Source organism: Filicampus tigris, chromosome 22 (genome assembly GCF_054856515.1).
Source record: "Filicampus tigris isolate MCC_2025a chromosome 22, RoL_Ftig_1.0, whole genome shotgun sequence".
Taxonomy (NCBI): Eukaryota; Metazoa; Chordata; class Actinopteri; order Syngnathiformes; family Syngnathidae; genus Filicampus; species Filicampus tigris.
In genome coordinates this window covers 5433320-5718316 of record NC_141238.1, presented here as the reverse complement: position 1 = coordinate 5718316, position 284997 = coordinate 5433320, and the positions used below count along the sequence as shown (strand labels likewise).

At 43.2% G+C, this 284997-nt stretch overlaps 15 protein-coding genes and 3 long non-coding RNA genes across 41 annotated transcripts in view; 6 read left to right on the top strand and 12 right to left on the bottom strand.

Annotated features, from left to right (window-relative positions):
- snd1 (staphylococcal nuclease and tudor domain containing 1) overlaps positions 1–8323 on the bottom strand; it is a 105820-nt gene extending 97497 nt beyond the window's left edge. The window contains 9 exon segments of the mRNA XM_086022063.1: positions 1648–1738; positions 1890–1996; positions 2090–2248; positions 2665–2756; positions 3792–3952; positions 5187–5268; positions 5637–5757; positions 6445–6594; positions 8067–8323. Of these exon segments, the coding sequence (XP_085878189.1) occupies positions 1648–1738; positions 1890–1996; positions 2090–2248; positions 2665–2756; positions 3792–3952; positions 5187–5268; positions 5637–5757; positions 6445–6594; positions 8067–8141 (1038 nt within the window). The 5' untranslated portion in view covers positions 8142–8323.
- Positions 8324–13882: 5559 nt separating this feature from the next.
- Positions 13883–16827, top strand: pax4 (paired box 4). Its single transcript, XM_086023071.1, has 9 exons — positions 13883–14069; positions 14593–14808; positions 14891–14957; positions 15235–15342; positions 15423–15505; positions 15575–15623; positions 15685–15728; positions 16027–16084; positions 16670–16827. Exons 1-9 carry the CDS (start codon positions 13911–13913, stop codon positions 16825–16827), a joined length of 942 nt encoding a protein of 313 aa, XP_085879197.1. The 5' UTR covers positions 13883–13910.
- Positions 16828–17256: 429 nt separating this feature from the next.
- Positions 17257–39415, bottom strand: LOC147126644 (hepatocyte growth factor-like). Of its 4 annotated transcripts, none has more exons than XM_086022065.1 (20): positions 39339–39412; positions 39170–39234; positions 34418–34726; positions 31643–31805; positions 31438–31550; positions 30931–31045; positions 27525–27667; positions 27326–27446; positions 27129–27247; positions 24736–24907; positions 24428–24561; positions 23541–23634; positions 22270–22377; positions 20090–20119; positions 19878–20010; positions 19731–19801; positions 19515–19652; positions 19342–19448; positions 19134–19267; positions 17257–18937 (listed from the first exon to the last, which is right to left on the bottom strand). In XM_086022065.1, the coding sequence occupies exons 3-20, from the start codon at positions 34479–34481 to the stop codon at positions 18761–18763; spliced, it is 2136 nt and encodes a 711-aa protein (XP_085878191.1). In that variant the 5' UTR covers positions 34482–34726; positions 39170–39234; positions 39339–39412; the 3' UTR covers positions 17257–18760. The 4 variants fall into 4 exon arrangements, 3 of the variants coding, with proteins under 3 accessions (XP_085878191.1, XP_085878190.1, XP_085878192.1); XM_086022064.1 differs by having other exon boundaries at positions 17259–18937; positions 19731–19805; positions 22270–22409; positions 39339–39415; XR_015084646.1 differs by having other exon boundaries at positions 18924–18937; positions 19731–19805; positions 39339–39413.
- Positions 39416–45316: 5901 nt separating this feature from the next.
- On the bottom strand, positions 45317–96086 carry LOC147126643 (voltage-dependent calcium channel subunit alpha-2/delta-1-like). Of its 2 annotated transcripts, XM_086022061.1 has the most exons (44): positions 93223–96086; positions 93091–93139; positions 91117–91220; positions 90890–90927; positions 89956–90061; positions 89335–89425; positions 82014–82095; positions 80062–80178; positions 76116–76175; positions 75731–75766; positions 74889–75012; positions 72178–72309; positions 71793–71862; positions 71668–71718; positions 70764–70863; positions 69168–69326; positions 68160–68264; positions 68005–68083; positions 67894–67943; positions 67700–67789; positions 66717–66779; positions 65159–65242; positions 64024–64098; positions 63840–63911; positions 63692–63763; positions 63558–63619; positions 63336–63412; positions 59560–59620; positions 59354–59460; positions 57052–57136; positions 56919–56981; positions 56222–56334; positions 56043–56114; positions 55680–55747; positions 55577–55615; positions 55417–55488; positions 53712–53864; positions 52046–52098; positions 51127–51182; positions 50906–51032; positions 49670–49782; positions 49502–49584; positions 48313–48401; positions 45317–47172 (listed from the first exon to the last, which is right to left on the bottom strand). In XM_086022061.1, the coding sequence occupies exons 4-44, from the start codon at positions 90899–90901 to the stop codon at positions 47136–47138; spliced, it is 3360 nt and encodes a 1119-aa protein (XP_085878187.1). In that variant the 5' UTR covers positions 90902–90927; positions 91117–91220; positions 93091–93139; positions 93223–96086; the 3' UTR covers positions 45317–47135. The 2 variants fall into 2 exon arrangements, with proteins under 2 accessions (XP_085878187.1, XP_085878188.1); XM_086022062.1 differs by lacking the exon at positions 48313–48401.
- Positions 96087–96229: 143 nt separating this feature from the next.
- On the bottom strand, positions 96230–131952 carry pcloa (piccolo presynaptic cytomatrix protein a). Of its 9 annotated transcripts, none has more exons than XM_086021786.1 (30): positions 131637–131952; positions 131449–131551; positions 131292–131381; positions 130534–130623; positions 130350–130425; positions 129676–129818; positions 125007–126075; positions 123911–124915; positions 118895–119080; positions 112678–116677; positions 110871–112384; positions 108081–110139; positions 106945–106992; positions 106337–106419; positions 106180–106255; positions 105373–105498; positions 103505–103613; positions 103360–103424; positions 103112–103299; positions 102974–103024; positions 102164–102294; positions 101680–101706; positions 101148–101241; positions 100744–100815; positions 100426–100663; positions 97937–98078; positions 97762–97817; positions 97461–97595; positions 96920–97065; positions 96230–96844 (listed from the first exon to the last, which is right to left on the bottom strand). In XM_086021786.1, exons 7-30 carry the CDS (start codon positions 125868–125870, stop codon positions 96701–96703), a joined length of 11559 nt encoding a protein of 3852 aa, XP_085877912.1. In that variant the 5' UTR covers positions 125871–126075; positions 129676–129818; positions 130350–130425; positions 130534–130623; positions 131292–131381; positions 131449–131551; positions 131637–131952; the 3' UTR covers positions 96230–96700. The 9 variants fall into 9 exon arrangements, with proteins under 9 accessions (XP_085877912.1, XP_085877913.1, XP_085877914.1 ...); XM_086021787.1 differs by having other exon boundaries at positions 131836–131886; XM_086021788.1 differs by lacking the exons at positions 129676–129818; positions 130350–130425; positions 130534–130623; ... (1 more) ...; positions 131449–131551; positions 131637–131952 and adding exons at positions 98425–98592; positions 99268–99528; positions 127311–127956 and having other exon boundaries at positions 116825–119080.
- LOC147126641 (uncharacterized) lies at positions 131340–141691 on the top strand. 2 transcript variants are annotated; one of them, XR_015084622.1, is made up of 8 exons: positions 131340–131404; positions 133567–133703; positions 133980–134014; positions 137675–137755; positions 139091–139400; positions 139551–139595; positions 139700–140239; positions 140333–141691. It is a non-coding gene; the product is annotated as an uncharacterized LOC147126641 (long non-coding RNA). The 2 variants fall into 2 exon arrangements; XR_015084621.1 differs by having other exon boundaries at positions 133980–135269.
- Positions 139057–142023, bottom strand: LOC147126640 (uncharacterized). Of its 6 annotated transcripts, XR_015084618.1 has the most exons (12): positions 141893–142023; positions 141559–141588; positions 141406–141475; positions 141166–141214; positions 140691–140740; positions 140341–140404; positions 140125–140264; positions 139825–140024; positions 139697–139759; positions 139517–139615; positions 139381–139431; positions 139057–139301 (listed from the first exon to the last, which is right to left on the bottom strand). XR_015084618.1 is itself a non-coding variant. In XM_086021793.1 (11 exons), the coding sequence occupies exons 5-10, from the start codon at positions 140722–140724 to the stop codon at positions 139387–139389; spliced, it is 441 nt and encodes a 146-aa protein (XP_085877919.1). In that variant the 5' UTR covers positions 140725–140844; positions 141166–141214; positions 141406–141475; positions 141559–141588; positions 141893–142023; the 3' UTR covers positions 139057–139301; positions 139381–139386. The 6 variants fall into 6 exon arrangements, 3 of the variants coding, with proteins under 3 accessions (XP_085877919.1, XP_085877920.1, XP_085877918.1); XM_086021793.1 differs by lacking the exon at positions 139825–140024 and having other exon boundaries at positions 139381–139427; positions 140691–140844; XM_086021794.1 differs by lacking the exon at positions 139825–140024.
- A 3633-nt stretch (positions 142024–145656) lies between these two features.
- On the bottom strand, positions 145657–171547 carry sema3aa (sema domain, immunoglobulin domain (Ig), short basic domain, secreted, (semaphorin) 3Aa). The gene is made up of 17 exons (XM_086021877.1): positions 170998–171547; positions 159518–159678; positions 158197–158259; positions 154078–154197; positions 153883–153973; positions 153688–153807; positions 152456–152598; positions 152115–152229; positions 151963–152032; positions 150515–150659; positions 149718–149937; positions 149562–149653; positions 149441–149482; positions 148563–148720; positions 147907–147974; positions 147678–147838; positions 145657–147578 (listed from the first exon to the last, which is right to left on the bottom strand). Exons 1-17 carry the CDS (start codon positions 171101–171103, stop codon positions 146925–146927), a joined length of 2529 nt encoding a protein of 842 aa, XP_085878003.1. The 5' UTR covers positions 171104–171547; the 3' UTR covers positions 145657–146924.
- Positions 171548–210959: 39412 nt separating this feature from the next.
- On the bottom strand, positions 210960–217804 carry tspan11 (tetraspanin 11). Of its 2 annotated transcripts, XM_086021878.1 has the most exons (9): positions 217651–217804; positions 216528–216643; positions 215977–216168; positions 214324–214398; positions 214127–214231; positions 213551–213709; positions 213392–213478; positions 212824–212944; positions 210960–211645 (listed from the first exon to the last, which is right to left on the bottom strand). In XM_086021878.1, the coding sequence occupies exons 2-8, from the start codon at positions 216612–216614 to the stop codon at positions 212867–212869; spliced, it is 783 nt and encodes a 260-aa protein (XP_085878004.1). In that variant the 5' UTR covers positions 216615–216643; positions 217651–217804; the 3' UTR covers positions 210960–211645; positions 212824–212866. The 2 variants fall into 2 exon arrangements, with proteins under 2 accessions (XP_085878004.1, XP_085878005.1); XM_086021879.1 differs by lacking the exon at positions 212824–212944.
- A 1606-nt stretch (positions 217805–219410) lies between these two features.
- On the top strand, positions 219411–225613 carry prmt8b (protein arginine methyltransferase 8b). The gene is made up of 10 exons (XM_086022944.1): positions 219411–219821; positions 220308–220529; positions 220958–221113; positions 221200–221263; positions 221999–222141; positions 222217–222304; positions 222369–222484; positions 222901–223051; positions 224381–224502; positions 225222–225613. The coding sequence occupies exons 1-10, from the start codon at positions 219753–219755 to the stop codon at positions 225303–225305; spliced, it is 1215 nt and encodes a 404-aa protein (XP_085879070.1). The 5' UTR covers positions 219411–219752; the 3' UTR covers positions 225306–225613.
- Positions 223690–267416, bottom strand: cracr2ab (calcium release activated channel regulator 2Ab). Of its 2 annotated transcripts, none has more exons than XM_086022936.1 (24): positions 267120–267416; positions 266294–266419; positions 240430–240575; positions 238305–238386; positions 235657–235792; positions 235432–235541; positions 235196–235337; positions 232262–232437; positions 232084–232195; positions 230979–231168; positions 230753–230899; positions 230147–230237; positions 229989–230084; positions 229732–229919; positions 229230–229301; positions 229101–229149; positions 228927–229009; positions 228261–228798; positions 228049–228184; positions 227102–227183; positions 226801–226915; positions 226615–226716; positions 226395–226471; positions 223690–225906 (listed from the first exon to the last, which is right to left on the bottom strand). In XM_086022936.1, the coding sequence occupies exons 8-24, from the start codon at positions 232400–232402 to the stop codon at positions 225819–225821; spliced, it is 2307 nt and encodes a 768-aa protein (XP_085879062.1). In that variant the 5' UTR covers positions 232403–232437; positions 235196–235337; positions 235432–235541; positions 235657–235792; positions 238305–238386; positions 240430–240575; positions 266294–266419; positions 267120–267416; the 3' UTR covers positions 223690–225818. The 2 variants fall into 2 exon arrangements, with proteins under 2 accessions (XP_085879062.1, XP_085879063.1); XM_086022937.1 differs by having other exon boundaries at positions 223691–225906; positions 228261–228705; positions 267120–267415.
- Positions 233132–235034, bottom strand: ccdc59 (coiled-coil domain containing 59). Its single transcript, XM_086022946.1, has 5 exons — positions 234834–235034; positions 234338–234575; positions 233715–234045; positions 233520–233628; positions 233132–233448 (listed from the first exon to the last, which is right to left on the bottom strand). Exons 2-5 carry the CDS (start codon positions 234480–234482, stop codon positions 233269–233271), a joined length of 765 nt encoding a protein of 254 aa, XP_085879072.1. The 5' UTR covers positions 234483–234575; positions 234834–235034; the 3' UTR covers positions 233132–233268.
- Positions 234584–239015, top strand: mettl25 (methyltransferase like 25). Of its 2 annotated transcripts, XM_086022943.1 has the most exons (12): positions 234584–235064; positions 235213–235386; positions 235451–235558; positions 235628–236115; positions 236189–236336; positions 236814–236908; positions 236988–237017; positions 237309–237382; positions 237734–237827; positions 238001–238075; positions 238327–238398; positions 238848–239015. In XM_086022943.1, exons 1-12 carry the CDS (start codon positions 234851–234853, stop codon positions 238932–238934), a joined length of 1659 nt encoding a protein of 552 aa, XP_085879069.1. In that variant the 5' UTR covers positions 234584–234850; the 3' UTR covers positions 238935–239015. The 2 variants fall into 2 exon arrangements, 1 of the variants encoding a protein (XP_085879069.1); XR_015084812.1 differs by having other exon boundaries at positions 237734–238075.
- On the top strand, positions 241440–266143 carry tmtc2a (transmembrane O-mannosyltransferase targeting cadherins 2a). Its single transcript, XM_086022935.1, has 12 exons — positions 241440–241852; positions 253652–254249; positions 258638–259469; positions 259598–259712; positions 260032–260117; positions 260381–260565; positions 260639–260717; positions 261319–261440; positions 262221–262302; positions 263611–263725; positions 263794–263857; positions 264770–266143. Exons 1-12 carry the CDS (start codon positions 241770–241772, stop codon positions 264959–264961), a joined length of 2553 nt encoding a protein of 850 aa, XP_085879061.1. The 5' UTR covers positions 241440–241769; the 3' UTR covers positions 264962–266143.
- A 153-nt stretch (positions 267417–267569) lies between the features above and the next one.
- On the bottom strand, positions 267570–271231 carry LOC147126632 (protein mono-ADP-ribosyltransferase PARP11-like). The gene is made up of 7 exons (XM_086022945.1): positions 270810–271231; positions 270001–270121; positions 269854–269929; positions 269710–269782; positions 269492–269619; positions 268443–268594; positions 267570–268380 (listed from the first exon to the last, which is right to left on the bottom strand). The coding sequence occupies exons 1-7, from the start codon at positions 270924–270926 to the stop codon at positions 268064–268066; spliced, it is 984 nt and encodes a 327-aa protein (XP_085879071.1). The 5' UTR covers positions 270927–271231; the 3' UTR covers positions 267570–268063.
- On the top strand, positions 269893–283526 carry LOC147126629 (sodium- and chloride-dependent betaine transporter-like). Of its 2 annotated transcripts, XM_086022940.1 has the most exons (17): positions 269893–270144; positions 271559–271676; positions 271893–272094; positions 272748–272882; positions 274248–274388; positions 274516–274630; positions 275687–275740; positions 276308–276437; positions 277266–277400; positions 279063–279166; positions 279241–279365; positions 279829–279941; positions 280018–280155; positions 280635–280737; positions 280799–280899; positions 280963–281109; positions 281994–283526. In XM_086022940.1, the coding sequence occupies exons 3-17, from the start codon at positions 271905–271907 to the stop codon at positions 282153–282155; spliced, it is 1893 nt and encodes a 630-aa protein (XP_085879066.1). In that variant the 5' UTR covers positions 269893–270144; positions 271559–271676; positions 271893–271904; the 3' UTR covers positions 282156–283526. The 2 variants fall into 2 exon arrangements, with proteins under 2 accessions (XP_085879066.1, XP_085879067.1); XM_086022941.1 differs by lacking the exon at positions 269893–270144 and having other exon boundaries at positions 271497–271676.
- On the bottom strand, positions 272518–279137 carry LOC147126631 (uncharacterized). Of its 2 annotated transcripts, none has more exons than XR_015084814.1 (3): positions 279040–279137; positions 277296–277385; positions 272518–272870 (listed from the first exon to the last, which is right to left on the bottom strand). It is a non-coding gene; the product is annotated as an uncharacterized LOC147126631 (long non-coding RNA). The 2 variants fall into 2 exon arrangements; XR_015084815.1 differs by lacking the exon at positions 272518–272870 and adding an exon at positions 275269–275718.
- LOC147126630 (uncharacterized) lies at positions 279266–280145 on the bottom strand. Its single transcript, XR_015084813.1, has 3 exons — positions 280057–280145; positions 279670–279929; positions 279266–279451 (listed from the first exon to the last, which is right to left on the bottom strand). It is a non-coding gene; the product is annotated as an uncharacterized LOC147126630 (long non-coding RNA).
- Positions 283527–284997: the final 1471 nt, after the last annotated feature.

Below are 284997 nucleotides of genomic sequence, written 5' to 3'. Positions count from 1 at the left end.
TCAGTCAGGTAATAGGAAGTGAAAAGCAGAGGGGAAGGAGACAGATGGACGTGCACTAGGGACAGACTGTGTATATCTAGCGATTAGTATGCTTTTTTTTTTTTTCCTTTCTCCATAATAGTTATTACAAGGTAAATAATTTGATAAAAATAATACAAATTATTGATTTAAAAAAAAAACACCCAAAAAACAGGTATGGAGTGATAGCTGAGAACATTACAATATGATTAAACAATTTGATTAGTGAATTTAAAAAAAATTAAATTAAAATATATATTTTTTTTAAGTAAAATCATTTTATACAGCTCAAAACATAACGTCAAATATTTCCCGGCACATCCCAGCCCCTCTTTTTGGGAGATCTGAGAGACAATATAAATGCTTCATTCCACCTCTTTTTGTGTGCATTCATTAAGCGAGCTCCCTTGATCGCCAGCTTTTATGTAAGCCTCGGGCAAGCCGTGAATTTAATCAGATAGTAAAAAAAAAAAAAAAACTGGGGGGGGGGAGACTTTGGGGACGTTTAATATTTTTCTACTCTGCTGCTTGAGAAAAATGAACCCAGTGAAGGCAGAAATGGAGGCCGAGATGATGTGGAAATGTATAACGTGATCTTACACCGACTGCGTTGTCCGTCTGACTCCATTTGAGGTAATATGTGCTGACAAGTAGAAGGGAGTGTAGTCTGCATTGAGGACACTTTCCTCTCCCCCCTCCGAGGCCCCGGCCAATAACCTCCAAAGCTAATATGTGGCTGGCTTTTAGCATCATGAGCCAGCGAATTTGGGCCTAATTGGACGGGGGACCGTTTCAAGGTGGCCGGTGTGGACGTCAGGCTTTGTTTATGGCAACAGAAGAAAAAAAAAAAAAAGGATCAGGGGAGCGCCGTGGGCTCGGCTTTTATTCGTTTTTACCTTGGTGTGGGTTCAAAAAGGTAAGCGAGGCTCATGTTTGAAATGGGGCGCTGCTGCGGCGTCAGCCTTTAGGATGGGGTGGGGGGGCGGTGGATGGGAGAGCAACGGAAGACTTCAAGGCCAAAACCTTGTCGCGTCTCGAGTCGGATTGCTAACAGGGTTATATTAGTTTGCGATTTGTCATTATAGTTTTTTTTGTTTTTTTTTTAAACCGCTTTAATGAGTTTTTACGGCAAGTTTATATTTATGATTAGTTTTCGTATTATTCTGAGTGTTTTTTTTTTTTAAATGGCATGTAAATTGCACATTTTTAAAAAAAAGGACACCAAGTATTGTGTAATAAAGGAAAATCAAATTAAAATTCTCAAACAATTGATCTCAAGACTGAAAGTACGTATGCCGTCGACAAAAATGGGTGAAAATAGTTAGGTGGGATCCATTTTTGTGGGCGTATTTCATTCAAAATCGATAGCCGTGATGCTGAGTAGCAGGAGGAAGTTTGCGTGCAGATTAATTTCCGCCCATTAAACTGTCTAGTCAGCGCAGCCGTTTTTTATTTTATTTTTTAATTCCGTCACTCATCACATGCTCTTCAACCTTTGAAAGGCAGTTTGGAAAGATTACCACTGTCGCTAGCTTTTGTTAAGCATTGAGGACCGATTTTCCTGAAACGTATCGCTTTTGTCGGATGCGAGGATTCCAGCCGACGGCGACAGAATGCTGAACGCCTCACCTTGGCAACAAATTGTCTGTCCTTCTGGTCCAAATTGGCTGTGGGCGCCACGTAGTCCTTCCAGATCCGCACTTTACGCTCTTTAGCCGATCTGGACACACAAAAAAAAAAAAAAAAAAGACACGTGTAAGAGGACGGACAAAATCACATAAATTGCTATAAAAGAAGCCGTAGTCATTTCAACAGACTGAGAATCTTTTGCAGCGCGCCTTAAAAAAATGTGTGTTTTATTTTTTTAATACCGTTCAGCAGCTCTGAGTTTCTCGGCACCCTGCGTGTAGACGGCCATGGACCAGTCCACGCAACGGGCAAAGCCTTCCTTGAGCAGCAGTTCTGTGATGTTGCCATTCTGGTGGGGTGGGGGGGGGAGACAGTGGAAAGAATGTGACTTGATGTGTATGTTGGCGGCGGCGCCACCAGGCTGCGTTTGCTCATCTCTTACCGGGTGCAAGATGGTTCCGAGGATGACCTGGTTGGGGCAACTCTCCAAGATGATCTGCACGTCGCGCTGCAGCAGTCGCGACTCGGTGAAGAACTTTGCCTCGGCGGCGAAGGGCTCTGGTGACTCTGTGCCGTCTGCTTCTCGCTTGAACGTGGGGCACTGCGGGAAGCAAAAAAAAAAAAAATATATATATATATATGTATATGTTAATAATCTCGTATTTGCTGCGGCAGTCTTTTGGAGCACTCGTCTTTAGATGTCACCTTGTCGGGATACAAACAAGCACTTCAGCAGCCAGCCTGGTAAGTAACGTCGTATCTTAGAGTGGCAGATGAGCCAGATTATCTCAAGTGGTCACAGCTTCGTAAAAAAATGAGATTGATGGCGAAATGTTGCCAAGCGGATATGACACGGCGGCGGAACAAATAGAGACAAACGAGCGACAGAAGTGCGCAGTTGCTCTTTTATTGCCTCTTTTTTTTATATACTGTATATATCTTCCCCATAACAAGCCTCAGACGAGCAGTTTTTTTTTTTTTTTTGTGAGTGAAGTGCATTGGTTGGTACGATGTTACCTTGACGCCAGACAGCATGACAGTGACCAGGTAGTAGTCGGGCAGCAGGAGGGCACGCACGACACTGCCGTCACGCACATGCTCGATGATGGCTGGCGGGGGGAGAGGACAGTGGCAGGGTTATAAATTTTCTTTACGGATAATGTTGTAGTTTTTTACGACGGCATTTCATGGGGGGGAAAAAAAACCCATCAGTATTCAAAGTAAATCAAACAAATTGGATAGAATTGTTTTGTTTTTTTTAAACATTAAAAATGCTTACAAAAATAATAAATGTAAATAAGTAAACAATACTCTATTTTAAAAGATATATTGTTAAATATTGATAAATGTTGACTAGTCTTAATTTATTAAGTCATGATTCTCAAAGTAGTCAGCAGGCTCCCTCTCATGGTAGACAGAAGAATCTCGGTCTCAGTACTGTTCAGTTGTATTTAACTTTTTGGTACAATACATTTGACATAATTTAATTTTAAAAAAAAATCATTCTGTTGAATAAATTAAACTAAATTAAAATATTGACTAAAAAAGGACTGGGAACGAAAAAAAACATACAAGCAATATATTAATTTATATAGGTAAAAAAGTAAACATCAATTTGAAAAATTTCGCACTAGACCTGGCCACTTAAATATTAAAAAGTAAGAGAAGTCCCTCGTGTGAGGCTCGATAAAATGATTACTAATAAATGAATATGAATTGAAGAATAAATGCATTTAATGAAACAGCACTGCTAATAAGCAGGCTAAAATGGGCTAAAGCTCGTGTTTAATAAGGCCTCATGGTTTGCATGCATTAGAAAGCTAGCATGATGAGAGTCACCTGTGCGTAAGTCAATTTGCACTTAAGTGCCACTTTAAGAGTAGAGAGGAAGAGCGAGGAGGGGGAGGGGGGCAACGAAGAGGGCTCTTTTCTTGCTCGTTAGCTGGCCGGCTTGCAGGCTGGTGAAATGAGCTGAGCACAGCTGTTAGCAGCACTGAGCGCCACTTGTAACCTTTGAAGGTTGATTTGGCGGGCGCCGTTACATGACAGCCCCCAACCCGCAAAGCCCCCTGCCCCACCCCCGAAAGCGGATCTCCCGAGTCGGACAACCCGCGAGGATGTCGGGGTGTGCCGCTGTCGCATACCATTGATGGGCTTCTGGTGCAGGGAGTCCACAAAGTTGCGGGGGTTCTCGATCGTGTACTTGAGGTCACGGATGGTGTGTGCGCTGCTGCCTTCGCTCCACATGCCCTTCCTGGACGCTTTGGCCTGGTCCTCCAGCTCACACAGTCGGACCTGGTCCAGACTGGAAGGAGAATTTGTGTGAAATTAGTGCGCACTCGCAAGACATTTTGGACACAGGGTGAGGGGTGCAAAACAGCTCATTACTACTCTGTCCTACAAGGAATAAAAACACACAAAAAATTACTAAACTAAATGTATACATTTATGGACATAAATGTCATAAATTCAACATTTAATTAAAAAAAACTACAACAAAACAATTAGGAAGTATAAACAATAAAATAAAAAAATAGAATCAAATCATTTAAATTCAAATATAATCATAAGCTGAATAAACAGTCAGAAAAATTAAATTGTATTAAAAAAACAAAGAAAAACATGCTTTAATAGAATAAATATGATTCATAGGATACATTTTAAAATTGTATAAGATGGCGTGGAACATTTATAAATAAAATATATAAATATATAACACATACAGTAAAAATTATGTGTATACAATAAAAAAAAAAAAAAAAGAAAATGTACAAAATCCACTAAAAATACAACATGGAAACATTAAGAAAAAAAAACATTTACAAGGAAAGACAGTTAATGCAGAATAATGTCAACTTCCTGCGCCTCATTTCTTGTCGTTTTCACGGAACCACACAACTGACAAAGGGCTGCCTTGAACTTCACTGCACTGCATCCCATTTGGAGCCCTTCCTAATATGTTTCTAATCACCAAGGCCAAATTGGACCATTTACATGCACGGGCGCGCCAAATATCCAAAATGACCAGTGACTACTTCGACCGAAACACATGTTGGCCTCCACTGTCCAATGCCATCATCGTAATCTTCATTATCTTCCCATAACCATCAGTGGACAAAGTCACACTGTATAATGGCTAACGGAGCCAGGAGGGGAGGGGAGGGGGCCGTGTTTCCTCAGTGACTGAAGGTCTATGCGGGGGCCTTTGAAAAACAGAGCATTGCTGCCACCATGAGGCCACCGCCGGCACTATCCTCAGTCTCAACTTTGAACAGTTTTTTTTCTTCTTTTTTTCTTTTTCTGCTAAGACAGCATTTGTCATGCGATCGCTGCTTGACTGTTCTTTTTATGTCATGCGAGTGCCCGACACACCATAGTTGCCTGCCAGCTACTGCTGGGCCCGAACGTGCCAATTACAAACCAGAGAAGCCGGTGTCGCCCCGTGGTTATGCAACGTCCTGAAATATAGGTTCTCTTTCAAGCACTTTCACAGGCTTGATCCTTAAAACGCCGGGTTTAAACTTGGAGAAACGGCTTACTTGTTGCCTCTGATTCCTTCCCGCCGCACCATGGCGAAGCCCTCGTTTACCAACGACTCGGCGATGTTCTCGCCCGTAATGTCTGCACAAGAAAGAAAAGGAGACAAATGCAAACAGAGTGGCACCTTGCCTTCAAAGGAATTATCCACATTCCAGCCCCCAAAACACATAATTCTACTTGGTACTTTCTTTTTTTTTTTTTTTTAATAAAGAAAACTAACACTGTATTGTAAAATACAGAAAAATAAGAAGAGAATATCAAAAAAATAAATAAAAAAAGAACAGGTTCTAGAAAGTGCTACGTGTTCCAAGCTAGGCTCACGTTAGCGTGCGTTTTTACTGCGCTCATTTCTAGCCATGTATCATAACATTCCAAATCTACCAGACCATTTTACATCACCCGCTATTTCGACCTGGTTTTGACAGCGGAAACGCAGCTAGCGTACTGACCTTTTCCCAGGTAGACCATGCCGTACTCGCGGCCCAATGGGGTCTTGATCTCGACGGTGAAGCACACCTCTTTGCCAATCAGCTTCTTGCGCAGGAACTCTCTGGCTTGGAAGGCCCACGCCTGCGACACACCAGGCAGGACGAGGGAACATGAGAAGATGGAGAAGCTAACGCTATTTATTGAGCCATTTTAAGAACCATGAAAAGGGACTGCCTCCCTCACACAGCCTCTTTAATTGCTTTTAATCTTTTGATGATATGATGTCATTTTTTACCGTCGTGTTTATAAATGTTATCGCGCATAGTGACATTATTGCACCGAAGCTTGATTTGAAGAAAATCATGAATGCAATGGAAATCACAAAATTGCTATTGACTCTTGCCTTAAAATCGTTTTATTTTGCATTCATTATCATTTCTCTGATTACTCTTGTTTTACTTGCCTTATTCAATGCTTAACTTTACATGCAGGGTTTTATTTGACAGTTTTACTTCATCTTAGTTTCATCACACAGTGAACTTGCTTTACTTGCCTTTTGTTAACTTCCCTTTAAAAGGATGCTAAAATGTCAACTTGCCTGAACAAAACAAGAACGGTTTTACAAAGTTGGCATCGGTTTTTGACCCTGTTGCATTTGGAACGACTGCTTTGAAGTGAGAACAATTCGGAAGTCAATCAGCGTGGGTTGACTGTAATTGGACGAACGAGACAAGCACTGCGGCTCGAATTCCATTAGCCGCCACGCCCCGAATGAGAGCGTCAGCTCGGCAGACATGGAAAACAAAGGCGCACACAAAATCAACACACCTCATCGGGGGTGTCCTTGGTGTCGGGCTGGCTCTGGGCGGCTCGCCTGGCCATGGCGCCCGCTCGGATGTTGCTGAGGTTGATCTGGCGCTCTGGAGGCGGGCCGCCACGAGGCTGACCACGCACGATGATGGCGCACCCCGAAAGAACCTGGAGAAAAACACCACAGTCATAATAACCATGAAAATGGTGAGAGAGGATGGATACAGAGCTGTCAATTTTCCGCCTGTTGCTTTGGTGACAACCAGTCCAAGGGAGATGTTGGCTTTTGACAGCCACGGCATTGGAGCGGATCTGTGCAAATAACTAATCTGCACTACTTTTAAAAAAAACAAAAAAAACATCACAGCAGCTGACAAAAATGCACGCTCCTGTCATCTCCATCATGTAGGTGGTCATCTCATCTGTTTTAGATCAGTCTTTTCCTAGCCTTGGCATTACGACAGTATCAAACATGTTTGATATTATCACAAGTAAATGAGCTCGAACAAAACAGGAAACTGGAAACTTTGCAAACAATCACGAGAGCAGCATGGACAAAGGGGGAAACACAGAAAAAATGAAAGAACATGGCCCATCCAGAAAGAGACGCGGATAGTAGAGCTGTGGTCAGAAGAGCCTGTTCGTTGTAGCTCCTCCATTTTGTCATTTCGACCAAGAGCATGATGGGAAATATTTTCATTGTGGGGTGGAAAAAAAATGCCTAAAGTATCTAGTTGTTGTCTTGTAATAGTGATCTTGAAAAATTCAGTCTTTGTAAAACCTCAGTTTAAGTCTGTGATCAAAACTTCTACAACTTGTCTTTAAACGTGAGCAGGTGTGAGGTCATTTTCCATTGGTCTTTATCAAATCTTAATCATTTTAGCAGTAAAAAAAAAAAAATAAAAATAAAAAATAAAATAAATAAATGAATAAAATGCAAGCATGTACCAGTAAATGTATGACGGAGATGGGGGCTTGAAAACAGTAGCTACGTGTCAGTCTAGTGGAGGGGGCCAGCTATGGAAGAGGGGGTCCGAACAAACCAACCAAGTATTGTTCCACGATAAAAACCGCACTGTAAACAATACCCGAGCAGGATAAGTAAAAGAAAAGCAACCCGCTTCGCTTTTTAGCAACTAACAAGCAAACGTGGCTAACTCTAACACTATTCCAAAGTTCAAAGTTCACCCCCAGTCGTTTCAGTCAATACTCCGAAGGCGTAAAGCCCTCCACTCGCCCCCCAGCTAGCCGCCAGTTAGCTGGGAACGCGCACATCTGCCGCAGCTGGAGCAACGAGCACGCAATTATAAATAGTTGGTTAGTTAGTTATATAGTTGGCTTTCCGCTTTGAAAATCCCACACAGCGGCGGCCGAAGTTGCCTGTCACTCGCCACGTCGTGCGTTCTCAAGTTGAGAATCACTTCACGCTTGTTCCAAACGTCATTTGGCAGCAGCTCGTTAGCAGCGGGCTAATATTAGCTGCTGGCTCCAGCGCACGTCGGATGACAAACTGACAGCACCTGCGTTGTATAAATATTAATTCGCTGATGCCGCAGCTAAATGCTGAATGTAATTCCACTGCATCCAAGTCGCGGAAGCTAGCTGGCTAACTAGCGCCCACACATGAGGAGGGCTCTTACCATCTTAACTATCCCTCGCTGGAGCCCAGCGGAGGGAGCGGAGGATGTCTGAGCAGTAGCCGAAACAGATGCCATATCCAGCGGTTGAGAGGTTTATGTGTCGCCGTAAGACAGAAAGGGGTAAACCGGGTAAAAGGAAGCTGGGACACTGGAGGAGTGACTGCTCTACAGAAAGCCAAGAGAAAAAGGCTTGCGCGTTGGTCAACACACACGTCGTACCGGAAGAAGACTGTGTCACGCACGCACAACGTCACTTAGCTACCCAGGCTAACTTCCGATTATGAATGAATGGGAGTGAACGGGGGACGCGCAAGGCAATCGAATGAAGCACTACCGGGTCAGTGCGTGAGACACGTCAGCATAGCTTTAAGCGATGCTCAATTTCGGATTATTATTTTTAAAAACAATGTTATTTTCAATTTGCTCTTCTGAATACATAATTATGATCCCAAAAGTTTTTTTTTTTCCCATTTACGAACTATATTTTCTTGTGTGACGTCTGAGCTGCCACAGATTTGTCTCGTTCATATTGAAGCAAAAAATATCAAATACATATGGTATAAAAATATAGTTTGTAACATTGATGATAAGATAAGATGGTGATATTCCAACAATTTATTTTTCGTCATTTACATGAAACATGAAATTACCGCTGTTTTCTTCAATACATATGGGAGCACGTGGGTCGCTGCTGACCCCTACCGATGAGTCTTACTAACTACATTTGTTAAGAAGAATAAAATAATAATAATTTTTAAAACGCCATTTCGTAAAAGTCTTTTGTGGGAAAGTGGTAAATCAAACTGATCATACAGTCAGTCAGTCAACTGATCATACATCATGCTTACTTTTCACACTTGGACACAGGTTGTTGGTTTTTTTTTCTAATTTTATTTCAGAACTCAGAACAGACATAATACCAGGGTTGGCAAAAAAACAAATTAACTTATATTACTTAGATATATTATAAATTGTACACAAATACAAAGTTTTATGTGCTTTTAAATGTGTTGATTGTGCATAGTTCTAATATATTACATTTTCAAACATACAAAATTAATGCATCAACATTCGTGTATGTATACCACTTAACCAATAGCATAAATATAAAACATTTTTTATTCATAGAAGAACAGTTGTTGAAGCCAACCAATATATTTTCAAAACAAAGGGAACAAATGAAAAACATCTCCAGGCGGTCCCTCACAAAAAGAGCAATCAATATAAAATAATAACAAATAATAATAATAATAATAAAAACTTAGCAGCACCAGCATCAAATTGATCAATTATTTAGCATTATTTTTTCATGTTTAAATAGGATACCCATTAATAGTCAGCTGTGTCTACATTGTATTTTTTAACAGGGTGTGGGGACTGTAGAGTGTTGAGACCACCGTCCTGAGTGACTATGCAAATGAGAGACTGTCCCCCCCCAAAATAGTCGTGATTAAGAATGTAAAATATGTCAACTACTTCACGGCAGCTTCAGTCATACCTGGATGTAGTTCCTTCAATTCGTCACAGGACGGCAGCATTGCCGTTGTATCCTCTGTTTAGTCCTTTCACTCAACCTAAACGTTCTCATTTCAAGACATTGCATCACGACTTGGTTTGACCACACACACGATTTGATACTGCGAATTACTTAAAAAAAAACACACACATTAACATGTGTGGCAAACACAAGATGAAATAAAAAGATATTTCACTTACTTTCCTGAGGGAGACACCGTACGGACTGCAATGTTTAACCTCAATCAACATTTAGTCTGAATAATAGCAAAAATAATAAAATGTTAGCATGATTGTGTTTGCAAAGGAAGATTAATATTGTTGGGACCCAAATAGCATTAGGAGTGTTGTGCAATTGCATAAACCTTATCAATCATTCATACCACGGATTGAATTTTGGCTCATCAGAATAAATAAGCAGCTTTCAGAACCACGGACAGCTCCGATACATTTACAACAGGCTGCATCCAAACAATAATTATATCATATTGTCACCAACTTGTTGCCAACTTTATCAGCCTCTTGGTGAAGTCACCAAATCTTTTCCAGTGTGCGGCATTTGTTAGCGCGCAGTTGCTGAAGTTGTTGTGCACTTAGCATACACACTGAAGTTAACGCAGTACAAACATAACACACGTTTTATTATTTTATTGTTGTAAGACGTGTTGGCTAAACGCACCAGAAAGTCTTCACAGCAGCTCCAGAAAGCCAATTTACCACTCACTGCAGCAGGAAAACAACAGTAACGAATTAAAACTCCCTATAAACGTGCCTTCTACGATATTGTCCCGAGTGTAAAGTATTCCCAAAGTTCGTGTTGTTGACGGTACCTGAACGCACCACAACAGTTCCGTTATAGTCAAAGTGACTTCTGGTGGGAGTCAGAAATGTACTTATTCACACTGAAGCTATTCTGGTGGAATAACACGACATAAATGCATCAAATGAATGGAAAATACGGACAAAACCCCCAAAACAAAATAATATTTATTGACACAGATAGGTTTGTGACAACACTTACTCTAGTTCAATCACCTTAACTCACCATGTTTTTGACACATTTGACAATAGCACCTAAACATCTCGACATCTATGGATTTGATAAGGTTGCTTATCAGACTTGCTGACAGATAATCTGCTTTCCCACAATTCGGCCGACTAAAATGATCCTAAAATACTAACTGTAGCTAAATTTACCCGTAGAATCGAAACGTTTCGACTGTACACGCAGCTACTTCCAATTCTCGCGTAATAACATCGCGAGAACAACAAATTTTCGCATTATCTTGTTCCTTGCTTCTTTCATGATAACCTCGCGAGACCGTGGCGAATTACCGTGGGAACTTGAATGCGGCTTTCATATCCATCGGAATCTTCTGTCTCCTTACAGAGAAACGGCAATAATTTATTGAACGCCTTGACGTAACCCCAGAATATGTCTGCAAAAGCATTAATTATAAACTGATGGATTAAACTGTTAATTAAATAACAGTATTGGGCAACTCAAAACAGCATTACTGTAATAAAATGAAACTTCAAAAGCGGTTGTTCAAGCAGTTCACAATCTTTATTTTGAAATGTATGTCAAGTAAATATTGGATTTGTCATCATATTTATCATACAGGTCGAACACATTTGAAACAGGAATTTTAAAGAATAGAAAGATTAATTTTCTTACATTGTTTATGATGATAGTTTCTACTTTGTTCACATGCTAATAGCAAACAGAAAATCTCAATTCAGAATTCTAGTTTTAAAAATACATTTCAAAGCTCATATAGAAGTGGCACAATCCTGTACTGGAATGTTTTCTATGACTAAATTGAAAAGTAAAACAAATATGATTAAGTCAAAATTCCTGATGATGTTTAACAGAAAACTATTAAAAGCCTCACAAAATGTAATTATAGATGTCTGGTAGATCTGATGACGTCGCCAAACAGGGAATGTGGAACAAAAACATTGGCATTTCTTGGGTGGGAAAGTGAAGTCATCTGTGTCAAGAGGAACATACGACACTCAAGGGACATCTCAAAATAATGTTATTTTTATGATCAAGATTTTTTTTTCCATACGAAGCCACTGCCGGTGCCATCAAAAACAAATGCAATACCCTGTATATCAAATGAGATGGTGGGTTCAAATGCAAGTCAAAAGAAAGTCGTTAGAGAGTTAAAATCACTACGAGTTCTGATATATATTTTTAATATGTCTTTTGTGCAAGCCAGACACCTGTTTAAAAAAATCTAATCTGCACGTGCGTGTTCATTTTCACGTTAAAAGGATGCTGGGACAAGGAACGTGCTTTCCTTTTACGCACAGTCCTCCTTACGTGGCGCGCATCGGCGTGCCTTTCCTCGCCTTTTACGCGGACGTTTTTGACTCATTCCCCGTCGCTACCGTGGCACAATCGACGTGAATTTACGTGTAAAACAGCCCAAACAACCACGCTGCACGCGTCATTTGAACGTCTTCCATTTCGGGGGGCACAGCGGAGCCCCTCAAAGTCGAACGATTCGAGCCTGCCTGAAGTTTACGCACAGGCGAGGCGCAGCTTTCCGAATCAAACAGCAGCGCGTTCGTGGGATTTAGCGCGCGCACACGCCACGCAGTAAAAGTTAATAAATCAATGACAGCGTGTAATCAAAAAAAAAAATGGCTGACCTGATTGGAGGTGCGCTGGTTGGCAAGGAGATCCAAACTGGCTCGAATTCATTCCACGCACACACACGGAGGGACTGTGTGTGTGTCCACTCACAGGTGGTTAATGTATAATTTGCGCCATATGGCTCTTTTTTTTTTTTTTTAAATCATCACGCACTTCCATCTGTGTGGACCCAACTAATGATATTCAATTAGTCACCAAACAAGGCATCCTAAAGTCTCGTCACCACCGCGCCACGCGAGTTTTTTTCTCCCACCGACCCCCCCGCACGGTCCGGGGCGCGCACGCATGGACTAATATTTGCTCGTCAAATATTTCCCTTAGTGACGTTTACAGCACATTTTATCTGGCGGGCAGCGTGAGGAACATCTGTGAGGGTGATTTTGGGCCCCCCACGAGCGAGGTGCCCTCGCGCGTTGGCCCTCCTGCGTCCCGATTTGTTGACGTTCGCATGGGAAATGTAATTAAGGCACTCCAGGATGGATTTATGAGTGATCAAAAGCACTTTACCATATGGCACTCGTCCTTGGGGCACATTTCCAAATGTTTGCTTTATGGATATCCTCCTGCTGCTGCTGCTTCTTCATCTTCACACACTTGAACGCAGCACGTGGGAAAAGGATGCGAGGGTCATGTGACCGACCACCCCTGAAAGGACATTAAAATTTGCAACTCTGAAAACTTGGAATATGTCGTTTATACATGTATCATATGGGGAAATGTTATTTTCCCACGGGACGTGAAGGCACCATTTGCGCATTCAACTACAGCCAATCAGCGTCATACGCCATAGTTTTTATTTGGAGCACTTTTTTTTTAACATAGTGCAGGATAAAATAACGTTTTTAAAAAGGCAGAGATGGAACGTATGTTAAGTTTACCTTAATTCACTTAATTATGTCCCCCATTAAACAAAACTTAGTGAAAAACAACATAGGTGAATGCAGAAGGCATTTTATCAGTGAAAATCCTTATTTTGTCACGTTAAATCCAAGGAACAAGATGGAAATGTACATTTTTAGTGTAAAAGAAATGATGAGAAATGACGAGAACATGGGCTCATAGTCATAGCTCACTGCGAGTCATAGCTCAATACACGTTTATTTTGATCCATTTAATCGTGCATTTGCAATGATGTCCAAAATAAACGGAAGCATAAAAAAACAAACAGTCATCCATGGAGTCGTCCAAGATGAGAATTGGCATTTTGGCAAAAATAAGCATTTCGGGCTTATTTTTAAAAGCACTAATGGGAATCTGCACTTGTCATGTTGTATAAAAGTAGATCTTAATGAAAGTAAAACAACTGTCATTTATTTTTTTTTTGCATTCTTTCACTTCAAAAACGTATTCAGTGCCATTAAAACGACCGGCAACAAGAAAATTGACATTTTTTGCTTATTTGAACCCTACATGATTCGAACTCGACATCATCTAATATAAAGCCACCCCCACAAGATTGAAATAGCCAATATTGACATTTCAGGTGCTCCCACGTCACAAACACATTGAGCTATAAATGAGCTGAGGAGGTGTCAGGAGTGCCACAAGTCAACTGCAACTCAAACCAGGATGTGCGGGACATATTTGGAGCAGGCAAATCAAGGTTGCTTATAATTTGGGTCATTTTTTTCAGATTGTGATTTTTTTTTTTGAGGGACTTGATGGTTGTTTTGGTGTTTTTTGTAACAGGAGGTGGAAGTGTCAATCAACTGGGCGGGACGTTCCTCAACGGCAGACCTCTTCCGGACTCCAAGAGGAGGAAAATGGTGGAGCTGGCCTCGGAGGGAGTGCGGCCAAGTCAGATCTCCAGGATCCTGCGGGTATTTGGAGCAGACTCATCATTTTAGGATTTTTCATCATAGCTAATTTTTAGTTCGTTTTGGCTTTTGTTTTGTTTTAATTTGAGAAAGTTTGGTAGTTTGTACTTTTTTTTTTTCAAAAATGTTTTGTTTTAGTTTAGGTATAATATGGAGTATTTGTCGAGTGTAAGATAAATTATTATTATTTTTTTTTCATTTTTAGCGTTTATTTGCGATTTTAGTTATTTTGTTAGTTTTCGATAAGTTAAGTCCGTTAAGAATGATTTTTATGAACAAAAGTTACCGGACATCAAAACATCCGGCCATTATTAATTCATGTTAGTTACCTTGCAGTGAAAGTAGTTTTGCCAAATTTATGTAATGACATCATTAAATAGAATTTTTTTGCTTCAATTCAGCGGACATTGTGCCGCTCCTTCTGGTGTGTCCGAGTCCACAAAATCTGGTCTCTTGTATCTCACGGCACCGCTGTAATTTACTTTGCCAAATTTTGGAGCAAATGTTACCATGGCGTCTTTTCCAGGTGTCCACAGGCTGCGTGAGTAAGATCCTGAGCCGCTACCGCCTCACCGGCCTCGTTCAGCCCAAGACGATCGGCGGGAGCCGGCCCCGCCTCCTCACTCCGGCCGTCATCGCCGCCATCGTCCGGCGCAAGCAGGACAACCCGTCCGTTTTCGCCTGGGAGATCAGGAAAAGCCTGCTGGCCACCAAAACCTGCAAGGCCTCCAGAGTGCCCAGCGTAAGTCATGCAAATTTGTATTAAAAAAAAAAAAAAATTAAGAGCATTTATACGCATTCTAATACGTTTTGTGGTTCGTAAGGTGTCATCCATAAACCGTATTTTAAGGAGGATCCCCCTGGAGCAGGGACCATGGAGCGATGCACACGGTAAGTTGCCACCAGAGTTCTAAAAGTTTGGCATTTTTCATTATAGTTACTTTTTATTTCGTTTTTCTGTCAGTTTGTTCACTAAAATTCTTGCTCAATTTCTGTTAGTTGACATTAACTACAATAACCTCGGCTAACGCAAAGAATTTAAGACTAGGAGGAGCTAGGTTTAGATAAAAGTAGCTCTCTGCCGCCATATTGTGGCATCAATGCGCAATTACGGTAAAAACAGAAACCTTTTCAGTGGTGTCGTTTACAAGCACATTTTTGCCGGTAGGTTTTTACACCATCACAGAAGAAGAAACCGGTGCGCTCAATCTCAAAGATGCCCATCAAAGAATCCGGACCAGCTTCACACCGGAGCAGAGCAAAGTCTTGGAAGAAGGTGATAATAAATTACAAAATTAGAGAAAAAAAAAAAAAAAAAAAAGAATTTCTTTAGTATTCTAATTGTTTGTACTGCAGAGTTTTCCCACAGCCAATACGCCGACATGTACACCAGAGAGAAACTCTCAGCCCAGATCCGAGTTCCCGAGGACACTATCAAGGTAGGAGAAGAAAATATTCCAGGCAAGTCACTAACTCCCGACTGAACTTCCTGCGTCTCTACCTAAAAGGTGTGGTTCTCAAACAGACGCGCCAAGTGGAGGAGAGAAGTCCAACAAAGTAAGCTTGTTGAATATCAATTGAAACTCGCGAGGATGCTCAATTATTTTGTTCTCCCCAGCTGCCGTACATCCAAAAGTGCAAGGGAGCATCCAAACTCCACAGGTCGAACCTCACGCTAAGCCGGTCGCCATTTTGGACAGTTTTGTGGTGTGTACTGAAATTGAAAAAAAAAAAAAAAAATCACCGCAGCTATACTGAAAAGCAGGTAACCAATTTTTTGGAAGCTTTAACTAATCAGTAAAAACAGATCCCAGCATATGCTCAGTTCATTTTGGAGTCAGCCAGCTGGGTTAGCAATTTCACCCCATTTTGAGCCCAGCAGTTTGAAGATGGCAGCTAACACAATTCTAGAATTGACTGCACACACGAGAGACATTCACGCTGCATATTATGCTGGCAGATGACGGCTGGCGCATCGTACGACAGCACATATCGGATGTTCGCCGGCGGTTACACAGGTTTGTAAAGTTCGCTCATGCACTCAAGCGTGACTTAAGGTAGTAGGGATGATTCCAACTATGGACAAAATCAGATTTGGTTGGATTTTAAAGGAACTCTTTGGATGGACGTTATGGTTTGCGATGTATACAGGCTCATGGAGAATTATCTGTGGCTTTTTAAATTAATTTTGAGTATTTTTTCCAAAGCTATTTTCCAATCAAATTTCTGTTGAAAATTCCCATGGTGTACACAAAAAAAAATCCATCCTAAAAAAAACAATAAAGTGCTTTTTTTTTTTTTTTTTTAAATATTGTACTTTTTAAAAGTAATAACATAAAATGTTGTTTGCTTCTGGTGTGCGCGACTTAGCCACCGGGGGGCAGTATAGTACAGTCATGCAGACCAAGTAATTTGTCGTTTTTCAGAGGATTAATATATGCCTGTGATTGTCATCATTTTGTCTGTCTACATGTGTTGCTGCTCACAGTCAAATATCCATTCCTTAAATAATATCGCCACATAGATGCTCTGTTAGCCTGTCTATGTCATTTCCTATGCCATGCCGCTAACCTGCAATCTTTTGTTGGGAAACCCGTCGTCAGGTTTCGGGTGTTCCACGTGCATCTCCGTCAATCCCTCCGGGGTCCCCCCGCTTCACCAGCAGCACCCCAAAGGAGCCAGGACATGCGAGACCAGATCAGAATTCAACTTCACGTTGAACCACTATCATCACAGTGCACAAGATAAGGCCTGGATTTAACCTGGAGCGCCACCTGCAGGAAGAACACAGATCACACTTATCCGCCTCAATGATTTTGCAAAGATTTAAGTAAAAAGTTGTTGGATCATTTTGGACTTAATTTCTAGATCATTGCAGCCACTTTTTTTTTTAAGAATTGAGATTTATTGACATAAGCGGCGGTAATAAAGCTCGGCTGAACGACTGGACGAGCGCGTCAACGGCGCGTTTAACATCCAGAAAGATGGTAGCCGCGGACGCCACGGATCATACGCACAACTAAATGACATGTCCACATGCTAGCACTAAGGAAATGATCTGTGACTATTTTTGGTGTTCTTATAGTCATCCAAAGAATATAGACAAAAGTATTAACCTGAAATCCACTTCCATATTTCACACTTCTTGTAGGAATCCACACGTTTCCTTCAACAAAACAGAAGAAATAGGAAGATTAGTATTTCCATTGTTTTGCAAGATTTAATAAATCATGCCAGCAAGAGGCGATTGTGTCTCACTACAATGGCACAAGTTTTTTTTTTGTTTTTTTTCTGTTTTATTAAAATGGGAATAACAAAGCAGAACAAAACACAAAACCAAAAAGTCATAGGGCCAAAAATAGCAGCTTTGATAGACATTATAAAAAACAGATTCAGCCAGTTGCTGTGAAGTTAAAAAATATTACCATGTGATATTTACAAAAATTTACAGTGGGCTATGTACATTGTCGGTCAATTAAATAAGAGTTAGTACAAAATGAACATATATAAGAAAAAAAAAGTTTAATATTTAGATTGAGCCACGGTCAGTTGAGGAACTTATTAGGGCCCGACCGATGTGGATTTTCCGATATTTGGCAGGATAAAATTCCGGTAACCAATTAACTGAAAAAAATATATAAGGAATAAAATAACTTATTTTTTGGTCCCTTTATGTTTACAACAATACATACATGAATTACAGTATAGGCAGAGCATTTGACAGTTTTACAATACTTTGTATTTTTTTAACTTTACAACACAGAGAAAACAAATCTGCAAAAATCGGCAGATTTTTTTTGCAAATTCTTTTTGGGGAGTGAATGTTTGAATGTCTTGTGCAAATATCGGCCAATTAAATCGATTAATCGGTCGCGCCCTAATTGTCATTATACATTTAAAAAAAAAAATGAATTTAAATGTTCTGAATTGCTTTTTGCAGAGCTGACATGACTCAATTTCTTCAAATGCTCCATGACATGAATAATTGGAATTGGAGATGTTGTGAAGCAAATAGTCCAAGTCTAAACCAAAAAAGGATGAATAATCACCCAACTGACACAGTCTCTAGCTAGAAATGTCTTCATTTAGCCAGAAAACCATCAGGCTGCAGATTCTTTTTGTTTTTGTGCTCATCTGGTCTTAATTAATTCCAAAACCATTTGGATCGCAGTCGACAATAAATACAGCCAAGCTACCTCTCTCTTTTAAATATATCAAACATCATTAGCGGTGAGAATAATTGATGGGAAGGGAAGTGGGATCTATGAGACCCATAAACTCGCGCCCTAAAATCCGTCCCACTATGTACATAAGGCTTCACTTTGCGTGAAAGAGAAAAATATCCGAGTGACCGCACACGGCCCACCAGGGGCCACGGCGGTTCCCTCCAGAAAGCGGAGGCGTGTTTGCCTTGGCGCGGGCCGCCGCTCGCTCATGCTACAAGCATTAGCACGAGACCTCGGAGCATGAAAGCAGCATCCGATCGCCCGCCGAAGCTTCTTGTCCTCAACGGGCCATCGTCCGACTATTCAAGTAAATTCCAGGAGACGACTCTTAGTCACGGTTCGCTTCACACAACCTTCATTTGCATAGCGGGGATTCCATTTGGTAGTCTGCGATTTTTTTTTTCCCTGAAAAAACACATCCTTCTTGCAAGTTAAACCCCAAAACCCCGCCTGCCCAGATCTGGTCGGTCAGTTCGTGTCGGGGCTGGGGTAAAGCTTGAAGACTTTGTAAATCCACTGCGAGTAGAATGCCACGTTGACGAAGAGCGCCGGGCGCGACGACGCGCACTTGGTGCGCTGGATGCTCACGCCCACTACCACACGGCGCTCCTGCTCCCGGCACACCAGCGGACCGCCGTTGTCTTTCTGGCAAAAGGAAAAGGAAATCAAAAAAAAAAAAAAAAAGAAGCCATCTATCCATTTTTTATATTTCATACAGAGTTGTGATTCAAAGTATGAATTAGACTATCAATCCTTGTTCAGGTAATATCAATCGATTATGATGCCTCTCGTCGTGATCTCCGAAATCTGCCTAGCAACAAGCAGGTTAAAACTCCCTTACTTCGCACACGCCTTCTCCTCTCTTGCCTCCAGCACATATCCTGCTCTCTCCGGCGTCGCCCTTGATCCGGGAACACTTGTCGTCGTCCACGATCGGCATGGTCACGGCGTTGAGCGCATGCTCCCGTTCCTTATCTGCGCGCACAAAGCACGGCGGTAGCAGGAAGGCTTTTGTTTTCCAACGCGAGTGAAAGCCGACCCAAAAGTACCTCTGGTTTCGCCCCATCCGTACATGGTGCAGTTGGTGCCCTCGGCGATGTGGCATTCTTTGACGGGGAGATGGATGGTGGCGGCGCCCTCGGACACGGGCGCCGGGCTGCGGACGCGCATCAATCACGGTCACGCCACTTCGGATTGAAAACGAAGAATGTCGGCAACTCACTTGGCCAGTTTCAACATGACCAGGTTGGATCCCTCCGGGCCGCAGATGAGGCGAGAAATTCCAAGCCTGGGGTGACGGGACGACTCGTTCAGGTGGCGCAAGCCCACCTGAACGCTGTACTCCCTCAAATCGGGAACGCTGGGGAAAGGTCATCATCAACCAAAAATGATTTCGGGGCTCATTAAGAAAGCGAGGACGGTATCCAAAAATCCGTACCAGGATGTGAAGCACTGCTGGTCCGTCAACACCCAATCCTCTCGGATCAAAGAACCGCCGCACAAATGGATCTTTCTAGAGCAACGGCAATAAAAACAACATGAGATCATTTTGGTCCAAAACAACAATAACAAAAGAGCATCTCACTCTCTCTGGATGCTGACGACCCAGCTGCCGTCTGCTCCTCGCACTTGGTGGCCCCCGACGATGCGAGTGGTGATGTGAACGAAGCAGGAGATCTTGGGGACGGTCGGGGACGGACCGGGCGGCGTTTGCGTCGCTGGATGTCACGGGGGAGGTAAGAGTCGACGTCGCACCATGCGGCGGAAAGCCAGTGGAAAAGGGCAAAACGTACTCACCGTTTGGAGGCGTGGAAGTCGTGGAATCGCCTGAGCAAAGCAAAGGAAAGAAGAGCAGGAATTAGGAATTGAATCGTACAATCTACAAGTAGTGACAGAAGACGATCATACGTTCCATTAGCAACAAATTACATGCAGAAGGTCTAGAATGAATGCGAGTGTTTGTTCTCATAAATGATGACAGCTCGAACGCCGCAAAGTCACATCTGGGCTATTACATGTGGGAAACACATTCAGCAAAGGCTATGCTTCCATCACTTGGAAAACTTTTTTATAGTCTGTTTGCATTTTCAAAAGGCAAAAAAGGCTATCTTCTGCCACAGTTTTAAAACAAATTTGGGTATTCATTACTTACTAGCAGGCAAGTCGTTCCATTTTTCCATCCGTTTCTTCACGTGAAAATTTACATTGAACTTTTTTTTTTTTTTTTTTTTTTTTTTTTTTTTTTTTTTTTTTAAATGGGTCCACGTCAACATCAGGTGGTAGGCCAGATAAATGATTTTTGGGTATTTTCCATTTTGTCCGGGAATTTTTTTCCACATTTCCGCCCATTTGACGCAGAGAACATATAATGAGTGTCTATCCGCATTTTCTTAAGAATTCTTTTGGTTTGTAAAAACATTTTTTTGCGGACCCCCTAAGATAGCCTTGCCCCACCCCCCCCAAGGATAAAAGTCTAGCTCCGCCACTGCGTTACACTTTCGTCTCTTCGTTTTGCATTTTGTTTTTCGGCTTCAATTGCGTCCTCTGAAGGTCGCTCCTTCCACTGCTTCAGGAGCAGAATCTTGTTCGACAGTCTTACTTTACGTGCCTGTCACAATCGAGCCCGTTTTGGCAGCAAACCAGTCGGGCTTGAATTAATTGTGCCACTGCGTCAGGAGGTAGCAACAACCAAAAGTTCACCATTGACACTGATTGATAGGAAAATTTACTATCAGGCCCGTTTAAATTTGCCGTGGCAGGCTCGATCGGAAAATGGTTCCAAATCCAAGCAATGAATTATCCCTACTTTGACACGATAGTCGATCGAGCACATCTGCTGCTCTGCGGTGTTACTCTGACAGTCGGACTGACAAGCAGCAGTGTTGCGCGCTACATTGTTCACATTCTTGGCAGTGTGCGAGGTGTACAGTGTACTTGGCCAGCGGACTGTAAACATCAGGAGGATGGCAGAGCTTTACACAAGAAGAACTTCCGGTTTCCCAGTGGAAGCCTCTCACAGCACAAGATGCTACTTGTTGCGCTCATATCTGGAGATATCCAGTAATTAGCCAGGTGCCAGGAGGGTGTCAAAATGCACCCGACACCTGCTTGCTCTTTATTTTTTACACATTCCTCACATTCCCAACACAATCCCAGCAACAGAGGGCTTGTGTGCTTTTTTTGAGACCCAAAGTGCTGATCGAGCTCGGATCAAACGCTTGGCACCGAGGGCAAAAAGACGGATTTGTGCGCCAAAACGTAAAGCCGCCTCCCTTGAAAGGTTTGCTGGAGGGTTCCCACAAACGCACGCCGTCCCTTCTAATGAGACCCAATGACATCACTGAACTTTCCCTTAGTTACTGTTGCTACGACGGCCAAGCGTTCCACGCTGACATGAGAGATACGGCAGCGTGCCTGTGAAGGTTGCGGTTATGCGCCGTGTCAAAGTGACAAGGAAATAATGCAAAACAAATCGAGATGGACGCCGAGGCGCTCCAGACTGCAAGTCGACCATCGACGAAGAGACAGGAGGGTAAGACCATAGAACACGTTGCAACCAGGAGCACTTAGCTAGTCAGCAACACGTTAGTGACATAACGTTAGCATTTTTGGTTGACTTGCTAACGACAGCGTACCAGCACTATGCTAGGCTGTTGCTTTCTAAAAGGAACACGCATCAATTTCCCATTCAGCCTAGCCAAACTTGTGATGCACCATGCACGTTTTAAGACAGCAAAATTGTATGAAAACACTGTAGCCGCTTTCCATTTCTGTGAACGTCCTTTCCCTCAACCTAGCCGAATAACAAGTGACACTGGTACAGGTGTCCTAAACACATCATTTTCTTATATTTAACTTTAATAAGAGCTTATAAAAATTGGGCAACGTATCATTGATGTCAATGGAGATTGTTATGTGCTCCAATGTGATTGATGGGTCGTAACACCAAAACGGATAAGGATGCGTCGTCAACTCACAGTGCTTCAGTTTGCAGTAGTCCCAAGCCAGCCGAGTGTTCGGGTCGGTGTAGCACCACGGGCCGTGTTTGTCCTGGTCCGGGTTCCGGCAGTAGTTCTTGTCCAGCCCTACATGGGATAGTGTAGAGTGAGAATCCCCGCTGTAAAACACACAAATATAGATGCTCATGTTCTGTTTGTTATTTGGCACACGGTGGAAATCACAACACGCACACACACTGCACGCCGAGCGGCCACCGTGGGGCACAAAAGTCACATTTCAACGACTGCGGCACGCCCGTAGAAGGAAACGGTGCGTTTGGCCAACAGCGCTCATGGGACTTTGAAAGTATGCACTCTCAGACCGCCAGGAGCCACGTCCTCCACGGCGCACATTTGGAGGAATTCCCATCCAAGGAGCGAGCAAACCCTGTTCTCGCGGATCCCTGAAAAGCCATTAGTGGATGGGACCAACACACACACACACACACACGCTCACAGAAGCACAGCAATTTGTCAAGAGGTGAAGATAATTTCACTTCCCAGGAGAATGTTAAACAAGCTGTGGTGTTTTTTCTTCCCGGGACGACCCCTCACCTCAAGCCGGGCTAGACTAGCTGGCGAGGGGAGCTGATTGGCTTTGATCTGCCCCCCGCGCCAAGCACTTCCCGCAGGTCAGGGGTCTGCTCTGGAACATGTCCATCTTCCCGTGCCGTTTTGGCTTTTAAAATTCCGGTAAATTAAGCCATTCCAACCTGTAAGCGTCAGGAATAATAATTGGGCTTGGTATTGACCCCTGAGGAACCCCTGATTTCCTTAGATTCGTTTCCTTTTTTTTTGCTGTTTGTTTTCACGGCTTAGCTCCATTCATTTGAAAAGGATTTTCACATGGACAAAAAAGTGGGGGCTTGTCCGCTTGTCAACAAACACTCATCAGTTAGCGGTGAAGAATGTTTCCCCCCTCTCTCGAGGAAACATTCCCAGTGTTTTGCCGCTTATGTTGGCTCTGAAATAAGCAATAGATTTACAGAAACTTTAAGGGCACATGGCTAACCTTGTTAGCTTAGCTGGCTAGGGATCATAAGTAGACCAAATGTTGGTAGCATAACATTTTAAGTCACGAGCTAACAACAGCGTACCGTACACGCACATTTCTTTGATTTGAATGACTTTGCAGCTAACTGCTTAGCTAACTGCTTATTTTTATTTGCAAACATCCCTTCAACCAAGACCAAAACACATCATTTAACCATAATTAACTCTTAAAAAAACCTCCACTTTTCTTTTCTTACCTGTTGATGTGAAGGGACCAGTTGGCACAAGGAATCCCCGAGCGAGTGACGGCTAAGGTGCCCCGGTATTCCTCCCCGTTTTCCTCATAGCACTCTACGGAAGGACAAGAGACTTTGTTATTTCAAGTACATTTGCCCCCCAAGGGGCGGCAATCGGCCTTTCTCTTACGACGCCTAATTGCAATCAGCGAGCGTGAGTGTGTGGACTCATTCACGAGGCGTGCTGTGATCATTTTTTAAAGTCCGCTGAGGGTTCTCAAAAGGCAATAAAACATTCAAATGGAATCACAGCACGTGTGGTCTGCTTTAGCAGAAAGCAGACAAATATGATAAGTGACAGCGCTTTCAAGTGTGTTGCTTAACCCATTAAGGACGGGAGCACATAACCGCATTTCTACCACGAGAGCTGGGAGCGCCCTTGCGTCTTTCTACCTTTAAGGCCGGGAGAGCGGATACGTCTGTGTCCTTTTTTAATCCAATTTTCAGAATATACACGTGACGGTGTCGCGAGACGGCGGAGGATGGCGCGGATTTTTTTCGAGCCGTAGGCTCATGGCGGACGGAGTCGATCGCCGGGAGCTCTGAAATAAGCAACTTTTAAGTATAGACGACGCGCTTGTGGACTTTGAACCAGTGGAACGTGAAATGATATAGTTTGTAGACAATGACAATATTGACGTATTTGTAACAGAATAGAGGATGGTAATTACCACTTGATTTTAGTAAAATAGTGCTTCTCTTGCACTGACACGTTACTTTTATTACAATTGCCGGTGCAAAAAAAAAGAAAATGTTCTGATCATAGAGTTTCCAGGTTCCTCGCATAGGTCAGAACATGGCTGACACCTTGTAAGAGTGACAACGAGGTTGTCTGAGAGGTCATTTACCCGTCTTCTTGTCGGCCGAGGCGTCACACCTGGGGATGTGCGTGCAGTTGGCTCTGCGCTGGTTGGGCTCGCTGGTGAAGCACCACGGGTACTCGGACCCATCCGGGTTGCGGCAGAAATTGTCGCGCAAGTCCCTGGGAGGTGCACAAGCAAACACAAACCAGGACAGTTGATTAAAAAAAAAGAATTTTTATGCTTGGCATGGAAACAGTCAGTTTAAAAGAGACCCCGAGAGAGAGAGCCTTAGCTGAATCCAAGATGCCGGCGCCGGGGGGTGGGGGGGGGGGGGGCGTAGTCACATTACTCACTTGCATCTGAAGTTGTCTGGAAGAAAGAAGTGCTGATGGGGAAACTGCGAGTCCCAGCGCTGACACGTCACTCCTTCGGGAGTTACGTTCATGGTGCCGCGGTACTCTCGACCCTTTCCCCGGACGCACCACGTCGTCGCGTTCACATCTGGATCCTCGCTGGAGTCGGATTCTTGAAGAAAGAAAAAAACAAAAATGAAAGGAAGAGGAGGAAGATATTAACTTTTGCAAGAATGTGCCATGTTTAACCTGGAGACAGATGATCAAAAACAGTAGCACGCCCGCCATACCACCCCCACTGTTCAGATTGGAAGCTTGCTGTTTATACCCAACACTGACAGACACCTCACATTCTTCCACATTGGGGCATCCGCAACAACAACACCTTATACAAAGTCTTTCTATCAGTTCTTTGCGTGTCAAATATTCATTATACTGTATTTTGGGAATTCTAAGCCATTAGTATTGCATTTGTTTACAACGCAGTGTGGCCACTGTTATCATTTCAGGAGCAAGACATTCTTCCTCACTTGGGAATCCACAATAACAAAAAGTCATTTAACCCTTAAGGAGGTCCTGTGTGCCAAACCTTGAAAAAAAAAAAATGTTCTTACCATTCAAAGGGGATTTTTACCCTTTAAATCTGACTTAACTCAACCGTGTTTTAAAGATAATGGATATTGACACAAATACATACACGCTATCATCCATGGAAAAAGTTGCTTATCATTTTCAGAAGCCTGCAAAAACGTATTTAAAAAGCAAATCTCATATAGGAAATTCTCATGTCGAATCTTTTTTTGTTTTATGATATTAAAAACTTATAAATGTGAAATTTATTACATCAGACACTTTCGATCCCAGTGTGGGAATCCCTGCTTTGAAAGCATCCTAACAATCAAACGATCCTAAACACATTCAGGTGGAATCCTTCCCCCCGGATTTCTGTCTGTGTTTCTTTAGCCTTTGACAGATGAGACGAGAGAAGATGAAGGAGGCGAGGTCGTGTTGGGAGGGGGACGGGTGGGGGGGGGGATGTGGGGTAAGGATTCCTGAAGCAACGCATGCCAGGCAGCATCACAGGTCAGTGGTTTTTATCTGTGCAAGGGCCGCCATTGAGGGATGCACACATCTGGACACAACGCCCCACCCTGTCTGTAAATCATTAGACGCACTGTTAAGTCAATGCATGTGGACAGAAACAAAGAAGGATGCTCGCCTTTTGTGTGTGAGCATATTTCTCTGAAACTAATTCCGGAGAATCTTTTCGCTCTTTGTGTTGCGAAAGTTCCCACAACTCCACAGACTCATTTTAAGGTCAAAGTGATACCACTTCAAAATGCCAGAAGACATTTCAAAACCTTTTGTGGGAGTTATTACAATGATTTATACATAAGTCATTGATAAATTAAGCACAATGGGCAAAATAAAAATGTCTAATAAAAAACAAATGTAAAAAAACAAACAAAAAAACTCACATATCCTCAGTACGCAACTTCAAAATGCACGAGCAAAGAACCTAACTACTGTAGATAATTACCCAAAAATAAACAGAATACATATTTAGGTTTAGATTTTACATAATCCTACTAGCTAGCAAACTAGCTAACTTGTAAATTAGCCAATTTATAATGAAACTAACCAATTGACCAACTGAGAGTATAACTAGCACACAAAATCCAGAATGATTAAGTAGTGTGGTAGAGTTTATGCAATTCCACTATCTACTATAACATTAAAAAAAAAAAACAATTTAATTAGACAAGCCAACTAACAATTAAACTAAAACACCAGTTAAAATGTGTACTATACAGACCGGTACCACGCCTCTATGATTAGCCAGTTTTTAACATGATCGTGCTAGCGAGCAAGCAAACTAGCTCAACTTGATAACGAACAAACGAAAGAACAAAGTAGTTCCAAATCAGGGTTGGGCAATTCATTTTGCGACGGTGCCTCATGAGAAATTGGAACACTTGCCGAGGGCCAAGTCAACATGCTCACCTCAACTTTGTCTATATCATTTTTAATGTATTTAGAGAAAAGCCTATTGTCTTGTTTCAGATTGTATTCCTCTTCTGAACAGTTCCCGATGATAAAAGTCTAATAAGACAATTCTACTCCGCCCTTGACAAGAAAAACAAAACAAAGTCAACAACATTAAAACTGGGGACAACATCAAACAATAACTCCACTTAAACAGCCAAAACCAGCAAAAAAACAGCAATCCCTTCTGTCGCCATTAAAACCCAAAACCATAGTCTGCCCATTGGCTTTAGTGCTCTCTGATCTCCTAATAGTTTCCTAACAGCAACCATTTGCAGATTTTAAACTGGCCAAGATGAATTATCGACAAAGCATGCAGGAGGATAGCGAGTGAGTGGAGCCCTTACCACACATGGTGATGTTGCAGTACTCCCAGGGAGTCTTTGGATCCATGGTGTAGCACCACGGACGAAGGCGGTTGTCCGGGTTGCGACAGTAGTTGTCTGCCAAGCCTTTATCCCTGTACCTGACCAGGAGATGGACGGCAGAGGTTAAAAACTACTAAGCAACTGAGGCTGGTTCTTGCCTTCATTTGTGGACTGACTTTTTGGGTTGGAAGGTGTGCCTGTGAGGCCTCGTAGAGTCCCATCTCTGGCACTCCCTGCCGCTCTCGGTTTGGTCAACTTTGCCCCGGTAATCCTCGCCGTTGCACGTCATGCACACGTCTGTCGGCGCCATTCAACCGCACATTTATTTACGGGTAAAACACAAGCCCGCATCTCTTTTCATTTGGCACATCTTACCCGCCGAACACTGTGGCACGCCACACTCCTCGGCCCGCACGTTGGGATCGGTGGTATAACACCACGGACCACCGGGGTCGTTGTTGGGATTCCGGCAGAAGTTCTCCCTCAAGTCCTGCGTTGGGTACCTATCGGGATAAAACCTACAAAGGGGAAGTAGACGCAATGTTCGGTCGAGAGCACTGTAAGCTTCGAAAATAAATTTCAGGGAGCCACTGGGTCGGTGTATACACGAGGGTGTTCCGCCCTCGCTAACTAGCAAAATAAATCCAAAACCCATTTGCATGAAGGCCCCGGCTACAAGATTAAAAACTGTTGCAATAGAATGCAAAATCAGTCATTGATACACCTTTGCTTAATGAGAGCTACCTTGTCGCTGCTCTCTCATGTGTGAAGGAGCCTGACAGGACCAGGAGCAACCAGCGACGTAGAACGTTATGTGATTGATCACCCACCGTGACACGCATTTGCGTGCGCCCTTAAATGTAATCCCCACTTCGGTCAACTGAGTGTAGTCAAGCAGCCATGAAAGTGCAAGAGCAAGAACCAGTCTTGGATGTCACGCCACGATCTCTGTTTCATGGAACCTGTCTTCTCAGGGGATATCTTCAATTTTAACTATGCCAAATATGTCAAAAAAGCCATGGATACATCTTATCCAGATGTGTGAAGGATGTTAACAGGATCAGGAACAACTGCCGGCACAAAACGCCAAGTGATAGCTCAGCCGTCGTGACCCGGATTGCACCTTTTGGCATGCGGCCTCATGTAATCCCCCTTCTGACGACTGAGCGTGGTCAAGCCACCGTGAAATAGCAGGAACCAAAACCAGGCATGGGGAACACCATTTCACATGGACAAGGGGTGGAAACCGAGGCACCTTGATGATCCGGTTTGACCATGAGCGTCTAATGAAAAAAATAACAAAAAACAAAAAACAGCAAAGGTCTACGGGTTTCCAGCCTGTCAGCAGGTTGTCCGAACACTCTACCCTCAGCGACGACTCCTCTCCTGGGGGACTTTACTCTAACCCTGCTCCCCCTCCCCTTTCATGCTGCGGGGCTTACATAAAGCTCCGACACTAATGCACGACATCATTCAACCCAGAACAAGGAGAGGCACGCTAGAAAAAAAGAAAAAAAAAAAACGCCACGAATATTTCACCCCTGTTTAGTGACGCGGCACCAGAACCCAACACATCTGCTTTGTGTTAAACCTCTTTATAATGTCAATGTTTTTATGTCATACTCCAGTATATAATAAATTGTATTACAAGGTAGTACACGGTACCCCACACAAAACAGGTTGCATGTGGTGAGAGTCCATAAAAGGCTGCCGCACTAAGCGCGAGTTAGCCATAATGATTTTGCGCTAACAGATGTTAGCCAGTTACTCCTTCAATTTATCTCTCTGTCAGAGTCGGTTCACATCCTACATACGCTATATTACTATGTGCGCATACTTACTTTGAACGCATTGGCAAGACACGACCAAAGCGACGCATGCCTGCGAAAGCGACTACGGCTAATATTTACGACTCGTGGTATGGTATACAGTACTCCATAAAGTCAAAGCTCTCGAGTAGTAAAACAAGTTGTGACTTTGAAAATGACAGCTGAGAATGACATTGAAGAAGATCGATGAAGGGGTTTTAGCTTGTAGCCTCTCTGACACATTTTTGAAACATTAGCATGTTTACCTTGCGAGACAAATGTAAAAAGCTTGATACTGAATTTGGATAAGATTAAACCCAGGCTTGTCGTAGCTAGCACAAATAATGGTTAACACGGTTAACATTTTAGCCTTCATGAAACGGCCAAGTAAATTTAGAGCCACGGTTGTATTCTCACCTGGAAAATGCTAATTCAATCTGGATTAGCTTTAAGCGATGACCACCTGGCGTCCATGTGAATTTGCTGAGTTATAAGCACTGTTATGAACCCGTACAGAAATTTTTCACTCTCCATGTAGCGCCGGGCGTCAACACGCAGCTCCTCAGACAACACGGTTCAATTCCTAAGGTCCAAAGGACATTCCTGGTTGGAAACATCGCGGGAAATCACCCCTGTTTGGCGTTGTGTCTGATCAAGCATGAACATAATAGTTCGGGGGCTTTGACGTGGCGGCATAGCGGAAGGTTCGGTCGCCCTCGGCGGCACTAAATCCCGTCAAAATCAGAGGGACTGCGTCTGATTACCATCTGGAGGGATCGCTGACTAAGAAAGAATTTACGTTTCACCGATGGGAACCCGTGTACGGGTTTGCGAGCTCAGCTAACAAATGTCGTTTAGTGCCATTTTTATTTACGAAGCACTTCAAAACTGTCTCCCTGCGGCATGCGACTAATGAACACTGCTAATGAGAAGCTGGCACCGAATCATGTTTAGCGCAAAAAAAACTTTATCAGATGGCTGGAGGTAAACAAACAGACTTTACTGTCATTGTACATTGCACAATAAAAAGAGACAACTAGACAATATATAAAAGCAAGTTATTCAAACAACACAACAGTAAAGTACATGACCAGTGTAAAAGTAGTGTCTGTACTAAAAATTGGTCCATAGATGAATAAATAAATAGAACAAACCAAATTGGTAAGGGAGTCGAAAAACAAACTAACTAAAAAAAAGATTATCCACAAAGATGATATAAAATTACTTAAAATCCTCACAATTGAAGTGATCTCTCAAGAAATGTTTTTGCGCCACCGAGCTAAAATTATCATGCAAAGACGCTAAACCAAGATAGCACAGATTGACTGATGTTTGTTGTTAGTATTAGCCCGCTAGCCCTTGTGGTGTTTGAGTTTTGAAGACAGAAATACAAAAGAAAATACTCTTGTGTATGTTTATTGATAGCAGAACGATGTGGGATTTGGGATGGCAGTCGGAAAAAGACTCAATTCAGAAAATGGAGTATTACAGTTTTATCGATGGTTTGACGGAAAGTAGGCATAATACTCAAAATTCCAGTAAGATAGCAAAGTTGTGCCCCATGGTGAGATGTCAAGTACAGTTGAAGACACACCAATATTTCTTCAAACCTTCTGCTAACATTACCCTGCTCGCGCTCTAGAATATAAGATGAACATAACCATGAATTTCCGCATTTTGATTGCACAAAAAGGGAATATTTCCGTATGTCTTACACCAAGCTTGCTAAATCACATTTGGAGTTAAAAAACGACGGAAAAATGGCGCATCTATGAGGTGTGTGGCGGCTCTACCTTGTGGTGGCATTGGGTAACTACAGCCTGGTCAATAGTTGCACGAAAAATGCAGTAAAAGGGATCATACATTTGTCCCTAACCCAAAATATATCAATTACTTTTTTGTATTTGCCCACCAGCACGGATGAAGTCATGACTTTCCCACATTTTGAAGGTATAAAAAGAGGGAGTACTTACGTGTGTTCATTGATGTTATTATCAGACCAGGCTTGACACGTTATATTCGACTTGGTCCAAGACCTCCTCCCTCTGTAGTTGTCCTTGGGTCCCATGACACACTCCCTTATGTAATCTGAGCACAGTGGAGAAAACCCACTTGAAAGTGTCCGTTCATATCACATTATTCTTATGAATCACACGATTTTCCGATCATGTTTTTGCATTGACCATATTTGGTCAATCACAGCTTTTTGTTATGCCCAAAACAACTCCCGGGGTTCATAAAATGTCGCCGGAGCAGCGGTTAGGGGGAGTTTCCGCAAATTCTCAAGTGCTAGATTCCACAGGCTGCGCGGCGCTACGACTGTAAACAAAGATTCTTTACGGTCTTGTTTACGCGTCATTGCCGAGTGTCCTTTTCGAACGCGTTTGTTGTGTCAACATGGACTTCTACAACTTGTCATGCGTTCCCCAAAATGTAAATAGTCGTGAATAACATCACGTTGAACAGGCTAAATTGTTTACCTTTCTTTTCGTAGAGCGTGAAGTTGCCGCTGGCCTGCTTCTGCGCACCGTGGCTGAACCGGTCAAAGGGAAGCAAGTAGCATTTCCTGTTGTGTTTGTGGAAGTTGAAGGCCCTGCACACAGGAAGGCATTAGCAGATGAGCGCCCGATTAAAAAAAAAAAAAACGAAACTAAATTACAACGATGAGAACAGCTGGACTTTCACCTGCAGTTGAAGTGCTTCTTGACTTTCTTGCACTTGCGGGCGCAGTGTTCCTGCGAGTGACTGTTGCGCTCCACGGGCGACTGCGGGCATTTGGCACAGACCAGCAGGTGGTTTTCAGACTTTTCGTAGCGCTGCAACGACTGTCGGCTCTTTCGGCAGTCACCTGATGGGCGAAAAACTGCAAGCTGGCGTAACCATTTACTCAAAACCTTCCCATCACCACACACCCAATTAAAATGGACAATTTGTCTGCAAGAAATTGACATTTCTAATGCTCCCCTCCCTAAAATTTGTACATTTTTACAATTTTTTTTGATGTCATTAAAACTGAAATTAGTAGAGATGTAGTTTTCTACACCCCGCAAAAATAAGTTTAACTGTAATTCGTATACAGGAAAATCACCATTTTCTGGGACCTGACAATGTGAATGAATGGCATGCTAGAGTTTACAATATTAGTGACAAAGTATTGGTGAAAAAAAAGAGATGGCAAAAGTCATACATTTATACAACAATTTAAAATTTTGGTTTAACTTCATCAAAATCTGTAATTATTAGGGAGTTGTTGTTTTTTTACACCACACAAAAAAACATTTTTACTGTCATTCGTAAATATAAATTCACCATGACAACTTTTATCGCGAATAGCATGCTAGCATTGTATTATTGCGATTTCCAAATTACGATGTTAGGCAATATGAATAGAATTTTGGTGATTTTTTAATGACAATCTCGTTTAAGTTCATGCGAATTGTAATACGTAGTAAATAGCTTGTTAGCCTCATATTAATTGTAAATATAACACGTTTAGTTTTTAGCAGCATTAACATATAACATGGCATCAATCTTGACTGTAACAAAATGACAGTATCAAACTTGCCACCTTTTCGAAATTTTAATCATGTTATATTTGAAAAGTAATTCGTAATTAGAACTGTAGGAAAAGGCCATTTTATCAGATTACTTGCTACTCCTTAATGCAGAAGTACCAAACATTTTTAAAGTTTTAATTTGAGCAAAATGTTAACATTTATACTAAATTTTACGAGAACTCAGAATTGTTATACTGCATTGCACTCTGTCATAACTCTTTCAAAAAATGGCAGAGTTTGTTGTCGCTCGAAATTCCAGTTTTCAGCATAACACTTTGCTAATGGGGTAAAATACTCAATTTTTCACCCAAAACGCTTTCAAATTACAGTAAAAGTTTGTAATTTTGTATCAAAGGACTTTGTCAATGTTTGAAAAAAGGTACATTTTTCGAACCTTGCACTTTCAAAATATAGCAAAACTTTGTTCTTGTGAGAAAACAGTCTGATTTTCAGCCCTAACACCTTCAAATTCCGACAAAATTTACAGTTTTTGGAGCACAATACTTTGTTAATGTGAGAAGGAGTCAATTTGGAAGCTATTATAGTACTTAGCATGATGTATTCCCTCGTAAAATCCCGCGAGGAGACATGGCACGAGTAAACGCCGTAAAAGTGACAAGCAAATTGAAACATTGCCATCGGTCTCGCTTCATTCCGAAGACCTCGGCCGACAGTTCTTCAGCGAGAACCGCATGAAGAGAAGCGGCGCAAAGACAATGTGTGCAGATGAAGGGGTTCACAAGGAGGACACCACCATAATTTAAAAGCCCAAATCCTCCCGCGGTTATTTCCACCTGCCGGGAGGCAACGGGAATAAAGCCCCTTCTACAGTACCGGACTTTGATTACAACATACGCTCGTTTCACTTTACAAGCGACACGAGCGATGGTAGCAAAGACGCTTGGAAATGTTTTTTTTTTTTTTTTCTTTTGACGTGCTATTAATGTTTGGGCTCGAGTGCAGCACATCTGGCACTCATCACAGTGTTGTTGCAGCCCTCATGTCTGGCCAGGCCGCTCAATTAGATTTCACTTAGGCTCTTCCTAACACTCGGCAAAGGCCTAACCTGCACTTCGCTGTGAGCGGATCGCATAGATCGTTGAGGGTGGGCTGCGCTTGGGCCAATAAATGGTGGGACAGATACAGCTGTTGTCAATAATATCAATTATGATTCCATACCAGAGGGATTTAAGAGAGCATTAAATCTTTAAGTATGAGGGGCAGCCACAGTGACTTACAGGAAGTATTTTTTATACTTATTTTTTATACATATTTGATGTCTACAAAAAATGTATCTCCGTTTTTTTTTTTTTATGTATTGTGAAGACAGAATGTTTGTGCTTTTATATAATTAAAAAAAAAAAAAACTTAAAAAATTTTAAGTGCGACTTTTCCAGAAATGTCTTTCTTCAGGCTTCTGATTGGCTAAAATGACCCCGGTTAAAAGTTACAGCGCCACCTGTTGCTTTGGCATGCACTTGACAGTCTAAAAGTAGAGAGTGATTTTACTTAAGGGAGTAATTTTCAGCTTTTATGTGAACAAGTTAGCATCCTCGCGTTATAAACTTCAATGCTGCAATAAAAATGTGCTGGCAGCAGCATCCAATGATAAATAAAAGTAAATAAGAGGGCCCCTTCAGGGGCTGGGGAGGTCTCATTGTGCAGGCAGTGCAAATATTTAATCTTTGTGCCAAACACGTATTAAATGCTCCAAAAACAACCTCTCTCTGATAAAGTCGCACTAAACATCATGCGTCAGTCAAAACAGCACTCCGTTGGAAAAAAACTCAGATTTAACACTTTCTGCACACTTTCAAAGATTACATCAACACATGCACGTATGAAATCACGCGTGGGGAGTCGAGCATAAAGTTGCCGAGGGTTCGGCATCATCATGTCTTACCTGCATCCAGCATGCTGAGCAGCGCACACACCAGCGCCTGGTAAATCCAAACGTGCGTCCTCATGGTGGACTTGACCGAGATGTGCGTGGGCAGCTTGTTGCGCGGAGTGAGAGAGACGCACTTCGGGATGTGTCAATGTGACGTCCTGCGTGACCGACGTCCGCCCAAAGACTCACTGGAAGCGTCCACGCGCGTCCTCGGTTCAACCCGCCCACTTCACGAGACTTTTTTTCGACAGGAGACGCCTGGCTGGAGCGGGCGTCAAGTGCACTGGAATGCACGCTGGCAAAAGCCACGTCCGGTTGTCGCTTTCAAAATAAATTGGACAATCGGTTTAAGAAATGACGCGAAAAATACAGACGTTCCTTTCTTATTGCAGATTTATTTTAATCGTAAAAAATATATAAAATAAACTTTTTACACTTAAGTTGAGTTTTGTGATCTAATGTATTTTCCTGACATACAGTATATATGCTGCATATAACAATTTTGAAACCATGGTAACTATTCAAATAAAATGAGCTGTCTAATACATTTAGCATATTGTTGCTGTAAAAAACACTAATTTTCAATTTTTTCATGTTAGTGCGATGTCTATAACGCGGAAACCCTATTCACGTAAAAATACGAAAAATGAAAAAAATGGACAGAGTTTTTCACAGGACTGTGACTATATATTTTATAAAATATCTTTTGCCGTATCTTCCCAACCAAGTTGCCATGGAACCTTTTTTTCAATATAGTGGCTTTGAATTCGGCTTAGCAATGTCTCCAAACATGACCAGCGTATGGTAAGATTTTAAACAATTCTTGAGACTGAGTCCAACTAATATATTTTTTTAAGCTATATTTTGTCACCGCCATCTAGGGTCTTCAAGAAGAGTCACTGATAGTGTAGTGGTACACGCGCCCGAGTTGTGTGGGGGCAGCGTGGGATCGATTCACGCTCAGTGATGGTGTCCGGCATAAAACGCTTTGCCAAATCAATGATCAATGGCGACCCCTAAGCGGATAAGCCGAAAGGACACCAACATCTAGGGTCTTCAAGAGCCTCCAATGAACTATTTCAACTTTGACCTTGCAGCAGAAGGCTGTAGGACACCTGGACCCCAATCAATTGGCTAACACAGTTTTAATGAACGCACACGAGAGCGCTTGATGGATTTCAGTTTAAAAAATAAAACGCTACTTAGACTAGATGTTGCAATTGTAATTATGCATACATACATGATGGATGGCTCTTGGAAACCTCTTAGGTACTTTTCACTTTGCCTTGTCGCTGATTTACAAGCCAGATAAAACACAAATTAATCCGAATGTGCTACTTGTTGACGTACTTCGCTGAAAGCGGGTTGCAAATCTGAGTGCTTGGACTTCTTCAGGCGAGCACCTGACGCCAAAAAAACGGGATAATTGTAAGAGCAGGATCCCGCGTGCGTTCGTCCCCATTGCCTCACTTTGGCTGCCGCGGAAAAACAGATGGGATTCTTGGCCGCCCGTGCCAAAGATCACTTGGCACTACACACCGAGATCTTCAGCCAGTTGTAGAACGCCTTCAGGTACCGAAGCACATAAGCAGGAAGTGCTCAAAAACAAACTTTCACTTCCAATCAATCATTGCAGTACTAAAGTTTGGGGATTTTTTTTTTTTTTTTAATCCGGTTTAGAGCTATTCGAATGTAACCATCTGAATGTAGCATAGGAACAAGGGGATGGTTAGAAGTGTATAAAAATGTCACAAAGGGCGGCACATTGGCACACACTCTTCAAGTGGACACCCTGATGGGCTAATATAAGACAAGCAAAGTGTGTGTTTAGGCGGGGCAGATGGAATCGATCCAGTTCAGGTACCAGCATACTGGACTTTAGTTGGGCCCTCACCCGAACTTGACAGGAAATCCACACTCGAGCCATTAATGGCCGGCAGTCTTAGGGCCCTCCAGAGAGAAAGAGCGAGAGAGCAGCGTGGTGGAGGAATGGTTGGAGGTAAACGCCAGACGCCCTGGTTAGGGCTCATTAGAACGTGTGCGGGTCATTTCAGCTTTGCTGGCTTTTGGTCAGCATGTGTGTTGGAAAGTACCAGCAGGTGTAGAGGCATGCTTACATCACATCTGTCAATCAGCCTCAAGAAGAAATCCAGACACGAAAATCATCTTTAGGCATTTGTTGGTGTGGGCTGCCAACGCTTTGAACTGCAGCTAGCCTACCTCCCACAATCTCAGGTAGATACGTTAAGTCTTGACGTTTGATTATGCATCCATTGGGGGGGAAGGAGTGATTCTTTTCAAACACTCCAAAGCAAGGGGAGTATTAGCTTCCATCGATTGTGGTCCCACTCGAGATCCCCCCCTGGACTCCAAAACGTCAGTCATTCCAAATGTACTTGGTAGGGTTAAGCGCTAGGTTAACAAGTCCGTTTGGACACAAAGGCTAGCTAACTCCCAGATGTGTTTGTGCTAATTTGCTGTCATCCTGAGCGACAATTTTAAAGATCCTTATCCTCGTTTTGTTTTTGGGCTGATTATTCCCAGTGAGAAGCAACCAAGGGACACCGGACAGTTATTGGCTTTAGGGTAGGGGTGCCAAATTTCGATCCTCAAGAGTCCAGCCTATTTTAGATGTCTCCTCCCAGCAAACCTGATTCAAATCATAAGCTCATCAGCAAGAAACCTGATAACGATCCAGATCATTTGAGTCCGTTTCTTGACAGTTTTACAGTTTGAAGAAGGACCTGTACGTCTGATCCCGAGAAAGCTTACCTGCGAGTCTGATAATTAGGGTGCAGGAGTAACGATTGTATCTTGAAGTAAGATACAGAACACTACAACTCCCAAACCCATACCAACGATTAAAAGCCTTAATGGGAAAAAAAGTGTCATCCCTTGAACGCTCCATCAAAGGAGATACATTTTCCTCAGATGACAGACTCTCCCTCGCTGGGGAGTCGCCACATTTGACCTACGGTGTCACTCTTGAAGGCACTGAAGCAGGATTTTACTCGTCTAATTATTTTACACCCCAGCTGGCCGGCAAAACTCCCCCAATCGCCCCGTTGCCCTGTACTCTCACACATGAAGGAGGCTAATCACCGGTGTGATCTCCCCCTTTTCACCTCTGACCCGCCCAACACTAGAATAACAACCTCCACCCCTGCCGCCACCCAGCCCCTCGTTGCTTTTCCCCCCAATTAGGAGGGTGCCTTTCCCATTGCAGATGACAGATGAGAGGTCAGGGGGGGTTGCAAGACCTCCTTGCTTAGCTTCTCTTGGTGCCCGCGGAAGGGATGAAACAGGAGGACATCTCGGCCTCGGGGAGCCATCTTAGAGGAGATGGAAGTCCTGTTGACGTGGACAAACGACTGTCCGGGCGTAGCGGCGGGACGAGGGGGGGCACCAAACACGGAGACGTCATGGTGCGGCAGCAGATGGAAAAGAAATTGGACGGAAGGAAAATGGAAGCTGCGATTTTCCGTATTAAGAGCGCAGGCAGAGAGATCAAGTGCGGGCTCGAACGGCCGGAGGACAACTGCAACGAGGGCCGGGAGATAAGGCCTAACGCCATTTTCCTCCACTGCAATAAAAGTCGAGGCACACTCCAATGAATCAAGGCATCGGGGGCTTTCCTCTCTCTGTTGTGTGTTATGTCCACCGCTAATGGCCAGCAGATGTGGACGTATTTCACAAGTGCGTCTTTGGAAAACATTCCCGCACATAAATCCAATTAGGTCGCATGAACAAGCTGGTGAGACGGCAGAATGTGACCAGCGACCGCCCAAACACTTGACTTAAATAATCAAATTTTTCACAGGTAGAGGATTAGCGGCACTCCATGTATGTTTTAGTCTGGTAACTTATTTGGGTTTGTCTGCTGGTGACTTGATGATAATCTTTGACAGATTGCGGGTTCTTTTTTCAGGGGCAGAAGATCCAAGCGAAGGGTTTCATCGTACGTGGAACAGCAGATCACCTGTAACGGGATGCATTCTGAAGAACCGCGCATAAATCCTGCGGCAGACATGAGCTTGAAGCAACAAACCTTACTGTATATGTTATAGCGCGTCCTCTGGGAGGCGTTAGTCGCTCATCCAAAGTCAGTCATGAAGTTCCTGATAGTGTAAATCCATGTTTGGAGAAAAGAGGAGTATGAGAGCCAGGTGATCTCTGCCCTCGGTCTGGGATTTCAATAAAGCTTGTTGGGGTGAGATAAAACGCTGCCGAGCCATGCGGCCGTCAGGAATGCACAAAATAAGGAGTGATGCATGCAACATGTTGGCCAAAGTTGGTCCAGAGCGAGCAAAGTCTCAGAAGCCATCGGCTGGGACTGGCCTCAGGGGGGGAGTGGGGGGGGGGGAGTTCTCTAGAATTCTACGGCGGATGCCAAGACCTCCTCTTCGGGGTTCTGCTTCTACTTTACGGCCCTGCGAGCAACTTGAGGAGTGGAGAGTGGAGTTGAGGGACGACTTTGCATGTTTCGCAACATTTGGACGTACATGAGATGAAAAATCAAAATGACCTGCATGGGACGAAAGTCCCACTAGAGTCTGTAAGAAACCCTGTAGCTCAGGTGATATTCTGGGGCGGGTAAGGAGGAAACCTTAACAGTCAGTCCGTTAGTTTTGTTCCTTTGGTTTGGTTGGCTGACTATTTTTTTGGGAGGTTCCATTTCCAAACTTGTGAAGGGGACCAAAGAAATTCATCCGTACGACTTTTTTGATACCTTTTCAGAGGGGGAGCAAGTGAAAAGGAACTCACCTGGAGCACCGCTGGTTATGGTGTGAGCTAAAGCAGCTTGACCCAACCTACACATGGCCCCGCCTCTGGAAACACAAGCCAGATCGGGATTTACTCGTCCTTACCCGCTTCAAAAGCCAGTGACAAAGTTCACTTCCTGAACAAAACTGATACATGACCAGACACGTACTTTATCTCACAATGATTCCAGAGATGTCAGGCAACACGAGGACCAGAGTAAACTGCCCCTGACCCTCTGGCTTGCCAGACTCAATCAAGCGCAGGGGACTTTTCTCAAAGCCGTGACAAGTCGGGAATACTCTGAGAACAAAATAAGACAAATGGACTTTGAAGGAAGTTTGGCAGAGTGTCCTGCAAAAAAAGTTGCCCTGAGGATTGTTGATTTGAAATCCAGCGCTTAAGCAAACACGCTGCTGGCCAGCTCATATATAAAAAATAAAAAATAAAAAAAAGATGGATTCTTCCCTTTTTTTTTTGTCCATATTTGTGCTGGCATTTGTGAGCTCAAAACGGTCACGGGGGCACTGGCCTGGTATCCAGCCTGATCTAACCCGGTGTCAGTGCTCAACCACCGCCTACTGTACATGCAACAGGCGCTATTAGCAAAGCAGCTGCTTGTCTGGCAGCTTGTTCGCCGCTAACTAGCCCCACGTGTGCAAACACACACCACCGCACACACTTGAATCTCCTGGCTTTAGTGTCACAGCAGGAGTGCGGCAGACTCGCGTGCTTTTATGGACCAGGGTGGGGCACGGGGAGGTGAACGTCCACATTGGGGGCGGACGAGGGAGTCCCGCCAGGTGCTAATAGATTTCCTGCAGCTTTGAAACGCTGGCTTGCGCCGGTGCCTCGCAACAGAGTCGGGTTTCATCCGCAGGCAAATTACGCCGGACCAACGTTTGACCTCGTCGCCGACAACACAACTACGCCCGAGCAGCTAGTGAAATGTATTCCAGTGAAATCAGTAATAATGACTCCACTGTCTGCCCGGCTGGCGAGCTTTTTGGGTGATTCATGCTCTTGTTTTGCGCGCCGGGCCAATCCAAAATTAGCTGTGAGATGTTACGCGAAGGAACTTGGCGAGTGTATCAACTATGCTCAGAATCAGCGCTCTGACCGGACGGCTGGTGAGATGATTGGCTTCCAAGTGAGTCAGTTTTCTCTCCTGTTGCTATTTACGGACATTTAAGACATAAAAGAAAAGTGCTCGTGGATAATAGTACATCTTTGTTGCAGCTGTGTGCCCCCACACACAGGCGTCGTGTCAAGAGATGGTTAGGCGAGTCAATGACTTTGTTATTGTAGCACATCTGCAACTTTGAAACACTTTCAAAGGAACTCCGGAAGCATTTACGGTAAACTATGGTTTGATTTTTTTTAATTTATTTTTTTTACCCTCAGTGATCAAGGTGAACGAGACTCAAGAGGATAAATATTATTTTTGTTGTTAGACTTATGACAGTCAAAACAAATTATACCTTATAGTGGCTTCTTTTCTGCTTAAATTCGACCGTATCACTTTGATATGTATCACACTTTAGATCCAAGTGTGATAATTCTCAATTTTTGGAGTCTTGAATGAAGCATTTCATAATAAACAGTTACTCGAAGCACTTTTTGTAGGGTGTGGGATTAGAATCATCATATATAAAGATAATGATGCTACTACTAATAGACATTAGTTCGCATAGGCTAAAATTTTTTGCAATGTAGCATTTTCCATGTCATGTCATGTCATCTTCCAAACCGCTTATCCTATATAGGGTCGCGGGGAGTTGCTGGAGCCTATCCCAGCCGTCAATGGGCGAAGGCAGACTACACCCCGAACTGGTCGCCAGGCAGTCACAGGGCACACATAGACACAGTCACTGAGCGGGAATCGATCCCACGCTGCCCGCACACAACTCAGGCGTGTGTACCACTACACTATCAGCGGACGTAGCATTTTCCATCCGTCCAAAATACTTGCTTCCTTTAGGGGTTTATTTGGGTGAATTCCATAGGAGGAGTCGAAGTCAAAGTAAGAGGCCACTAATTGGCCCAAAATGACCCCTTCAAAACAAAATGGACTACTCCCTGTCAAGGTTTTTATCTTTACCGAAATCGAACAAAATAACTCCAACTAAAATTGAAAAAACATTTTTTGTTAACAAAATAAAATAGAAATTAAAATCTTGTAAAAAAGAAAAAAAAAAGAAAATGAACTGAAACTACATCATACATTTATGAAAGTACCTAAAATTAACGACAATTATGGCAAAAATGTACTTGGTTTTTGTTTTTTGCCATTAAAAATCATACATTCCAGGATGGAGTTTAGATGAATGTATTACAATATTGCTATACATCCGTTGTTTGAGAATTGTAGTTTACTTTACTTTATTACACAATACTTAGTGGGATTTTATCTTGCACTCAACAAATCCATATATTCAAAAACTAAAACTAATACTAAAACTAAAAAAAGGAAGCAAACCAATAGTTAAAAAACTGATACAAACTAACAAACTTCCTCTAAAATGTATTAAACCTAAGTGAATTAAAAAAAAAGCCACATTTAAATAAAAACGAAATATAATGAAAATTCCAAATCTATTATAGCTCTGCTTCCTGTTCAATTTCAGTCATGGGTCCCTCAGGAAAATAATGGACTCATCTTTAGGATCCTAAAAATGTACTAACTGCCTTACTGGCGATTTAGAGAGCCGATTAAGACGTTTGCTGCCAGTTTGGTGCCCCCTGTAGGTCTGGAGTGTTAAATCGGAAACTCAAGACACACAAACCTTGCCTTTGATCATGGTAATGATAAATACTAAATCCCCAAAAGATCCCAAAAGACATTCCGCGTGTTAGCAAACAGGTGATTCCGGTTAGTCAAAAGCTACATCAAAGAATGGTGCTGCTCACTACACGGATCCAAGTCCCCCCCCCCCCCATTAAGAATCAGTGACTCCACATGAAGTTTCACCTTTTCTGTGGAAAAGAAGAGCAAAACCTTGGAATGATTCGAATCAACATGCAGCCACCGAGTCAGTAAAGGGATATTTTAAAACAGTTCAGTCAAGAAGTTCTCTGGGGTACCTGGGATGCCAAATTTTTACTTTTGCCCCACACAGCCCACCCCGTTCGTGGTAACCTGATACTCTGAGACCAAATAAAAAGATAAGGGTGCAAGGCATCCCAGAGCCTTGGGCTGCAGACCCTTTTGAGTGAGCGTGTTACGGCGATAAAACATATTCTAAACAGCGATCTCTGCTTGGCGCAAAAAAGAGGGGGACCACCCCCTCAGGGCGCGAGACTATCACGAGATATTTATTACCCCACTTGTGATTGGCTTTTGAGGGCGAGCCAGAGAAATGCCTGCAGTGAGGCGTTCTCACTAAGCTCATTACACAATAGCACTACTTGACAACATAGAACAATAGTGTGGAGGTATTTTTATTGTAAAAAAAATCAAATAAATAAATAATAAAGCGATACCGCCAAGACAAATATTTAAATGGGTCATTTTGGTCATACCGAGGGATCAGGAGAATGATCCAGATCAATTATTTGGGATTCGAATCACAATTAAAATGTAATTAATTTGTCTCTAGGTCAGTTTGAAAGACTTCTAACCTAATTCAACTTTCTGAGCAATGTTGAGCAATTGAGCAATCCCCCCCACACACACACACACACAAATTACCCGAATTCCTGGATCTAAAGATAATCACTTTGTCTGTTTGTCGCACTAAAGCAACAAAAACAAATCGAATCCAAATTGTCAGGGGTTATTATACAAAATTATCGACATCTGGACTTCAAATCAAGATTAAAAAAAAAAACACATTCAAAAAGTTCTTCCAAGGTTCATCTTGAACGTTCGAAAGTTATACGATACATAAATGCAATACAAATCTACTTAGAACTTTCAAAAAATAGAACTCGATCCAGCTACTTAATTCGGATTAAAATCAATTAATCTAATTCTCTTTTGGTTGTGACAAAGAAACACCAAATTTTATCCAATCTATCCTTGGTTCAAAATGAAGCTACGCACCAAATTTAATCATATTTTAACTTAAAACTTAAATACAAAAAGGAGCTAATCCAAATCAAGGTCAGAATTAATTCTTCCTTGAGACAAACCAAAGCTACATGCTGAATTTCAACCAAATCACTCACCAAGTGTACAAAAATTATTGTAATCTAAATTCTGTTCACACATTCATACTCCAAAAACGATCTGCATCTCAATTCGGAATGTAGCTCCTGATACATGATATTCAATTTCATATTTAGTCCACACCTTTTTGGTGCGCGGGTAAAAATGTGTTCAGGCACGACATGATTTTCATCTGATGGAACGATTACGCAGCATGCAAAAATAAACAGGGTGCTCATAATGAGAGCACAGCTAATGCAATCACTTACATAATAAAGCTTTCATATTTACTGAGGGAGACGTTCCCTGCGGGACGCCGGGCCAGATATCAATCAGAGGCGGACTTGGGATAACAAAGCCAAGCACAACACCGGCGACCTCTCGACGTAAACCGAGCGAGGAGTCTCGTTGCCAGACGCAAAATCCAGAGGCACAACCCTCAGCCCACCCCAGGCAGGAAATCCAGCATATGCTGTTGACATCGCAACTCATCCGCGGAAGACGAGGAATAACACTTTAGGAAAAATCTGAAAAGAAGTCCAAGAGAGGCGTGGAAGGAAGGAAAAAGTGTGGCCAGTAAATCTTTCAGTTTTCATTACTGTGCTCAATCAGAGGTGGGCAACGTACGACTTTGAATTTGGTGCAGTCCAACATGTGATTTTTTAAAATCATAATTAAGATCATAATTTCCATAATTTATGATTAATCACAAATCTGTTCAAAATGTACCGTAAAATATACATTTAAGTTTTTCATAATCTTGTTAATTAACAAAGTCTGACAAATATGTTTACCTAATACAAATATTGTTGTATCTTTTAGTTTAACGACACAGTAATTTTATTGCAATTTAGACAAGTATTTGAAGCTAAAAAGCTTTACGATACTGTATATTTAAAGGCGTGTGAAACATTGAGTCAGACTTGTGTTGAGGAAATTTTTCTGCCACTAGGTGGCATTGGCATTTCATGGCGGACGGTGACAGAAACAGTACATTTTTCTTTTCAAATTAAGAGCAAATTAAGTGGAACATGAAGCAACTTGTGGACTCCTGCCCATTTTGTTCATTGTAAATTACAGCATATTTTTTCATATTTATTATTGCAAAATCGTGTTATAGTGATTCCTTTGCACAATATTGTGCGCTTTTGTTTAGTTAAGTTTTAAACTGATGTGCATTGTCATTAGTGACGCAGCTTTCCTGCAAGTGAGCCAGAAATAACACCAATGATGTTACCTGAGCTAGCTTCAGGAGTTGCTGAATAAAATACGACTCAAGTCTAAAGAGCAAGTGACTTGGAGTCACTCCAAGTGACAAGCCAGGAATACATTCAGCTCTTGGCTCTCAAACGGGTCTGGGAGTGCCCATGCTGCCCAACTGGCAGCCTACCAATGGTGTTTTAATTTAATAAACGCTTCTGGACATCATTTTTATTTTTCTAAATGCCAAATGGCAAAATTCATTTCCAAATCCTGAGCTGCAGAAACCCTGTAATGAAATGTGGAGGATGACTTGAGGCGAGGAATGCAAATGAATGGTTTCATTTTTCATGTATTTTGTCAACTGTTTGTAAAGTAAATTCACAATGATTGGTCTCAAAGTAGTCATTCACCAGCTGCTACCAAGACGAAAAATGGCTACTATTTCATTATAAGACGTGGTAATTGGCCACTTTTAAAACGTCCCCGGTGATTGTATTTTTTTTCTATTCGCAGCGTGTCGCTCCATTTTTAACGTGCGCCATAAAAGCGTAAACTGACACTTTGTTTTTTATTTTGGGGGGAGCCACAGCTGCAGTCACGTGCAAAGCGGACGTCGCTAATGATTAGAATCCATCGCAACTTGATCGACGGGCCAGAGGAGACACCGGCGTAAATTTATGTATATTTTTGTGCGCAGAATCCAACATGGCGCCGTTGTTGATGTTGGCCAACTGTCAGGAGTGCAGTCATGTGATCCGTTGGGGGGGGAGGGGGGAGAACTCCATAAAGCCAGCAGATTGTTATCATAAAATTTTATTCTGAATATTTGCACATGGATGAACACACGTTTAGATCAGAACTTTGGTTTTGTACATTTTTCAAAATTTATTTTATCTATTTTTTAGAAGTTCCACTTAAGTGTAACGTTTTAAAGCACAATCAAGGGAAACTAAGACTATGTCCACATGATTAACAGTATTTTAAAAATGCAATTTGTTTTTCAGTTTTCGGTCACTTGAAACGGACTTTTCAGAAAATGTATCGCATGCAAGTGTTTTATTTTGGATTGTTGATGGAGGTTCAACTGTACAACAAAATGTTGCAATGTGGACTACCATTATCGCAGTGAAACAAAATTTTAAAAAATACCCGAGTACATGTGGACAGTCTTAAAAAAACAGACCTTGGTGGGTCCAATGCTAACACACAACACACACACAGGTAAAACAAACACACGCCAACCCGTAAGATTTCTGCGACCTGTACGGAATCGGAAACACTTCATATCACGTTAATTATTCCCGAGGGGACAGCATCGGATTTTAGCACTTTAACTTTAAAAACCTTTTTTTGTTTTTTTTTCGCACTTTCAGTACCGCACTGCTGCAGTCGGTGCTAAAAATTGGGATATGAATTGTAATGCAAAGGATTGTAGATGCTGTCTCCTCAAGGGAAAACAAAGGCAGTAAGAGCTGATCATCGCGCAATACTTGACGTCAACTTGCATAAATTATGTATTCGGAAAAGGAGAGAATTCAGTTATGGCACTTGATTTTTTCCTCTCCTTGTTAGTAAATTACAACCACGTCGTTAGTACCACCAAGAGCACGATATTATGGCTGAATTATAAAGTGCAACACTTGCTAGCGTAACGGCGGAGTTTCTCTACATCGAAGCAAAAAAAAAAAGAAAAAAAAAAGCAATAAAAACGACCAAATAAGAAAGTGGAAGGGTTTGCTTCAAAACTCTCTCAAATCTCTCAAATCATTGGTTTCAGGGCACATTGGACAATAAAACCAGCGAGTGTGGGCCGTGTAACACAGCCTAACACGTTACAAAATCCTTGAGGCCAGAACTACCGCAATTAATAAAACGCTCCATTTGCATCTGATTTGTTGTTAGTCCTGCAAAGATGTAAGCAAAGAAAGGATGGTAAAGTGGACTTCAGTAGCTGTACACACAAAGTGCAGATAGCAGTCTCAAACCTCCAATAAATAGTCCAATAAACAAGCTAGCATCAGAATCACATACATGGCACTAGAGAGAGTTTTCAGTCAGGGTCGTACTGATTGGTTGACGCGCGCGGATGGCAGTTTTTGATCCAAGAATTCCAGGCGGAAGGAGGCTGAGGATTCGGTTTCGACAAAGAGCACAAAATAAAAGTTCCAGAGACGCTGGCGGGAGTGGGGAAGAATCCAGGCAAAAAAAAATTCTTATCTGCACCCCGGCGGAGGCAGACCGGGTGCAAAAGTTTGTGGCGACGCCGTTTTCTTTGCCTTGAACCGACAAGCAGACCGGTGGATTAAAAAAAAACTGTTTGCTAGCTTCTGGCAGTGTTGAATTAAACAGCTCAAGCTCCTCAACAAAGTCCGATAAGGCAGCCCCACTTCTGAAAACAATGGCGCCACCAATCAAAGTCCTCTTCAGGTAGGGACCGTCCAAGGGTTCTTCAGTCAAAAATTTTTAAGCTCTTCTCGTTTGTCATTTCGGAGGCATGCTGGTAGAGAGATGGTGGTGGGGCAAGGACAGGTCATGATGGGACGGCGTGATGTCCGGAGCCGCTCAGAACCCAGAGAAGTGCCAACTGAAGCGCCAAAGTGAGCCACAGTGAGGGACTCAAGCTGGACGCCCCGCCACAGTCAGGGTCCTCCTCCTGGAGTTCCGACAAGGGGGACAACGTCAGCGCGGGTTAGCGACGTTGGGTCAGTCAGCTAACTTTGTTTGGACGTTACTTTGTCAAATGTCACCATGACAAAGACTGGACTTCAGCTAAGATTTTGGACGACGCTAACGAGTAGAGGTCATTTTTAGGATCATTTTTACCTTTAGCTCAGCGGTCACAAACTTTCACTGATCTTGTCATCACGACAAAATTGATCGTTGCAATTTTGTGGCTGAGGTAAAAAAAAAAAATACTTAGCTTTATGGAACATGAACCACAAAAGTGCAGACTAAAAAATGCTTACCTGATTACCATTAAAAATGCCCGAGTGGAAAAAACGATGGGACAAATTTAACGGTGGACACTAACATTAGCCACGAACATCTTGAGCATGAAAAATATTCAAAAGGATTTTTTTTTTTTTCTGTGCTTGAATTTCATCGTAACTAATTTTTCCTTTATTATATTGCGTTGTGAGCTATCAAAATATATAGCTATAAAATGCTAACGTAACTACCGTCGAAAATGCTAACACCAGTGTGGAAAACTTTGTGACAAATTAAATGGTAGGCATGAACAACATTAGCCCTTGCAATTTGTAAGGAGGCAAAACAGCTCAACATATCTTTGTTGGTAATACAAAATGCTGTAGTGTACCAAAGAACACTTAAAGAAAGTTATTTTTTGATGTCATATACGCTTATGCATGTACGCTTGTGAGCTAGCACAGGTACGGCGATTTTTACGGCGAGGTTTTCATTTCATTTCATAAATTCTAAACAAAATACAATTCTGTTGAGGGCAGATGCAATATTTTTGTTATCACAGTTCATTCATCAGATCCCAGACACAATAGCATTGGCAATTGTTCCAATGCTGCAAAGTGCTGTATCGGGGCAGGCATCAGAAGATTACGATACACGGGAAAACATGCTGGTATATCAAAGCAAGGCAAGAAGATGGGGAAAACACCAGCGGGGAAGGCAAGGGAAGTGAAAACAGATGCTGGCAGAACGAGCGAGAGGGTGACAGGTGCGGAGCGGCACAAGACATAAACCCAAAAATAGTGGAAAAAGCGGAAAAGATATACGATTTGAAGTGGAACATGACAGCGAGAAAAGACGGACTGACCCGGCAAAGCACACAAACAGTGGCGGCAGTAACACGAGCAGCGAGGAGGCCGACGGGGGGCCAGCGCTACGCCGGCACAGGGCCTCGTCCTAAGCGGCAGGCCAATCACAGAGCGGAAAACAAGACAATACATCATGCAGCAAAGCGCTACGAAGAAAATGAGATTTAGTGGGAAGCAATGCAGGTTAATAATAATAAAGTATGAAGTAGACATTCAATCGCACATTTTTAGCAGAGCTAATCCAATGCAGCGGCCGCAAAATACAAGCAAAAAATAAACACACTGCTTTGCAAATATGCCGGTATTAGTGGAAATGTCGAATACCTGAAAATTTCATACAACCTCATCAGTATTCGTGTTCACTGAGGAGCAAACGACATCAGCGACCAAAGTTTTGCGGCTATGCTTAGCTACGTCCAAGTGAACTAGACAAAATTACATCACAGCTAACTAAAAATGTAAAATGCTAATGCTTGTGTGACCAACTGAACCGTCAGCGCTAACAACAATATTTTGGAAAAAAAAAATTGAATAAAAAGAAATGCTAAATTAAAACCATTACGGCCCATTCCTGGGGACATACGAACCAGTTCAGCAAACTAGCAAACACTAGCTAGCAAGATGCTGAAGCTAGAAAGATTCAAGATTAAAAAAATGTTTGAAAACATTTTTCTAAAGACACAGATTTTTTTTTTCACTGTATAACTAACCACATCATTGGTCAATGCTTTGAGTCTATGTTCAGCTACATGTTAGCGGAAAAGTAACATTATAACTAACTGAAAATGCCAAAGTGTAAAATGATAACACTAGTGCGGTAAACACTATGTGATAATGTCACAACACTTGAAGTTTCGAGGCTACGCCGTTTACAACCATGAGAAATGCTAATGAACATACGAGCAAAACCTGTGTGAAAAATTCAACCATGTAACATTTTGAGGATAACTATTAAAGTAGCCAAAAGTACCAAAATAATCCTAACTTTGTCAGCAATATAGGATAAAATCAATCAAAGGTATTTTATTTGTGGTTAAAATAAGAAAGAAAAGGGTGATACTAAAGATAAGAAACCATGTTAGCTAATAAACAATGCTGGAAGGCGTTGCTGATGCAATTAAAGCATGAAACTCCAACAAGGCAAGCTGTTTGTTTGGAAACAAACATCCCAGCTAAGATAAGACTTACGCTTTCGTTATTATCGAAGCATACCGCGGGTCCTTTCCTGTAGCGAGGATTTTGAGCTATTGTGCAGGGATCAGGGCCGTTAGCTAAAAAAGCCAAGTCAGGAATATCAACCAAAGTCTGATTTACACTTCATTGGATTTCATTTTATAAAAGCAGGCGGAAGGATACATTGCTGTTCATCCTGTACGAGCGGCTTGGTGTCGCAGGACGAGCAGGTGAGTTTGGCGTCAGCAATGATGAAAACCAGGTTGGTGTTGGGAAGCTTCTCAGCATGGTACAGTCTGAAAGTGAACACCGCACGAGAAGAAACATGAGGAAATAATCGTGGTAGCAAAAATTCTGAATTGTAGGTAAATAAAGTTGCATACGACAAGAAAGTCAAGAGAAAAGCTGTAATTTCACGTGTTTCTTAAATGTGCAAATAAGTTGGTAATTCTACGAGAAATATTTGTAATTTAATGCAACTATTTTTTTCAATTTCACAAATAATTTGAAATTGTATGTTAGAACATTTGTGATTTAACTATGAATAATAATTAGGTAGTTTCATGTAAATAATTGTGCCATTTTATGAGAAATGGCTTGTAATTTTATGGAAAAAAAATTGTAACCTTAAGCAAGAAGTAACATTTTATGCTAATGTATTTATAATTTAGTTTTTCACTTTTCAAGAAATTCTTTGTAATTTTGTGCAGATAAATTTAACACTGCAAAAAGATTTTACGAAACATCTTGAGAATTAAAGTCGCGAGTAAAAAAAATAAATAATAAAAAGGATCCTACCAGAAAAAAGTCGTAACAGCATTTATTAAAAATGCTGTATTTAATGTATGTAAATAAAGTGTAATTTCATGCAAATGATGTCTTTTTACGATAAAAATTGTAACATTACTTTAAAGACACATATTTTTACTTTTAAATTTTTTTAGAGAAAGAATAGTTAACGGACAGCGGATGCAAATCTTAGTTTATAGCCAAAAAGAAAACAGGAAGTGACGTCTCATGATAATGGAACAAAAATCGGAATTAGTAACGAATCATACAGTAACGAGAAAAACGAGATTTTTTTTTTCTTCTTTCCATCCCAAAGGAACAAAAACTCAACCCCCCCCAAAATCCCCATGTCAGGGGTGCACAAATGATTTTCTCTGCTTTTTTTATGGCGCTCGTTAAGGAAGGAACGTGTGCTGCAAATGCGCATGAACGCCACGCCGCATGCAGGGCAAGCACTCCATTAGGCGGCACGAGGGGGCTTTAAAACGGCGCATACACACACTAAGGGGGGTGGGGGGAATGTGGATGTGCCAGGACGGTGGTCCGCACACAAGTGACTTGACTTCACCTTCATGGCATGTGATTTTTTACAAGCGCAGCGTCGTCGGGGACTTCGGGAATTTCTCTTACCTGGAGCAGTTTCCGCAGTCGACATTTCCTTTGAAGGAGAGGTCGCCCGTCTCAAAGTAGTACTGCGTTTGCTCCGTGATGCACACTTCTTTTTGCACATCGTCTGACATGTCCTCCTCCATGTCGGCTGTGGCCCAAGTGTTTTTGTTCATGTATTAGTTTTGAATGACACCGTTGGATAGGCATAACATCAATTTAAGGCAGACTGGGAAGACATTCACCTGCATGTAGGAAATTCGGGAATGTGATGCTGACCAGCAACTGTTGCAGGATCGACCTGATAGCAGATAAAGTTGTAGAATAAAAAAAATTGCCATATGCCGCAAGTTTGAATTTTGTGAAGTTTTTTGGGGGAAAAGAAAATACTGTATCTGGAAAAAAAAGGAATTTTAAACAAATAAAGTATGTCTACAAGAAATATTGAGCAAAACAAATATTTTTACGCAAAAAGCGTCAAATATGCAAATAAGCAAAAACAAGTCTTAACATTATTCCCCCCCAAAAAAAGGTTTATTAAAAAGGTTAAATCAAGTTGAAAAATAGCTACCAGAAATTACGTACTATTGCAAAAAACATTTTGCAAAACACGTTTTTACCTAAAAAGTCTGAATACTATAATGATAATGTCGTAGTATGTTGTAAATGTTATTGGTTACAAAAAAGTTAATTAGGTTGTTTTACGATAAGAAAAAATAGGTAACAGCAATTATATACTCTTACAAAAAAAATTATTGTTGTAATTTTGTGAAGAAAAAAAGTGTTATCTGACAATAAAGTACTAATATTAAGAAATTACGCAAATGCATCTTCTGATGACAATTCTAATGCTGCTGTATTTCGCTGGACAAAACATTGTAATATTCAGAGAAATTTTCTGCAATACTTTGCCAATAATGTAATTTTAAAGGCATACGATTAGAATTGTTTTCAGTTGTACAACACATGAAATGTAAACGTCACTGAAAGAAAACATACATGGCGTGCTTAGTGTAAAACAAGTTGTTAGCTCCATCGAGAACAGGAGGCCGCAGCCTGTTTTCTATTAGGATTCAAATATGCGTGCCCTTTAATATCTGTAGAATTTCCCCAAGAATGTATTATTAAAGATAAAGCCACGACGGGCTACATTAAAGGACTCACCAGGCTGCAGCAGTGGCCCACCAGCCTACGTTCAAAATATCAGCGATGGAGGGCTGGGAGGAAACAAACGCAGTGAAAGTTAATACATAAAAGAAACAGATAACAAAAACCAACAACATGAGGTTTGAATCAAAGGCCTGTTGACCATGTTGTTTGGATTACAGCTAGCATGCGAGGATCTCGTTGTGGCCAATCAGTCACGTAGCTTTCAGACATGTTGAGTCACACACCAAGTTAACGTGTTGACTTTGATCACACGGACGATTGAACGCTCCTACTCATTCGTGGGCAGTGTTGGGAATTTTGAAGGTACTTGACTATAATAGCATACTGCACTGACCACTTCATTATTTGTTTTTTGATGTCAGTGTAACTTTTACAGACAGGTACGTTATTTTTTTTGGTTTTTATATAAACGTGACACAAGAAGTATAATATTCATGCAAAAAATACTTACTAAACCTAGTGGAGGGTACACGCATGGGCATGTTCTTTCATGTTTTTAATCGCAATTAAACATTTTACGTTGAAAAATATGCACGTAATAGAAACGGCTATGAAAAGAGTTATAATCTCTTGACGAACACGTCATTTCAAATGAAAAAAAAAAGTTATATTTTTATGTTAAAAAAAGTTGTAATTTACATTGAGGCATGTGAAGCCCTTTGAGTCTTTTTGGCTACAAAAAAGGCAAAGTAGTATTTTTACTGTTAAATTTTTTTTTTTAATTTTAGTCCCTATGCAGTCATTACTAACAAAAGTCACTACTAATAAAAAAGTTACTTACAAAAAAGTAATTTTACCTAGTCGCCATCAAGTTATAAAAAAAATATATATATATATTTTTGCGTGAAAAAAAGTTATAAATGATATTATAATTTAAAGTTATAATTTCACAAAAAAAACATCATAATATTTTTACATTAAAGTTGTAATGTGATGTTAAAAAAAATCTAACTGTTACAAAAAAAACCCCAAAGTGATCGCTTCAATTTCACAAAAAAAAAGTAATATTTTTAATAATGAATCATGTCACGAAAAAGCATTGCTAAAAAGTTATTTTTTCCATAAAAAAGTTAAGGGAATAAAGTCCCAGTATTACAAGAAAAAAAATAAAAAAAATCATAATGGTGTTCCAAGAACAAATCCGAGCATAATGAAAAAAAACATCAGTAGAATTTACTAGGAACCGGAGATATTTGCATGACATTCAGCGATTGATATTTTTGCTGTGATGTCACAACCAGCCCAACCCTCCCCAATTTGTGTTTTCTTCTACATGAGCACATTTCCGAGTGGGAATTGGGAGAATTCCCAAGTTCAGCGTTTTGAAAAAAATGACAGGGTGATGAAAAACAGCGCTTGCCGCTTGGCGTGTCGGCCGAGCATGCGAGACCACCTAATCCTGTTAGCGTTACGACAACTCCCACTCGGACGTTTTCGCTGGACCTCTGCTTCCCTTCTCATCTGCGCTGTGACGATTTATGGCTCCCAAGTGTTTTCGTCTGTGTGTTTCTGTGTGTGTGAGTGTGAGCGAGCAGGTACGTCTGCTTTATCTGTTGCTATGACTATGTAGCATGTTGAGAAATCAGTGCATGTATGAAAATGTGTTAACGTACACGTGTGCGTGTGTGCCTACAGACAGGCTCTGGCTTATGTGACTCACTACATAAACAGATCGCAGGCCTGCCGCTGCCTTGGTCTCCTTGACGGGATAGCACAGCGACTGGTAGTCGTAGGATTTCTTGGAGGTGAACAGCGACGAGTTGACCAGGTTGACCATCAGGATGGGGTCCACCATTCCGAAAAAGCGACCGATCTGAACCAGCAGGGGCAGAGACAGGGGGGTTGTCACACTGATACATTTAATCACTACATTCCACAATTTGTACTTTGGCGCGCCTTTTTCTGTTCGAGACTTTCCTCATGCTTCCGAATGGCTCTCGCCTTGGCTTGACAGCTGAAGCTTAACAAAATACAACACAAGTAGATAAAAGCTTAACGTTATTTTTTTAGAGCGGTTTAAAAAAAAAAAAAAACATGGCTGCCTAAGTGCTGTACATAAAGTAAAAATCAGACATAAAAAGTTAAAACCATAAATTAACATACTGAGTCAAAGCCAAAACATTTTAAAAAAAAGAAAAATTAAGACAAGCATTAAAAATATAATTGGAGGGGCCTTGTCTAACATCTACCAGGAGGTCACTCCAAAGGCGGCTATGGAAAAACCCGTTTCGGTTAAAACGGTTATGCTAGGTGCTATAGCGCCACCTGAAAAGCAAAAGCATGACAGACTTTGGTGTAATCCCGTTAACGTGACCCCTAAATGTCTTTGCCTAAAACGGTCTCAGGTCGACCCCGCACGTGTGCGACACTTTCAATGAATGAACAGTTGCCGCCCTGTTGGCCCACAGACTCCCCGAGGACTACCCGGGTTAAAAAAAAAAATGGAGCGGGTCACGCATAAAGAGGCGGAGAAAAGTACACTAGACGTCCACGCTCGATATATGACGGAGGGGCACACACGAGGCCTCAACTTTTAGTGCTGCTGCCAAACTTCAGAGGACGCCTGATTTATCCAGCGCACGCCCGGCGCTGATTAGCCAGCACATGAAAAAACATTTAGGCAAACCGCAGCGGGGGGCCCGGCTCACCTTTTAGCTTTTTAAGAAAACCCCATTGGAGCCGAGTGTGCTTTTGCACGTCAACAAATTAGGAAAGTTGTGCTTGGGTGCTTTCATTTGTTTATATGCAGATTTTTCTTTTTCAAGCTTCATTAGCATTTTGATGGCTTGGATGGCAGGTGGACTTTTTATCGATCTTTTTATTCATCAATCAAACATACACAGCACTGGCAATTGAATAGATGTCTTGCTAAAAGCTGTAATTTATGATCAACTAGGTCTGATTTGGAGTCATTTAACTAGGAAGTGTGTCCCAATACTTTTGTCCATTCATCTGATGGAATTGCTGTTTTTCCTTCAAAATACAGTAGACATATAAAATTGTGAACAAATAGTTCATCTAGATCAGTGGTTGTCAAAGTGTTTAATAACAGTATCCTTTTGGGAAATTTCATGTGAAAGCATTTGTGCTATTTTACGCTGACTGAATTTGCCAACTGAAATTGTTGTTGATGAGATATTTTACATTGTGTAAATTGATTTTATCGTCTTCATTTTAACTGCAGCTTCTATGAATCGTGAGTTTCAAATAAACAAGTCAATTTCCCTGTTATGTTGCTTACGTTACAATTGCGTATGTCAATTTGAGCGTTTCGAATCGTCTAGCAATGTTGTGTTTGACATAGTTTTGTGCTTTCACATGAAGTAAAAAAAAAAAAAATCCGATATGCTGGAGCAATAGCAGACCTGGCTGACGTATTCGTCCCGGTTGGACATGACCAGGAAACCACCGTCGTCCAGAATGACACAGTCCACGTACTGGAATCACACAGAGATGCTTGAACACAAAACCTAAAGCCATGGTGATCAAAAAATAAATAAATCAATAACTGGAATAAAATCTCACCATGTGGTTCCGTTGGCAGCTGCAAATTTCATCCGTGCACTGTGACAAAAAATGACTTTAGACTCCCATTTTTGTGTCTCTTTGTGGTGCAGATGTAACTCACGTTGGTCCTCAGCGTGATGTTAATGAAGCTCGCCATCCAGGCGCTCACGTCCAACTTGACGCCGACCACTGGGGATTAAAAAAAAAAAAAAAAACACCCAGACACCCTCCATCAAGTCGGACCCTGCCGTCAACTTTACTCTCTGAACCGAGCAGAGCGGGAACGCGGAAAACTTGGCCGAGGTTCACAGAGGGAGCGGACAGGTTGATGTGTGCTTTGTGTGCGTGTGTCACAGGAAGTAGACAAAGTGTGTCGTCAAGCAGCAGGCCACAAGCCGGCTTTAAAATAAGCGTCTCAAGTGTGAGTGTGTTCACGCATAACCTGACAAATTGCGATTGCACTTTCGTTTCAGCACGCTCTTACCCGCCGGCTTGAGGAGCTTGTTGTCGACCTTGAAGTTGACGGCCCTGCTCACGAGGATCGAGTCGTCGCTCGCTACCAGAGGGGACAAAAAGTGAATGGTGTCGCTCAAATGCAGAGGGCAACCCTTGCGCGGTGCATTCAGAGGCACTGTATCTGAAACGGAGTCACCGTGTACTCACTGTTGTATTTGAGGTACGGCGTCGGTGTAAAGATGTACAGGTCGTTGTCCAAACTTCGCTTGTAGAAGCTCGACTCGTAGGTCTCCGCCTCCTCCCTCCAGTTCAGGCCCGCGCTGTAGTGTGCGTAAATCGATAAATCGAATCTCAATGACGTAATTCATTTAGATCTGCAAAGCGTGGTTGTCTGGTAGAAGTTAAAAGTTAAATTGGTGTGCTGATCAGGTCTCCAATCAGTTCCCAGCATGTCTTCTATCAACGGCTTTCTCTTTGGGCGTATCTCAGGGATCTGTTTTAAAGCCGCTGTGGTTTTCATTGCGCACCGTTGCTGATGCAAATACGGGATAAAAGTAAGCATTTATGCAGACCGGATTCTCTCAATTTGTTTTGGATTCAAAGGGTCGCCCTTGGGGACGCGCATTGGAAGAAACAAGGTCAAAAATTGCATGCAAGTGGAAAATGGACAGCAGGGATCTACATCCTATCTGATCACGGAAAAGTCCGGAGATAAGCGATGTAAGGGCCAGCACACTGGGGATTCAATGATTCCAAGACTCGCATGATGGACAATTGATGGTTAAATGTTGGAAAATGTCATTATCTGCCACCTACATCTAAGGACATATGTTATGTAGTATGGCCGGGTGTCCTTCTGTCAATATTTTCCCAAGTTTTGAACTTGGAATCAAGCTTCGACTACCTTTTCGGGTAGACTCGGGTAATCCCTCCATCGGTGGCAACAAATCTGGCAGTGACTCCGGGCCTACAAAACACAAATTCCGCAGTGATGAAATGACAGTATAATTTTTTTTTTTTTTTCTTCCTGCACTCACTGCAACTTATTCTCCTTCCAGATCTTGATGAGATCTGAAGTGATGCCAGCATCCAGGAGTAATCGGTTCACCAGCTCCACGTTACCTAAAGAGCAAAAACAGCATCAGCAACATCTGCCCGAGCCATTTGCGCCTGTCTGCTGACAGATCAAAAATTTGTCAAACGTAATGTATTTGATTGTCCATCTTTGTGGGGCTGGTGGGGGGAAATGTTGTAGTTTTGGTTTTGGGAACCTAATGGCCTGGAACGTAACAGCTATCTGCAGGAATGTGTTAAATAAATGCACGGCGTATATCGATAGCCAACATGGAATGAAATATGATGTGTGGAAAAAAAATTGATGGAAAAGCAATAAAATAAAGCCAGAAAGAAAAATAAACGCGAGTATATGAGATATGAGAAGGGACAGGGAAAAAGCTGGGAATCATTTTTCTATTTACACAGTGACTTTCATTTAAAGCACCTCTGATTAGCAGATGACTTAATCGATGAAACATTGATAGGGTTTACATTTTCTCAATATAAAAAGCTCCGGGTTGTTAAACGTCAACAAATAAAGGAGCCGCGGAGTAATAATTTCAAGTAACGTCTCGTGAAAGGGGATAGCGGCGAAACATTTTGTCACAATGGCTGCCAAGCTGCGGGCGGCCGCTCGGCGTAACAAATTATTTGCCGGGACCTCCGACAAGACCACATGACAAACATAACAGGCGATAAAGGCTCTGCGTTTTTTTTTTTTCTGTTTTCTAATCCGCTTTGAAGCCTCCGCTCTAGTCCATAAACATGGAGTCTCGCCGATACACCCCCGCCACCTCATGCGAGCCTTATAACGCAGCACACACATCAGAGAACAGCTGCTCGAACACTTTATTCCGAGGCCCTCCGCCACCCCTTCGCCCGCGGTGGTTTTCATTACGGGGCTTTTATTGAAGGCAGCCCAGGAATTCCTAATGTACTCTAAACTTTTTCGCCACTGCGGTGGCTTAACCAGGCAAAGCGGGCCCCCCCCCCCCACCACCACGCTCCCCGCGTACCCCCCTGTTAAACTCGCAGCTAATAACGGTGAAAGTAATCACTTAATGGAGTGAGAGGTTTTATTGGCGGCGCGTTTGGAGGGCCGAGCTGCGACGATGCCGACAAACAAGGTGGCACGGACGCGAGCGGTCATTAATGCGTTGGTCAGATGTCCCGCTGGCCCCTGATTTGGGTTTTACGGCCCCCGGCTCGTGCTCTCGGCCTGACGCGTCCTGCTCTTTGTCACAAAACACACAGTAATTGGACCGCGTCCAACGGCCGTATAGGTGTAGTGTGTGTGTGTGTGTGCGTGCGTCTCACATCTAAGCCGACGTGCTTCACACATGTGCGTTCCGGCGTGTGATGGTCAGACTTTTGGAGTTAGCATCAAATGGGCAACATGAGGGAGGTGGTAGTGGTTCTACTTTACAAAAGCTTTGCCTGGTCATGGACAGCCGACCGTACAGCCAGACCACTGGAATATAAGGGGGGAGGGCACGAAGGGATGGGACCCCGACCTGGATATGTTTGTAAGTAAAACTGCACTACAAGTTCAGCTACATTTGGGATTTGTCAACAGAGTGGATAAAGTCATAAGTCATATTGTAATTGGAATAAATGTCATCATTAATAGAGTAAAGCATATAACACAAATGGACTAAACGTCATTGGGTTATAATTTGAGTATGTGTCAGATAATTAGAGTAAATCCTATTGCACCATTAGTGGATTAAACGGTATCGTAATCGGAGTAAATCGTAATCATAATTAGACCAAATGACGTTGTATTGTATTGTAAATGGAGGAAATCATATCATATCGCAATTGGAGTAAATATTGTAATCAAAACACGTGAATTTTATCTCAATTAAAGTCAATCTGATTGTATTGTCACAGCGCTGGAGTAAATTGAATTGTATCGTAGAATTTGAGCGTGTTTAATTTGATAAATCATGGATTTGTCGATTCTATATAAGATGAGTGGTTAATAATTCATGTGGCTCTTTTTTTTGTAGCTTAAAGGTAGACTGAGTGTTTGCTTTGTCCACACCGTATGTCAGGTATGGCAGTAATAATGAGCAATCTTTTCTCAAAAGAACAGTTTCCCACAAGCGGTTATGACTAAAGGGGACCAGGTCTGTGCGTCCCAATACTGTATACTTTTGCAACAGTCCATGGTGGGAACAGAGCGGAATCAGCAGATTTTGCGCTTATTTTTCTCTGGCCACCTGGGACACGACGTTATTGATGGCGCACGTCAACGCGCGGCCAAGTGTCCACACTCACACATCGGGTTGTTTGGCGTCTTGGTGTCGATGTAGTTGTTGAACTCCATGAGGAACTCGGTGTTGCTTTTGTCCTTGTCGGGCGGCTTCAGGTCCTTGCAGTACACCCTGCGTAACACCAGCAAGGGTAATTAACGGGACGGAAACCCGAGACGGCGGAGAAATAAATGTCACGTCAATTAAAAAATGAAACGCGCTCCATCTTACCTTGGCGCAATGAACGTGTAGCCGTATTCGTCAAACTTGTCCGCCAGAAGGCTCTCAGAAACTGGTGAAAGGGGTGAAATATTACAAAGGAGGCAGAATTTTGGCACACGTGGCGTTGTCTTTTTGCAGACCCAGCAGAAATATGTTAACATGCCAATCAAAAGGCAACTAATGAGGTAAAAACTGCAAACTGAAGAATGATATTTCTGGAGAAATGACATGCGAATGCTGAAGGGCTGATGCGTATTAATGAAATTGTTGAAATGCAGAATAAGAGACTTTAATCTGTCAAAAATGTTGAAGGGGGAGGCCAATATTTAAAACGCCTCTTAATGGGGTAATTTTACAGTGAGAATTGGGGAATGTTATTCATAGCTCCGTGACAGTTTGAAATGGATATTTGGAAGGGGGAGGTAAAAATGTGAAATCTCATAATATGGGAATTTGAGGAATGTCATAGATGTCGATAAGTAATAGCCTCTATGTCCAGAATTGTGTGAATCTTTTGGAGTTTGAATCAGTTGGGAAATGCGGAACGGCAAGCGTGGCTCTTCATCTTTCGAACAACGACGAATGGACATAAGTCGACTTCTTCAAACTGGGCCCCACAAAAAGCGATAAATAAATGAAAATAGGGTACTTGCCATCTTTCCCTGCAGTGGAAGGAGAGGAGAGGTGAGGAGAACCGATAGGGAAGAGAAAAGGAAATGGGTGAAACCACAGCGGGGGTCAAAGGTCACACAATATTTTATTCACAGAGCCAGTCCTGAATAGAAATATTGCAAAGGCGTAAATACAACGAGGGTCTGGAGTTCTTTAAGCATTTCGTGGCGAGCGGACGTATTAGCATACAACATGCAACGCACTACGCGGAATCAACCGCACGGCAAGTTCTCATGACGACACCGGCCAATCTTTGGCCCTTGCTGGTCACTGGCGGGTAATTGCAGCCATGTGCTTTTTTTCTTTCATAGCCGCCCCGCTCGCTCGTCCGTCGCCACGACGGATTAACGACGAGTGACGACTGAATACATTTGTCTGAAGGCGGGGGGGATCGTCACGCCCACCGCGGACGTAGATAGAGGTATGAGTTCAATTATGTTGTGGGCGAGGCCACTTATTTGCCCTTGAACGTTCTTTTGTAGCATTCTTTCGCTACACGCAACACAAATCAGAGCAGCTAAGTATTAGGGAATGGCTTTTAATCAATTAGCGGTTGGGCTGCGAGGCCCCTAAATTGCCCTTGAACATTCATTGTTTAGCATTTTGGGAGCTTTGTGGGATCACTTTTGGGAAGGCCTATTGATGTTCGTGCATTGTTTCATCGCTACAGAAACAAATCCCGACATAAAGTTTTGGGACAACACTTTTTAGCAATTTAGTGGTTGGTCGAGGCTCTGGAATTGCCCTTAAGCCTTTTTAAAGAATTTTTGACACTTTCGTTCCTGTTTATGTTTCAGACTTAATTCATGGCACCGCATTCATGAGCCAATCAATTTAAATTAGCAGCCTGGCATAAAAACTGCTAAACTGTTATTTTCTGATTGGTAATCCAGTTTTGAGGATTTTACTCAGGTTATATATAATATTTTTGTACCATCTTCTTGAACCAAGTCTGCAAATGCACAGTAAAAGATGGACTAGTCCATTGCATGAGAAGCGAGGGAGAGAAGCACTCAAAATGATCGTGATGAATTAAACAATTGTTTTAAGCACATTAAGATTTAAACAATCATTGCTTTAGGTCTAAAGAAACACTGTTAATTCATTTTTAAGAAACGTTTCGCACTTGACTGTGTGTTTATCGTCAAGTCTGCGTTTGTGAGGCAGTAAAACTATCTGCCTCACCTTCGATTTTTACCGGTAGTTTTACATGGCTGGCAAATCTAACATTAATATTAAATATATTAGTCAGAGTATGGACAATTTGTGTACTTATTATTTACCCTTGGAACATTTTCACGCATTTCTGTCCCTAAAAGACATATCGCAAACATCCTGTTGTCTAGTATCTAGCTCCAAAACCACATCTGAGGGCCAGCGAAACAGGTGGGTGGGGGCATTTTAAAGACACGCACGCACGCACGCACGCACTCTGTGTGGGCAGCGCTCGCATGCGAAGCCGAGCAGATGACGGCTTCCCTACGAACTGTCATTAATAATCACCGGAAAAAGCCATTGAATTCAAAAAAGAAACGGGATGGAGGTCAGGAGGAGAATACTTGCCCAGAAATGCTGCCAGGCATCCCGACACACCACAGGGTCAGTAGATGAGAAGCGGGTCGGGAAAGAGGAGGATAGGAGAGTGGGGAGGGCATAACAACAGGGTTACGCAATATTTTATTCAAAGTGAATAAGAATATTGGAGACACAAGTGGAAAAAAAAAAAAAAAAAAACACTGAAAAGCAAGTAAATAACATCCAGATGCACCAAACAGGTCCACAGTAGGAGTCCATCTTTACACTAATGTACTCCAGTGGACTAACTAATAAACCGTTTGTTCTTTTCTAGATCCAAAATGAACCTATGACATTTTCCCCAACGTTTACAACAATCAAACATTAATAGAAGTTTTTATTGATAAAATGTGGGAATGAATGGACATGTTATAAAATAACAAAAAACATCTTTGTCATGTTTTAATAAGAAAAATAGCACTCTAATATTGTACATTATAAAAACACGGTAATGAACTAATTAAAATGTAAATTAATTCTTTTATGTGCGTCTTATTATAAAACAGACATACATGCGGACAGACGGTCAAAACTCCTCAGTAAGCTGCAGCTAAAGTCGTTCTTCGCAGAGGATAAAGAATGTATGTCTTAGAGTGTTATGTTTGTTACTTATGTTTCATGTTTTAATTTGTCAGTTAACTTCAACTGGTTGTGGCAAGAAACTTTTGTGGAAGAAGTGCTCACTATCTGCCAAACTGCTGCTTGTTGTGAAGTGAGTTGAGTTGTGTGGCGTACAGACCGAAAAGCCGTAGAATTGACAAGGCCCTCTCTTCTCCCTCCAATGCATTCCTGCGCTGACGCCGAAGGAGCCAATAAGCAGATTTAGACGAAGCAAATAGGTGATGAAAGGGGAGGAGATGGAATGCTGCCGCGGTGAGAGGGATTATCAATGTCGAGCGCGGCTTAAATGCCTGTTGACAGTTGATTTTGGCAACAATCTGACGAGAATTCTAGGAAAATCCATTGCGATAAAAAGCAAGACTCTGTTCCAAAATAATAAAAAAGTAAGGTGTGGAAGTACAACACTCAAGCCCTTCTGTTTTGGCTGCTTGGTGTGCTAAGTAGGCGGAAACTGGGGTTGAATGAAAATATTTATATTATTTCTTCCTCCCATGTATTTTTGAACAAATACGGGCAATAAATGAATGTGTATTACAATAAAGATGATCAGAGTTATCATACGTAAACGTTAGCGTTTTATAGGTTCAAAAACATGAATTATGCAAACAAACTAGGACAGTGTTTTTTTTGTGCAACACTACACTAGCGAGTGATTTTCACTGCGCATATGAAAGGAGACACGCTTGTCTGCAACTTTGAACCCACACCACAAGTTAGCGTGCGCTGCCAACAGCCAAACAAGAGACGACATATATACAGTGTGTGTAAGTGATGGATAGCGACCATCGCGACTCCGCCGCCTTACATGGCGAGCGGTAACGTCAGTGGTTTTTCCGTCGTTAACGCGCCGCCCGCCGCCGCGTGCGTAATCTTGTCAGGCCTTAAGTGTTTAAATGAGTGGAAAGTAGGAGACTTACATTTTGCTTGGGTGATGGTGTCGCCGATGGTGGCCCGGATGTAATATGAGCTGTAATCGGGCAGCACCAACGCCAGACTGACACACGCAACAAAACCTCAAGTTAAAAAGACTTCATTTAACTTCTACTTGTATATATTCTTCCCGAAATTGAAAACAGGGACTATTTCATGCATTTTCTGTATAAAGTACAAGGTGGACATTTGTTCTGCTGTGTTGTTACCTGTAGTCTGTGCCCTTCACTGGCGCAAAGGTGTACGTCCTCCGGCCTATATCAATGTAGCGCTATGAGGGCAACACAAGTTAAAAGATTTCACATAGCGTTGTTATGCAATTTATCATCGAGAAAAAAATTACCTCATCTTCTGATTTGACCAGAGCAGATATGGGGTAAGTCCCTGTGAGACCATCAATCATCTTCTGTCTGATCTGGAAATGTAAATATGCTCGGGAAAATGTGCATTTAAAACCTCTAAGAATGACTGATGCACATGTGATGTGATACCTCCACTTTGATATCATTTTCAAGCTCGGCATCCAAAAAGTCCAACGTTACAGGCTCTTGGAACTCGGCCGTCTGTGCGGAAAAGTCAGAAAATTAACTGAGGTGTTTGTTTCAACTAAACTGTGTCTAAAAATATCAGCCGGGCGGGAGAAAAATGACGTTACGGCCACAGGAGAGGACGTACCGGCGGCCGGAGGTTGGGGTGGAGCAGCACGTATCCATTGGGGTCGATGGCAAAGTAGTAGCCGTTTGGTCCGAACTACACGGGAAGAATTGATTCATTTTTGACATTTATTTACAGTTACGGGACACTTCATTAGGGACACCTCGGATCCAATAGTGGGAAACAACCACAGAGGAATGATGTAAACCGCAAAAAAAATATAGTAGAGTGATACTTTTCAAAGAGGATACTGTCTAAAATCAATATAGGGACCAAGCCCAAAATGGCTTATAATTGCCTATAGGTGGCACAAGATAGTGGCAAAACACTACTTTGGTCTAAATGAAATTCCTCAACTCACTTCAACATGATTACTTCACACCAAGACTGCAGAAAGCACTACTTTAATCTCAATAAAACTCTGCAACAAACTTCAAGATAATGTCATCAATTAACAACCAATCAACACACTTGTTGCTACAATGCTACAAAATGGCAGCAAATCACTGCTTTTGTCTACAAAAAAAAAACCTTCATAAACTCACTTCAATATAACTGCTTGGTACCAAGATACCACAGCAGGGCAACAAAGCACAATTTTAATGTATATAAAGCTCCTGGAATGACCTGAACATAGTTCTTTGGTACCATGATATCCGCAAAGCACTACTTTTGTCAAAATGGATCCCTTCAATTCACTTCAAGACAGTTTCCTGGCACCAAGAAGCCACAAGATGGCACAAAAGTACTGTGTATGATTAAATGAAGCCGCAGGAATGATTTCAACATTTTTCCTTGGCACCAAGATGCCAAAGATGGCAGTAAAGCACTACTTTTGTGTAAATCAAGACCCTTTAATCTTCTAGAAAGTTTCTTGGCACACGATAATCCGAAAGTAATACTTTTTTTGCATTGGCCTGGGAAAAACAAAATCAGAATATGCAGGAATTTACTCTACTAAAGTGTCAATCAAAACCGAGCATTGTTATGGTGATTTGAGGAATGTCAGGCAGCCAACACTGGCCTGTGACAGTTTGAGTCACAGTGGAGGCACTGCAGGCATATTTGAATTAGAAAAGACAATTTTATTTCTTCATCATTTTAATCGTAACCCGTCGGATCTCGTAAGGTGTACCTAATGTTTTGACCGTCTTACAGTAAAACGCGGCGTGAGCCTCTTGATGTCTTCCAGGGAGACGTCAATGGCCATGACGCCCAAGATGAGCTGGTTCTGCGATTTCTGTTCAAGAATTGAAAACACAAAATAAACAAGTCAGACCCACATTGCATTACAGGAAGGGCTAATTACGACGCTCCTCCGAGTTCTCCTTTCGAGGAAATGAGCTGCAATTGAAATCTGGAAAGTTTCATTCCCAAAAGCCTAACATGCCGCCATGAGTCAGCGCCGAGGTATTTCCAGCCAAGCGGCGGCGGAAAGCAACCCGGCGCGTAAACTCATCTTGACCCACTTTAGTCGCGCCGTCATTTGTCTTTCGCCGAGCCGCGGGTTTGATCCCCTCGTCTTGTGCTGCTGACCTTGATAGCGGCAGAACGCGCGGGGGAGAGGTGAAGAAACGTCAAGGACAAGTTAAAAACATCCCCCAGAGTCCGAGTATCGCATGTACTGGATGTAATGAAAATGACACTCATCCACTAAAAGATTGTTGACAGATGCTGTATGCTGGATTCTCAACATTTATACAAAAATTGCTTTTTTGTAAACACACCATTGCATAAAAGTTAAGTCATGTCATGTCTCAGCATTTAATGTTCCTGTTCTAAATCCGGCGAGTTTGACTCCTCATCTGTCATCCTTTATAGAATATTTTTTTTACGATGCCAAAATAGTGTCAGTAGGAATGTTTGTCTCTTAGCATTAGTAGCATAATTATTTTGTACAAAATTATAATGTACTCTAATCAGAATTTGTATAAATGCTGAACTCTCAGCATTCATGGATAACATTTTTTTTTTTAATCTGACATAAAAAAGACAAGTGTGAATGAGTCTCTTCTGGTTATAGAATATTTTAATTGTCACCTAAAATAGAATTGGTGTGAATTAGCATGCATAAACAATAATTTAGTGTGAACTAAAACAGAATTAGTGTGAATGCCTGTCTCTCAGCATTGACAGAACCCTAATTGTAAAAAAAAACTTGACTTAATATTATTAGGCTCAATGCTTGTCTCGGCATTCAAAAAATGTTTTGTTTTTAATCCGACTTAATAGCATTAGCGTGAAATCTTTTCTCTCAGAATTTACAGGATACCAATCTACAAAATAAATGCCTTGATGGCATTAATGTGAATGCTTGTCTCTCAGCATTGATAGAATTTATACCTTCTAATTGTGACCTAAAATCGAATTCTAGAAAATGCTTGTCTTTCAGGATTTGAATAAGAATACAGAAAGTGGCTCGACAATAGTGTTTACTGCACGCACTGACAACAAAACCTGATGTACAACACTAGTTAGTGTGATGTCTTGCTCTATTAATAAAAAAAATATGCAGCATATTTTTCAAATCCAACATTCAATTAGTGTGTATTTAACTCTCAGCGTTTATAGACTCAAAACAAACAAACAAAAACAATGCATGAGATTTTTGAATCCCTGCATTCATACAATTTGTTTTAAAGCCAATAGAAGTAAGCATACAATGAATGTAAATGCTCGTCTCTCAGCATCGCTACAAAATGAAAACCTCTTACCTTGGATCCTGTGTTGGTCTTGTTGAAGACAGGTAGGGTTCCAGTGATGACGAGACCCAGTTCCTGTTGAACACGTACAAGTTACACAACACAAATACGCACAAAAAAAACAAGCGGTTCTCAGCATGTTGAGTGTTAAAGCGTAAAAAAAAGGGGAGCTGCTTGTCCCAGTAACGAAGCCCAGAGACATTTTGTGTCAGCATCTTATCAGTCCAAAGGGATGAGGCGTCCATCTTGGCTCGGCACATTCTTATCTGCGCTGTCGCTTTAACCGTGCAAAACGCCGCCGGCTTGCAAATGTTTTAAATGCAGCAAAATAAAAAGTTCATCCATCAATCGGGTTGTGAGGCCGATTAGCGGTGGGTTGAGAGCGAGTTGAGCCAGATAACAAGCAGCAAATATTTGCACTTTTAGAAATGGCAATTTTGTTTTTCCCTCCAAAAATGGTGCCGCCCTGTGTAATCCCCGCATCTGTCTTCTGTCTTTTCACGGCACTGCTTGTTTATGGCCAATTTCATGCATTTAGGGTCAATTCAGGATACAAATGTGGGGGGGGGGGAATAAAACTCGTAATGAGTTGCGCAAATGTGGTGTTTTTTTTCTTCTATTCTTCTAACACACTTATACAAATGTGAAATTTAAATCAGAAACAATTAATTAAAGTAATCGCTTGAATATATTTTGAAATATTATAAATGATCAAATGAAATACAATGAAATAAAAATACAGCAAAAATAAACAAGTGAATGAAATGGCATCCATTTAAATAAGATAATAAAATTAAATTAATTACCATTAAATAAAAGCACAGTAGTAAAAAAATATAAAAGGAAATAAAAATTTTCCACCCCCACAAAAAAAAAAAAATATGAGCACTATATTAAATATTATCATTCTTTACTTTGATTTATTAATGTGAATGCTTATCTCTCAGTCACTTATTATATTATTGAGTATCATAGTTTAAGACGGCAGATGTTACCAGTGCGTCCTGGTACACGTTGGTCCACTGGACCTGCTTGGCCTTGCGGTCTGCTTTGACCATGGGCCTGCCCAAAACATCCAGATACTCCTGCAAAATACATATTTAAGATGATTTTTTTTTCTTTATACAAAGTGCACTGCACCCTAGCGGCCACAAAGGGGCCCCATTTACAAGATGGTGTCTTTCTTTACCTGAGTGTTTAACCTGATGGCCCCAATGGACGGAATCTCATAGTAGTAACCTGAGAACAATTGAGTGTAATTATGACAAATATTGGTCAAAATTGACACGTCTAAGGATACCTTTGTTAGTGCACGCCATCCACTTAATGGGGCCTTTGTCATAGTTGTGTTGACCCACTGAAAATGTGAAGATGCGCACCTGTGTGAAGAGAAAAGTGGAAACATTGTCATTTAGAGGAGTTAAAAGAATTGGAAAAATGTTTGCAGTCACTCACGGCTTGTTTAGGGTTGTACGTCTTGAATATCTCCTCGGCGCGCTCCTCGCCACCGTCGGTGAAGAGCATGATGATTTTGTTGCAGTTGGCCCGTGACACGTTCATCTGCAAGAATAGGAAGACAAGAAATGTGCAAGTGTTGGCCACAAGAGGGAGACAGACACTGACCTATGCAACTTCATACCATTTAGTGGAGGGTGATAGGGTGATGGTTCACCCATTAAAAAATGTAAAAAAAAAAAAATGTGTTGATAAAAAAGTAATTAGAAAAGTTTTTAGGACAATTTCAATGGTCTAACTTGATCGTGCTCAGTACATTAAACAAACAAAAAAAATGAACTAAAAATAATGCACTCTTAAAATAAAAAAAAACGAAATAACCAAATAATCCTAACTAAAGTAAAATCGAATAAAATTACTAAATAAAAGGTATTATTATTATTATTATTAAATTAAAATATTAAATTATACTGAAATTTAACTCATTTAAAATGACGAGAAAATGAATGTACTAAATGAAAAATGTAATTCATTTACATTCAAACAAAATGTAATTATTGGCGTGTGCTACATTAAAATAAAAATACTAAAAAAATACACATCTTAAATGAAAATCAATTAAATTAAACAATATGAAATTAAATGTACAACATTTTAGTAACATTTAATAAATTAAAATAAAACTACAAAAATAAAGTCAAATAAAACTACCGTAAATAGAGTAAATGTGTAAATTTAGAATTCAACATCCTAAAACTAAAAATATTTTTTTATACAATGTACAGTAATCAATTAAAATTACAATTTAAAAAACTGACTGAATAAAAACAAAACCAATAAAAAACTAAATTATACAAAATATTCTAAATTTCCATGAACTGTAACCAAAATAACCCTTAAAAAAATGCAAAGAAATTTCAGAAATAAAAATCAACAATTCTAAATTACACAAAATGATATAAAACAACATTTCAATGTACAGTACTACATTTACGTTTGTGTGCCCACCTGTGCGAGCTGCTTGAAAGCCCGCTCAAAGCCGCGCCTGTAGTTGGTGGTCCCCTTGGCGCTGATGCCCTGCACGGCGTCCTTGAGGATGCGCTTGTTGCGCACATTGGCCTGCACCAGGTTCTTGAAGCAGGCGGCGTGCGTGGCCTTGTCGTTGAACTGCCATTGGAGCGGGGGGGAAACAGGGAGAAGGTAGGCGGGATGACGAAGGGAACGCGGAGGAGACGCACGGGCACATATTTGTTGCGGAAATATGTGGCGGGGCTCCATCATGCACAAAGACGTCAAATATCTCCAATATGAGCATATTTATGACACATCGGCTCTGCGTTTGTCATAAAATAAGGTGGTGAGGTGAAGGTTTACACACCGAAGGAGGCTAGAGGAGCAGAAGGAAGGATAGCAAGGACGAGAGGAAGGCAAAAATCACACAAATATTGATTATGGAACGCTCAAAAGAGTCAATTCATTCACGTACAAGCCAGAGTTATAATAGTTTGGGAATTTTTATTATGGTTCATTTCTTTAGTTTTGAAAGAAAAGACGGAGCGGTGCGTCTCATAGACGGCATGCCCAGCTCTGCAAACGTACGTGCACGCACGCACACACACAAAGGCCTATTCAATTATAAAGGCTTACGGCGGGTTGAAAAAAAACAAAAAAAAAACATCAATATTGTGATTGCAGTGCTGACTAATTGCATTAGTTTGAAATGCTTTTAGCTGATTTAAAGGCTACACAAACACACAGGCGCAGGCAAGCACACACACAAACCAAACAAAACGCATGGCTCCACCAAGGCAGAGCGAAGGAAATTGTGATCAATGGCTCCTTTGAAGCGCAAATGGAAATAAACGTCATTGGCGTTCACGGCAGGCGGAGCGACACCGAGGGGATTTGCAGATTTATTTTCACGCGCAATCCCGCTCCAAGGATATGCCGTATTTTCAAAATCACAGCAAGTGTGCGCGCCACTTTAAATGATGAATATTCCCAGTGTCAGTGAACGCATCCGTGCCTGACTTAGCGTGTTTCTTACATTGGGAGCAGGCGATGCGGGCTCATCGATTTGTCAAATGTGTCACGCAAGCGCGTATGTTGGGCCAATTATATGCCATTACATAACGTGTGCTTGACATACAACATGCACAAAAAGGTCAAACTGCAGTCGAACGCAACGCAATCCGACTCCAAAGCACATTTACAACAGCGTTGAGATTCTACTTTAATTCGCCGTTGGCCACGTCACTCACCAGGCCAAGACCCGCCTTTTAATCCCAGACACACCCAAAGTCACAGATACTACAGTAGAACGTGAGGATCTCGCCCCCCCAAGTGAACTATAATAATAGTTGCACATAACATGCACATCATGCTGTTTAAAAATTAAAAAGTACATTTTTATCCGATAACTTGATGGGATAGCCGGAAGAATGATCAATTCTAAAAATATTTGATAGCTGAAGCCCTACTTGGCTTTTTGATCGTTTTATGGGGAAAATACCCCAATTTCAAGTTCCGATAACTTTATGGACAAATTTTCACACAAAAAGCATGTATGTGTGAACAAAAGGGATACCGCATTGCAGAACTCACGTAGACGACGTTGACGTAATCGTCGTCCGCCAGCGTCTCCAGCATCTTGCTGACCGACGTTCGGATCAGCTTGAGGGTCAGGCCCGAGACGCTGCCGCTCCTGCAGGGAGTTGACAAAACTATCATCTATAATAATATAATAACTATATATTAGTGCTGTCAAACGATTACATTTTTAAAACTAATTAATCGCAAAACTTTCCATAATCATACACGATTAATCGTATTTTTCAACTACAATTTTTTTACAAAGCTTGGAACCGATATTTACTTCAGTAAAATCTTGGAATTAATAGGGGAAAAAATTAAAAGCATATTTTGATTCAAATACTGTTCTAATGTTCTAATAGCTTTCCTTGATTACGATTCTTTTCCAGCTATTGCTCCAATGTGAGACTAAAGGTTTTCTGCTGTCTATTGTATATAGTATTTTGTTTTAATTTAAAGGTAAGTTAAAGTTGAGTTAACTGAGTTAATTCATTTTAGTGTGTTATAAAATGTAATCTCCATAGTTAATGCTTTGAATTTGACAGCCCTATTATATATATATATATATAATAGCAAATAAACAAAATATTGATGTAAAAATGCTTATTTTTATCAATTTTATCTCCTTAAAATATATCATGTAAATCACACAGTAGCGTAATTTGCATCGTGTAGTAAAAACGGTTTCTTATGGTACGCTATAAGACTTAGCAGAGGTCTCTACTCCGAATGCTCTCTGTTATACAAAAATAACCTGGCCTTTTACATGAGGGCATATTTTTCAGCGTGGACTGTAAATGGCCGAGTCGTCCCCGCCGCTCGCCCGCGGGTTGATGCAGGGTCAACAGTCAAAGGGCTCCCGCATAAAGCACTCATTCCAGCTGACTGTGCGCTGAATCCTAAGCTTTTCACTCACGCGTCCACCAGGATCAGCATGTCCTTGGGTGACGCCGCCCCCTGGATGTACCTGCCGGGTAACCGCATGACAGCGACGCATTACTTTTGAATCCGGCGTAACGGCGTGTGTAGATCTGCACCCACCATGGCCGCCTGCGTACGTCGTAGAGGTCAATTTTATTGGCCGATTTGCTGGAGTCGATCCAGGGAGAAGCTGTGTTTTGACAGAAATAAACAGTCATTTTCACTCAAGCGTGGCCTTGAGGTGCCGTGATGCCAGTTCGCTGACGTCTTTCGTTATTCATTTGGACTTTTGAGGCCACAATTTAAAAGCGAAACACAGCGGCAAGGAGAAAAGTGTCAACTTTTGACACTGCGAATTAGTCAGAAAGTGAGTCATTGGTGCCAAAAGTCACAAGATGGAGGCGCGTACTCGTCACTAACGTGATGAGGCATCCATGCACTGCCTTTCAGACGACTTTGCCGTGGTCAATGTTGCGGAGTCGGCTTCCCGCCGCTTCGGGCTCACCTGGGAAGTAACGAGCCAATCCGGTGGCAGAACCAAACACCTGCCAGAGGAGCGTGGGGTCTTCCTCTTTGTTCCTCCGGAAAACATCCTCCAAGGCCTCTGTCCAGTTGAGCTCATTCAGAATGATGGTGGCTGTAAAAGACACACACACATGGGCATAAAGTTGACATGGTAAAAGTCAACATAAAATGCACTCAATCTAGTTGAGCTCATTTTTAATGATGGTGGCTGTAATATACTCACACACATCGGCATAAAGTTGACACATGGTAAAAATACAAGCTAAAATATACTTGACAGATGGTTTTGTCGCGAGTAGTGAGTCAGCATCCATTGTGGCCATTTCATTTTTAAAGGGAGAAGTATAATATATCGTTGACATCTAATAACAGAAATGCAGTCTGGTTTAGCATTCACACACCAAGCAGCAGCGGACTATAAATTGCCCCACAATATCATCTTTTTCCAGCCAAGCCTCCCACGTCTCTCCATGGGGAATCCTCCTCCTCGCCACCACGTAGCCCTGCAGCTAGGCGGACTTTCCATGCTTTGTAGGGTATGAAGACGCCACAGGCCCCTCCTCCAAGTGCTGCCCGTGGAGCCGAGCGTGCGTCCCGCCGTGATAAACACTCACAATTTGGACTCCCTCACGCCCCCTCTGGAAAAATGTGCTTCGGTGACATCACCGTCACGCTCAGTCCCAAACATGATGACTACTAAATACCTAAAAACTCAACCTAGTGGTGAAGTTGGTGAATTACACAAAGAAAAAAATCTTCACACTTTTGATCAAAAATGGTCAGTAAGGATTATCAGAATCATCAGAGCAACATTGGAGTCATCTGACTGTTCATTCCTTTGATGAAAAATGTCAAATACATTTTTCCAAAGTGGTTAACTACAACTGAGGTCAACGAGAGGGGGACGCCCGTCTGTCTGCGCATCATCGCCCACCCTGCGCCGCTGACAGCAATTAAGTGGCGCCGAGCGAAGTGGCGAAAGGTGGCCGATCGTCGCGTCTGCTCACTGACAACCGCTGTCAGCCGCCAGAATCACTGCACTATACGCCTGGCGCCATCTCTGCGTTAAAAGGCCTGTCACATGATCTTAAATCCAGTCGGAAGAAATGTGACTTTGCTACGGGCCGCAAAAAAAAAAAAAGGCCAAACGTGTCCATCGGCTGATTCGGTCATCTGGGAGGACATCCAAGTTTTTGCAAGGACACGCTGTAGACATAAAATGGACAAAAATATTGGGACAGCCTTCCACTTGTACACTCCCAATATTTTTGTCCAACTGTTGTCAAAAATGAAACAAAACTGACTAAATTATTGGGATGTCTTTACTTGTAAGCTGCTATAGGTGACGGTGTGCCAATGTTTGGAGCTGTCATTACAAAATGAAAGTGGACAAGGATCAAGTGGTCTAAGAATTTTAAAAAAATTTTTAAAAATGCATCGACAAAAGTATTGGGACATGCCTCAACTATTTACCTGCTATACTTCTGGAGATGTCCCAATACTTTTGTTCATATGTACTGTGGCTGCAGCCATAAAAGAAATCAGACATTGATTAAAAAAAAAACATATGGACAAAAATATTGGGCCAAGCCTTAACTTTTCCACCCGCATGTGTCCATTTGTAGCTGCAGTCACAAAAAGAAACATATCGATAGCTAGCTAGCTAGATATATCAACTTGTCACCTCCAGAAGGTGTCCCGATATTTTTGGCCACATGTAGCCGCAGTCACAAATGAAACCGGACACGAAGGAAGGGAAAATCTATTCCCACGCCCCGAGCCGGCCCGCGGGGAGGCGGTTCGAGAACACACGGTGGCGGCGTGGCAGTATCGCGGCACGTCAGCGGCGCGCGCCCGCCTCGGCCTGACAGGTGCCACACAGCGTCGGCGCAAACGGGCATCAGATATGTGGCCGCGGGGGCCGCCGAGGCCCTGCTTTCGCGCCGCGCGTCCACGCCGATCTGCCTAATGAGCGGAGAGGGCAGAGGACGGGCGCCGTGCGAGGAACGTGACACACACGCGCTGTGATTCATGGCATGAGAGGGAGAGATGGATCCCTCTCGCTGGAATGGATCAGGAGAGAAAATAGAATGCAATCAAGCGCGACTAATGTGGGGTAAGATGGAATATTAGTCGTGAGGGGGTCAAATTCGTCTCCTCTATTAATAGCCCTGATTGGAGAAGATGATTAGCTGTGGAGAAAAGTAGGGAATGTTGGGAAAAAGGAGGAGGGGGGGGGGGGGCTATATTTGCAAAGAGAAAAAAAAGAAAGGCGACAAGGACGTCAGTCAGGTCTAGACAAAGTCGTCGTAAATCCAGTTAGTGGATGTCTTCGTGACAGTGTTGCCATGGAAACGCCAGCTCGCCTCAGTGTTGTCAATATGGCTGCCAGTCCCTCGGGAGAGAATGAGTGGAGGGGAAAAAGGGAGGAACACTATCTGATGAAATGAGTTAGAAAAAAGGTAGACAGGTGAATTAAGATAAATGCTTATGATCAGAAAAAAAGGGACAAGTAAAGTCAGTTACCAATAAAAGGAAAAGGCCAGGGATTTTAGGTAGGTTTATAAACATAAGTTACATTTTTAAGTATTTTTGTTTTTATTTTATTTCCTTAACCAAAATGTTTTTTCCAATTTCCGCATGTTTTCCCCCCATTAATTTCCGTTCACGCACGAACACATTGACACTTACAGCCCTCGTATATGTCGGTGGGGATGTGGACGGCCGTGGTGTTGTACGAGACCAGACGCTGGAAGTCGGGGTCCACATGGAAGTCCTCGGGAACGTAGCGGTTCTTCTTCTCCGTCTGATTGAGCTATGCAAACAACAACAAAGCAAAAGTTGGAAAACGTGCCGCTGCAGCCGTGCACACACGCCGGGTGTCGTGATTGGCAGCGTGTTCGATTACTGGCTACCCAAGAATTGCCTGCGCTGAATGTTTTTAAAATGTGCAAATTTCTCTATGGAGTTTGGCTATCAATCCATAATACACCAACGTTTTACGGTAGATTACCAACATTAATTTCAATGTTTTTGAAAAAGTTTTTATTTTATTTTTTTAAAATCTTTTCATTGTTGTTATTGCCTCTTTTCCAGAGGTGACTTTCTTCAGGCTTCTGATTGGCTAAAATGGCCTTGCAGTTTATACCACAACCTGTTGCTTCAGCATGTGGCAACAACAACAAAAACAACAACAAAAAAATCACATTTCGAAGACTTTATTAAAATTAATGATAAGTGCTTACAGAGCGATACTGAGAAATCTAAACGTGGGAGCGTGAAAGTGAGAGAGGGAAGGGGTGTGTTCTGTCAGTCAAATATAGAGTGACAGGAGTGCATTGAGACTGCGTGCGCTGCTTTCCCAACCGCGACAGCGCACGGGAAAGAGACGCCGACTCCGGCTTATTGGAGGCGACAGGTGACGTCCGAGTCCACGGGGGGGGGGGAGGCGAGTGCAGTGTGCTCCCGACGCGTGAACGCGAGTAAAAGTTCACCTAATACTTAGCCACATAATATTTGAATGTCGTACTCACGTCATCTTTGGCGTTGTAGTAGACGATTTTGTCGGGCTGGGAAAAGGATGGGAGACAAGTGGGAAATGAGCGTTACAGCAGACAAATTATTTGCAGAAAATCATATGCAGTCATGACAATTGGAGATAAGTGACTTTTAATGGAAAACGCTCATAAAAGCTGAAGACGGAGTGTTTTTAATGCTTATAAATTAAACGGTGAAGTAGGAGACAAACTATCATTTGTCACTGGTTAAAGTGGCCGCCTGAAGGCCAGGGACTTAATAACTGCATTCATTATTAAAACAAAAATACTGTACATATGAATAAAATAACAAAAATGGCAACGCGTGTGTCGGTTCAGTCTTGCTCACTATTGGCAATTATTTCAATAAATTCCCACTCACCTCGCTGTTGACTTGCCATTCGTGATACATTTGGAAGAGTTCCGCCTCTGTTGCCAGCCTCTAAAAGAACAAAAAAAATCATATAATTGTAATCATTTGGATGCAGCTCTTGAAAAGGCCAATGAGTGAAAATTAGGGCTCTACACGCTACATGCTATAATTAAACCCCCCCTCCCCATACACCTATTGTACACGCTCCCATATTTGGGCATAATGACTTGGTTAATGGGTTTATAATGCGCCCATCTTTTAATCTGTACCTGGTCCACAAAGGCGGCGTACTATTAATTTCCCACAGGAAGTTCTCAAATCCCGAGCCTACTGGTGACTTAAACGCCAACGCATGGCTCAAGGCCATTTTTAAGAAGTGGGGGTAAAAACGAAGATTATGAATTATTCAACCAGGCGTCGTGTGGAATTTAACAAGCCATTCGCAAGGATCACGGCGCGCCATTGTGATTCGGCGGACCGCAAACACGAAACCCTTGAGCATTGTATTTTTTTTTTCTTTTTTTCCTCTCATTCATTAAGCCAGTGTTCCACTTACATGTAAAATTACTCGACTGGTGAATGACAAAGTGCACAGAAAGAACATAAAACGACTCCTCTGCGGAAGTTGCATAATTCATTGGCAGCGGGGCGACGTGGTGGCACGTTTAAGTGACGTTTGGGCTAAGTTGGTCACCCGCTCAAAGTCGGCGCTGGCACGGGCGCAAACAACTTCGCCTCTAGGCTATGTTGAGCTCTTTTAATTGTGCTAAAAATGCCAAGTCATACTTCTCAGAGAAGACAAGCAAGGCATTGGGGCGAGAAAACACTCCCAAAACCAAACATGTGAGCGAGCTATCGCTGGTTAGCAGGAAGGGAAACGATGCACCGATGTGACTTTTCAACACAACTGCCTTAGGTGGCTCGGATCAGCTGTTGAAACAAGATGCTTCCGAATCCGTGGAAAATAGAAAGCGAACTAGTGAAGGAATGTAGTCATTAACAGGGCTGTCTCTATCAAACATGTTTAGAATCGATTATTACATTTGATTAGTCCATCAGTTAATCCAATAACCAGCAACTTTAATTGAAATGTATTGCAAAAACTAAACACCGAGACATTTTAAATGTTATGTATTTAAAACAACCACATCACTTGGAATGTCTGCTAGCTTAATGCTAACACACAATGCAAAGCGTAATAGACGGGCTAACAAATAGTGCAACATTACACGTAGACAAACTGTATTGGCATGTCATATATTCTTTATCCCTGCGTAAACAACTAATACTAGTGCAGCTTACTTAGCCGTTTACGTGTGAAACTGTTCTTCGTTTGTGTCTGTATGACTGTATTATACTCTCCCATGGTGACCAAGGCGTGCTCACTTGAGGGAGGGCTGGAACGGATTCATTTCATTTCCTTTCATTTCAATGCGGAAAGATGATTTGAGATTTAGGCTGAAAAATAAATTGAATTCAAATCGCAATTAGATCGTTTCCCAAAATTGTTCAGCCCTATTTGAGATGTGTTTTTTGTTTTTGTTTTTTTAACTCCATGGCAGGAATCCAACCTGCTCTGCCACTACACTACCGGTGCCCACTTGTTTTCTGCCTCTCCCAAAGGTATCGCCTTGCAAGTCACTTGTCTGGACTTCAAAGCACCCCAAACAGCTGCCACCTGCCTGGAAATGTGCAGGTGGGGGTGGGGGCTCAGGAGACCAAACCCCAAGCATCTGCTGTTGTGACTGGCAACATGATAGTCACATCTCTCTTGTTCTACATTCATTTTGTGTGCTGCACTGGTGTTTGTGTATGCGTGTCTCGCTTGTGATGTAACGGCAGCGTCTAACGACTCACGGCATGCCGACTTGTGTCAGCTTAATAACGCACACGCGGCAGAGATCAGGCGACTCCACTGTAATTACGCGCCACTACACAATGTGCCGCTTAAAAGGCCGTTACTCAAGTGACACCCTAATGAACACTGCGAAGATTTGCAGGGAAACTTTTTGGCTGGTGATTAACCGCCCAGGGAGGATTCGCCGTGTTTATGATGCCAGGTTGCCTGGCGACCGGGGGTGGTCATGGTAACTCGCCGCATCCGTCGGCGGAAAAAAAAAAAAAAAAAAAAATCTCGGGGCTCCATTTGGCCTGGCAGCCCACACGTCGCAGATGAAGAGGCGTTCCATCAATGGTGAGACGCCCCGGGAACAAGAGAGGACGCCGACTGCGGCCCGGCCTCTGGTGGGAGGCCAAAGGCTTTTTCGGATCGACTGCCAGCGCTAATGCAATCCCAGACTTTAAAATAACCCCGATCATTATTCAAAGAGCCCCATCTTTGTACGACATCCTCTCGGGCTCTCTATCTGTCTGTCCTGGCTTGTGTGGGCGTTCTTGGCAGCCATCCCAAACTGGTCGACGAGATTCCCTCAAGGTGAACGCAACAGGAGTTTGAGTGGCCACTTGTAGAAAATAACCTTCATCTTGCCTCAAAGAAAGGAGATCGTAAAAGAGTGTCCTCGGGATGAGCTTGATTGACTTTTTTAATCCATCTAATTAAAATGTTTATGACGTACATTTGGATCGATGAAATGCAGATATTGCAAGGTTTTTCTGTGTGCACACCCTCCCGGAGTAACTTTGTAAGGAGCAACAATCGTTACAACATTATAGCCAATGACAGGCCCATATGTGCTCATAATAAGTGCCGTGAACAGCTTGTGGCTAATGCTAGCGAGCTCATGTGGATAACTGTCGCCCAATCACACGGACTAACTGCTGGCTACGAGCACAAAACATGCACACTAGTTACTTTTCATCATGAAACCAGTGCTAGTAAGAGCATCAACAAGGTAAGTAATACGGAGTTATAAGGTAAGTAATACGGAGTTTTAAGCTCTTATTTAGCTGTACTCCTGCGACCGCACCGGAAACGGGATGTGAAATCTGGGGATCTCCTACCATTTGCCAATGTTGGGGAAAAACACCGGCCTATTCCATCGGGGGATGTTAACCACAAGGCCATCAAAGCATATTGGATAAGAGTGACTCTTCAATAATCAATGAGATCAGAGTCACAGGAGTCAGAGGTGACCTGGATTTCCGTTCAAGCGGCTTAAAAGAGAAGCAGAGGTCAAAGTGATGGAACCAAACGGCCTAAAGGTGTCGATTTATTTCAGCACATTCATAATTAACAAGGTCAATAGGAATACCAAACTTGGGAATTAACGCCGGGACACAGAAGTGATTAAAATTGGATCGCTGGGGTAACAAAACACGACAATGGACTCAAGAAATTCTTGCTCTAAATTAGCTGTTATTACAGATGCCAAGAGACTTAAATATAAAGAAAAACTCACGCAGATTAACTAGTATACTGTAATTCAATGCTTTGCAAATGAAGTACTGCCACCACGAGTGAAAATAGAATTAATGCTCTTAATGTCTCCAAGGTGCTCGCTTTTTTTTAATCCAGCTTCAGCAATTAGAAGCCGCTTGCCTCGGCACAACGCAGTAGCTCCGCCCTGGTCGTCATGGTAACAAAAGCAGTACTCAGCAACGTTCCTGCAATCGGCTCATTTGCGTGAGACTAGACCGCCCCCTCAAAACAGGATGAGTTCCGCAAAATACATTAGAAGGGGTAAAATAGGATGAAAATTCATGATCCTGGAGGTATTTTGACATAAACACATTTGCCAATGACATTCCAAAAAAAAGAGAAATAAAACACAGCATCTAATCAAAGATTTATTGCCTGTGTGCCAACCCATCTAAACACAATTGTCGCAAAACACTCGACTGGATTGACGGGTGTAATCAATGACACGTTAAGCATAGAAACAGGGTCTTTTTTTTTTTTTTTTTTTTTTAATTGGGTGTCCCTCCGGCGTTTCGTCGCGAGTCAAATCTCACCGAGCACAAAAACAAGCAACATTTTGTTGGCAATACCTCTCACCTTGAGGGCTTTGGAGCGGCTTTCCAGCAATCTCTCGATATTCCCGGCGGCCGTGGCAACCAGCCCCTCCGCGCGGTTGGTCTCCACGCTGAAGTGCGTTTTATGTTTCTCGTAGATCTGATGACAAAATGATTGCGGATGTTGTTTTATTTTTATGTTTTATATTTTTGGGTGAACGGTTAGCATTAATAGCCCCCAAAATGTTTTCCATGTAACTTTGAAGAGGAACCCATAAAATTTCTGTGTAAATTTGCATAAAATGGATTGATGTACAAACAAAAAACAGGTTGTTGTATGTTGTTTGTTTTTAGTTTTTCGAAAGTGCTTTATTAGTTTTAGTATTTGTTTCAGTTTTCATACAATATTTTGAGTATTTGTTGAGTGCAACAAAAAAAAAAGTTACAATACATATTGTGTAATACAGTAAAGTAAACTAAAATTCCCAAATGACTGTTTGGCCTTCCATCGTTCGTACAGCCATACCATAAAAATGAAATAAATACATAGAAAATCAATCCCGAAAGTGCATGCATGAAATGATTTTACAAAGACGAACACTAACAGTAAAGTAAACTAAAATTCCCAAATGACTGTTTGGCCTTCCATCGTTCGTACAGCCATACCATAAAAATGAAATAAATACATAGAAAATCAATCCCGAAAGTGCATGCATGAAATGATTTTACAAAGACGAACACTAAGGATATTTTCATAAAGGTATCATGTAATTTCATTTTTCATTTTTTTTTTTAAGTGCTCTCGTTTTTATTTGATTAACGACTGTTTTTTTTTTTGTTTTGGTTATTTTGTTGGTTTTCATTCAGTATAAAAACCTTGCTTCTTGCACCCACAAATCTCCTTTTTAAGGGTTCAACCCTGGTGGAGGTCTCTTTCAGTCCTTGCTGACCAACAAAAAAGGGGTGGCAGCGATTGAACGGCCATGTCAGGTTACGTCATAATACTAAAAGACATGTAATCCGCTGTGGAATATGCTGGAGCAATAGAAGCGAAAGGAAAGCGCACAAATGCCAAACCGAGCCAATTATTTTGCAGCCTGGAGGCCTTTTCGATGTCCGACGTTCAAGACGGCAAGTGTATGTATTGCTTTTCCCCCCCCGGGTGGTAAACAATATGAAAGAGCAACTCCGCTGCAGAATTTGTGGTTATTCCTCGGACTGACACTATTTACTCTTTTATGTATTTTCTACGACCAGTTTTAGTTGGGTTTGGAGCCATTTGCAGCAAAACACAGACGCCAGGGTGGTTTATTTACCTTCTTGAATGGCACCACCAACCTTTAAATGGACCTCTAAATGTACCAAAAAGCTAATATTTACCAAGTCTTTAGTCTTGTAGCATCACTCATCATTATTATTGTTGTCACAGAGTTTATTTTCTTGTTGTTGATGTCGCAGTAGTCAGGATGAGATTGTTATGTCCAGCCAAATCTCATATTTTTTGACCAAGTAATTTTTTTTTCTCCACTTTTTAATCCATTTTTCTTTATTTTCTGCAGACTACATTGAGGGACTTGGGCACCCTCCAAATAATTCTTGGAAGGACTTCCTGATCTTTCGGCCAAGTTTAATTAACATTCAAGCCGCCCCCTTTTCAACTTTGCATGCTGTGCCAGTTCAAACCGGGTACAGTATTAAAAAAAATAAAATCATTGAAAGTGAAAGTTTAACACAGTTTTATGTGGTTTTCTTAAAACCGACATGTTAATACAGAGCACACTATTATTATTATTATTAGCTCTTCAATCAGTGTAGTCTACAAGGATGAGGTGAGGTAAAGTGCAGCATTAGCGCTAATGAGAAGTGTCTATATATAGAGTTGTGGTAAAATGCCTTTGAGTGAAGGTCGCTCAAGGAGAGCTGAAGGATAATGAACATATTCACAATTCATTTCATAAATTCATTTTTCGCTTGACTTTGACTGACGCGACGCACCTGAGTGAGACTCTGAATGCCGCTGGCCTTGTCCGTGAGCGTGATCAAGTCCTTTTGCATTTGATCCACCCATGCTTTAATCCTGAGGACGCAACACGCACAAAGACACTCAATTAGTTCATCAGTCCACTGAAATGAATGACATTTGTTGACTGTGTTCGCAAGGCATGACAGTGTACAGTATGCTAGCATGTACTGAAGAGGAAGCGCGAAATAACATTGTTTAGCCAAGTGAATAAGCTGCACGTGCATTAAGGCTAGAGCTATTCATAGATGGCAGTGTGAGTGTCATGCCCTGGGGCGGCGGGATGCCGCGGCCGCCTAATATATTCTTCTGAAAAGAAACGAGAGGACACACAGAGCTAACACTTGACAAAAAGCAGATGAGGGTAACAGCTTCAGATGGTGTTGTGTTGGTTTTGAAAAAAACATCAACAAATCCAAACCACGAGAGAGCTAGATAAAAATATAAGAATTTACAATGACAAACCTGGCAAAATCAATCAGTGTACACTATGATAACTGCTAGCTAAAGTTGTTAGCATTCACCATGACACCTGCTGGCTAAAAATATAAAAATTCAATGAGTGCTGCTAGCTAAAAATGTCTGCATGTATGAGAACTGCTATCTAAAGGTTGTAATGTTTATTTTAAGAAATGCTGGCGAAAAATGTCATGGTTCACTATTGGAACTGCTCAATAAAAATGTTAGCAAACTTAAAAAATACACTAAGAGAACTACGAACTTAAAATTTTACCATTTACAATTTTTTTTTTAGTTCTCTAGTAGGACTGCTGTCTAAAAATGGTGTGGTCACTCTGGGAACGACTATCTAAAAAAAATGCTGGCTAAACATTGTGGTGTTCACTTTGATAACTGCTGACAAAAAATATTACAGTTGCGTTTACTATTCGAACAGATAGCTAAAAATGTTGACGTATTGAGCTTGAGCACTGATGGCTAAAAAAGTTGACGTTCACCATGAGAAGTACTAACTTTAAATATTACCATTTGCTATGAGAACTTTTGGCTAAAAATGTTAACGGTGCCTAAGAGCTGCTGGCTCAAAATGTAAACATTCAATATGACAACTGCTGGCTAAACATTAGCGTTCACAATGAGAACTGACTGCCTTTACATTTTGGGGAATATACTAAATGTTAAAAATGGATTTAATTGAAAACATTTTCTAATACAAACATGTTTTGTATCTATAATAGCTCAAGCGGAAACCTTGCGGACACGCCAACACGTCTCCCTTAGCTTTTTTGAATGACAAAGTTAATAAAAAATACATGAGTGACTCCACAAAGGAAATTAACCTCATCTCTCGCCCAGAGCCTCTTGACCCGCCATGCCGGGGAGGGGGCTTTGACACAGGACCCCTGACTGCCCGTGTTATCTTATTTAAAGCAAATACAGTGTAATGTGAGCCGGCCATTTTTAGCCTTGCTGGGGGGACAGCTGCTTGTTGCTGAGGTCAGATATAGGTTGGGCAGTTCTGTCAGCACATACAGTAACTCCCACCGGTGTCACTGCGGAATCGTCAGGATTCAGATGTCGAACCTCCATTTTTTCAATTCAAACAGCAAATACAGTAGTTTTGGGAGTGGGAAAACATTAAAAGTAGGGTGTTGTGATGCTAAATGTAACATCTCAAGGCACTTGTTTAATTTGACAGGCTCCATCCAGAGTGGACTAATTAGCCACTTCCACAAATAACCATCAACGCCGCTTGCGTAACAACGGGATGTGCGACCTCCCCGTTGACGCTGATTGCTCTGAGAGTGCACCAAAGGAAACTGTTTGGCTTTTTCAAGTGTTTGCTCAGCTCTTTTTCCGCCTGCCCCCGTCGGTGGAATTCCTTTCTCGGCGAGATCGGGAAGGTGACAACGTGGGAAGGAATGGCGCTAGCGGCTACGTCGATGGCGTCCGTATGAAAGTTATCGGAGCGTGCGACCCGCTAGGCGTCTTTCCACTTGCACGTTTGTCACTGATGACGCCTACTTATGAAGCATCCGAGGCCTGTTCATGCCTTTATTGGACAATCTGCAGGCAGAAAAGCCTGAGAATGCATTATAACACGAGTAAATAAAGGGGGTAGACAATGCATCGATAATGTGATATAATTTTCGTCCAATATCAACGGCTGCCCTTAAATACTATTCAGATCTTGTGGTATATGGTCAATGGTTTCCTATGGTTTATCAAACAATCGCTGTATTAGGATGGTCTATGTATGGAATAGATGGCAAAATTGAGTAATATTGTAGGCTCAACTACAATTTCCACTTCTTGTAGAGACGAAAGGTTTTGCCTAGACATGTGCTAAACCAACCGAGTCCGAAGGTCGTCCGCAGAGGTGTCGCCTCATCGGAGAAGCTTTTAAGGTAATGAGGTGGGTGTGACTAATTAGTGTGCAGGCATTATATAACCAACTTAAGTGATGGAAGTACCAGACAACAATCTGTACCATGTCGGACTTTGGTCTTTTATTGTAGGTTTGTGTCAAACTGTTTGTCGTTTGGTAGACATTTTCCAAGGCTAGCTTATCATGTTGATTACCAATGTTTGTTTTATGTTTTATGACAACACAATGTCACATACAGACTATTTGTCGCATCAAAGTGTTTTAATTATGGTCAATGGCAGCAGAGAAAGAACGCAGACCATAAATCATCACCTATGAAAGTCAACACTAGCAGCTATAACGATCCACAGTCGTTGTTTACCACACAAAACTTGATCAAAATAATTTCCAAGGAACGCCCTCTGAACACTACAATCGCCCAGATCTACCACGACGACCCCGGCAGCCCGGTTTATGGACCGCGGGTGGGTAGCGATCGACCCAGCTCGTAAACATTTGCCGCCCACCGAATGACCACAGTATTGATCGGTCAAAGCTAGACGCCACATCAGTATGTGCCATCTTGTTTCTAAGACGACAAAAAGCATCCAAGGGCTCAATAGCCAATCTGGGAATTTCCACTCCAACAACCTCATACTTTCATACTTTGAGTCCAGTGCTTTTGATGTCATGGAGACAGTATACTTGTTTTATGTACCCGCCGGCTCCTGGGAGGGATGGTCTGAAACCTGAAATCCTCGTATGATGGTCCTAATTGCAACCCCTCATCAGTACTTGGAGACTGATGGGGATGAAAGCAGCAGAGTCACTTAGGGAATTGCTAAAAAGAGCTCAGACCACAAGGCATCCAATTTGGGGGAGGCAAAAACACACACGGTGGGAGGATATTTGTTTACTACCACTGTGACCTTTTCATTAAAAGGAGTCCACGTAATTCAAGCCAATCTTAGCAAGATAAAACAAAAAAAGTTGGCATAAAAAGCTGCCATGTATCACCACGGGACGAGCGACGACATTTATCTTTTGTATTAAGGTCAATAACGCAGTAATTGCTGCCTTTGTAAACGTCTCACGGCCTTGTTATCGGCCCATACGGAAAACAAATGATGTTCTTTCGACAAATCGGTCAAGCGAAGAAGCCAAGTCTAAGCTAAAACCAGACAGTTGCTATCATTTAAGAAACGAAAGGGTCTGGGCGACTGTCTGGGGACAAGGTACAGCCAACAACCTACCTTCAAATATCAAGGCATTAGGTCACTTACGTCGGCAGGAACCCAATTTATTTTGAATGATACCTGCTGAACAAAATGTCTCCGGTTAGATTTGTGTGTAGTGGTTTTAGCGCTTAACTGATTTAAGATTTAACAGTATCCAAAGCAAGTATCCTGTTGGTTTTGGATTGGGATACAAGATGTTTATTATGGAAATGTGCTCTGCCAGTTCTACCAAATGTGAAAAGTACCACGGTTTTGTCATCTTTTCAGTCCTGCAGCCATTTTTGGATTTGCTCATTGTCATTTCCGACAACACCACGGGGACGAGCGCACCGACACCTCCATACTTTCAGCTCAACGTCACCGTGCATCCATCCGTTTAGCCGCTCCCCGCAACATATATAAAAATACACCATATCTGGCCATGTGTATAACTATAGAACCCGCCGTCCCAGTTCACCGCCATTTGGCCAAAATGTCCAATTAACTGCACGCCTACACATTAGTGCAGTAGTGGGTACTCGTTCCCTGAGCGCTGTACGCCACTAGCGCTCCATAAAGGGGACTCTAACTAAAGCCATTACACTCCGTTCAAGAGCCCACTTTTGTGTTGCACACCCCACTAGCACCCCAGAGATATTTTAAGCACTTAATGCCTCGAGTGCCTGACGAGATGCCTTAATGGGAAGCGCTTGAGCAGATATTCCGAGATAATAGCCTTTATTTACACAAAGGATACTTTGGGGGGGAAAGCGACATGAATAGCCTGAAGGTACCTAAATTTTCGGGACCAACATTGGACATGCTGTTTAAGTAACATTGTGAAAGAAAATTCAAATTGAATCTAACATTTTTTATTTTTTTTTCGCAAATCGTTGTAATCAGCGACAATAAGTGTGATGACAGGAAAACGAAGAATGGGTAATGTTCTACTCACCAAAAGCAGGTGTTAACATTTAAGAGTGACTATTAAACGCAGTGCATATCTGATAGTTCCCAATGTTAAAATGTTACTGAAAACAGCGTTTTCAAAGTTTAATGATAAAAAAACAAAAACAGGAAGCAGTACTCAACAGCTTCAGATTTTTTGCTTTTAAATGTGATTAACCACAGTGCTGTGTATACATTCATTTTAAATGTGCTTGATAGTTCCTAATGATAAAATGTTACTGAAATCAGTATTTTAAAAGTTTACTAATGAATACCAAAAAAAAGTCATCATTGCCAAAGGCGGTACTGATGATGAACCACATTCACTTATGTCACTTCTTTACATTTACACGAGAGTTCCTAATGCAAAAGTGTTGTAAATCAACATTTCTGTGTTTTTTTAAACAGGAAAATTCATGACAGATCCAAACAAAATAGATTCCTGGATCATGTATGACATCCAAGCATCCACTATACTATGGGGCGGCACAGTCGTAAAAGGAAACATCGCCATGCTTTAATGCGAGTATACAGATGTGCTTCCTGCCCTGGACATGCCTGCCATCCAAACAGCTGTTAGCCATTCCCCAGGTTGCCTTGGTAACGGAGCAGTGGAAAAATTCCCCGTGCGCAGCGAGGGGATGTGAGGTACGCACATGAGTTGCTTCGCATAAAAATCTACCAAGAGAAACTTTCTCGGCTTTCCACAACCCGTTGCCCCTCCGAGGCCGGGATCCAGACGACGCCCGCTTCCTCAAAGACCGGCGCCCATCTAAATAAATCCCACCAGGTTGAGACGGGGACAAAGGGGATTAAAGTGGGAGTGTGAGAAAGTCCATGAATGACTTGCGGTTGCTAATCCTTTCCCTATGACAAGTCAATTGAAGCTTGTATCGAACACAAAAACTATCAACTAACTGCTTGGGATCATCTCATCGTTGACTTTGTGTCGCCATGTTTGAAGTGCGATCAACCTGACTCCACCATACCCACCCCTGTTCAATGTTGTTTTCATATAAAGTGCCTCCTCACATTACGGCGGAGATTGCCAGAGACAAGACAGCGGGCAGAGAGGCATGGCTCTTTAGCTAAGCATGAAATCGAGTTAGCCTTAAAATAAAAAAAATAAAAAAAGACAAAAGTGGGGGTTGAGTGGGAGAAGTGACCGAGAGAAGAGGAGGATGAGGTCTTGTTTTGGAGTGAGGATCAATACACGGCCGCGTACACAATAGAGAAAAGCGACTATGTCTCTTCTTCTTCTTCTTCTTATGTCTCCACATCTCTTGGCCTACTGCTGATCTATGACATCAAAACTTTTGAGAGTGGATAAAGTTAACACGTCTCGCTCCAGGCAAGAGAAGAAGACGGAAGACACAAGATGAACACGAAACCAAGGCGATGCACTGTGCCAAAAACAATACTAGTACCTTGATCCAATAGAAGAGATGTAGCCTTTATCTCTCCAACAGGTGTAAGCAACCTCGGTACATCCAGGGCTGCCGCTATCGAAAAGGTTTAGAATTGAGTAATCTCATAATTAATGGATATAAATTGATTGTGTTTCATCAAACACAATATCATGTGCATGTGAGGTGCAGGTACTATTTTTGTCCATTTGGGGTCCCCATCCTCACATTCGACTGTAGTATATATGACTTTTGAGTGTGTATGGTTTTTAAAGGCAAGGCCTGGCCTGGTGAGGCTTCCATAAAGTGTAAACATCCAAGTTATAAGGATAATAATAACACCATAGCAGCAGCCATGTTGAGTACCCGCCTTGCGCAACCGAGCCATGGATCAATTCACTTAGCGAAATATACTCTGCAAGTCTGACATCATCGCACTCGGGCCATTAGGCTGAGTGCCATGGTGGCTCACCACCACTAGCAATGAGGATGAGGGCGGGGCGGGGCGGGGAGGGGAAGAAGAACAAGGGCGGCGACGGCTTGGGATCATCTGGATTACTTTTTTTTCTTTCTTTTGTTTTTCTTTTTTTTAACAAACCTGTTGATTCAACTTCAGTCGTTCGATGACGAACACAACAAGATAAACTCGGATGAGTTTGGTGAGGATGGAGAGCGGATTCTGTTTACATTCCACTTGCTGTGGGTGGAGTCGTGTCCCAATAGTTTTGTCCACATATTGCCAGCTGCGTGTCAAAATAAAGTCGCGAATAGGGAATAGGTATGTACCACATATTAGTAATAAATCTTCTATTACTACTTCATCACAATAATCTAACTCTATTTCAAAGACACACCTGTACGTTGATATACATTTTTTTAAATGCAGCATGTGTAGGTCAAAATAAATACATAACGCAAACACATTCCTGTATGAGCCCATATTTAAAAACAAAACCTGCAATGTGTCTGAGGGTCCAAATAAACACACTTGCACACTCATATTTAAAACTCTACAATGTGTGTTGGGGTGGGAGGGTCCAAATAAACAATTGCACACTCCTATTAAAAAAAAACAAAAAAACAGAAAAACACACAAAACACACTACTGCACATTTATGTAAAAATAATAATAATAATAATGTCATGTTTGTGTATCTGTTCGGGGATCCAATCAACACACAAATTTCACCAAAATACTGTGTAGATAGAAGTTATTCACACACCGACATACACATGATCACTCCTGAGCAGAAAAGAACCCTCCCATTCCCCAAAAAAGAAAATAAAAATCATATTTCATAACTTGATGACATGTTATGCTCGCATGATAACACGTGTTGCCTTCTTTTGGTGAGAATTTATAGCCATAAACAACAAAATGTCACTTTAGTATACTCACATGTGCTCGTTGGGGAACTGACCACCAGACACGCAGGAGACGCTGGAGAGCAGCAAAAGTACGCACACGCAGTAATCCATCGTGGGGAACGCTGAAAACAAAACAAAAACAAGGGGAAATAAAAACGAAAGCAGCTCCACAAATCCACGTCGCCGCGCGTCCTGCTTTGCTGCACTCGTCCGCCAAACGTGTGCACACACACACGCGAGACAAATCTCTCCACACAGACCGCCCCCCACTCCCAAAGCTGATGCTTGTGGGCAATCCCCCCTTTCTTTTTTTAGTGTTACACTGTGAGAAATACTGGATTGTGGGTGTGGACACATGTTGAATTAATATTCAAGAAAAGTAATTGTTATATGCGGGGGAAAAAAGGGTTATCCCCCCCCAACAGAAGTGTAAATAACTATAACCATCTTACCTTTTTATTTACCATTACTGATGTTTTATGACAGAAATTTAAAATTTCCAGCAGCTAAGCTAGGCTACATACTGTATTAGAAAATGTCACTACTCTTATTTAAACAATTTTAAACTCTTTAAACACATACATTATTGTACATAGTATATTTAATAAGCAAAAGTAATTCGTTGTTAAGCCTATTAAAACAACTAACATACTTAGAAGCTTGTCCGCGGATTCCTCTTCCTGGGAATGCCTTATACTTGTTGCTTGGCAGAATTCAGGGGCCGTTTCATTTTTTTTTTTTTTGCCAAATAGTGAAACCTAAGCAAAACATAATTGTATGAAAATACACATATTTGCTGTGAACCCCCTAAAATTCAATCAACATTATTTTTTATAATCAAACTGGGGGAAAATAAGATCTAAAATCTCTTTCGCATGACTAAAATCCAAGTAAAAAGCCAACAGCTAAGCTAGGCTACATAGTTCATTCACTGTACCAGGAAAACTAGAATAACACATCTAAACGTTATTTCAACTACATAATTATCTTCCATAAGCATTTACTAAACCACAAATACAATTATTTAATGAAAATTTTGCTTTACAAAACCATTACAAGTCAAATTAATGTTAAACTTACATTCTGGTTGCTGGGTGGTCACTGGTTGCTCGGCAGAATTCAATCAAGGCGCATTAAATTAAATGTCTATTGCATTTGTATTCTAATAACATTAAATGTTTAAAAAAAGAACAACCTAATATTAAGCTATTGTAAAAAGCTTGTATTTAGTACTATGGAAATCAAAATGGAACGATGGATTTTATCAAGTAGCAGGAAAGGAAAACTCCAATAACCAGTCTTAACGTTATTTTACTATGAAATCCTCTTCCATAAGCAATCTAATAACCCTAACAACAACAAACATTCTTTTTAATTCATTACGAAACGTCATTAAACATCAAAAACGAACCTTTAGCTTACAAGCTAGCATTGAAAACCCGCCCAAATTCTTCTTCCTGTGTGGTCACTTGTTGCCTAGCAGAATTGGTGGGTGGAGTCAATCAATACTAATGCATAAGCAGCTGTTTACATCTTTTACAAGAGAAATATAAAGCAAGATATATAATAATAGCATTCAAACTAACCAAATATACCATTGAGCTTCACTTTTCGGACTGAAATCCTGAAAAAAAAAAAAAGAAAAAAGCTTTTTGAGTCACCAAGGTAAGGTTTCTCAAAAAGGTTGATGTGAGCATGCACGTTACAGATAATATATGTGTTTGTGAATGAATTAGCAATGATCATGTGTTTGTGTGTATGCGCCTGCAAGCATGCAGGTGCATCCTTGTCACCAGCCTCCATCTCCACCCACCTGTCCAGGGAATTGCCCAGCTTCTGTCACCATAGCAACGCCTGCGTGCGTACACAGTCTCCACGCCAACTCCTCATAGCTGAGCCACACTGCTGTTGTTGTTGCTTTTAATTTAAAGAGTCAAATTAAGAGTTGCAATCAAGAAAAGAAAGTCAACATAAAGTCATTTACAATCTCACGACAACACAAGAGCACGGGTCAGCGGTTAGTGGCCGCAAACTGAACTTGTTGACATTTTTTAAAATGTGAGCATATACTGTATACTGCATTCAGGGATCATTTTGGGAGTCACTGTGAAAAAATGTCAACGAGCGCTTTCAGAGTGCATCCCCGGTCAGGTCTTGTCATATCCTGGCTGTCAAATCGGATTCTTGGCCCGAAATAACCTGAATGTGATTTCCCAGCATCTAGCTTAGTAGAATCACATGGATGCATGCATTCAAATATATAAAATGATTTTTTTAAGAAGAGGAAAAGTAAACACGGATTGAATATTTTTTAAAATAGAAGCTTTAAAATAAAAAATATAGAAGACAGTTTGTTCTTTTCAAAAAGTCTAAAACTCAAAATAAAGCTAATTGAATTTTAAAAAAATAATATAATTGAAATATAAATGAAAATTAAATTCATTTCATCTGACAAAATACACAGTTAAAAATGTTGTTTTGAATGGCCCAAAAAATTATACTTGAAAAAAGAAATCATTTTAAATAAAAAATAGTTCAATCAGGAAAAAAATAACATTCAAATTGGAAAACAAATCTAAATTTGAACACATTTTGGTCTTCGACTAGGCTGTGATTTTACAAAAAGGAAATCCCTCCATTTTATATTGCCACTTAAAAATAAGATTTTTTTGGAAAGTTTTTTAATGTGCAAAAGTAAAAATAAATAAATATCACATTTGACTTTTTATTATTATTTTCTTTTCTGTATCCGATCCAAATTCAGCAGCCTCTCATGCTCCTATGTTCAGATGTTGGCTAGTTTGTGACGCATTGAGCGTGACACTCTCAGTGTTGACTTGATCGCTATCAGACGTCGACATTTTGGAGGTCATCTTAAAAAAAAAAAAAAAAAAAAAAAAAAAAAAAAAAAAAAAGCCCGAATTCAGCTTCCCATCTGTCATAGTGTCGCCTTGTTGACATGTAAGCGAGCGCGTGTATGATATGACGTCTCGTCTCAGGACGTCGTTGGCCTCACTCGGCCCTCGCTCGGTGCTGCCTGCTGACTGATCGCATTACGGTGAGGCCGAGCCGTGTTGTCAGGAGCAGAAAGTTCCGGACGGCCGCCGGCGTCCAGTGACAAGAAGCCGGCTCACGGGGGGGAATCGGAGGTGATTGGACGTGAAGGCTCAGTGCTATCCTCAACGCTAGCTTCGGGATGTTAAAACTAAAAACAAAATGGAACTATCAGTTGGCGTCTATTTTGCATTTAACCTAAAAGATGACAGGTTGTTTGATAATTGTTTTGATTTGAACACTAAGGAAAATCCTCCCAGTTTCCTTAGTGTTTATCTATTCTGCAAGTGATAGCGCGACTGTTGCGTTTTCGAGTGGCGTCTTTGAAGGCAATGAAGTACAAACATCTTTAGAAGTGCAGATCAGAAGAATCAATCAGAGAAAGAGGCAAGAAGGATGAATGACAACTAAGCAGACATAAAAGAAAAGACAGAACGGAGAGAGATGAGAGGTTCTTTGATCCAGCCGTGAGTGTTGCATTTCCACATCTCAATGTCAAAATGACCTTCGAAGACTAGAATATGCTAATTTTTCAGAGTTTGGTCCCCAAAGGAAAGGTCACTTAATAGAATTTCAATTGGTGGTTTAGATTCACAGCCGCAGAGTCCAACAGGTGCTGGCTGGAACACATAAAGCATATGACCTCGAAGGTCACAAAGAAATGGACACACACCAGGCGTTTTTCACCCTCTGCTGGTAGAACTCTAGAAGTGTGCGTGTGCTCAGTAGATACCGTTTGGTCCAGGAGGGTAGTGTAATCTTTCTGGTGATGATCTAGAATCCTGCAAGGATTTTGGAGGGAGAAGCTCATTGAATTGGGAGAAAATCAGAATTCTTTTTTTTTTTTTAGGTTTCTTCTTCTTACCTCTATTTGAAGGAGATCTCACAGGACGCAGATCAATGAAATCCTCCATACACGATGAAGCTACCGGATTTCCATGTTCAAACAGAAAACACTTGGCGCCATCTTTTGGTCAACTCCCGTCACTTCATCTCTGTGAACTTAATCTGAAGAGCAGCCATGGTTTACAAATTGAGAAGAATTTTATCCTAACCCTAAGGACTGCCTTTTTATTCTAACCCTAAGAACTGTCTAATCATCTGAAAAATCTCTAACTGTACACATGGAAAAACCGCTAACCCTACCTCTAAATCCCTGATAAAACTGAAATGTTACTCTAATGCTCTGAAGAACTTTAAGACCAAACCTGTTGAGTATCCTAAAATCCCCTGATCATACCCCCAAAGCTCTACCCGATTCTCTACCTTCTTTCAGAAAAAGCTCTACAGCCCGCAAAACTCTGGCGAACCTTCAATCTATCTGATTATCTGAAGAAACTGAATCCTCTAAATTACCCCTCAAGAACCTTTAACTCTAACCCTTGACTATCTGGATCACTTAAAACCCTACCAAAATCCTCTAAAGAACTACATGAAAACCTACTCTACACTCCACTAAAAAGCCTCTTCTCACAACTCCTAGTTGTTCTGAAGGTCTTTAAACACTGGCCCTTGTCTTCAGAAAAACCTGAACTCCAACCCATATGACTATTAGAACCTCTAACAAAGTCGAGTCTTCTGCAGAACCTGTAATCTACCATCAATCCTTTGATGACCGGTAACACTACCCTTGAACTTCAAAACAATTTTTAACCCAAAATCTGGGGCACCGCTAAACTGAACCAAATCCTCTAAAAAAACAAACACCGGAAACACGACCCTAAATCCGCGAAAAGCCTCTAACACAGACTCTAGTTCTCTGAAGATCTTTAAGTCCTACCCCTAGTCCTCAGAAAAACCTAAAATCCTATCTCTATAACTCTGGAGAACCTCTGCAGAACATGTCAACTACCTTTGAGTCCTCTAAAGAACCTGAAACCTTAAAATTTCCAAGAATTTATAACCTCTGAATATCTGGAGAACCTAGAACCCTATCCAAAAACTCTAAAGAACTGCTTCAAACACACCCATAATCCTTAAAAATAAAAAATAAAAAAATAAAATCCTATCCCTCTTACTCTGGGCAACCTTTACCTAAAACCATACCCCAGGATTAACCCACCCACAAAATAACAACGCAACAAGCCCTCATTTGGACTCATATTTAATATTTAGACATGGGGCGGGCAACAGCCATTTTTTTACAGCACAAATTGCATAATTTATCAATACCTCCTGTATACAATCACAAAACCATAACAGTATAGATAGATTATTTTCTGTTTACTTACAAGTGTGTGGGGGGGAAAGAACTGGACAATCATTATCTTTGTACAGTCAGCATATATTATCAATAAATAGCCCCGCCTCCGGCCCAACCCTCAACCATAACATTTTGTTCTAGATCCTTCTCTACATGTCATTCTCTTTTTTTAATGTATTCATAATCATAATCTGGACACAAAAATAGTATGAGCCACCAAGGGAACATGCAACATCCAGTGTGAGCACATCGACGATTCTCCTGCGACTACTCGAGCTGTCCAAGTGTGTGTGCGGTTAGTAAACACTGTACTGTACATTGACCGAGAGAAAATCAAGTGACCACACACACTGGTCTTTTTTCTTCTTTTTTTTTTCCATTAAAAGACCTATTGCTCCCGAAGCCTGGTGTATTTAAAAAAAGATAATGTATTTACACGCTCCAATGTGTGTGTGTGTGTGTGTGTTGGTAATTCTAAAGACAGACCAAATGACAATAATAATTATCATTTTAATGACGCACACGCACGGTGACCTTGAAATCAGAAAGTCTCTTTTTGGTCATTGCTGGAAATTAAGCGAGAAAATGCAGGGAGGTGTTTTTATCGGAATTCTCTGTAAACGGGAAAAAGTTCTCTGAGTTTCAGGCCTTTGGAACATAACTTTGTAAACAAGCACTACGAATATGCAGATAGAAAAAGCACAGCCAATATGTACTGTAAACATAACAAACCGTAGCATAGGGAAGAAATTCTACCATTAAATAGTCAACGTAAATAAGTTTAAAAAAAAATCAAGTGTATTCCAAAAGAAAAAAATCCATTGTTTCACATCACCATGACTGGAAGATGGAGATAAGTAACGCAATCGAGTGGCAATAAATAAATAAAGAATAAACTTAGCTAAATTATTTTTTGGGGGTGATATTTCAGTCCGTCATTGTTGGAAAAGAAATGGTTTCACTGAGAATAAATAATACCATTAAATGGCAATGAATATGTCGATAAAATACATAAACATATATAAATACAAATGGAAATATTAAAAATAAATAAACATATACAATACATATGTATAAAAAAATGAATAAATAAAAATATTACAAATGTGTCACTGTTTCATATTTCAGTGTTTGCTGGAAAACGGAGACGTGGTTGCCGCGGTTTCTTGTCGAGGTTGCATAGAAAACAACGAACCACTTAAAAAAACAATAACAACAATATTTCAGAACGTGGATCAAACAATGACCTTTTTTACCGTGAAGCCGCTTTTACATTCGAGGAGGAAAAGTGCACAAAAAAGACACACGACTGTAAATTGGGGCATTGTGTGGGGAAACCGTAATGTCACCATCATCAAGACTTGATTGTCTGTGATAAAAATTATTATATGTATATCTATATATATCTATATATATATAAATGTATATATGTATATATATATATATAAATGTATATATGTATATATATATATATAAATGTATGTATATATATATATATAAATGTGTATATATAAATGTGTATATATATATATATATATATATATATATATATATATATATATATATATATATATATATATATATATATATATATATATATATATATATATATATATATATATATATATATATATATATATATATATATATATATATACACACACACACATACAATATGTTCCATATATTTCATCATTCCCGCTAGGACATTTTGTTATGTACAAGGTGTAAGTTGCACCAATACTCCAATTTCATATAAAGCAATATTCTTAAATAAATGATAATAGAACTCTGTTTGCTCTCATTAAATAAGGTCCCGAAGTGGAATGCTAGGTAGTGTGTGTTGGCTATATGACTTCCCTTCTTGCGCACATGAAGAACGAATAAAGATTTATGCTTCCTTCTAATAGAAAAATAAATACTCATTGACAAATGCTTTCAAAGGGGGTGAATGAGCATCTATTGTACATGTGTGTCCCTGTATTTCGTGTGTGGTTATGACGAGTGTTTTGTACCTGCTTGCTTGCGTGCTCCACTTCCTGCTTGGGTTCTGTGGCGAGCTCCTGCAAGTTAAATGAATCTATCTCCCCCCCGCTACCCCCCCCCCCCCCACGTGGGGTTATCAGATGAGACCCTCCGCCTAGGAGTGGATCTGAGCGGCGCTGGCGAGCAGTTTGTGCCAGCTGACCACACGCTTACGCAGGTCCACCTTATCCAGCCACACATAGGCCTCGCCGATCAGCGTCTTCTTCACGAACTTGCCGCCGTTGGACACCAGGAAAAGCTGGGAAGGAAGCGCCGGCTTAGTTTCATTTTTTTTTTCCTGGGGGGGGGTGAAATGGCAGGCGACGTCGTTCACCTGCAGGGAGTGCCCCGCCGGGTTCATGCAGAAGCGGAAGGTCTCGTTGAAGGAGGGCTCGCGGTCGTGGCGGCACACGCGCGTCTTCTTCTTGATGATGCGCTTCTGCGTGGCGATGTTCACCACGTACAGCTTCACGTAGAGGTCTGGGTGGGCCAGATATATATTAGGTATATATATAGGAAATCCAAAATAATATGCACAGTTTACACAGCCAAATTCAAATACCATATTAGTTGTACGCCTTTGGTGTATCGTTCTAGAACAGTCTTTGAATCGAAATAAAGCTATTAGCATGGTCTTTGAATCGAAATATACTTTTTTTTTTTTCTACATTCATTCCAAGATTTTACTGAAGTAAATAACGGTTCCAAGCTTAATAAAAAATGGTAGTTGAAAAATACGATTAATCGCGATCAATCATGGGAAATTTTGCGATTAATTACTTAAAAAAATGTAATCGCTTGACAGCACTAATATATATATATATATATATATATATATATATATATATATATATATATGCTATAAAAAAAATTACCAGGCAGGTGGTCTGCAGTCTTGAATTTGTAGGTGATATTGCGACACTGCAGAATCTCCAGGACCAAGTGGTCTCCCTCCGTCCGAACTTCCTTCTTCAGCGCAATTTTTATCTCACCCATCACCTGTGACTTACCTGCACCAGGAGGACAAACCTATTAGTCATTTCATATCTTTAATACAATATATTGATGCCAAACATCTGGTGTCCATTAGCACTGACAATAACAACACAGCAAAAAAAATAACATGGCTTCCAAAGATAGAGTGGGAATGATTAATACAAATTATTTTTGTCTTACCATCAGAATCACCCATGGAGGATTTCATCCCATCAGTGCCATTTGGAATCTTCCCACTAAATAAAGAAAAAAAAAATGTAAATAAAATCTAAAATGTATTCATTCTAAATTCAAAACAAATCTATATTTTTAAAGGAATTCATGCCGCAAATGTCTGTAAAAACACGGGACTCACAATCGGGGCACCTGGAAGATGGCGCTGTCCACCTCATTCATCTCTGCATCCTCGTCCAGCAAGCTGTAGGCGCTCCCGCTCAGGCCGCTGTCCAGCGAGGCCGCCGTCATGGGAGCTTCACCCGACCTGTAGCTGGCGCGGGCTACGGGACACGATCACACCGTGAGCGTGGATAAAAGGCGGACAGCGACACGGGACGGACAGACTGGTAATGAAAAGCACGCTAATGGAACATGGACGACAGACAACCACGTTATGTAACGCACGTGAGACCAATCAGGACATCATTAGTCTGGGTTATATTTTAGGTCAGGTTTTTATGTTGTGATGCTGAGCGGTATCCATGGCGACGACACACAGGGCTCACGAAAAAAGTGTGCATCTCACTGCATGGATCTCAGCCTGCAGTCCTTTCTCGTTTCCCTGCAGGTTAGTAGCATCCTCTCACACCACAGGGAGGGGGGGGGGGGGGATTTTGGGGGGCTCACCTCGGGCAACGTGGGGCCTCTCCTCCGACACGGCCTTCCTGAGGGTCAGGTGACGGCCGTCCGCTCTGCTCCCATTGGCCGGCGACGGCAGGGCAGGCAACCAATCGGATTGGCCTCTCTGAATGGTGAGCACACCGACTACGCTGTGTCTCTGGCGGCCTGGTAGGCCTGGAGGTGGTCATTTTGGGTGTAGGGGGAGTTGGAGGGGGGCGTTGTCGGCGTGGCGGGGGGAGGGTGTTCCAACCCCAGGAGACAAAGTTTGTGTGTCAAAGTTGAAGATGGGAAGAGGAGGAGGAAGATGGAGATTGAGAGAGAGCGCTCTTCACGTCCACTTGTCGGTCAATCACATGCACAGGGGTGTGCGGCTGCTGCAGAGGTGCATTGTGGGTACCGTAGTTTTTCAAATGAATGAAAAAAGAAAGGAGGGGGCTGCATGCACAGCCTTCAGGAGGAGCCTCAGATATGTTTTTGGTGAAAAAAAAAGATAATGCCATCTCAGGGAGGGAAAATGTTGTAAATTGTTAATAAAGATTCAAATACATCATATAAGCACATGATTATGTTTAGAAAATGTGATTATTCTGCAGGGTTTTTACAAATTTAAGGGGTTTAGTGTGTTGCTACAATTTGCCATGGTGTCTCAAAGAAAGTTCTGGCGTCCTCTAGTGGCGGATTTCTGGAGGTGATGACTGTGAGGTACCGTATCACATCTCAAGTGAGCTTGGGGGAGGTCATAAAAATAAAATAAAAAATAAAAAAAGAATCAAACTGAAGAAAAAAAAAAAAGGCTGATGAGTGCGAGGCGGCCATGCTGCGCTGGCTTTTATTTGCGTCTTGGTTTACTTGGCTGGAGGCGTTGCGGCGGCGGTTGCTGCTGCGTCGGCCCTGTGTCACCCATTGTTGTTGTTGTTGCTATGGCAACGTCTTGGCCGCTCCCGGCGCCGCCATCCTGATGGCGTTGTTGCCATACGGCGCTTTTGGAGGTGCGCGGGCGAGCTTGCGGCACATGTCCGCGGCTGGGGCTTTGGCTCTGGCCTTCGGACGGGGACGGCTTCGACCTGCTGGGGCTACTGTGACATTTCTCGAGAGGGGGCACCTGTGTGTCTAAAACAATCACATTCACCAAATTAACCGGCAAACAATTGCTGCCTAAATGGGCTGTGGTACGATACCAGGTGAAATAACTTTTTACAAATTTGTAATTTGTGTCATCAAAGTTGCGTCGCCAAGTCTTAAAGGAACCACAAAGACAGAATTCAGGCTGACTTGTTTGCTGCCTAAGTGGGCTGTGGTCCAGGACCATTTTGTAGTTATGTTGAGATATTTTATAATTGTATTTGATAGTCCAGGATTAACTGTGATTTATTTTGACATGGTTATATAAAGGACCCAAAGGGATTTAATTTAGGAGACCCGATTTGTATGCTGACTAATTGGGCAGAGACTTGTTTCAAAATAGTCATTTTCCTCAGGGTTAATACAACCAGTAAGAGACGTAATTCGGGTCTGAATTACTTGAAAATGGGCAGAAACTTTGAAGGATTTTGAATTAGTATAAACAAACTCATGTTGCTTCATCATGAATAAAACAAATCAGAGACACATTGACTACAGGCACAACTTGACTAAGCGGGCTGTGGTTTAAAACCATTATTTTCATAGAGCTAACATTTCCATCAAAGAGGTTATCTCAGTCATAGAGGAAAGAACGAGAGGCCGTGAATTCAGGCCCGACTTGTTTGCTGCATCAACGGGATGCGGTGAAAGATAATTTTTTAACAAACTTGAGAGACTTAGAATTGTTGTAGAAACCAAAATGAGACACGGGGGATTCAGGTCTAACAGTCACGCTGGCTAAAGCGAGGCCTCGGAGCTGGGTGACCATGGCAACCAAGAAGACAGACCATGGGAAAGCAAAAAGCATGACGCTGAAGCTACGATGGTGGGAGTGCAAACATCAAGCGGGAGGTGTGAGCGAGCGGGAACCCGCCGTTCTCCTACCCTTTGCTGGATCGGGAAAGATGCCGTGACTTCGGCTTTTGATCACAGACGATTTGGGCGAGTCCTGCTCGTGGGCGGAGCCGGTGGTTTTAGGGGACGAGTGCTGCGAGGAGGTTTTGGAGGAGCCGTGTCGGCCTTGGTGGGAGCGGCGGTGGTGCTCCCCCTCCGTCTGCGGCTTGAGGGGCAGCCACCGTGGGACGTTGTCCAGCTGGGCCGTGTTGGACAGGTCGATAAGGACCTGGACATCCGCGGGGAGAAAAATCAAGTGGTGAAACTAAGAAGATAAAATAGGAACCAATTGGAGGGATGGCTACTTACCTCTCCAAGGAAATCATTGGAGGAACACTTGTCGTAATCCCACACGCTCACCTCCAGGGTCTTTTTCCGTAACTGAACATACACAGACAGTGAGAATTAGACATAAACATTTATTAACATGATGCTTATGCCATTTGTTGATCTCAAGTTTAGAGCAACAAGGTTGTGTTTTGATTCCTTAAAGCAACCACTAGATGGCACTGCATGACAAAATTATTATTAAGTCTTAAGGCCCGACTCATTTTATGATCAACGGGCAAAAGCAAGGCAATTTTGAATGATTTTTATTCTTATATTTGAGGTTTGTATAAACATGGTTACACCGGTAAATCTTGAAGCAAACGTTAGGGGGCGGACATTGAATTCAAACCCATCTGATTTGCTGGTGCAAGACCGTTTTCTACCTGCTCCAGGTGGATATTCTTATAGATGACCGTCTGGTTCCACTCGGGGTTCAGGCTCTTGCCCGCATGCTTGGACCTTCTCTTGTTTTCAGCACTGGTGGGTGGGGGACAGTAAGAAGGGGGGTGGGGACACCATCCATTTCATTATTTACACATAAAGCGAGAGCGCAACAGACCCATGTGACAGGAGGGCGGACGAGGGGTGAGAATGGACGGGATGCACATCATTAGGGAACTTGCACAATGTGGCGTGCGTCGATGGAAAGGTTGGAAAAGAGAGAAACTTTAAATCCGGTAGGTTGCTAAAAAGTGAATGCTAATTGTAGCAATATGATTCAGAAACAAGTGTTAGCACGTTAGCGTGGACGATTTTTTAAAAATATTTTGGGTAGAGTGCAGGGTTAGTTTGGTTAGGACAAGGGTGACCTATATTTGATCAAAATGAGCAGGAGCACATTTTTTTTTTAAATGTCTTTTACCTTCACCAAAACTGACAACCAAGAAAACACAAACAAAAGTGTCAATCACATACCTGGCGTTCTGGACAACCATGACCTGACTGAGGGGGGGTCCAGCATGCATTAAATATAGAGAACATACAAAAAAAAAAATCAATAGTCAGAGGGAGTGAGTGTGAGACGTGTGGGTTGGGGTCTAGTTTCAGTGTCAGGAGGGAGGTGGGGGGGGCGGGCACGGCACACTGGCCATTTCATTAGGTACACCTGCACCAACGAGATCCAATACAACAATAATCATTTTTGCCTTAGTTGGTGTGTAGGCACCTGTGTCCAAATTGCCTCCAGCGAGCTTGGAAACAGGAAGCGGCTCGATTACCTTGAGTGCAATTTCAGTGAGAATGGCGCTCGTATTGCAGCGCTATTGATTTTTTTTTATTTATTTATTTTTTTTACAGCCCTATCGTGGAACGGTGTGGTGCTGAGAGGAGAGAAGCCCAAAACATGAAAGGAGTATTTGCTTTATTTTACAAGCCTGGATGAAAAGATATTTGGACTCACCCTCGTCCCGGCAGAAGGTACACTTTAACAAAGGGGTCCGAGTAGCCGTTGTTGTCGCGCGGCGCCAGGTTCCGCGCCTGCAGGACGTGCACGATCAGGTTGCCCAGCTGCTTGTCGTAGTGGATTTGAAGCTGCAACAAGAAGCAGCGTGATTGGTGTTTATTTTGTGTGGATGAAAGCCCTTTACTGCCTAAACGGGCCTGCGCAAGATATGTATTACAATGAATTCAGGCCCAACTTGTCTGTTGCCTGAATGGGCTGATGCAAAACCATTTCCACCCCATTTTTTTTGATAGATTTATTATTGACATAAATAAGGTTTCATTAATAAATCTTGAAGAGTCCAACAAGGGGCTTGTTGATTTCAGGCCCAACTTGTTTTTGTGCCTAAACGGGCTGGTGTAAAATGTTGCTAAATCTTGAGCTCATCAAAGGGGGCATCTGAAACCAGGCCCGACTTGTTTGCTGCTTAAATGTGCTAGTGCAAGACTATTTAAAAGTCTTATTTGGATAGATTTAACATTTGTATCAAAAAGGCACATTAATAAATCCTGAAGTAACGAATCTTGTTGATTTCAGGCGTGACTTGTGTCCTGCAAAAGCGGGCTGGTCAAAGACAATCTTGAACAACTTTTGATAGATGTGACATTCATATCAACAAGGTTATGTTACGTTACGTTTTGAAGTAACCATTTGGGGAGCTTGCTCATTTAAGGCCCAACTTGTTGAGCTGCCTAAACGGGCTGAAAGGAAGACAATTTTGAAGGACAGAAATAAGGTTTGGTCTTAAAGTAACCAGACATTACTGACCTGTATGTCACCAGTGATTGGATGTGACGGGGTCTTGCTCCCATCTCCGGCCTGGAAGGGAAGAAAAGGTGCTAAGACATGCAGAAAGAGAGAGAGCAAAGAAAGCGTCGTCGGGCTTGACGTGCGAGTGGCACTGGCCTTGCTACTGTGCCGTTTCTTGTTGACCGACGGCGAGCCCGGCTGGGCGGGGCTGGACGTGGCCGAGGCGGTGGCCGTAAGGCTGGTGGAGGAGGCGGTGGAGGACGGGGCCTGCTGCTGGGACACCTTCTGCAGCTCGGCCGCCAGCTGCTTGGGGTCCACGCCCGGAGACCTGGGAGGCCTGTCGCCTATCGGTATTGAATTGTTATTCATCAGGTTTGGACGTGGAATCACTGACGACATCTTACTTTTGTTTGGTTCCCGGAAGTCCAGGCGCTCGGAACCTTCGGATTCTGACAACATGTTGAGATCTCTGAGAGGGAAAGAAGGCTCAGAACAGCAACAAAAATACAAAACAAATCACTTTAACGTCAGATTTGAGGTTGTACTTACAGTCTGACACACAATTCTGCCTCGTTACACGAGTGACCGACCAGCCCTTGCACATCTTCGTAGGTTTTTCCCGTCAGTGGAATGCCGTTCCACTCCAGGACTTGCATTCCTGTTGTAAGAGACAAATTTACGCAACTAATGATTATCTATTTTATTTTACCTACAGTGCAAAACTGTCTTAAAAAAAAAAAGAAAATGAAAGACAGTAATGACGAATTCATCCATGTAAGCAAAATGATCTGAATGCGAGCTTTAATTTGAATGACTTTTTAGAGCAGCTGTGTTATTTTTCATTAAAACACATACAACCCAAACCCACAGCAGCGCAAACAAAAGACACTTCACACACAATTGTTGTTCACACAGCACAGCACGGCAAAGCCAGGCTGTCGAGACTTACACGGCCTGAAGCAGCTCATCAGCAGTGTCCTCTGCTTGCGTCGCACTGCATGTTTGGCACACAAATTAGCCACCTCGTCACACACCAAACACATTTTTGCCATTGTCGCACCTTGTTGCGCTTGAGATGTCCTCGCCGATTCGACGATAGCAGCTTTAATGTGTTTCGTCTGATGAGTGGGGACGAACTGATTTGTACTGTGCGAATTCCCAGGAGTTAGCGCATCGATCGAAGCCTCAAACTGACCCGGTGTCATTCTCTGCGGCCGTACAGTATATCAGCAGCGGTGACTGACTTAGAAAGGCCATACATTCCCGTTACGCTCTATGGCAAGGCCTTGCTGACATAAACACTGGCCAAGAGCAGACGGATGGAAGGGGGAGGTAAGGAGGGGTTAACTGTTCGCAGACTGCTGTTGTGTGGAATCAATAATGGCTGGTTTTAATGTACTAAGCTTTATCCTTGGTGGCGACAGAGCAGAAGTGTGTAAGGGTGAAAGCTAAGTCAAATGTCAAGGACCGGTGTTGATTATTAGTATCATTGTTATCATTAAGTGTGTTAAAGGCAGATGGGTGAGCACACCTTTGTTCCCAAGGGCTACATTTAAGGTTTACATTATTTGTAGATGAGGTAAGATATTAAAAATGAACAAAAAATGGCTTATTTATTATTATTATTTATAATTTATTTATTAATATGTCTTTCAGTTTCATTAATTTGCAACTAATTGAATAATAGTCAACCAACAATTGAATACATCTAATTATTTAACTGTAGATGTAAAACTGTTTCTTTTAAGATTTTTTATTTATTTACAATAAACCAAATGTGAAATTATCAGACAAATTAATACAAAAAAATGAAATTGTTCACTATTTTTTATGAACAATCAATCAATTAACCAATTTTTAATAGAAAGAAATACATTTCAACTAAAACTATTCATTTTACTGACGTTTAAGGTTTAAAATTCATTTGTAATTGAGGTAAGAAATGAAAAAAAAGATTTTAATTTTTAAAAATTAACTTAAGAAGTCAACCAATAATTTAATAAATTGAATGATTTATTTGTATATGTAAAGCTGTTTATTTATTTTTTTCAAATGTTATTATTTACAATAAATCAAGTAACCAATTATTAAATAAACAAAAAAAATAAATACAAAATTGTTCATTTAACCATTTTTTTAAAATCAATGATAAACCAATGAACCCATTTTTATGAGATACATTTAGAAAGTAAAATTCTTGATTTTGTTATTGTTGCTTCAAAATATTCCCTGCGCCCTGAATGGAGGTTTTGGTCAGGTGACGTTTCAGTCACAACTTGCAGACAGACCGAATATTAGCATCGTTTTGCATTTCAGCCGCCCTAATGTAAATGCTGAGTGGGCCAGACGACAATAAAGAATACAGTATGTAGCCCACGGGTCAGTAGGGTAAGAATGATGGGACGCAGGGCGCTCACCTTCCAGGATCTTCCCGGTTTGTTCCGCGGTTCCACCAGGTAGAACTTTGGCAACGTAGGCTCCGATCTCTCCATTACCACCAGGCACCTCCTTCCCGCCGACGACACGGATACCCAGTCCGTTCCCTGACAAACGCATAAAGATGTCATACATTTAAGCATAAAACCTCTCTCAAAAGGTCCATGTGTTAATTACGTAATGGTGAGTGTGAGGCCCTGCGCCATTTTGAGCACGGCAATGGCTGCCGGGCGTGGAGGCGAGCCAAACGGAAAGGGATGCCAGGAAATGAAATGTCTGCTTAACGGACTGACAAAGGATAATGACGGGTGAAAATGCTTGCCAGCTTGTTCAAAAGGACTCCAAAAAAAAAAGGCATGTGGTGCATTTGTCAAACTGATCCCAACCTGGTTCAACCAATAGACTGCAAACAAAAATGGTACTTAGACCACAGCTACATTGGATATCATTCAAAATGATTAGACTTGGCACTTCGCAAAATTCTGGTGATTCTTGCCTGGATTAAAAGATCTAAACCCAGAAATTATGACAACGATAACAGATCTCTTGGTTTAAAGAAACAACTAATCCCTGATACTCTGGTTGAGATGCGGCTAGTAGTAAGTACTGATCATCTACCTCAGACAGTTCTTGAAGGTTCTTGCTTGGATCTATAGAACAATTAATTCATTCACTGTTACAGTCATTTTATAGTAACCTGAGGCAATTAGACACTTTGCAGGCATCTAAAAACATTTGCATTAGACCTTGTTTTTTAAAAACATCACCATTACGTCGAAGTATTTTACCTGACACACTGCGGTCTTTGGGATCTCTCTTCAGCTTGACCCTGAGGTGAGGGAAGGGGTAGTATGGACCTTTACCCTGTGGCCCACACACAATCATGAAATGACATGCTCTTTATGCAGATTCAAAGTTATACAAGTTGATTTTTTAGGGTGTCACCTGTCTCTTGTCGTGTCCGTTCTCCGAGCGTCCGTCTCTGGGTTTGTCGAACCAGTCGGTCTCCTCTCGTCTCAGGTGGTAGGCTTCAGCAACAAAGAAGTAGAGGCAGCCTAAGAATGTTTGCCCTGACACGCCACACCAGTAAGGATTTCCTCAAATAAATACATGCTATTCATGGGAAGGTAACATCAGCTTGTGAATGGCAATACAAGCGGCCAACGTCAATGTGGAATTATTCATGTTTTATGTAGAAAAGGATGAAAAGCGATGAAGGGCGTTTTTTCACTGTTACTACAACATGGGAGTGTAGGAATGTGGTTTGGCAGTCAGTATGGTTAATTAGGAGTATGCGTTGTAATGTTAATTAAACCTACAGAGTGATACATATCAATGACTGTAAATGTTGGGTATGTATTGCACTGCATATAATTGCTTTTTTTCCAATTCGTTCAAAAATATGTCATGTATGTGCTGCCATGTACTGTAATACATAAATACATTTGAAACCTTCCCAACATTTAACCATCATATCATATCATGTGGATGATTGTGCAATCGTGTGGGTTGGTTAATATGTTATGTTTATATGTCGTGAACTAATACTCTACCCTTGGCTGAATGGTCTCTGTTCAAAGGCATCAGGGAATCACTTAGGGCTGCAATCAAGGCAAACGAGTTTACACGGCGAAATGGCGGGATCCATATCAAATCGATCAATGACCGATGCAATCAAGAAAACTCAGACCTGGGAGCATTAGGGTTTTGAGCAGATACACATATATGCTTCGAAATGAGCAGCCCTTCAACTGATTATTCCTAATATAATATAGTAGAGCAGGATATACAAAAAAAAAAATATGTTTTGGGATTTTACCCCATTATATTTTCACCAAGTTATTATCAAGCATAACATATGGAGCTGGAAACACATTTTAAAAATACTATAGAAGTTGCATAAAATTATAAAACATGAAGAGTACACCAGGTAGGAGACATGCATGCAATTATTCACAAAGGGACATGCAAAAAATTAAGGTTTAATATTTATTAGTGCGTCAAACAGATATGCATTTAAAACACACACCAAAAATCCAGCATATTTATCTAACAAATTTAATGGTGATGTCATGCTTCTATTTGTTTATTAACATCTTACTTTTTAGTTGGATGATTTTGTAAAGTATATGTTGACTAAATTATATGTGAAACAGCTGTGTATTCAAATTCCAGGAATGTAAAGGAAACCAATTGTGAAGCATTTCCAAAATGTAGGAGGCACTTGCCAGTTCACTGGTGGGAAACAGAACGTTGGGGGATTAACTCGAGATTTTTCCGTCTCAAAAGAGGGACTATGAAAATATTCCTACAGTGTCAAACATTTCATTTAGAAGTGTCAAAAAGACGAAGATGAGTATCCCGAGACAAAGTGTGCACTAGTTAGATGGCTATTTGAGGAGAACACCTCCCACACAGTCACACTAAGTTATGCCAACACATTACATAATATCGGAAGTACGGACCGAAGTAAAGGCATGCATAAAGCGATACATTCAAGCATGCCTTGAAAGAGAGACAACACAATGTGCAACATTTGGATTAGAGTGACACCACGGAGAAGAAGCAACAAATGCATGCAGATCTTCACAAGACCTAAAGATTCCAGATAGTGGCAGCCAAGACATGCAAAAGGAAATCATGAATACAAACAGAAAGAAAATAATAACACGGTGGTTCTGTTTTTTACCTTCGCTATCTGACATGGTGCCTTGAAGGTCATCCATTAGCACATAAGCCCTACCCCTGCTCGGTTCCTCCCTGATGTGCTGCTGCTGCGAGTCCTGCAAGGACAGGCAGGAACCAAACTGGTCCCTAGAGTCGGCCGAGATGGGCGGCAGAGGCCCTGCCGAGGCGCGGGCCATGCCCATCGGCTCCCCGACGGGGCTCAGTGGACTTTCTTCCTCAGAGTTCTGTGCCACGATGGGGATTCTCCCACGGCCGCTTTGCACAATGGGGAGGCTGGTGGGTTTGGTGCGACCAGAGGGGGTTTGGAAGCTGTCTGTGGAGGCCTCGCCGTCCCCTTTGAGTCTCAGCGATGAGCTGGAAGGGTCTCTTTTGATTGACAGGTCTAAGCCATAGCAAGATGTAGGCCTGGATGACGGTCTTGAGCGACTGCCACTTGGGTAAGCAGAGTCCAAACCCAAGCTCTGGCCCAGGTTTAGCGAACCAGCCAAGTTTGCCCCCAAGGTGGACCCCAAGTATTTTTGCTGCTCTGCAATATTCTTACGAAGGCCAAAGGTAATCTCGTCCTGCATGAGTCGGCTGGATCTTGGGGAGCCACTGGTAGACCCCAAATAACTCGTATAGTCCATGTCCAAACCTCTGCTTTCAGTAACTGAGGAATACTTGGAGGAGGTCTTAGGCTCCAGTAATGGAGTCTTGTGTTTTTGGTATAACATGGAAGCTGGGAGTTGTTTTGCTGCCTGCTTCTCGAGAGTCAGCCGACTGATGCTGTACTTGTCTGACTTTGGGTAGTGCCTTTGGGAGTAACTGGAGATGCTGGAGCTCGGGGTATAGTAGTGCTGGGAGAGGCCTGTCAGAGGGTCTAAACTTTCTGTCCCACCCGTGCTTCTCCTAAACTCCTGCTTGAGCTGCTGCTTCAAGAGCTTCAGTTCGTAGGGTTCCTCCATTGGATCTTCTTCATCAGGGGTTTTTCCATACGTATGCAGTCTGGAGGTGGATCCAAGATAGTCTGTGGATCCTAGATCGGCAGCACTTCGTTGCAGAAGCTTCTCTGCTTTGGCTAGCTCTCGCTCAGCAAGACTGTATGATGACGACATACCAGAGGAACTCTTAGCGAGCTCTGCCGCATCCTCCAGGAGCAGGTAACTCCGAGGTGTGTGGTGATCAATATCAGAGTAGTAGGAATCGGCGACAGCTGACATGGGACTACCTGCTATACTTCCCACATCCAAGGCTCTGAGGTCGAGGTGGTTGCCATATTTGTCATATTTCACGCCGAGGTAGGCCGAAGATGTGGGATCAGGCTGGCGGCTAATGACATCATATTTGGTGGCATCCAGTTCAGAAAGAAGAGCGGCTTGCCTGGCAGCTTTCTGCTGCAACAGGAGCATCTGCTGGTAACTTTGCTGTTGGGAGCTGGTGAGCGAGGGCACAGAGGAGTACATAGAATGAGACTGGTAAGACTGGGGGGTCTGATACAGGGACTGCTGGTATTGGCTTTGAGGGAATTGGTACTGGGAGTATTTTCCATATTCGTGTTTAGTTTGAGGTGGGACAAAGTCATCCAGTTCTGACTGAGGAGCTGTCCTGGGACGTTCCAGGCCATGGCTTTCTATTTCCTCATCCTCACCATCATCATGGTCACCTCTGGTCTCTCGGATGTTGCTAACCTCACTGTCCGACATATAATCTCTGTCTTCAGCCACACCCTGTAAATAAGCCCGCTCTCTCTTCTCTCTCTCCTTCAGAAGGGCGCCTTTCCTCCGATTAATACCCATTTCCAAGTACCTCAGCTTGGCGTCGATCTCTTTTTCCTCCTCGTCAAGCTCTGCCTGCCTTTTGCGCAGTTTGGATGACTCCCGTTCCACTAAGTCGAGCTCGCGATCTATGTCTTGTAGGATCTTGGCGCGTGCCATGTTTGAATTGCGGCACATTCTCCGTCGAGCAGAACCGGTGCTATATGCGGTCTGGCCACTCGCTGACTCATCCTCTGATGGGGGATTGGGTAGAGTCCTCTTGACCTTCTTTTGAGTGCCAGTAGGTGTTCCACCTGAGCCCTTCCCCTGCAAAAATAAAAAAGTGAGATTTAAGTTGCTCCCAAAAATGTTTTTTCTTTGCAGAATCAACGACTTAATCTGAGGAGCAACTTTCTAAAACAAGGTTTTATTAGTTCTATTCAACAAAAAATATGACTAAATAACAAATGCTCACATTGTGTTTATCAGCAAACTGCATTTATTTGTCTAGAAACGAAGCTAAATATATTTGGGGAAAAAAAACTATGATCAACTGTAATATAATTTTGACATTTGTTGCGCAGAACTCAAAATACAAAATCAAAATTCAGGACTCTAATGTGAAGAACAAAGAACAATAATGATATAAATATTTCATACGATATAAATATACTTTTATCCTTCTTGGCCACTACTTGGCAGACGTACAACGTAGCGTACCGTAATTCATTATACGTCTCAAGAGTGGAAAAAGCAGTAATTTATTCACATGGAGAATTTCACTGCTGAATATGTTCCTGCAAGCTCAGCACATTTTTATGCACTTTATGTATGAGATAGTCAACGGTGAGTTACCCAAGCATAGACTTGATTTTCAAACCACATGCAAGCCAGGAGCAAAAAGGCTGCAAAAGAGGAGATGTTCGCTGCAATCAAAGCTATAGTATGAATAGCTCTGGCTTGTAACATTTATGATAGTACATCAGAAATGCTAAGTGGTTCGAGTGAGAGACTCAACTACCATGGCTATAGCAATAATGCAAGGGAGATGTACTCACAGTATCTCCAAACTGGGTGCCAGATGTTGCCTTTTCTTCTCCGCTTGGACTCATACATTTGGGGTCAGACATAGATCTCTGCATGGGCTTTGTTCCCCTTGGACTTCCCGGATCCGGGCTTCCCCTGAGCTTTTGGGGGCTTTTATCACCCAATGATTTATCATAAGATACAAATTCAAGTGATTTACTTGGGGAAATACATGGTGACAAGGGAGAATAGAGCACGTTAGGTGATTTAGGGGGTGCTTGAAGAGTGGAGGACTCGGCCTTGAGGTGGGGAGACAGGCCGATCTCCAAGGGCGTGGGTCGTTTCTTTGGCGAGGTTCGTTCCGAGTCGGACAGTTCCATTCTCGTGTCCATCCTTATGTTTCCATCTGTATCCGTTTGTATAGAAATCTCAGTGTGCGCTTGTCGAGACGTGTCCGCGTGCCCTCCCCTGTCCCCTCGTGCGGTGCGTGGCCGATTCTGTCGGCTTCTCTGAGCCTCCCACTCCTCTTGATCTTCATCATCTGTCTGCACACAGCTATCAACACTCTTTTTGACGCTTTTCTTCTTCCTCCCAGCTGTGTAAGCTTTGCTGACCGTCTCGTCTTCTTCGTCTGTTTGGCAACCACTATCCGTGATCTTTCGTGACAGCACGGTGCCATCAGGGCCCAAGACAATGGCCTCTTGGATGCCGTTCCCGAGCATCTCCCCACCTGGATACATCTGACGAAGCTTTTGCTCTTCCAGTTGCATGCGAAGTTGCTCTTGGAGTCTCTGAATTTGCTCGAGCTGCTGCTGTTGCTGGGCGTAGGTTTCCTTTTGCATCATGAGGTGAGCTTGCCTTTCCTCTTCTTGCTGGGTCAAAATTTGCTGCTTCATGACCTGCAGCTCCTCCAATTCCTTTTGTACCAGCAGTTGCTCTTGCTCGCGAAAACGTTGAATCTCCTGACGCTCCCATTCCAGCTCTTCAGCGAGGCGCTGCTGCTTGAGTTTTTCCATTTCGAGCCTTTCGCGCTCTGCCTGATACTGGCCATCCCCTGGGACCATGGGTGACGACAGAGCCTCAAGGGAGGCGGCTATTGCCTCAAGGGATTCATCCGTGTAGTCAAGGGATAAAGAGGTGGTTGCTGTGGTGACAGCATTACCAGAAGTGTCCTCTTTGGAGATCTCCAGGTTGAGAGGGATGTCGGCTTGCTCATCTGCCGTCGTAATCGAGAGGGTAGACAGGAAACTGTGGGACCGTGTCAGTGGCAAATTCTGGATGTCCGACAACGATGGCATGGTGTCACTGGTATGCATACTTGACTGAGTGTTGTATGATGTACAGAAGATTGATCCGGGTTGGGTCGTAATTGCATATGTGGACGGAATAGGTGCAGCAACAGAGGAATAAACCACCCCATTGGATGACCTTAGCACACTACTTGTACCAAAGAGAGTGCCAACACCACTTGTTACTCTCGCCTGGGAGTAAGGAGGGATTGTCATTCCCGCGTATGCTCCTTTCTTGGAGTAGTCTACTGCATCACCTGTTCCGAATAGAAAAAGAAAATATCAGTTGAACTCATGTTATACAGTCAATAAAGTAAATATAGTGTGGCATTCCTTACCCAAATTATGGAAAAAGGGGAAAAAAATCCAACGCACAAACAAGACATTTAGCATGCAGGCACAAAATTCACAACAGAAAGAAAAAAGAAAAAAAAAACTTCCATGCAAAAAAGCAAAAATTAAAAAAAAAAAAAAACATGCTAGCCGTGAATGAGGGGTAGCAGTTCAAAATGACATTTAAGCGACAGGTCTGCAATGTCACTGCACTGACCTGCATCAGAAATCTTTGCAGAGGAAAGATCTACAGCACCATCTGTGGTGCCACTGAAATTATAGCTGTTCTTACTCTTGTAAAAAAACAGGCCGGCTTCTGCCAGGTTGGTGTCCGACATTGAAGGTTTGATTCCACCAAAGCCCCTCATGCCATACGACGAGCGGTCGTACTGGTAATGGTCGTCACGATATCCAAAACGGTCTTCGGGCAGAGGGGTGGCGGGCTGCTGTGAAGTGCAGCTTCCTGCAAACGGGAGTTTGTAAACAACATCACAGCACACGGCTCTTTTCCCTGCAGTCAGATCGACTGGCTTGCCATCGTCCTCTGTGATGACAGCTGTGACGACCTCTGTCGAAATGGCGTCCATGGATACCAGAGTATTGAACGGTTTTGTCGTGCTCAGGTCAACAGCTCCTGCCACAGATGTGGTGCTTGTTGTTAATCCGTTAGCAACACAACCGGCGACAGTACTGGGTGCCATGGTCACAGGTGGTGTTTGGAACGTTCTGCCGCCTGTGCTTGCACCAACTGTGAGATTTATGGGGATCTCACCAGAGTGAGTGGGAGGCTGAGAATCCACTGACCGGTATACAATTTGAGAGACAGGTTCAAATGCTTTATTCTTCGTTAGCTGGAGAGGGATTGAAGATGCTTTAGAGGTTTCCAAACTGTCACACCTCTGGATTGTAGCAGAACAAGTCACAATGGTGATGCTGTCAGTCAAAATTGACAAGGTGGAGGATTCAGAACTTAGATTTACGACAGGTGACTGTACCGCACTGCTCTGGCGACTGGCATCAGTTGCTAAAGACTCCCGTCTGGGGTCTGGGCCAGCAGACAGATCCACACCATTCATATGTGATGCTGCGTCAGCTTTCACAGTCCTAAGATCCACCACCTCACAAGGCAAGACCACCTGTCCATTCTGTACAGGCAATTGGGTCTTTGGTTTCTCCAATGAGATCGGGATCCCAGTTGCCCTCGGAGTTGGCACAGGTGGTGGCGTCCGTTCATGAACAACAGAGACGGTGGTTCTTTGGACCTCTGTGGTAACCACTTGAGAGATTAGGTTTGGCATGACCACGGGAGGCTGCGCAGAGGCCGACACGGCCTCGATGATGTGACAAGAACTCGAAACGTGTTTTTCTGGGCCGCATATCTCTTGATTCTCGATGGATTCTGTCACTCGGGTGTAAGCCAGAGGCACCCTAGTTGTAGGAGGTGGTGTTGACTGCTGATATGAATGCGGTTGAGACTGTGCTTGGTGATAACTTAGGGGCTGAGCTTGGTGGGCAGTAGATGCTGAGCCAGTGTTTGACGGGGCTTGAGTTGAGAGACTATCGACTGGAGAGCTTGGCTGAGAAGGGAGTGTGATGACCACGTACGTATCACGGAGGTTTCTTGCATATCTAGGAGAAGATGGAGACTTTGGCGAGGGTTGAAAGGGCTTGCTCTCTGATGAAGGGCTAAGGTTCAAAGCTATTTCAGTGGACCCTGTGGGAAGTACAGTGGGCCTTGGAGGCTGTGAGGCATGAGCTGGGGTGGATGGCTGTGAGCTGGGTTTCGGTGCAATAGGTGGTTTGACACCATGCCCTTGTCTGTGGCTTTCGCCGATGCCGGCAGGGATGCAGGGCTTTGGGGGGACAGGAGGTGGAACATGAGGTTTGTAAGTTAGCGGTATTGATTGTTTAGGAAGTGAAGTCGTGGTCACTGTCTCTGGCCTGACTGGCGCGGTTGAAGCCTGAGGTGGGAGTGGAACTGGAGGTTTCCTGGGAAAGACTGTCGGTTTTTGTGGGGTAGGGGGAGGCAATGGTGGTTCATCTGCTTTTTCCTGAGAATTTGCCCTGCGCAAGACATTTGGCTTAGGAGGGATCGGTGGGGCAGTTGAAACGATGCTTGGAGTACCATGTGCATACTGGGGGACAGTAGGCAAGATGGTGAAGTTTGTAGTTACGGGAGCAGATGTCATTGGAATTGCACTTGATAGGTCTACAATGTCAGTCTGGGATGCTGTGACAGGGGTGTGCGGTTGCTGGTCTGATGTGGATGATGTTTCGACAGTTGATGTTGATTTGCCTGTTTCCTCCTCCTTTTTAATGATATTTTCTTCGTCAGAGGACAACTCTCCTGAGGAACACTGCGTGACTTGTAAGTCTGGGATTGGGTAGAGAGCCCTTCTAGATGAAGTGGTTTCCACTTCTGGGTCTTGCAGAGTAGGACTTGCTCCAGGAGTCAAAACCTTTTTCATGAGCTCTTCGTATGCACTTTCAGCATCTAACAATGGTTTTCCATCTTTTCCCAAAGTTTCGCCAGTGACTTTGGAAAGGGTATTCTCAGCGGGCTGTAGCACAATTTCTGGGTTTGAATTTTTATTTTTTGGTTGCATGTTTTGGTATTCCTGTTCGAGTTTCATAAATTCCTTTCTTTTCTTGATCATGTCCTCATAAACTTCATCTGGTGATCTCAGTTTCTTGGGCTGAGTAGGAACACTGATCTTTTCTGTCTCTCCCAGATCATCTGTTGAATTATCCACGACAGATGCATAAGCATAATCTTCAATAAATATACCTCCATAAAGAGCCTCCTTTCCTGGATGAAAGTCAACATTTTCAACCGTAGGAGATTTAGTCCTCAGTATTATCTCCTCATAAGCTTCATCAGCAGATCTGAGAGTTTTTCTCTGTGATTTGTCAATGTTTTTATCTTCTGTTGGAGAATGTAGGGATGCCGATATGGGTAATTGATATGTTTTCTGCACTGCTGCAATCTTTGCAGCGTGGATTTCAAACCCTTCAGGGTCTGAATCGATGCTCGGGGAGAAATCAGAGCAGGATGATCGTCTGATCTCTTCCATTTCTGCCTCCTGCCTCAGTTCTTCTGTCGGTGAGGCATCTTCGATAGGTGAAAGGTTGCTCGGGGGTGTCATTGAACGGTCACGCCTCCGCTGGCCACGAACGTCTTCTTTGTCCCGCTTTGATTTTTTACCAGCTCCCCGCTGTTTTTCCTGCTCTCTGAGTAGCTCCTCCTCTTCCCGCAATTCCTCCTCCTCAGAAGAGTCTTCAATAGTCGGGAGCATTTGTCCAGGTTGTCTATGTTTGGCTTTCCTGTGCTGCTTGCTCTCACTGGAGCGGACATGGCTGGGACTACTGTCACTGTCTTCATCCAGCGAGGACAGCGACGTTGGTGATGTGCCAGGTGTAAAGCTGGATGCGTGTAGACTGGATGACCCCTCCCCTTTAGAACGATCATCTGGTGAATCAGTCAAACATTCCATCTCAGGCTCGATATCAACTTGAGTCACACACACGGGACTGCTGGTTGTATTCAGCTCCATGGTTTGAAAATTGCGAACTGCAGTACCGCTTTGACGACCCTCTTCTTTGAGCTCCGGTGGATCAATTTTGACGACTTGTGCTTTCTCCAGAGCGCTTTGCAGCTCTTTCTCTTCTTCATCATTGGGACTTATAGAGCTCTTCTTGGATAACCGCTTGGCTTTTTCTGACGCGCTCCTGTCAACAGGCTCTGTTGTCTTCTGTTCCATTCTTTTCCTTTCAGCTTGCCTGATCTTTTGCCGAATTAGGTTTTCTTCATCGGATGGCGAGGCGTCCTCGTTTTCACTCATTTCTATGATCTGTTTGCGGATGAATTCCTCGTCATCCCCTGACATGGGGCTCTCTTTTCCAAAGCTTTCGCTGCTATCTTCCAGTGAATCGACCCTGACATCGAGAGGCACCAGTAGCTTTTTCTTTGTGTTACTTTTGTGAACATCTCTGTCGTCATCCGAGCAGGGTGAGTCGGGAGAAAGGGGAAGCACCTCTAGTTTACGTCTGGTCTTTAGTGTGTCCGTTTGTTTATCTTCATCATCCTTCACTTGCGCCTCAAGAATGGGCAGGACTGTGCTTTCCAGCTTGGCCAGGTCGGAGGGGCTGGTAGGACTGCCCTCCTTGGTGGCACTTTCTCTGTCGCCAGGCTCTTTCAGGGTCTCCAACTTTTCCACCTGTTGGATTTAATTAAGATATTAATCCAACAATTTAAAAAAAAGCAGAACTTCGACATGTATTTTGTATCTAGTGTTCTGTACAATCCAACACTACCACACAAAACAACTAGTCTCTCCATTAAGTAAGGTAAACACTATGGTCACCTCAGGCATTGTATCTTCAAAACACTGCTCGCCCTGAGGCACGGGTGGGGTCTCCCTTTTCTCCATCGAACTAGCGTCTTCATTCACGTGTGTGGTCTGCTCACGAACTACATCACCAGGGATTTGGGGTTCTGGTATGGGGGCTGAAGCTGCTATTATACACAGGTTGGCATTTTCATAGTTTGATTGTGAGTTGTTCTGTGACGTGTTTTTTCTCCCTGCATCAAATTCAGCAGTGCAATCGTTGGCATCAACTATGCTGACTTCTGATATGAAAATAGATTCCTGGACGTTGCTTATGTCAGGTAATGAGCCAACCCCATTTTTGTTTGCCTCTTTGTCACTGTTGGAGTCTTTTCCCCCATTGCATTTGCCGAGTGGCTGTTCCTGACTGAACGTTAAATGAGAACAAGATTTTGTGTCTTCAGTGATAAGATCCTTAAGGGTTTTATCTCTGACTTCTGTCTGATTCTGAAAGGGCTCTTTGGTTTTGACCTTTTCTTGCTCATCAGAATCTGGAACGACCGTTTTGTCAGAATCATGTTCTTTAGACAAAATATCTGTAAGTGGTCGCTTCTCCTCTTTTGGCACTACGCTCTCAGATTCAACGAGAGTCTCTGTTGACTTCTCAGGGGACAAGGCTGTTTGAGCAGGGCTCTCGCGAACAGGAGGTGGCTTATCATTTGTTCCTGGGTCTGTCTGTTTAAAAATTACCACACTATGGCCGTCACAGAGAGTTCTTTCTGAACTTTCCAATTCTTTTTTATCTACTGCACAAATGTTTTCTGTTTCAATAAAAGAATGTTCTGAAACTAGCTCCGTCTCACTAAGAAGTTGCTGCTCTTTTGCCTCCCGAGTTTCCTGTTCTTCAGTGGGATTTATCATGTCAGCTTTCACCTCAGAAACACTATTTTCATGAAGTATTCCCTCTTCAAAGCCTGCACCTCCACACTTCATTTCAATATACATCTCCTTGTTTTCAATAGTTTGTTCTTTGGCACTCATCACCTCGGGAGTGTCTTTTAGTGTTTCTAGCTCAGCTGAATTTTCCTCACTACCTTTAACAGTTATTTCCTGATCAGCAGTTTTGTCTAAGGCATTACTTAATGCTATTTGAACAGATGTGTCATTCGAAGAAAAAGGAAGTGACTTAGTTTTTGGCTCGGTCGGACTACTAGTTTCTTGTGCTTTTTCCACAAGTTTGTGTTCTAATACATTAGCCTGACTTTTCTGCTCAAGAGTTGAGTCAGATTGATTAGCAACTGACGTCACAGGGGGTTCTATGCATTTGCATTCATCTGACTGCATTTCACTCTGCATCTTGTCATGCTTAGGGCCCTCGACTTCAGATAATAGTGGTACATTTTCAATTACTTCAACAGAGGGATGAGAAGCAGCCTCTTTGTTTGTACGCGCCTCGGCTATTGGTTCAGTTATTACACTTTCAGCCTCGGATTTTGGAATATTATTTGTGTTAGTCACCAACTGACTTTGCAGAGTTGGTGACTCTGTTGAATCAACTAGTTCACTCGCTCTTACTTTTGTCATAGGGAATTCTGCTGCTAAATCCAATTGAGGAGAGACTTCCTGTGTGACCATGGCAGGTTCAGGCTGTAGTGAATGAATTACACTCTCTGTCAAGGGGGCGATACTCTCAGTAGCAGTGCGATTTTTATCTTGTTCTACCTGAACGGGCATCTCATCAAAACCTGTATCAGGCAACTGAACCTCAGAGTGGTTCTCTACTAGTTTTTCAAAAGGTTTTTTCTCAGTTGCTTCACTGACAATATCATTCTCTGCTTGATGCTCATCTCCAGGCGGTACCATCTCTGGGTGTGTATCATTTGAGCTACTCTGCTGCAGCTGCTCAATTGCTGGGATTTCCTGTGCTATTTCAGCAGGGCTTTCTTGCTGCTGCTCTTGAATTTCCGCTACATTGGGAGCTGCGCTTTCAGAGATGTCTTGAATGACAGGCTCAGACATGAGCTCGGCTGTTGGTGATTGGTCGGAAGCACCGACAGCATGTGGTTCATGACGGTTGTGTAATGTTGGTGCAGGTGTAGCCGCTACCTTGGTTTCAGGGGTGGACGGGGTTTGGTCTGCTGCTGCTGATTCTACTACAATGGGTTTGCTATCTACAGCAGCAGGGATGGGGGTGGAGGAGGGAGCGGGAGCAGGTGCTGGCTTCTTCGGGGAAGCCATGTCGTCGAGTTGACTGGCTCTTTCCGCCTGACAGTTGAGGCAAAGCCATTCACTCTGAAATGAAAATGACAGAAATTTGAATATGTTAGTTACATAAATCAAAATTTGCACAAGTTTCCTTGAAAAAGACTGTGTCCGTTGTAAAACATAAATAACTGTATTAGAGCAGCATCGTGATATGCCTTAAAGCATTCCAGGCCCAAGTCACTTAACATCTTCATGACTTTTATTTGAAGCTGCACGTGACTCTAGTGCCAGCTTCCAACACTCAAGAAAATGATTAAAATGCAACTCTTCTGTAGAAGGCAAGGATGATTCAAAGAAAAGTCACTCTCTTTGAACCGACAGAGACATTTTCCAGCATCGCACGTGCACAGCTATTGACCACAACACCCACGGGAGCTCGTGACGACAGTGATGACACATGTGGCGCTCCGAAAAGGAGCGTGACAAGTCATTCTATATGACTGGATCAGCCCCGGTTTTATCAGAGTCTGAAATAAAACAGTGCGGTGAAGGTCGTTGCAGCTTGTTGATTAAGACGAAGGATCCAGTGTGGGTTTTACCTGTCTAAATTTAGACAGAGGCTGGCACTAAGAGAGAGGCAAGGTGAAGATTTTAGGGAGGATGTGACTGACGCATCAAGAAGGATGAGGAAAAAGAAGACAGTTTAACAAGGAAATGAGAGGACATCTTATTATCATTAATGGATGGCTTCAGAGCAAAGTTTGTTTTGCCTCCACATGCTCGACATTACAATGCCGTTTATCTACAAATCGATGGCGTTTCGGTTCAGAAGCAAACGGGCCAAGAGGGAACATAACATTTTACAGCGTCAACTTCGAGTAGCTCACACCTTAGCATCACCTATGTAATGTTTACTGTGTCCTTACTGCAGCATCTCAGGACTAAATTTTGCTCAAATTAGAGCCTGAAACCTCATTGACGAATGGTTGTTGGAGGAAAAACTGCATCGGCCAAAAAAGATTTTAACGCTGATAAATGTAACAAATTTATGGATATGGCCCGCACGGAGCTAATGTAATTCCTACCTGATTAATTCAAGTCCAACGTGTATGTTGTGTAAAAGAGACTATAAAAGGGGTGTGTTTTACAGCACTGTGAATGGCAAGTTATTACCATAATTTGTTAATAAAGGTTGATCAGGAGGATCTAATGGCTTTCGACTCCGTGTGATGAGGCCCTCTTGGATATTTCTCCCATTTACGCCTGAGCGGATGTCGCAGCTTGCACTGCCCAAAGGTGCCGTCGACGTGACTCACAGGCTTTTTGAGTCACGAGTCAGATGGTTGGGGTGCACACTGCTGAAGCAAGGCAAAACACGGCCGCCATCCAGATCCTTTCTGACATCCTGCAATCGCCCTTATTGTCTTTATCATCTCGACTCCTCCACGCCACATTAGCATATCTATCAGCCTGATCACAGCCCCTGCGCGCCTCCACCCGCCGATTTGAAAATATATTCAAGTATTCAGCAAATTATATCTGCTGTGTACTATATCCCAATTTTTTTTTGCCTTAAGATTGTACGCCAGAATTTTGGAATTGCGGCATGTGTAGATGCAAGCTTTTGTCTGCTTTAAAAGGGAAGTCAACCCAAAAATGTTCTTGACAATATGTTCTATGCGCCTCCACCAGTTTAAACATTGTATTCTGATTAATATTGCATCTGTGGAATATGGATTAATTGTAGGGATTGACTGATATGTTTTTTCAAGGCCGATACCGATTATTAGTAGTCAAGGAGGCCGATAACCAATATTAGGGGCCGATATTCATTTTCACTCAATAGGAAAATATTGGTGTCAAAATAAAAATGTAAAAAACTCTGAACTTTGTTTAATCGTCTTTGACCATGTGTTTATTGAACAATTTTTCAGATTTGCATAACGTTGATGTTGCAATGTTTGCCAATGTGGCCATCTTTGAGCCAACAAAAAGAGATATTGTATTGTATTGACTTCAAATAAAAACAAAAGGTGCATAGTGTTCCCAGGGTCAGTAGAATCCCTTATAAAGTTCACTGAATATTTAAATAAACACTTCATTGAAGTTTTCACTGTTTTAAATTGATTTATTTATATAGGCCATCAGATTTTTAAAAAAGGCCGATACCGATATTCGTCAAAATACTGAATATCGGCGCCGATAATCGGCCCGGTCGATAATCAGTCCAATCCCAATTTAATTAATTATCATTCGCCCTTGCTTTTATCAATTTCAGGGGGCGGCCATTTTGACACTCAGGGCTCAGGTAACGACCAATCACAGCTCAATAATAGTTGGACTTTGCCGCTTAATTCATATTCCATAAACAATATTAATCAGAATACCATGTTTAGACTAGTGGGGTCACATAGAAATTATTATTGTAAAGACATTTTTTCAGTTGACTTCCCTTTGTTAATAGATATTACTAATAGATATTAGCAAAGGGTTTTGTCGATATCTGTGTTCGCAACCGTTTTTTTTTTCCTCGCCGCTGCAGTTTTTGTCCATGACGGATGGTGTGCCAGACAGTCCGTCCACGCAACAAACTTACAGTTTCCACACTGGGAGCGCTGCCACCGCGGCTAAGTGTATTGAGGGGGAGCAAGCGAGCGGCGTCGGTCAGGATGTAAACATGACAGGCTGTGCTAACGAAACGTGACCAGTGCCAAAATGTGTGTGTGTGTGAATGTGTGTGTATTTAACAAAGCACAGCCCTTCTGCCTCACCAGCACCAAAGGTTCTTTCTGCTAAATACATTTACTGCTTGGAATAGATAAGATAAGAAATCATCTCACATGCACATATTAAAGCAGAGCGGACATAAAAGGACATGGACGTGTTTTCAAAAGCGAGCTGACCCACAATCGCTGGTCTAGCTCGCTTTTGTGGCCGCTGACTATTTTTATACACGCGGGCCTCCAGGGCACGTGAGGGGAGCGCTGTGAGGCAGTGGGTGAGAAAAGGGGGGAGGAAGGTGGCAGATGCAGGACAACCTTACAGCTGGATTTAATGTGGAAAAACATAGAATCACATTTTATTTTATTTTTTTTTAAAAGGGATTGGAGGACTGTTTTTCCCTTCTTCCACAACGGGTATTGATGGGGATTACATGCACCTGACTGGAGGATCAAGCCTCCATAGAAATAACAGGATTCCCATTGGCCTTTAAATCCTTTTAGGAAACTGGGATTAAAGCCTACGTATAGCTGGCTGCCCACGTGGCTCATACGTGGACCCCCTTCATTGTTTCCCGCCGACTCTCATCAGTTAGGATGACGAGCGTTTCTCAGGTGCATTCGTATGCTGCGTGTGTGAACTTGTCGTATTAGAACGTCACTTCTTTGTGACTCATCTGGAGCAGGAACGCGGCGGCCTAGATGGGAGTTAACGGCATCATCCTCCGACGCAATTACTTTCCTCCGCCGCGCTAGTCATTTCATTTGCAATTAAAGCCTGGATGGAAAGGAAACTCAACTTTCTTCTGACAATTAATGCTGACTCAATCAAAACGTGGACACCTCGTATTTCGATAAAGTTAAGGGAGGAGTGAGTGTTGATTTCCCGTGTCGGCGGGAGGTCATTCTCGGTTTAGCTACGTTTGCTCCATCTGAAGGCTCTCAGGAATACTCAGCAGATTAGTGACGGGCCTCCTAAATCTCCCTCCAGGTAACAAAGACACAAGCACCGTGCCACGGGATTGTTGACAAACAAACACCTTTATGGTTTCGAGTTTAGGTTAGGATTTCAAAATTACGTCGTCATCCTCAAAAGGTCAATCACTTATTGAAGACACTAGAATTTTTTTAATTAATTGGCGTATGGTGCCCGTTGCCAGCGTTAGCAGCTAGCGGCTAGCAGCTAGCCACTAAGTGGCTGGCAAGAGCCGTCGGACTATTTTACAAAGGCAGTTTCACTGCCTGATATTTTCAGACCCTCTTTTACCCTAACGTTTGAAAAATTTTTTGAAAAATATATAAATTCCTGGGATTGAATGGCTGGACTGTGAAAAAACAAGTGAATCTGTCAATGGCAGTGAATGAGTTAATTAATGACTTTGCCCACTTTCACTGACAAATTGAAACGGACACAGTTCCTCCTGATAATAATTTGGCTTAATAATCAAATGTGCTGTTTTAGCTGGCAAAATTGCCACGCTTCTGACATCACTTCATCTCATAGCCCAAAATCTTTATTCGCTTCTGTATTCATAGTTGTTGTTCAAGCAAACAAAAATACATATTTAATTTGTATCTGAATACTTGATTATTCTATCGAATTTTCACTAGGATATCCGAATACCAAAATACTCAATACCTACAGCCCTACTGAGATGTAGGCAGTCATTTTCTTGAAATACAGGTGATGGATATCAAAATGTCCCCGCGTCCTTCCATTCATCAGTATGCAGCCTTTGATGGACACCCCCGATAAAGACAATGAGAAGAATCGCTATGCAGGAAACAGCCAACGTCAGTGTGTTTTTGGACTGCATGCTGCAAAAACCACTCAAGCGAAAACCCTTTTTGGCCTGCGTTCCCTCAACACGCTGATGCTCCGCCACAGTGTTCCATCTGGTCTTAGCGAGCCGACGCACGATGTGGTAACACAAGAGAAGCGGGTTGAAGGCGTTTGGTTTCCGTGTCAACCATCCGCTCAGCTCAATGCATAAAAATACGACCCAAGTTGTGTTTAACCACACACGTACACACTGGCGCGTTATTCGCACTCAGGGTCGGGTGTCAAGCGCTTCAAGTGCTCCTTGACGGCGAGATGACCATTTAAACAAGCTCATTTGTCTTATGGACTCACTCTCCGATCTGTGGTTATTTGTGTGTGTGTGTTAAAAGGTAGTGTTTTGTGAGTGTTTCTTACCTCTCCTAAGTGGGGAGTGGGGTTGAATCCACACAGATTGCACACGCTCTTTTTACACGCGGTGCAGAGGCTGTAGTTGGGCGCTTCTGATATGCCCACATTCAGCTCCGCCTTGCAGAGAGGGCAGCTTTCCTTAGTTTTCGATGCTAAGTCCAAACTGGGTTCTCGCTCAACTGACTTGGTCCTCGGTGCCTTCCTGGATTTGGCCGGTGGGGTGTCAGGAGCAGATTCCGAATCAGGAGGAGAGCCCGGACCAGAGAAGGGAGAATCAGGCGGGGAGCCAGGGCCGGAACCGGGTCCGGAGTCGGCCGGGGAGTCCGGCGGCGACCCCGGTGGAGAATCGGCTGGTTTTTCTTCCTCGCCGGTGACGAGACTGGTGGCCGAGTTGAGGAGGGACGAGCCGAAGCTGAACATCTGTGAGGCGGTGGCGGGAGGTTTTGCCGCTTCCGATAATCCGCCGAATCCACTGAACAGCTTCCCGGTAACAGACTCCTCCTGCTTTGGAGCAGCCTGCGCTTGAGGCTTGGACGAGTCCATCAATCCACCCAAACCGCCGAACAGTTTTCCAGTGACGGACTCAGCAGCTTGTGAGGAAGCAGCGGCCGGCTTGACGGAATCAGTCAAGCCTCCAAAACTGATACCTCCCAACCCACCAAAGAAGCTAGACTCCTGCTTGGCCTTAGCCGGTGATTGCTGGGGGCTGGCTTTCTGATGAATAGGGCGGCCGGTCTTAGGATCGATCTTGGGGGAACCTCCCAATGAGGAGCCCGGTGAAAGTGGTCCTGGAGAGCCAGCACCTGGGGATTTCTGCCTTGGAGTGGTTGGGGGTGTCAAGCCTTGGTCTGTGGTGCTATGCTGCTTGATGAGCAGCTTGCCGGGCTTTCCCGAAGCCTGTCTCTGTGGCGAGGGCGGACCCGAGCCTTGTTTAGGCTTTGATATACCTGGGGGGTCCATACCCTCCATTGCTCGCTGCATCTGGCAGTTTAGACACAACCATTCTTTACCCTGCATGGCATAAGAGAAAGGCTTTAGTTAGAGGACACATACCGTATGTCTACTACTGTACTAAAACAAATATATAGAACCAAAATCTTACTGCTGAGTCCGGGGGGCTGAATCCGCAAAGGCTGCAGACCTGGTTCTTACACTCAGTGCACTGACTGTAATTTGGCGGGTCATTAGATCCAGTATTCAACTGGGTGGTCTTACACAGCGGGCAGAGTCCCCCTGCGGGCTTTGCGGCACCCTGTTGACTCTTGGAAGCATCCCCAGGGTGAGCCCCAGGCCCTGGTGGTCCTTGCTGTTTGGGTCCAGGCTTGCCCGGTTCTTTTTGCTGCGGAGGACCACTTTGTGTCTGTTTAGCACCTTGACCGGGTGGTCCTTGACCCTCTCTAGGTGCCTGTTGTCCTGGTGGGCCTTGACCTTGTCTGGGTGCCTGCTGACCTGGTGCACTTTGACCTTGTCTGGGTCCCTGCTGTCCAGGTGGACCTTGACCTTGTCTGGGTCCCTTCTGACCTGGTGGGCCTTGACCTTGTTTGGGTCCCTGCTGCCCTGCTGGTCCTTGACCTGGTCTAGGTGCTTGTTGCCCAGGAGGCCTTTGTCCTGGCTGCCCCTGGCCTTGCCTGGGAGCCTGTCCAGGAGGTCCATGAGCTGATTTGGGTCCTGGGCTTGCTTGTCCTTGCCCGGGTTTTGGCCCCTGTCCAGACGGGATTTGACCCTGTTTTTGGTCCCCCCCTTGTTGTGGCGCCTTTGGACCTGATCCTTGTTGAGGGGCCTTGCCAGGTGGCTTTCCTCCCTGATTGGACTGAGGCGTAGCTCCCTCATCCTCCTCCCCAAACAGCCCAAACTTGGGAATATTGACGGTGTCGCCCATGGAGGATATGGAGGAGGACACAGAGGATGTCATGGATGACATGGCACTGAGGGGGTTGGCCCCACTGAGGAAGCTGGAGCCAAACATACCGGATGACTTGCTTTCAGAGTCTTTGGGATCCTGCCGGAATCGGGACTCAAAGAGATTGAGGGACGAGGGACTTCGCCCTGTGGCTAGCCTGGCAGGCGGACTCTGGTTGAAGGCGTCTACAGTGCGACTCTTACTGAGGCCTGACGGGCCCCTGGAGGCCCCTGGGTGCTGGGATCGCTGCTGGACACCAGATTCAGACGGTCTGCACGAGAAAAAATGAAAGGTTTGTTCATTAAAAAAAATAATAATAAAAAGGGATCTCATTCTCTGATATCATCCAGCAGGTTTAACGTAGTGATAATGATCTAAAAATAATATACGTTAAGCTATCATCCATTTCAACATCAATGTGTAGCATGTCACTGCCGCGGGCTATCGCTAACGAGTAACTGAACATGGCTGAATAACACCGAGTGTACATCACAGAGATGAAGAGGCATCTTTGTTAGCTCTGAGGCGAGAGGGAACCAATTTCTGTGCGCTGTGAGGAGCAAATTGTTTGTGGTATTCATTATGCAACATATCGGCCTACATTACTATTGCTGTGTAGTGTCATCCCACTGTTATACTAGTGCACAATCCAGTGCTATGTTCGTTTCAGCACCATGGACAGGAGCACCAGGCGGATGCTTAAAATTAAAGGAGGGAAGTCTGAGGGAGATGTGACATTAGCAATGTGCTTCTATTTTTAGTCATATTAATATTGATGCACCCTCGACGATCCCGTTTGCTAGCTAACATAGTTATTTCTCAATTTGAGCAATTAAAAGACAATGGCATCTGGAAGTTTTATACATTTTGTTGGCATTTGCAGCCTCCAAGCCCCTCCCACTCTTTTGCCACACACCATTAAAATCCAATCTGGCCAAATTCATTAGCAGATCAGAGTCTAATTGGTAACATTAACGTGGATAGAAGCGACCATTTTGTGTTGTCATTCGTGATAATATGTCGTTCAAATAGAGAGAAAACACAAGGGGTTTTTTTTGTTTTGTTTTTTTACCCAGCAGGCTATTCGACAATTTGGCACAAATACTGGAGGTGTGTCTCCTCCTACTTTGATCTGACATAAACAATCCGAATTTTATCCTATTCGACGGCCCTGTGCAAGTATTTACGCGTGTGCATCCGTGTCGAAAAAAAAATGCAGCATCGACATACAACACACACACACTACACACATTCTGCTGTATGCGTTTAATGACAAATAAAAGGTTAAAGAGCCGTTTTCGTGCATTCGTGTGCATGGATGCTGATGATTAGCTATGAAATTTGGCTTTAATAATGAGATCACGTCTGGGTGGATTACAAAAAATGGGCGTGATCTGACTCCTGCTCAGCCACAACACATCCGTCCACTCGGTTAGTGTGGATATTAAAAAAAAAAAAAAAAAAGCAGCCAAAAAAAATGGTAAAAATAGTGATAGTAAGCCCTGCCTTCGTGCGGCCGCGGCACCCCCAGGATGCCTGCTCTGCGCCCTTGACATCACCGCGGCGAGCTGCTTCCGCTGCTCCTCGCTCAGCTCCTCCAGGTCCACCGGAGCCCCGCCGGGGACCCGCACGAAGCCGCCGGCCCCGTCGGGTGCCAGCCCCTCGGGTAGCCCCTGCAGCGGGCCTTCGCCTCCTCCTTCTAGGCTCGCCTCGTTCCCCATGACGCGACCCCTCCCGAGTCTGTCCTGGATCGATGCTCCGCCGCGACCCGAGCCCCCCACTGGCGCCGCGGGTTTTAGCTCCGAGATGCGCAGCGGAAACGGCCGCGGTGCATCTCACGCGGGTTTTATCCTTTTAATGGCTACTTTCCCTCCGAGAGCTGCCGTTTGGTTTCTACTACGTAGAGCATCTCTGCAGCCTTACACACCAGCTACCAGCTCTCCGTGACTTGGGGTCTTCCGTTTCACTCCCTCCACAGCCTCCAATGGCGACATCCGGGTATTATTCCAAAATAAAATCTCGATTCAGGCTCATTCGTGTTCATTTTACACCCAGTCTACGGGCTACACTATTAAAGAAACATACAATAACGCATGTATATGAATTGTAAATTATATAATCGATTAAAAAAGGCGACTGAATCACGTTTACGATGTAAGCCAGCGATCACTTCCGCATGCTACATGAAAACACTTGTTACCTTGACGCTCTCAGTGCCGAGTGCGCATGCGCCATCTCTGACAGGTGAACTGGATTCTTCAGTGGAGCAAAATGTGTCGTTAAAGGGGAATAACCAGCACTAATGCATTAGAATGAGGTCCATAATTGTTTAAAGGTGTCACATATTGTACAGCGCGGTCACATACTTCATGTGTAGTCAATATAAAGTCTCTGGTGTGTGTGCAAAGAGCCGATATCATAATAAGAGCCGGTGAAGTGCAATAAAACAAAATGTCAAAAGTGAGAGCATATCCACAGTAGAGATTATACACAGTAGCTGTGGAGGATGACTCATATTATGAATAATAATTCAGCGGCTTTGGCTTGGTTCTTTGGCAATAAGAGGGCGCACAATCGAATGTGCCATCGTTTGATGTAATAAAAATATATTGTGATTAATTCCCGCTCTCCTCTGAAAATGAGATTCCTTTAATCGCACAGTAATATCAACCATAAAAGAATGTGTTGAAATCATATTTTACACCCAGAGAGGATTACAGCACAACACAACGCAACGCGTCAGCTCGACTAAGCGTCAAGCCGATGTGTTGCGACATGACGAGAAACGCTCATTTGCTGCATGTGTGTGTGCGTGTGCAGCTTCAGGACACATGTGTCCTCCATGCATGAAAGCAAAACACACCCCTCAAGACCCTCGGAACCCGGAGGAGGCCGCTCTGGCTGGCTAGTCTATGTCTATTGTACTTATTACCTCTGCCAAGTGTGGGGAATGATCCAAAGAAGAACCCATTCCAGTTCTATCACTCTGTGTTTGATTCGCTTGGTCTTGTCCATGGCTTGGTCTTGTACAGGTTTTTCTGTGTTAATTGTGTGTGTGTGTGTGTGTGTGTGTGTGTGTGTGTGTGTGTGTGTGTGTGTGTGGCGGTTAAATAATGTCTGTGTGCTCCGTGTTCACTTTGCCTGGTCTTATTAGAGGTGGAATTATGCTCTAAAAGATGAGTAAAAGTAACAGTGCTGTGTATTCAAAACAACCAAGTAACTTTTCCATATAGGAAGTCCGCTTGCTAAATGCTAACACGCAATGCAAAATGCCACAAACGGGTTACTGAAACTAGCATTGATGTTGTAGTCTTATAACCCTTAAAGCAACAGACATTTGACCATAATCGCCGCAGCAACGTGTGCCTACATTTTTTATCATCCGCCAAAAATGACTAACAGCAGTGTGACTACTTACTGCCACCTGGTGGCTAAGGCTGTATATTACTATATATTACAACACCGCTGAGTGCTTTTTATTTATTTTTCATTGTTGAAACACATACAAAACATTTTTGTTAGTGCATTAAATTGCAATGCATTTGTTACAAATATCTGGAACAAATGTCAATATTGTGTGATTAAAATCCTATCATGGCGCTCATTCGGGTCGATCCGACTTTTCACATTCAGGCAAAGGTACACACTGGACTGGATGATGCTAACAGCTAACCGCTAAGACAAACTCCTCGACACACTACCCTGTGTGTGTATGTATATGCAACATGACTCTGGTAACCAGATAACAAACACTGCACGCCATTCATTAAATTTGAATAGCCCAAATGAGTCCAAGAAGAAACTAAAACCGAAGCTTTTGTAAATGTTTTCAAAGAACAAAATAAAGTGTCCCAATTTTAAAGTTACATACCTGGGACTCAATGCTGGGTCGCAAATGTGTGGATATCCTTGCGACGAGAGTGTGCGAGTGATCCGTGCCGCGATCCCGCTCGGGTCCGCTCATCCCGATTAGCGGCTAATTCCGCCGTGGGCGTCGCCCTCCACTTTCTGTCCCTAAAAATAAAGCGACGTTAGGAAGGAAGCGCCTGGTTTAAATTGACTCCACACAGCAGCAAAGTCAACAGCGACACGTGACCGTAGACAAAGACGTGAACAGGAAGTTGTACTAAGAGGTGCCGCTAATCCTTTTTTATCTTCTAAGGACCATCACACGCCTCTAATCTGTTTTCCTGTACTGGCTGCATTCATTTCATTACTGCGGGTCAATTTGACATCCTGTAAAGGTATATATACACTTTACTTTTTGACTCAAAAAGAGTCCTTGAAAATTGTAAAACAATATGAATTTTTTTTTTAAATAATTAAAAAAATAAAACTAAAACAAAAAATAACAATAAATAATGTCAATAAAACAAAAAACTTCTGATCTGATCTTGTTTTGCGACTAGACTATTACAATCAAACTGTGAAAAATGTTCGGAATTTCTCAGGAAACGTCGCACAAATCCCATTTTTTTCTGTGATGATACATTCGTGATATTTTCTTTAAAAAAAAAAAAATGAAGAGGAAAAAAAAACTCTCACCAGTTAAAAAGTTCCTCCTCCTCCACATTGACTCACTGACAAAGCTACTATATGATTGGCTAATTGCAAAGAAGGCCTGCAAAAAAAAACAACAACAAAAAAAGGCAAGTAAAGTGAAAGAGTGAGTGAGACACCTTCTACCCCACCCCCCCACGCCGGTTCATGAATTATTCACGCCACCTACCTGTTGTCACCGCTTGGAGTGCGTCATCGCCTCGCAGCAAGGGCTCTCCGGCGGGTTTCGCGAGGGACGTGACGCCAATGAGTCACAAACCTGTGAGGGCACAAACATGGCTGCGCACTGTGACGTTAACAAGACTTGGGGACAAAAATACACTACAAATGCATCCCACTCTTCACCCCCATGAATTCCAACACACAATCGGACAAAAGCACAATTGGAGTTGAGTTGCACAACCTAGTGGTGATGATGGCCAACTACAGTCAAACTGTTTAGGGAATACAACACATCGTGTGGATTTTTTTTTTTGTCCTCCTACACAGTCCAGAAGAAGAATTGAGATATATAATATTAGGTATAATTCTAATGTAAGATTTAAGTACAGCTGCATCAAACAACAATGACATTTTGAGTGTATATTTATGTGCCATTTTTATTTGAATTAAAGTCTACAATATAAATGATGGATTGCATTTATTGCATTCAAACTTTGCATAATTAATGACATTTCAGTGTAAAAATATGGCAATGACTAATGCCCTGAAATTAGGATTGTTGGTCCTTGGCTGAGGTCAACGTGGCTTTAAAACGTAGTTTGTGTCTCATGATGGGAGCTATTCAGAATATGATTTCACCGTGCATTAAAAGTACAAAATGATAATAGACTACAGAGAAGTGCGTGAAGAAAACCTTTAGCCTTGATTGAAATGTCATCTTAAATCCTCTCTCCATTGGTTGCTATGACAGCAGCTGCCACTCACCTGCTGCCATTCGCCTCCTAATGAGGAGCATCGAACGCCCTGTGATGTCATCATGTCAGTTCATCATGTCCGGAACATGGAGTCCCACACCTTCAAAAACAAAAGAACGCTTGGTATGTGTGTGTGTGTGTTTTTTTAAATACAATAATGTGCTTACTGTTCTACACGGAACTGCTTCATGTTGACTCTCATTCAAGGCCGGTTGCCATGGCAGCAGGAAGAGTTTATTCACAAGTGCCAAGCTCCACCTAATTGCGCCACTTGAATCATTTCAGCACAAAGCGAACATTAATCTAAGTGATGCCAGAGAAATTGTGCCTATTTTTGTTTTCCAAAAAATCTTACCACTTGTTTTTTTTTTCCCGCCTTGTCGCGTAAACTCGGCGACCGCGAAAATTTCCAGCCACTCGCACGTTACAAATTAAATCATATTTATCAAAAACACGTAAATAAATTTGCTTATTATCCAAACATAAAGATGAAATTAAGAATGATGTGGAGTGAAATGTTTAATTCGACGTTTTCGCCATTTCCAAAACACTACCTGTGAAAATCAACGGGGTTGTCTTCTTCTACGACGGAACCTCTGCTCGAGTCGACGCGCTACCGCCACCAACTGGTCGAAGGGAATACTAATTTATACAAATGACGCTACCTATCACACAAAAACGTTTGTTACCTCACTTTGCCTGTGAGGTCGTGTAACGGTCAACGAAGTGTGCGAGACGACAGTTAGAATGCGAACTTCGTTATTCAACAGCTGTTTTTATGTCCATGAAAGGACATGAAAGAGGTGAAAGTAGTCGGATTAAAGACGTCGGGGTGGGCGGGGCCTCTATGGCCCCATACCCATACTTGAAGTGTACTTCGCTGAAGTACGCCACGGGGTCACCGGTGCTTGTTACAAGTGCACAAAAATTAAATTGGGACACTTCAGGTGACGTAGTCGACGTATGGCCCGTGCGTCAGTGAGCACGGCGGCACGGGTTCTTGTTTTGGCAATTTTACTGTTTCACCAAAGAATTCAAGTTTCTAGGGGTATTAGACAGGATTGTAACAGCCATTAAAGTGGGAGTTCAGTAAAGGAGAAGGAGTTGGACTTTTTGGTGAACAATTAAATAAAATAAATAAATAAAATAAAAACAAAACAAATGTTACAGTTTCAAATTATATTAAAACGTCCGTAAAGTAGTAATGAAGTAAAACTCGGTCTTTGTCTTTACCTCAATGGGAGCTATGGCTCCATTGGACGATTTGCGGCTCCTGATGATATGTAGCGCATGCGCAGAAGGTTGCTAAGTAAGGCAGCTAAATTAAGACAAAATACATAGGTAATCGGTAAATATTATTAAAAAAAAACACATCGATTGAAATTGCACATATACACTTGATAAACGTTTTAATAATGGGATGATTACACTTGAACTTACACTACTTACACTCAGTTTCCCGCTATTTTGTCAAATCAGCAACGAAATGTGAAGAATAGGCTACGGTTTAGGGTCCATGGATGCATACTTCGCCGAAGTGCGGAGCCAGGGTACAAAGGGGGCGGGGCGACAGTGTACTTCGCAAAATTGGAACGCCCTACGCACTTGTACCCTTCGCGGGAAGGCGCACAAGGGTGCAAGTACGGGTATTGGGATAGGGCCTTTGAACGCCCCCTGGTGCCATATGGTCCAGCTGCAGCCATAAATGGGCGTTCCCGTTTTTGGACGGAAACGCCCTGTTCTGAGATCGGGAACGCCCCCTCGCCTCAAGGGCGACGTCACTCTGTCAGGAAAACGCCTGTTCTCCAGTTTCCAAAACGCCGACATTTTTTAGATACTGTTCGCGTGTTGAGAGTTAGTAAAATGCGCTATATAAATAAAATTATATTGTATATAATAATAATAATATTAATAATAGTAATAATAGATTAATGACAAGTTAATTAAAATTAACCATTGAAAATCAGACATTGCCATTGGATTGTGGTTCAGCAGGTTTTAAAAAATTAACTCATGAAACAGGCCTGGATAAAAATGAGGGAGGGTAAAGACTATGGTGACACACAAATAACATTGCATTTTCTTTTAAAAATATTTCCCTTACTAACAGGGCTACTGTTTTACACACGATACGGTGTTGTTGTTGTTGCTTTTTGTTGTTGTTGTTTGAAGAGTCGTTGCACAATTTGTCAAACACACTTTTCTTACACATTATTTGATCTACGGTAACATGATAATAGGATAACATTGCTTGCCAAATGCCTTTGAGGTCTCCTGTCCAATAGGTGGCGATATGCACCAAGGATATGTAACCCGCCAAAAACAAGACGAAGAAGAAGCAGCAGCAGAAAAAGAAGAAGAAAAACCGTACACATCCTTTTTCGATGACCAAGTCTCCCGGTGACTTGCAGCTGTGTTTTCAGTGAGTAATTTCAAAATTTTTAAACTGTCTATTTGCCGTTTGTATACAAATGTATGTATGTACACTATTTAGGAGCATAATTACGGCACTGAGGTCTTCTAATTTGTTTATTGTTACTCGCTACGTCACTGGAAGCTCGCTAGCTACCGTAAAACAATATCAACAAAGGTGGCTCGTCAACTAGCACGCCCACAAGTCGAACTCGGCTGTCAATCAAAAGTCAATCAAGGAAAGCATTTGATTTGAATGTTGTTTTGTATGTTTTCCACACCAAAGCTGATGTCCACAATGGAAGAATGATGGCTTCAAACGTGGGGAAAGATTTGTCTCAAAATTATTCACACAAATGCATCCGTGATTTTCACGTTTTTCAGATCCACTAATATGTGATTTTCACAAATCTATTTCACTTAAATAACTAAATATTTATGTTTTTGAATTAAAAGATTTAGCTGCACCAAAATGTGCTTTTCAGATCCATATATTAGTGGTTTTCAAGTTGTTGTTTTTTTGTGCATTTATCATGACTTATCGTGTAATTAATTAATTATATAATTAATTAATAAATATAAAGTTGCATTATCCTTATTTATTGAATAGTTTGTTGCCACCCTCTCCTCAAAGGCTCTTTATTTTCTCAACATTTTTTTTTCGTACTGCAGGACTTTTTCAGTTGGTCGCACCAGCACATGATCTAGTTGCACCCTTTTTTGGTGTGGTACAGCATGACCATATTTGCTGATGTATAGTCGTCTCGGTTGGCATACTGTAGTTTCGTATGTAAAGATTGACAGTGACTCAAGATATTTGCAAAATATTTTGCTGTAACTTTGTTTTCCAACAAGCAGCGACTGACGAAACGGGTCAATTACTTTATATAACTTGAAAAGGAGACAAAAAGGAAACGATGGCAAAAAATATTTTGATAACATAAAAAAATACAAAAAAAAATTTAATCAGTTTTAACACCTTAGAACAATTTAACATGAAAACTTTTTTTTTTTTTTTTTACATACTACTATTATTTTGATTTAATTTCCAGGACTTGACAAAAGTCTTAGGGCACCAAAAGATTTGTTTTTTATGTAAGCCTTTGGGGACTGGGTAGTATCATTGACTAATGTCTGACTTCCCAACCACTAGAATTAAGGATCAAAGCATGATGTATGCCTTGTCATTGTTTTGATTTTTGTAGTTATCAACATTTGAATGCATCGCCGCGCTTATTTCTGTACGAGTGTGACGTGCTCGACTGCTCGTCACACGGGCTTATTCCGCCTCGTGCGCGCAGTCCGACAGACGGACACAGTTGGGGCGCCTTTGCTGCTTGCGCGATTGAAATGTCAGCCTCCAGTGTGGGGAATATCTCGGAAACGGTCGTGATAAATGCACACACAACATGGAAAAAAAACACATGTGAAAATCACCAATATATTTGTGGATCTGAAAAACATGTGAACATCGCGGCTGCATTTGTGTGACTAATTTTAAGGCAAATCTCTCCCCATGTTCACCTGCTGCTGGTCGTCTACCTGCACATCTCACCATCAACATCTTCTTCAAAAGGTACTGCATGCTGCTTGTTCCTTCCGTGTTCTTCTATGTAGCATTATGCCTCTGGTGGTGGTTCCAGAGGGTCAAAACATTAGGGACACCGGCGCAGTCTAATGACACCCAATGTTGTTACTTTTAGTTTAAATGGTGTCTGTGTTTGATATGTTTAAAATAAGGGCTGTCAAAGTTAAAGCATTAACTATGGAGATTAATTAATTTTATAAGGCACTCTAAAAAAATTAACTCAGTTAACTCAGTTTTATTTACTTACTGTAGCAGCTCACCTCTGCTCACTGTCCAGCCAAACTTAGAGGAGTCACTGTTGCAAAGACAGACTTTTACGTAGTTTGTTGCTCGACGGCCCATTGGAGAAATCCAAAATCATTTGCACACTTCGCAAAGCCAATTTCAAATACCGTATTAGTTGGACCTCTTTGGTGTATTGTTCAGCTGTTATATTTTACAGGAAAAGAATCGTATTCAAGGATAAAAGAAGGCTATCAGAATAGTCTTTGAATCAAAATCTCCCTTTATTTTTTTCCCCACATTAATTCCAAGATTTTACTCAAGTAAATATCGTTTCCAAGCGTCGTAAAAAAAATGTAGTTGAAAAACAAGATTAATCACGATTAATAATGGAAATTTTTGCGATTATTAAAAAAAAAAATGTAATCGCTTGACAGCACTATTTAAAATGAGTGAATGTGATTTCTCTGTATTAAAGGAATCATTAGTTCTGTTCTTCAATTCAAACGAGTTCTCGGGTGCCTAAAGGAATGTTTTTACTTAGCTTGATGACCTGGGGCTAAAACTGCTCAGTGTTGCTAACTTACCGCTAGTATGTTTTTTGCAGAGATGTTGTGACTTTAATAACCCCTCTCAGTTTAAAAAAAAATAAATAAATAAGCACAAAGCAACTTATTATGGGTAAATAAAATTTAGGAAAAATCAAAAACTGAAATAAAATAAAAATACTTTTACAAACTGAAAATAGTCGCCCTTATCTGGGTTCAGACTGCAAATGAAGCCACCACTCCGGTGAGCACCCATAAAGAGGCAGCTTTTAAAGACAGAGCTGTCCAATTGTAGGTTGTCAAGAAATGTCGTGTGCTGCGGCGTGACGTTGGCAGACAGAAAGAGCCTCCGCCCCAACATCAACAACTTTTTTTTTTTTTTTTTTTTGCTGGCGATTGCAGTGAATAAAAGTCATTAAGTAGCCATTACAGAAATATCAACTCTATTGTAAATAAATAAATAATATAGATAAATAAAAACTCAAAATAAAAACATCTTTGAATTATTCAGAATGTATCTAAATTGATCCTGGAAAAAAAAAAAAAGTTAGTTTAGTTAGTTGTCAAGTGATTTGATTTATTTGAAGTAATTAATGCCAACTTTGACATAAATCGTAATCACATTTTTTTTTCAACTATAATTTTATATGAAGCTTGTAACTGATATTTACTTGAGCAAAATCTTGGAATTGGAAAAAAAAAATGTAAAGTATATTTTGATTCAGAGGCTGTTCTGTTGTTATTGTAATGTAAAGTACTTTGTCAGAGCTGCCGCTGTTATGAAATGCGCGATATAAATAAAGTCGTATGGTATAGAATGCAACTGTTGAACGATATGCCAAAGACATATTTTGGATTTCGCCAATGGAGTAACTTTTGAAAGTAAAACTACATAGAAGTCCATTTTTGTCTGTCTTTGCGCCAGTGACTCTCCTCTTAAGTTTGGCTGCAAGGTGAGCAGCCACAGGGATTAAATAAAACTGAGTTCATTTTTTTTTTTTTTTTAACGCATTATGACATTTAAATTATTCTCCAGAGTTAACGCTTTAATTTTGACAGCCCTAATTCGAGTCCAAAATTGCATTAATGGACAATTTAATCTGCTATTTCCCCCAATTAATAATTTCACATTCTAATACAAAGGATTACTTGGGCCACGGGGAAAAAGAAGAAGAACAACAAAAATGTGTAATCATACATCGTGAACTTGAAAAGTTTTGTAGTTTTGATTTTAAAGTTGTGTACTTTGGAAATGTAAAGTAATACTTGCCAGATAATGTAGTGTTGTAAAGTGGCATTTTTTGACAAGGGGAGGAAACGGAATGATATCAAGGGGATCAGATTGCGGCCTGTTGGAGTAGTTTTGCTTTTTGTGTATGTTTGAACAATATTAAACCAGTTGGAGGACTTTGACTTGAGCAGTTGATTGAAAGGCGCACGAGTTGCTCATTGGATGTCAGGTGTGGAGAGAAAGCCACCAGCTGATTGATGTGCGTTGGCAAATTTGCAAATTTTACCCATAATACGACTTGAATCTTAAAATAGACAATTAAAAAAAAAAAAAACGGAACTTTTAATGTACAGAAAAGTGTGACTTACCGCTGTTATTTTCTGCCTGTCCAGACGGAGGGAGGCTTGGTGCTCAAAGGTGCAGCCGACGGACTTGTGGAAGGGAAATGAAGGCCAAGCTGCATTCGGACCCGTGTGAGTATTGAGCAGTGTCGTGTGCTTTGAGGAGCTGATGTGTGATGTCACATCTCACCACTGGACGTGAGTGCACTCCCAATTTCAACTTCTGCACAACACCGTGGTCAGACACTTCTGGACATGTTTTTTGAATGACAATGATGTGGGCCAAGTTAAGTTAGTTCAAAAAATGTCATATAAATTTTTTATTTTTTTTTAAGTATATCTATTTTTGACTAACTTGGGTCGCATCAGTGTCATTTCAAAACATGCCCGGCAGGGTGTGATGATGGTGTTGTGCTGTACACTTAGTTTTTGTGCCAGTGCGCTCACGTGCCCCTTTGGTGCCATTGCCTAATTTGAAGTAAGTGACATCACACATGAGCTCGTCAAGCAGGCAACACTTAAGATGCTTCCATCGTCAATGTCTGTGTGTGCAACTTGAGTAAGCTCACACAAACATTGACCTGGTGAAATGCTTTCCAATTGTCATGTTAGCTTCTCTGTCCAATAAATTGTTCAACTTGAATTGGAGTCTTGGTGTTTTATTGGTAAATGTACCCTCATTTAAAGCCTTTCGTGCGTGTCGGTTGATGCGGCGGAAAAATACTCCAAAGGCTGCTTCGAGTCTTGAGGTGAGTTGCACTTTAGTCACTTACTGTGGACACAAGTGTCACATTACTACTCCTGTTTGTCTCCTCATGACTCAAAACTCGAGCAATCTTTAAATTCATCGAGCTTTGGGTCATGTGAGATTGAGGGGAATAGTAAAGGACTTGTGCCTCATGTAGTGACTCAAGTGCAACTTTGACCTGATGACTCAAAAATCCCTTAAAAAAAAACCTGTCTGCTGCTAGGACCGCCCCTAACTCCGCCCAATTTTGAATCCACCAATCACAGCGCGGCTTGAATTTGCATAGCCAATCAGAAAGCAGGAATTTGCCAATCTGACCAATCAGATCGCGCCGAATTTGCATAACCACGCCCACTTCGGATCCCACCAATCAGATCGCTTCTAATTTGCATAGTCCCGCCCATCTTTTGGCCAATCACAGCCATTTATCTGCATTGCTCCACCCACTTCCAGACTCATCAGCGAATCAGAAAGCTTTATTCCAGCTTTGGCCCACCCACTTTTCCCCAAAAAATGGGAAAAAAAATTTTGAAAAAAAAATTTTGAAAAAAAATTGGGGGAAAAAAAAATTTCTACCAATTTTTTTTTTTTTAAATTTTAGAATTTTTTTTATTTATTATTTTTTTTAAGTTTGTTTTAAGCAAGTGTTTTGTGATGTGTGTAAGAATGAAGTTGGGAGCTCATGTGTTAGTTGTAATCAAGCTTTATTTCTTTTGCAGAGTAGACAATTGCAAACAAACAAGTTACAAGTTAGATGACAGTCTGCTTCGTTGCCAAGTGCTCGGCCAGCCAGAAGACAAAGTTGCAAGTTGGATGACAGTCTGCTCGTTGCTTGGTGGTGAAGTAGTCGGCCAGCCAGAAGACAAAGTTGCAAGTCGGATGACAGTCTGCTTCGTTGCCAAGTGGTCGAACTTGGACAAGCATGTGGACCTAAGACCAAAAAAAAAATCTGTAAGTCAAAAGTTAAGTCAACATCTTGTGCAGAAGATGTTTGGGGCTTGAAACCTACCAGCAATCAAGACTTCACAGGTGCGTTATGGATGATCTTGTTCCTTGCTGCCTAGAAAGGGGAAGAAAAAAAAAAAAGCATTGGGTCAGAAAAAAGTTATCACAATTGTGTCGTGAAAATAATTTAAAGAGCATACCGTCAAAGTGTAAATGTCTCCCATTTCTTCTCAGGCAGGCAACAAGAATAAAGTGTTGCTGATCTTTGGCTGCGAGCAGGTACTCGATAATGCGCCGCACTGGACACAAGAACAAAATCATTCAACTTTGTCAAGACAACTGGAAGATGCTAGCTGAAATTGAAATGTTCCTTTTCTTACCAGCAGAGGACTCATCCTCAGGCAGAGGCACTTGGGAGTCAGGTTGCACTCCAATGGCGCCATCTGCAGGACAAGGAACATGCGAGTAGACAATTCAATTACTAACCTGAAATGCAGTTCAGTTTCACTTTTCCGCTTCTGCAGGGGCTCCTCAATGCTGGAACACCATGGCGACAAGGTGGCCGGCGGAGTCGTCGCTTGGCCCGCAAGCGAAAGACAATGAGTCAAAAGCTTATTGCATCAATAACTCATTTTTAGTTGACTATAAAATGTTTTTGATTCACTGTAGACTGGAACCTTCCACTGCAGCACCTGAAACGGGACAAACCTGCAAATACCGCAAACGACGGACCAGTCAAGCTGCTATTTTTTTTTTTTTAGTACTTTTATTTGCATTTCTTATTGAAAATGTCGGCAGCTTTGAGGACCTTCCACATTTACGGAGAGTTTCTCTTTGCCCTGACTGGAAGCTGCAGCGCACGCCAAAGAAAAAGCAGGCGAGCGCCCTTTCAACATGCCACGTTTTTGGAGCCTGTTGAACCGGTCAGCAAGTTGATCATAGCGCCAACTAGAAAAAAACAAAACAAAAAAACACAGTCAAGGACTTTGATTCATCAAGTTTGTCTTTTGCAACAGGTCCCAACCTTGAAGAGGAGCTCGACTTCACAAGTTGAGCCATGCTGCACTGATCAGGTTCTTCAGCGCCACCTGGAGGACAAGAGCGGGACAAAAAGCTAACGTAACTTACTGACCAGGGCCTTCAATCCTGTTCCTTGTGGGTCGCTGCCCTGCCCCGTTTTCCACTGCGCCCATCTGCTACACACCCGATTCAAATGATCAGCAACCTCTGTTAGGAGCCTGCTCATTTCAATCAGGTGTGTTGCAGCAGGGAGAAAACATTCAGGAAAGCGGCCGTCAAGGAACAGGATTGGAGACGCCTGATGAGTGTCCTGACTGCAACATTGGCAAAACATTTAAGGGGGGGAATGCTCACTTGATACACCACCATCTTGTTCCTCAGCTCTCATTGAAGCTCTGGCATGACTGCAGAAAAAGAGGGGGAGACATTTTGAATGGACACATCAGGTCTCCTGACCCTCCTTCGGTTTCATCCAAAATCTTGGCTGGTGCTTCTTCCTGGAGCGATGCTGCAGCAAACATTTTAAGTTGACAATGATCAAGTGTTGCCACTGAATGCACGTTCCCACCTTACTCAGGTGTCAAATCCGGGTCCAAAAAGTAAAAAGCCCTGTAGCCACAGGTGCTTCCACTCAAGCGGCAGGTAAATACGCTCCCCGCGAGCTGCTTTAGTGGAAGCACCTGTGGCGCGAGTCAAACTGTGGCTTTTACTTTCTGGACGTGGATTTGACACTTTTTCTGATTAAGGTCACAGCAAGCCCCCCCCCTGGTCAGCACATGTTGAAATAATTAGTCAAAAATGTGTACTTGTATGAAAGTGTGTGTTTTACCTGTGAGGAGAGCACGGCTGGACGCCTCTTCAACAAACAGCATGGTGGCCTGAAAAACGAGGTAACAAGCACTTAAATACTCAGCCTGACAAGCTACATGACATTCGGTAGACATGCTAAAGTCTCATGATTCCGATTCCCAAAAAGACAAAGTCAGCCATTTTAAGGGTCATTTCTGTCCATAAAAATAAGAATCAACACACACACACAGATAATTGATTTAGTCTGTTTAATATTGACCTCTTTTACATAAAACAGAGAAATTGTGCCATTTTGCAGTCAACGCGGCCGTTCTGTTGAAGATGCAAGCCTGTGGACAGAAGTGAGACAGTTAAACACGCATGCATGAAAATGCACTTTATTCAGTTTAATTGTGAACTTTTGTCTACTTGCCTTCGGCAAAACGGCACTTTGGTCCAGATGCTGGAAAAGGTTGGAGCAAACGCTTCGTTAGTCATAGTCACAAAGTAGCCGAGTTACTGCTGAACAAAACATCAACTGAACCATGAATAAAGATTTAAATTGTTGCGTTCGTCCGTTTATCAGTCTGTACGTTGCAAAAACGCCCTTTGGTGCCATTTAAAGCCGTAGGAAGCGTTAACTACCAACGCTTGAGCAAACGCGTTAGCTTATGTTAGCAAGGCGTGAGCACGCCAAAAGTGCTACTTTAGTTCAAAGTGAGCAAAAGCAGGGAGTTTTAAGAGGCTATTAAAGGTTGAGCACTCACCTTGTCAAAGTTTTCTCATGATCTTGTGGCAGAGAGTTGTGCGGAGCAGCAGGTGAACGAGGACGACTGGAGACTGCCAGCAAGCTGCGAAAGAATGAGTGCCTCTTTTTCGTCGACTTAAATAGGTTTCCGGTGATGACGTCACTTCCAGGGGGGAAAAAAATAAAACTGATTTAACATAGAAAGCTAAGAGGTCATCGCTAGGAGAGAAATTGCGCTACATTGGAAATGCAGTAGCGAAAGAAATGGAAGAATTGTCATAAACGCTTGCCGGGATTCGAACCCGGGTTGTCCGGTAATGACCTGAGGAATTCCACCCCTCGACTACCGCTACGTTGCTGCGCCAATTGACCTCTCAATCCTATATATCAGACATGATGACGCAGTGAACGCAAATGTCTGGATTAATGCATATATATATAACCATACAAATTTTCCCAGAAGATCTACGATGGTCGGATGGTTAGTATCATGGATTGGTATTAAGGAGGCTCGGGTTCGAGTCTTGCTTTGTTCTCCATTTAATTTGTAAATGGAGCAAAGAGTGAGGCTCGAACCCGGGTCGTCCGAACACCAAGCCACTTCTTATACCACACGACCATTTTGGCGGAGGAAATTCGGAATTTTTTTTGTGTGTGTTGAGTGGATTATGGTCAAACATTGCTGTCTTTCAAACATCCATCTAGCTACCCGAGCCGCTTATCCTCAGTTACATGAAAAAGGAAATGCAATTATCTTGACAAAAAAAAGGTATGATGACACTCAAACCTAACAAATAACCCCCCACCCCACCGGATTTTACTACCACTAACTTCATGATGTCATCCATCAGGAGAGAGTTTGCAAAGTCAACTTGGTTTGAAATTAAGACGAACATGACAAAGAGGCAGTGTAGTTTGTTACTTTGCTTTATTGGTGATTGCAAATAAATTTCTTAAATAAAACACACAAGTGTCTTCTTGTCTGCTTCAGTCACAAACAATTGTGTTTTAGTTTCAAGATGCTTTGTCGATAAAAGCAACTCTGATGGGAGGTTGAGAAGCGTCTGGTCTTGTTGGGTGGGGGGAGTGGGTGTGCATGTCGCTACTGGTCCGATTAACCTGCAACACAGAACAAAACATGAGGAAATCTAATTAAATAATAACAATACTATGGGGAGAAAAAATGGGAAGACTTTCCAGTCTTCCTATTGACGTTTCTAAGGTCGCTGTCGCCATCTCCTGGTCACTAGGAGAAATGCTTTCGGTGACAACTTCTAAATCTAAAACCAATATATGAGCCGTATTTGGATTTGTGTCTCGTGATGTATTCTATTTTCGTTTCAGAATTAAAAATCAAACATCAAACTGTTTTTAGACATTTTATTACTCGTTCCAGACACCAAAGTAGAATATCAGGCTGTATTTCAATTTTGATTTTAAAACGAAAATCAAATAACGAGTCGTTTTTCAATGTTGAATATCTTGTTTCAAACGTAATATCCAATGACCAAAAGAGACACGGACCATATTGCAATACTAGCTAAAACGTTAGCATCACTACCAGAAACAGTCCAGCGCGGCTTTCTTTTGGCTTATTTACATCGTATTCGAATACATCTAATACAATACAATTTATTGTACATAGCGCATTTTGTCTTCTTCTACGACAGAACCTCTGCTGGAGTCGACTCGCTACCGCTACCTGCTGGTCGAAGGGAATACTAGCATATACAAAAGACGATACCATTACCTACACTATCTTTTGTTTTTATGTTGTTGTAGTGACAAATAAAACGAATGGTATGTGAAACTCACATTGCATGTGAGGTGGTGTAACGGTCGACACTGTATTTATGTCCATTCAGAGGACATGAAAGAGGTCGGATGGGCGGGGACGCCTAGCCCGTGGAGCGCCTCTTTGGCCCAATACCCACACGCACCCTACGGTGTACGCGGAAGTACACTTGGTTGAAGTACACGAAGGGCTCACGGGCGCATGTTGCAAGTGCACAAAAATTGAATTGGGACACTTTAGGTGACGTCATCGACGTGCGTCTGCGAGAATGGCGTCACGGGTTGTTGTTTTGGCTATTTTACTGTTTAAAATTATATTAAAACGGCAGTAAAGTAATAATAAAGTAAAACTTTATGTTGGTCTTTCACTCGATGGGAGCGATGGCTCCATTATTTGGACTATTGGCGGCTCCCGGACGATATATGACGCATGCGCACAAAGTTGCTAAGTACGGCAGCTAAATTAGGACAAAATACACACGTAAACGGGGAATACAAAACATCGTTTGAAATTCTCATATACATATGATAACCTTTGTAATAATTGGATACTTACACTTAAAGGGTAAACAGCTACAAGAATTTCGCCAATGTCGTCAGTTTCCCGCTATTTGGTCAATCCGCAATGAATTGTGGGTAATATGCTTCGTTTTAGGGGGCTATGGATGCGTACTTTTCCGAAGTGCGCAGCAAGTGCGCAAAGGGGGCGGGGCGACAGTGTACTTCGCATAATTGGAATGCCCTATACACTTGTACCCTTCGCGGGAAGGCGCAAGTGAAGGGCACAAGGGTGCAAGTGTGGGTATTGGTATTGGGCCTTTGAACGCCTCCTGTTGCTACTACAGTGGCATCGAGACGCACCTGATTCCAATTGCATCATTACCATCGACGCCAAGTATTCGACCAAATTTATGAATTCATTGGTTGAATTCATGCATGTGAGAAGAGACGGGTAAATTCAACCAAACCACATGACTATATGAAAATGAGATGTCAAAATTGCAAATTTTGGCCAGGATTAAACCAGTCGGTTACATTCAACTGTATGCAGTTGCGCTATGTACCCACAAGGGGGCGACGTTGCCTATTAATCCTGTGTTGAGCTCTTTTATAACAACATTCCCAGTGGAAGAGAATTAGCCAGTTTAAAATGGCAAATTCTGGCCAGGATTAAACCAGCCGGTTGCATTCAACTGTGTGCAGTTGCGCTGTGTACCCACAAGGGGGCGACGTTGCCTATTAATCCTGTGTTGAGCTCTTTTATAACAACATTCCCAGTGGAAGAGAATTAGCCAGTTTAAAATGGCAAATTCTGGCCAGGATTAAACCAGCCGGTTGCATTCAACTGCGTGCAGTTGCGCTATGCTATGTACCCACAAGGGGGCGACGTTGCCTTTTAATCCTGTGTTGAGCTCCTTTATTACAACATTTCGACTGGAAGGGAATTAGCCAGTTTAAAATGGCAAATTCTGGCCAGGATTAAACAAGTCAATTTCACTCACCTGTATGCAGTTGCGCTATGTAGCCACATGGGGGCGACGTCGCATATTAACCCTGTGTTGAGCTACTTTATTACAACATTTCCACTAAAAGGGTATGGCGTTAGATTGACGCCACAATTACGTCAACGTAATGTCAAATTCCGCGTAAAAAATGTGTTTCGCGTCTAAGTAATATAAAATACCGCGTACAAAACATGCTTCTGTTACAAAACAAAGCACGTTTTGTACGCGGTATTTGACATTACGATGACGTAATTGTGGCATATCGCCGAAGGGTTTTAGCCAGTTTGTATCGGATCATAAATGTAAAGCAGAAGTATAAGAGAAAAAACATACTGTTTTTTTTTGGTAACAGAGATGTTTATTTAGACAACTGAATGCATGCCATAAAGAACTGTGTTACAGCATCTGCAGTCACTTTCAGTGTTCCAACTGAAAACCGAATTAGGGATACACGAAACGTTTTTTTATTTTTATTTTGCGGGGGTGGGGGGGGGGGGGGGTTGGATTGGCCAGCTCATTGTTATTATTAACAACATCACAGTTGTTGGCATTTGAAGGGAAGTGTCACATAAAACACTTAAGAGACAGTTAAAAAAATGCACGTACTGTCGGCAGCATTCACATGCAATATTAGATGTCTCCTGGGGCTAACTGAGCATTTGTCTGCACTATTTCTTACAGAGATTCACAGCTAGAACTGATTTTTTCGTGGTGGGGGGGGGGGGGGGTATTTTACATGTAAATGAATGATGCACATGGATGTGGAGGGGCGAAAAAAAGTAGTAAAAATAAAACTAATTTGTGCTTATCGTCGCTAGGCCTTATTTATATTCATCTATATACTCTGTATTTCTACCCCGAAAATGAATCCTTGACATAATTCCAGCCAGTTGGTCCAAACATTTTTTTTTTTTTTAAACTGCCGTTTCCCCCATTATGCTGACGAGCCCCGCCCCAAAATAGCATAATATAAAAAAATAAATGCAACCCTTTCACAAAACGAGCAATAAATAAAGATCACATGGTGTTTCCTGTACTGTATATACACACAGAGAGAAGGTTGTCGTATATATGTACACTAAACAAGTGTGTGTTGCGGATGTAATAAGTTACACAGAGGGGACAAATGAGACCACTGCAGCCATGATGTGTGGCTTATTTAAAAATTGTTTCAGGTAGGTTGTAAAAAAAAAAAAAAAAAAAAAAAAAAAACAACAACAAAAGCCTATGAAATAAGTAGCTTATTGAACACATGGATGGACAACAACATGCACGATGCTTCCCACTGCATGTGATGCGTTCATGGCGACACGGAAGCTTCGTTGCTCCTTTTCAGCAAAGCAGTTTGTTCCATCCCGTCGGGGGTCACATGCTCGAGTCCTGCGGAGAATGCGCTGCTTTTTTTTGATTCCGGGAATTGTCCGCCGCCGTCTTGAACCGCGTTTAAGTGTGGACTAGCTTATGTATGTACAAGGAGGCGCAAAATGTCCGCCGGGCGGGCCGTCGTTACCCATGGCGACCGGCCGCGTCCTCACACGTTTTTACACGTAGCTTCCCCGCTGCTAATATTCACAGCTCGTGTGCATTTCATCATATGTGTGTGTGTGTGTGTGTGTGTGTGTGTGTGTGTGGAGGTCACCGAATCCTACACTGGAGATACAATCTACAGAACGTGTGTGTGCTTGTGTGTGTGCGCGCTCGTCTTTGTGCTTGTTTTGGTGCGTTTTAACCCGCCTCCCCCCCCCGCCCCCCTCAAACGCTCCTTGGGGGTCTTTGCAGCTCGTGGGTTCTCCTGTTGCGTCCCTTCTTGTTGTCCTGCATGCGGCGCCACTTGGCGGCGTGCTGGACCCCCGCCCGGGCCGCCGCCTGCCCCTTGGGACCGCTCTGCGTCTTGGGTTGGTTCTTGGGCGTCGGGACGCTCAGCATGCCCAAGCCGGCTTGACTTTTCTGGGTCTCCGCTGCGGTCTGGAGCCAAGCTTTGCCCTGAGGGGGGCCGGCCTGCAGCTTTTGCGCGTTGGGAGCCAAAGCTCTGGGCCGCGGCGGCGGCGGCGGCGGGCCGGCCTGGCCGTTGGCGCCGGGCGCCTTGGTCTTCTTGGGCTTTCGCTCCTTCTTCCAAACGCGGTCGCAGAACTCCTCCACGCTGTTGAGGTCCGGGTGATCCAGCAGGGAGAGGAAATCCCGGTACCAAACGCGCTGCTTGCCGGCGGGCGGCGACCCGGCCCCGGGCGGCCCCGGTAGGATGTCGCCCAGCCTGTGGGCGGGGATGACCTGCAGGCTGAGACGCAGCAGAGGCTGGATGAAGCCGTGCTCCACCGCCTGGCAGTGGTACACGCCCGTGTCCGACTGGGACAGACTGCGGATGAGCAGACCCTGGTCCGTGCGCAGAACCCGCTCGTCCATCTTGATCTAAAAAAAAAAAAAAAAAAAAAAAGACGCCACAAGCGAGACGAAAACGTTGGATCAACTCCAAAAAATTGCAAAACAAAAACAGTGGTTGGCGCGCACCTCATGCTTGCGTTCGCCGCCGGCCGTCTGCAGCTGCCAGTAGATGAGCGCCCGCTGAGACTTGGGGCTGCACTCCAGGAACATGCTGCTGTTCTCAACTCCGTAAACCGCACGGTCCTCCACGCCGCCGCCTACGCCGCCGCCCAGCCCGTCCACGTCATCTGAAGGGAGGTCAGCGTTAGACCAGGAGAAACACCAAAAGTGTTCCCCCCCCCCCCTCCCCACAAACCGTGATGCTGAAGATCCGAGCACTGGGAAAGTGGGTCTCCGTTCCTGATGTCCTGCCGTCTAGTGCGCCTGTGAGGACAAGTCAAAGCAGTTAGATGAATCGTGTAATGCTGCCTTTCAGCCTCTAGGGGGCAATGTTACCCAATGCACGACCTCAACCACAACGCTGCTAAACTACTTGTGTGAAATGGGGGCTGAACTTAATCACTGTAAACCCTTGAGTGGCCTCTGATGAGCCATTTCCATGAAAGTCGCCTTTCTTTTTTTCCCCTTTTTTAACGACAATAGCGAGAAATGTCATCGTCAAGCTTTTTACCGCACTGTTCCTGTTCCTCTCGTAAAAAAACATGGAAAGGGGGGGGGTGAGCCAAAGGTGAGGGAAATAAAGCCGCTCAGAAATATCGACTCCGTCCCCCTATTGGGATCATAGAGGCAAAAAGGTCCATGTTGAGTAGAAATTTTAAGGGGTTTACCTCCACCCCATCTGCTTCTCATTGTTAAATATTTGCACAGTAAGAATGTCAGGATGCTCCTGCGCAATGTCCCGACACATCATTACAAGTACCGAGATGGATGTTCTGGCTGTGCCATTTTTTTTTTTTTTCTGTTGTACTGATAACTCCCAGGTGCGGTGTCCAAAGCCAGGTGGTCCGGTACCTCTTGGCGGTGGGGAAGTATCTGGAGCACTCGGCGCCGTCCCAGGCGCAGTACGGGTCCCGGGCCAGGCAGCACTCGGCGCAGGCCTTCCCGTACACCTCGCAGCGGTGCAGCGACATCTGCGACACGCCCAGCGACGAGCCCAAATACAACTGTTGCTGCGGGATGGAGAGTGGAATAGTTCAGTCATTTTCCCGTCAGATTTCTGGATTTTTGTAAGAACTGTCCCAAAATGGCAACTTCTTATCAAAATGGCCGACTTCTAGTTCAATGCGTCTCGCTATGATTTGTGTGTCGATCGGTGAAATTAGTGACGGGTGGCTCCTTTTTCATGGAATTTTTCCTCCAGAATGGCTGCTTTGAATCTTCATGCCAAATTACTGTTTATATTTGGGCGTGGATCCTTGAGACTTTTTAAATGGGTCTTGTTATGATTGACATGTCAACCCAATTCCGCGTCGATCCGTGAAACTGGCGACGGGGCAGATTTTTTCCCCCTCGGTTTCCAGGCTCCCTTTTTCATCAAATTCACCCCCCAGAATGGCCAACAACCAATTTCACAGTGATCACTTGCACAGTAGCTGAGGGCAATTTTTTTTTTCCTGACTTCCATTTATTTATTTATTTTTTTGAAAGAAATTTGCCCCCAGACTGGCACCCAAAACAAACCTGTTAAATTTGGGCCGTGTGTCCTTGTGACTTATTTGTGCGTCCTGTTACGATGACAGTATGTCCACCCAATTTCATATTTTTTTTTCTCCAACTTGTATTTGCCTCAAAGGCTCAATTTTAGACCAGGACCAAATTTGTACTTTAACAGACTCCTTCGGGGGAATTCCGCCAAACGAGTCCAAATCTGACCTTGTGTAGTAATTTACCTGCTTGGTTGACAGCTCCATTGCGGTGATGGTGGTCGGCTCCTGAAATAAAAAACAATTGTCATTCAACCGACACAGCTTCTTAATAATAAGAAGAATTATTTTCATTTACAAATCATACCCTGAAGACGGTCATTTCTTCCAACACAACTTCCTCCAGGTCATGCCAACTCTCCCTGGGGATGGTCACCACCTTGAGCACAGTGCCCACATCTGCAAGGAAATCATTTTTCTCATCACTATTTGTTAAGCGACAACAGCCGAGGGTTGGTCGTACCCGTGCCGATGAACATGACGTCGTACTGGCCGTCCTCGGCCTCCACGCGATCCACCACCAGCTGCGAGAACTGGTAGTCCACGTCGGTGCGCACCATGATGGGGCGCCCGCCGATGGGGTGCACGGGGTTGTACATGGCCGGGTGGCCCCGGGCGAATGTGATCACGTCGTCCGGGAGGTCTTTGGTGGAGTCGAAGCCACCGAACGTCTTGCTCGGGCACTGAGGGCGAGACACGGGAAGGCAATAAGCAACAGCGGAGGAGGTCATGAATTGAAAAAAAAAAAAAAAAAAAAAGGATATCTATCAAAAAGTTTGGGAGTTTTAGGAGTTCACGTTATGGAGTTTTTAGACTAATTCACATTCAGCGTTGTTATTTGTTATTTGGCCTTTCCCTGAAATGGCTTAATGACTCTGGATTAATCTGTTATAAATGTACAATAAAATATATTTTTTGCAGGTTCTTCATACTCGTTAATCAACATAAACGTGGACGAATAGGTTTACCTAATAAAAAAATGGTTGTATCTTTTAGTTCGTTGATACAATCATTTAACAGTAATTTACAGGCACAGAACATTTTTCTTTTCAAATTAAGAGCAAATGAATTGGAACATGAAGCAACTTGTGGACTCCGGCCCACAGCTCGCCAAACAATGGTGTTTTAATTTCATTTCTTCTTCTTGACATCATATTTAATGCTTTTAAATTTTTGCAAAAATCCATTTAATGGCTTTGAATGCTTTTTAACTACGGGTGTTTTCATGTACAAAACGTATAGGTTTTAGTGGATACTCACAGTTCCAGGTCTGGGGTATGGCACCCTGCCTTGGAAGGGCACCCACTGGTATGTGGGTCCGTCCCTGTGGGCGTAGGGGCCCAGGAACACCCTCCGGATGTCGGCCATGTTGTACATGCACACCGCCGAGCCTTTGAAGATGTTGCTGCGGGGAGGAACCACGAGTGAGTACAGAAGGCGGCGAGCCACCAAGCGCAGCAGTGACTGATCGGAACGTCTCCGATTGCTTCCAGGTTCTTTTTTTTTTTTTTTTTTTTTCACAGGAATTTTGGCTTGGAACTTTGCTTTCCAGAGCATCCCTGGAAGTCGCAACGGTGGCTTCCACTTGCTCCAGAAACCCGCGAGATCAATCAATCTCATAAAAAGAAAGTGGAAGCGCTCCTTGAGAATTTACGATCCGTCCCAGGTTATCCAAGAGGCAGCGCTCGTTGGAAGCGGAATATTCCAAATGTGGGTTATTCCTGTGGACGACAGCGCCACGCTCATCCATCAAATTTGATGTCGGGCGGCGGCAACGCAAACGTCCCGGCGTCGTTCTTTTGTTTCCGAGCAGCGTCCGACTAATTAGGCGAGTGGAGTCGGCAAAGCGCGGAAGATGAATGGACGGGCGCTCCGAGGTGGTAATTCAACGGAAATTCAATTAACGCAAAGGACGCCGCGTGCGCCTTCGCCTGAGAGCAACATCTGTTTGCGCGGAAATTCCATCTCGCACGTGCACGATTCCATTCTCGACACACACATGCACACACTCCATCAAACATTGATCTGACAATGGCGGCGCCCCATTAAGCAGCCATATTAAAAGAAGCTGCGCTCTATTCATCCCGGGAAACTGGCCGCTTAGAAAAGCAATTAAGTCTCTTGTACTCCCCAATGCCCCTTAATTGAATTGAACGTGCGCTTCTGTGTGTCTGTTTTTGTCCATGTGTGTGCGCGGCTTGACCGCTCAGCTTGAATACCAGCCAGAAAATTGATAAAAACAAACCTCCATTGAGACGCATCGTGTCATTAGCCGTGATTGATGGCGAAGTGTTTGGACTCTTGTTTCTACATATGCAAATGAGTTATCACGATAAGTGCAACCGGCTGGAGCGGTCAGATTTTTTTCGTTGTAATCTGATGGGTGGGGAAAAGGATGTGGAATGAAGACGGCGAACAGGAGAATTCTTCGGGAGGAAATCGTTTGCTGAACAAAAAATGTCAGCTCCGACTGGTTGCTTAGCAACACACCAACAAATCAACTAGGACAGGAGCAGCAAGTCTCAGTATGAAATATGAAATTGAAGTTCTACGAAGTAAAATGAACAAAGAGATGCTCAAAATCAGCCTGTTTTTTTTTTTTGGGGGGGGGGGGGGTGTTGGGCGAAATGTAGCGAATAATAGATTTCGCTAATTTCATGTTTTGCGAAAGGTTTCTTCAAGACAAGAAAGAGATCTGGAACGTATACCTGGATGTGGTGAAAACGGCGTAGATGAGTGGATTCTTGGGGTCTTTGGAGCTCATTAGGAAAACGTCCTCTGAATAAGGGAAAACAAAGATGCGGGAACGTGACCTTTCAGAAGTGTTCCGAGCGCTTTTGGGAGTGGAGGGAAAACTCACGTAGCTCATCGAAGTGCGTGTCGATGCCGTTGACGCCCGGCACGGAACACATGAGCCGGGCCTTGAGGAAGGTGGTCCATTTGTTGACCAGGCTGCGGTGGCCTCCCATGTCGTTCTGCAGACAAAGACAAGAAAAGTTAAGACGCTGAATTGACATCCTGCTTGACTCTGTTTTGACAGCAACACAGCAGATTTGACCCAAGGCTACTAAAATGGATTTCAAATTGACCCGTGTGAGTTAAATCAAGTCAACGAATCTTGACACTAGGAAATGTTACATCCCAGTCCTACGAACTGTCTGTGTTCCCACCGCATTTGCAGCGGTGGCTCGGTTCCGTTACCTTACACAGTTGTCCTATCCGGGCGATGGTGGCCTTGCCCGTGTGCTCGCCATCCATTGCGTTCTCTTTGAAGAACAGGAAGATCTTGTCGTCCTCGGGGTTGTCGCTCTCCGGGACCAAGTGAATGCCGACGAACCTCGGGTCTGAACGTGGAAAATGTGAACAAAGCAGCCGTTAAAAAGGAGTCGGACAAAGCCACCTCTGTTTCCAGGGACGCAGTTCGCTTACATTTTACACCTCCGAAAGTGATCCCCCATGACATCCCGCGACTCCAAATCCCGGCGGCTAAACCGCACATCCAAACCACATCCACTCAAAGACACATGGTTCCGATTGGGCCCTGTACCTTCGATTTTAAGAGTGGGAGGCAATCAAAGCCCAGGGCTGGAGATTTCTGCTCGTAAGAGGCGAAGGAAAAAAAAAAAAAAAAGGAAAAAGGGTCGCACGCTGGAGTGAAACAAACGGTGCCATGTTACGCCTTTCTGGGATTCAGAGGAGCTGTGAAAAAAGACGGGCGGGAGAGCGGCGGACCCTTCAAGTGGGACGTGGATTTATAAGCCCCCGTTGGAGGCAGGTGCGAGACCTCTGCGATGAATCAACGCCTCGCACGCCCCCGTAGCGAATACGCGCCATTAAATCGACACTTTCATAAATTACAGCCGGAGGTCGCGCGGTTCGCTGCGTGGAATTACAAACTGGAAGGCCGCAGCATGCAGAGAGGGAAATTACGCCGGAAGATTTGTATTTATTTATCTTTTTAACATGAAAAGATTTTTGCTTTACATGATTTGGACAAAGGCACAATGTGAACCTTTTTTTATAATCCGCATCCCTATTTTCAGTCCCACAGACTTTCCCCCCTTATGACACGGGAAGCCCTCGATGATGAATGCCAAATCGAATATCCCCTACTTTGGTAATCCCCACCATCACAAGGTGACGGATGGATGGGGGATTAATGTCAGGACAATATGTCATCAGCGCTGCAGCGGCTTCTGGAGTGTATGATTGTTGAAGGCGGTGAAGAAGAAGAAGTGGAATTTGACTCCACAACAGGAAAACAGCTGAGAGTGGATTAGCAGTGTGGGAAAGCAAAAGGATTGGGGGGGGAGGGGTGAAGGGGAGATGGCTGGCCCGGCTCGAGGGATCGGTTCTCTTGAATCCGACGTGATGATGAGAGATTGCGCCCCAATAATCCTTCTGATGCCGGCTTCGGTTTCCGGTTTGCTTACCGTTCAGCCACCTCGAGTCGTGCTGCTCCGTCCTGACGGGATGGTGATCCCCCAGCGTTCGGAAAATGGCAAAGTCCCGTCCCATGAAGTCGGCCGACGTGCCCGAGTAGAGCTCGCCATCTGGCCGGGGAGAAGGGCAGTCGTTAGGAAACGCCGCGGTTTGCAATGGCGATACTTGGGAAAAACCCGACTCGCCTATCAGGAGCGACGCCGAGAGCATCTTGGGGTCGTAAGGGCTTTTGCCGCGACCGTTCTCGAAATGCGAGGCCAGCCGGAAGATGTTGTCCTGTGGAGGGAAAGAGTCTCGCGTTATGACACATTACCAGCCTGAGGTTGAATTGATGAAATATCAGGAAGTGGTGCAATATCTCCTACATTCGAACGCATTACCTCGGCTTTCTTGCCCATTTCCAGGTAAGAGCAGATGGGATGGAAGGCTCCGGTGCCGCAGACAAATAAGTGGGTCTGGTTGTAGGGTTGGAGCACGCGGATGAAGTTCGAGCACTCTTTCTGGAAAAGACGCAACAGGGAGCACGTGAAACTTTTTAAAGTCGTAAAATATCATCCTCAGTGAAAATGATACGGAGGCTAATTGAGACAAACGTGACGCTTGAAAATGGAGCCTAATCTAGAACAGGGGGAGGCCTAGGACACTGTCAGGTGGAATTCCGTTCAAAAGGGAATGCTTTTCCAAGAAAGAAAAAAAATAATAGCCCTGAAATTTCCGTTCCCTTTTAAACAAATCCCACCTGTGAGAGAAATCAGGCAAATCCACTTCAGGTCGGGAGTATTCCACATGTTGGGGGTATTTGGCTTGGCGCTGAGGCACATAGAGACATTCCCAGCGGCGCAAGGCTGTTTAGCGCCATGCTAATCAGCGGGATTGTCGTTCGAGGAAAGTTATTAATGGAGTCCGTTTGGGCACACGTGTTCAAGACATTCAGGTTGGACTTATTTGCACTCGTATATGAAAACACATCTGTAATTTAAATGTAGACAGACAGCCGCCTTAGCGTTGCATGAACGTTAGCACCAGTCTCCCTAAATGGTAACAGAATCCGACCGCAGGCCCGTTTGATTAAACTGCACAAGAAAACCTTCGGGGGGCTACGTGTTGAGAGAGAACACTTTGAACCGCAATCGGTTTTTTGTTAGCCTTGGACAGAACAAGGCTAGCTTTGCATGTTTTCCCTTCATTTAGCTACAGCACTAACAGGGGTGGCTAACCACGTGTCAATAGCGGACGTTTATCTTTGTACATGATTCCAATTATTGTTAACTCCGACTTTTAGAGGGACAGGATGTTTTCCCTGAGTGAATATTTGACAAACGTTGATCAAAATGCTTGGAAAGAACTTTTAAATAAATCAGAATGCGTTAGTACTGGAAAGAGAAAGCCTAGATTTGTCCATTTGCTAGATGCTAGCCCAAGATTGCTAATGATCGTTTAGCTTTGTGTGTGCATCTTTTAGGTCATTGGGAGCTCGCCCCAGATCGCTAAAGGCCGTTTAAAGTTTGTACATCATTATTTATTCTTGTAACTTAAATATGAAAATTTGACGGGAAACTTGTCGATGGACGGAATGTATTAGCATCGGAAAGAAAAAGCCTAGCTTTCCATGGTCTTTCGCCATTTAGCTAAGAAGCTAAATGGGTGTTAGCCACAGGTCAAAGAACAGATGTACAGAAAAATAAACGTCAAGATAAGACTTTTTTGACATTTTTACTAGCGACTAGTGCGCTAAACGTTTGGCCAGTTCACCCAGAGGACCACTGCTGAGATCTTACTTGATGAATCGTGGCTGACCTCATCCGTGCTTATATGTATGGTCTATACACTGCCCCTTAATGATTTTCCCCTCTGTGTTTCCTACTGCACACGACATCATTCTCACGCCGTCGTTTAAACGTCAAACCCCCGCCCCCCGGTGCGCTCAAAGTCGACCTCTCTTAAAATCTGACATGGCTGTCTTCGGGTTGGACTCATTAGCAACGTGGGAGGTAGTCGTGTCATCAGTGAACACCATAAACGAGTCAATTTGGGGAATGCTGAGGAACCTAAGATATTCATGAAACCATATTTGGTCATACGAAAGTTTGTCTGAATACGATATTTTACATTGAAAGAAATTAATGGGAAAAAAAATTGGAATGAACTAATTCACTGCCAGACATTTTCAGACCCCCTTTTACCTTAACGTTTGAAAAAAAAAAAAAATGAAAAAAATATAAATACGTTCCTGGGATTGAATGGCTGGACTGTGAAAAGACGAGTAAATTCATCAATGGTAGTGAATGAGTTAATTTTTTTTATAATTTCAATGGACCCCCTTGTATTTACGGTTAGGCACTGGTGGATATTTTTTTTTTGTATGGTGGGGGGGACCTATTCCCCTTCATTTGCGCAAAAAGAAAGTTATTTTGAAACTGAGAACCTGCGCACAATTTAAAAGTCATACAATGATGAAAGTTGCCACTATTTTGATTGGGAATTTCAAATCCTCGCGGAATAACTCGACAGGCTACCGTATATGAAAACGTTCCGTTAAAGTGAATCATTTTGTTTATATTGGGATGAGCCGACTCCATTTTCCACAGTTGTTTCGTGCGAAACCGTGGGCAATTGTAAATTTGCGCCGGTGGAGGATTGTTTTTGGAAAAGTGTGAACATCGGGAGTATTGTCCCGACGGACGCCTGGTGCGTTCCGCTCCATCTGCTCCCGCTGGCCGCCTCTCAAGGGTAAACATTTTGCGGCGGGCGGCACGCAAAACGCCTCATCGCTTTGCTAACAGACGACGGCGCAGGCGCCGCGGAGGTGAGCTTCGAAGCCCACTGTAACGGCGGATGGCCTGCGACCCAGGCGTGAAATTAAGACCATGTCGGCCGAGAGCGAGAGGAGCTATCCAAACACGCGACGCAAACAAAGCCAGCGCCAGAAAATGTGTTGGTCAAACTTGCGAGTGGAATACCACACTCCCACTTGAAACAAGCATACATGTATAAATACACTCAAACAAAAGCAATGAATAAAACCTCTGTGGGAGTGCATGCGTGCAACGGCCTCTTGTTATTTAAATACTGGCAAACAACATCTGTTTTGGCGTGCTAGCTTGAAATATACCACATCACTCGTGACATTTGTATGAATTATATGTACATTCAAGACACACAAAGAAGGGAGATGTCATCATTTTCAGATCAGATACGCACAAAAAATATTTCTGGCTTTATAAGGACATGCTTTGACTTACTGTGGGCATACGTGTAAACAAGTTAATGTGTATACATAATAAAAATGAAAATATAGCGTTAACACTAATAGCATAATGGCCTATGTTGTTTTTAACTCCCTGTCACAATAATAGCAATAAAAAATTGCAATGAGCTTGCTATTTTTTGTTTTGTTTTTAAGCCTGTTTGGATTGTCAGTCATCCAGGTCATGGTGGTCAGTAAATTTAAATCAAGGAAACAGCGCTCTTGTTTGTATTACTAGTGTGTTTTCCCCCTGTTTTCTGAAAACAAATACGACTTCGGCAATTATGCGATCTGGCTAACAAAATATATGAAAAACTTGACTAGACTCACTCCACACTGAATTATTATGACTTATAAATAAAAATAAAAACAGAAACTCACTGGCCCCTTTTTAAAACTGTTATTATTTTTCATTAAAACAAAACAAAAAAGATTTTTCTGAAAACAGATTAATGGATGGCTTTATGATTTGTATTATTTGTTTGGAATGTTTCATTTGACTTTATCACCAACAAAAAAAAGAAAAGAAAAACAGATTCTTCCAAAAGCTACATTCATTGGCCACTTCATTATTTGTATTTTAATATATATAGCTTTTTTTGAGGTACAAAAAAAAAATACTCACTGACCCCCTTTTATATGATTTTTATTACAAATGAAAAGACACTTGCAGACCATTTTATCATTGCAATTATGTCATTTTCAATTTTTGTCTGAATTTAAATATTGTCCACTCACTTGCCACATCACTATTAGTATTTTCTACAAAAATTCACCCACCCCTTCATAATTCGTACGATTAATATTTTCAATTGAAATTTTAAAAAATCATTTTCTTAAACATAGTAGTCGCTGGTCACTGTTATTACAACGATTTAAAAAAAAAAAAAAAAATTTTGTTTAATTATAACGATAACTTTTTCTCACCGGACACTTTATTAGGCACACCTGCACACTCTAATATAACAATAGGGTTCATTTTTTACTGACTGTCAGCGACACGATGAATAATTGTGTCATTGCATTCATAGAGAATGCTTGCTATTATTATTATTATTATTATATATTATATTATAATAACCAGGATTAACAGTGAGCATCGTTGTCATTGGAATATGTGTGAAAATGTGTACCTAATGTCGTGTCCCGTGAGTGGACTTGAAAGTCCCAAATGAAAGCGAGCGAATGAGAAGGCTAAGCATGGAGCAGACGTATCATTGCGGCCGGCGAAGAAAGCGAAAAGGCGACTTACCCCGAGGTCTTTCCCCGCCCACTTGCACTCGTCCCGCTTGGAGGGGGTGGCGGGCCACGCGATCTGAGCAAAATGACAAAGTGCACAAAGTCACTCGGCGCCCAATGTGGAGGGGAAAAAAAACAAAAAAAAAAAACGAGAGAAAGACAAGGAGGGCTGGAAGGAGGGAGCGCTTGAATGTTTCATGAAACAGGAACGCCGTGAGTCACGTTTGTATAATTCAAGAAACATTTTTGTTCAATCTGAGCTACTTTCTTTCTGTCTGACCTCAGAAATCTCTTACACACCCAGGGCCATGTACGTACAGTGTATATGGTTCTTATTAAAGTTCCTATGCCCAAGTGTAACATATGGACACACTTTTCCGTCGTCTGACGTGAGAACAGACGAGCGGGCGAGAGCCTTGGAAGAGACAATACACAAAGTATGAATAATGCATTCAAATTGTCCTCTTGGCAAATCCATATGTGCGCACATGAATTATAAACACACAGATTATAAGCAGGCCGCGAGTGAGACGTTCGCCGACTCTTTATGTACTTAGAGAAACGTACAATTGTTTGCACGTGGCCTAGCTTGTTAGCGTAGCATCGCCATGTGCGTTAATGCTAAGAGACGTACGACGGCATATCAAATATAAAAAGAGGGAGTATCAAGAAAAACCCGAGGCAATTTCTTATTAGCATATGAAATATCAATAAAAGAGATAAAATAAAAGACATTCAATTGACCTGAAAAAAATGAATATAAAAACTGAAATGACAGTTGGGCATGTGCACAAATAAGAAGCAAGCAAATATACGAATACGCCATAATATATATTCTTTATCGTCTGCAAAGAATGACTAATAACGCAGTTACTGAGGATTTGGTCTCCATACATTATACATCCGTAGCTCCGGCTTTCACCTCATTTTCTTGCATTAACACGTCACACTGAAGACATTTTATCCCGACCATCAGCTGAGTAGGGAATCTGCATTGCAAATTTCTCGACCTGCCTAATCACTGCTTTTAAATTGTAATGACGCACAGATGAGAACTAGAAAGAGGGAGGAAAGTACACTCTTTTCATTCCTCTGTTCATCAGCGTGCAGACTGCAGCCCCAAAAAAAAAAAAAAAAAAAAGAAAAAAAGCAGCGGTCTCATTTACTTCAGTGTCTCAAATCAGATTAAAAAAAAAAAAAAGACAGCTAACCTTCAGCAGGTGGGATCTAGTACAAGCACGTCGACTACCACATAGATGCTATTCATTAGCCCGCCTATGGCGTTTCCCATAATGTGTTAGCATTAAGCTACTAGACTTGACGTATGATTTTACCTGCTTGTGGTCTCGGTTGATGTTGACGAGGTCGAAGGAGAAAATGTGGTCCTCGGCGCCGACCAGCAGCCTGCCTCGCTCTTCGTCCAGCAGGAAGGTGTCGTAGCCGGAGCTGTTGGCCAGCCCTGCGAAGCTCACCAGGTTGCTGGACTCTAACATCTCTGCAAAGACGGAGGAAAGAGGAAGACATTTTTAGACTGCGTTTGAGCAAAAATGAAAATTGAAAAATGTGCTTTTTTTTTTTTTTTACAAATATTTCCTTTTGGCTAATATTGATGTTTTCAGTATTAGCCTTCAATCGCAGGTGGTCCTGTTGTGTGTCATGTTTTATTACACACACACACACACACACACACGGCAGACAGGTATGGCATGCCACATCCAGTGTGAACGTCCCAGCATGTCCCAATCAGAGCTCAGTGTGTTCATCTGTGTGATTGGTTGAATAATTCATATGCAATCATTCTGCGTGTGTGTGTGTGTGTGTGTGTAAACGCGGTATTATGCAAATGAGGACAAAGCAAAGCGTGACTGAATGCTCCGTGTGACACTACATTATTACAAAGCATTCAATTAACATTTAAAAGACGAGGCTGGCCAAGCGTGGAGCGAACAAAAGAAACCTTCAGACACGATAAATGAATGTTGTGGATGCAAATGTTAGCAACAGGAAATAACGAATCGGTATTTTTAATCGACTTAATAATTATGTACATTCATGTCAAGCGTGTATGTTCCTACCTTCAATAAGCACACTTATTTCAAGACTGAGATGATATAGGATGGTAATTATACTCGAGAATATTTTTTTTTAAATGTAAGCTTACATTTAAGGGTTTTTCCTAATTTGGCGACTTCACATTTTTTAATTATATTTCATCAAAATCACACATTGTGGCTGCTCAATGAAAAACACGCATCGCCATCTATCATTGTACGATCAAAGCGTTGACTTGTCGCATGTTCAAAAACCAAAACGTGAGACATGTTCTGTATTGATCGCACATGCTTCGGCAAAAAAAAAAAAAAAAAAAAAAAAAAAAAGGATGCTTCAAGAAAATTTGTTGCGGAATTAGCAACTTAAGTCTCAAGCATTGATTTGGATGTGAACATCGGCGCCACCGTCGCTGAGCTGTTTGTAACCGATCACATTAGCATTAGCATTAGTTTGAGTTTCAGAATGAGTATTTCTTTTCTGCCAAATATCAGAATATTTAATATTTCTTTTTTCAATTCAAAAGAAAAACATGAAAACATGGGGGTTCAATGTTTTTAATCAACAATTTTTTTTTTTTTTTTATTCTTTGCAAGTTGCCCGGCTGGCAACCGAATCTTGTCCGCCATGTCAAAATTAAATACTTGAGCCCGGTGGAATAAATCAAATAGCGTTGCCGGCCTGCACGTGCTTTTTATTCTGTGACTAAACATCATCCATCATCATCAGCGTCACGTATGCAAGAACGCCTCGGTTTTGGTCCGCCGGATGGCCGCGTGATTGACGGGCCGCTATAGGAGCCATCTGCGCCCACTTGGACATGTGCGTCCACGTTACGCGAGGCGACCACGAAGAGGACCACGGAGGAGGTGCATCACCCCGGAAAGGTACTTGCGGCTCCGTACGTGTGTGTGTGAGTGTGGGTGGGCATGAATGTGTGTGTGTGAGGGTTTATACTCCGCCGCAGATGGCTTGAGCGTATGTGTGTGGGCTTGTGTGTGTTTGTGGCTTTTTCTCCCACAATGGACATTCCATGCGCACCGACACTCAGCTGAAGGACGCTGTGGTCATTGACGTACACACACACACACACACAACGTACACGCACGCACACAGGAAATGAGTCGGAGAGAGGAAGTGTAAGGAAATGCCATTTCCAGTCAACGGAACCCGAGGAGGTCGTCTTAGGTTTCACGATGGGAAAGATGCTGCAGGAAGTGGGAGTGGCACGTGTTATCGCCATCCAATAACAGAAAGCACTGACAAATTCTCTGATTTTAAAAAAGAAATTAAAAAATTTAATAAATTGCCAGATAGTGAAGGATTCTTAAAAAGATGAAATAAAAATAATTGCACATTGTGTATTGAAAACAATAACATAATGCCTTCGGAACGTGTGCTAGCTTAATGCTAACACACAATACAAAACGCCATACACTGGCTAGTGAATAGCGTCAATGCCACGGTCTCCATATCCCTTTAAGCCACAACCATTTGAACATGAACAGTACAGCACCAAATTAACCACCAGGAATATATTCTTTATCCTCTGCAAAAAAAAAAACAACTATTACTAATATAACTATCAGGACGTACAAACTGTTTATTTCCCGACAATCCATTGAATTGATTTCTGTTTGTATGCAAAACAATCTGTTAACATGCACTTATATCACCGTAATGATTTCGGAGCACTTCCTGTTAGATGCCGATGCTATCGCTAACGTCGCTGCGCGACACAATAGTGCTAGCAATTGTGAGTATGTTTCTATTGTGCTTTGAGAGAGTCAAAATAGTAGAAACCGCTCTCAGGCACTTTATCATTGCCAGGATCTAGCATGTGTTTGTGTGTGCGCGCGTGTGTCTTGGGGGGAATGGCGAGACCTCCAACCTAAACACGGACACGCTCGCTTGGACGCCGCACACTCCACTAAACTTTCGCAGCATAAAGAAGTCTTTTACATGCTCGTGTGCACGTTTACAAAGCGACTGACGCACACACTTGGTGCCGGTCTAATCCAATTGGCGTTTTTTGCTTAATCAGCACAAATCTTTGGAGCGGCAATCACACACTCTGCTATCTACTGTATACAAGTGTGTGTGTGTGGGTGTGTGTGTGTGTGTGTGAGACGCATTTTACCACCCGACGTATGTCGTGGGGCGAGTGCAAAAAAAGCGGTAGCAAAACATACACATGGCTGACATTGAGCGTGAACCACAGTGTTGTTGTTTCATTGTTGTATTCTCAAAACACACACGCACTTGACTGAAGAGGAAACAATGAATTGACATTGTGTGTGGAGGACCGGGCATTTGTCAAACAGGCGTCGACGCCCACATGCCGCACAGTAATGAAAGAGAAGCCACGGGCCTTATTTCAGTTTTTTCTTTTGATGACGTCGGGGGAGCTCAGCTGTGTGCGTGTGCTCGTGTGGAATGGCAGAGCGAGATTCAACAGACGGTTAACGCAATCGCTTCACGTTTAAAGAATCCCGTATACAAACTATCTATATATATATATATATATACACACAAAATACACAGTTTTTGGTAATATGACAGCTTTATGTGTATAAGCAGAATTTTAGACTTGAAATTACAACAATGTATTATTTTCATAAGATCGATATAATTTTTCCCATAGCATTATTCGTGTAAAATCTTTTTTGTAATTTTTCATTCTTGGAATATTTTTTCACTCTTCTCAATTTTATTATTGAAAATTCACATAACTTTTCACCTAGATTTTAAAATATTTTGCATTTTTAAGAACTTTAATGCACGATATTTTGGGAATGCTAAAATCAATACACAATATTTTTACATTATGGATTATATCCTTGTAAAAATCATATTTAAAAAAAATATATTCAATCATGTTTTTCTTTTCAGTGGGATCCCACTGGTCCTTTGCTCAGGTGCGTTATCGCGCCAAATTGTCCAAGTCATTTTGAATATAAAATAGAAATGTGGATTATCAGGTCTTCTTTTTTGTGCAATTTCTGAAAAGAATAAAAAATGACTTTGGCAGTTATGCCATTAGACCAACAAAACCATATCAGATCCCATTAAAGGCCTCATACGGGATATTTGTGACATTTTGAGTTGTACGAATCAATCAAGTGAAGGGAGTGCGTTGATGAGGATGGAAAAAAGGGAGTTGACGACCTTCAGGCGTGATTCGATCGTTGTAAAAGCAAAGACGTGTCCTTCTCGTACGTTTTGTTTGGCGTGTTCCAACCTCCGCCTCAGAACTCCACCCTTTCCTTTTCTTCTCAGTGTGTGTTCGCCCAGGCTTCGGCCTCAAAACGCAGGTGCGGGGAGGCGGCAAATGCAAGAAAAAAAAAAAAAAAAAAAAGAGGCATGGAAAATGTGCACGTCGCTCCACAATGTGTTCAAATATTATCCTAAGCTCAAGGATATCCACACAAAGTTCTCCCCCTCTCTGTGGCTTTTCTTCTTCGCTCCTTCCCGGCGAGAGCACAGTAGCAGGTGTGGACCTGTTGCCGTGGCGACGCGGGGAACAAAACAACCAGGTGCCAGGTACAAAGATGACAGTTGGCACACAACTCTGCGGCCACAATTGATACGGTTCTCATATTTTTGGAGCGTTCGACTTTCCAAGAGCATTGGGAGCAGCTCGAGTGTGTGTCGAATGTCAGCGTGCCTAAACGCCGAGCTCTCTCATCAGCGCTGGAGGGGTTGGACGAGTGAGGAGCGGAACAAAAGGAGCATAGAGTGAAACATTGGGCCCTCGGCGTCACATTTGGACCAGGCTTGCACACGCAGGGTTAAAAACAAGTGCACTTACATTGTATTGCGTTGAACTAAGTATCTAATGATTGGTAGAAAAAAAAAAAAAAAATTACATACAGTAAATTAATTTTCTTTCATGCCCTCTTCAAGGAAATTTTGTTGATGATCATATTTATTTGTTTGATGCAAAATAAATACAAAATCAATTTCCGGTCACGCTAAAAAATTTTTTTTCCAGAGTATTACACTTTTTAAATAAAATATTTAAAACTTATTTTACTGTATATATACATTTTATATTTATTTTACTTTTATCAAAAAAAAAAAACATTTTGATTTCTTTTTTTCCACTGTATTATTTGTCAATTTTATTGTCTATGTTTTGCATTATTTTTATTACTATTCTTTGCCTACCACTGTGTTACTACAGAATAATTAAAAAAATATATTTAAAGGGGAAGTCAAGTCAAAAATGTATGCAACCCCACTAGTATAACATGGCATTCTGTTTAATACCCATCTAATATCCGTTTTTATCCATTTCAGGGGGCGGCCATTTTGTCACTTGCTGTCGACTGAAAATGACATCACACGGCTCACTGGTTTTCTGGTTAGGTCTTGTGACATTTGCAATTATATAAATTTTTAATTCAAAGTAATTCTGGAGGTTTTCTTGACCTTTTTTTTCCCCCACAGGTTGAGAGATGTTCCTATTTGTTCCATTTCCACATTTATGAATAGGATGAACAAAATATAAGGAACACCACAGCTCCGTGCGCAAAAAAATTTCACTGCTTTTATACTGTATCAAACTACACCAAGCAGCCAAATACGGGCGAATGAGGCAAAACGAGAGACGACCGAGCACGAGAGCACACACACGTTCTAAATAGTGGTTGAATATGGAAGCTTTTGATTAGTGCGTCTCCTCCTGTCACTGCGTGGCGGGACCACAGCGAGCGCGCCGACCACAGACAGGCTGGAGGCCCGGTGGCGCCCACCGCAGTGAGCCCACACGTGCATGCCGCTAAATGTTCATGCGACATACACGCTCTCTGCTTCTCATTTGACACACACACACACACACACACAGATGGGGTTTGTATGCAAATGCCGGCGTGGCATGGAGCTGCTCTGCAGATGAATCAAACGCGGACGCTGCGGTTACAAGCGCGGTCACTGCTTCGCGTCGCTGCTGACATTTTATTCCAGACTAATGAGGCGAGGCTGTCGAAAGCGAGAGGGCAAAGTGTGGAAGGCAAACACAATGCCGGTGTACGCGTGCTAATTAATTCTGCCTGGAAAGACGAGAAAAGCGAGTCTCCGTCACCGGTTTTGCCAAATGACAAATAATTGGGTGGACGTTCGTCTCAAGGACTCATGCCCAAAATTGCACAGGAAGTCAGCCATTTTGGTTTCAGTTCGAGCGAAGGCTAGTACTTTATTAGAAGTTGGGGGGAAAAAAAATAAATCAGCCCCAGGCACAAGTTTCATCGAACAAGACGGAATTTGGTGAAAATATCTAACACAACGGGATGCACAAAAATGTCTTAAGGACCTGTGCCCTAAATACAACAGGAAAACATCCGTTTTGGTTTGAAGCAGCCTTTCACAGCAAATTGATGGGCCTCGTACATGGTTAGAAAGTTAAAACATTTTTTTTTTATAAATATCAGTCCCCGGCATGAGTTTCACAGAGCAAGACGGAATTTGGTGGAAATGTCTATCACAACGGGATGCACAAAAAAGTCTCAAGGACCCATGCCTAAAATTCAGCCATTGTGGTTTGACACAGCCTATCTGATCAAATTCCAAGGCTTGTACTTTGTTCAAAAATCCTTTGGCAAAAATTCATCCCCTGACACCAGTTTTACAGAGCAACAAAATTCGGTGAACTCATCTTTGAAGACTCTTTCTTCCCATCAACCATGTGTCCACGTGTTGTCCATCAGTCCGTCGTGCACTAATTTGTAACCCGATTCTACTGGGATTGAGCGGCGTGGCCTCCTCTCCTCTGTGACTGACGAGCCTTAGCAGGTGGGAGCACCCCTTCATACGGCAAATCTGCACCTCAGCCGTAACCCGAGCCACTCACGGCAGATGCAAAGACAGCGGCGAGGTGGATCGTTTCCCCGTCGCCTTCTCCGAGCGTCATTCTGCGGGATATTGCGGCGGCGGCGGCCAGCCCACATCCTGATCGCGGATGCAAATCTGCACTGTTCAAACACTCGCGACAAACAGTATTGATTGTGAGGGACGTCAACTATCCAAGCAGACTATATGCGCTTCCACATTGCTCCTCTTAGTCACTGTGAGGAGATTCTTGCAGAATGTGTGGCACGTAGGACGTCTGCACACGCTCGCCAAACACGCACGAGTGAATCAGAGTGGGACTGTGATATATTTGGGTTTAACACATGCGCGTGCGACAAAGCCGCGGCAAAACATGGGTTTGGTGTCGACTCGTGGAATGTGTAATAATGAGGGTCGCTCAAGATGACAGTCAAGCATATAAAGGAGACGGAATCCAAAACACGCTTAAAGATTGTACTTTGAGTCAGCGGTATTGTGGTTTGTGCGGAGGAGGAGGTCTGCCGAGAGGAACGGGACGGAGGCTGGTGTCTGGCAAAGTTGGCCAGTGTGGAGAACACCTTGTAATTATCCACATCCGGCAGGGTAGGGTGGACGGACGAGACAGACAGAAGATGCTCGCTGATTAGCAGACATCCCAAAACGTACACGAGACTCTTTTGGGGCCGGTGAGGACACAATCATAGACTTATGGAGTCCAGACTGCAGTGAATGCGGTTCCATACCGAGTCTATTTGAAGCGCTGGAAGTCGGACTCAGATTCCCAGCCTTCTCCACTTCACAGTAGACTCCATAATTACCCAAGCTGACAGAAATTATCAGGTTCCCAAAGTGTTTTCGGCTTGGGATCGCTTGGGGGTCACTGATTTTCAATCACGCACACATGCACGGCTTGACCTATAGGAGTCAGTGTTCCTCCCGGTGGCTGCTTGCAGTTTAAGAGGCTTGTGCAGGCATTGTGCTGAGGAATGCACGAGTGCGTCGAACCGTGGGAGCAAAGCATTGTACTCGTAGAAGCATCCGTGCGCATCGAGATGCCACCAACAGAAAGTAATGATCCACTTTTCGAAACAGGGAGCAAACGAGACGATTTCGAGCCAGCATTTTGTCGCCCGTAGAGCAAGAATTAGCATGTCGATGCTACATTATGTTGTTGGCTTGTGCACTGAACGTGAAGGAGTTAAGCTCGGCGCTGCCTTTCCATTCCACCCTCTATCCTCACCTACCCATCACTAATTACAGCATGAAGCCAATGATTATGTTTCCCATGCCCAAGACCATCTCCAATTAGAGTCGTCTTTCTCCCTTCACCTCCCTCGTGTACTTGTCGGCAGGAGTAAAAGTATTTATTCCACAGGGAGAGAAAAATCATTAACTCCTGCGATCATCCACTCAGAGAAGCCAGGCCATTTTATTTTGCTCAACGTCCCAACTGGCCCCCTCTGGGAAATCATTCACTCTGCACTTGCCGCGCCAGCTGTCCCGCGAGGGCTCATTTTATCTGTCGGCCATTCTGCGCGGCCAACTGCCCGCTCGTGGCCGCGTCTTTTCCACTTGAGCTAAATCTGAGACATAGTCCGACTCCCTGAAAGGGTGTTGTCGGCCGGCTCTCCCCTTTGAGGAGGCTGCCTCGTGTGCTGGCTTGTTTATTTGACAGTCCCAAAATCACAGGCCCCGCTTGTTCCGTCCACCGCGCCGAGGCGTCACTCAGCACCCGTGTGGTCGTTGCGCTCGAGAGGATTCCGCCTTGTCGTTTATTTGACTTAATTACTATGCAGGGAGAGGGGAGTGACACCTCACTCCACGGCCAGTCTCCCTTCCGTCTGTGACCGTCTTCCTGCCAATTCCTGCCCACAATCTTCCCTACAGTACCGTGACAGGCATCAAGAGCGCCTTGAGGCACCTGTGGGGCTCAAGACACAAAACAAACGGCGACGAACACAATCAACGACAGATTTGTCGGCAGATGCATCTGCACGCAGCCAGGTGTCTAATTATAAGACCGGGCGCATTTTACTCACTTGAAAAAAATGCAGGAAAGTCACCATGGAGGGTGTCGTGTCCCATTGAGTGTAAACAAAGAGGTTGTGCCCACTAATTTATCACTCATGCACTTAATACAGATACTGGATGACAGTCTATTTCTCTTGAGTAGCTGTCAGGGAACCATTCGAGCATTCTTCACACAGATGGCTGAGGGAGGGATGACATTTTTCCCCATCACGCCTGCAGGCCGGCCCCCACTATGGCACCCAGGGGAGGTCTTACTCGGATCAGGTGAATCCTGGCAGATTTATTTGTGTCCTCCGAGATGCACGCATGAAGCCATTCATTCTTCAGCTTTCCAGGCTTCGGTTGCCCAGGTAACGCTTCATGTACATCTCTACAGTCCGCAACTGATCACCGCTACTTGTCAGCATTCTTCTCTTCTCATCGAGCCGCACAGACTTCAACTTTGGCGACCGCCCACTTTGCAGCACCCGCGATTACAATAAGTATTCTCTAGTAAGGAATCATATTTGCATTCTTCAATCTTTCCTTAAAACAGAATTTCCTTAAGTGGGAAATGGCTACGGTACATGCCCTGTATGAACGTGCATGTTAACAAAATACGTGTAACAACACAAGCAATATAATGCTCAAAAAATATTTTCCCCCAAATTTTTATTAAAAACTATAAAGTACAGTTATATGAACAAAACACAGTACAGTATAACAAAGATGGTCCAAATACTGTTGAAAAAATACTGAAACACCCATGCAATATTTAACTACAGTAAACTGTACTGTGTTTTAGTGTTGATTTTTCTCAAACTTGGGAAAAAATGAGTCTATTTTGAGTTGTTGTGTTGGCTTCATTCTTTGCTGTATGAAAATGTGTCTGCGTATCATACAGTTTTGTTGCTAATTGCAAGAAACTGTCCCATTGGTCATCACTGATGTCTGGGGATTCTGGGTGCATACAAAAGCATTTTTCATGCCATCGCCATAGCTCTCTTGCTGGACGCTAGCTTTACATCAGGACTTTTCTCGTAGATTTGAGTTTTTCCGACTCCACGTGTCTCCCGGATGTTTTTTACTTTGTGTCCAGCTTTGCATAATTGGATGCATTTCACTCTCTCTTTCACGGTCATTACCGGTCTTCTTCGTTTGGATGGCATGAACTACAGACGAAAATGTAAATGAATACATTTAAAATCTTTCACGATTTCGGTAAAAACGCATGCCAAAGAAGTAACTTGCATGTCGCCGTTTTGGATCCGATGATGGCGGAGCGGTCAGAGTTTTTCCATAGTACGAGCGGGAGCTGCTTGAGTTTACGCTACTGCGGGCACCCCTATGGGTTCCGGATACAGTACCGGAACTTCCGTTGGAAGTAATCGATCGTTAATGTAATATAGTGGAAGAAAATTTAATGCCTACATTTTTTTTTTCGAGTGAGGGAATTTCCGTCTGATCCGATGATGGCGGAGCGGTCAAAGTTTTTCCGTAGTTTACAGCGTGGACTGCTTGAGTTTGCGCTAACTTCGGGCTTCGCTATTGGTTCCGGGTTCCGAATGCGGGAACTTCCGTTGTCAGGAACCGATCGTTAATGTAATATAGGAGTAGAAAATTTAATGCATACGTTTTTTTTCCGGGTGAGGGAATTTCCGTTTGACAGAGGTCCGTAGGTGGGAATACTTACTGTATTTCGACTCAATAGAAGTCGCCGTCTCGTCTCTGCCTACGCCAAAAGGCTGAGAATTGGGGCCCAAGAGCAGGGTCAGAGTGGACACAAACTGTGATAATGGGAAATATATCACACCAAAATTACAACCTGGGCTTCGTCGGAAGGATGAAACATGTCATATAGCAGGCCACTAAACATAAGTTAGAGCAAACAAGTCGGCCAAAGATAGAACATCAATTAGAGTGGCAAACATCACATTCACCCCGTTCACAAGATTTCTAAATATATTTCTCAACGAGAGCAAAATTATCCGAGGGACCAAAGCTTTGGTCTGCGCAGTCAAACACACAAGGGAACCTTCTACCACAAAGTCCTGTTGTCACTTGCAAATTGACGGCGATTGATCATAAATTTTCCGAGGGAACGTTTTACGAGGGAGACTAAAATAGAGACCACACTCTCTGTTGGCGACTTTGGATCACGTTTTAGGGCGCGAACCACAACAGCTTCCCTCCTAAACTCCCAAAAGTATTCCGAAAATGTTATTATTCCGAGCGAAGAGGAAAAGTTTGGTATTAGAAAGAGTCAGATTTAGTGGGAGGGAGGAGGCACGAGGTCGGGAGAAACAGCACTCTGCAGTCGCCCCTCAAAATAACACAGCAGGAGGCAATGACATGTTTGCCGTATACGTCCAAAAAATGTACACATGCACCACTCAACATTCAAAATAAAACTTCTGTAAACATTAATCCAAAACTCTGCTTCCATTTTGCACACAACTTAAAGAAAGGCTTTGTGTCAAAACTGAAGCCCCCCAACCCCCTGCCTTATTTGACAGTAGTTTTGGGACAGAAGCCATTAAAACAGAGGCTCTACTGGCTGTCCGGGGCACTTAACAGGGCTGCTCAATGGGGACAGGGGCCAATATATACATTTAACTTCAGGCAAGAGCTCTACTGTACCCCCGGCATATGGAACCAATCTGGACATTTGTCATGTGAACAGCAAATTTTAAGCAAGGGAGAGGGAAAGTAACAGAGAAGTTAATGGGAGATGCTTTTGGAGGCAACCAGTGACTTAAATAGCCACGCAAAATTAGAGGAAAAAAAATCCCTGTGAGCAAAAAATAGATGAAAAGAAAAGAATGAAAGAGTGCCCGTGGGCAAGAAAAGGAGGCGAGGCGAGCCTTGCTCTGCCAAAGTCCCACATTACCCAGGAGACTGGAGGGTGAAACGAGAATGGGCTTACCCTTGTATGACAGCTTCAGCCTGGGTACGTTGTGCTTCGGTTGTAGTCCACTTCCTGGCTGCACCGCCACGCACAGCAGCACCACAAAGCCAAACAGGTAATCCATGGTGCTGGAGTGCTGCCGGCTGGCCTCCAGACCAGGGAGGGAGACACAGCCCTACCAGCCCACCAAGATGAGTGGCTCCAGGGGACAGAGCGACGAGCCCGGAGAATCCCACTCGGCGCGTACGGAAAGTGAAGGTTCCAGGGAAGGGGAAGAATCCAAGGTGAGCTTCCTTTAGCTTAAGAGTGTTGGGCAGTTTGAGGTGGGGTGCAGCTCACATGGCTCTCCGTATGGAGGTCCAGAAGGTAGTCCCTGCGATGCTCAATCTACTCCCCAGGTGAGGTTTTAGCAATAAGCCGGACACTTGGGAATGTGTTGGACTGCCAATATCAGTCAAGTGAAGGCTCTCCTATATTCCGAATAATTTTTTTTTCCTTCTGAGTCTTCTCTCTTTTTCCCTATGATCAGACACTGGCGGCAACCCTCTAATCCTGGCGTGGAGCTCCAGCAGACTGTTGGGGAGAGAGAGAGAGCACGAGAAAGAGAGCTAGGGGAGGGGAGGGGAGCGAGGGATGGGAGAGAGAGCGACGGGGGCGGGATAACTTGACAGCGACGATGAAACACTAACATGAATCGCGTTGTCTCATCTGACCACATTTCCTCGTCTGTTTTTTTCAATTATCATATGCTCAGCACTTCTTTCTTTGAAAGGGACTTTATTTTTAGAGATACACATGGACCTCTGCAAAAGCGGGGAAGCAAGTGGGCAAACCTTGTGACAAGTTGTTTTTTAATCTAAAAGTACTCTGCCTAAGAATTGAATGGCTCAAATTTGTTTGCCATGCTGGTAGTCAACCTGTACAGTCTGGTACAGATCCTGTCTCTGGGAAAGTCGTTCACATGAATGAAGGGGGTCAGTGAAAAACACCCACCAACGTCCCTGCAGGTGGTTGGGTTGCTTGTGTGTGTGGGCACCTCCTGCTTCCTTCCCGTGCGGTGGGGGTGGATGCTTGGGTTGCAGTGTTGAGGTGATAAAAGCTTTGATAAACACGCGTGCTGATGTGTCAACTGGCACACCTCGAGGCAGTCTAAAGAAAACAATGCTAGAGAACTGAGCCCCCTGATAAGGGTACCGTCATGTTTCGGCACTCCCACTACTACTGCAATCAAAGTATCCAAAGAGTTTCCAACCGGAATTTCCTATGGGATCAATTAAGTAACACTTCACCACCAGTACACTGCTGTTTCAGCTCAAACACACCGACCGATGTAATGCCCAAAGCACCTCTGAGTTTACAACTAATACTAAACCCACACTTGGTAACAGAATCAACAAATGCAAACTGTTTTTGTTGAGGCTGTCAAAGTCTTTCAGCATTTTCTTTTGGAAGGTTGATTTCCACCACCATGGTGTCCATCACCCCACACATCTCATCACCCTTTTAGTCCAAAGAGCCTTTTTGGTTGTTTACCCAAAACAAGACGATGTGCAGACTGACACATGAAAGTGTCCTCTCCATCCATCGACCTCTGCCTCCCTCCTATCTGTCTGCATTAGCCCGGCTAATGGCTGCCCAGGTGCCTGCATCGATCTGCTGCAACACGCCTTTAGCGGGCTTGTCCTTTAGGGAGCGCGGCAACAGGCCGACCTATTCTCGCCCGTCCATTTGAGACACCCTCCGGCGGGCCGAGGCGGACCTGAGTAATGACGACTTAATAAATGGTGACACCGTGCTGGCGGGGGGAATGAGACGGGCATTGACGAGGGGCTTCCAGAGGCTTTCAGCGCCCACTGGTAAAAATAGGAGAGGACACCAGACACCCTGTTTATGAGGATGTGGTGGACAGGGTGGGATTAGGCGTGTCAAAATCTGTATGTGCTCAATAAGTCTTCATTTGGTGGCACTTGAGAAAAAATGATTACGGTAACAAGACACTACATGATGAAGAATCGGAAACGTCCCCGGGCAGTCCTACCACCTTTCACCTCTGCAGCCGGAAACCCACCCATCTTAAATCAGACCTGATTTTAACGCCTCGTCAGGTTCAAGGTACAACCAGTCCTCCACTTCCTTTACGCCACATCCTGCTTACTGGTCCTAGCCAAACCTCTAAATTTGGGTTACCGCAGGTCACACAGCAGCCGAAAAAATACGTCCAGAAAATAACACGTCCAGGAAAAGGTGAACTGACAGCAGGAAAGATGTGCGGATGACCAGAGGAAGAGCAGTAGCAACGTATACAGTGGAAGTTATGATCAACACAGGCCATGAGGCAGCTTTCTGTGACAGGAGGTGCGGAAAAGATGTGAGTGATTGGCTCGGACACCGGTATGCGCACCAGGAAGCGTGCGGCTCCGATTACACCGTCGGCAACAAGGGAGGGGGCGGATTGGCCTAACAAAAATGAGTGCCTATGACTGACAAGGGAGGATGGGAGGGTTCGGGAGATAATTGTGAAAGTCTGGATTTTTTTGTCATCAGACATTGCATGTGTCCGCTGGGGGGTGGGCGTATCACCTAATACATCAGCGACTGAACCGGTGGCATGCACGCATCAAACATTTACCTGAACTTGTAGACTAGGGGAAGGAACATCTGGCTGAGCAATTATCGTGATAACTCTGAAAAAGTAAATGTCTCAACCAGTTACACCCACACATATTCAGTGGAGAAGCATGTGAAAGCTTTGGGTCGCTAATTTATTCCCCATTGTATTCCCATTAACTCCAGGGTAGAATTCCACTTGCAGACACAACTTGAGTGTAATCTTTAAATGGTTAAAAGCATGCAGAAACAAGAGGCTATTTGCTTTTGTTACAGTAAACCAAACCATAATTAAAGATGGCTGCACAGTGTATGCCATAGCAACAGGTGGCATTGCTAAAAACCTTTTGGTGCAAGGTAATTTTATCTAATCAGAGGCTTGGCAAAAGTCAAATTTGAAAAAGGTTCTTTTGGAGGGAAATGGGAGGTTTCATCGTTTCCCGAGAGTTCAGAGGTCAGCCTCCGGGTTTACAATGGGGTCACATAACCCCGTCATGCACACGATAATCTCCTTTACCACTGCGCTCCGCACATCCCGTGTCCGCATCCACTCACAACCACTACCACAATGCTAAATCAAAGCGGAAGCACATTGCTAGTGCAGTGAACCATCTGGAGCAGTGACTAAAAGGGATGAGGAAGTTGTTGTGGTGAATTTATTCACTGCATTTTCATCCGTCTTCTGGGCCTGGCTGGACGTCCCCCCCATGGGGATCTCTGGCTCATGCGCACGTGTCCAAGATGACGGTGGTAATCGGGAAGCGTTTACAGGATGTGGGGGAAATACGATGGTAACACACACGCACAGTGATTCATGAAGCTGGATGACTTCCAGCTGAGACTTGTTGCTGACGTTTGTAGAGGTGAAGGACTCGATTACATCACAATAAGTGACAAACAACAGCGCTGACACTGCATTAGAGGCCGAAGGTGTTTTTAATTTTGTATTGAATACAGAGTAGTGATTAAATAGCGATATGTTTGAATAAACGTCTCGTAATTTCACTGGATCAATTTTTTGCATTGGGCTATGGTACAGATACGATCTTTGAACTCTGCCTAGCAACCAGTGAAAAAGAATCCAAGTAATTGTCTTGACCTAGGTTATGTCAGAGGTTTCATACATTGTAAGAAAATCACTTTAATAAAAAGCCTACTTTCCCTGGTGGTAGGTAACCCACATATTTTTCACAAGGATATTTTAATGAGAGCAACTAACAAGCAAACACAATGCACTGAGTGACTGAGCAACTTCAAACTACCAGATAAAAAGACTTCCAAGAAGTGGGAGTCTAAAGGAGGCTCATCCACTGATGCGGAAAGGACCAATTGGAACTTATAAGGAACGGGGGTGCGGACTAATCCGAGAGTCCTTTAAAAGCAAACGTATGTGTCAATGCAGAACATGCTGGCTGTGAATGGAGGTTTAGAGAGGCAGAGACAACAGCAGAGAAGCTCATTATTCCCTCTTCAGAGTCAAATTTAAGAGCTTATGGGCCCTCGGAGGAATCGGCATTGCCTCACCCAGTGCCTCCCATCTCCACCCACCCACCGTCAGAGTGAAAAGGACCTCTGAGAGGTCTCAAAAGAGCTTTAAAAATGAAAGTGCACAAGTATTCAACATTTGACAGGGTGGTGGAGAAGCGATGGAACTAATGCTGTTGACGTTCTTGCCACATAAATCTTGTTTTCTTCCATTTTTCCTTCCTGGAAAGTTATTTTTTTATCTGAATCTCCACGTGCGTGGTAGAGCATCCCACCTGCTGCGTCTGAATTACAATGAAGGGTTATTGCACTGCTGAGGCGACGCGCATCAGTTTCTGTTTGACGGTCGCCTCCTGTTGAGTCTGTTGAGGTCTCCTAAAGCTGCCGCCTGAACGAGGCCCATTCTCTTTGAAAGGCGATAATGCGGACGTATGGAAATCCTATCATTTCTCATCACGGCCAAAAGCGCCTCGAGTGCGCAGGCCAATACGTAGGATTAAATTGCTCCTGGAAGTGAACGACGCATACCTCGGTATTGCATTGCAAATACAAAAATCACGAGCAATACCAGTCACCTGCAAATAATAAAAGCTGAATCACCTTGAAGACATCTACATCCATATCTACCATGTAGCAGTAAGCCTTGGAAAGATTAGATTATGTATTGCATCTAACAGTTGCTGAACGTCGTCTCCTTTATAAAATAATAGATGCATTTTGGCAAGGGAGCCTCCATGCGTTCTCGACGTGATTTGCAGATGCAGACACTTCCAAGGGAAAATAGTTGCAGAGGCCCGTTTATCAGCTCCTCTCCTTAAAAAGACATCACTCAACGGTGTCATCGGGCTCATTTTTAATAGTGTGGTTCCCTCTTTTTATTTATCTTAAGTGATGCTCATTAACACATTATCACCTTTGCCTGGCTTTTGTCTGTCACTTTTAAGACAACGAGTCGTGTAATCCAGAAAGAAAAAGAAAAAACAGTCACATGCTCTCCTTTTCCAGTCTGTTAAAGCCTTCATGCAAGGCCCAAAGTTGGAGGCAAACCATCTGTGTCAACATAAACTTCATGAGCGATGAGTCCCGGCTGTAGTGAAGCAGAAAAATAGTCGAAAAATCCATGCCGCAATGTATGACTCGGACTCCAAACCTGGGAGAGGTAGCTTCTGATAAGACTAATGACCCGGATGACTCACTCTTCAATTCGACGCGGGATAATTGAAGGACATTCTGCCGTGTTAATGAATGATATATCCCGCCATCTCCCCTCACTCTGGCGCAATCAGCCGCGGCACAAATTGATGCTTCACATTGGCTGTCCCTCGGACGCCTTGTAAATCAAGTATAATTGACAGACGGGGAGTGATGAAATGCAAAGTGGTGCGAGCAAATGACTCCATCAGAGCGGCTCCATTAAAACCTCCGAGGTGGCCAATTATCTTTCACACTTGGCTGGTGAGGAACACCATCGACCAGATACTAAAAAGTTGTCTTTGCGCAAGGGGAGAAGAGTTCAGGACCGTGGGGGGTGGTGGAAATCAAGCAAACAAGCTGGGTTGCAAGATCATTCAACAGCGCGCAGACGTTTGCTGAGGCTTCTACATTTGTCACAGGCCCAACCAAATACTGAAATTTTGACAGTTTAATTATCTTGGATACAGAAGGAATGCATTGACTCTCTTCAGGATACTTTATGGCAGAGTTTGAGCCTGCATATAAACATAGTTCAGATATCGACGAACGCAAACAATGTTTTTGATAACTAATTTGACATCATGTAATGAGATCACGCCTACTTACCGTTTAAAATCCAGGTTGACATATCGAAAAACCAGGCATTACCTGTTTTTTTTCCATCACAATAAGCTGTACAATAAAACCTATAAATTGTAGACTACACAGAACAATCGACAGTAGCAATTTATTATAATTCCCTCAGCTCCATCCTCTCAATCCAGGACAATTTTGTGGGTGCCCTCGTGAAATAAACTGGCCTCACTTTCAGAAGTCTCTTACAAATTAACCAGGCACCAAATTAGAAGTCTATTGCGCGTGGAAACCGTAGCGTGCTTGCTTTTATGCCCTCCTTTTAGTCAAGAAGTAAGCGGTAGCTGTCGGTTAAGACGCGGAGCACGTCGTAAATGACACCTCCTTGCCACTGAGCTTGCTGGCAGACTTCAGAATTATGCAGTTAAAGCTAAATCCAAACGCAGACGCCTTCGTTCTTACGGCCACTGCGTTTACGCTCAGTCTGAAAATATTTGTGCGTCGTGCCTTGATGCCTCTACGGCATATGAAACACTCTATTGCTCTTTACAGTCTTGTAAAGTAGATGAAAGCGCGCCGTGGCCAGGAGTTGAATTTTCACACAATTGAAACTTTCCACGTGCTTTCAACAGGTGTTTTTTTCTTCCTTTCTAGCACAATGACAAAGCATCCTCTACAATATAGCGAACATTCTCAGGAACAACAATGTTCCCCCTCGCTGAGACTGCTTGGCAAAGGATCAGTCTCATTCCTAACCGGTCAGAGGCTCCTTCTCTTCAGCCCGTCAATGTTGGAATCTGAGGGAGTTGATGCAAGTCGAGTAGCTTTAAAGATAAATGAAAAGTCACAGGTCCTGCTGGTGAGAAAACGGGCAAAGCTTGCTGCACACGTACTCAATCACATGATGTGACATACTCTACATACAGTACAGTGGAGCGATGGGGTGTAGACAACTTGTTGGAAATTAACTAAGCTAGGAAAGAACCTTCAGAGTGTTTTCTTCCTGAATGGATGTGAAGTAAGTGAAGCATAATGCGGTGAACTATTGTTGGCTCGAATACCAACACAGGTTTTTTTCACGAGCTAATGGCGCTGTTGTTCACCCATCACCTCAGGCATCACATCCTGTTTTTCCTGTGTCACCGAGGTGGGACAATAGTGACGCATCTCTGGATGAAGCAGGGTCCGCCCGCTTCTCTCTGATGTTTGGGCTCCGGATTATCCCTGGGCTCAGCCTAGTTGTTTTTGGCGGGATTCCGCCCTAATCTGGTGTGCTTCTGTCACATGGCGATGAAAGAAAGGCGGCCTGTTGCTATTGGCTTGAGGCGGATACACAGGTGCACCATGGGAGAGGTCAGGTCACAACATACAAGCCTTACGGTGCAAATTTTAAGCCTGAATAATAGTTGAAGAACTGCTGTTCCAACAAACAAGAGAGATCTCATGAAGCAGTAATGCACAGAGGTTGCGCAGGGACTACCTTGGAAGTCGGCGGAATTGTGATATTTTTACTCCCTAATCCTTTAAAAAGGGTGGGGTCTTTTAAAACAAACAACAAAGTGTGTTCTTTTGTGGTTGAACATTGCACTCTTGTCAAGTTCTGCCTCTGCGGCTTCGCTATTTGTGATCAACGCATCTTTCCTTTTCTGTACGAAGGATTACCTGAATCAACAATTTGTCAGTGCAAAAATGACGACGTGACAAAACACGACGTGTCCTTAGACGGAATGCCTTTGTTTTGACTCATGTGCCATCTACATTAGACACACACCAAGGTCTACATGCTCTTTTAACCCGACCCAACTCTGAATGTAAGCTTTTCATTGAAATTGGCAATTCATCTTCTGAAAAACAGGGATCATCTTGTCTACAAATTGTTCATACCGACTGTTTACATGAAATAACATTGGGTGTAAAAAACAAGAAGCCAGTGGTCTGGGTGGTTTTCGCAAGCTGCAGTTAATTCCGCCTGCTGTTTACGATTGATCAGGAACAGCATGTTTTGATTAGGGTGAGTGGAAATTATCCGTCAGAACAGACATTGCTCGATGTCGGGGGCAGGGAGGGTCCCCCTCTTTAGCCCTCTACCTGCTGTGGTGTGATGAGCAAACGGTAGTTCTGACGGTGGTTGGTGGTCTGCAGCATTCTGTGGTTTAGTGTTGGTTGCAGTGGGGCGTGCTGGTTGCATCCTTCCGAAGAGGTGGGGGATTACCTCAATCCTCTGCACTTGGCCCCATCCAACTCAACGCTTGAGACTCAAACAAAGGATCAGGGGCTGAGGACTATGGGCCCCTGGTGAGCTGCTAATCCTATTCCAACTGGACAACAATCCGTCTGGCCAGTGGTCCCCGTTGGGATGTAAGCCCCGGACCGGGTAAGGAGCTTGCCGGAGAAGTCAGACAGCTCGTCAAGGATGAGGACTTAATTAGCCATGCAAAGTCAACCTGTTTAATTGAAAAGATTCAACCAGAGTACCGCTACAGGAGTGCAAGGAGTGCCCCCCTTAGTCTTTTTTTCCTTCAAGGTGTTCTGTTGTTAGGCAAAGAGGAATTCAGCGGAGAAGAGGTAGTACCCCCTCTCCCTAGGAGATGGAAGCTTGAAAAAGTCTCTGCTTGTAAGGTTAATTGGGCTGGACTCAGTGCCAGGATGAAGTAGTGGGGAACAAGTGTTGAAGTGTTTTGCTGGGTTTGAGCTTAATCTTTCACGGCGGGCTTTATTGGCAGGGTCACAGTCCACCAATGAGCGGCCTTTATTGAAGACCTCGGGGAAAAAAAATACAAGTTCTTGCCTATGTGCATGTACAGTATGTGTGCCATTGAGACGCAACCCCGTGGTAAGCTTGTGTATGCATGTCAAAACTGTCAGCAGTCGGAGGGCAGACAAAGCACACACACCTCACTGAAATTAAACAGAAACTCTCTTGACCCCACTGCCGACTCTCTCTCCACCCCCCATCATCACCATTTAAGCATGCCATCGTCCCTCCGCCATAATGTGTTTGGAAACGCTGCACTCCTGTGTTCTCGTCGACTCTTTAATGCATTTAGCGATTTGGCGATGCCCTCGACCCCCCATTTCCCCCCCACCCCATGCGCCCCATACCTCTTAATGTGTTTGAATACATCGCCTCCGCCAAAACATGGCAGGTAAAGAATGCCACACGCCGCCTCTCATGCTCAATCAGTGGGAGCACAGGCGACGGGTCATTTGTTTGACCGCGCTCGCCTCCCTGACGCCCCTCATGTGTTTAATGTGTTTCGCTACAGACAAATGGATCCCCCATGGAAATGGATGCAGAAATAAAAATAAACTGCAGCTAAGACTCACTGACAAAAGACCCTACATGTTCATAAAAGCCGTTTTTGGTTATTGAGCTGCTCTAAACAACGCTAAAAAACACACTACAGCCTTGAAAAGCGCAAACATGTGTGCTATCGCAAAGACAGATGGAGTGAAAACGAGGCCAAGTAATGACTTTGAAGGTCATTTAAATAATTGAATTTGACATCGGAGGCAAGTTGGCGTCCATCTGATAAGACTCCAGCAGACGGAATATTGCGCCGCCTCTCGTTGTGGCTCCAGATGCAGCTGCTACGCATTGACGCGGGCTTGCTTTGCATTTGATTTGATAGATACAGTTTGACAGTTTTCATTGAAAACAAATTTCTGTTTCCAATTAAATAACATTAAATAAGTTCATTTGGTACGTGGAGTGTGGCTTTTAATATCCTGCCGAGGACAAGTGAGACTTCTTGCCATTTGGAGAGCTTGTTCCTAAAAGGCTAAACTAGTTTTATTTCTGTACATCTTTCACAAAGACTTCCCAGGTAAACCCTCTCTGTTTTGGACCTCTGAGTCCCCACAAACCTCCTCCTCCTCCTTCTGTTCCTATTGCTGCTAAGTAAAGCCACAATCGACCCGGATCTGAGCCGCAGGTATGGCGCTAATAGCCTTCATGGGGTGACAATACTCTGAGCAGTTTGGTCATTTGGGATTAGTGCAGGTTTCTGCACATGCTCCCGTCACTCATGCGGAGGGAAAAGCAGTTCTAACTCCACAGCACTCCTGAATACAGAGCACTATTTTGTCCTGTGTACAAAACATCAAGGACATGCCGTTTATTTGCATTAAAGTCAGCCAGTTTCGGTAACAAATGTGGGCCCTCCTGGAATCAGCTGAAATAACACTGCAGGTCTTTCAAGCAATTAACCTTTCCCACTGTTTAAATGGCTTGGGGGGAGAAAGAGGAACTCATTTGGGAGAATACGAGGCACGGTTTGAAGGGGGGGCCCAAACTTGCAAGAGACTTGTATAGTAAGGTGAAAGACAAATGCTGAAGTAATCCAAAAGGGGCTTGGAAGGGGAATGAGGTGAAGTAGCCGTGAAGTGAGGTGGGACATAAAAAACTAAATCAGTCAGGTAGACATGAACGCCTCTTTGTTCTTTGATATGGTGACAGGGGCCACAGAGCAACTTGATACATAGTGCACAGCGTGCTCCAGACCTGCCGACATTCCCACTCCATTGCGCGCAGAACACATATATTCAGGAGCTTTTGACCTGTCTACACACTAGCAGGCTTAATATGTCCCACCCCCTGGACTTGATAATGGGGTACTGTGTCTAATACCTGTCTGCAGGAAAGCAGCCATGAAATTACCTTCCTAGAAATCAAGACCCCTTTTGTAGAGAGCTTTTTAAGAAACTCACCGATCCTACAAAAAAAAAAAAGTACGATAAGAATCAATAGCCTAGAAGAGTCGTCCCAGAGCTGGAGCTTTTCAAAAATCCAGGTCAAACTGCTCCTGTGTCTTTGAGATCTGGGAAGAAAACTGGCGTGTGTGATTATACATTAACCTCCAAGTGGAGGATTGCATGGGCCCTCAACACTCAGGGATGTTTAAAAAAAACACACACACTGGTTTCACTTGGGGAGGGGAGGATCTAGCTATTGTCCTCTCTTGTAGATTTTGAGTTTGTTGGCGAGAGCGAACCACCATTACGTTCTTTTCAAACGCCATGATGACATGTTGCATTGAAACAGTGGCATCCAATGACCCTCGGAGCTGCAGGTAAAAAGGGTCAACGTCGATTTCCCCTACGTTTTCTCAGCTTGAAAGGTTGGTAATGGCCTGGAGGTCAGCGTGTCATGTTTGTCTCGCCTGGAATGAATAACAATAGAACCGAGTGGTGACGGACGGAGGCAGGCAGGTAGACAGACAATTAGATGGATGGGTTGATAGAGAACTGAATCTTATCAGTAAGGAACAACAGGCAGGCACACAATGTTGCTACAAAGGGAAGTGTTTTGAGTAAAATAATGAATATTCTGGTTGCTACTGTGGCTCTGATGCCAGGAGAACAAAATTGGATGTTCCTGGAAAGGCCTTGATGATTATTTGATCCGCAGAAAGTCTATCATTTATTCAATTTGAGAGGAAGACCAGGATGACTGAGGCAAGACTTGGACTTTCAGCAGGATAGCTATTCGTTCAAAAGATCACAACTCAAGAACAAGAAAAAAAACTATCGCTCAACGTTTTCATCTGGGTTGACGGGTTCAGTTGCCATCATCGGATCGATCCTACCACTTTCATTAACGCCCATGACGAGTCAATGCCGAACCAAAACTAACGTTGCCCCAGTTCCCTCCCGCCCGGACTCGAGCCCATCACCACTACCATCAATAGTCACGCCCTTGGAGGCGAAATCGATCACGGGGCGCACGTGCAGAGCGGCATTTGCAGAGGCACTGGACCTCATCCAAAGGCCCACAACTATTACAGCTCATGTCTATTCTCCATAAGAATCAATTAAAGATCAGCGGCTTCACTGTCACACTATCAGCGTAGTCACAGTGGACTTACTAAAATGGCAACGGAAAATACTTCTTGCTAAAACGGTATCAAGATTGAGTTGTAAATGTAGGGATGAACACCTGGCTTCTTGAATGAAGCCCATGGCTATCGTTTTTCCCATAATGTCTGCTCTTGCTGTAAAACATTTTCTCATGGCAACTACACCATGACTTATGATGATATTTAAACCATCAGTTCTTGGTTACGTTTGTAGGAAAAAATATGGTCTCACGATATGGATTGCTATATTAATATGAAGATAAATTGCGCCTAGTAGTCTAAAGCAAACCATACAGTTATTGTTTCATTAAACACCTTTAACCAAGCAATACATTTCTTGTCATAGAAGATATCCCTGCCGACCATTACGGAGGCCAGTCTGTCAAAATAAAACTGGAGCCTCTAAGCCAAGAGCTTTATCAACTATTCTGCTAGGCTGCTCATCACAACTACGTTCTGGAACACTGGAAACGCCACTCAAGAGTAAGTCGACTGAGGAGTACAGAATAAACACTTTTAGGAGACAATCTCAGGGTTTATGATAATACCAGTAGATATGCACCTTCTGGCCAAGCGCTAAGTGCAGTGTGAAGTGTGTGTCAGGATGGTGCTGACAACCGACGACGGCTATTAAATAGCCTGATAACGCTGATAAAAGAGCTGTTCGTTTTATCGCCAAATAAAAACAAATATCATTTTAAATGGTTGCCTTATGTTCACGTCAGGTTTGGTTATCACATCAGTCAATCTTATTCAAGAGACAATCCTCTTATTTACTCCCAGGAAGAATCTCCCCTCCTCTCTCCCCCCACCAAGCTCACTTTCCTCCCACTCAAAGGAAGGACTCCGACAGACAGCACCAATTTTCTGCTAATTGGGCCTCAGGAAATTACTCCTTGTTTTAATTTACTGTTGGACAGCCATGAATACGTGATCTATGTCTGCTCTTCTTCACAGTGGCATGAGAATGAGGTAGAGGTACACAGTGTTATCTCAGAAAGTCTAAGCATGCAGTAAAACTTGACTCAATGCAGGTTTATGGTCCTTTTCAACGAAAAATTAATTCACACTGATTAATGAAAGATCATGTATCCCGAGTGTTGACCAGAGCAGCTACTTTAACAAACACCGGCTGTCACAATATTATCCAAACGGTTGCAGCTTGCTGTATGTATATCGGGCCGAGCCAAAGAGGAACTGTATTCACTGGAAAGTCCATTAACCTTTCCTCTCTGGCGACGACAGGCCAGACTGTGAGCTCACCAGGATCAAATGACGAGCGCCTGCAGGGCAGTGCGGCCTGGAGGATTGCCGAGATAAGATTAATTGCGGCGCAGCGACAAATCTCACCGAAAAAAAGGTGACATTAGCATTGAGGATATTAGTAATTACAGAATGAATATCAAGGGGAAATGGACACCGTGAAGATTTGGAGGCCTAGACGGAGAGAGGCAGTCAAGGCAGGTGTTCACTTGTGCTACACATCTTAAAAAGCACTGAAAAAGTTAACCATGGGTGTGACAAAGTTGTTGTTTTAGGTGTGTTTTTGCATGGCCCGTATCCGAGAAAAAATGGCTTATTAAAGTGTCGGCCGATAGAAGGTGACGAGGAGGGGTCATGAATCAGCTGACATGTCGGGGAGGTGTCCACAACACCCTCACTCTGAACAGTATTTAATGGTAAATTCCACTCAAGTCCTGGTGGTCATTCGTGATTGAGCACAGGCCTTCATAAGTTAAACCAGAGACGATGCCTTTCGACATTTTAACGCAAACGATTCCATCCGTGGGGCAAGACCGCACACACAAAAGGTATGACTCGATGTAACCTTGGTTGACATTCATTCCGACCCATCCGCGGAGCCCCGAGGGCCCAGTCTGACCCTCGCACTTCATCTGCAACCACTAATCAATACGTGGGCATGTTTGAGCACGGAATCCCTCGATCCCTGCCCATCAATAATGACATGCTACCCAAGCTGAGCATCCATCAGGCTTGGATGACATGTTTTGTAGCCAAACACCACAATCCATCAGGGGTTGACCGCTATAAACCTGACCACCTCGTATGAATCGATACATTTTCAAACACAAGCGACCTCCATTCAAGGACCTTGAAAAAATAAATAAATAAATAAATAAATCAACAAATTGAACTAGTCATGAGGAACAGATATGCAAAATATGGTCCCCTTTCCAACCCAGTCTTAATGCCAGCAGTACAGGTAATATAACCCTGAAAAAGCAATTATTTGCTTCCAGCGTTTTACAGAAATGTTCTCCCCGCTGTTGAACCCCACAAACACTGTAAAAAAGGGGCCCCCATACACACACAGAGCTCATTACATCCACCCCCGCTGCCTGATGGTTGCTTGACAACTTAGCACCTTCCTCTTACTTTCACACTTTCCAAACTTCTTAAGTGGCCGGCCTCCGAGCGGAATGAAGATCAGACAGGGGGGAAACTAATCACCCAGCAGAAAGCGCATGTGCTTGCCTCCGATCCAAAGCATTTTAACAGTTTCAACTAACTGTAAAATGCACGCATGCTGGCCAAATAGCACTGTTAAAAACTTTTTTGCTCGCCAACAAAATGAACAGTGGTGCTGTTGTGACTCAAGTCTCCATCCATCATGCAGATAGGTATGTGTCCCTCAAGGGGACTTTAGCACTCAGTGGCCGTGGCAATAAAGTGGACCTATCAGTCAGGATTGGAGCAAGCAAATTACTGTCTGTGTGGCCCTACTGATGCTTCGTGCACTCTGGAAACCTCCAACTGGCCCGGCTCACTTTGCAAAGCACCAATGTTTAACACATGGATTTAGGAACAGTGGCAGATGAATCCCGGGGCTGGCGGAACACAGCGAAAGTGAAGCAGTGGTGCCCGATGAAAGACCTGTGCCAAAGTATTGCAAAAGACAATCCTTTTCAAGTAAAGTGACATTTGCATAGGGTGTAGCATGGTCATAAATAACATCTGGCATGATGCACGTTGAACTGGTGCCCAATAGATTAAAGACACAAGCATATTGCTGGAGGGTCATCAGTTCACTCTTTGCAGCGGGTGGGAAAAGCTGATGCAAAAAGTGAGACCAACCGATTTCGGACTGCAGATTTTGCGCATCTTTAACTAACACCTTTGACAATTAATGGAACTACAGTTTTGCCAAAAGACGGATAGAGTACCACAAATTGACGGCTTGTTTAATTAAATATGAATACCAGATAATCTTTCAATCCCAGTGGATACAATAGTGACTCATCCTTCATACAACACATTGTCCTGACATTAAATATCCAAGGGCGCCATCAAGGATCCCACAAATTAGGCCATTTCTCCTCTGCAGTCCTGAATGCACATTTCCCACATGATTCAAGGGTTGACAAACCTTGGCTGCAAGCTCCAGACCGGAGGTAAAGAGTAAATCATAGGGCGGGCATTCACGTCCTGCACCTGAGTTAGGGTTTAACAATGCGGCGGGTTGTCTGCATGTTCTAACAACGCAGGGGCGAAGAGTGCACTTGTTCCAAGACCTTCTATACATGCCGCAATGTATTCCACCTGGCTGGAAAATTGGTGGAATGCGAATTACGCATGCGTTTCAGGTAGTAGTTGTTCAAGACAAAGTTTGTCAGCCTCTGTCAGCCAGTTTCTTCTGAAAGCTATCATTTATCCATTAGAACAACATTCTAATTAGACATTTCTACATTGGCTTAAATGTGAGCCAGTGGTCAATATCAGTAGTTAATTAACAAACCAAGTCCATTGCAAAGCCACCTCTGAACCCAACTGAAGCTTACAGAGATGGCCCAGTAAAACTCAATTATCTCTAAGTGTATCAAGGGATGCATTTCTGGAGGGGCTTCATACACAACAGTTACTGGAAGACGAGTAGGTTGTGGTAAGCTATTATCTCTTTGCTCCCCTGGGCCACCACAGTACAAGAGCAACCTGATGCAATTCGCCAAAGTGGCCAAATTTAAAACTCAGACGTTTTCTGAAGGACTCTGGATAATCAACTATAATTTCTTTAGAGCATTTTTTGAGGTGGGGATAGTATCAGAAAGGTCCTTGACAATATCCATCTTGATATTAATTTCCTGTCATTAGATGACCCAGGCGGTGCTTTTTATGGAGGTCTGCTGTGGCTGTGGGGGTATTTCTCAGCTTTAAGTATCCAAAATAAAAACTCCTTAAAATATCACCGGGCTCCCCTGAGGGTGGGTGAACCAGTGACCCATGGTCCCAAAGGTCAGGCAGCTAATTAGCCAGCACCTACGAGGTGCTGGGGAATGCTATGTACCGAGGAAGCGGGGGAAAGAAGGATCTGACAATTCCCTGGACTGGAACTATAAACAGTGACAGGAAGAAACATGGAAACAGGTGATTATGATGTGTGCTCATACACTCCTTTTGAGTGCACTAAAGGGGGAAAATAACATAAGCATGCATGCATGTTCAAGTCCCTCCATCAATATCAAAAGTTCATCCTCAGCAGGCTAGTTCACAACATCTCTAGATGGAAGCTATGAGTGAAATCCTAATGCCACGAAATGGTCCGTGTCGGAGCAGCAGTTCATTGGCTCTTCAAGGGCATAATGACAGACAATGACTATGCATTACACTTGGGAACACGGGCCCCATTAGGTCCAATGGGATCTTTCATCTTGTAAGTTCTTGCTCGTGGGCCAGGGGAGGGTTCTATGTCTCTGTCAAAGCACTCCCAAGTGCAGGAATCAATTCCAGGCCACCGTGACAAGGAATCCGATGTGATTGATGGTAATTGCCTTTTGTGAAACGTCACAGCCGCTCAGGACTTTTTACTTCCTGTCAAGTCTTTCATATGGAGCAACTAAAATGCTTAGAGTGGAGCAGGCCAGGTCATGCTGAATGCAGAATCTATTCAGCTCTAAACTCACTAAATAGGCTTATTTATGCTAATGACATGTTGCAATTCATCGGGATAATTAGTACTGGTGGTCGTGTTGGAGTGGTAGCAGATTTTAGACGGAATAAAAAGACTATTGTGCGTGTGTGAGGAGGAACAAGGAGCAATATACATATAAGGAGAGGCGTTTGAAACTGAAACCAGATGTGTGCACGTTTAAGGGCATGTGTGTGCCCAACATGTGTGCACACATGCTTCGTTGCTGTATTCCAAGATATATTTTTGTACAGTTAATCGACTAACACTCATGGTGTGACAGGAAACAGCAGTTTGAGAAAATAACCCATCGTGGAAAACACTGCCGGGACTCAAGAAAACAAGCCACACTTGAGAGGTGAATGTGTCAAGATGTGACATCCTGAATATGCGCCAGCATCACAAAAGATGCGGCTCAAATCTCAAGGATGGCCTGCAGCTTTACATTGCCCATTGTACTCGGAACAGTCCGGCCTGACAATGTAGCATGTAACATGTAACCATATGGAGCCATAACAAATAGTCTCTGTTGAGGGTCGTAATAAATAGTAGTGCTCTGGCATTGCTCAGAACAGCGTTTAGCCAGGAGACTCATTTCACCGGTGTTCCAGAAATGTCCCCTTCACTTTGGGGCACGAACATTTCCAGCAGCGCCAAATAAAACCATTCCAGGTGCACCAATGAAAAGGACAGGACGCTTTTCCTAACCATGGGGGCCAAGAGCTGTTAAAACAGAGAGTTCAGCCAGGCTTTGTAATATTGGCAAGAGTACTAATACTCTCAGTGTCGACTGGCCATTTGCACAATAACCAAATCTGCACGGGTCTGCTCAGCATAATAACACTTGAGATCGTAATGTGCGGACCATGAGCAATTGTCCTGAGCCAACTGAATGGTGCTGTCTCTTCTTTTTATGCTAATATTTTTTTCCAGGTCAGAGAGAGAGGGGAGTTTTTTGTCCAAGGTTCATCAGCGCCAATAAGCCGAAATTTGAGCTGGGGAGGAAAAAAAGGGCACCTTCACGTATGGAAAGGTTTAGGTGAGCGGTAAACTCCTGATGAGAAACACCTGGGTGTCTGAGGGGCACCATCAGGCAAACGAATCAAAGCTAGAATCAATGATTGAGAATGAGGCGCTGCAAATAGGGAGCGCTGATCAAACAGGGGTCGGGCTCAGATCGGGCAGACAAACGGGCAGAAAAGCGGGCTGACCCCATTGGTGATGGAATGTAGGCTTGGGCAACCAACCAAATCCTACAAAATACAATCTGTCTTTATGCTTTCTGATTGGGCCTAAAAGTGACCATTCTAAAGTAGAAATCGGATAAACCTTAAGATCCTACCTCTGTGCTTTAATTTCCTCCTTTTAGCAAAGTGCCATCCAATCAAAAAGCCTCCGTGAAGGGAAATGAAACACACAGTTAGGATTTGTTTAAGCTGGCACCACATGAAGTATGCCCTTCTTGTGGGAGTGTGGGTGCATGCGAACTGCATATTTTTGCAGCTCTAAAACGAGATGTCAAATTTTCCTCCAACTTAAATCCAACTCTTCGTGCTGTTCTTGCGTGTTGGGACTAAACGTTCTGTCACTGGATGTCCTGAGAGCAGTTGTCATAGGCTATAGTGGCAGATTTCCCCCATGAAAGATTTGCCAAGTGTGAGGTACAAAGTTAAAATTAGGGACAGGTTTTTTTCGTATCACTACTGGTCATTAATCTGTCTTGAAACATTTTTCCGTAGAAAATGTCAAAACAACAATGGGGCTTCTTCCAAAGGGTCAGGCTTGGTCCGACAGCAACTCTGTAGTTTCCACGCACATGCAAATTGTGAAGGTCACACGGAATCTCAGTGGCGCACACATAGCCCGCAGAAAACTCCAACTGTGCTCCCAGATGAGGTTGTGTACACAATGGAGCCAGCAGACACGAGATTTAACAGCAAAACAGCATGGCAGCGCTTTGAGCAGCCAGCAGAGATCTCACAAAGAAAACAAGAGCAGTATTATTCAAACCAGGGGAGCCTATTTTGGCTCTTTTTTTGCCTGTTCAGTTTGGTTGGCATGTTTCAGCTTTCATTTAACAGCAACTACTACTGTCCACAAGAACCACGCCGCCCATGCTTTCATTGGACATGAATTAAAGTTGTGACCTCACCCCACTTAAGGCGACCACCTAAAGAGAAAGCTATGCGGGAAAAAAATTGAAGAATATGCATGATGATCCTCCCCACTGAGTGCCTGGCGTTCCAAATGAGAAACGCAATTTAGCATCAATGTAGCGAAGTTTATGGTACACTTGGGAGTCCCTCAAACATGTAAACAGGCCAATGCTCTAACTGCAGAACCCAAACGGCGTCAACAAGCAAACAACCTCAAGGTTATTCTTCTTTAGCAGCAACATAATGGAGACATTACTTCCCTTCCCCTTTAGCCCTGAAACAAAATGGCATTGAAATCAAAATGGACCTCATCCATCTCTGTCTCAGGGGCTCTTATTAATAAATACAGGCTGGGCACAGGCTGTGAGGGTCTAAGAGGAAAGCGCATGTGCTTGCCAGAGATAAACTTTGGTAGGAATCCTGCGATGCGTGGAGCTTTGTTGCCTTTGCAGGCGGGTGCTTGGTCGAAGGCGTTGGGTTCCAAATGACACTCTTTCTGCTGGCTCAGCAGCTTTTTTAAGTCCGCTTCATTTGGCTGCCTTGATTGCATCGGCCTTCTGTCCGCCTGCAATCGATTCCCAGCCAAGCGCTTTTCCGTTTGCCTCGCCTCCCTTGCAATACCGGCCACCGAGGCTTCCTCAATACTGGCACCGCCACCTGAGTTTGCGGCGGGGTCATCGGGTTTGTGAGCGGACAGTTTATCTTTACCAGAAGATGCATGGGGGCTGTGTTTGACATTAAGCCTTACACATTCTGCTGCAAGAGTAAAACAGAGTTGCCCAAAGGTCAGGAAGAGGCATTTAATCATTCTTTCTTGAGTCCAATTAATGGTACTTGAAGTCGACTGAGGGACTGCTTTGCTATAGGTTACTGGGGTTAGAGGTAAAGTGCACAACTGCTGTGATCGTCTAATCCCAGGTGAAATTTTAGATAATAAAATATCTATTTTACTACTGAAAGACCGGCGATTGCCCCCTTCAAGCGCTGAACATGCAGTGATCCAGCTGGGAAGCTGATAGTGCTTGAAAGGCCATACAAAAGTCCAGATGACACATCTTTACCCAACAATCATGTCTTTGATCACGATCCATACAACACTACAATGAAGACATGTCAAGGTGGTAATATATACCATCTACGATGCGTTGGATCATCTGGTTTGGAGTCTGGAGTAGCCTTCCTAATTTACCACTTCGTCATTCATGTTCATATTACAACGTTTCACAATGGACAAAAACATGCAACCTGACGCAGATGTTGCCAAGCCCACAGACACAAAATAGTGTCTGAATCCAGGAATGTACTATCAGCCAAGCTTTCATCAGTGTAGAATCTAATCTCTCTACAATCTCCAACAGATAAGTTTCATTTTTATTGTATTCGAGAGCTTCTGGTATTTCTTTGGGTTGGAAAGCGCTGGACGGCACCAAATGTAGCAGTTTGCATGTAGATTTGACATGGAAGGGAGAAAGTGCAAACACCTCTAAGCAATATATAATGAATTCACTCGTACAAGTGGCAACGCACATTAATGAAAATCAATAGTGCAATTCTCTTCTTAGATATCCCTAGCCCTCCATGCTGATCCACTAATTTCCTTGAGCTGCATGTCCGATAATTCAATCAAGGAGCACACCCCGACAGCGACTCGGTATGGACATTATAGTTTCAGAGTCACCTCCAGCCTCCGAGGTCAACCTTCCGTAACATTTACAGCTATTTGACCTTCCCACTTCCAAGGCTTGAATCATAAGGCTTTTTTGCTGTATAATTCCTTCTTCTAAGACGCGGCTTTGAGTTATAACATGATCGATGCATACCCTTTAGACATGCAGGTCGAAATCAATATCATTACAGTGTACAGTGGCTTTTTGAAAAATCTGTTAAGTCTTGCCAAAATGGAGAGTGCAGTCAATTGTGCTGACCAGGCATGCTTGAGAAGGTACGAGTAGTTTTCAAGGTTGACAATTTATCTGAGACTCATATTTGTTTACAAAAATCGAAAGTCCCCTGGATTCATTCACAGTTGACTGTTCTCACTGTATCTTTACTTTTGCCTTTTACATTTCAGATAACTAGAACAGACACCATTGATGTGTATTGGGCATACTGTGGCTATGCCCCTGCTGTGCCCAAAGAAGGAAACACAACAAATAATTTTAACCCGAAATCAACCCTTGTCGGTTCTTGCTACATGTACCTGCCAGAGTCTATAAATCCACTTTTATCATGCGCTAGAATGTCATAAATCTCAATATGTACATAAAAGGGGGGCCTCTGCTGACGTTAAGCCAAAAGACATTCAGGATTGCATAAAAGCAAGGCAGCGTCCAGATGAAGCTCTCGCAGGCTCTCTGTTTTGTATTTGATCTGTGCTCCGATACAGGACTGAGGTAAGCGTGAGCTGATCGCCACTAACAGCTGGTATGTGCTCATTTCCATTTTCCGGATCATCGTTCCCTCTTGGACAAACACAAGCGGTGCTTCATGTGGATTTCCGCGCTGGAGGTGATGTCGAGGCAAACAGCGAACCAGGGGAGGGTGCATTTTTATGAACGCCGAAACAAACAGACGAACGGAAAGGCCGACAGACAAGGCATATGGTTACCTGATCAAACAAGCTGACAACACACATCTGGAGCAGATGTGCTGGAAACTAGCTGCCTGGCTCTCCCACATTCTCTTGACGTATGGTAATGAAATGGGAACGCAAATTTGATATCGCTGCAGTCATACTTCATAAAAATAAATACGCATCAACAATACGACTGACTGGGAAGATGAAATGCGGCTCAACGAAGTTAACTGCATTTTACATCTCAAAAGACTCTTAATGGCCAGCGAGTTCTTGGCCATTATTCCATCCCTTGTATTCTCGTTTGCTCTTGGCAGTCTCTTTATTTTTATGAACTGACCCTTTAATCCTGTCCTAATCAAGCGGGCACTGGAGTAGACACCAGTGGGTTCAAGGCGCAGCGCGACCGGAGCCGAGATCGAGGTGAAGGTCTTGAACCCTGCAGGATCAGAATGAGTCCATTTCCCTAAGGGCGTGCAGATGACACGTGTGAGGGTGGATAAGCACCGACCATCTGTGACTCGAGACGTCTTTCTGGGCAATACTTTTGGCATGCTGATGAATCGGATATTACTTTCAAACTGTAACAATAAACCGGCTCGTATCTCGGAAAAAAGGATGATAGAGTGTTCTGGAAGGAGCCACCCTTCCTGAAATTCAATACCAAATGCCCAGGGCAAGTGGTTGTCTATGAAAATTATTAGGGCAACACCTTATGGTTTAAGGAGGGTGAATAAAGACGTGGGTTATATACGTATATGTATACGTGCACAAAGCAACACCAGCCAGCCTTCTAGAGAGTTGAGGTGACATAACTGCGTGTGTGTGTGTGATTATAAAGTGAGTGTGGCAGGCTGTTTTTGCCCAGGCTGGCCTCTCTGCATCTGTTCCCTATAGCCCCTCATTAGTGGAATTCCTGCGGGAGCTGACGGACAGGTCAAGAAGAGGGTCTCGGACCTCCGACGTCTGTACATCTGACAAGGCCCATAATGCTCAGATGGGGAAACGACACAAAAAGGGGGGTGCTAATCCCGAGACCCTGACCTCGCGGCCCATGATCCGATGAGGAGGTGAGACAGAGGAGGCCTGTTGATCCTTGTGGTTACTGTGGCGAAGCATGGAGGAATAATTAAAAGGATGGGTACATGCTCGTGAGAGTGATACTTTGAAGGGATACCAGCACAATACAAACTTGTTGGCGGCGCTCACGGCATTTAAAACTTCATTTGAACTTAGTAGCACCCACAAGAAATAAAGCAGTGGAGACTTCGCAGACCACAGAGCAGTTTTCGCTGGATGGACTAAATCCTTTGAGAACCACTAACAAAATTCCATGTATTGCTCATTTGCAATTCTTCCCTCTTTGCTCATATTTCACAAAGCTTGTGATCCCGAGCCTCTTCATCTTGAATGTTTGTTTCATCGATGTTTACTGTCAGATGCTCACTGACTCATTATCCATCAGCAGCTCACCACAGCTTGACAGTCCTCACGTAATCAGCGTGACACGCAGATAAATATCGATAAACAGTTTGCGACACCGCCCAGCTGCTTTTGATTTTTTCGCTGTCTTTGCAGGTCATGCGGGTGTCCAGAAAAGCGAAAGCGATACCTTGAGAATCCCAGTGGGTTTACACCACTCCTGGTCGTGAATCAAACACTGTGTGGATGAAATGCGCGGACACTTCCTGAGACTGAAAATGGAAATGACATTGGTACACCAAGAAACAAAAGTCCTTCCAGAAAGTGTCAAAAGAGATTCATTACTATTTTAGTAGGCTCTTCACCTTAAATCAACCTTAATGTTCTTCAACTCTACGAGTAGACAGCCCATCAATGCAAATGAACAGCTTTCACTATCAATTATACTCAACCAACGGGGCTGCAGGACCCCACTGGAGAAGGGGGTTTCTGTTCAAGACTGAGAGAGTATTTTGGCATCGATGTTACTTTGACCAAATGGGAACACAAATAAAGTGAAAGGGATAATGCCAAGTGAATCAGAACCAGTATCAAACTGTGTGAGAATAAACTCCCCAAGCCAGCGAATCAAGTGGTTGGAATGTGACTGGAGCCGAACCGTCATAATCTGATTAGCAAACTTTCCTATATATGAACACTTTTTAAATGACTAGTAACGAAACCTATATGAATCACTTTAACCAAACTGTCCTCACATTTCAAGATGAAAAGCCTTTGCCAGGGAATATGACCGTTTCTCTTCATTGACCAAATTGAATATTATTATTTGCAACTGTTACAAAACATAATGAGGAACTGCGAGCAGTACATCACAGTGAATTAACAGAATGTGACGCTAAAAGTGGTGGTTGCTCTGGGTCTTCACAACTGACAACACTGTATTTATTATAGCCGAGACGGGACCGCAAGTCCTTCGACTTGTGGACTATGAAATTTGGTGCCATGCTTTGCCCTTCGGAGAGGTCTTCCCAAACTGGCGGTAAATACCGGCAGATAGTCCAAAACCTTTTTTGGATGTAATTAAATGTGACGCCTTATTTGAAAGACCTCAAATGCAAAACTGTGCTCCCTTTGCCTAATCCCACTAGGCTACAAATAGTCATATAAACATGTCACATTTCTCTGCATTAACAAATTTGACAGGCCGCAGTGCAACCAGTAGCATAAGGCGGGCAGACGCCATGGTCCACTCCAGATGAAGAGAAAATAGAGTCATCTTATTATAAAATGTAATCCTTCCTCTATTTTTTGGTCCCAGATTCCCTGAACTTTTATACGAATTTCAACTGAAATTGCATCCAGATGTGGCCTGAGCCTGGTTTACGGTCAGTCAGTGTTGGGGATGGGGACCGGTGAAAGGGCTCGGGGAGGCACCACGTGGTTCTCGGCACACGCCTAGTCACACTGAGTAAACTTGACCCTGCGGTGACCCGGACTAGTCAGCCTCTCCTTTAGGCAACCGCTGCGGCTCCGTCCATTGGATCTATTCGGATTCGTCTTGGGTTGACCTGCCTCATTTAAGACTCAAACAGAATCCTCCAGAAGGTGTTATATACTGATGCATGGCTACAACAATACAACAAGGAGCTCCACACACCTACAGAAAACAGTTCAAGCACAACATTTTTTCCGAACAATATCCTGCGCACACTTGATGGAGACCAACAGGAGGCCGGTTCCTTTGGGTCGCATGCAAGAATTATATGCCACGTCTGGAGCTGACCTTCTCTGTAATGGGTTCTTGCGGCTAAGCTTGTTCGTTCCGCTCAAGTCGGCCGACCGCATTATGAAAACACGCCGCAGATTTGAACGAGCGAGTGGTGACGTCCTTTTGTTCCACCAAGTGTAAAACAAAACAGATGAGGCGCGGTGTTGACGTCGAACAACCCAAATAACGACGTCACAATATTACGGCACGTACGATGACACACGGTATAGGCAAGTGATAAAGGTTCATCAAGCTTAAATGCGTAATTGTGTCACAACAATACGCACTTCAGTATAGTGAACTTGACACAAGAGAGCAGTATAAACAGTTTGCGCTTCGCTGCGGTACAGAAAAGAGTGTTTACATTCCCCGTGGCTCATCCCTGACTGTGAGTGGTTAAACAGATCAGGGCTGTGAAATCAACAACTGCACATCCCCGGCGTCTTCATTGCAGACTTGACTGAGTGTGGCACCCACAAGAGTATCTGGATGCATGTCAGGGCTTTTAAATTGAAAACCACACGGATCTGGAAGGCTTAGCCCTAACCCTTAACTAATCAGACTGGAGACTAGGGAGTACAGCGTGCGGTTTTCACACAGGTAGTGGAGCAGAAACGAACCCTCCTAAAGCGGGCTTGGACTCACTCAAAGCAGTATCAGGGCATCTGCCAGAAAGTATTCCGGTCGCTGCGCTTGACATATTTCCTATTGCAATCTGTGGTGGAAATGAACCCTTCATGCTCACTGAGAGTTCATCCCAACCACCTTGTAAATGATTTCACTATGACGAGAGCCATAAAACAAGAAAAGCCTGGCTTTTTAAGACTACCTATGATCACAAATAAAACATGTAATTGTGCAGGTGAAACTCATAACAGCAACAAATAGAACAGTGAAAGTCGAGGACAAAATGGAGAGTGCCTACTATGTGTACTTAAGACTCTTTTTGCAAAGTAATTATTGCCTCGAAGACAAGGAAGTAAGCTCACTAACTAATCAGTCTTAACCACTAATAGGCCTTACACACGAAGTTGTGCTAGATTCAAAGAGCTTACAGTTGTATAAACCTTTAAGTGCCCTTGCGCCAAACCCAGGCTACAGCTGACAATGAGTAGTTACCGTAGGACGTCATTGAAATTATCTGTCTGCAAATTGCTTTGCGGGCTTCTGGTCATGCAGGGCCTGAAATGGAGGAGTGGGCGCACAGAGGCAAATTAAAGTCCAGTGGATAAAGCAGAGTTGGTCTGGGCCCAGGAAGGCGTCATCGTTGCGCACATGATCCCGCCGCGATCCGAACTGCTGACATCAAGGAAATACGCGGCGCTGCGAAACACCAGATACGCCACCGTGGCTCTGCTTTCAGATTCCGTATGGATGGTTTGTGTTTTTGAAGCGTTGCCAGATGTCAACAATGCAGCCGGACGCCAACAACTGTTTTGTCTTCGCGAGTCAATCAAACATTGCATTACATTCATGCCTGGAAGGTTTGGCTTTGGCTCACTGGGATACAATATATTTCTTTGGTTAATTCTTTTGGAACCAAAACAAAAACACATAAAAATAATTAATACCAAGAACAAAATGTGGGCCCCGGAATTGTGGGTGTGTTTCATTACAAGTTCTCATATATCCAGTGTGATTAGCAGACGAGAAAGGTTCACTTTGGCCCTACATAGAACCCAGGGCCCATGAATCCAACAACACCTGCTGCCTGGGATAATAATATTATTAGTTTCCCATGCTCCATTGGTAACACTTAAATGCTTTAAGCTTACCATGGGGGTTTAATTTCTATTCCCTCAATGTTCAAATTCACAGCAGTGGTTCATGCTTTACTGGTACATGCCCTCGATGTTTTTAAAAAAACAAATTGGCCCAATCTAGTCTTCTACATTATGTAAATCTTCGTGTATTTGAAATAAACCAATGCTGTCGGCGTATTGGCTTCTAATACAGATACTCTGCGCTCAGTGACATGTCAACACCTGTGTCTTTTGCAGGTCAGCAGGTGCTCCGTCTGCTACTCCAAAAAAAAAAAAACAGACCAGCACTTTTCTTCCACCAAGGACAGTGACCTCCAGAAAAAGTTCAGCCCTTTGCACCCTCAAGGCACTTGAGGTCGTAGGAGAAGCGCACAGGTGGCAAAGCAATCACTATAAAGCCAGAACAGAGTCAAGAGATGAGTCGGTTTCCCCTAGTCCAACAGGGTCATTAGCACTTTCAGAGCGAGCCCCAGCAGGGGATCGGGACTCCGGGGGTTTGATCTCGGTGAGAGTGTGTGAAGCCATGAAATGTGGGCCAAACCCTAGACCATGGGGAAGGGCACAAATGGTAGAGCGATCACAGGGCTTAAAGAGGTCAGGTGGCTTTTTCATCTCTGTCGAAGGCGCTTGGCGAAAACCAAGCAATTCACAAAGGACAGGCACTGTGTTGACTGACAGACGCTAGAGGACTAGGTTAATGCTATTCTACTTACGTCCATGCAGCCTAAAGAAAAGGACAACAAAGCAGAAATAACAAGGGGGAAATAAAGCGGGACTCAAGTCTACTCCAAGTTCTTGCCGAGGCGAGAGGATGAAAAATTGAACACTAAGTGGTGGATGCTAAACTGTCAGCTCTAATAGGCAGCAAGGCACTAGCACTGCACTGCTGCTTCAGTCCAAGGGAGAACAGTCCAATGATCAGCACAGGGGAGCCAATTAAAACAAAAACTTTGGCAGCAAACTACAATGCTTAGCCCCCTCCAGTGACACTGGAATCGCATCAGATCCATGAAAAGGTTGTTTGGTTGTTTTTTTTTTCCGTCTGCAGAAACCTGGCCTTATCGATTCGTGGTCCCCTGCTAAATCACAGAGCCTCCGCTTTAATTATTTCTCAGCTCCGGGAGAGGGTGGTTTTGTTGTGCTGAGATGGGAGGAGTGCTGAAATCGCTGCTTCGTCTGATAAGATGGAGAGCCTAATGACAAGGTCAGCCAGGTGGAGGAGGCGAGGCTGCGTTCAATTGTGAAGACGGCACATCTCAGAGAAGGGTTCTTCACGCCGTCGCCTGCCGGGATCAAAAGCGGAGGCTGCTTTTCCATCAATGTTTGAATCTGCTGTTTTTCCCTCTCTAATTGGAGACTCAGACGAACGCAGAAGGTCACTGATGTGAACTTCCTCTTTCTATTCTTTGAAAAGCTTTGAAAGAAGCTTGAAGTGTGCCATGTGTGTTGTTTTTCCCTTCATCTGGAGACAGCAGTGTGTTTTTTGAACTGAGATAATCTGCCAGGTGACCATATGCAAGTGACAAAACATGCTGGCAACAAAATGTGTTATAAATACAGCAGAGTTATTTCTGTAAGACAGTATTAATACTGGCGGCTAATTAAATTTTAGGCAATGAATCTCAAGTCAATCACAAAAAGCACCACCAGAAGGACTATACATTACGTAAACATTTTGGGAAAACCTTGACTATTTAACGATTCTCCAAAAATGCTCTATCTTTCTAGATGTAAAGCTAATAAACATAATTACACTAGCAGTATAGTTTGGTATAGTTCACAAGTGCCTTCATTGTCAAAACGAATCGAAGGTGCCAAAATAACCCACCTGAACTGCACCACTTGATGGAAAAGTGGCTTTAATGGCCCCCTACTGATCCTGCATGGCAGCTTCCAGGGAGGTGGTCTGAAAATAGATCTTCCTGACAACCCTTTCTCACTTTTCAAACGACGACGGACTCGCTGAATGACGGTCACAACAGTGTTGATGTTTGTTTTCCCGGATCGCATAAAAGTTCAGTGAGCTATCATGGCAGGGGGTTCAATTGAACGATTGAATGGCACAGCCGAGAGGCGGTTGGTTCCATTGTTGCACTCCGTCAAGCAGCTGCTTCATCTATCAGCGCTTCCCCCCTCCCGCCAATGGACTTCCACCGTATTGCTCTAACATCTGTCCAGCATGCCAAACATCTTAAACAATGATAGATGGAGTGCCTGAATCATGTGGGCACCACACACATATGTTTCATGATTCACACATGAACCACATGTCTATGCTTCGTGAAGCAGGCGTGTTGAGTGAAAATATTGTGTCAACGAACATCAATGAACATCCCCAAGAAAAGCGTGTCACTAAATGTCGGATTCCAGATATAGGAGAGTGGGATCACACTTTCACGGGCCAAAGCGTCCCACGTCTGTCGAGAAATATTGGACGTCTTCATCTCTCGTCGTGGGTTCTGAGCGTTTCCACTACATGGAGAAGCACAAACAAGGCTTGCTTGAATCCAAAGTATGCTGAAATAGGCGCTCTGAGACTGCTGTGCAGGCAGAGTCATCTTTCTAGTTGTGGGGAATCAAGCCGGATCGGGTGAATTTCTTTCACCTCGTTTGGGGGTCGACCCCGTGCCCATAAGCCCACAAATACTCGGGTCTACAGGTCATTTACTGCAGCAGTCCATGATGGCTGCGCACGGGCCAATGGGCCGTCACGGTCTAAAGGAAAGAGGCCCGTGCGATTCTTTAAACAAGAACCTGTTGTACTGGTTCTCGACCACCACCCCACATGCTGAACAACGGTACCTCCGACCTTGTAGCCCCCAATAGCACATCTCAACCCCTGATGCCTCCCTTTTATGTAGATTTATTCAAAGCTCCCGTGGCCGCTGCAGTCAAGAGAGCAAAATGGCTCGTCGTCAACGAGCGGCAGGCAACTCCGCCATCGTTGGCATCAGACAGCTCAGGGAAAGGCCATAATTAAACAACTCAAGCGCTGGTAATTACCCAACAGTGGGCCTAATTACCCCATTCTCGGGGTGATTACAGCCCACACGGGGAGAGGACCCACTGCAGAGCCCTGCTCCTCTGGGAGAGAAAGACGGTCGCATACAACGGGACAAAAAGCTGATCTAATTCCTGTGTCATCCGTAACATTGGAACAGAAAGATCAGAATGCTACGACATGATTGCACCGCACACCTTGAAACTTGGCCAAACTATTATCGAGTGCTGCCACCCTTGTGACGAAATCTATCAGACACAGATCAGTGCGTCTCCTCTCTGTACCGGCATCTTTGGGAACAAGATGGACAATACTGCCATGAGCATAGTGCTCACTTTCTGTTCTCCGACACCCTGAGGACATGCATGGATCGATGCTCCATGTCCATTCAGCAAAGAAGAAAAACATTCTAAAAAGGAGAGCTTAAGAAATCAAGGGAGTCTATTTTGGGGGGAAGCCGAGAGTCCTTCCAAAAAAATAACGGCCAGCTAAATCACTTGAATGGTGACACAGCTACTGTTTAAAGTCTCAGGAGTTTCATTTGGGCTAAGAGGAACTGAAAGCTTCTTGGACCTCGCAGCCATGATGGGGGATTTGTGTTCCGCGACTGTCAGAACAACATCATTAGCATGCGCATGGCATTATTTATACACGCACACTCCCGGATCAGAGCACGCCATGTGCTTTGTGTGGAGTGAGTGAGGAAGGCCATTTGAGTCAGGGTGTCAAGCGCGGCTGATTGATACTGCGCACGGCCCGGCGTCCCGGCGGTCCCATTAGCGCCTGCGCTCCGCGCTACAGTCGCACCTGTCGGCCGTGTTGGGAGGACTGTCGCCGGCTATCGTCAACGGAAGCAAACGAATGGACTCTGGCACAAAATGACCACTCCAAAGTCTTTTGTGCGCTTGGCTTTGATCAAAACCAATATCGCCTTTCGTTCTCATTGTTGGGTTAATAACATAGCAACGGAGTTGTATTGCTTGCAAGTATTTACAAGTTGCCACAGCATGATATCATATACAGCGTACTGGGCAGGCATTGTTTTGCAGGAATGGCCCAGAGGCAAGATTTTATTGCTCGCCTTTCCTTCTCGGGTGAGTAACGTGATATGGGCTTGATTTCCAGACGCAATACAAATAAGATCACCACATAAGTTGCGCTCCTCAGGCCAGACTAGTATATGGTATATACCGTACGTCTCCAGCAAAACCGCAATGAAACCAGATTTCCGTCGGCGTCTAATATGCTTTTTGGCTGGTAGAAGGTCTCTCCTCGGTAACAATTAGCTTCAAGTATGACACTCTAATGTGTTTGTTGAGCAATAATTGACATTGTCAATCTAATTAGCCCCTCCCAAAGGGTTTCCGCTCACAACGAAGCTGTTTGCAGGGGAAGCTGAGCGGGGAATTTACAGTAATTGACATAACGGTGATGAATACGTAAGACGACTGAGCCAGGCCAATCCTAGCCAAGAAGCTATACAACAATTCAACGTGACATGGTGTGTTAAGGTGTGTACGGTGAACCGGCATTTAACAAAGGGAATACGTTTCAGACCAACCCAAAATAGGGAGACCACAAGCTTTACCATTCTGACTCACTTTCAAAACGTTTTAACTATTTACTTACTATAATACTAAACCTATTAAAATACTTTTTTTTTTAACAAATGTGAAAGTGTCTGAGTGTGGTCATTGTGAGATGGTGTCTTTGAAGCGCATTAACATTCAAAGTGACTTGTGCAGGTTTTTTGAGCACTTACGGGAGATTTCCATCTGTTCCTAGCCGAGTAGGAGCTTAGCGGATCTGCAATTTCAGAGTTATTAATAGTGCTATAGATGTATTAGCATTAGCAGTTGCTGTAGTTTTGCTCACTTGGTCACTGGAAAAACACATGGAGGAGGCTTGCTAAAGAAATTAACATTCCACCTAAGTTTGCATTTTGTTTACTTTTATTATTATCTGAATTGGAGGCACAAACTCTGGCAGATGCAACTGACGTGGCGCGGTTCTGCGATTTTAAAGCCAACGGGTAAAAGTATCTCGATTTTCAATTTCGATACTGTACATTGACGGGCTTGGCGTGCATACCAGATTTGATGTTTTCAAAAGACGTAATCCGCAATCTTTTAGCTCAGACACGATCAAAGACTACGAACGAATGTTTGGTCCAGGGGTTGATGAACTCCACAGGAACAAGACGCTAATGCAATTCCAAACATGTTGCTCGCATGCTTTAGATTATGACAAACATGCCGAGTGTTTCGGGATTCGTGCAAAGTCTTATCATCAGATGCAATCTGGTCACGGTTCGATGAAGGCAATGACAACACCCCTATTGTGTAACGCCTTCATTCGTCCGTTGCGGCCTCTTCGGCTAAAGCGGCGGCAGTGGAGCTTGGGGTTATTAGCTAACAAAAAACGGACGCAGGCTTGGCCGCGCCGCCTCCGCCGCAATCGATCGGCGGGCTCGCCGCAAAGAGCGATGGGCCTCGGAGAATACCGGTCTGCTCGGATCCATTCTCATTTGGCTCCGTTATCGATAACCAGCATTCCATAGTTACTGCGTGGCTGCGTTCAAAAGCGGCGTCGATATGTGCATTCATTAACACTCAAGTTAATGAAGTTGGTTTAACAGGCGGCTGACTCTGGGCTTGTCCCCCCCCCCACCCTCCCGTCGATGAGAAAGAATGATTCTGAGGTAGACTTCATATAATTGGCACATTCTTGTCGAGAAACCACAAATGTGAAAACGTTTTACTTCAGGCCGTGCCTCATAAAAGTCACCCCAGAGCGTCTGGGCACGAATCAGTAAAGCTGCGGCTCTCCAAAACAAACCCGTCTTGTCGAAACGCTCCCGGGGAGAACGAAGAGACGCTTGGCAGAGGAAACAAGTACGGATGGCCAGAAAGAAAAAAAAAAAAAAAAAAAAAATGAAGTGAGGAGGGATGTCTGTACATTTTTTTTTGTGATGAGAGGGTCAGCAACAGGGGGGGTCTCCAGTGGGAAAAATATCAGCAGCATTATGGAGCGCGGCTAAGCCTGCCATCGCTATTAATGGGAGGAAGAGCCCTGTCAGAGAGCACAAAGAGGGAAAAGACAGAATAACGAGAAGAGAGACAGCCAGAGAGAGGAGGGAGAGGCCAAGCGACGTATTGAAATGCATATTTGTCTTGGATTTATAGGCCGCTGCAGAGAATTTTATGCGAACGCACACGTCACCGCTTTATTTGGTACGTGCTGACTTTTTGTGAAGTATTAACGGCTTCTTTTGACAAATCATCCACATCGTTTGATCGAGTGCAGTTTACCAGCTTCGCCACTTGGTAGAGCCAGAACAAACAAAAGACCGTGTCGGGTACATTTTGAGATATTCAGACGCCAGCAGCGATGGAGAGCGAAGAGAAGAGCACGCCTTGTTTTATACACTTGGCAAACTTTTGTCATGATTTAAATTTCGCAATGTTGTTATAGCAATACTTCTCTCTGGCGTATCAAATTTAAAAGATACTTATTTTCACTTGACACTTTAAAGACAAACATTACATTTTCAATGGTGGTAATATTTTCAATGCACTTTGGCTACGCTATGTTAATAAAATCAATGAAGGTTTGTGCACCAAGCTTGTGGGATCAATAAAGCACCTTTCATGCAATTATTCCGTTCAATTCACATTGGAGAGTGCATTGTTGCAGTTTCCGGATTAAATGTAATGCCTTTATTGACTCTAAAATGGGCTTTGTCTTGTCTTTGGAGCGCGCCAACTTTATTGGCATATTTAAAGGAATGTTTGGGCTTGAAAAGTTTGGCTGCTTTAATTGTGTTTCCACCTCATTTTTCCCCAAAATTGTCCTAGTGTCCAAATATGAGGCGGTGACAGTGCAGAAATGAACTAAAGCGATGCTGATAAAGCAACTGTAAAAGCAATTGACGGAACAGAAGACGCGAGGAGGAGGAGGAAGACAAAGAATATGCAAGAAAGCAGAAAACGTCCCCGAGATAAATCGATGAATGACTTTGGGAAGAACAATGGGAGGAAACACACAATAGGAGGCAAACGAGATGAAAACGCCATATCAGAGGCTGGTCTCCGTTTGGGATCCGGTGAGGCCGCGAAGGAGTTTAAGGTTATTGTGACAATGTGACAAAGTTCAGCGGGACTTTTGAGAAGCCGATCAATTTCATGACCCCGGCCCTGAACTCCCGCTATGACTTAGTCCTTCCGTCTAAAATGGCCGTGAACAGCTGCGCGCGGGCATTTGACGTGGCCTGGCGGGACACCCAGCGGGGCGGCGACCGCTCGCCGGGGATGATTGACAGATGACAAAAGGGGGGAGGGTGGCGCAATTCTCCACAAGCAGGATGAGTGACAAGTTGGGAGGACAGATCGTTGTCTTGGAAATTTCATGAAACCAAGGGTAAGAACATCAAGTGTGACATTTCATTCAGTAATGTAACGTAATCCCATCAGAGATCTGTTTTTGAAATTGTGCCATTAGTGAGATGTTACAAATTGAACACAATAGCTAAAAGGACTGGGTTACTGCGCAAACACGGAGAAGCTGGCTAGATAACGTTCGCTTTGAAATTGACTTAATTTAGAAAGAAAAACACCGTTTTTAAATCATGTTAACAGTGACCAAATGGAATTTTTGCTTCATTTGCTGTCATGAAGCAAAAAGCGAAGAATTTCACTACTACTGCAGTAATGTATCTTGCAGAGGATAAAGAATATATGATTATGTGCATCATATTGTCTGATGTGTCAACTGATAACATCGCAACAATAAATGCTATCCATTAGCCTGTCTATGGTGTTTTGCATTGTTTGTTAGCATTAAGCTAAGCAGCATTTTCATTTGATGTTCAGTTTGACAGTAAACCACTATTTTTTGTGTTCATTTGACAATCTTATCATACCTTTAAACCCTTATATAATAACCACTGACCCAGAGAATTATGAGAAGCTCAAACTACTGTACTTTTTGTTTTTTTCTTCTTTTTTGCCGCTCACCTGGGATGCTCTCAACTTCTTGGAGGGGAAACAACGCGAGTGGCCTTCTCATCTAAACTAAAAGCCATTCGCGCCTCACTTCCTCCTCCTCCTACTGACTCCTATCGCTAATAAAAAAAATCTTGCATATGCTCTCATTCTTATCTCCCAGCTTTATTTTCGCCCTCTCCTCTTCCTGATAGCAGGTAAAGAGAAGGAAAAAAACTGCTCTGAGCTCGCGAGGGAGTTACAATTAGCGGTGACGCAGGCGGCCATGTGCTTTGAATTAAAAGGTCTTGCGCTGCGGCTTGCATAATGAGACTGATAGAATTTGTGCGGCGGTTTGTGAATCACACAAACGTTCATTCTGATGCAAGGCCGCCATCAATCACCCGATTGCGTGTCCACGCCTCACACCTCCGCCTGTTTCTCCCTCTGTCATCGCACAACAGCAGTTAGCCAGAGACGTGGACCATCTCGCTCGCCAAACGGAGGCGTGGATGAGCGAGACGCGCGCGCGCGCTCACACGCGCGCGCTGGAATCCTCCGCGGTCTCCATGGTGATTGTTTTAGTGCTTTATCGGATGAACTTGCCCCCCGCATCTGCTTCGGCGCGAGTCACGGGCTGAAGAACAATGGAGGTAAAATTCTGTCACAAAACAAGGAAACACCTTCACGCGGCTAAAACAAACGTGCGGTTATTTGCGGGAAGCTGCCGGAAAATGTTGACGAGCGCCGCACACAATCACAGGCCAGCTGAGAAAAGATTTCTCATCGGAGGCCAAAGGAAACATTTGGACAACCGAGGCCATCTAGTGGCTCGTGGAGGATTGCACGTCTTAGCTTCCTGACTAGGGAGGAAGTCTGGCTTTCATTTTGGTAGGATAATGCCACAAAATTAGGGATACAAATATGAGCTTGCGGGTGTTTGGACCCTGAAGACAAACTAAGTCTAAGAGTGACCCAGATTTGGAGCTAGGAAGCTTTTTTGAAGAGTCATATTTCAGGCATTTTTACAACTAAGCCACAGTGGACACTGGAACTGAATTCAGTCATTTTTTTGGAAAGCTGCATGCTTTCAAATTTGAGTGAACACTTGAGGGAAACAATCCCATATTTTAGTTTCCGGATTGTATTTCCTAGGGCCGTAAGCGACTCTGGATCGTGGACTCCATGGCTCGCAATATACTTTTTGCACCACATTAATAACGTATGTTAATGTTAATGTTAATTAATAATGTATGTTAGTAAGCTGCCAAGTTTAGCCTGGGTTATTAGTAAAAGACAGAGAGTCATCACCTCATGTTCACATGTACTTCCGGTGCATTTTTTTAGTACCTTGAGCTTGGGAGTGAGGGCGGAAAAAAACAGCCAGTTCCAACATATCAATGCTTTTTTTTTTTTTTTTCTTGGCTAGGAAGTGTCAGATGCTCAGGACATCGTGAGCAGGCACGAATTGTCCTGCCTCAAGTCTCGCATCTTTTCACGCAATGGTCAAAGCAAACACCGCAGGATGTCTTTGCAGATGTGCTGGTTTGGCCCACACTGAAGGGGAAAACGTGTCATTTGTGTTGAAATAGCTTCAGACCTGGAACCTTTCTCACACAAATACGACAAATATGCCAAAGACGACATTTCAACAGCAAATGGGCCAAAGCCCCAACAAACGCCATCCATGTTTTTATTTTTTTATATTCATACGTCTTATATACTCACTCAACCGTGATTTTTACCTTGGTATTTCTCAAGATGCCTTCTCGCGGGGCTCGGTGGCAAGCCATAAAAGAGACATCAACAAGCACTGACAAACACACGCAACTCGCCATGCCAGGACGACGCCAGAAGTAATGCCAAGCATGCGAGGGACATTCTCCAACGATCGTGTGACCGCCACGGATCCTTTACAGTCATCACCAGCCATGTTGTGTCTTGTTATTTTCTTTTCGGTTCACATGAGAGCGCATTTGGCGACATTTAAATGCAAGTCGAACAGGCTTTTACAATCCGGACTTTCGCCGCCCGCAATCTGACCCGGCGACGACGAGGCACATATGGCGCGCAGCAGTCGGCCGAGACATTAGAACTCGTGTTTACTGGATGGATCCCGAATTGTCCGTACGCACTTTGAGCGATCGCCAGTGTGGAAAAAGGGCTCCAGATGTAAGGAGCGTGAAAAAGCCCCCACAGCTGCGCACCTTACAGCCTGCCACGCATCCACGCCGAAAAGTCCGCTGCGTGCACGCACACACAGTCCCATGACACATAATACCATGTTTATATTCAATACAAAGCGGCATTAAAGCTTCATAAATTCTCAGATATGCTTTGATAACACTGTAAAAGTGTCCATTCAAAATATTCCCTCTCTATAAACACATCACATCGCATGCGGCGAAGCCGCCGCGTGAGGACGACCGCGGGCTTGTTTTACACGCCGTCGCCATCGGGGAGGTTCTAAAGCTTTCACTTTAGGGAAGGAATGCTGGAATCTTGAACAATGACAGATGTCGACACCGAAGAGAAAGTCATGTTTCGGGTGGAGGGGGGTTTAAAAGTGTCAATCAGCATTTAGGAAGAATGTTGCAATTAAGTAAAAAAAAAATAAAAAATGCTGGGTTAAAAGTAAGACACCTAACCCAGTGCTGGGTCCAAAAGTTATTTATACCCAGAGTATTGATTTGAGGACTTGACCCAGCATGTTGGGTCAATATTTTGATCCAATAAGGGGTAAATACTACCCATTCTGATGAGTTAGCGCTACCAAGAAATGGGTTACGGGGTTATTATATTATGAGTATAGCTATGGTTAAAAAAAAAGCACTTTCCATGACCAACCTTTTTGGGTATTGTTTGCCCTGATTGGGATTTGACATCCAGCGGCCATCAAGATTATCTTAGCATGTTGCATTAAATTTACTTCAGCTTTCAGTACACGACAAAAAAAGTGCGTCCAAAATGGCGACCGGCTTAAATTCTTCCGCCTTCACTTCTTGATCCGAATCAGAAAATAAAAATAACTAACCCAACCTTGGGTAAAAGTAAGGCAATCTACTCAAAATCCACAGCTTTTTTTTCCCCGTCTATTTGCTATTGGTTAGCCTGCAGGCAAAACAACTCCAAGTCAAGTGTTTACTTGCCTTTTTCAAGGCTATGAGCCAAGCCCCGCCCCTTCTTGTTTCCTTCTACAAGGTAATACCATCTTCAAGTTCAAGGCAAGGTCACTTTCCACTGCTATCAATCTCAGGTGCGGAGCAGAACCATTTCCCTTCGTGCTATCTTGCCCCCGCACTTCTTTTGATTTCACTCCGTGCCGCCCACTTCAAGTTTTTTGGCCATTTTAACAAATGAATCCAGTGTGTAAAAGTTGACAGGCTTCCAACGGTAAACCGGGGGGCGGGGGGGTTGTGGGCGGATATCGCTCACATGTCCGCGTAAATTACACGCGTAACGGCACCCAAGCTCGGCGCCCTTGACGTGACATTCCGCGTCTCGGCCTCCACACATGAAAGTCAAACGCAACATCCATCACTGACGTGGAAATACTGTCGGACAAAATCTGATCCGACTGTGGATGTGGATTGACGATAACGCGTTCATCATTGCGTTTCAGGGCCGCCGATACCATCCCGTTACCTGCACGGTCAAGCATACCCCCCCCCCCCCCCCCCGGCATCTGTTTGGGATCAATCAGTGCCCTCGTCATCATCTTGAAACAATTTCCGACGTTTTGTTTGCGGCATACCTCCCAAACCGCAACATCCCCGACTCCGTGGGAACCCGGCGGGCACCCGTTGGTCCCGTTTCACCATAAATGCTGTACATTATGTGCGCACTTTGGCAGGGCTTTCGTGGCCGACATCAAAACTGGTGGCATGTAAGTGGATTTGGTGAGAAGCCAAGATGAGAGGCTCTCAGGCGACCCTCACTTTTGACACTTCTGAGCTTGAGTGCACCACTAATGAGGCGTTTTTTTTTTTTTTCCTTAAGACACTGGAGAAATTCCTACTTTTTCCTGCCCGAAACGAGCCCTTTTAGAAGCACAGGCCTCTTAAGGGCACTCTGGTGGCATGTGCAGGTAGAATTTCAATCAGACAGAAACGAGTCAATTACGCATTTTTATTCACGATTGAAACAGCTCCCAGGTGTTTTTATAGCTGTGGCGTGCTTTCATCAAAATATATGAATCAAGAATTATATCACATTTAACAGGCCCTCACCCGCTCTACTATGTGTGTCACTTCCATGCCGATGGAAAAAGATTTTATTCTCTTCACAAAGCATCAATTAATATAGCAAAGTGATCCGCAAAGTACAGCATGCAGGCTCCCTCTAGTGGTATGTGAAAGAATCACTGAATTAAATGTCCAAACTGTAGCGTCCACTTTTTCAAATCCAGTACAGCAGTTATATTTAACTTTCAAGTATATTACGTTGGCATTTATTCAATTAGAAATGTAAGTTATTAAAGGTGATTTACATATAACTTACATGCAACATTTTGCAACAGAATTCATGTAAATTATCCACACTATTCATCGCTGTCCATATAATCGAGAATGGCTTGCTTGCAGACACATTTTTGGAATTAGGCAGTATATTAAAGATTTATTTGGTTGTTTAATTTCACGCTTGATGGATATGCAGGCACTCCTCGGACCCAATTATTTGTATACACACAATTAAAGTCAATTTTCCGTAATATGTACGATTTCAGGTGCCTGTGAGACAAACCACGGCTAAAGAGGGGGAAAAAAAACTCCCTGTAGGACATTAACTTTTTTCCTCCCCATCTTGCTGACACATGACAAATAAACTTACTCACTTCAAAATCCCCGTGAAGTGTTTACATCACGTTGCGCGGCTAATCAACTGTGGCCAAACAAACCTTGGACCCCTGCGCGCAGATGTGCACGTCCGAAAAGTGTTCCCACAAGTGTATAACGCTTAAGGCGGCGGGTTATTGGACGCAGGTGCACATGGCCAGACAATAGTAGTACTACTGATACAGGGGGGAAAAAAAAGTGAGTCATAATGTGTTTACAAGGCACAGAGAACAACTCTTTGCTTGTTTCATGCTTGGTCAAAAAATGTTTTTAAACTGAAAGACATTCGGAACAATTGGGACGCTTTCAGGAGGAACTTGCAAGCCCCGAAAAAATGTTGGACATCACCCAGGTGCTTGTGGGGCACTTTAAACGCTTGACAGCAATGGCGCATTCCGAGGATCGGAACTCCGGCGCTAAGAGAGGCGAATGAAAGAATAACAGACGGGTCATATGGTAACAATGAAGCGCTAACAATAGGACGCGAGCGATTCATAATCGAGGCAAGGGAGGTAATACATGCAGGGTTTCATTTAACCACGACCCCAAGAACCACATCAGCGCTTTATGGGGGATGAAATGCGATTTGAACGAGGCACCACAGCAAAGTTTGGAGAAATTATAGGGAAGCTTGGAATATAATTACATGACAATAAAAAAGAGGGAAAGTACAGACTTCTCTAAAGGAGTTCATTTTTGACAGAAATGCTCATTGTGCATCAAATGTCACATGCCATGCAAAGCTAAAAGGCCAGGCAGAGAACAAGCGCTCAATCGTTTCCTAAATGTGAGCTCTGTCTCCCTCTAGTGGCTCAAACAACACAAACTGCATTTGGATTTGCAGTGATGTTCACGTTGCTTTTAATATTTGTGGAATAGTACAGAGACAATTTGGAGCATGTGAATCCCATTCATTAGCACCAGTCACGTTTAATTTAAAAAAAAAATGTCTGTAAAGACTCACTAGACACTTCATTAGGTACACCGGCATGAATATAGATTTACAGTACATCCTATGAGTGTCCGTTTTGATTGACTTTGTCGGATGGATTAATGGTCGTTTCACATATTTTGGCTACATTTCAATACAAAAGTGTCGCTAACGTTGTTGGAATTCAAAGTATTAAGGCTACTCTGGTGTCTTCCCGTCGATATATGCTCCATCACACTCAAAGTACATCCTTTGGTAAGGTTATCAAGCACGACATTAAACAACAAATACAGTGTCTGTTCCACTTTTTGGTATATTTCAGACACATTCATTATTCGCCAGCACAAACATGTCATCTCGCCAGTGAAGCGTTGAATAAAGCTCCTTGAGTTGGGTCTCATCATAAAGCTTAAAGGCAAGACATGCCCCAGGGGGCATCTGGTGCACACAAGAGGACATAAGAGACCAGACAAGAAAAAAAAAAAAAAAAAAGGAGGAGTCAGAATGTGGTGCGCAGGTGACAGCGAGCGCGTCAGTAAGGCTCCATCTTGATCCTCCTGTACAAGCAGCAGGAGAGCACCATCCCACAGATCTGAAAAGAGGAAGTGTCGGGTCAAAGGCGGACGACGGGGAAGACAAGCCGGGAAAGATAGCGTCAATGCTTGCGCTAGCGGCCACTGAAGCGATGGCGATGGGTTCCGTCCGGATGATGAGAGATGAGTAAATATGCGAAAAGAAAATCCACCAAAGGATGATTTGCACAAGGCCACAGAAGAAGCCGAGCAGGAAGCATTATTGACTGACAGACTTGACAAACAGTCTGGAAAAGACTCCAGTCGTGACAAAGCACAGAACATGACAGCGTCAAAGCGTCCATGCGAGGAAAACACATACAACCTGTTGGCAAGCGTTTACTATTCTATCGAGCTAGTCACTCATCCGAGGCCGGGTTTGGTGCTGCTGTTTTGGTTATCAACAGAATTCAAATATGTCACGTTTGCAAATAGCATCTTGTTATTGATTGTAGCTTCAGTTGTAAGGAACGAATCGTCACTGTCGGGGGGGGGGACCCAAATATGGTTAATTTCACCTCTTTTCACATGGCTCGCTATGATTTAGTCGTGCCGCAATACTATCATTTAAATTACACTTTTTTTTTTAAACATTATTGCCAAATGTACACCACTGCAAGTGTGATTTACAGTAAAAAAAAAGAATATCGATAAAAACGATACGTTTAGCGCCACGTTCTTTTTTTGTTTTTTGTTTTTTTTTAGAAACGCAGCACAATAAAAGTGGTGAGCTATTTTTAAAACAGTTAGTTTTGTTTAAAATTGATCACTGTCAAGCTTTGGTGCAGAAGGAACTAGTCAGCCGCAAAGATGCGCAATTATTTCCACCGACTAAACTGAAAACCTGTGATTTTGGAGATGTGAGGAAGTACATGATTAATGTGTCTGAAACACTTCTATATAGTACTCTTTATAACGCTGATATATCTGGAGCTATGGAGCATAGCATTATATCATGAATCAAAAAAAAAAAAAAAAGCCTGAGAGCTAGATGGCCGAAATTGGTACACAGCTATCCCATTTCTTAGAATTTTATGATGCGCACTGTCCACAAAGTTGCCTCCAATCCACCCAGGGGCTCCAAAGTAAAAGATGAGCAGCCACTGTAAATAAATTTAAAGTAGGTAGTTGCATTCGTCACATGACACACACACACACACACACATGCATGCAAATGTCATCCACAATGTGCTCACACCTGCAAAAGAACACGGGAGCGAAAAGTGCGGCGCTAACGAGAATCATAACGTCGCCAAGTCCTCCTCCTCTTCTTTATAGAGAAGATAGATAAAGTAGGCGGTCAAGAGAGCCCCGGCCAGCTACACACACACACACACGCACACACGCACACACACAAATGGGTGAGTGTGTCACACAAAACTAACTACAAAATGTATTAGGACTACTACAACCAGGAGGTTAAAACCTGGATTTATGTGTTAAATGTAAGCATGTGAATCAATATTAGGACAGCCACAGACAAATTCTTGAAGGCAGAAAAGATATTGACATGTATGTATTCAACAGCAGACAAGTTGCTTGGGAATCAAATTTGATAAGATGTATTCTGTTCTAAACAAGTTCACGAAACGACTTACCTTAAGCACATTTCTGACAGCGTTATTTATGCCGATCAAAATAAACCATGGGACAAATCAATTAAAGTGAATGGACATATTCTAAATTGATTTAATACCATTTTACTTATGTCTTAGTGCTTAGCTAATTTATTGCTAACTTGAGCTGAAATGTTTTCCTCCACATACCTGCAGACAGGCCACACCAATGCCCACGGCCCCGATGACCAACAGGTGGTCGGCCAGGAACTCCTCCAGCTTGGTGATGCAGCCCCCCTGCGGACGGTGACGAGCCGTTAAGCCGGACGGCGTCTGATGATGTCATACAGGATCCGGGACCCCGCTCACCTCCACGTTGTAGATGTTGGACGGGTGGTCACGGACGCCGCAGTCCGGCGTGACTGACTTGCAGCAGCTGTCGGGCACGAGTCGGCCGTCGGCGCGCTTGGACGCGATGTACACGCTGGTGGTCCAGTCTTGGTAGCTGTCGCTGCCGCAGCACTTGAACTGGGGAGGACAAAAAGGCGGCGTCATTGCTGCCTTGAGATGTGTTTTAGCTTCAAACACTCCTAACTTAAATCATCTGGTGTGTAGCACGCTATAATATTGTACTTTGACAAATAGAATGTAAAAACCTTTTTTTTTTGCTTCAATTCAACGTAAACAATGCTGTTCCTTCTGGTGTACAAATATTTGCCACAAGGGGGCAGTATAATACAGACATACAAATCTACATGGAAACCTCACAGGAATTCATTCTTCGCAGACGATGAAGAATGTATACCTGATTTACCTACCCTAATGGATTGATATTAGCACGTTAGTGTCAATAAATTAAAGGTGAAAAGTGTAAAAAAAAAAAAGAAAAAAAAGGGGCCCTTGCAATCTTTTTTTCTGCATCTGGGAAAAAAAAAACAAACGTACGTCCTGTTGTAGTTTGTCCACCGCTAATGTGATGGCCTCCTTTCCCGGCTGGGCGTAGTTGTCAGTCATGGTCTGCTTGAGATGCTGCTTCAGCTCCTCACTCAGCTGGAAACAAACACCAGAATTTCTCAAATTCTGCCTTTACAAAGCTTAGTTGTTGTTGTTGTTGTTGTTTTATTTAAATACTGGCAAGTTACCCTCTGGTAATAGACGTAAGCCAGTACTCCAGCCACCAGTTCAATGAGGAAGATCAACAGCAGGCAGAAGAAATACTGTGAGATGGGGGGGAAAGAGTGACAAATGTTGAGTTCCCGGTCGGTAAGTGACTTGACAAAGTTAGTCCATTAAAAACTTCCAGCGACTGTCAGACGAGTGGCATCTGTCTGTCGTCCGTGACGCGGCGCCATACGAGGCATCCGGGAAGACGTTTTGACAGGCGGGGCGGAATGTGATTTCCTCCCGGGGATCTCCATTATGCGACGTGATTAGCTTGAAAAATACAAATCATCACCCCGGCGCAAACAAAGCATTATTTCAAAAGTGAACTAATGATCCGAGCTGGGAGGCACTCAACGCAAACAAACGCTAATGACTCTAATTGCGTTGAGTAAAGACTTGAAAATCCCGGGCGACGTTATGTAAGCTGCAAAGTGAACAAACCGCCCACTCGTTTTCATACTCGCACACGTTCAAATAAGAACGTGGGCGGCATTCGCGTATCGTAGGAAACAAGGAGATGCTAAAATATGGAGTCAAATAAAGGACCGCGGGGAAGTAGGGAGCTTGGATTTATACAGCGTGGATGTCATGGAAAACGTCGATGCGACTCGCATGGCGTGCTGCGTATCTACTGGCAACACACAGTCACTTTGTGCTTCCCGCCCACGCGAGCACACTTTGACTCCATCCATACAACACATGTAAAAAGTGGCCTTTAAATAGCACAATGTGATCGAGCGCAACACAAGACTGTAAAAACCTGAAACATACTCGATGCAAGCACCCCTTGATCGCATCCATCCATCCACAGTGGATAGATACAAGCCTATAAATAGTCCCGCAGTAGCCAAGGTTCCCCTCCTGCCTGCCTGTGTAAAAATAATGAGGACAGCAAGGGCCTTGTCACAGCCATTTGTCAATTTCTCCTACAAGTCGCGAGGAGAAAGCGCCTCCCGTTGCGGACATGACAGCCTCAGTCACTGACATGATAGTTTTAATGCACCGCGAGAGCAAAGAAAATAGGATTTAATGTCACAGAATGACATGACTGGCTCAGGCAATACAACGGACACCTATCAAATTGGAGATTCATGCCTTGGCCTTGACTTTTACTTTTAAAGAAACTTAAAATTCTGCTGCTGAGTCACCTGTGTGTGAATGGGCGCTTAATTAGTTGAAGTTAAAAAAAATAAAAAAAATTTAAGAAGTGATTTATCATTTATTATTTTTCTTTTTTAATTATTCTATTTATTAGCCCTGAATACATTATTCTAATTTGTACAAGTAAAAGCAACTTAGTGACTGAATGGCTTTATATATAAAGGAATGAGATAAAATAGAACATATTTAATAACAAGGGTTAAAATGCTAAACATATTTACATCATATATAAAAAATATACATAACGACAAAAACGTTTTAAAATAAATCTAACAAAAGAAATAAAAGGAAAACAAAAACCACAGATTTTTTCAATATAACAAAATATGGGCTTTTTGCTCTTTCAAAGCGCAAGCAGGCTCAAGACTATTCCATTCCTGAAAATAATAATATCTGATCTCCCGCAATTCACAACACAACCTTAATTCTACAGCAACCGGAAGGGGCTTTAAATTACTCTCCATACTGACTGTGGAGAGGCAGCTTCTCTGCTCACGGATGACGGCGCAGCAACCCAGGAAGCCCGTGACCACCACCAGGCCGCCGGCCAGGATGAGGATGTAGGCGGCGACGGCGAAGGTGCTGGACGCCAGCAGGCTCAGGAACTCGCTTTTCTCCACCAGCGTCCACACGCCCACGCCCAGGACGGCGGCACCTCCCACCTGAAAGTACAGTATTACACATGTCACACAAGGCCGGAGCATAACATGCACTTCCTGCTGAACAATAAAAGGGAGGTTCCCAAATGTGTTCCTTTGGAGGAAATTCCTGCAGTTTCAAGTTTTTGAGTAAAAAAGACTAATGTTCATCAAACTTTTTAAGAATGTTTTAAAGTGACCCCGAGAGTGTTGAAGTTGCCAAAATCTGTCAAGCTCTGAAAGCAATTCATGAGTCATTATGCGGCAAGTCCATAAACTCCTACACGGCTCTCCCAGCGCTTTGATGGGAGCACTAAAGCTTTTTTAATATGAGCATCATTAGCGTGGATTTTTGTGGGCAAATGTATCGACTTCTGACTTACCCAAAAGAGCGAGTTGAAGACAAACAGCAGGTACTTAAGACACACGGTCAGCCAGTCTTCCTCGCCGTCTTTGTAAGCGGACGACATCGTCTTCTCTTTCCTCCAGTTTAGTGATGCTGAAAGAGCGCAAGATATATAGAATATAACCAACAGTTTATTTACTGCATTTCCCCTAAAAAACTAAAGCTTTAAAAAATACCATCTATTTGCAGTGGGATGCAGCCTCCACCATGTTATCCACACACGACACATATTGAATTCGTTATTCAGAGCAATGAGCAGGTCATAAACTCTGAATCACTAACTGGTGCACACAGCTTTCAGCTCTGCAAATAAAAGCCCTTTTTATCTGTGTGGGAAGCACTTTAATTGATCTGCTCAGCATTTTTCCATGCAGATATACAATGTAAATGTACAGTAAATGCCTTATGTGGGACATAAATCCAATAACGTAAAACAAGATATTTTGCTTGTATGTAAATAATATTGTGTAAAACTGTGTTAAGTAATATTTTAACACTTTTAAGTTAGTAAATTGACAAACTTGTGCAATGACCCAATGTATTAAAAAATACGTAAACTAGTGTTTTGCCAAAGCTAGTGAACTGGCAAATTGAAGTAAAACAGGGCTTTGATGTAAGAAAAAATAATAATAATTTAGACTAAACTCAGAAAAATGACAAAAAGTAGTATTTGTCATCGCTATTAAATTAGTAAATTAACAAACACGAACAATTGTATCGTACGTACGCGTAAATGGCGTAAGATGCTAAATTGGCGTAAACTGGTAATATACCTGGACGTCAACTGGTATTTTAACGTAAGATAGTACGTAGGCGTAGGTCACCGTTTTCCGTACGTGATATCAACAAGTCAGGGACTTTAAACGCCGTTTAAATGTGTCAGTCGACCCCGAATGTATATAAAAACGCCTCCCATTTGTTTCCATTGACCACAGACGTATGTTTTCCCTCCACCTCCGCCGTTTGCGCTAGCAGAGCTCCTAAACGACAACATCCTGACCACCTGCGTCACTGATGCGCAGCACAAAAAGTTGAACGAAAAAAGCGAACGAACAACTCGACAAAACGACGTTTCATGGCGTAGGTGACCACATACTTACCGGATAATGTCAAGAAGGGGAAATGTCCCTTTGAAGTCGGTTTTAAGACCAAATGTGGGCAGAGGAAACCACCGCAGCAATCAAGCGGAGTCGGGCTTGTTGCTGACAGGCTGTCCGATGGAGGCTTGTGATGCCTTTGGGGCACCTCGTTTTTTATTAAACTCAACGCCAGTACCTTGCTTTTCAACTAACCTCAGTTGAATTAGACAACAAAATATGTATGTGAACAAGTGTACAGTTACTTGAATAAAGTATTACTTTTAATGCATACGATGTTGGGTGAAAAAAAAACTCATCTTCACTTGAAATATTTCCCATTTCCGACAGCCATTGAAAGCCTCGTATTATGAACTTGTGGGAAGGGTCAACAGGGGGTGAGAGAAAGAAACAAAGCTGCTTGACAGACTGAATTCCTCTGAACAACACAGCCTCGGTTACAAGAAAACCACAGATACTGCCTTTAGCATTTCACCATCAAGAATGCAGCAATACAAGGGAGATAAAAGGGAAGAAAAGGCTCCATATTTGAGCTTCGCAAAGTAGTGATTTACCCAGAAACTGCTATCTGCTTATTTTCCTCGTATTTGCATACTGAGAAGGGGAAAAGAGATGCAAGCTCATTTGTTTGCTCATTCTGCTGTCATGCCTCGAGGCCTACAGCTGGGAGAAAATAGAAGAACAAAAAAAAAAGTCATTAAAATTCACAATACGGCTGCCAAGTTTTGACATCTGCTTGTTTGGACGAGGGCCTGTCTTGCCTCGGAGACATCTGGGTGGCGAAAAGGGGGAAAAATTAAATTAATTAATGAATAGAAAAGAAGAAAACGATGAAAAATTGCTCAGGGACATAAATTGTGAAATATGGCTTTGTTTTGTCAACTCCCTTTTTGAGAAGTGAGGACTACCTGCCTCATTTTAGTTATTATGACAGATGTAGACATGAATTGTCATACACGTAATTGCACAATCTAATGCTAAATACCAACATTATTGTTACGTAAGCAATAAGGTGCTCATTATTTTTTTATTATGTAATGTGCATCCAAATACAGTACATGTGTGCATATTAATATACATTAACCCTGTTTCTTACAAGACCTCTCACCGTAGCACAATATATCATATCAGGTTACATTTTGTTTTGTTGTAGTGTAATAAGGTAGTAGAATTTCATATATACATATATATATATTTTTTTTAAGTTTAAAATGCATGTAAATATATTTAATTGTAATGTAAATCTGCGGAAGCATGACTGTAATTTCATTATGATTTGTTTAGTTCTATTGTTAATTTTATTTATTTCGTATGGTGAAAATCTGGCTAAATGTAATTGTACTTTTTCCAATTTTAAAATAATTTATATTTAAAGCCAAAAAAACTAAGAAAAAAAGGTGTCATTAATTTAATATGATTTAGGACATTTAAATGAAATAAAATAAATCCCAAAATTCATTTCATTTAAAAATAATTAATCGTAATTTAAAAGTGAGAATAAACTAAATTAATTTGGTGTGATTTTGGATATTTATCTAAAGTTGTGTGTTTTTTTAATGTAAAATTAATTTACATTTAAATATTTTGAAAAACACAAGAGGCGTAATGGCATTAATTTAGTAGAATATATTATTGATGTATTTATTTATTTGACTTGTGGCTTCATAGATTTGTACCGCAGGTGTAGCTAACGAGGTGGCCGGTAGATGTCGAAATTGCATTTTTTCCTGCAGATTTGAACGCCCCTCAGCCACGGAGAGAGCGGGAGAGAGACAATGCGAGGGAGTGAGACGGAGAGAGAGTGAATGCATGTGCCCTGCAAAACTTGGTGGGAGCCTCCACAGTCCACCGTCACGCACGCGAATGCAAGTGTGGACTTGAAAATGCACGCGTGCACACGGTGGAAGGGCTCGAACCCGGAACCTCCTGCAGGAGTGCACGCGCACCGAGTGACAACATGGATTAAAGCACGTTTCGGGTAACTTTTTATTTATTTATTTTTTTTTATAGTCTCCTTATTGGGAAGTGCGTGACATTTCCAGACCATTCCAACCGAGTGGCCGGCCGGGACAATCAAATCTCGTGCGCAAGTCTCGCCGGCTCTCATGGGACTCGGTCACTCGTCGCGTTGTTTGCTGCTACGGCGGAAGATGGCGGAGGCGGACGGCTGCGAGGTAAGTGGAGGGTCGGGGTTGGGGGTCTCCTCCATGAGATCCACGCGTGCTCTCACGCCCACGATACTTTCCCATAATGCTGTAATAGTCATCATTATATAAATGACAGTCAACGCCACGCTCTCAGCGTCAAATGAAGAACTTCATGATACGGTGGAAATGTCGCGTCCTCGTGGGAGAAAGCCGCGCGTTCGCTGTCCTTGGTGCTGAAACCACACCGTTAATTTTATTAGGCACACCAACTAACGCAATCGTAATTGATAGTGATTGGAACAATGAAAGTGTTTCTCCACAAAAGGCATAGAGGGGTTCCTAATATTTTGCTCCTCTCATTCATTTGAATGGGGGTGGACTAAATATTCGGAACACCTCGAAGCAAAAGTAACAGAATACTTCCAAATTTGCGGATTGTTGTGTGCGAATCTAATCATATTGTTCTATAGGTAAAAGTTATTCCATACATTTATTTTCTTATGCAATCTCCAGCGGCACCAGGCCGTCACCTCCCACTTCTCCCAGCCGGCCCAACTGCCCTGCGCGGGCAAACGAGTGCCTACCGCCCACCACCAGCACCAACACATGCCCCGCGTCGTCACCCCGCAGGCCGCCTGCCCCGCTCGAGGCAAGGGCGCCATATTCATCAGCCCCGAGGAGATGACGTCGCGGGACTACTACTTTGACTCCTACGCCCACTTTGGCATCCATGAGGTACCGAAACTGCTCTGCAAGTCAAAAGGGACATTTTGAGTTAAATCCACACGATCAGTGTAATTGCAGCCATGAAACGTTGTCCCTCCGTGAACATACTAAAATGACTTTGGCAAATGAGACATCTTTTGCATGAGCGACCGTCATCATTCATTAAAAGCAGCTCTTTTTAACCTCTTTTAACAAGCTATTCCAAGAATGTAAAAAAAAAAAAGGTGAAAGAGGGGAGACATTTGGGGACATTTTTACACCCGGGAGAGTCCAAATTTAGCAGATTAGTGGGCCTTTGCTCTCGCACAAAAGAGAGCAGCAGAGAAAGGGAAGTCGGATATCGGGTGGCTCCCGGGGGAGTACCGTCTATTTCAAGACGTCGTCACTGAGACTTTTGGCCCGCTCGTGTTCCTCAAGACGTTTGCGCTTGCCGCCAGGAGATGCTGAAGGACGAAGTGCGCACGCTCACCTACCGCAACGCCATGTATCACAACAAGCACGTGTTCAAGGACAAGGTGGTGCTGGACGTCGGGAGCGGCACGGGAATCCTGTCTATGTTCGCCGCCAACGCCGGCGCCAAACACGTCTACGGGGTGAGGGGGGGGGGGGTGGCGGTCGTGTCGTTCTGTGGGTACGCTTACTTGACGCCGCATAAGAACTGCACTTTTCTTGCCCGCAGATCGAATGTTCCAGCATATCGGAATATTCCGAGAAGATCATCAAGTCCAATCACCTGCACAACGGTAAGCACAAGGCGCTGAAATTAGCATATTTAAATCATTAGCTGGCATCCATTAGGATAAATTCACGTTAAAATGTCAAGAAGACTGCAGTTGTGTAGTTTTGACCTTTTGACCTTGCTTGACTGACGTCGATTGTCTCAAATGTGTTTGTGGCCTAAAAGAGAAATTTAAAAAAAAAATTAAAAATTAAGTTACATACAATGAATTTGACTACATTTAAATGAGACAAAAATAGGATGGAATCAAGATAATGTATCAAATGAATCTAAATAAATTCAACAAATTCAATGCAGTGCACTTAAATGTAATGCAATAAAGAAAATGAAAATAAAGTTGATACATTTAATTAAAAATGAATTTAAAAAATGAATATAATTAAAATTCAGTGACAATAAATTTACACCTGAAATGAATGAAAAATAAATGAGGGGCTGCATGTTTTTTTTTTTTTTTAAATACCCTTGACATAAGGTGGAGAAGTTAAGGTGCAGTTTTTAATGTTGCTAATGTCATGTGATGTAAATGAAAACTTAAAATCTGAAAAGTAGAACAAACCAGCCCAAAATGTCTCAAATCTAACATTACACTTTTACAAGCATTTTTGCGCACTGGTGATCATGGTCCAAACTGGTCTTGCTTGCGATCTGGAAACAAAAACGATGAAGCGAAATATGCATTGGGAGATGAACGGGAAGCCATTTTGTCACGTGTGTGCGTGTACCTGTCCGCTTGCAGTCATCACCATCTTCCAGGGCAAGGTGGAGGAGGTGGAGCTTCCTGTGGACAAGGTGGACATCATCATCTCCGAGTGGATGGGCTACTGCCTCTTCTACGAGTCCATGCTCAACACCGTGATCTTCGCCAGGGACAAGTGGCTGGTACGGTACACTGAGGGGGCGGGGCTTGGCGGTGACATAAACGTTGGAGTGCGCTGAAGCTTTTCCTGTTCGCAGAAACCAGGAGGCCTGATGTTCCCTGACCGGGCGTCCCTCTACGTGGTGGCCATCGAAGACAGGCAGTACAAGGACTTCAAGATCCACTGTGAGTCCATTTGCGTTTGCGTTCCAACACGCAATCGTAACTTACAATGTGTGTGTGTGTTTAGGGTGGGAAAACGTGTACGGCTTCGACATGAGCTGCATTCGCAACGTGGCCATCAAGGAGCCTCTGGTGGACGTGGTGGACCCCAAGCAGGTGGTCACCAACGCCTGCCTGCTAAAGGTCAGCTGCGCCGCGGCAACGCTAACGGGTGTGGTGTTGGGGTACCTAATGAAGTGGCCCGGGAGAGTGCATATTTCACGCAGGGGGGGGGGAGGAGCAACGATGGCCGAGTGGTTCACGCACCGACAACAAACGCGCCCACACACGCAGCATGTGTCGCGTGAGCAGTGGCTCGTTAGGAGTGATTCAACCTGTGGGCTCGGGCTCACACACACACACACACACACACGCACACACAGTAAATAATAATCATGGAAGACAAATATATACGTGTGTGTTTGTGTGGGGGAGTGTGAACTTCACATGCTGCAAAGAAATGAGAGAAAAGCTTACTTGTTTTGTTTTTTTTTGTTGCTCCTCCACCACCTACACGCACACATACACACACAATGACACGCCCACACACACACTTTCAGGAAGTGGACATCTACACGGTGAAGCCGGACGACCTGGCCTTCACGTCGGCGTTCTGCCTGCAGGTGCAGCGCAACGACTACGTGCACGCGCTGGTCACCTACTTCAGCATCGAGTTCAGCAAGTGTCACAAGAAGACGGGCTTCTCCACCGGTGAGGCCCGCCGGACAGTTCATTAGGTACACCTGGACCAATCGTGGCGAAATGCAGAGAATAGAAAATAATGCGCGAATGTGACCCGCTAAAATTAAAAAAAATATGTTTGGGTTGACTTCACTTTAAGGGAAGATTTTGGAGCCAGGTAATTTTTTTTTTTTTTTTTTTTCAGCTCAGCCGCACTGAATATTTTTGTGCTTGCGGGGATATGATCAGAAGTAAAGGTTTTAGCACAGCATATTTGTTTTGTACATTTTTACATTCCCATTTATTCCATTATTTTATTTTTAAAGTTTACTTTTTAAAATTTACAGCAAACATTTTTGATTCTGTACAAAAAGTGTAGTACAATTTCTGTAAAAAAAAAAAAAAGTAAATTATTTTTTTTACTTTTTTTTATTTGAATGGAAAGTTGGAGGATTTTATACAAAAGTGCACTGTAACTCATCGTATTTTAAAATAAATTAAAATAACTATAATTTTTTTTTTTCGCAAGAAAACTAAGGCAAGATATCGTCGCCGTCCTGTGAAAAACACATATGTCCAATTTTGTCATTTATTAAAATTTTACGTTTCACAATGGGATGTCTGTAACACAGAAACCATATTAACATAAAAATTTAAAAAAATAACAAAATGGACGTGTGTTTTTCACAGGACAGTGGCAAGACATTACATTATATTTAGATTTTTTTCAAATATAAAATGGTCAAAATCCTTGGAATTTCAGCTTCTCAATAGTAAATATTGCTGTTGTCCTCCATGCAAGCAGACTCATCATCTTTTTGATGAAATGTCCTTTTATTGTACTTTTATTGAAAACAATCAAAATCTTTGCCTATTTTCTGACATGTTACAGACCAAAGCATTAACTGAATGAGGAATAGTGCATTTTCAAATATATTTTTTCCGATTCATCGATTAATTGACAAAATAATCGAGAGATGAATCCAATATTAAAATCATCATTAATTGCAGCCTGAATCTTTACATCATGTATTTTGCATGGGTCCATTTTTTACCCCTTGTGACTGCTTCACATCTTATTAGCAGGTGTACCTAATGTTCTGTTCTAAATATATTTACATAGCTGATATTGTGGACTCGCCACAGTGTTTTTTTGGCAACATGGCGTGCGGGAAGCCCACAGTATTATGTAATCTAATATTGCGTAATGCCGTGTAGAGGAGGTTCTATGTTTAGTTTGTGCTGCCGGCGGGCCCCGAGGCTGAGAATGAACGCGGCATCTGGAGCGACGCCGTCTTGACTGCCTGTCTGGAGCCATTCCCTTCACCTCAGACAATTTCCCGGTTTCCTCCTCTGCAGCGCCGGACGCGGCCAGCACGCACTGGAAGCAGACCGTCTTCTACTTGGAGGACTACCTGACGGTGAAGAAAGGCGAGGAGATATTCGGCAGCATCGCCGTCAGGCCCAACGAGAAGAATGTGGTAAGAAAGACAAACGTAGCTTTGTTCAAACATCCTGAAACTGTACTTCCTATTTTTGTTTACTTTTTTTTTTTTTTACGTAGTAGACAAAGTATGAACCGTACTGCTCATTTGCTTCTTAGGATCAGCAATAATGTCCCAGGTCAATTTGACCCATTACCCATTCCTATCTCATTAACTCAATTTCTCACCATTGCAATCAATGTTTACGGTTGATTATGTTTATTAAGCTGTTACATTTGCTACTCACTACACTGCATTTGCAAAATGGGTCAATTTGACCCGCAACATAATAGGAGTATTATATAATTTGACTCAACAGTGACACAAGGGGCTAAAAGGGGGAGCAAAGATGACTAATGCAGCGGGTCAGATTGACCCATTGAAAACTCCAGAAAAAAAGAGTAGTAAAAAAACAGCTGTGTTCTTCCTTTTGTTGTTGTTTATATACTGTATATATTTTTTTAATTAAAATTTTTTTTAATTTTCCAAGGTGTAGTAACACAGAGATATTATGTTCTTGGGTCACTTTGACCCGTTGTCTAAAAGTGGCAGTAACAAATCAATAAAGGTTTTTGAGTACACTTAGGCCAGTACACTTATCATTTTTTGTTTTTTACTTTTAAATTGGTCATTTTGACCCACAGAAATGACACAAGAGCCTTGCATGAGCATTTTAAAGAAATAACTAACAGGAGGGTTCTCATCTGTGACTGCAGCGTGACCTGGAGTTCACCCTGGAGCTGGACTTTAAAGGCCAGCTATGCGACGCCGCCATCTCCCACGACTACAAGATGCGTTAGGTGCCTGAAAACGACCATCGCCACCCTCGGTCGTCCGTACGAGCGAGCGAGCGCACCTCACGGGACGCCATCCCAGCCAGCCTCAGTGATGTCATCAGTATCAGCAATAACACCAAAATGACAGACACACTGAAGAATGTAACGACCTCAATGGACCCCTCCTGTTCTGTTGTGGGTCAGATTGACCCATTTTAACTGCATTGTTTAGCATGAGAAGGCTTTTGCTTCGTTAGGAACGCCCCGAAACGTACCACTGATTCTATAATGTCGAAGAAAGCTCATGAATTAAAAGCTTATAAGCAAGTAAACTTTTCCAGTTTTCATTTTAAACGGAATTGCAAACATTTTATTCATTCTCAAAAATGTGATTACATTAGCAATAGTGCGGATATAGCAAACGCAACAAGTGTGATTTCCCCAAATTTGACGAATTTATAGTAATATCGAGGAATTGTGATGACACGGATCATATTGCGAGTGTCCGTGCAAAAGAAGACCTCCGCCAAGGCGTGTTCACTTGCAGCAAGCCTTCTTCTTCAAGGGCCGAGCGCTGAGGATGACTGTGGTGTCTCTCACCCGGTCCTCCTGCTCCATCAAAACCCTGAGGGCCAATTAAAACAAGAAACTACGGGTATAAAAAAGCCTCCACAACCCTGTTCAAATGCCAGGTTTCTGTGATACAAACAGTTGTTCTAGTCGGCTTTTTTTCTGACAAAGCCTGCAGGTTTTGTGCTAAGTAAGGCCCCAGTTCCGGCTGACAAAAATAAGTGTCGGGGAAAGCCTACCAGAACAGCTGGAGTGCATTTGTTGTTAATCAGAGGCACCTGAATTGGTGGCAGGTGTGTGCTCCTATTCAAAAGTAGTTTGAATGCGATCGTTTCATTCTGAACACAGTCGCATATTAGTGCTTTTTCTTCCCCTCTTGAAAAGATATGAATTGAGTTGTACAGATTATAGGTCACATTAATTATGGAAAAAAAAAACAATTGAAATGATTGAACTTGGTCTCTTGTTGTATGTCATAAATACCTATTCACTGTATTGAGAGCATTGCTACATGCTAGGCTAACATGCGTCGTGTCATCCTACCGGGCCAGGTGCGTCAGGGACTCGGTCACATTCTTGCCCGTGTAGGCGCTGACTTCGTAGAACATCACTTTGCTTTCCTGCAAGGAAAACGCAAGCATTGAACTTTTTTTTTTTTTTGTGTTCTGTTTATTTCTATTGTGCAAAGCTTCGGTTGTCATGAATAACCGCATATGACACGTACGCTATATTACAAATGCAAAGTCGGGTCGGTGCTTCATACCTGGGCCAGTTGTTCTGCTTCTTTAAAGGACACCTCCCTGTCTCCGTCCATGTCCATTTTGTTGCCCAGAACGAGGACTTGGACGCCTTCTCCCGCAGCATCCTGAAAAAAATTAAGTGTTGACATGGCAAAAAAAACAAAAAAAAAGACGTGAAAGTAAGAGGAGGGGAGTTTCTGAGGCCAGACCTTGACGTTGGCGAGCCAGGGTCGCACAGCCTTAAAGCTCTCCTCCAGCGTGACGTCGTACATCACCACCACGCCGTCGGCCTTGCGAAAGAACTGCTTGGTGATGCTGCGGTACCTGCGCCAACAACACCGTGAACCTCCGTAACCCTCAACTAATCGGACGCGGGGCCGCTGCCAGAGCGCTGACAATTCCCTAAAGCCCATCCTGCTGATTTATCCGCGGTTTTCGCTGAGCTCGCAAATTGGGGAGGATGCGTCGGGGAGATGAAACGGGCGCGGGAAACGAATGACGGCCGCTCACCTCTCTTGCCCTGCCGTGTCCCAAAGCTGCATCGCAATCTGCATGTTGTTCAAGGTTAACGTCTTCACACTGAAGTCTATCCCTGATGAAGAGTCAGGAGTGATGTATTAGTCAAAAATGTAAAAAAATAAATAAACAAAAAATATGCAGCATGTTATATTTTCCCATTATTCATTATTAAGGAAAATGAAAAAAAACATTTTGGTTTAATTTATGTGAAATTCAGCTACACCCTCCAAAACTGATGAAATATTGTTTTTTTGTGAAATATTTATTTTCCCATTATTCTGTTAAATGAGAAATTTAGAAATAAATTTAAAATTTGCAAATGTATCTAAAAATATGTACATTTTCTCAATGTTTCATTTTAGGAATTGCACTGGCCAGGAAATTTGAATTAGAGATGATTTTGTGTCCCTAAATGTATTTTTAGTGTTGTATTAGGAAAAAAAAAAATTTCTAGCACATCAAGCTTTTTTTTTTTTTTTTTAAGTTTGGCCTTGTTGTAATTTATAGCCATCAGAAAAAAATCCACATGTGGCTGAACCTAACAAATGTAATCAAAATATAAATTAACATTGTTATAACTCATTTTAAGAATTATTTACTGAGAAATAAGGAAAACGTAAAAGTGCATATTTTATTTTTATTTTTTCTGGGTGATAGACGACAATATAACTTCATCAATAAATTATTTTTCCGTTCATATTTGTTATTTTCAATTTCAGTTGAAATTGAACTTTCGAGACCAAAGGCTTGCAATTTTATTGAAACGCAAAGAGGTGGGCACACACCACAATTTGGGGAGAAAAAAAAAGGAGGATCTTTGTAAAGATGAAAGTGAAAAATTAAGCCCGCCTGGTATAATCTTCAGTGTGACTTTGCAAGCCTTTTCATGTGACTTGCACTCTTTTGGGGGAAAAAAAAAAAAAAGAAAAGGCACTGACCCACAGTAGCCGTGGTGGATGGGTGGAAATGTCCCTCACAGAAGGAGCGTAGAAGCGACGTCTTGCCCACGCTGGAGTTGCCCACCAGGACCACCTTAAACAGACGACTGGGGCCCAATACGGGCACTTCCGCCACCTTCGATGAAAGAAAAGAAATCATTGTAGAAATCTAGGTGAAACACACGGTTTCAAAAAGTCGTGACGCCATGTACGTGCTGGGTCTCCTTCCCGACCGGCTGCCCCCGTGGCGACATGGGGGTCTTCTTCGCCCGAAAAAACGGCCCGGCTTTCGAGGCGACCACGCTGCATTCCAAATCGCTGTGCGCCTCCTCGCCGTCTTCTTCCTCGCTGAGCTGGTGCAGGAGGAGCTGCGGGCCCCCCTGGAGGAGATGAGGCAAGTGGTCCTCTTCGATGGAGATGACCCGGCGCAGGGGCCACCCGCCCGGGGGGGAGTCCAGCGCCTCGTCCCCGGCGTCGGGCTTGGTCTCTGGCCTCTTGGCCCGCTCTCTGGCGGTCCTCCGAAAACTGGAGGACCTGGCGATGGCCTTCTTGCCCTTGGCCCTCACGTTGTGAGATTTGGGAGGGGCGGGGCCGCCGTAGCCGTTGGCCAATCCGGCGCTCTTCTTCACGGAATTGACGGCGACCGCGTCGTCCTCACTGCAGGAGGAGGAAGCAACAAACACGATTTGAAGGTGCTCTATAGGCAAGGCCTCCAGACACTGATAGGAGCCGTCCAGCACCAGAGGAGATCTTTGGAAACGGGAGAAACAGAGGATGTCCTCAAATGTTAAATGAGTTGTTATAAATAATAATAATTTAAATAAAAAAGGCAGATATCCTCTGTTTGTCCTCTTTTATGACAATGATGGAAGAGTCACCTTTTGGCCGGCTGGCTGCTGTCATCAAACATGTTGGACAGGCCGGCTCGCTGCTTCTGCTTCTTCCTCAGAGATGTTCTCGGCTGTTTTTTTTTTTTTGTTTGTTTTTTTTAAACAAAAAGTGAAGTTTAAAACATTTATATTTCTTTGATTATAATAATAAAATAGACTCACCACACCGGAGCAGATGTCCCGCTCGTCCTTTAGATGTTTGTTCATTTCCCTGGTAAATAAATTTTTTTTTTTTTTTTAAAGTCAGTGGAAAGCATGATAAAAATGAACAGAAGTGTTGTATTGATGTACCTGAGGAGGTCGAGCTGCTTCATGAGGCTTTGCTTCTCTCTTTGCAGTCCTTCTGTCACTCTGTACATTTCCCTGGAGGGAAAAAAAAAAATAATAATAATAAATATATATATATATTTATACACAGTATATATATGTGATTTCAAATTACCCTGGCATTGTTATTAAGAACAAAAGTACACGGAGGACTAACAGGGCAAAGAACCATATTTGTTAACTCGAGAGGCTCTGCATGGATGACTAAAAAATATGATTTAAAAAATTATGTCGGACTGTTATTATTGTAATTTGAAACAATTATTCAAAAATTCAGCAAAAGAAAATGTACTTCAGTTGAAGTTTTAATCGTAATTTGTCATTTTGATTTAAAACCCTCAACCTGTCTTTAGTCAACCATCTTTTGGAAAACCAAAACTTGTATGTTTTGGCCTAAAAGACTCATTTAAGTTGGAAAAACTTTTTTTTTTTTTTTTTTTTTTTTTTTAACTGCCTGGGGACCCACATCTCCTTCTCCTGGTGCAGGCGCGCGGCCTGCTCCTGCAGCACGGCCAGCTGGTCCTGGGCCACCAGCAGCTCCTGGCTGGTGCTCTCCAGCGCCCGCGCCAGCTCGTCGTTGGTCACCTTCAGCTTGACGTTCTCCACGTGGCTCTCCTGCTTCTCGCTGCTCAGTTCGCGGCACTCCAGCTCCAACTACCGACGCAGCGGGAACATTTTTCGAAAACGAGCTACCTCGTGACGTGACGGAGAATAAATCCTCACCCTCTTCTGCTTCTGGAAGAGCTGCTCCAGCTCCCTCTCCTTGGAGGACAGCTGGTCCTCCAGGTCCTGGCTTCTCGACTGGAGACGCTCCGAGTCCTGCGGGCCCCCGCGGGGTCAAAGTTGACAAGGGAGCGGTCGTGTTTACGAACGGGAGCTACCTTCAGCAGGAGCCTGTCCTTCTCCGTCTTGATCTGCGCTTCCATCTCCTCGTACAGGTGGCGGATCTCGTCGTCGTGCGTCGCCGCCTTCCTGCGGGGGAGAACGCCCATCGAGAACATTCCGGAGCAGCTGAACGCCCTTGTTTACTCATGCTCGCGCACAAATACTCTTTGAAAAACTCAGGCCTTGAGCGCCATTTGCATTCCCCTCTGGGCAATTACAAGCTAAAAGCTAATGAGCCGGAGCACTGTACCATCCGGTGCCACGGGAACGTGACCCCAATTATGTAGTACATGACAAGCACGCTTCTGTGTTTCATTTAACATGGACTAAATCATCTCTCCGGCTGCTGTGCGTTTTCTCACCGGCTCAAGGCTGAGATTAGCGGTCATTTGAGACGGCTCAAGTCTGATTAGGAGATTGTTCCATGTGGAATTGCAGCGAAACACGCGGTTATGTCACACAGTGCTTGATTAGGAAGGAGAACATGTTAGTGCATTCCATATGATAGCATTATTGAAACTTAAACCCAAACTTGAAAGACTCATTTGAAACCCAAATTTGAAGCCGTCAATGTCGAGAAATATTTCTTTTCATCCTCTGACCTCTGTAGGGCGCTCTCCATGTCCTTCTTCTCCTGGTGGGCCTCCTTGATCTGATGGGTGACCCTAGCCAGGAACTCCTCAAAGTTGGACACCAGGTGAGGCTCGTCCCGCCTGAGCTTCACCCACAGGCTGCGCACCTCGTCCGGGCTGGAGGGGAAAACAAGCGCGAGTCGAGTCATTTTCAGCCGGGAAAATCAGGCCGTCGGCTTTTAGCGATGCCACGCACTCCTCAAAAACATTACTGGCTCCCAGGCTGTCCAGCAGCATACAGAAGTGGGCCTCTTCCTCGTCCTCGCCCCCGGACAGCTTGGCTTCCCATTGGCTCTGGTAGAAGGCCTCTTTGGCCCGGAAGCCCGGACCGAGAGTCTGGACCGCCTCGTCGGTCACGGAGATTCTCCGGCCGTGGAGAAACTGACCTGAGGCATACCCAGTCGGAGTTACGGAAACATTTAGGTCCAAAGGCAAGTGCAAAATAAATATGGTGGTTTCGGTCTAAGAATTACACCACCAGTTATTTGTTTGGAGAAACTTCTTCATTCAATAGCACAAGATTGTGTTCCACAACAACACAAGTGTAGTGTATCTTTAATCATATTGTAACGTTATATACAGCTTGAACAATAACACTGCGATTCAGTAGAGGAAAATATAAAAATCCATAATTAAAGATTGCACATAGGACCACCTAAACAAAACTTGGGAAACAAACAGTTCTGATCAATTAAATGTATTCTAGCAAAAAAGGTCTACAAAACCTAATTCTACGTGGACAGTGATTCTTTTGCGTGCCACTAGAGGGAGCCTATGTACCACAATTTGGAAAGCAGAATTTTGTGTAAAGTGTTAAAAAAAATGCATTAGCGCAAAAAAAAATATTATCTATTAGGGACTGAGAAAGAAAGTGTGTGAACTGGTTTAAATAATTTTTTTTTCATGATAATTTTAAATACAGTTCACATCTGGATTTAAATTATTGTATCACTATATTTAGAATACTGTATAATGGTCTTTTTTTAACCATACAGTTTTTGACTTAACACACTTTTTTTTTCCCAAAGTGAGTTCAAATTTGACATGTAGCTTTAGTTTGGGATCTATAAAATATTGTTTACTACATTTATTTGCATAAATGTCATCAATTATTTATTTTTTATTTTACTATTGTGCAGACTGGTGATTTAATACTGTAACGCAAAACAATCAGGGAACGTCCTTTTGTCCTGAAGAAAAAAAAAAAAAGTCCAGGTTCATGTTTTGAAACTTCTTCACAGAACATAGCGAAAAAACAGCCCCACTCCATGTTAATTAAGCATTCTTGCTGGAAAACGTACTGAATCCAGAAGAGAAGGCTTCAAGCGTGAGATAACCGGTGCGCTTCGTATCCAGAGAGTCAAAGACATCCTCCAGCTCATCGGTCGACAGCGGCAGCTCCCTGTGGAGTCTCTGACATCACCACACGACAACTTCAGACGCTTTCTGACACGTGCCACTTTCCCCGCCGACTCTCACCCTCATGTCGGTGCGCGTGATGAAGCCCCGGCCCTCCACGTCGCACGTCTGGAAGAACTCCTTGGTCTTATCCAGCAGGGCAATGCGACCCCAGCCCGAGCCGCGACCACCGGGCCTCCTCCTCTCCCCCTTGTGCTCCATGTTGATTGGATCCGGCCGCCGTCAGCACCCAAAACCTAAGAGCAGCATGTAGGTCAGCGTGGAATCAAGACAACCGGGGTGGCGTTAAGCGCTCTGAGCCCTTTGGGTTGTCATGAGAAAAGGGAAAAAAGTTCACTTCCAGTGTATACTTAAGCAAACACAATCAGAGCTCTGTCCCAATACTTTTGCCCAGGCAGTCGATTTTAAGTAGCAAATCGACACTTTTCAAAATTAAGTTTTGAGTATGTGATTAAAACTTTTCTCATGTTTTCTAATAAGCCACTTATAAGCCCAGAGAAGTGTGCTAACACACACTTTGTCAAGGCTTATATTAATACCTATAGCGCCTGCAAAAATACCAATCATCTGTTTTCACACACCACCTTCACACAAAGCACACATTTAAAGCTGTACACAGACCAAATTACTGTTTGTCGTGAAAGAAGACAACAAAACTATCACCCCCGACTATGGATGAACCATAGAACACGTAAAGAGCTTCTTACCGTGAATAACGCAGCAAAACGAGAGCAAAACAAAAGCCCAATAGGAAGTCTCGCCGCTGAAAGTTACTCAGTCATCCTGCGACCATGTGATGTCATGAGGAAGCAGACCCGAGGCTTTTCAGCAGAGAGGGAGTATAATCTCTTGTGTGCAACATGCTCTTGTTGCCATGACGACAACCTCAAATCAAATTGGTTTTCATTAACGACAAGAAGGGCTGTGAAAGGGATTTAAACGGAGTATTGTCACATTTATTACCAAATTCACAATATAATACATGAGCACACTGTCAATTTTCTTACAATGCCATCTTGTGGTAAAAATGCACCACAATATTCACTTTTCTGGAGCAAAACGTGCGTTCATTTTTTTGGAGCAGTGTCTGAGATTTTCTGGATCTTCTGAAGCAAGTAGTCCATTTGAAGATTGAGATTGGGCTGCCCCTTCTTGGTCTTTTTGCAAAGCATCTGATACGTCTCCATCTTTCTCTCTTTGTACTTTCGAATGGCCTCCTCACGCTGCTGCTTGCGCTTCAGGAACTCCTGGAACGCGTAACGCCGGATTAAAAATTGAAGCATAAAGACAGAAAGGCAAAAAGTGTTAAGATGATGACCTCTTTCTTTTTCCTCCGCTTTTCTCTGACTCTTTCGCACTCCTCCAAAGACCTTTGGAAGGACGTCTTCTTCTCCATCTTTTTCTTCATGCGGTTGCTTAGTGGAAGGCTAGAAGAGAATATTTAAGAGAAACCCAGTCACATTAGCAGGTGAAAAATATACTTTGTGTGACTCTTAAGTGACTTATTCAATACCTTTCTGCTACGGACGCTGGCTTTTCAGTATTTTCTGCCTCTGGTGCACCTTCCAGATCAGAACCAGCCTTCTCCTCCATCTCATCCTCCTTTGGTTTCTCTTGGCCCTGTCCTTTCTTTCTCAGTTTGACCCGGTTCACTCTGTGCGTCCACGCCTCGTTCTTCAGCTTCTCGGCCTCTGCCATGTACAAATGCTTTAAGTGCTCCGGGTACTGTTCGCGGTACGATGATAACGAGCTCGCCTGCGTGTTTGTTTTCTTCTTCTCCTTTCGCAAAAGCTTGTTGTATTCATGCTTCACTTTCTCTTTCCGCTCAAAAGCAAAACCTTGACCTGGGACATGGAGATAAAAGCAAGGGTTAGTCAGATGGTGGTGCGTGGGGGTAATATAAATATTTGGGGACATTTTTATCACCATGCTTAAAGTTACTAATTTGTTAGCTTTCTCTCTTTTCAACGCAATTTGTCTAGAAGGGGCATTATGTTTAACATGTGATAACAACGTGCAATACGTAACCAAACTAAATATTAAAATGTAATATAGCACAGAGTCAACATCAAAACAACTACTGTAATGGAATTAGGAAACAACACTTTACATGTAAAACTCGAAGCTTTCACTTACCTTCTTTAATACTTCCTTGGAAAACTTTGTTTTCCGGAATCCATTTCTTCTTTTTAACGCCGGCATTTTGTTTTTGTGGCTTCTTCCAATTGCCTTCGTTCCGTGGAACGTTACCTGTCTTCATTTTCCCATGTACCGGTTCCATTTGGACTTAGTTTTCAAATCTTGAGATGGTGTAATGTTTACATGTGTTCAGACTGCGTGTTTTCTGAGCAGCAGTCGCGGGATGATGATGTCACTGTAGACGCGATGAGATAAATTCATACCATTCGATCTTTTATCTTTATCTAATCCAGAATTTTAAATAATAATCACTACCATGAATAAATGACGATTAACATTAAAAACATAATTTATTAGTGGATAAAACCTAAACATAAATACTCTAAACACCGCGTTTCCACACGAGTGGAAGATCGATGTTCTTTAATCAACTACTAATGCCTGGATTATATCGGAAGTAGACGACTGGCATGAATCGCTACTATTCACCCACTTTGATCGTTTTTCACCATGATTCCCTCCTCGGTCAGCCTCGCGGAGCTGCGGAAACGCATAGATGAAGTCACGTGTTTTCTAGGAACCACTTTGAGCATCGCAAACGCGCACACGGTGGAGTTTTACACGCACGACGTGTGGAGTCGTTTCGTGGCTGTGTCGCCGGAGGAGGTGCTGAATGCAATTGGCATAAGTGGCCATCAGGGGGAGCCAGAGGTCCAAAAACAAAGTGAAGATTTGCTATTGCTTCAGAAAATGTTTCTGTTGACATTTTAATATAACTATAATATTATTTGCACTAAATACAATTAGCTTCAATATTATGTGCATATAATTAATGTAATGACAGCTTTTTCTTACCTTTTCTCCATAAACAGAGCAATTGAAGACCACATTTGGGTTTTGCCAAGACACAAACAGGCTGGTTGACACACATGAACTACTGCATTCAGCCAAGGCCCACTCACTTCCCGGCCTGGGGGTCTGCCTGAGCCGGAATGAGCTTTTGGAAGCCCTCAGACAAAAGCCCACGGAGTTAGGCCCTGAGACGGGTATGAAGGTCATGTTCATTTGGGTGCAACGATTTGAGAGCTCACCATTTTATTCCACTTGTAGGTGTTGAATTTCAGCCGGATGAGTTCATGAACACGAAAAAGTCGCATGAGGTGCAGTCCATGGCGGAGGTAGTGGCCTGGTTGGCCAAGCGCTGTGGAGTCAAACAGGAAAGTACTGTTTTTTAACCCTCTATTGGATTATATGGCGTCTGATAAGCATCGTATGGAATCGCGCAGGTGATAGACGTGGGTTCGGGGAAGGGCTACCTGAGCTCCTTCCTCTCCCTGCAGCACGGCCTTCGCGTCTTCGGCATTGACTCATCCAGCACCAACACCCACGGGGCCCAGGAGCGGAACCGCAAACTGAAAAAGTTCTCCAAGGTGTACCAGAAACAAAAGAAGGCTGCGAAAGGAGAGGCAGAGCATCAGGTGGTGACAGAAATCAAAGGTGCAGGAGATAGAAATGAGCCACAGGAGGATGAGCTTCAGACACCAGACCCGAAGCCCACAGAGGAGCTCTTCTTAAGCGCCATGTCGTTGGAGGTGATACAGTCTGGCAGGGCTTCCCCCAGCTCACTGACCGACGAGGAGAGACAGAGGAGGAAGAGGGAGAACCTCGAGAGGAAAGACCGGAGCAGAAGCGGCGCGACCCTTGCCGTCTTTTCACCACTCACGTCCTACGTTACCGCCGAAACGGAGCTGAGGGAGCTCATCGACGAGCTGGAGGTGAGCGAATCCGCCATACGGGCTTCGCATCATGGCTGAACTCTTGTCTAAAACCCTTTCGTCCCGACGCCAGGATGCGGTCCTGGTGGGCCTGCACACGTGCGGCGACTTGGCGCCCAGCACACTCAGAATGTTTGTGGCCAAAGAGGAGCTGCTCGCCGTCTGCAGCGTGGGATGCTGCTACAATAAACTCTCGGAGCAGTTTGAGCCCGACGCGCAGGGTAGGAAATGCATATCATTGACTGAATATACTCCAGAGTGTCTTTTTCCTGCTGCAGGGCCTGAGGTTCAGAGCTAAACATTTTCATTTTCAAACTTACAAGCTAGCCGATTGGCAATATTAAAACGCAATCTAGTTGTCGGCCTTGTCCAAAGTTGAGGCAATGTTGACTAATGACATGCTAATTTTGCCGAGCTGGGGAACCTCACGAGTGTGTTTTTCAAAGAAGAAACAATGATCTTAGCTGCTAATCAGTCTTGTTTAAACTGAATAATTTGGCAGGAACTTAGCTTCAAAGCCACATCTTAATGACCACCGCGACCTAACACGTGCGTGCTACTTTTTCGCGTCGTTTTCCTGAAGCTAACTCGCTTTTCCACTTCCATTAATTGGTCCGGGAATAACTCTTGACTTTTAAAGCCCGAATGAATCACCTTGCTTTACAACCCCCTCATCAAAACCCTCTGCCGCCCTCCAGAGTGTTCGCGTGGCGCCTTCGGGTTCCCTCTGAGTCAGCACCTCCGCCGCCACTCGTGGTTCTGCGGCAGAAACGCCAGGATGTCAGCGTGCTTGGTGAGTTCCATGGGTCACGTATCTAACAGTGTGTGACCAGTGTCTCACGGTGCGCTTCCTTCCTTGCGGACGAAAACAGGCGCTGGAAAGAGTTGCAGTGGGCCACGGGGTAAGTGCGCCGGCGTTTGTTTGTCAACAGTCAAACAAAAATCCATCAAATCAGAGTTCGTCATTGACTCCATTGTTTTCGAGAGCGGTTGTTTGGGGGAAGCGGCGCTGGCGGCCCCGGGCTGAAGTCGATACTTGACGCCGGCTGCCATTAATATGGAATGTTTATAAATATTAATGCAATCACTCCATGGGGGGGGGGGGGGGGGAAGCTGAATGCAAAAACAGCCTTGATTGAAACACGCATAGCTCATCTGCCGGCATGCTGGTTTTTGTTTTTCTCACACACAAGATTCAGATGGATTCGTTGTTCTACCGGGCGGTCCTGCATGTTATTCTACGGGACCACTACGGCGCCTTTAAAAGGTAACAGGAAGTAGATTTATTTATGGCACCACTGAGTTTAAGTGTGAAGATTTGTGCTTGTGGAAACCTTTTTTTTTGCTCTGCTATTATCTCAGTATTGCTTTTTCACGAGTTGACAAAAGACCACAATACTATATTTCAAAGTATATACTGATTCTATTATTATTAGAAAGTATTTTTATATTCCCGTATGATGAATTGTCTTATTTAGAAAGGATATTTGAACAAATGATGGAGCAAAGCATGTAGACAGATAAAATAATATTCTTCGGCATGCATTTTTTATCCTCTGCAAAGAGCAACTACTAGCTTTCCGAGGTGTGACCGTGGTAAGCATTTTCTCCCTATTAGTGAGAAGCGAGTGGGGAACGTCTACTCCAAGGCGAAATCCTTTGTGGATTACGTTCGACGGGCTCTTTGCAAGCTGGACCTGGATGATTCAAAGGTCCAAATCACAATATTTCACATTCTTCAATTTGGGATATCGACTGTCAAATGTCATCTTATTTTTCACCATGAAAGGATGCTGCGAGGCTCGGTCGGCTTCATTTGTCGTGCGGTTGCCTTGGTAACCACACGCCAAATGGTAAAGTCCTTGATGATCCATTTTCCTTCCAGCTTTCCGACGAGGACATTCAGCGGTACGGCGACGCGCACGCGCCGCGCCGGCCCGAGATCCACGCTTTTAATCTGGTGAGCCATTTCCACAGCCGCCCGCGTCCACTTCGGGTAAAAACGATTTCATGCCTTCTCGTAAAAACCCAATAAATTGCCCGCAACGCGTTAAATGAGCTCATTGCGGTCGGCTGGGGCATGAGGTAGAAATGATGTTACGCTGAACAGTGAAATGACTTTCGGGAGGGGGGGGGTGTTTAGCGGCGGGTGGTTTTGATGTGGAAATGGTGCCGGATAAAAAACTGACTCTGGTTCTTGTGCGTGTGTAGTTGAAGGTGACCCTGGCTCCTTGCATTGAAGGCCTCATTCTCCTGGACCGTCTCTGCTACCTGAAAGAGCAGGTAATTAGATATTGTGAGATAATAATTAATTAATGATTACAATATTGATCAAAATAATTGTGATGATCATTTTCGGCCGCAATCGTGCAGCCCAAGTTTCCTTGCACTCTTCTATACACTGCACCATATGGACAAAAGTATCGAGACACACTTTGTTATTTTTAAATTTTTTATTTTATTTATTTATTATTTTTTTTATTATGAGCGCAATCTGATTGAAGTAATTTTTTTCTTAACTCATTCACTGCCATTGGCGAATTTACTTGTTTTCACAGTCCAGCCATTCAATCCCTGGAATTTATTTCGATTTTTTTTCACATTTTTTCAAACGTTGGGGGAAAAGAGGGTCTGAAAATGCTCCTCAGTGAATGAGTTAATAAGTTAATCGGTGAAGGGTTATGGTAGACCAGCTAATTCCAAATTCTTCCATTTTTTTTTTTTTTTTGCAGGACGAGGGATCCTTTTCCACTTTGGTGCAACTGTTTGACCCGCTTCTGTCGCCCAGATGTTACGCCGTCGTCGCGCTGAAGGAGTGACATGACTGCAGCTCTATTTTTGTACATCATTTATTGATTGAATGACATACTTTGGGAATAAAGTGAGATTTTTTTTACAGATAGCGTCGCTAGTCATGCAACACATGCTGGAAAACATCTGGAAAAAGCACCGTGTCTTGTTTGATTGAGCTGTGTCAGTTTTTTGTTTTTTTTCATCTTGACGCCGGAGCGTGTCTGAAAAACGCTCGTCGCTGCCAGGAGCCCTTTGGGGTTGTTTTAGGCGAAACCTGGATGGCCACACGGGTCTGGTAAGACTATCGCGGTGCTCCCCAGTGTCGGAGGAAGAGGCCTTGACCTCTTTAATCTGTACAGCTGTTTTGCTCGCTCCCTCAATAAATCTTACATGCTTGGAAACAAATATTGTAGCGGCGCGGACGCATGAGTTATGAATGGAATCAGACGTCTTGTGCAGCTGCAGCGTTTGGGGTGACCACAAACGTCTTGCCGCGCTGTCGTGGGATCGCCGCCTTGCACTATTCCAAGTGAATTTTCACACTTGCGGGCGGGAAACTTTGTAAAGAATGGATAGAAATGACATCCAATAAATATGATTGAACTCATTCAAAACAAAAAGGCTTCTTGTGGCGCACATCAGGGTGCTTCTGCTCCACGCTTAATATTAATACCATCAGTGGAGAGCGAGGCCCGGCCCTGCAGCTGTGATTATCCGTTTCCTGCGTGATGTTTATCTGCAGGGGTGAAGAAGCAATGGTTCCGGAGTAAATAGCATGGGGGGAAATTACTCGCTATGTTTGGCCTACAGCGCGGCGGCGTATCTACGGAAATGCTCTCCGTGGCAAAGGTTTGATCACTTTTTTTCCCACGTTGCGCTTGAATAAGATACAGTATGCGAATAGCTAGGATATGGGATATTTGGCTTTTAGAGCAAAGTAGAATAAGTACCTCACTCTATGAACAAAACATTTTTGTATCTATTGTCCATCACAATACTCATTTTATAAAATGTATTTGTTTCTGATTTACAAACATTGCTATATTTTTGGGTAAATGTTACTGGTTTTGTTAGATTTAATGGTTACTTGGCTGAAAAATGAATACTTCACTCTTCATATAAGAATAAACACGTCAATGTGAACCATTAACCATCGCAAAACATGTTTATCTCGATGACTGGAGCTATATTTTCTGTGTCCATTTGTGTTTACTTTTAAATCATGAGAATATTTCCCTCCAGCCCGGGCGAATAAACAACACGTTTCCCCATCATATGTTCAGCTTGTTTATAACTCTGGCAGTGTTGTTCCTTACTTTTTCTAATCCCTAATCACTTTTGCTGGCTGTAAAACAGTAGCCCGCCCTTTCCCCCGTCCAATGCGGGTTCAAATGAGGATACACTTTGAATCTTGGCTCTGTGCTGGAAGATAGCGAGGCATCCCAAACCAAGCATCAGTGAACAAAACGCACTCTTCTTAATTAGTTGCTCCGAAGCCAGTGTTACAAATGTGTCACTAACCTCCGCCTACGATGTTTTGCCCCCTGTGCATCCTGCTCCATCTGCTTTGCTTTCCCTACAGGGCTCTTGTTCCACAACCCCCGACAGTGAGACAAGCTTTGGTCCATCTGGTGGTCAGCGGGTCCAACCTGGCGTCCACACGCAACCTCGACATATATAAGACAAGATGCATTGGCGGCAATTTGCATTCACTGGACTGTTTTTATCATTTATGGAAGGATGATACATCAACACAATGATGATTTGCTTTTATGATGTGTCTGTAGACCTCCAAACTGTAGGGGGAAATGTTTCTGTCAGGTATTTCTAATATTTTGACCCTCTCATGAAGATAAATAATATAAATAAAATGTATCATACTGTATGTTTGCATTTAATTATTGCCTTTGAATCTATTCATTATTACTTAATGCATGTGTTTATTTGTCATAGCAAATCAAATGCCCTGTGTTGTTAGTATAAAGACAATTCTGACATTTATACATAAATGACAGTTATTGGTATCACTAGTTCTTGCAATTCGGCTATTGGGTAGGCGATGATGCTTGCTGCGCTGACATGTCGATCAACCAATAGGTGAGTAGCTCAACCAAAGACACACTTAGGACCGCCCCACCATTTGAATAACATTTCCTTCTGCATAGCAGGACCAAAACTGCCAAGTTAAAAAATAAAGGAATAAAAGTGAAAATAAAATTTTTAAAAAATAAATAAAACAAATATATATATGGAAATAACAACAAAAACATAGTACAAAATAAAAGTAAGAACAAATACAAAAATAAGATTTAAAAATAAAAAATAACTAGCAAAATAAATGTGGAAATACATACATCAATAAATATATACAAAGAGTTAAATATCTATTTATATTTTCTTGATTCTTTTTCGATTACATTTCTTCATAGTTGTTTTTATTCTCACTTTTATTTGTTTTGAATTTTGGCAGTTTTGGTCCTCCATGTTTGAGTGCCAACTATTGTAGTCGTTGCAGCAGCCTCTGCGCATGCGCAGCCTTCTCCCTTCAAAACCACATGCGACTGGCTCTCGCCGCTCTCGGGTGCACGCACATTGACCAGAGATGCGCATCACCGCCACACACGCAAATGCCGTCGCTCTCCATCGCCTCCTGACAACGCTCGTGAGCCGCTTGTGAGCGTCTCGTCCCGGCGGGGGAACGTCATGGGCCGCCGTGACACACTTTCGGTGCATCGGGAGAAGCCCTGCGCGGCGTGGGGTGCCGCGCTGCCGAGCGGCTGAACAACGACAGACTTGCCCGAAATCCACTACTCGTCCTCTTCTTCGAAGCCAGCCTGCAAACTCCGCTTGGTCTTGGAGAGATGATCCCGGAGCTGCTATGCACCGCCGTGGCCGTGGGGGTGTACGTGAACACGCTGGACGCGGACTTCTGCTACGATGACAGGTAAGTGGGGGTCCGCCCTCCTCCGCCTTTTGCCTCCCGGCTGCTAATCCCTGGTTAGGTTACCATGGCTACGGCGCTTGTTTTGCATATGCTGTTGTCAATCAGTGCTGGTTGAAATTGGACTTTCAACCTGCGCTATCGTGGTATTGATATGGACATATCAGGTATCGATACTGTTGTGTGACTTCTGGTGTCAAAATATACTCAGTTTGAGTCTGGGCAGCATGGTGTATGCAGTGGTTACAAGCAGCGCTCGTCAATCTCTCATTTCTGAGGTACCGGGTCCGAATCCCTGACGACTGTGTGGAGTTTGCACTATCTTGCAGCTTCCTCCCACATTCCAAGAACATGCATCCAAGATTATTAAAGACTCTAAATTATCCATAGGAGTGAATGTGACTGTAAGTTTTTGGTCTATTGTGAGTGGCTGGGTCCAGGGTGCACCATTGCTCTCACCCAAAGTCACCTGGGAGAATCTCCCACTCGCGACCTACCGAGGATAAACTGTAGAGAAGTGTTTTGATCTGCTATCGTCTAAAATCTTTAGTGTTTTTGGAAACACAATCCCTGCTACTGCTTGAGTGCTTGAGAACCCCATGTTGTGCCGTTGCTGGTGCTACACTTACATTTGCAATAAATCATCAAGTGATGACATTTAAGCAATGTGTTGGATTATTTATGAGAGCAAATAGTGAACAGGTGCTTTCTGCTTGGCAATAGTCTGCAGGCACTCTTTAAAGGTCAGAAATTTATATTACTGTTACTGGCCAGAATGCCTGCTAATAAGCCAGTCGCATCAGGCAAATGGTAACTGCCAGTATACACTTATATAACCTTGCCTAAATAGAAATAGCCCAACATCTTCTCCACTGACAGTATGGAAACTGGATGGATGGATAAGGCAAATGGGAATTGTCCCTACACACTTATATAAATATGTCTTATATAAATAAACCAACATTTTCTCAATTGACGGGTTTAGGAAATGGATGCATGAATAAGGCAAATGGTTACTGCCCGTATACACTTATATAATGTTGCCTAAGTAGAAATAGTCCAACATCTTCCCCATTGACAGGTTCTAAAAATGAATGGATGGATGGATAGATAGATAAGGCAAACGGTAATTGCCCGTATACACTTATATGACCTTGCTTCCTTGCGGAAGTAGAAATAGTCCAACATCTTCTCCCCTGACAGGTTTGCAAAGTGGTTGGATGGATGTTTTTATGTAGATTGGGTAGTGGTTCACAGAGCTCATTTCATGGATCAATTTCCCCATGATTGACTGGTGAGCAGTCCGCCACGTGTCCCAAAATCAGCTGGTATACACTCCAACCCAAGCTACTCTTGAGCAGGATCAGTGGTCGAAAATGGATGGATGGATGTTTCGTGCCCATTGGAGTATAGCAATTCGCTCAGCTGTGGATCAATCTATCAATCATCATATGATTAAATGGTGACCAGTCCAGGGGGAACCTTACAACCTTTGAAGATATTCAACTGGGATAGGTTGTATAGCTCATCCGTGATGCTGAACGTAATAAGAAAATGGATGGATTGATGTGGCATCCAGTGAAGTGGAGTGGTTCACATCGCTGATCCATTTCCAATCAATACTTTGCTACATTCACACTGTGATTGACTGGCAACCGAAATCCATTCCAGAACGTCCTCCATTTTCCATTCCTGTCGTGTCCCAGCGTAGTTATCCGCCTCGTGTATATCAGACTTTACGGTGATGCTGCCCAGCGGTCGTCCATCCATCATGCTTGTGCGTACATGCGGCCGTAACACAGCGGCGCTTGTCAGGGAGGCTTTGCGTGACAGATTACCCACAGTGCCGCCCCGCTCGTCCAGGCCCACACTCCATCCTCACCGTCAAAGTTCACCGTCCACCTACGCCACACATCAATCAAAGTCTCGGTGGTCATTTACACGAGGGACAAACAAAGGGGCTTTGCTTCACGGCTATGAGATGAAGGTTGATGAATAGCAATGAGAGGCGTGACCCTCCCTGGCTCTTCATCAAACTGCATCCTCGCTCAGGGTCAAGAGTCGCGTGCTGGGGAAGGCTCCCCTGGGGGTTAGAAGAGTTACGAGCGCTTACCAGCAAGAGCGGAGAACCACTAATCACTCTGCGCCGTTTGTCTAAGGAGACTCCTCGACTAATTTCCCTTTTCATCCTCGTTTGTATTTCCCAGTGACCCTCGCTGTGTCTTCCAAAAGCTTATCTGACCTTTTACCCCGCTCTAATCAAATCCTGGCTACTTCACGTCACATGGAGTTTGGAGAATCCCAGACGAGATGGCAAGGACGGATAACTCTTCCGTGGGCCATGCGGAATCCAACTTGTGCGGATGTTCTGCTGGCGTTCTGCTTTTGCAATCAGGTCAAGTGTTTTTCCTGGGCACAGCTAATGCTAATACCAATGAAAGAAAAAAAATGCCGCTTGTTGAACCATAACAGGTTTTATTGCTGGAGCTGAGAGGGGAATTGAGCCAGATCAGGGAAAATCATAGCGAATGTTTGATTTAATATAAATGTTAAGTAAAGTGATTTACATTGTTGGGAAGACAAATAGTGACTGAGGGAGCGTATTTACCTATTTGGTATTTACTACAGGGGAGGCCTTCATTTGTGTTGTGCAATGCCATGAAGCAATGTTACAGGACCAAACAAACTGTTTTCAGTTTTTTCTTGAAGGGAAAATGGGGAAATTATTTGAGGAAAGCATTTATTTTTTAAGTGGATTCTTGTGGCAGACATTATTTACTTTCTGTAGACAGAACGTCACATTTTAAAAAAGGACAAACAGCTACTGAGGGAGGTTAGTTATTCAACTGCAGGTGGTGGAAGGCATGTATTAGAGGGGAGGACTTTATTTGTATTGTGGAATATCATGAAACAGTGTTAAAAGACCAAATAAATTGCAGACCTTGGACCATGACCACAAGGACAAACTACTTATACGAATCAAATTTGAAGGAGGCCTTTATTTTTCTCAGTCTACAGTTCATCTACATCTGTATTTATACCAGCCTTATTATTGAGTGTTTTTACAAAACATATTTACTTTCTCTAGGAATGTCACATTTTTAAGAAGATAAACAGATGGGGAGTTTATTTTAAATGGGGGCAGCATTTTTAGGCCTCTATTGACAGGGACTGGGGAGACCTTTATTTTTGTTGTGGAATATGATGAAACAATATTAAGGACCAAATACGTTTCCTAGGTAGCACTCTCAAACTAAGACTACTACTGAAAAATGTGTCTGCTTGAGGGAGGTGTTGACTAATTGCGGCACAATATTTATTTGTCTTCATCAATGCGTATACCAGGCTTGCGACTGATTGCTTTTGGAAAACATATTTACTTCTATGAATACTTATCAAGATTTGTGTCTAGTTCACAAACGATGCAGTCATTTGACAAATGGACTCAAGTAATGAATAATTGGTGCATCATTCAAGTTTAAAAGATGGAGGCGGCGGCATGGTGGAGCATCCTAAGTGGCTTTGAGCATTGGCAATATTGTATCCATAAGCCTGTGTGGCCCTAACCCTGTTTTTAATCTTCACCAATAAGTGCATCAGTATGATAATTTCCCTCAAAAATGCCCTTGATCCCGGTTCATAACCATACCGCTTTGAATTGAAACGCTAATGAATTGCCTCGATGCTACGCCACACATGACTCACCCGCGAGTAGGATCTTCAAATGAGGAAAATATTCATGAGGAGAGCATTCAATGACCACATGTAAATGACATTGTTATATGAAAAACATGCTTCCCTCTTTCTTTTTTCGTTGTTTCTGGCATGAAGATAAAGCAATGTTCCTATTCAAACAACAGACACACTTCTTTTGAGGGAAATGTTTTCGCATAGCCATTAATCGCTCCAGGTTAAACATTGCAATCTGAAAATGGTAGCGGGATGTCATAAACGCCCATGCTGCTTAACGACAGATAAACAGCAATAACGACATGATTTGCCCAATGGCGCCACTGGCTCGCAGTGCACGGGGTTTAATTGTCGCAGTCTGCTGAAAAAAATGACCTAAAAGAATCCTAACTTGTGCTGCGGCTGTTTAAGTTACACTATGTGCTCGGAGTCTATAAATATTGGCGCAAGATGTAGGCCAAAGAGGCATGTGAGCAAATGGTTGGGTGTGTGTGCGGCAATATAATGCAGCTCGGGGGGTGACAACGCGTTGGCCTGCCAGGAAAAATGTTCCTTGGAAATGATTGTCTCACGACGTGCAGTCTTTAAGAAGCGTTGATGAAAAGTCACCATATGATTGTTATAAGCAGAAACAGGCAAAATGCTTAAAAAATGTGGTGACGGTGAAAACACCCCCTTACTATTGGCAATGTGTCACCATTATGTCGTATCGCCGTGTAAGCTTAAACATGTGTTTTTATTCATCTGCAATGCTATTGATGTCTTGTTTTAGCAGCCTGCCCATTTGGATTCAGAGGCGGATTCGTCAAAAACAGCAACCTTGCAAACACAGTTCCTGTTGGTGGCATTAGATTCCCACTTTGTCAAGGTGCACTTCTAAAAACAACGAACCGGCGTAATCCAAAACCCGAAACAATCAGGTCGGGTGTGCATGTGCCCAACTTGCCACTAAGTATAGCCTTCTCCATCTTTTTGTAATCGATAGGCGTCCACTATGACTTTTCAGTGATTGTCAAATTTGTTGCCTGGACTGCTGTCAAGAGCAAAAACTTCAAGTTAATGATCTGTTTTTTTACCACCAAAAACAAGTCTGAGTGTGACTTTGATCAGTTCCTCACAATCCGAAGCGGTCTGGGTGTCAAAATGGTTGATGGAGAAACTGTAGTTAATGGTTTAAATCACTTAGCGCCCCCCAAATGCAACGAAACGAAAGCCTGTTTGGTGAATAGCCAGCCAAATCTACATGCTCATTTGCTGACACCCACATCACTCACCAGGATAGGCTCCCCTGCTTTATAAAGCCTTACAGATTCAAAGTCACAGATACTACAGTACAATTTGAGGATGGTGATCCCAAGTAGGCAAAAATAATACCTGTACCTCACATGCGCATTATAATGCTTAATGCAAAATTATTTTTTATCTGATTAATCGATAGGGAAATCGGTAGAATACTCTAATATAAAATGTTCCCGGACGTTGTTTTTAAGTTACGCAGAACAGCCTTCTTAAGCCACATATCCTCTTCAACACCCTGACAGAACTACGGTGAAGGGGCAGGCATGCCTCATAAACGTGGAGAGTCTTGGCTGCCGACTCCGCTTCATGCACAATTTGTCCAGCTAACTCTTGTAAAATGCATCCACAGCTTTGAGAAGCAGGGCGGGTCGACTCCGCAGTCTGTGCGTGTGTGGAAATGATTTTGTGCTTCACACCTCATAAAAACCACGGAGGGATGGACCGAAAGTCGACGTGAGTGACTGCGGGTTGAAGGGAGATCAGGTGACAGACCCCCGCGGTGCTTTTACAGTGTGTGGCATTGAGATGGAGGAGGTATTTGTTTGCCTCCAGCGTCAGTGTAGCGTGATATCATTAAATGTTGTGTTATTACCCTTGGAGAGTTACGGCTTTGGCCAAGGAATTTCAATGGTGAATTTCTCCATGAATGGTTTCGCAACGAAATGCGGATCTGCAGGCACCCGAGTGGATATCAGGTGTGCCGCTTATTAAGTAAACATTGCAGTGGCGGTGGCCCATTTCAGAAGGCAGCCATGATAAATGGGACAAATCTACATTGGATGAAGGAGGACGGCCAGACAAAAAAAAAAAAAAAACATTCATGGATGGCGGTGATAGGAGAGGCAAGGTTTACTAGTGCTTCCATGATGGACTGTGACAAGAAAGTAATTTGTTTTTAATGGATTTTTGCCGCATCCAGACCCCATGTTTATCTTGAGCCTTTCGAATATTACTTTTGATCCATCGCACCATGCTGAAGGTCACTGAATTATGCATGTTGAGATGAAAAAAAGAAATGTGGATTGTCATACTTTGGACATAGATAAAATACAAAGATGGCAGCCTTTGTCAATATTTCAGCAGCCACAATGTGAGCTACAGAATGTAATCAGGCATTCAACTTTGCTGTTGTAAATGCACATCTCTGCTTTTGGCGTTATCCCCTTCCCATTCTTAAACCCACCTTATTAATCACAGATGTGGCTGGCAGTAAATTTCAAGGCCACCCTTTTATCAATAGTGCTAAAAATTCTGTCGAACAATGACATGTGAAAGATGCTCACTTGCCATTGGTTTATACCATGCATCCTGATAGTCTTGCACATGTTGGGGAAACTAAAAGAAAACGACACTCACTTCATCCATGACATCACGTCTGCATGTCCCTCTCGGGAGATTCTTTTTGGCGCGGGCGCAGCATACTTTGTATAGCTCCCGCGAGAACTGCGGCGACCACACGGCAGCGACAGAAGGTGGCGGAGGAATGTAATGTACTTTTATGACATCATATGTGGTTTTGTGATAGATTTTGGGGGGTATTTTTAGGGACTGTGTTGAGAGTCGGACAAACGTGGATGAGAAAACCCGCAGAGACGTTCATCTGTGTTTTACTGCATTTTGATTATGCTACTCTAATAATTTATAGGTTGGAACAGCTGGCCTTCTATTGCTAGGATTTGTTGTGCTATGATTAAAGGTCAAAAAGGTGGGATTCACACTTTTAAGAGGACCAGTGTGGAAGCAGTGGTCAGGCAAATGGCTTCCTTGTACCCACCATGTTGATCACAGCGCCCAGTTTGAAAGGATCTTAGATAATTAGCACGAACCCTAACCCCTGCGGTACCCCTCTTTAGCTCCCGTTTCCCGCTTGCCAATGCTGGAATGTGACAAATGGTCACGGAGAGAGAAAGGAGGGCCTATAGTGGATTGGATACAGTGCTACACGGCCTGTTAGTTTGGCGCGGACAAACACTGCATGGCATAATCAGCAAAAGAAGCTCCAGAACCCACCCCACAGGGTCTTTTGGGGGGACCCCACTCCAAGTTTTGCTACTCCCGAGAATTTTTTATTTGAGTGGATTACCGACAAAGCAAGGTGGTGCTTTGAGGCTTCTTTTGAGTAAGAACGGAATGTGGCTCTGTTTCTCCAGCTGCTCCTTTGGCAGAACCAAATCCAGCTGATCGGCCAGCAGTACGGCAGTTTGTCATCAGCAATTACAGGTTCCTCAGACAAAGGGGTTTGGGGTCTGGATGGACGTTTGAGTAGTCGCATAAGTGGACCACTAGATTCACTTATATCTCTAGTGTGTTGTTCACATTTGGCATAAGAATGGACAAAATCGCGTTTTCTGCGGATACCTGGAATTGGCAAAATGATCCTAAAATAGTTGCTTTAAAATGGCAGACTTCCTGTGTGAATTTTTTGTTGTGGCACCACTCATGATCGTCATACCAAATTTCACGTTGCTATGTGAACTGGCACCTCATACTAGGGCCCCAGATACTGTTCAGAGCGAGATGTATCATTTACATTAAACCGTAGAAAACAATCAATTTCAGACACATATGTTCTCCTAGATATTTTATTCCTTCATGTTTAATTCAGCAGATTTCTATTGGACGTTCAGCACTACTCAGCTATTTTCTTCATTTTGAATTTGTGGGGCTAACGACATTAACGAGAGTGTTGCTCCATATTCAATCTCCACGGTAAGACTAATTAAATGACAGTAAAAAAAAACACTGCTGTACCTAGAGTCATAATTCATATCCCCATCATGTACACAGCTGCGGTTCATGTGTTGTTTGGCCAAGTTGCAGAGCAACGCTGGTCCAAATTTTAATCAAGCAGCACATTTATCACCGTGAGAGCAGGCGGGTGCGTCAGGGAGAGACCACCCTAATTAGTCGTGCAAAGTCAGATGCTGTAATTATCTGTGCAGACCCTGGACAGACTGATTGGCTGATCATTTGGTTTTCCTGCAAACACGCCGAGGGGCTTTCCCCCCGTCCTTCTACTGCTGGAATTTAAAGAACTGAAGTTGGTCTGCGTGGATGCTTTAAAAATGCCATAAAATCATATTGAAATCAGTTAACCCACAGTGAGACTTTATTCAGTAGCTGTGGCAGAGACCTCAATGCACACCTGGGAAAGTTCCTGGTGGTCTTTGGAATGAATCAACAATTTAACTTGTTCCTCAAGAACGATCATTCAAATACTTTCCAAATCAATTGTCAGGTTTTGGGGGCATGTGGGTGGTGTCAAATCCCAAGTCAGAACGTGCACCTGCTTGCTTTCGTGCCCCTAAGCGTGAGCCAAGTGTTGGTTTTATTAGCCATTGATTTGCCGTAGACCTTCGCCGCTTGAGTCTAAAGATTCATCACAGACTTTTATTGACATCATCACTCAGGGAAAGTTGTGGCGGGACCTCCCACTTCTTTTGCTTTTACTTTTTGCTGACTCCGCAGCCGTGGCTTTTCGACTTCACCGTCCGTTTAGCGCCAACGATCGATCACTCCAGAGAATGCAATGAGACTTGAATCAATCCACTGAAAGATAAATGAGGGAATGGACCTCAGGATGATTGGGTTCATAATAGATTTAGGCACACACTCAACAATGGCCTAATCAAATCAGGAAGGTGTCCCAAAATGCTAACTGGACATTTTTGGCCATGTCTTTATTCCCATATTTCAATGTTGGGAAGTGTGGGAAAAGCAATGCGGTGCCACTTCTGTCGGGAGCATTGTTCTGCCACTGGTGCCGCTTATGTCTGATGTTTGAACACACCCTTGACGCTCACTTCCTGAGGTCTGACATACAACCAGCGCAGATACAAAGAGCTGATAATGGAGGAGGAAATATTCCATCGGGTTTCCTATTTTTCTACGTTGGGAACATGAATCAATATGGATTACAAATATTCAGAATGAGTGAGGAGCCGACAATTCACACCCTACCTTTAATCAGATGAGCGTTTGACCCCAAACCCGATCATCACTTTCTAATCCTTTAGCTAAGAGTTAACATTGATGATCGCCCACTTGGATACTGTTTTTCCTCACTGATTGGAAGACCACAAAGACCAAAGAACAATAGGCGTTTGCTTATCATCTGAGAAGAACTTAATTTTGAATTATTACAGTTCATTACTGACACCGACATTCTTCATACCTCTTGCGCTACTGCTACCTCACTCTGTTGTGTCTCTTGTTTTGAGAAATCGCAAAATGGACAAAATTGTCGATTGTTCTTCCAAATAATGTGATTCGTCTTTGTCTGGAACTCTTTCCACATCTACGACCTTCCAACTCTTTTGGGGTTTCACCGAATTAGCACACAAATTAAGGAGGAATCTTAATGGAGCAGGGCCAGACGAGGGAGTCTGTAGTACCAAAGGAGCCTACCGCCACGGATGGGATTCTGAAGATAAGAAGAGAGACAGGAGGATGATGGATAGAAGTTACGGGGGAGAAAATTTGTTGAAGGAAATTAAAACGAATGGGAGGCCGTCAGGAGAATAAAACCCAAAAGCCTCCCAAAATAGAAGATTTCCATGAAACAGCATGGCCTTTGTGGCAACCGCAGGCTAATTTATCTGCCGCCGGGGAGTCCAATGATGCACTGAAGACAACAAAAGTGTAATTGTAGCTCAGCGAGTGGTGATTACATTACGTGATGGCTGTTTATGCTGCTGCTGCTGCTGGTTATTAGAGGCCAACATTCATGCTGCGGACGGACCAAATAAGATTTATGTGCAGCTTGTCTGTATTTTAATTATTTTGGTGTTTTACATTGTTAAATGACAATGATGCAGGTAACATTAGGGCCTGATTTTGGGTCGGGGGGGTATGCTCCATTATTGGGCAAGAGTAACAATTCGTGACATTTGGTGACAGAAACAATGCTTCCGCGCATTTGCATGCACATTGGAAACACAAATGACTGGTGGTGAGATCATTCTTGGGGGGTAGGCGGTGGATGATTGCTTCATTTGCATAATAAAAACACACAAACAAATAGTGAAAGAAGTCCAATCTTTTCGGGCAAGTCGGCCAAAAAAAAAAGTCCAATCTTAAACTACAAAAACGGAAACCTGAAAAGCCATCCTGTACTTTCAGGATCCTGAATAGCAACTCCTGTAGCCTGCCTGCCGGCGTGTCCCAAATACGGTGGCGGAATACAAAGGAGAACACCCCCCGCGGGCTCCCCCCCCACCCTTCTTCTGTCACTACGGGAGACCACTCCATGTTCTCAATGAAGCCATCACGCTCACAGACACAAAAAACAGACACCTTGCTGATTACTGTGGCTTTCTTTAAGCGCGTACTCGTAGCATTCTTTTCATCATCCTCCATCAGTAAGGGGGAGGGTGACTGTGATGATTGGCTGGTGCTGATTTGAATATTTGAATTATTTATTACAAATGACTGAAAAGCAGGGAACCTTGGTTTTCGAAATGGGAGCTCAATGAGGAACAGTTAAGAGCGAATGATGTCATGGCTGATAAGCGTGAACTCCACGATGGCTGCACGCAGGCCTCCAAAATAAACACTTTCTTTGTCAGAAAACAATGTTGGGAAACGGTGGGAATTTGCTGGACAATAGCTCACGCGAAGACAGCTTTACAGGCTTTACAGAGAAACAATTAAATTTAGTCGACATTTAAAATAGTCTTTAACTCCCCTGGCAGCTCTCCCGCTCTCTTTTTTTAGGCTTGAAGCGCTAAAAAGGTACAATCTCCAGACAAAGGAAGTCCTTGGCTGCACCCTCACCACCCTCCCAGCTTTCCTATGCAGTGCAGCATTCATGCACAAAGACAGAATGTGTGCTAATGATCGTCAACATCAAATATGAGGAAGACAGGGCAGGTGGCACTTCAGCCCATTTTTCACATAGCACTATTATTTGATCCGTCTTTTATCGAAAAGACTGTTTGTATTCCAAGAGTAGTCTATATTAAGTGTTTTCTGGAATGATTTATTTATTGGTTAATTTAATTTGGTGGGATAACGAATTACAAAAAAGGTGGATTTTATTTTTAGGATTATATATTTTAGACAATAATGTGAATTGGTTTGATTGAATTTGTTTCAAAGAGGAGGTTGGTATCTTGGAGTGGCTTTTTAGAAGTAGGCCTTAGTGGAGATCTGCCCTCCCTTGATTGGCACTCGACTGTATTTCAAATCATATAAAATCGAACACTCCAGATAGCTATGTTTTTAATCATTCCAAAAAGAGCAGATTCATTTTGTCCTCAGATGAAGTTCTGCTAATGACAATGCACCCGCCTTCCACTGTGTAAATATAATATTTAGAAAGCCTGAAAAGCAAAAACTAACGTTCTTATTGTGCGCAAATCTCTATTGAAGGGACTTTCAAAGCAAGCATTCTTCCTCTTTTTCCCTCATTTAACCGCCTCCTATTTCCTTTCCTTTGTGTGCATGTGCTACTTTCTCAGGAATAGCGTCCGCTCAGCAACCCTTGTCTCCGGTACATCCTTTTCAATTGTTATTATTGTGAGCGCAATCTGATTTAAGTAAAAAAAAATTTAACTCATTCGCTGCCATTGACGAATTTACTTGTCTTTTCACAGTCCAGCCATTCAATCCCAGTAACTTATTTATATTTTTTTCAAATGTTTTCAAACATTAGTGTAAAAGAGGGTTTGAAAATGTCTGGCAGTGAAAATGAGTTAATAGCACCAATTGCTGATGCTTATTGTCTTCTTGCTAGCCATGTTCCCATTACTGAGGAGAATCAACGGGCCGCCCTCGGGCCTTTAAGAGTAATATTTCCCGCTCTTTCTCCAGCCGAGCCATCAAGAGCAACCAGGATCTTCTCCCAGTGACCCCGTGGACCAACATCCTGTACGACGACTTCTGGGGCACCCTACTCACCCACAGCGGCAGCCACAAGTCCTTCCGTCCAATTTGCACCCTCACCTTCCGCCTCAACTACGCACTGCACGGCCTGCGGCCCTTTGGCTACCACCTGCTCAACGTAGCGCTTCACGGGCTCGTGACGGCCGCCTTCACTGCCTTCAGTCGACCATTGTTGGGCGGAGGACTTTGGAGTCTCCTGGCCGGCCTGCTCTTCGCCTCTCACCCGGTGCACACGGAGGCAGTGGCCGGTGTGGTCGGGAGAGCCGACGTCGGAGCAGCTTTGTTTTTCTTGCTGTCTCTTCGCTGCTATGCGAGACACTGCGGACTTCGAGCGACGGGATGCTGTGGCGCAGGTGGCTCGGTGGCGCGCTGCTGGATGTGGATGGTGGGCAGTTTGTGGTGCGCAGCAGCTAGCATGCTTTGGAAGGAGCAGGGGGTAACGGTGCTAGCAGTGTCGGCCGTCTACGACCTCTTCGTCTTCCATCGACTCACATTCCGCCAGGCACTCCTGCTCCCACTTCGAAAGGTAAAACTGGAGAATCCGGTGTTCTGTCCCTATTCCAGTTAATGATTGTGTTCTTAAAATTGGCTTGTGCAGAAATGGCAGGTGCTACGCGCCGTTTGCATTTCATTAGGTAGTGCAATTAGGAAAGCTGTTCGTCCGTGCAAGCCTCACTCAAGTGGCGCACGGAAACTAAACTGTGCTCATTCATCATGCACTAAGCAGCAAAACAGAGTAATTTTCCAATTCCATGCAGAACAATGCAGCCGGATTCCAATTGCAACAGTAAACACAGCATTAACATTAACACGTGAGTGCATTTCCGGGAAAAACATGTTCATTTTTACGTAACCATCATATGTGGAGACTAAATACTGCAGCTTCCTTCTTAGGAATAACCTTGATACTGTGATTACTGATGTTTGATTAGAGAAACTGCTCCCCTGCTAACACAACAGCACTTGTAAAATGCTATACAGACGTCATAAAAACTCTCCTTGGCAAGGACAGACAGCTTTCTGAGTGCTTTGGTTGAAGCATCCAAAAATTACTGTCCCTGCAATGACGATGCATTCATCTATAATCTGCTCTGAGTGATAACTCTCACTTTTTATAAGATGGCTTACAGGGCAGTAACACATGTATAGCACCTGTTTTCCAAAGTGTATTTAAAAATGAGGTGAAACAAAGAGAGAATCTAAGGCATAGGAGGATCGATTGTTGCATTGCACCAAAGTGGAATAGTTTGGGAAACAAAACCTGGAAGACTTCCACTTTTTCCTCCATTGTTCCGACCTCTTCCAGTGCTGTCTGGAAGATTTCATCACTCTCGGTGATTGTTGGGAGCTGTTGTGACAAATCTTTCAGTGCAGGCACGTCACCGGCTGCCAGCAGGCAGGGAGTGGGGGTTCCTGGTGCCAACCACCGCCCCTCCTGCCACCACATCTGGCTCATTTATCACTGGGCCAGTACCTTCCCATACAGGCCCAGTGGCGGTTATCTTGGCAGGGAGCTTGTTACTCCGCGGGCTCGGCCACAGGAGCAATTGTTTCCTCGATAATGAGCCAGACGTCTCAAAAAGAGACGCTTGGGAACACAAAGAGATGAAGGATGCAGGAGAGGGAAACTATGCTCTCATTTCCCTCGCTTTATCTGTTCCCCAGTCTTGGGAATGGACCACTTTTGTTTCACTTGAGCGAGAGCCTTTAGTTTTAAGGCTAAAACAGCAGCAGCGTCTTCTTTGTAACATCGGTTCTAAAGATCTCAGACCGCTGCCTTGCCTGCAGAGACGAGGAAATGCAAATCGGCCGACAGATGTGCTCCAGCCGGCGTTCCATCCCTCATTCCATTTACTCCCTAATCAGCCTGAGATGAGATTTCAAATGGGGAAAGGTAGGACGGCCAGAGAGTGTAGAGTGGGAGATAGAGACAAAGGAGGGTGTGTTGCAGTCTACAGAGAAGGAAGAAATAAACTGTACTTCCATCACCAGTTCATTTAATATTTTCCAGTGTCTAAATTGATTAACTGTAATATTTTGCTACATACCTCTCAAGTATAACAGCAGATGCTTTACACCTGAGGAAATACTATGATTACACACCTGGAATCATAACTCCTAAAGTTTGTGCTTGTTAACTTTGGTTGTTGTATTAATACCTTTGATTAAAATATCCTTAAACTGGCAAGAACAAAAAGAAATCCATATGAGTTAAAACAGATCAGATCAAATCAGCACCACTGATCAGCCGTCCTTGTGGATGCTCGCTCAAAGGCTTCAACATCTTTGGATTGCTTCGTCAATATTTTGGAGCTACAAAGTATGGCTGATTTTTATGGACATGGTTCAAATGCCACACATGATCGCTCAGTCGTTTGGAAGGAGTCACCAGGACTTTTTAAATTGGACGTGACTTTAATCAAAAAAGTATGTAGGACTTTTCCCCTTAGCATCCCCTGCCGTTTTGAGACGTTTCTCCGCAGCAGCTTTTGTGTGTTATGAACTCAGCCGCGTTCCCCTGCTGCTGCTCTGGACCCGTTTGATACTCTCGGCACACCGCTGCATCAACACATGGATTCATAAGATGAAAAAGGCGAGGGGGAGAATTAAGGAAGGGTTAACGAGGGAGTAAAAAAGTAGACGTGGAAGTATGAGAGATTGACAATGTGAGAGTTAGAACATTACCCAATTTTCCCCCAGCCGTATAGTTTAGTCCAGCTTGTGAAATGGTATTCAAGTGTCTAGTTCAGACCTTTGGGTAGCCTACCAAGGGCAATAAGGGCTACGGTACCAAACCATTAATGGAAATACAAGAAAATTTGAGTTCAGACGCCAATGAGCTCCGCTGATAAGAACATGAGAGTCATTTTACAGTCTTGTTCTATTAAAATGAAGTCTTTGGGCCAACATGGGAGATATGAAGCAGCTCTCGGCTCTTAAAGTGTTCCAAATAAAACCCAACGTGAATCAAGATAATTCCAAACACTTGTTTCCTAGTCTGACGTAAAGGATGATAATTATCTGCATCATCTATTGTGGTTAACCACCTCCGGGGACAACTCGCAGCCAAATTGTATGTTTATTTTAGTAGCAGTCTATTTTAACAGAGGCAGCAGTTTGTGGTGTTATGGAACGTTACTGCGTCATTGATGATCCTAATTAATTGTCAATGTGGTTTTAAAACGAAACGTAAAGAAACCCCCAAAAATAATCAACACCCTCAAGGAGATTGAGAACAAAAGTGATCATTATAATCCTCATTCCGGCTGGATCAGGGGCATTTTTGTTATTGTACTAAGAGCTTGGAGTACCTAATAATTTGGTATAGCATATAAGTATATGATGCAGGTGACTGAACCCATTCAGGTTTTTTTAGGCCTGGGTATGTTGCGTGATGAGAAGAGTCCATTACAGTCAGCATTTTATTGAATCTTTTTTATTTTTTACTCAGTTTTGCTATTCTCAACCACAAGGAAGCCTAAAAGCCATAAGAGAAAATTATCAATACCAAATGAACACTTTAGAGATAAAAGGATAAATCATGTCAGTTTTGCAATCTTGGAGAGAATGCACTCCTTAAATAAGCATCTTGCACCTGTAGGCTGCTCATTTGATTCACTGGAAGCACTTAAAAACTGATTAGTGTGAAAATTCATGGTCACGCTTGAAAGCAGCTGATGCATCGAGGCGGCAATTAAGAAACAATTTGTGGGACACGCGAAGCAGTTAAGGCTAAAATAAAGCTCATCTGCTTCAATGCCACCAATACTGGAACTACTTTTGCTTTCATGTGAAGACCCACATCTCTCCGTTCATGTAACACCTGTCAAAGTCCTCCAAAACCTCCATCAACAGCCTCTTTTAAGAGCAACGCAAGCGTCCCAAAGGGCGGTGGGGGGTTGCCTGACCCTGTTGACCCTTCTCATGTTTTTTCCACTTCTCATCTGGTGAAATCAACAGCCGAGCTGGAGCCAGTAGGTCCTGCAAGGCCGTGCTAAACCTCTTACGATAATCCTAACGTGCGGTTTTGTTATGAACAACAACTTTTCCATCATGGTCCCCTTTTCAGCGAACACACAAGGAGATGTTTAGCCCGTTCATGACACCATTGAGGGCGTTAGTTTTCATCGTGGAAATTGTTGATGAAACACAGACCACCGCGAATGTTCTATGCCGCACATTAGAATGCTTTACGGTATGTTAGCATGAACTCGTACGCTCTTGAGACGGGTTCAAATGTAGTTCATGCCAAGGACGAGCTGGGAGATAACAAATGGGCTCACAAAAGAGGCAGTGAGCAGCGTTTCGGTGGTCATCACTCACGTTACGTTGCATTAAGTCCACGAGGAAAACTCTGCTTGACCTTCAACTCCAAGTCATCCAACATCAGCACATCTAACAAACATTAAAACCCAATGAAAAACTCATAAAACGGACCAATTAAAAGATTAAGGTTTAAAGCGTTGCGTGACAGTCGACCTCATGGCTGCAGAACTACAGTAAGGCTCTTATGAGATGTAAACAGTATCTGCATACCAACACAATGAGTTGTAAGCTGATTAGCAGTCACACTCGAGGCAACCCTGACAGCCAACCGGGAAAGCCCAATTAAATCCAGACTATACCAAGGTACCAATATATGGCACAATAATAGACATTGATTCTTTAGCATGACCTGTGAAAAACAATTTGGAGAGGATGACTACTACAATAATTCCAAAGAGAAGGCCTGGAATTTATTTGTGAGTGTTTTTTTTTAATTAATTAATTTTTTTATCAAAGGTGGATCTCTTCACAGCTTATCTCTAAGGTCCTGTAATTCTGCTTTCTTCGGAGCCAAAGCCAGGTTTATTAGACCATTGTCTTTGTGATTGAACCCCATACGACTCTGGTGTTATTTTTGTTTTGTTTCAGAAGAAGAACTTGAAGCCTTTGCTGAGTCTGGCTGTTCTGGCTACCTGGGGCATCGTTCTGCTGTCAGGCCGAATCTACTGGATGGGTAACAAGCCTCCCAACTTCTCCAACTCAGACAACCCAGCGGCCGACTCGCCGCATCTCCTCACCCGGACGCTGACCTTCCTCCACCTGCCCGCCGCCAATGCCTGGTTGCTGCTCTGCCCCGACAAGCTGAGTTTTGACTGGTCCATGGACGCGGTGCCCTTGGTGAGGTCCTTGGCCGACTGGCGGAATCTTCACACGCTTGCCTTTTATGGAGGAGTCATCCTCCTGACTTGGTTTGGGTTTCACGGCCCCACCTCAAAAGGAAAGGACACCGACGGGAAAATCACGAATGGGAAATCTGTCACCAATGGAAATGGTTACCATGCTCCTGACACGAACCACAACACAGACTTGGGGCCACCAAAGATCACCGTGAATGGGTCAGCCGGACTCCACGACGACCCTAGTTGGATGTCGCTACCACCCACAGAAAACCTTGTGATATTTTCATTGGCCTTACTGGCACTACCTTTCATCCCAGCCTCCAACCTCTTCTTTTATGTCGGTTTTGTCATTGCGGAGAGGGTACTCTACATTCCCAGCTTAGGCTTCTGTTTACTAGTGGCCACTGGCGCAAGAACCTTGTACGTCAGACTGAGGAGAAGAAGAGGCTGCAAGGCCTTGCTGTTGAGTCTGTGTTTGGGGCTGGTGCTACTCAACGGACTGAGAACAATTCAAAGAAATAGGGACTGGAGCAGCGAGGAGAATCTGTACAAGTCAGGGATTAGTGTGAACCCTGCAAAAGGTAAGATAGGCAAGTCTTACTATCCTTCACTATGTGGATTCTCACTTTTTTTTTTTAGGTCTTTGGCTTCCTCTAGACAATCTGAACAGTTTGTGCAGCCTGACAGTGTGTGTCAATGTCTCCTGCAGCCTGGGGCAACTTAGGAAATGTTCTGAAGAGCCAGGGCAAGATGGCGGAGGCGGAGAAAGCCTACAGAAATGCTCTGCACAACAGGGGGAACATGGCTGACATGCTGTATAACCTGTGAGTGTTAAAGACGTCGCATACTCTCCCACTCCTGCCACCTTGATGGGAGTTGTGTTAATCACATTCGCCACATGCTGAAGGAGGCGGAACGCGAGGTGAACGCCAAGGAGTGAAAGGCAGGAAAACAAAAATAGATGGGTTAGAAGAAGAAAGGCCAATGAGAACAGAGCGTTGGTAGCTTCCTCTGAAACTTGACCTCGTAGCAACTCCCACACCTGCGATAGCGAAGTTGCCATATTGTTTTCCTGAAATTCCCAGGATTCAAAAAGTCGGTATCTCAAAGATGTATGCATTTGCCCCTCCTGATGTTTTCCAGGGGTTTGCTGCTGCAGGAAAACGAGAGATTTTCAGAGGCGCTTCATTACTACAAACTGGCTATTGGGAGTCGGCCAACGCTAGCATGTAAGGAAACCTTGCGTAATGTACAGACAATTACTGCAGCATTTGTTCAAATATTCTGACATTCTGCAGAGTCTTTGGAGTAATTAGATCCAGACAAAAGGTCACGCTTCATTTCCAAGGCATCAGATGTGCCACATTTCGGATATCAGGCTATTTCAGCTTAATTTCAAAATCCATAAAGAACTAATTAAAGAATATCCAGAGCATCAATCAACCGTTCAATCAAAACATTTAACACCCTCTTCTTTGTTACTGTGCTGCAGCTGCCTACCTGAACACAGGAATCATCCTGATGAACCAGGGCAGCCTGGAAGAGGCCAAGCGGACCTTTGTGACGTGCGCCAACATTCCTGACGAGAACCTGAAGGATCCCCACACTCACAAGAGCTCAGTCACTAGTTGCCTGTATAACCTGGGGAAACTGCTGCACGAGCAGGGCCAACAGGAGGTACACGAAACCCTACCAGTTACAAGGCCTATTTTCTGTTAATTTAAAACAATTTTTTTCCTGCATTTTACAGGAGGCCCTCTCCATTTACAAGCAGGCGGTGCAGAGGATGCCAAGACAGTTTGCACCACACAGCCTTTTTAACATGATGGGTATGCCAATTTTTGTTTTGTATTACACTAACATCAAACTCTGGGATCATAAATCCGGTGACACCTACTTTATAAAATGGCCCCATGATGGCATTCAATGCAAACAATGTAGTCCGGTGCTGACTTTGGCTGGAGATGTGTTGATGAAACTTCTTGTTGGATGATCCACACGAGAGGGGCTTTAAAGTGAATTCAACAAATGTTAAAGTGTTGCCAAAGCAAACAGCAGAGCAGTGTAGCTCCTAAATGTGCACTTGTACTGGAGAGGATTGAATATAATCCAGGAAATAAATCACATCCAACGCCTTGTTATTGTAACACTAATGACATTAATGGAAGCTTAGAGTTGAGATGGTCCGCTTGAGCTCTCACTGAGGATAAAGAGGGTGTTTAGTCAGGTGGGGGGCGGGGGGCTTAGCTGATGTCATGTCACTGCAAGGGCCAACTGCATGTGTCTTCCTGATAGTTTCCCAGCATTATGGATGTTATAACATACTGTAAATAGTTTGTCCTTGTGTAACTTGTTCGTTTTTTTCTCCCCAGCTAACACCAGGTACTTTACTTTTCCAATTAAACCCTGACCCCTGTTTCCTGTTCCCAGGAGAGGCCTACATGAGGCTGAACAAGCTGGAGGAGGCAGGTCACTGGTACAAGGAGTCCCTCAGGGTCAAGCCGGACCATATTCCGGCCCACCTCACTTATGGAAAACTGCTGTCCATCATAGTACGTACACACACAGGCTGCATGTCGAAGTGCAGCTGCATGGAACAGCAAAAGTACACTGTAAAAATATAGCATGAGACGATGCCCGGTGGAGTCTGTTAAGAACGCTCGTCAAGGACTGTTGCCAGAGAGCCTTTAAAAACTTATTGTGGAGGTGTCTGCAGGTCACAAGCCATTCCCAGCGTATTAATATTTGTGCATGTAAACACATATCAAGTATCTGGTCACTCACGCACATACACCACTGCCGAAAGGTTTCCTTGCGTTGCAGCAGCTGCAGAAAAAACATCCCGTCCTTCCACCAGAGAAAAAAAGTCACTGACACTGATGTGACAACAGATGTGTTCACAGCTGAGTCCAGTTTGACTGTGGTAGTTGCCCTCCATAAACCCCTGAGAGATATTTGACCTCTTTCCTTCCTTGAGTAAAGACACAGGGCCAAGAACTAAGCGGACTCTTTCACAGCACAAACTCCAAAAATATTGGAGGTGCAGAGTTGGTGTACCGACCTTCCTGATGCCCTGCGTCTTAACAGGAACCGGAGATCAGCTGGACCCTGGACAATGCAGCAGTGGACAGACTTATAATGCAATTACTAGGCTTCCTTATTAGCTCACCCCATCAGATACATTTTTTGCTGTCCTAAAGGAGTCAGACACAGGGAGGAAAGGGCAAACTGAAGTCTTGTACTGTGGTTTACCCCAAAGTGTTCTACAATTAATGAAAGGAAGTCCATGAAAACATGGTCGTAAACTCACATTTTCCTCCATTTTCTTGCAGGGGCAAAAGACAGAAGCAGAAAAGTACTACCTGAGAGCCATTGAGCTGGACCCCATGAAAGGAAACTGCTACATGCACTATGGTAAGACCCAAAAACTCCTATAGAACTTGAAAGTCCAATGTGCGGTGCTGTTCTAGTCTGAGCTTTGCAGTCATGGTCAGGTTTTGAGTCTTTGGCCGATTACACAGGGATCTTGAGAGGCTTTCATCAGGCATTCAAGCGTTGCGGCGTCAGCCTCGTATCCAGACCACAACCAGCTGAAGCTCAACCAGGGTGGACTCCATGTCACAGCCTGTGTAACCTGATAACGCTTGTAATTATGGGGTCTCAACAAATAACAGCAGGATGTAGAAATTGGTGAGGTGGTGGTGGTGGGGGGTGTAAGACAACTGTTTGTTAAGGGAAGTTGTTTCTGGGGGGTTGGGTGTAGGAAGTGATCCGTTGTTTGGGTAACTTTTTGACGTGGGCATTGGATTGGTTGCTTGTTGACGTTGTCGATGTGGGGGTTGGTGGTTTGGGCGTTCCGATCCACTTGTTTGATGAAGTTGTTGAGGGAATGTGTATGATTTATTGTTAAGCTAATTTGTTGACGGGGTGAGAGTTGTTGTTTGGCAAAATTGCTGATGGGAGTGGGTTGGTTTTTTGGCAAAGTCGTGGACGAGGCGTGCGGGGCTGCGGAATGTGTTGTCGGCGGGGGTGCAGTTCAAGTTGGTCAATAAGTCGTGTCAGTTTTTCAAGTTGCCGACAGGTGGGGTTGCGTGGGTGAATGACTTTATGGGGCTTGGGTGAGCTTAATGGGGACTTATTGGCTCCCAAGTAACTCAAACCCGGTCCTGCTGTTTCCAGGAAGTAGACCGGCCATTGTGTGTACCATATCTTTCTTCTTTCCTCTCCTTTGGCTTGCTTTGGCACCTGGGAAGGTGGAGCACTGCTGTCTTTGGACCGTGCCTCTCCCCTTCCTTTCTGCGTTATCTTGCAGACTCTTGTAATACATGATATTTATTTGCCACGTTATCTCACATCTGGCTGCTCGACCGCGGTTCACGGGGTGAGCTGTTAACGTGTGCCTGATATCGGTCAGCCATTTTAATAGGAAGATGCTCAGGACAAGCAAATGCTTCCTGCCATTGTATGCAGAACAGACTGAACGTGCCTGAAGGAGCGTCTAGCACGTAACATTTCATCATCTTGAGATTCTGGGACAGGAAGTTGTGGCTGGTGCGCCAGGTGCCTGGTCAGGAAGACACGCAAAATAACTCTGAAGCATCTTTGTCGCTCACTCGCCATCTTCCTGTTAATTTCCCGTGACGCTCGTCTTTTTCACCAGCTCCATTCATCTTCCATTGTTCCCCTACTTGCAATTATTGAATCTTCCCAATCTCCGTGCAGGTCAGTTCCTGCTGGAACAGTCGCGACTCGTCGAGGCAGCGGAGATGGCAGAGAGGGCCGCCGAGTTGGAAGGCACGGAGTTTGACGTGGTTTTCAGTGCGGCCCACATGCTCAGGTAAGCTTTGAAAACAATCCAGTTGAGGTTGTTTTTAACTTTGTATTGACACATGGCGATCATTTCAGGCAGGCCAGCCTAAATGAGGCGGCAGAGAAGCAGTACCAACGTGCAGCCGGGCTCCGACCAGACGTAAGTATCAGGTTTAAAACACTAGTCCATCCAGAAAATGTGGAGCTTTTCCATCATGCCACTGTGTAATATGAATCAGTCACTTTAAAAGAAAAGAAGTGTGTTTTGTCTGGGAGATGTAATTTAGAGTTTGGAGGAAGATGGATGATAGACAAGATGGAGAAGCCGCTTTCATATCGTCATTTGTCTTTCTGGAGGTGGTCCACTCGACTCATTTTAAAAGCTGAAAGCCACGGAACATTAGGAGACTATACTACCACCTGGGGTCGAAAGCTAAAATAATGAACCCTATATTTATGGTCTCTGGGATTTTCTTGTCCTTGGATAAAAAGTTGAGCAGTTTTCTTTGTCTTTGTCGTGAACTTGACCCTCGAACACATCCACGGGAACAGAGCAATGGGTGACCACATTTCCACTGGGAATCCTCCACTTGGATGGTACTGCATATCGTTAGCCTAATAGCATAATTCCCTAGGTCGTCCACGCTACCACAGAGTCAAGCATGAAAGTAGTTATTTTAGGATAACACAAAATGACGGCTGTATCAAAGATGACATCATGGTGAAGACATTAGTCTTGCATAGTGTCGTGTGAAACCAAAAGCAGAACGTTTGCATGGTTGGCGCAGTGACAGCTTGATAACATAAAGTTGTCGGCAGAGTGAGAAGACTGGAGCTGTCTTGCTCTGCGGCTTTGATGAGAGACACATAAAACCATTCCCACGCATCCAGTCAAGGTCGCCACTGGTGCTGTCGCGCATGTAACTCTACACCGGTGGTTTTCAAAACGGGGTCCACTAGCCATAGGTTGGATGGTTCCTGGACCAAAAAACTCATGAACCCGTTTTACACCACCCGAGTGTGACTCAAATTACTGTCCTGCCAAGTCACTATTTGATTGTGTTTCCTCCAGTATCCAGCGGCGCTTATGAACCTGGGCGCCATCCTCCACCTGAACGGAAAGCTGGCCGAGGCCGAGACTAACTACCTGCAAGCGCTGCACCTTAAGCCCGACGACGCCATCACGCGCTCCAACCTGCGCAAGCTGTGGAACATTATGGAGAGGCAGGGGCTTGCCACCAGGATGGACCAACTTTCAACTTAAATGAGAGGGCGAGGGCCAAATTATGAGGTGCTGAAATGAACTATGAGGTGACTCTGCCAGGTGGTTCACAATTCTTCGAAAGAACTGGATGCACTACATGAATACAACAGTGCTCCTTATGGAGGTACAGTGCAGATGGATTGACCTTTTCAAAAAAAAAACTAAAAAAAACACCAACAACAACATGTGGTGCCAAAGCTTGTCCGCCTTTCGTGCCCGCGAAAAACACCGGTAAATGTGCCGGTAAAAACTCCTTTCACATGTTATTCCTTGTGTGATCATTTGTTAATTTATTAATGCTGTTTTGTTGTGAAAGCCAATTAATTCTTGGCTGCTTATATTGTGTCGCGTTGCTATGATGTCATAAGAAAGCACCATCACGCACAGGAACTGGACTGTAGTGAATTTAGAAAAGAGTATTAGGGCCACGGTGAAAGGGAAAAATTAACTAGTAATGTTAAGAGAATAACGGGTTTTTTTTTTTTAGAAAAAAATGAAACAATTTTTCAGGGAAAAAATAGTAATTTTTCAACTTTAAAGCAAAAAAACAAAAAAAACAAGACTTTAACCTCATAAAATAACAGTTTTTTATCTGTAAAAATATGGCTTTATTCTCATAAAGTTACTACTTTTTCCTAAAAAATGACTTTATTCTCGTAATATCAACTGTCACTAATGGAACTTTGTCTCTAAAAAAAATATGCCTTGTTTTTCGAAAATATCAAATAAAGTTGTTGAAAATATAATAATAGAATAAAATAATTTAATGTCTCTAATTGAATATTCTCAAAAGATTACTTTTTTCCCCCTTGAATTTATCGAAAAAAAGTTACTTTATTCTCCCACGTTAATCTGATATTTTTTTTTCTATTCAGTGTGGCCCTAATTTTCCTTTTGTTCATACATTTACCGGGAGTACTTTATAAAAATGGAAATGGCTACACTACCTTTTTTTTTAAAAAAACAACACGGAACTCACAGCATTCAACATTATCATGTAGCAGGCTGATAGCCATCTGAAAATCCCACAATACACAGAACATCACTGAATGCATTAGTAGCAGAAACCAAACAATACATTAGATAGCTTTCATGGTCATGTAGTTTCAATTAGAGAATGTGTTTTGTGTTTTGTAAGGAAAACTGAACCTTTCGTCCAGAATAAAAATGTTTGCCAACTAATTGCTGTGAACTGTGTTGTGATTGTTGCACTTTGAGCATGTATAGTAGGTCATATATATAAATGTAATTTTGGTGGCTTCGACGTGTCCTGTAACCTCACCCGGCTGCCAGTAAAACCCATAAATGTAAACATCAGAAGGTTCTACTCACATGTGGCTTGCATTCCCAGCAGGCAGCAGCAGCAGCAACTGCCTGTTTTATTGGCCCACGCGAAACACACAAGGAAGGAAGCGAGACAGATGAAAGATTTTCCTCCCTGCTCCATCACTCTGTGGACTAGCAGAGGAACATATGGTCAGGACCACTGATCTTTCTGTAAAGAACTTTTAAGGCTGATAAATTGTTTTTGTGGCTGTGGAGAGACAACGTATACACAGCATGGATGCCAAACAAGCAGTTTTCATGCTCACCGTGCAGCAGTTGACACTTAACGTCATCTTAATTGAATATTTGACTAGAATATATCATGAAAATTATTAGTAGTACACTCATTCTTTAGGATAAACAACAAATTATGACCATATACTGTCAGTGTGTTTATGTGTCAATTCCTTGAGTGTGTCTGTTTTTGTGTGCATTTATCTGAAAGTGTTTTTTTCGATGAGTTTGTGTGTACGTGTGGGTTAGGAGAGTCCGCCTGTGTGTATCTATACAGCTGTTTGTGAGTGTGAGTGTGTGTGTGTGTTAAGTGCATGAATTTTTAACCTACAGACAGTACAGAGTGAGAATATTATTATTATAATTTGGCCGGTCCTCAGTAAAAATTCAAATGTAAGAACGTGTGAGGTTAACTGCCTTTGAACCCTTAAACGCTCCTTTGAAAGCCTTTGTGTTGGATAGTGCGATAGAGAATCGCCAAGAAATTATTATTGGTTCTGTCGTTTCTAAATGGAACAGTGATCCCTGTTGGACAAATGTATACATTACAAACAGTTGAGAGGGAGAGTCACGGATAGTAACTAATAAAGGGTCTTACCTCACAGTGTCACCTTGAAGGAAGCATGAAAGATTTATGTGACATCTTAAATGTCTTTTGTGAGATTAAATGACCTCAAATCAAATTTCCTCCATCTTCCCCACCATGTTTCGAGAGAGTCGTGTTGGCTTCATTTGCTCGTCATTTCATTTGCTCGTCATCAAAATTAAAGTTAACTGAAGCGTGAGGGTGGGGAACGACGACATTTGTTAATTTCATTTCAAATTAAAGAGTTTTTTAGTTTGGAAAACTAATTACCGTTCCTATTATCCGGGTGTTTAAAAATCAATCATCGATGTACGCACGTGCGTCGGCGAACACAATGACGTCAACACGTTCGCAGCCCAAAAATTCCCCGGATGTTTGCTTAGCATTCGTCGCTATCCCATGATGCACTGTTATCTGAGCATTTCGAGCAAAATTCAACCATATACTATTAATCTTCACTGCTTTTATGCGAAAAAAACATTTATTAGTCACACGATGTGCAAATTACACAGATTAACACAAATTGTCTAAGTTTCTCTGAAACCATACTGGTACTATTGCACCACCTTGTGGTGAATTCCGTCACTTGTTCCTCTCACGAGCACTGTACACACACGCACAAAGAAATGTAACATCTTAACAAGATGATGTGATACACACACATAGCAAAGCGACATTCCGTGTTGCAGTTACTTGTCATGACAGTGCTACACATGGAAATCATGAGGACGTTCTGCGCCGATACATATGCACAATACAGCCACTAAGATTTATGGGTCAAGTTTCATTGCTGTTTATCTTTTCCAGATTCAACTTGCAACAATGTTCCTTGTGTGCACGCAGTGGAAAAAATTCCTCACAGAGCTGTCATTGTCCTCATCAAAGGCACTTGAGATTATTCATGCTCTACTTAGGCACAGTATCGCCTTGACATCGCTTGAAGCGCTCAGTAGATCTCAGTAGAACTCGATCAGGTATTCCGGGTAGATCTGGTTGCTGTCGAAGATGACGTAGATTTTCGGGTTGGCCGTGTCGTCCACACAGCTGTCGAAGAAGTTGGTGAGGCTGGTGTCTTTGGAGGGCGGGCGGCAGTACAGCGGGTGGCCCAGCGTGTACTCGCCTACCAGCACCCGCGCCAGGAACATGCTCTTGTACGATGGCTCGCTGGCGAAGATGGGCGGCGCCAGCCCGTGCCGCTGCAGGTTGCTGTTGTGCTTGCCCGTGTTGTGGCAAAACTTACTGGAGTACTTGGCGTCCCGTGCGAAGTAGCTGCCTGAGAAGCAAGAAAAGCATTTTTCGTTAAAAATGATCAAGCCAAAGTGGTCGCTTTTGTACCTTTGCCGTAGACGTCGCCGTTGCTTCCTGTGAGCCGCCAGTCAAAGTTAAACATGCATATGGCCTGGATGTTGTTGTGTCCCGTGCCGTGGAAAAGCATCCGCTCCTCAATATCCAGAGTGCGCTTCACTTTTCTCAGCTGCGTTTTCTTCCTTTGGAAAGGGGACATAAACACATTTGATCGTTACAACAGAAACAGAAATTAAAGTTGTAATCCTACGTGAATAAAGTTGTATATAATCATATTTGAGAAAAAAAGTCCTATTTTTGAGGAAAATGTTACATATTGAGGGGAAAAAAAGGTGTCGAACTGTAATGAAAAAAGGAATATATTTAGATTTTTTTTTAAATGTATTTTTGAGAAGAAATGTATATTTTCAAGAAGAAGTGGTCTAAATTATGGTGAAAGTGGTATATTTTAAATAAAAAGTGGTATGTTTTGAAGAAAAAGTCATTGTCAAGAATATTGTAGTATACTCTCAAGAATAAAGTGTTTTTTTAAATAAATGTATTCAAAAAATAAAAGTAGTCGTCGTGCGAGATTAAAGTGGAAAATTCACTTTCACTTTCAATTTAATCTTCTGGAAAAGTCATGTCATTTTATTCTATTAAATTTTTTGTCTTGAGAATATTTTACAATTCCATAAAGAGAAAAAAAAAAATTCTCAAAAATACAACTTTGTTCGGTTCAAGACTTCAGCTTGAAAATGCGCACCCTTTTTTCTAGAAAAAAATTACTTTCTAAAAAGGCATTCAAATTTTTATCTAAAAATTAGGAAAATTAAAAACAAAAAAATTAAAAGTAAAATAAAAATTATAAAGATAAAAAATAAAATAATGGTAACTTTTTTTCCCCAAAAAATATGCATACTTTCTGCCTGTTTGTTGACTTTCACCAAACAAAAGCGTGGCAGCAAGCGGAAGAAATTATTCTAGAGTGCATCTCGTGGTGACGGCAAGGAATTTATGACCGCATCACACACAAGACCATGACAACAATAGCGGGGCTAACCACTTTTGAAGCAGAATTCCCCCACGAGTCCACCAACCTGCAGAAGAATTCCCACAAGTCCAAGTTCTGAATCCTCTGGATGGATTTGATGGGTCGATCCATGGTCCTTTCGTACAGCCGGGCCACTTCTTTAAACTCGTAGGTGTCTCGGCCCAACTGGACAAGCTATCACACAAAAAAATATACATAAAAAGGAGGGGATGATACATATTGGCTAATAGAAGTAATAAGTTGAAGTATCACTTTTTTTTGTACCTGATAAGGCTCATCCGTGTTGATCCTCTCCCAGTGACACGGCACGGGCAAGGCCAGATTGTCGCAAATGAACCTAAAGGTGAAGCGAAGGTCATAGACCAGACGAGATGACGTAGTTAAATGACGTCAACAGTCCACTCTCACCTGAAGCCGGTCGCCGAGTGGAGGGAGCGCTTGATCGGCCGCTGCTTCCCCGTCGTCAAGTTGACCTGCCGCATGACTGGCAAAAAAAAACACGGGCAAACATGAGTGACAACTGAGCTAACTTGACTTATCCCGCCAGTGTCGTACCCGAGAAGTCCAGACGGTACGTGTACTTGGCCGTGTAGAACTCCATGACGCCGCGCTGGTTCCGGTTGTAGCACTGCTCGATCTGAGCGCTGGTCACAGAGCAGGCAGCACTTGGGTCGATCTGCAGAGAAACCATCAATATAGGTAACACAGTTTTATTTATTTCGCACATTTCATACACAAGGCAAAACAATCACAGCACAGAAAATGTTACCATGTTTTTTGTTTGTTTTGGTGCTGGTGTTGTTTTTTGCTTAGGAGTGGCACAAAATATAGTTCAAACACAAAACAGAATTTATCAAATGTAAATTCTGTGACAAAACAGCAATGGATGGGTTCCAGCTCCGCGACCTTAGTGACGAAAAAATAAATGCAAAAACGGCCGGTTGGAATATATGAGTGCACAAAATTAACACCTGAAATATGCAAAGTTACATTTCCTATTTAACTCACTACATTTAAAACTTAATTTTTTTATAATTATTTTTTTTCTGACCCTGTATTTGATTTCTATAAAATATGAGCAAATTTTGGCTGAAAATTAAAGTGGGCTACTCCCATTAAATCAATATCGGAGGTGGCATCGACATTTGTATCGAACGTGATTATCCTTAATTTTTTTACTTGTATTATTTTATTGTTTATCATTTATTAAAATATTTTTTAGATTATCCTTAATGAGTTGCTAGTATTGAGCAATATTTTCCAATATGGCGCCTCCACGTCTACGTCACATAGTACCCGTATGTCCGTGTATTATTATGGTGGGGAAAAACAAGCAATCTCACGTGTGTTGTCCAGTACAGTACCTCAAACATGTGCCACACCCCGCACTCGGCCAGGTAGAACCAGCACCAGTTGGGCTCCAGAGTGTCCATCTCCTCCACCTCCGGGGACTCATCCTCGGCCGTTCTGGTGGCTAGCATCGCGCTAATGTCAAACAATGGATGCCAAAACAACACATCGACGACCACTAGCCAGTGATGGGGGGGCGTTTAGGGGGTCCTGGAGGTGATTTGATTTAGTCACACTGGCGTCTATCCGGGCGATTCATCCTGGAAGCTCAGTCCGAACATGACGCCGCTCGCCGCGGAATGTCGTGACTCTCACGGCTTCAGAATTCCAGTTGTACGCTGCCATAAAATGCGGAATTATCAACTAAATCTTCCGTTTTCGACGTTCAGTTTCATTTCCTGGTCGGGATGTCATGGCTACATACGTCACAGTGTCATGCACCAATCACGTCTCGCTGCGCCAATCACGAATATTTATACTGTTTTTCGCCCTGATTTTGCCCTGCACGGTTCACCTAAGCTTATTCTTGGACCTGATTTTGGTTTTCAAGGTTTACAATTAAGCTCTATCGAAGGGGAAATCCCAAATGGCCATTTCCTACCGCAAACTAATACATCAAATTATATAATAAATGTTAAAATGGAGGCTTTTGATGCTTCCACCTAACGTCTCCTCATGATTCACAATAAACGCATGGAAGAGACCCAATTCATCCTCACGTTTGCAATGCAATCACTTCAGTCTCTTTTTTTCCCACCCCCAGTTATGCTCATCCTCCAAAGACACACCCCATTTGAGAACAAGACTTTTCCCCCTAGTAACTCCTGCCCACTCCTTCATTTGTTGAGTTTTCCAGCCAGGGTTCACTGCAAAGCCCACTGGTGAGTTGCATGTCTCATTTCTAGACACTAGAACAAGTTGTGTTTACTTTAATTAACATTTAATTGCATTTTGGGGTTGGTAATTGGTTTTTAATTGAGCAGCAACTGGGATTATCAAAAAACAATATTAGCTCTGCAAATGAGATGAAATGACAGAACATTGTGAGTACAAAAGTTATGAGTAGCTTTACAATGTTTATTCTGTGCATGGAACAGACTTGAGACACCATGACTGAAGAAACAACCGGGGGGAGTCCCACTAGACAGTCTGATCCAAACAAAGTGGACGCCGACAAAGGGGATCCGACCAGGGGGAAATGGGCCAATAAGTGGGAGTTTTTGCTCTCCATGACCGGAGAGATCGTCGGCCTGGGAAACGTGTGGCGATTCCCTTATTTATGCTACAAGAATGGTGGAGGTGAGCGCTGAGTGTGTGTGAGTGTGAGAGTGTGTGGGAGTTTGGGAAAGCTGATCTTGATTGTTCTCCAAAATGGCTTCAAGATGTTGGCCCAACACCAATGTAGTTTGATTCCATCCAATAAAAAAACCTCCCCATATCGGTGAAAACTGCGTTACAGAGAACATAACCCAACATTTTTTTCCCCACATAGTTTTACCCCTCCCACATGGTTTGAACACATATAAACCTATTAAAACACACTTTTTAATCTTACGAGTATAAAATGTGTAGAATCTATGCCCGTGCATGTGCTTTTAAGAGGCGGGGCCAAGTGAAGGCATGTGAGAGCAGTGGCCGACAGCAGCTTTTTTATGAGTTTGCTTAATGTTTTATTTTGCGCTGCTCCTCCTGGTATGCGTGACTTGGCCACCTGGGGGCAGTATAATACAGACATATGTTCATAGTTGTTCTTCGCAGAGGATAAAGAATTTATGCATGTGAGTATATTGCCATATACGTTTTTACATGCAGGTCAAGCCAAAAACGGTTTGAACGACAACTCGTATCTTGAAAAACACACAATAAGGGTCACTTGTAGTTCAAGGCAAAGCAATATTCTACTGAATATCTTGCAAACCTGCCCTCTTGTCTTTTTTTTTCACGCCATACAGGTGTCTTCCTCATCCCGTACTTCCTGTTCCTGATCTTTGGCGGGATTCCCGTCTTCTTCCTGGAGACGGCGCTGGGTCAGTACACCAGCCAGAGCACCGTCACTGCCTGGCAGAAGATTTGCCCTATGTTTCAGGGTAAGTTTAAAAAATAAGAAAAAAAAAGAAGAATAGTCAAACAAGGCTGGGATTTGTTGAATGAATGAACATGTGCAGCTTCAGTGGTAAACGTTGGCGGACCTTGTGACAAGCTGACAGCACAATTAAAAGGGCGCTTGTTCACAAGAATTGGTCATGAGTAAAGCAAACGCATTGGCTATTGTACTGCACATAGAAAAAAAAAAATCAGAACAGTTCCGGGTTCAGCGATATTTTTTTTTCTCAAAATGATGTCATGGAATTTCCAAGTCACAAACAAACATACAATCAGATTACGCCGCAAATGTCATTTGTGTCATGCACTTCTTGGATTTCTTCATTTGCCTTGGGGGAGATCAAATCGGGATGACTGGCCATTGTGCTCAGGACATGTACCGTGCTTAATAATCATATTATGTGTGGTTATTATGACGGTTATCCTAAATCGGTGGTTCTCTAACTTTTTACATTTATTGTCACTTAAAAAAATGCTTATCTTTCTAAGTATGCCAATAATGACCAACGATAAAATACAGTATAGTATTAGTAATAAAAAGCGTACCTGTATTTATTATTTTAGCTCATTCACTGTCAGACATTTTCAGACCCTCTTTTTGGGCTGCTCGATTATGAAAAAAAAATATTAATCACGATAATTTTGGTAGTAATTGAAATCACGATTATTCAAACAATCATTTATTTTTTGGTACAAAACAAGAATATGTTTAAATGTAAAAATATAAAGACACATTTCTTTGAAAGACTATAATTATGTAACTTCCTTTTGGACCAAACAAAATGTATAAAATTAGTCAAATTAAAAAAAAGTGCAAAAATTAATAATCGTTTTTTTCTACGATTATGCCAATTTTGTAATCGTGGAGTGTAATAATTGTAATTGAATTTTGATTAATTGCACAGCCCTACCCTAACATTTGAAGAAATGTGAAAAAATATATAAATAAGTTCCTGGGTTTGAATGGCTGGACTGCGAAAAGACAAGCAAATTCGTCAACTGTGCTTTAAAAGTTAAACACAACTGAACTGAAACTTGAAAATTTAAAAATATTCTGTACTTTATTAAGAAAAAAATCCCAGCAAGCCGAATGCATGCGACAGGCTTGATTTTCATATTTGATTGTGTTCCACATTTTAAATACTGGAATTTTTATTAGCATTTAATTCAGTGATTCTTTGGGGTACCACTAGAGGGCACCACGCCTCAAAATTAACACTTTGGTCGTATAAAAAAAAAAAAACTTCAGTGGGTGATCGTGATGCAAGCTAGCGTTCACTGTCATCGAAAAAATCTGCATTAAAGCTCTCTTGACAGCAGGTGTTCTAATAAAAACGTGTATGTTTTAGGCGTGGGGATCGCCTCGCTCATCATCGTCATCTACCTCAACATCTACTACATCGTGGTGTTGGCCTGGGTTCTCTTCTACCTGTTCAACTCCTTCCAGAACCCGCTGCCCTGGTCCACGTGTGACAACTGGTGGAACACCGGTGAGCGGCGAGAAGCATCTGGCTTCTATTAAACCGGCCTGGCGCTCTCCCACTGAACACTCCTTAAATCTTCCCGTAAAACGCCCTGGCGGGCTTAAAAATCATCATCTTTGCTCTCGTCTTGCAGACAACTGTCACGACCGCATGAGCCCCTACACCAATCCGCATCTGTTCCACCCCGTTGCCAACTGGTCCTTCCTCAACAACATCAGCTACGACTACTTTGAAAACGTCACCGATGTGTGAGTTGCTTTGGACATTTGTGTGTGTGTGTTCCAATACAGTATAAGCAAAAACAGGAGAGAAAGGTAGCCAAACTATTCTTATTTGGATCAGCACCAAAGAAGGAGAGACTTTAGTAGTAGTCCAGGGTATTGTTAACATACTTTTTATTTGAGTATTTTGTGTGAGGAAGAAACATTAACATAACCCTAAACTTGACCCAAAAAAAGAACAGCAATGTCAAATATGCCTGCCTAAAAATGTCTACATTTCAGCCTACAAGAAATCCAATTGTTTTGCGAGTGTAAATAAAGAAAGTGAATTTAATTTAACTATGGCTTCTTTGCCTTAATTTAATTTCCATAAAGTCATTTTGTAAATATGAAATTGAATGTTTTAGTAATAGTGATAATTTTGTGCAGTACCTGAATTTGCACATTCCTATTTTATATTTTGGTCTATTTGACGTTCATGCTGTGATTTGGAAAAAAAATGAAGTCATATTACGCCCGATTGAAAAAAAATGAACTGAAAGATTGAAAAAAATGTATTAGTGTTGTATTTTGAATAAAGAGAAATGTATCATTGAAGAAATTCAACTCCACCAATGTTATTTTAGTTAACGAAAACTAATGAAGTGAAGTAAAATTGAAAAAACATTTTCGTTAACAAAATGAAATAAGACTAAAACTACATTTTCTGTATATAAAACTAACTATAATTATAGTGAAAAGGTACTTGATTTGAATAAATGACCTTATGGTTTAAAAAAAAGAACTTTTTAAAAAACGAACAAACCCTAATTAGAACAAAGTGAATTAAAAACAACAAAAGTCAAAACCAAATAAAAACTTACGACATATAATGAAAAATCCCAAACTATTATGACCCTGCATCCCTTCTCAAAGCAACATCACACATCATGCCATCATCTAGTTGGAATGTATGAAAACAATCCAGAAGATGTCCCGCTGGGAAACATTGTGCTTGTTCGTCCGCCTCTGCGTATTTGTAGTAATTGTTGATTCCGAGCCGTCCTTGACTTGCTCATTGTGTGCTTTGCTACACCTCTGCAGATCCCTGAATGAATCCTTCTTTATGGTGAAGTCTGCTGAGGAGGAATTCTGGATGTGAGAAAAAAAAAAAAAAAAAAAAAAAAAAAACGCTTCCACCCACACACATCTTCACACACATACAGAGACACAATTTATTTGATTGCACGAGGTAAACAAAAGCAGCTTTCGGCAGATAAGTCTTGCGATGCATTCCTCACAAGCCACATGTAGTCACTTATAGCACCGCATCGAATATAAACATGGATGAAAGCTGCACAGCAGCTTTCACTTTTAACTCTTTCGCTGCCCTCTTTTACCCTAACGTTTGAAAAAAATTTGACCAAAAAAATAAATAAATTCCTAGCGTTAAATGGCTGCTTTGTGAAAAGACAAATCAATACGTCAATGGCAGTGAATGAGTTAAATATTTTGATGTGATCCAGCTGCGATGTGCCGATACATTTAAAACATGTGCTTGTTCTTTTACAGTCTCAAACGCTGCGCTGCACATGTTTTACTCATTTCGTCGGCATGTTCTGCAGCCGGCTTTGTTTATCGCTGCTTTGCAGTGTACGGAATGTTCTATGGATTGATTGATTAAATGACGGGCGCGTTTTGTTTTGTTTTTTCCTTCATGCGCAGCAATCGCGTGCTGAGGATGTCCGAGTCCATGTCCCTCGGCAAGGTGCACTGGGACCTGGCGCTGTGCCTGCTGCTAGCCTGGGTCATATGCTACTTCTGTATTTGGAAGGGGATTAAATACATGGGAAAGGTGTGCATACATATTTGTCACCGAATATAATTAGGCCCTGAGAGTTCTTTATTGGAAAATCCAGCCCCTGAAGCCAATTTCACTGAGGAACATGAAATTTGGTTGGCACGCCTATCATGAGTAGAACCACAAAAAAGTCTTAAGAAGTCATACCTAAAAAGACACAGGAAGTCTGTCATTTTGGTTTGAAGAGGCCATTTTGGCGTCGTTCCCAAGGATCGGCGGTTACTTGGAATTCTGTCTGAAATTTCAGCCACCAAAGCCAGTTTCACTTAGCAACATGGAATTTGGTAGTCACGTCTATCACGAGTAGACCCACGAAAAAGTCTTGACTAAAAGACACATGAAGTCTACCATTTTGGTTTGAAGCAGCCATTTTAGGCTCATTTACAGGGATCCTTGGTCACTTGGAATTGTGTTTGAAAATTCAGCCCCCAAAGGCAGTTTCACTTAGCCCCATGTAATTTGTCTATCAGGAGTAGACCTACAAAAAAGTCTTGAGAAGCCACACTTAAAAAGACACAGGAAGTGCTTGGCATTTTGATGTGAAGTGGCCATTTTTGGGTCATTTTCAAGGCCACTTGCAATTGTGTCAAAAAATTCAGTCCCTAAAACCGTTTGCACTTAGCAACTTTAAATTCGGCTTGTTGTTATTTAGCTCAAATATCTCTATTTACGTAGTAGTAAAAAAATCACATCGACGAATAAATCACACTGCTTTATCTTACACCCTTAAATTTTTTTGGGCCACTCCTTATCACATTTGTACATGTAATCCTACTAAATCATCACTGAAAGAATGTTAAAATTGTTCACGTTATTTTGCAGGTGGTGTACTTCACAGCCACAGTCCCATACCTGATGCTCTTCATCCTCTTCATCAGAGGGGTGTCGCTGCCCGGTGCCGGCGAGGGCCTGAAATTCTACCTCTTGCCCGACTTCAGCAGGCTGGGCAACGCAGACGTAAGAAGAACACGGAATTTTAAAATGCATAGACTACCATAATGTGTGATCGAATATTACAGAATAGTCCTTAAATACGCGTTTGTGTTGTTCATAGTTGTCTCATGGCAACAAAGCATAAAACGTTATTGTGTGTGCTGATTCCTTTTCAGCATCCCAAATGTGCTATTTGTGTTGCTTTTATGTTTTGAAGTCCAACAGGGCCATGTATACTTGATTTTTTAAAAAAGTATTCTTATTATTATTATCAAATATGTGAATAAAAATAGATGCAGAATAGTGGAATCATATTTTAATACATTTTTAGGCTAAAGTATGTATCTTATAACTATTACACTTAAAACAATCTATTCATATTTTGCTATAAAAAAAATCATTTTCAGTAATCACAAATTGGCACGGCTAGCGCTTTTACTGCCAGACATTTTCAGACCCTCTCTTACCACAAGGTTTGAAAAAAATAGAAAAAAATATAAACAACTTCCTACGATTGAACGGCTGGATTGTGAAAAGACGAAAAAAAAAAACGTTTTTAGTAGTCAATGAGTTAACACCGCAATTAAGTGCTTGGGGGACTTTTCACAGACTTGTATCGCGTTAAAGCGGGAAAATGTCTAGTTTCTGGGGAGAAAATTATACGCAATAAATTTAACCGGAACCAGAAATGAATCAACTTCTGTTGCAGTGTATGTCAGCCAGGAGGATTAGAATTTACTTAGAAATTTGAGGTCTTCACAATTCACATTTTTTTTCAGGTCATCTCTTTCTTAAAGCCCCAAATTGGGGCCCCTTAAAGTGACCGGCACATGATATAGTCCTTGTCCATTTTTTCCTCCTGCCTCGTTTCCGCTCCCAAGCTTTCCTCCTTAACAAGAAAAACAAACAAAGAAAGCGAACTGGGATCTGTCAAGCACATTTAAGTTTCACCCCCCCTCTAAAAGGGTTTTATGGGCTGAAAAGTGCACGAGCGTGGACATCGTCAGTACTAAAACGTTGGGGGGGGATTTACCATGCTGTATTCTGACGGATGGTTGTCATACATGAGCACAATAGGAACATGTGTTGCTGAATATTAAAGTGGAGTTTTGTCGGCTTGAAAGTCAGAGGTTATCGCCCCGTGGGAGTCCTGCCCGCGCAAACTTCCTCTGGCTATCTTTAGAGTCTTGTCAATTGGTCAAAGCCGACATTAGGCAGAGCATCAGAATCAACACTTGTAACGTGTTCGAATAGGTCAGTTGTGCAAATGTGGTTTCTTTGGAGGTCAGCTTTCGCTTGCGAGCATCAAACATCTGGTCGGGTTCTGCTGTTTCCCCCCATATGAATGCATCTCCTTTGTCCTGTGAGAATCAACGGGCGCCAGGGAGGATGGCATTAAAAAAAAAAAAAAAACACGCGGGACATAACAGCTTCCTCTGTCTGCGAAGCGAACGTGTCAGCATCTAAATTGCATCAGTTTTATTGGGGCCGTTGCTAATGGCAACCATGTGTTGTTGGGGGGGCAAAGCAATCACTCACGGGATGCCGGGATGAAGGCGCATGCGAAAATGCTGCTCGGGTTGTCAGTAGGCGCATTCGACAACTTTCACTAGAAAATTGAGAAAATCCCAATTTTTTTTCTTCTGTGTTATTAATTACTTACCGTAAAAGTGTTGCCCCGTCTAGGTTTGGCTGGACGCGGGAACTCAGGTGTTTTTCTCCTACGCTGTCTGCCAAGGAGTCCTGACTTCTCTCGGAAGCTACAACAAGTACAACAACAATTGCTACAGGTACGAATGAACCACCAGTATCACCAGTAGCAGCTCATGTTGTGAGATTACTGACCAGTATGCGCCCACGACAGGGACTGCGTGGCGCTGTGCCTTCTCAACAGCGCCACCAGCATCTTCGCCGGCTTCGTGGTGTTCTCCGCGCTGGGATTCATGGCGTTCAACTTGGACCTGGCGGTGGAGGACGTCGTTCACAGCGGTGGGTCCGCTTTTGGATCCTCGCTCACGTTTGGCCGGCCTGTTCGTGTTCTGCCTTGGACGGAGGTGGCAGAAGCACCTCTGGGGCTGAAATGATTCATCACTAATTCGAATCATGATTTTAACTCATTCACTGCCAGACATTTTCAGACAATCTTTTACCCCAACGTTTGAGAAAAATGTTCCCGGGATCGAATGGCTACACTGTGAAAAGACATGTACATTCGTCAATGGCAGTGAATGAGTTCGTATAAAATCAGAATGATTAAAAACTTGAATAATAAGTCAAAGCAAAAATCACTTACCACACAGATTGGCTAACTGTTAACAGCCAACTGGGCCCTCACATTCGCCGACACCCACGTCACTCACCAGGCCAGGCCCCGCCTTTTAAAGCCAAGAACAGGAACTACATATTTGGTATTGCCACTGGTATTTAATGGCTTACTCCGTGTGTCCTCCAGGTCCAGGTTTGGCCTTCATCACTTATCCCAAAGCGCTCTCAATGCTACCCGGCGCCACTTTTTGGACCGTGCTCTTCTTCCTCATGATGCTCTTCCTGGGTCTGGACACACAGGCATGTCACGCATCAAACACACACGTCCGTCTTCTTTTGAAACATAAACAAAAAGCTCGGCTGTTTTTCTTCACAGTTTGTGTGCGTGGAGAGCTTAGCAACGGCCATCAGCGACCTGTTCCCGAGGCATCTGCGGAGGCCCTACGCTCGGGAGATCCTGGTTTTGGTGATTGTTGTGGTCTGCTTCCTGCTGGGCCTGCCCCTCATCACGGAGGTACGCAGCAAGTGGGGAAAATAGGGGCAGCCATCTGGTGGTCAAAGAAAGAAAAGCACTGAAATTGGAGATTATTTTGGCCATTTACATGATAAATTACACGATCATTTTAGATATATATATATATTTAAAAAATAAATAATTATCATATTTAAAATATATGTCATTGTTGTGTTGTATTCCCATATTACTGTATATTCATGTATGCATTATTTTAAATTTTTATATATATCATTTTAAAATGGATTGTATTTGATATGTTCTTTAAAGCTATAATAATATACAATATGGATACAAAAAGACTGCACACACTTTGCCACTAGAACAGCTGAACTTTATTTCGGGCGGGTGTGTTTCCATTTAACATGAGTTTGAATGTGTGTATTATATTTTTGAAATTACAATTAGAGCATCATCATACTTAATTTCATATTTTTATACTTGTTTTTATTATTACCAATTTTTTTTTTTTTTTGAAGGGAGGAATCATGCTCTTCCACTTGATTGACAGCTTCGGGCAGAGCGGGACCAGCCTACTCATCATCGCCTGCTTTGAGAGCGTCGTCATCGGCTGGGTGTATGGTAGGTGGCCGCGTTTATAATGAATACAGAGTGAATCGTATTAAATGATTTGCACTCGCAGGCGCCGATCGTTTCTTGGACAACATCGAGGACATGATCGGGTACCGGCCATTTCCCGTGCTGAAGTACTGCTGGTTGTTCGTCACGCCGCTGCTTTGCGTGGTGAGCCCGTCTTCCTTGGTCACTTCCGGTTGCCGGCGTGACATCTGTGTGTCTAATTTCCAGGTCACCATGCTGTGCGACCTGGCCAAGACGCACTCGCTAATGGTGTATGACTACCAGTTGGGCACGTGGGCCCTGGCCGTGGGCTCGCTGCTCATCCTCACGCCGCTCATTTGCATCCCGGTGTTCATCTTCGTCACGTTGTGTCGGGTGAGTGCTCGCCAAAGGTTTTAAACAAAGCAACACCTCAAAAATATATATATTCCTAGCTCTTCAAGTACCATCATAATGACCAACATAAACTTAGGGTAAAACTTTAGAACAATTTTTTTTTTTTTTAAAAGGTAAAACTTTATTACACAATACTTAGTGAGCTTTTTTTTCTTTTTTCTTGCACTCAACAAATATTCTATATAGATTTTTTAAAAAACTAACACTAAAACTAAACTAAAATGAAACAAAAAAACTGTACTTAACTTGTTATTTAAATAAAATGTACCACACATTAAAACTTAAATACAAAAAACATTTGAAATTAATTTCTGCTTCAGTTACAACAAATTGCATGTAGTGGTACTGCGTTTTTATTTTTTCGTGTACCACTAAAGGGAGCCTGCGGACCACTTTTTCATGTGTACCACACTTGGAAAGAGAACTGCTCTACTTTTTCGGTGTTAAATAAAATGGTCTCGGACCCTCTCCACACGGAAAGGAATTTAATTGTATCCCCAAAGGTAGTTTTGATGTTTAGTTTTTTGAAAACGGGTCCTAGAGTCAACAGATTTGACTATGCAGCATTTGCCTTACTACATGTCAAAATGATTGAATGAGTGATATTTTTATGTTTTTAGCGTGTGTATTAAGGCTAACTAATAAAAATGTTTTAAAACAAAGACAACATTATTAATCGGGTGTCATGACTAGGCTAGTCAAACCAGTGTTCTTGCTAGCCAAGTCAAAAAAGTAGGCTATGCTAGTCCAAAAAGTTCGCAATATTGAAATATCGATGTACTGTCGATATATATTTACAGAACCAAATGAAAACATGTTCTCGTCTTCTTGTCTTCTCACGTAAACTCATATCGCCCAATCAGACTCCCCAGCGCATGAGGACGCCGTCCGACGATCTGCGCCAGGCTCGGCCTCACAATCCCGCCCTGACAATTTGCGGCATCGTCATCCACGGGCCTGCCCAAGCGAGGGGAGCGAGAGGAGGCGACGAGAAGATGGCGGCGGGGGAAGTCACTGGCGTTTAAAGGACTAATGACATCATCTGCTGTGTTTACAGTTAAAGCAGGTATCCAGGGAACTATTAGTTATTTTACACCATTAACATAGCCCAAATTACGTACATATTGGCGAAAGGGACTAGCGAAAAGCCGCAACTGTCAATCCCCTGAAAAGCGTAATAATTTCCCATAGATGCCACGAGATGGCGGTAAAGCACTACCTTTGTCGAAATGAAACTCCTCAACTCACATCAACAGTCACTGTTGCCCAGAGGTACGAGCCCTTTAATTTAAGACCCCCCACCACTAGATGGCAGCGCCAAACGTCGCAAAACCCATCCGCCATCAATCCACATTGGTTTCCTTGGACGTTATCAGCTGGTGGCGGTAATGCGCCATGACGGTGGTTCATCAACCGCCAAAAAGACGCGCAGAAGAAGAACGATGGACGAAAGATTAGGTACAGCCGTGTTTCGTGCTTGTGTTTTCCGCATTTGCAGGTTATGTGGAGAGCAAATGTTATGACTATTTGTATACACTATAATACTCTTAGGTGCATTTTTCTTTTGAAAAAAAAAAAAGGTTAATGCATATTTCATTTTGGTGTTTTTTGTGTAGTTGTGTGGAAAGCTGGAACGGATTAATTTTGTTTCCATTCATTTCAATGGGGAATGACGACTTAAGATGTGAGTGTTTTTGAGACACAAGCGTGGTCACTCAACTGTAGTCCATGGTGGCAAAGCACTACTTTAAGCTGGATGGAGCTCCTCAATTCACTTCCACATAGTTCCTTGGCCCCAAGATCGCGCCAAATAACGACTTTTATTTTTGGCAAGAGTTTTGCAGCGACTAATGGACGATAGGTTCCGAAGAACATCTGCTAAATGTAAACAGTCAGCATGGAGTTAAATAATTACCCCCACGAGGTACATGAGTGCATTTAGAATTTTTGGGGAGGATTGTTCAACTCATGTAGACCAAAATTTTCTGCAAAAAATCCCCAAAATAAACATTTGAATGTGAATTTACTATACCGCATGTATGCCAGTCTGTTATATATGTGCTCTGTATTATAAACAAATCATGCTTCCAACATAGTATACATTTCAGCAGTTCTGTCGTGTCCGTACTCTGTATTACCAACGTATACTGTATATAACACTTATAACGAACATCATCAACGTGTCACATTCTTTTGTATTGAGTGTGTGTGTGTGTAATGCTGAGGTCACTCGTCTGTGTGATGTGAAGCGGCGTTCGATCAACGTGTGATTCTTTTTGTTTGCTTGCCCCAACAGATGGAGGACAATTAACCCTCAATGTATGCGCTTGTACAACTGCTGGATTGCATTATGCGTACATGTACATTATGTAGTAAACTTTTTGCTGATTCCAATAAATAACATGATTATTATGTTGTCACTGGGAACATCTGATTGGTTGGTCGCGGGTTGGATTGCTTTGATTGGGTTTCCGTAGCAACGGCACCTCTGCGGCATTCGGGCTTATTAATGAGGGGCTTGGCATAAGTACACGGATTGGAGGGAACGATAACGCAGAAGGCGGAAGGAATGGAGGAGGAAAAATGTTACTTACTGATTATAACTGGCCCAATATTTCCACTTCCTGTATGTGTGATGGCCGCACATCCCAATACTTCTGTTCCTGGGAGATGATAAATAGAGTATTATTTATGAAATAGCACTTCTTCTCACGTGCCTATAAATAATAATTTAGATTTCATTTTCCCCTTATAAACACAGGTAATTTGCTACATGGCAATTAATCCCATAAAAAAAATAATCTAGAAACAAATATTACACACACATAATTTCCCCTCAATTTACCCAACCATAAAGCATGTTTCATCTTCAATTTCCATAACAGAAGACGATTGAGCCCTCTCACAAAGCACGGGCGCACTGATGTGTGGATGAGTTTTTCAAATGGCGAGATGAAATCCCATTGAAGGCGCTTAATGAGGCCTCCCCTATATCGCAGTCATCTCGCACCAATATGGCCGCCCGGATTGCGGCTGTCAGAGCTGGTTTCCGTCAGCGTGTTTACCCGGCTGCCGATCGATGCGGCTTAATTTTGATTCCCCCGAGCGTCGCTGGCAAAGATAATGGCGGGTGATTACGTCCTGGAGGCGCCGCCGCCATGAGCATAAATGAAAGTTAAAGTCAAAGTGACGACTGCCATTGTGTGATGTCATGAATTAGAAACTTTTACTTTCCACAGTCGTCCTATTGTCAAGCGGCAAGGCTCAGCCGAGGAACATTTGGCACCGCGGGGCGACGCTGTCAGACTTCCCGGCTTCTTCCCTGACATGGAGGATAAACGGCGGCCATTCATACAAATACAGTGGCACTTTGAGATACTAGTAGCCCGATTTACAAGTTTTAAAGAAGCAGATGCTTGAACACAAACAGTGGAGAAACACCTTGACCAAGTTAGATAGCTCAAAAATAGGTGGAGACCAAATTAGCAAATCCAGACGATTCCTCGATAATTAATGGAAATGTCATAAGGGTCAACAATTCTAAAAAGAAAGTGAGTCAGCTCGGAGGCATATATTCTTTATCCTCTGTCAATAATGATTATTATTACTGTAACTTACTGCACAATTATGGCCGTCTCCTTCATGTATATCTGTCTATCTTTATATATGTGTTATACTGCCCCCAGGTGGTCAAGGCGAGTACACCAGAAGGAGCCGCCATTAAATGACATTATGAAATTAACTTTCAGTTTTTGTTTGTTTCTAGGCTTTCTCCAGAGTCTCCTCTTCCGGAGGTAATATGCACGCTCTATTGGTTTAAAGTCGGGTAATTGACTCGGTCAATTTAAGACCTTCCACTTTGTTGTG

Coding starts and splice junctions, on each gene's coding strand:
- pax4 (XM_086023071.1), top strand. CDS start 13,911: ATGGTTGTTTTGGTGTTTTTTGTAACAGGAGGTGGAAGTGTCAATCAA. Junction 14,809..14,890: donor AGGCCTCCAGAGTGCCCAGC/GTAAGTCATGCA, acceptor GTGGTTCGTAAG/GTGTCATCCATAAACCGTAT. Junction 15,729..16,026: donor GGAGCATCCAAACTCCACAG/GTCGAACCTCAC, acceptor TTATGCTGGCAG/ATGACGGCTGGCGCATCGTA.
- LOC147126644 (XM_086022064.1), bottom strand. CDS start 34,481: ATGAGGACGCACGTTTGGATTTACCAGGCGCTGGTGTGTGCGCTGCTC. Junction 20,011..20,089: donor GACTTCCACGCCTCCAAACG/GTGAGTACGTTT, acceptor CGTGACATCCAG/CGACGCAAACGCCGCCCGGT. Junction 18,938..19,133: donor GAGGAGAAGGCGTGTGCGAA/GTAAGGGAGTTT, acceptor TCCTTTTGCCAG/AAAGACAACGGCGGTCCGCT.
- LOC147126643 (XM_086022061.1), bottom strand. Junction 67,944..68,004: donor GATGGCGTGCACTAACAAAG/GTATCCTTAGAC, acceptor AATTGTTCTCAG/GTTACTACTATGAGATTCCG. Junction 63,912..64,023: donor ACCCCAACCTCCGGCCGCCG/GTACGTCCTCTC, acceptor TTTTCCGCACAG/ACGGCCGAGTTCCAAGAGCC.
- pcloa (XM_086021788.1), bottom strand. CDS start 127,525: ATGGGGAACGAGGCGAGCCTAGAAGGAGGAGGCGAAGGCCCGCTGCAG. Junction 103,425..103,504: donor GCAGAATTGTGTGTCAGACT/GTAAGTACAACC, acceptor TTTCCCTCTCAG/AGATCTCAACATGTTGTCAG. Junction 101,242..101,679: donor ATGGTTGTCCAGAACGCCAG/GTATGTGATTGA, acceptor CCCACCCACCAG/TGCTGAAAACAAGAGAAGGT.
- LOC147126640 (XM_086021793.1), bottom strand. CDS start 140,724: ATGAGAGCTGAGGAACAAGATGGTGGTGTATCAA. Junction 139,616..139,696: donor TGAGGATGAGTCCTCTGCTG/GTAAGAAAAGGA, acceptor TCTTGTGTCCAG/TGCGGCGCATTATCGAGTAC. Junction 139,428..139,516: donor GAGACATTTACACTTTGACG/GTATGCTCTTTA, acceptor CTTTCTAGGCAG/CAAGGAACAAGATCATCCAT.
- sema3aa (XM_086021877.1), bottom strand. CDS start 171,103: ATGGATTACCTGTTTGGCTTTGTGGTGCTGCTGTGCGTGGCGGTGCAG. Junction 150,660..151,962: donor GCCGTTTTCACCACATCCAG/GTATACGTTCCA, acceptor TCCTCCCCGCAG/CAACATCTTCAAAGGCTCGG. Junction 147,839..147,906: donor CTCGGATCTTCAGCATCACG/GTTTGTGGGGAG, acceptor ACCTCCCTTCAG/ATGACGTGGACGGGCTGGGC.
- tspan11 (XM_086021878.1), bottom strand. CDS start 216,614: ATGTCGTCCGCTTACAAAGACGGCGAGGAAGACTGGCTGACCGTGTGT. Junction 214,399..215,976: donor AGAGAAGCTGCCTCTCCACA/GTCAGTATGGAG, acceptor CCCATCTCACAG/TATTTCTTCTGCCTGCTGTT. Junction 214,232..214,323: donor CTTACGTCTATTACCAGAGG/GTAACTTGCCAG, acceptor GTTTGTTTCCAG/CTGAGTGAGGAGCTGAAGCA.
- prmt8b (XM_086022944.1), top strand. CDS start 219,753: ATGGGACTCGGTCACTCGTCGCGTTGTTTGCTGCTACGGCGGAAGATG. Junction 222,305..222,368: donor CAAGGACTTCAAGATCCACT/GTGAGTCCATTT, acceptor GTGTGTGTTTAG/GGTGGGAAAACGTGTACGGC. Junction 223,052..224,380: donor GAAGACGGGCTTCTCCACCG/GTGAGGCCCGCC, acceptor CCTCCTCTGCAG/CGCCGGACGCGGCCAGCACG.
- cracr2ab (XM_086022936.1), bottom strand. CDS start 232,402: ATGGAGCACAAGGGGGAGAGGAGGAGGCCCGGTGGTCGCGGCTCGGGC. Junction 229,010..229,100: donor GGGACATCTGCTCCGGTGTG/GTGAGTCTATTT, acceptor AAAAAAAAACAG/CCGAGAACATCTCTGAGGAA. Junction 227,184..228,048: donor ATCCACCACGGCTACTGTGG/GTCAGTGCCTTT, acceptor ACTCTTCATCAG/GGATAGACTTCAGTGTGAAG.
- ccdc59 (XM_086022946.1), bottom strand. CDS start 234,482: ATGGAACCGGTACATGGGAAAATGAAGACAGGTAACGTTCCACGGAAC. Junction 233,629..233,714: donor CCAGCGTCCGTAGCAGAAAG/GTATTGAATAAG, acceptor ATTCTCTTCTAG/CCTTCCACTAAGCAACCGCA. Junction 233,449..233,519: donor AGCGGAGGAAAAAGAAAGAG/GTCATCATCTTA, acceptor TACGCGTTCCAG/GAGTTCCTGAAGCGCAAGCA.
- mettl25 (XM_086022943.1), top strand. CDS start 234,851: ATGATTCCCTCCTCGGTCAGCCTCGCGGAGCTGCGGAAACGCATAGAT. Junction 237,828..238,000: donor TGGACCTGGATGATTCAAAG/GTCCAAATCACA, acceptor TTTTCCTTCCAG/CTTTCCGACGAGGACATTCA. Junction 238,399..238,847: donor TCTGCTACCTGAAAGAGCAG/GTAATTAGATAT, acceptor TTTTTTTTGCAG/GACGAGGGATCCTTTTCCAC.
- tmtc2a (XM_086022935.1), top strand. CDS start 241,770: ATGATCCCGGAGCTGCTATGCACCGCCGTGGCCGTGGGGGTGTACGTG. Junction 259,713..260,031: donor GCTGACATGCTGTATAACCT/GTGAGTGTTAAA, acceptor GATGTTTTCCAG/GGGTTTGCTGCTGCAGGAAA. Junction 260,118..260,380: donor GAGTCGGCCAACGCTAGCAT/GTAAGGAAACCT, acceptor ACTGTGCTGCAG/CTGCCTACCTGAACACAGGA.
- LOC147126632 (XM_086022945.1), bottom strand. CDS start 270,926: ATGCTAGCCACCAGAACGGCCGAGGATGAGTCCCCGGAGGTGGAGGAG. Junction 270,122..270,809: donor GGGTGTGGCACATGTTTGAG/GTACTGTACTGG, acceptor GTTTCTCTGCAG/ATCGACCCAAGTGCTGCCTG. Junction 269,620..269,709: donor ACACGGATGAGCCTTATCAG/GTACAAAAAAAA, acceptor TTTGTGTGATAG/CTTGTCCAGTTGGGCCGAGA.
- LOC147126629 (XM_086022940.1), top strand. CDS start 271,905: ATGACTGAAGAAACAACCGGGGGGAGTCCCACTAGACAGTCTGATCCA. Junction 277,401..279,062: donor GCAGGCTGGGCAACGCAGAC/GTAAGAAGAACA, acceptor TGCCCCGTCTAG/GTTTGGCTGGACGCGGGAAC. Junction 280,738..280,798: donor CGTCATCGGCTGGGTGTATG/GTAGGTGGCCGC, acceptor TTGCACTCGCAG/GCGCCGATCGTTTCTTGGAC.